The sequence below is a fragment of the Anticarsia gemmatalis genome, chromosome 8 (genome assembly GCF_050436995.1).
Source record: "Anticarsia gemmatalis isolate Benzon Research Colony breed Stoneville strain chromosome 8, ilAntGemm2 primary, whole genome shotgun sequence".
Lineage (NCBI taxonomy): Eukaryota > Metazoa > Arthropoda > Insecta > Lepidoptera > Erebidae > Anticarsia > Anticarsia gemmatalis.
The window spans coordinates 9,249,452-9,481,614 of NC_134752.1; the positions used below are offsets into that span (position 1 = coordinate 9,249,452).

At 35.2% G+C, this 232,163-nt stretch overlaps 6 protein-coding genes and 1 long non-coding RNA gene across 16 annotated transcripts; 4 read left to right on the top strand and 3 right to left on the bottom strand.

Annotated features, from left to right (window-relative positions):
- Positions 1–5,584: 5,584 nt before the first annotated feature.
- Positions 5,585–17,994, bottom strand: LOC142974727 (uncharacterized). The gene is made up of 2 exons (XR_012959582.1): positions 17,958–17,994; positions 5,585–8,401 (listed from the first exon to the last, which is right to left on the bottom strand). It is a non-coding gene; the product is annotated as an uncharacterized LOC142974727 (long non-coding RNA).
- A 54,259-nt stretch (positions 17,995–72,253) lies between these two features.
- On the top strand, positions 72,254–86,140 carry LOC142975006 (protein snakeskin-like). The gene is made up of 5 exons (XM_076117616.1): positions 72,254–72,374; positions 72,496–72,706; positions 82,697–82,817; positions 83,644–83,743; positions 84,638–86,140. Exons 2-5 carry the CDS (start codon positions 72,665–72,667, stop codon positions 84,753–84,755), a joined length of 381 nt encoding a protein of 126 aa, XP_075973731.1. The 5' UTR covers positions 72,254–72,374; positions 72,496–72,664; the 3' UTR covers positions 84,756–86,140.
- Positions 86,141–87,393: 1,253 nt separating this feature from the next.
- Positions 87,394–89,145, top strand: LOC142974901 (uncharacterized). The gene has a single exon (XM_076117472.1). The coding sequence runs from the start codon at positions 87,394–87,396 to the stop codon at positions 89,143–89,145; it is 1,752 nt and encodes a 583-aa protein (XP_075973587.1).
- An 8,633-nt stretch (positions 89,146–97,778) lies between these two features.
- LOC142975010 (extracellular serine/threonine protein CG31145) lies at positions 97,779–207,597 on the bottom strand. The gene is made up of 12 exons (XM_076117623.1): positions 207,321–207,597; positions 165,649–165,681; positions 119,650–120,000; positions 107,450–107,698; positions 105,492–105,616; positions 104,493–104,571; positions 102,361–102,453; positions 101,743–101,986; positions 101,378–101,458; positions 100,011–100,123; positions 99,336–99,476; positions 97,779–99,186 (listed from the first exon to the last, which is right to left on the bottom strand). The coding sequence occupies exons 3-12, from the start codon at positions 119,856–119,858 to the stop codon at positions 98,997–98,999; spliced, it is 1,524 nt and encodes a 507-aa protein (XP_075973738.1). The 5' UTR covers positions 119,859–120,000; positions 165,649–165,681; positions 207,321–207,597; the 3' UTR covers positions 97,779–98,996.
- A 2,576-nt stretch (positions 207,598–210,173) lies between these two features.
- LOC142975011 (uncharacterized) lies at positions 210,174–224,448 on the top strand. Of its 9 annotated transcripts, none has more exons than XM_076117633.1 (22): positions 210,174–210,613; positions 210,681–210,914; positions 212,223–212,376; positions 212,629–212,777; positions 213,561–213,635; positions 214,717–214,869; positions 215,243–215,449; positions 215,703–215,870; positions 216,114–216,244; positions 216,326–216,423; positions 216,504–216,642; positions 216,745–216,896; positions 218,143–218,310; positions 218,601–218,828; positions 219,226–219,406; positions 220,128–220,295; positions 220,686–220,853; positions 220,943–221,110; positions 221,283–221,449; positions 221,764–221,911; positions 222,003–222,096; positions 222,206–224,448. In XM_076117633.1, the coding sequence occupies exons 1-22, from the start codon at positions 210,554–210,556 to the stop codon at positions 222,332–222,334; spliced, it is 3,339 nt and encodes a 1,112-aa protein (XP_075973748.1). In that variant the 5' UTR covers positions 210,174–210,553; the 3' UTR covers positions 222,335–224,448. The 9 variants fall into 9 exon arrangements, with proteins under 9 accessions (XP_075973748.1, XP_075973747.1, XP_075973739.1 ...); XM_076117624.1 differs by having other exon boundaries at positions 210,175–210,613; positions 215,225–215,449; positions 222,203–224,448; XM_076117626.1 differs by having other exon boundaries at positions 210,175–210,613; positions 215,225–215,449.
- A 477-nt stretch (positions 224,449–224,925) lies between these two features.
- Positions 224,926–226,472, bottom strand: Vps20 (vacuolar protein sorting 20). Its single transcript, XM_076117638.1, has 2 exons — positions 225,993–226,472; positions 224,926–225,309 (listed from the first exon to the last, which is right to left on the bottom strand). Exons 1-2 carry the CDS (start codon positions 226,293–226,295, stop codon positions 224,992–224,994), a joined length of 621 nt encoding a protein of 206 aa, XP_075973753.1. The 5' UTR covers positions 226,296–226,472; the 3' UTR covers positions 224,926–224,991.
- Positions 226,473–227,077: 605 nt separating this feature from the next.
- Positions 227,078–231,879, top strand: LOC142975013 (luc7-like protein 3). 2 transcript variants are annotated; one of them, XM_076117636.1, is made up of 9 exons: positions 227,078–227,379; positions 228,153–228,348; positions 228,670–228,767; positions 228,875–229,026; positions 229,306–229,443; positions 229,545–229,823; positions 229,944–230,047; positions 230,125–230,206; positions 230,425–231,879. In XM_076117636.1, exons 1-8 carry the CDS (start codon positions 227,275–227,277, stop codon positions 230,169–230,171), a joined length of 1,119 nt encoding a protein of 372 aa, XP_075973751.1. In that variant the 5' UTR covers positions 227,078–227,274; the 3' UTR covers positions 230,172–230,206; positions 230,425–231,879. The 2 variants fall into 2 exon arrangements, with proteins under 2 accessions (XP_075973751.1, XP_075973750.1); XM_076117635.1 differs by having other exon boundaries at positions 231,404–231,879.
- Positions 231,880–232,163: the final 284 nt, after the last annotated feature.

Below are 232,163 nucleotides of genomic sequence, written 5' to 3' on the forward strand. Positions count from 1 at the left end.
CCACGAAAAGTATCCTGTTTTTCCTTTTGAAATATTAGGATATACTAGGGAGAGAGTAGATCGCGCGCGTACTTGTGTGGAGATAGAGACAGTGCGGGCGCACTTCACATCGCTCTCGTCCCGTCGCATCGAGCCTTGCAGGCGCCTATATATAATAGAGTAACCAACTTGATACATTCGTATTACGTTTTTGGGATAAAATATAACATAGGCTTAAAAGCGACTTAATCGACTATATTAGTGTCCTACTACTGGGTAAGAGTCTCCTCACTAATAAAATGTTGAATACTTAAATATGTAAAAATCACTAGTTAAATACGCCCGCCGTCTAGTTCAAGAAAGCTCAATTTGAAGGCTATTAACTAATATCTCCGAAAGGAATAGGGATTTAGAAATATTAATAATTCTAATTCTAATTTCTTTCATTCTAGCCTAGTTTAACAGACAGGGCTCGAAAAAGTGTATAATAAGTAACTGTACATTGTTACCTATGGCAACAATATTGTAATGCACTGCATTGTACTTTCTTTTTTGGTGATAAATAAATTTATTATTATATTATTATTATTAATTTGTAGGGAATTTCTTAGATTTAGGACAATTGTGAACTAACTAGGTAATAATAATATAATAATCCGGTCGCCACCTAATTTTTATATTTTTAAATATGTTTTTTTATATTTTTCTTTTAATATTGAGAATATATTAAAAAATGTAATAGTTAAGAATAATCATAAAGAAAGATAATAATAAAATATTTATTTGCAAAAGTTTTTCACACCACATTACACATAAAATCACAACATTTGCTTACAGTGAGGGATACAAAAATTAATCTTAGCATCTATGAATTACAGCAAAAAACCGGGTACATACATAGGTAATGTGGATTTTTCAAAACTCCCGACACTAGGCAATATGCCTTTCCCGTAGGGAGTTTGTCAGTCGTAATATGTTATGTCGTTTTTTAATTACATATTAGGTATTAATAGCGGTATTTGAATTGTATTGCACATTTGTATAACTCTATTAGGAACTCGAAAATAAATTAATATAAATCTAACTTAAAAGTAATGGAGTAATAATATAAGTATAATAATATAATAAAATCTTAAAAGTCACAGATTATTACAATAATATGTTATTTGCTTTTACATTTTTATACAAGATGCCTAAATAGATCTTCTATTTTATCGTAAGTCCAGGTAAGTAGTTCCTTAGTAATTTTAAGCTTCGCCTCTTTATGTGATAAAGTGTGTAGCTCGCATATTTTATTTAATTTATTATATATAAACGGCTTAAGATAGCAACAGAACCTTTTCGCAAAAACTGTATTTACTCTGGGAATAGGTAGACTAAATATGCGTTTCCTGATCATGTCCTCGTAGCTCGTGCTACTTAGTGTTTCTTTATGTGTTACTAAGACAATTTTCCTTATATACATATATTCTCTACCACCAAACTTTGGTGGTAGAGTAGCGAAACGGTACCTTCAACATAGTTTTTAAAACGGCGCGCTGTGCTCTTTCCAGAGTTATTAGATGGGATGTTACGCTGCCACCCCAAGCCAGAATACAATATTCTATTAGGGACTGGCCGAGTGTGAGATAAACCGTCTTAAGCGAACGTGCTGGGGCCACATCACGTAATTGTTTCATTATATAAATAAGTTTTCTAGTCCTTGCCGATGTGGCCTCAACATGCTCCCTGAAGGCAAGTTTTTCATCTATGTTTACTCCCAGATACTTAATGCTTTTAGACCGTTCAATGGCGCCACATGAGCAGGTTGCAGAAGTTAGTGAACCAGATCCAGCTGTACAGGTATGTATAATTAGTTTTAAGCCAGGTGGCTTAAAACTAATTATACATACAGGCAGATTTTTTAGTATTTAAAGTTAATAAATTATTATCGAGCCAACTCCACACACGGCACAGTCCGTCGCTTGCTGTTGATAAAACCTTATTTCATGTTTTTTCAGAAAAAAATATGACAGTATCGACGGCATAATAATCAACTCTGCATTTTGTGGACAATTTGAAGACAGGTCGTTAATATACACCAAGAAAAGTGTAAGGCCTAAGATGCTGTCCTGCGGCACAACAAATGCGACTTTATGTTCACAGCTTTTAATTAAGTTTGTACACTGGGATCTACCGGTAAGGTAACTACGGAACCATTCAAGTGCGATGCCTTTGGTCCCAACAGCCTCAAGTTTTCTGAGTAGGATGGGAATTGAGACCGTATCGAAGGCTTTCGCCAAGTCTAGAAAAACTCCTACGCAAGCTGACCCTTCATCGAGATATTTAGACAATATATTGGTAAGCAAAGACACAGCATACTACTACTGTAGTTATAGCTGGTAAATGAAATCATGACTACTAGTTCTGATGCATATTAATTAGCTCACAGGGCACTTCCATATGACTCTCTATTACATAGTTATTGGTTACTTTTGTAATATATTTTTGTTAACTTTTTTAACTATACGAAATAATTGTTGAAAAATTATTTCTGAAAAATAAAACGGAATAGAATACAGGATCCATAATCGGTCCTTTCTTAACGGGTGACACGCGCCCGACTCTAACCCGCTTTCTGGGTGAAGAATAGAAAACAGGACCGACTATGGAATCCTATATTCTATTGTTTGTGTGACACCACAGGGCAGTCGCAAAGGCTCCCATAGGTATAACTCGAGCCTCGATCGAATAGTTGACATTAAATATTATTGTCATATTTAATGTCAACTATTTCCAAATCCTAAGTCCCCGCGACACACAAGAGCAATTCTTAGTGCGGGAGTCGACATAATACAAAAACGCGTACACTTTAAAGTTATCACGCTCCGCTTAAAAACGCAGCATGACGTTATAGCAATGAAATATGCCTGAGGCGGGAATCGTGTATAATACAAAACGATGGCGATAAAGAGTGGGTTGCTTCACGCCACAACGGAAACATGATCTTAAGTCGGGTCCAGACGAGTATAACGTATAATTTTGCATCAACAGTGGGGACGGCACACGAACTCAAAGCGATTGTGTACTTACTTATTTCAAGAGCTACATATTTCCTCGCAGTTACTACAAACATGCCGAACAGGAAAGTCGTGATAGCTGGTGCGGTTTATTTTTTTGTATTAACTGACTGCAGATAAACAATAACATATTTGTGTTCTCGCAAAAATTTACACTCGAAGCATCGCCGGCCCGTTGAATTCACTTTACATTACACGGTGGATTACATTACATTTTGCACTCGTCTGGACCTGGCTTTAAGCATGTCTGCTCTGTCTGCAAGAACGAGAGGCCAAGTCAAATCAATCCTACTTTAAGATCTCACATTTTTAATAGCAGCAATCGTTGTAGGTATCCAATATAACAAAGAAATAGAGTTTCCTACTTGTTTATAAAGTTGTAGCGACACTGCTGAAGCTACATTGTGTAGTCAGGCGCACGCCTGCGATAGTCCGACGCGGCAGTCGTCTCCGCGCAATCATTTAGTTAGGACATATATTTAGTTAAATATTAATACCTATGTAGTAGTTTATTGTAAAAGTCTGGTACCAGAAAATATATATATGATAATGTATAATGAAGTACGTTATTTATCGCCGCCACCCCGAAGCACAAACTTCCACAAAGTTATTTTGTTTCCATAAACATATATTTGGATTCTATATAGAACTTGTCACTCATTTAGATCTCCATTCTTTTTGCGGTGAAGCCCACAGCCAAATATAGTTTTTGTTCTGAACTTGGCTCTCTTTTTTACATTTATGTTTCTGGTAGGATATTATATGATTACTTTTTTAAAGAAAACTAGGCAAATATAGGCCGCGTACGTCGCCTGTCAGGTACTTAGCACGTACCTATTACAAGTTTTTTGTATGAGGACACCACTTACTTTTAGACTTATCTTTACTTTCATATCTGTCATTTAGCAAAGATAATAGTAGGTATACATATACATACTTGGATAGTTTCAAATATCTACTTGTAACAGTTTCAACGGTACAAACTACGCATACACGCAATTACCGATCTTGATTCCAAATTTCATATTTCTAGGTTATCTGAAAGTAGATTACCTTTTAGTACTATATTATGTCAATGAGTCAGTCAATCAGTAATAATATTGATGACTTTTGGTCCTTTATATCTTTATAAGTTTCATTCGTTTAAGCTAGCTTCATGAAATTTAGGCTTCTAGTTGTCCTTATAAACATACTTAAACACACACACACACTTAGTTTCATGTGTCAACGTTAAATAGGTTTAGAGTTATGGAGAGATCAAAACTGTCACCAAGTGGTTTGTGTAATATTGCATTCGGCGCTGGCTAGACTTTTTCTTTGCTAAAATTTGGCTTGACACGCAGACGCGTGTTTCAATTTGGTTAAGGAGTTGGTCGATTCATTTACGCGGCGGCACTTGTTTCCGTATCGGCAAGCCGAGCCACATTGCCCGGCAGTGCTCAGAGGCACCGTATTGCGTCATTTGCGCCGCGGCCGGTAACCAGCGATGCACATGGTGGGTAGCAAAGCTTGCGCCCACCAAGCACCGTGTGGATTCAGAAGCTGCGATCTACATTCAATCTGATACTTACCTTTTGCACAAGGCAACCTTATGTGGTCGGCTTGGCAACATTGCACGTGAAATGTTTTTGGTGGGATGATATATTTCAAATTTGCCTTTCAACTGTGCTCACTAGTTACATTATTATTGCAGAAAAAGTAATTAATAAAAACTTTTAACATTGTTAGTCACTATACTACAATAATTTATGCCATCAAAAACATTCTGTAAAAAACCTCAAGTCTCGCTGCTCATTCTCTCTGCCGTAAAAAGTTGTGAGATCTATGTAATACCAAGTCGATTGACCCATTTAGTCTCTACTTAAAGGACTTTCTGTCTTAAGTTACTACATAAGTTATTATCATACCATACCAATAATATTGGCATGATAATAACTTCTGTACCTCCCTATACCCCCTTCCGTTATGCCTCATATAGAAATTACATATCTACACCTATTATTTTCTATTATACTACAGTAATAATGATCAGTAACTGCAAATGTAACCTTGTAATCCTATACATTTATATGGGATTACAAAGTTATTGTTGCCATTGGTGTATTTAGAAAACTGGACCGAAATTAGAAAATGTTGAGGTTTTACCTTAATTAAAACACTAATTTCTATTTGTATTCTAAATTTGAAGCTTCTATGTCAGCTAGAAGCGCCTTAGACTTTTGATGATCGGTGAGTCAGTGAGTGACAAAATTCAGAAACTTTAACAAGTTGTCATTCTTAAACTACTTGTTAAAATTGGCAGAAATTTTAATTATACAGTGTTTTTACAATGACTAATTAGTTGCTAAAAATTCAGGCTTCTTGTTTAGTCCACAACAAAATAAATAGGGGGGTCGAAAATAGCCTGAATTGCTTCGAGAAAAGGATGGTATGGTAGGTATATGGTGGCACTTTTTTTTGCTCGACTTGCGGGGCCACTGCCGTGCCCTCAGATTAAGAATTCTCCATTAAAACATTGTAGGGAGGGTAAATAAAACTAAGGTATGTACCTACTGATATTATAAATTTATTTAAATAGTAACTTACAACATCTCCTCAATCACCTTAGGTAAAAATTTGAAAAAAGTTACAGTTTATTAGCAGGAACTCGTTGTTGTACAGTTTAAGAGAATTTCACAATAGAACCGAACAACGCATTGTTGGTTGTACTTAAATATAGTTAGGTATTATTAAACAGATATTACATTGCTATACTTCCAATATGGTAACCAGACATCAATAAATATATTTATATAGATCAATTTATATCTAGGCTCAGAACAAATAGATAGACGTGCATGATCATCACACAAACGTTTGTCCCCGGTGGAATTCGAACCCGCTACACGCAGCGCTACAGTTATTGCGGTTAGGCGACCACGCCAACCGCTGCGTCAGTTCAAATAACTAATAATATAGTCCAGTCATTATAGTAAGTTCACCTCGGAATTCGAGATACCCAGCTGTAAATCTGTAAATACTTGTATATTGACACCCTAAAAGTTGTCTCAAAACCTACATATGGTAGGGTGTCCGCAACTATAAAATTTCAAGGTCAAAGCTCACAAAAACCGGTTCTTTGCGCTTTTTTTGTAAATATCTCGTTTTCTATGGAATGTTTGCTATTTGTATTCATTATTAATATTGTAAAGTATAAAATTATCTACAAATTTTGATTGAAAACATTTTTTTTACGGTGGACCGTTTTTGAAATAGAGGGCGGAATAATATTTATAATCATTGAATTATCGCTAGTTCATCAACGTTATATATGGCGCATTTTCAACCAGAGGCACCGGTTGACCTGAAATGATCCTGTGCCCGCGCGCTCTCCGCCCTCTATTTCGAAAACGGTTCACCGTAAAAAAAATGTTTTCAAACATAATTTGTACATAATTTTATACTGTACAATATTGATAATGAATATAAATAGCAAAAATTCCATAGGAAATGAGATATTTACAAAAAAAGCACAAATAACCGGTTTTTGTGAGCTTTGACCTTGAAATTTTATAGTTGCGTACACCCTACCATATGTAGGTTTTGAGACAACATTTAGGGTGTCAATATACAAGTATTTACAGATTTACAGCTGGGTATCTCGAATTCCGAGATTCTTACCTAATTTAAGCTTAAATGACTGGACTAAATATTACAACAGGCGTCGCGGCTCAGTCTCTAAGGTTAAGGCACGCTTGCCAAAGTGGTTCTGTGGATGGTTGACCAAATTATGCATACCGAGTTCCTTTATGTTTCGGTAGGCACGGTAAATACGGTTTGAAGTCAGTAAAGCGTTTCTTCTAGTTTTGAGCCACATTTGAAATCATGAAATTTTAACGCCCAGAAATGTTCTCAAGGCAGTTTCATTTCTCGGTGAGACACGGTAATTTATTTTTGCTAATAATAAAATTCAGATAAAAATAAGAATTTGGAACTTATGTATTTATACTCGTAAATAATGTATTTTTTAAACAAATTATAACTAAAAATATTTTTTTAATGATCATCCCCTAAGGGGTTAAAACAACAAATTAACTTCCATACAAACTTCATTCTTTTTAATCCATTAGGGGTTATAAAAAAAAATCGGACACACAAAAAGTAAGATTCCAGCTAAACTCGTGAAAAAAAAGTATATCTGTAAAAGATAATAAAATAACCAAAAACTCGGCTTAAAATTATCTAAAAAAAAATCAAATACAAAGTTGTAGATTAGTTACTATTACATACATTACTGCCATTTAACATTTTTCATAGTTTGTCCATAAAATGCGATATTTTGCCATTTTTAACCCTTAAAGGCTCACCCTACCCCTTTCCGGACCTCAAATCGCCTGTAAATTGATTTTCCTATAATTTTTGCGATATTTTCTTCTTTGGAAGTATTTGTAATTATTGCTTTTTGAAGTTTGTATTAGTGTAATTTTTTGATTCTTATTTATAAAGTATAGACTGAAATTCGTTTTTTAAGCTTAACAATACTGATATTTTACTAATATATAGAGCGGGTGTTAGGATCGAATAAAGTAGTATAAAGTTTCTCATAGTTTCTCACGTCAGTAAACAATAATATGGTTTCATTTTCTTTCGATAAAGAGAAGCTTCCTAAGCCTAAATATGCATTATTATGCAATAAAATAGCGCCAGATGATATTCCAACAAAGTTGTCAATGTTCAATAAACATATGAAATATCCCCAAGATCTAGGAATCCATTCATCACAGTCCGTCCAAACAGTGTCTACTACGTAATCAACAGCTTCTAGTTGAACGTTTTGTTTAACATGTAACCGGTCAATGAAACCGAAGCCGGCTATAGTGAATATTCCGTCAGGCTTTATAAAATAATCATCTATCACGTAATCTGTTTCATACGGATGACGATATTTGGTAGCAGATTCAGTAACGGGAATTTTATGAGAAGCTGTTAAAAATACGAAATCGTGCAAAGGGCTTATTAAATTCGAACTTTCATGAAATGGTGTGTGGCTGTCCTTATAATGTTCAGTTTGAAATGATATGAACTTTACTTTTGATGTTATACTCTTGAACCAGTCACCGTGTATAGCGTGAATTTTTATATTTTTACTCATTACTTCAAGTATGGTTGTTCCCGTACTACCAAGCAGATGCCGAAACGGGTTAGCTGGAGCCCATACTTTGTCTAAAACCATCCAATATCCTGAACAAAGAGGTACGTCATTGTAAGATATACCCACAATCATATCATAATTATCATTATGTTCCAACCATGTGTAGTTGATATTTTTGCTCAGGATTCGGTCCATGGTATATTCCAATGTAACCAGCAACATGAACAGGAACCTGAAATAATGATTTGATTGAAATAAAATCGAAATGAGCGGGACCGAGACCTATTATTGTATATTTATATTTATTGTATGTTATTAACATTTATGTAGATATGTACTCGTATGTATATGTTGGATAATACTATATGCTATATCCATACTTCCATACTTATATACTTATACTTATACTTATATACTTATACTTATACTTATATATACTTATAATAATAATATTAATATTATAAAGCTGAAGAGTTTGTTTGTTTGTTTGTTTGTTTGTTTGTTTGAACGCGCTAATCTCAGGAACTACTGGTCCGATTTGAAAATTTCAGTGTTAGATAGCCCATTTATCGAGGAAGGTTATAGGCTATATAACATCACGCTACGATCATTAGGAGCGGAGAAGCAACGAAAAATGTTACAAAAACGGGGAAAATTTTGACGCATTCTCTGTTATGTTGCAAGCGAAGTTGCGCGGGTCAGCTAGTTACGTTATAATTGTGTAAAGAAATGCGATAAAAGTTATAGATTATTGTATTAATACATTGCACTGATTCAGAACACGCAATATTAAGATTAATAACCAATAGGGGATTCGCACTGTAACTCCTAAACACAGGCTACCTAGTAACCTCTCTAGGAAAACAGTATTCCACCCAACTTTATTGTAGACTACATTATATTGTCGATTTTTAATCTATTGTTATTGTATCATACAAATAATATCGTTGTAACTATACCATGTAAGCTGCAATCTCATATCATAAATAAAGTTTTTATGTATTATTATTATTACTATAATATTATAATACTATAATAATATAATATTATAATACTATTATATTATTATTATACTTCTTTTGGCAACGCTGCCACTGTTTACAACTCGCTCTCAATACATTTTGAATAATTCAATTTCACAAGAAGAAGTCTTCAGTTTGGTGAGAAATCATACACAAAGTGAAAACAAGGCCACAAGGAAGCCCCATTGTTATTAGTGACAGAGAGACCATCTGCAGACAAGAAAAACTAGTACAGTTAAGTGATATATTTCTACCGTCTTATTATCATTACAAATAACGACCCTAGTTAGTCTTCAAAGTACCCTCGAAGACTGCACTATAGTGGTGTCAAAATTAACTGACGTTGTCAAATTCCATTTTGACAACTAGACCTGTCATTGTCAAATTCAAGTGACAACGTCACGTTTGACATGGATTTTTTTTTGCTATTCCGTTTTACGGCTTTTGACATCGATTGCATGCTAGTGTTGCCACCACTCAGGCTTTCCCCCTATCTTTGGTAAGCTGCAATTGTATTTTAAGCCATTATAAATAAAAGCCTGCCACGCTCTAGCAATGTACTATCGAAGAAGAATGGTAGTGGGAATACTCAAGCGGACTCGGAACCTAATATTTCTGCTGTTGTTGGATTATCTGATCTACAGCCCAGCACGAGTGTCACACAAAGACGTTCCCGCACGGGTTGCTCACCGGTTACTGAAACGCAATGCTCCAAGAACGAATTGATGGACTGTATTCGTCAAGAGATACGAAAAGTCCTATCGTCTGAAATAGCAGCGAACATTAAATCAAGCTTTACAAATGAACTGGGCGCAATTAAAGAAATGTTTCGAGACCTAAAAGAGTCTGTGGATTTCATGAGTGCAGAGTTTGATCGCATGAGGGCTGTATTAGATTCGTGTAAGCAGAGAAACATGAATCTTCTAAGAGAGAACGATTTACTTAATAACACCGTATCGGAGCTGTCCTCGCGTGTGAATCTGATGGAGCAACATGCACGGCAACAGAATATTGAAATTAACGGGATTCCTGAGAATAAAGCAGAAAACTTGTTAAAAACTGTCATACATCTAGGGAACACGGTATCTTGCACACTCGAGGAGGACGATATCCTGTCAACGACGCGCGTCCGAAAATTGGACCCCGAAAATAAAAATTCTAGAGCAGTTATTGTGGAGCTACGTAGTACTCTACTTCGAGATACAATCTTAACATCGGTGATGAAATATAATAAAACGCACCATGATCAATATTTATCTCCGAACACCTATCTCCTTTACATAAAAGAATCCACGCCGCTGCCAGAAAAGTCGCACGCGAAAAGGGATACAAATACATATGTATGGGTGCGAGATGGTAAAGTCATGATTCGGAAAGACGACGGCCATCGAGCTAAACATGTTAAAAGTTTGGAAACCATAGATTTACTGTAAAAAAAAAAGCACTCAAAACCGTGTAACTCACTACAAAATTCAAAATTTACTATCAGAACTTCAGGGGATTAAAAACTAAATTAGACCTACTTAGATTAGCATCACAATTAAGCAACTACGATCGATGTTATAATTGGTACAGAAACGTGGTTCGATGATACCATAAGGGACGGCGAAATTCTTGATAGCAGGTACAACATTTACCGTAGAAACCGAGCCTCGACCAGCCTGTGCGCCAAGAAAGGTGGTGGTGTAATGATAGCAGTTTCAAGGAAAATAGACTCTATTAGCGCAACAAAATTTGAAACGGATGCTGAAAATCTTTGGGTAAAACTTAAAACCAGCAAAAGGAAAAGTTTTCATATTTGTGCAGTTTATCTACCACCACCTGTACAGCAAGCTGCACTTGATTCACTATTGGATAATACAGCTAGAGTGATTGATTCTGCAGGAGAGGATATACTATTGGTTGGAGACTTCAATCTTGGACGTATCAGTTGGGATGTTGATAGCACACTGTCACGCACGAATGCCAAATAATTACGCGAGTAGGCAGGGTTACTCTCTGGTATATTTCATGTCTTTTAATAGTGTCATGCAAATAAATACAGTAAGAAATCGTTACAATAAAATCCTAAACTTAGTTTTGTGTAACTTTTGCCGTGGAATTGTCTGTGAATGCAAGAGCCCAATGTCTAAAGTGGATGTCTGTCATCCTCCGCTAGAAATAATTATTAATAATATTTCCCCAGTTTCACTTAAGATCAACCGTTCTGAAAAGTACAATTTTCGGAAAGCAAACTTTGGGGTAATAAATGAAAAATTAAAGTATATTAGGTGGATGGACTTATTTTACGATCTTACAGACGTTGGCGTGATGGTTGATGTTTTATACGCAAAAATACACAACATAATAGACGAATGTGTTCCTCGTCAGGTAAATAATGGCAAATTTCCTGTTTGGTTTTCAAAGGCGCTCATTAGACTTTTAAATGAAAAACAGAAATCCCGAACACGTTTCAAAAAATTAAATAATCCCAGAGAAAGGTTTGAGTATAAATTATTAGAAGATCGCGCTTAAAAAATGTCGAAAGAATGCTATAAAAATATATTACTAATATTGAAAATAGTATAAAACATAACCCTAACTTATTTTGGTCATTTATCAAGGCTAAAAAAGCAAATCAAATGATATACCCTCTGAAATGCGTTGTAATCAAACCATAACGGCTTCCGGTCAAGAGGTGAGTAACCTTTTCGCATCACGCTTCTCATCGACTTTCGTGGAGTCAGCGAGCTCTAACAACGTGCGTGCTAGCTCACCTTGTTACACACAATTTTCATTAAGTAGATGCAAATTTACAGAGCGCGAGGTCTTTAAAAAATTAAATAAACTGAATATTTGTAAAGGACCGGGGCCGGACGGGTTACCACCCCTCTTTGTCAAAAGATGTGCTGAGTCCTTATCATTACCACTTAAACTAATATTTAATCACTCGCTAAAAACTTCTAAATTTCCTTCGAAAATCGCTAATGTCGTACCGATATTCAAAAAAGGAGACTCTGACAACGTCAAAAATTATCGCCCTATTTCGCTGCTTTCTGTCTTTTCCAAGGTTTTTGAATCGTTGGTGTGCCCCGTGCTAACTTCTCATGTAAATCCTCAATTAGCCACCCAACAACATGGTTTCCGTCCATATAAATCTACCACAACCAACTTAGTGCATTATGTTACCGATATCAGCCGTTCAGTAGACTCTCGTATACAGGTAGATTCAATATATACAGACTTCAGTAGCGCATTCGACAAGGTTAACTATAATATTTTACTCCAAAAGCTAGAAAATTTTGGTATATACGGACAGCTTCTCCAGTGGTTTGAATCATATCTATCACTACGCCAACAAAGAGTAGTGGTGAAGGGATATCAATCCGCACTATATTTCTCTACTTCTGGCGTACCACAAGGATCGCACCTCGGCCCAATTCTGTTTCTAATATTCATCAATGATATTACATACTCTGTAAAGTATTCTAAATACTCTATGTTTGCTGACGAGCTAAAGATATACAGAGAAATAGAAACAAGTGCAGAGGTTGGTCTGCTCCAACGCGACTTAGAGGCTGTCCATGACTGGTGTATTAAAAACATGATGGCTCTCAATCCTAATAAATGCTATCATATTACCTTTACACGGAACAAGATTTTAAAACATTCTTCATACTCGTTAAATGGCGTAGTTATACAATCAGTCCCTACAATACGAGACTTGGGAGTTCAACTCGATAGTAGACTGACTTTTACAAACCATCTTGACACCATCATAAGTAGAGCCTATAAGATGGCTGGTTTCGTGAAAAGGACTTGTAAGGACTTTAAATCAGTCAATAATCTAATTGTAATTTACAATACTCTTGTGGGAGTATACTAGAATATGCTTCTCCCGTTTGGAACCCTACGTATCGTGTGAACATCGACAGAATTGAGCGTGTCCAAAGAAGTTTCACTAGACACCTGCGTTTCAGAACACAAGCATGTCCACGTCAAGCAGACTACACCGACAGACTAACTCATTTTAAAATGATCTCTAGTTTTTCAGACCAGATCTTTTTATATAAATTAATACACAGTATGGCCGACGTGCCAGAATTATCATCGGAAATAAACATAGCTGTACCTCGACAATGTATTTTAAGATCTAACCGTAAAATGGCTTAAAAACCATGGCTTCTTTTCTCCCATGTGCAGATTTTTGTGTAGGTAATTATAATAAAATAAGTTTGCGAACGAATAATATTGATATATTTGCCAATACACTAAAAAAAATTAAGCACCATATACAAGCTTCCAACCTATAGGTAACATAGTATTATTTATTCTCATCGCCATTGGATACTATTGCATTGACTCATAAAGACTCTCACGCCTGTAAGTGACAAATTCACAGTGACCAAGAAATTGTGAACTGTATATTTGTATATATAAATTGTGTGTGTGGATTAGCCGCTGGTGTGACTACTTATAAATAAATAAATAATACTATATAATACGACTAACAACGTAGTAGAGAATAGATATTACGGAATAAGCATAGAAAAATTAAAAGATGCATTGAGGAAGACACACAATTGGAAAACTCCAGGTGTTGATAAAATACAAAATTATTACTTAAAATATTTACAAAGCAAAAATGCCCCAAAGCTATTAAAGGGTTTCTAGAGATAGTCATGCCGACGTGGAACGTTGTCATGACAGTCCGTGGTACCAGTGACACAGTAATTACAGATCCAATCTACGTGGTATATTCCAGGGAGGTTCATTGTCACCGCTTTTATTCTGCCTAGCAATTAACCCACTTTCACAAATTTTAAATAAATATATAACAAAAGGGTATAATACGCTAGTGAACCACCAATTGTATATGGACGACTTGAAACTCTATGGAAATAACGAAATTAGACTAGAAATTTTTATAGATAGCAATAATATTTTTACTCGTGATATTGGTCTTGATAAATGTAATGTGTTACACATTAAGGCTGGTAGAAGAATTGAGCATCACGGAGAAGGACATGTTTTACTAAGTGGAAAAGAATTCCAACACTGGAGAGGAGACCAAAGCTATAAATATTTAGGAATACACAAATCAGGAAAAATTGAGCATAGTTCAGTTAGACAACAGTTACAGAAATAATATTTACATAGGAGCAAAAGTATTACTAACTCATATTTAAATTCTAGAAACCTTATTAAGGCTGTTAATAGTTGTGCAGTTCCCATTTTATTGTATTCCTTTGGTGTAGTTAATTACAAAAAATCTGATTTAAAATACATAGATACTAAAACTAGGAAAACATTAAACATGAACAAAGCGCACCATCAAAAAGGGTCTATCCCACTAGTCCCGTTGAGTTGTCCCGTGACGGGACAACTGGCACTATTTTGTCCTAGTTGTCCCGTGGCGGGACTAGTGACACTGTTTTGGTCGCAGTTGTCCCGTGGTGGGACAAGTGACACTGTTTTGGTGCCAATTGTCCCGTTGCAGAGAATCATGGGACTACTGGGACAGACGGAAGCGTCAATCCCACTAGTTCCATTGAGTTGTTGTGTGACAACAGGCTCTTGGTACTTTGGTAAGATAGCAGATGTTATACAAACTAGTACATTTTAATAGAATATATTAACTTATTAGTAGTTTAATTGAAAAATAAAAAAAATTGTAAATTTCAACTAATTTCTAGGAGATAACTTGAAATTACCTTACAAGTTGAATTGACTTGAGTATTTGAGCTGCCCTGTTTTTGGTTTCCTTATATGTTTATAAAGATTCACAAGAAGATTTTTCTACTATTTAGGCCTTTCACCGTGATAGTAGAAATATAATTATTCATGAGAATTGAAAAAACTTTACAGAGGGTAGCGTACAAATCATCGTTTGAGATATCTATCTTTGTTAAAATGTACTAGTTTGTATAACATCTGCTATCTTACCAAAGTACCAAGAGCCGGTTGTCACACAACAACTCAATGGAACTAGTGGGATTGACGCTTCCGTCTGTCCCAGTAGTCCCATGATTCTCTGCAACGGGACAACTGGCACCAAAACAGTGTCACTTGTCCCACCACGGGACAACTGCGACCAAAACAGTGTCACTAGTCCCGCCACGGGACAACTGGGAAAAAATAGTGCCAGTTGTCCCGTCACGGGACAACTCAACGGGACTAGTGGGATAGACCCATCAAAAAGCGGATATAGATTATATTTACCAGTAGATACAGGTGGAAGAGGATTAATTAATATAGAAATGCTACATAAGACACAAATAATTAAATATAAGCAATACCTAGACCAAGGAAGAGACTACATATTAAAAGCAATACAAGTACATGATAAAACCAGGGAAAAATATTCAATAGATAAAGAAGCAAGAGAAAATAGAATAGAATTAAAACTACAGCATAATATATATTGCACAGATACAGAAATTAAATTAGCAGAAGTCAAATACAGAACAGAGAAGTGGAAAGCCAAGCCTCTCCATGGGCATTTTTTTAGATCGGTAATAGATAAAGAAAATGTAAATACTGAGTATTCTTTTAGATGGCTAAAAAAACACTCAATATCTCCTTCATTAGAAGCGTCAATATTTTCGCTGCAAGACCAGGCTTTAGTCACCAGGCAACACGAACAAGACATCTTAAAAAAGCCGGCGGACGGTAAGTGTCGTCTATGTGCTGTCAAGGATGAAACCGCGCAACACATCGTAGCAGGATGTGAAAAACTTGCTGGCACTTGCAATGTCAAAAGACACAACAATATGGTGCAATATGTCTACTGAAGAAACACAAAATGGAAACAACCAGCTTGTGGTGGAAAAAAAATCTAACACAACCGCAAGCGAAAGAAAATGAAACAGCGAAGATAATGTGGGAGATGCCCGTTCAGACAGATGTCGCAGTTACACTTAATAGGCCAGTTATAATATATACAAATAAAATAGATAATAAAACATATTTAATACACGTTACGATTCCATCACATTATAATATAGGTGCCAAAGAATTAGATAAGTTCAGTAAGTATCATCTGCTGCAAAAAGAAATAACCCGGTTGTAGAAGACTACAACCCATGTGATACCAATAGTGATAGGAACATCCCTAGTAGTAGCTAAAACCATCCTAGATACTGCAAACAGTTAAATTCAAATATCAACATACACATCATACAAAAACAAGCCTCCATTCACACAACTACCATCATATCTAAGGTACTGGAGAATACCATTTATTTAGAAAGGTAATCCGATCCTCCTCTTCCTTAAGGGACTCAAGGCAGAGGAGGATTGGGTACTAAACGACATTTGAAAGTTGAGACGTAAGAAATTACAAAAACACAATCCATACTAATATTATAAATGCGAAAGTAACTCTGTCTGTCTGTCTGTCTGTCTGTTACTCAATCACGCCTAAACTACTGAACCAATTTGCATGAAATTGGGTATGGAGATATTTTGATACCCGAGAAAGGACATAGGCTACTTTTTATTTCGGGAAAATGACGCATTTCCATAAGAAAATTCAGGTGGCGGACGAAGTCACGGGTAGAAGCTAGTTGGTATACTTCATATAATTATTAATTTACACTCATATTGTCTGCATCTATTATTATTTATTTGCACAACCTTTCTCATCTCACTCTCCTTCTGCTTTTACACATCGTCACAACAATCTCTGCATCACCCTTAGGTGGACTGGCAGAAACTGCTCCTGGCATTAAGTCCGCCTTTATACAGCTCTGTATAAACCAGTTACACGAATAATAATATATAAATATAATAATAAAAATTCGCCCGCATGGCACCTTGGGGCGAGGTGACAGTTAGTAGCGACCCCGCGGCACCTGAGTGCTTCAGGGGGAAGTCACCCTTCCTCATTTCTGGCTTGCCTTACTACTTTGGTAAGATAGCAGACGTTATACAAACTAGTACATTTTAACAAGGGTAGATATCTCAAATAGAATATGCACTATACTTGTGTAGATAAATTGTAAAACCAAAGGTATTTAAACCTATATCTTAGTAATAATACTCAAAGTGTACACAGGGATAGTTACCGGATTGTGTCCCATTACATCTTTGTTATACTTAAACTGTCTAAAAGGGTCTCTGCGAGTTTGATGCGTGCGTGGGGACGCATGCCTTCCAAAAGTCCGGAACTCCATAGTCCCGAGATGGAAAGGACAAACAAATAATATGATATGATACAGCGTACAATTCATCATCTGCTATCTTACCAAAGTACCAAGTACCTGTTGTCGCACAACAACTCAATGAAACCAGTTGTTTTGACCCTTCCGTCTGTCCCATTAGTCCCGTGATTTTTCTGCAACGGGACAACTGGCACCAAAACAGTGTCACTTGTCCCGCCACGGGACAACTCAACGGGACTAGTGGGATAGACCCGCGAACACGATAAAGTAGTTTTCACTCACATATTTACCGTTTTTCATAGTTAGGCTCAAAATATAAGTAGTGGCCCACGGAAGTATAGATTTCTGTGATTCTTCCCATTGGGACGAATCGGTCGTGGGACGAAACACTGAACTAGTCTCAGGTACGCGGGGCGCTACTCCCCGTCACCCCGCCTCAAGGTGCCCTGCGGGCTTATTATTATTATTAGCTGTCAAGAGTAAGCCAGCTGGTGTTATCTAAGTACGGTGCTTTATCAAGTCTTAGAAATAAGGGGATTAAATTTTAAATACAATATTGTTAATATACCAAAATCATATTTTAACGCGGATCAATGAATTGCCACTTAATTTATGTACTTACATTTTGATCTGAACCCGTTGTTGAGAGTCGAAGGAAGCAATGATAATGACATGGTTTAAACGTCTGGTATGTAGTAGTAAACAGTAATTGATTCATTGATGTATGCAATAAACAATTAGAAACACTCTGAACAAATGAAGCAATTATGTTCTAATATAAACATTATTTATTCACTCTTATGATTGATTCAAACGTTTGTTTGAATCTTTGAAAGCAGCTAATTTACATTTACGCTTTCCACTAGCATTGCAATTCGCGTTGTGATTTGTGATGCACTATAATTGTGTTCTATTTTCATTCTTGGTTACTTCATTCATAGACTTGTTGACCCTGCGCGGATTCGCACGCATGTCATTTGGGTAAAAACAAAATTTTTGAATAGTGTAATTCAATAGGTTTTTAACCTTAGGTCTTCAACTAACACCGTGAACATACATGAAGTTTAAATATAGCAGTCGTTTTTACAGACAGGATTTTATGGATTTCAGCCGCTCAGGGCTTGGTTTTGTGGTACCAACCACAAAACCAAGCCCTGAGCGGCTAGTTTGTATGAAACTTCTTTACTGTGACTAGGATGTATGCGATCTTAAACCGAATTTTGCAAAATTCAACTTCTTAAAGTTTGTGTTTAGGGGTGATATCATTTATCGCGAAAAAAGGGTTAAGGGGCTTCAAGAAGGATAAATAAAGAAATAGAATTGCATTCAAAGATTTTAGATAATAACCGTAATCACCCTTCCTCATCTCCGGCTTTCCTTAGTTTGCTGGTTGGCCTTCGTTGTTCAAAGTGAATTCGCAAAAGCAGAACTCCCACTCTGTTGGCCGTTGGGAGGACAAATGTAAAGCGTGTGATGACAGTGCCGGATTAGCCATGTAGCAGGAGGCAGCAAATGCTACGGGCCCCGCGCCTGTGCCCAAAAATCCTCAAATATGTAAAATATGTAATGGAAAAGCGCGCGCGAGTTGGCTACACTTATGTACCCGACCATGTTGAATAATTTAAAAATGATTACCAATAAGAAAAATAGTTAAATGCATACTTAATTTGATAAACCTACTTTAAAGTCAGTGGACTCAGTCATTCGTTCCTAACACAGTAACAGAAGTCTATTTTCTTTTGATTTAAGAATGAAATTTGTTGTTAATTTTATTACCTAAATAGTCCAACTAATTTAGATATGTACGTCCTGATATCGTTTCTTAGTTATACGTGCTTTTCTGTTTTGCCGACCCCGGTGGACTAATACAAAATTGGTATATCCCTCCTGTTTTATAACAGTAAAATTCTACATAATATCACAACAGCGAAAACGACGAAGACGAGTAGCTCTAAAATGTTTGGCAAGTAGCAAACTATTTTGTTTATATACCAAACTATTGTACATTGTACAAAGATCAGAAACCGAGATATCTATGTTTTAGAGTCGATCAGAAATGCTGCATTGATAAAAATAAGTTCACCTCAACTGAACTTCCTTTCATTTATTTGTAGAAAGAATAGGAATCAGTATTTTTTTTAATATTATATGTACTATTATGGATTTTGATAATTTTTCCAAGATACTGTCAGTTGTTGAAACACGATGGAATAAATTTTCTTGATTGAATTATTTCCCGGAATTGCTTCAGTTTTTAACATTTTTAGCATACCAAAACAGCTGGGATTTTAGAAGTACTTTTTTCAGTAACTACCTACTAAAAATGTGTGCTCCTGTGTATATTTTTTACTAGCTGACCCGCGCAACTTCGCTTGCGTCACATAAGAGAGAATGGTGAAATTTTCCCCCGTTTTTGTTACATTTTTTACTCGTACTCTGCTCCTATTGGTCGTAGCGTGATGATATATAGCCTATAACCTTCCTCGATAAACGGGCTATCTAACACTGAAAGAATTTTTCAAATCGGATCAGTAGTTCCTGAGATTAGCGCGTTCAAACAAACAAACACACAATCAAACAAACAAACAAACTCTTCAGCTTCATAATATTAGTATAGATTTTGTCCTTCTAAGCATCTCTATACTACTATTTATACAAACTTTTGTGCGCGTAAACACATTTTTGAAAAACTTTTCCTAATGTTTCTTAGAGCCTTCTCCACAGCCGCTAGCGTATTTTCGGGCGATGGAAATGACGTTCTTTTGAAATGTTTTTTTATTTTGGAAGTGAAAACACGTCGCTCGGTGCCGTATCAATGGTGTCGGAAGCATAGCCACAGATTTTGGCTAGTGTGTAGTTCAGGGAGTCACTTGTTTTAAACGCCGTACATACTTGATTGGTTGCTGCTGATAGAAATGATAAGTTCTAGTTAGTGTTTGGTACTGTACACAAGTAACTTGAACACTGTTCTTACTTTTCTGAACGTGAAAAGACCAGGTACCCTCTTATCGTTGATGAACTAGCGACTAAACCCTTTCCTGTAGTTCTCGATCGCTTAAACTTGTGTCATTTGGCTCAATTTGAAACAGTATTACCTACTATATTTTAGTCACTCAACTATCCTATTGCTTATAAACGTAAACCGCCAAAATATGCCTGATTTAAACCAAGCTATTAAAAACAAATCACAATTCCCCGCGAGATTCCATCTATGTTAGTCAGATATCGCGGCATCTAGCGAGAAAAAATAACATTACCTATATCTTCAATTCCTTATACCTATACCTAATCTGTCTATTTAATTATGTTGTATTTGTTACTGATGACACGTTTCTTTCCACAATAGCCGGCAAAAGACAATGTTTTCTTCAGCGTCTAAAATATGCCAACTTCGCTTAATTTACAAAGAAACTACTTTTCGCACTTTTTTCAAAACGTCCGTAATCTATAAACTCAGTGTAAACGTTCATTCTGGTTTTTAGACTCGATTCGTCGATCTCTGAGGTTAAGGTGAGCTAGCCGAGGTTGTTCTGTGGATGGGTATCCATCTTATACATATCGAGTTCCTCCGTGTTTTGGAAGGCACATTAAATTGTGAGTTCCGGCTGTCTTTAACAGTCGTCAACAGTAAGAAGCTTGAAAGTCTGACAACCAGTCTAACTGAAGGATATCGTGTTATATACCCAGCTAACTGGAATGTACAGATCCGATAGGCAGTCGCTCCATGTAAACTACTGGTATCCAGCTGCATCCGGTGAGACTGGAAGCCGCCTCCAACGTAATTGGAAAAAAGTCTGGGCTGATGACTAGCAAATAATGTAATTTTTAGAATAAATTACAAGCTGACACTGTCCCATTAAGCCGTTTAAAAGTTGTAGAGGGTGAAAGTGGGGAGATTAACCGAATGTCTGCAAATATATTCGCATGGGGTCTCAAATACCTTCGTATGATGAGGAGGTTTGTGGTGGGAAAATTTAAATGGCCTAACCTATCCTAACCTACCTATAAAGAATATGAAATTATAAATTGAATTCAAAATTAAGAAAAAACCGACACAAGAACTTAAATGGGGATTGTTCACTTTTTTTTTATATGCCGTAATTCGAAAACCATTTCGAGGAATAGCGCTCCTAAACATTATAAATTATTTTTTAATTAAAAATATTATTACTACATTGATATTTTAGCAAAAATATGCTTGACCTTGCTTGCCCTTCAAATGACGTCAGCATAGGACTTTTAGGTTTGTGACGATCTCCCCCGACGGGTCTCCACCTTGCTGTGGTGGGGGGGCTTAGTAGCCGCTAGCCTTGAGGTGAGGGCGCACTTCGGCCGCGGTGAAGCGAAGAGAGACCCATTGGAGAGGCCGCTTCCCTGTCTGGGCGGTACCGCACTAACCCGGGGGACCAAAGCGGCCGGCCGGCTGGGCCGAGGCGACGTAGGTCCGGCTGGTTTTGGAGGGGCTAGTCGCGGAGGAAGAGGTGTTCTAGTGTGTCGTTGCTGGGCACCCTGTCCTCCGCGACTGGGCGGGGCCGCACCGCGTGATGCGGCAACGGTGGGGCTGCCGTGGGGAGCCGGGGGTCGGGCGGTCGGACCCGGCTCTTAACCCATGGCGGCTGGTGGTGGGACCGCAGAGCCTGGGAGTGGGCAGACTACCACTCTCGGGCTCGTTGGTCGGTGAGGAGGTGGCGGCGGCCTACACACCTTTCCGCCGCCGGCGGCCGGGACATGCTGCGCATCTGCGCGTGGCCTGTCCCGGCTTCCGAAGGCCCCCTGGCTGGCGAACTCGGGGGAGTTTTCCGGCCATTGCACAAGGGGGCATGTGGGGGGACGGCACCCGTGTGTTGGGGTGTCGTCCCACACTGTGGACGGCCGCGTCGGGGCCGCGGATGTGTGCCCTAAGGCGTTCCCGTTGCCTCGGCACTAAGCGGCGAGGAGGCAACACCTTGGTGGTTTAGTGGGTAGGCCTTGCCCTTCTGGTCAGGAGAGCCCCACATACCCCAGCGCTCCCCCGGGCGTTGGGGATGCAATTTCATGCATTAACCAAGTAAAAAAAAAAAAAAAAAGGTTTGTGCCGATGCCTAAAAATTCGGAAAAAACTTTCTGCCAAATATTAATTGTCAAGTTTATGTCAAAATCGTAAACAAAAATATAACCTATAGGTACATTTGATAATCTGATATCGTTTCAGTTTGAATGTTGTATTGTATTGCATACAGTTTATAGTTTTTATTTTGTTTACTCATCAACTTTTGTATTTAGACTAGCTGACCCGCGCAGCTCCGCTCACGCTTTCTTCTATATACATAAAAGAAAGTCGTGTTAGTTACACCTATGTTAGTTATAACTCAAGAACGGCAGAACAGATTTGGCTGAAAATTGGGTCATTTTTAGAGCTAATTCGATTAAAATTAATATTTGGCTATATAGTTAGAAATTAAGAATGACGCAATAAATATTTTTGGAAATTCTGCCTTAACGGGGGTGAAAAAGTTTCTATGAAAATACGTCGGTTTTGAAGCTAAATCTATAAAAATTAAAGTTGTTTAGCAAGCAAGTGGTCATGATCTCCTGGTAACTAACTGTGAAAAGGTTTATAGAGAGAGTTTAAAAAAAAAATTGAGTTTATTGAGCCATTTTTTTGTTTTTAGGCCTAATTCTGATCGGAAAATAGATCCACAGCTACCAGGAGATCATAACTAATTGGTGTTGTCAAAAATGCTGTTTTGAGGATTTTACCGGCAATTATTCGAGGTTTTCTCACCTTTTAAACCTTCCCTGGACTTCCACGAATAATTCAAGACCAAAATTAGCCAAATCGGTCCAGCCGTTCTCGAGTTTTAGCGAGACTAACGAACAGCAACTTATTTTTATATACAGGGTGTCCCAAAACTCAACGATAATCCGAGACAGGATGAAAGGCCAAGTCATACCAGTTCTAGGAAAAATAAAAAAAAAATTCCATGTCACTTAGTTCAGCAATAATAGACATTTTTCAAAAAAGTTGAAATTCCACACCCTTGCTCGCATTTTCAAGTCCTGTAATCACCAATGTCACAATTTCGATGTGTTTTTTTGAATTTCAAGATCCTCATTAAATATGCTATTAATCGTAAAACAAATTAATGAACAAAACATTGTTAATTTAATAAAAAAAGTTAAGTTTTAGTGAGACATAGTTTACAAAAATATCTCTAGTTAACTTGGACGCTCGTTATTGAAAAAAAATGTACTACACTACCCTTGGCAAGTTATTTCAAAAGTTGGCCCATTTAATCAAAATTTCAAAATGGTGCAACACTTGCCACTTTCCTTGCCATTAAAAAAGTTATTTTTATTTGAACGAAGAGTATCCCCGCAGATAGATCGGACGCAGTGGTACAATTTTATGGCCTCCTCGTTCCCCCTATCTAAATCCAGTAGGTATTTTTTACTGGGAATGCATAAAAGAAAAAGTCTATTCAAAATCAAAACAAAATCTATCTGAACTTCGCCAGAAAATTGACACAACGTTAGAAGAAATAAATGCAAGGAATTTTGCTTGACTGGTGAAAAGATCTTTTGTACGCCGTTGCAGAGCCTGTATTCGTGCCAGAGGAAAGCAATTATTTTTAGTAAAGAGGTAATTAAGTCATTCCATAACCAATATTTTATGTAATAAACATAATAAGTAATAATAATTAAAAAAAAACAATGACCGAACCATCCTTCTTATTTAATTACTCTCCTTAAACTAAAGTAATTCCGAATTGCTTTCCTCTGGCACGAATACAAGCTCTGCAACGCCTAACAAATGACCTTTGCACCAGTCAAGCAAAATTCCTTGCATTTATTTCCTCTGACGTTGACTCAATTTTCTGGCGAAGTTCTGATAGACTTTGTATTGATTTCGAATAGTCTTTTTCTTTTATGTATTCCCAGTAAAAAATATCTACTGGATTTAGATGGGGGAAACGAGGAGGCCATAAAATTGTACCACTGCGTCCGATCTATCTGCAGGGATACTCTTCGTTCAAATAAAAATAACATTTTTAATGGCAAGGAAAGTGGCAAGTGTTGCATCATTTTGAAATCTTGATTAAATGCGCCAACTTTTGAAATAACTTGCCAAGGGTAGTGTAGTACATTTTTTTTTCAATATGAAGCGTCAAAGTTAACTAAAGATATTTTTGCGAACTATGACTCACTAAAACTTAACTTTTTTTGTTAAATTAACAATGTTTTGTGCATTAATTTGTTTTACGATTAAAAGCATATTTAATGAGGATTACGAAATTCAAAAAAACACAGCGAAATTGTGACATTGGTGATTACAGGACTTGAAAATGCGAGCAAGGGTGTGGAATTTCAACTTTTTTGAAAAATGTCTATTATTGTTGAACTAAGTGACATGGATTTTTTTTTTATTTTTCCTAGAACTGGTATGACTTGGCCTTTCATCCTGTCTCGGATTATCGTTGAGTTTTGGGACACCCTGTATATAGATAAGTGGAATATGGAATGCCAGAAGTGTTTTGTCCCAACTTGCCGTAACGAAAGTCTTAATAGTCCACAAAAAAATTGTACATATAAGAGAAGATATTAGGGAGTATTGGTGTCGTGAAGCAGGTGTTGTTTTAGCTGATAGAGGCTTTAAAGGTTTCATTTCATTCAATATTAAGCTCACATGGCATGAGACTTTTGAGACCCCCAATGCAGCAATGGTTAAATTCAAGTAGTAAACAAACACATTGTGAAGTTATACAAACTAAGGTTACCTATAGCATGCTTGAGTGTATTGCACGTGGATTAATCAATTTACAAGGAGAAAAAATAAAAAGCTTTTGATAATGTAAGTGGTTTTATTCCTATTTGTTACTTTCAATAAATTACATTTGGATTTTTGCTTCGTTTATATCAGCTACACTACGGTGACTTCTAGTCGAGATATATTCCAATATCATAACAGAATCTTCGTTAGGCAGGTTTCGAGAGTCTGCCTGAACAAACTTACCACTCATTTTGTTGAAACGTTAATAAAACATCAATTATAATTACGATTACAATAAGCTGTAGATCAGTATAAAAACATAAACAGAAATATGACAGATTTCATGATGACAGTCGACACTTGGCACATAGAATTTTTTTCGAAGTTCTGCTAATAAGGCGATGTCACAAGGCATTCTGCCACTGATGACGTCACATAAATAAATATGAAATATTTTTTGAATATTTTTTAAAAAAGTAACTTTTGTGCCTATAGTTAAAATATTCAAATTAGTTTCTTAAAATACTCTATATTTTCTAAAAATAAAATAAAAACCTATGTCAAAAAAAGTGAACAATCCCCGGATATCTATCCCGGTTATTATTATGAATCCCCGGTCCCCCAACGCGACATTTTTTATTATTAAGAATTATTAATAAATTTTTAGGTACTTTAGGATTCAGTTTATTTTATTATTTTTTACTGTTTAAAGGTAAATTAAGTTCTTGTGTCGGTAGGTTTTTACAATTTGAATTTATTTTTTAATTACATTATCTTTTTAAACTATCGGTATTACCGACTTGCCCGTTAAATCAGTGCCACGCATTTCAAAAACGTTCGGTCCATAACGCATCTACTCTGTCTGCCCACACCATATAAATTACTTACCATACCACATTGTGAGGGAAAATAAACACAAATATCCAAATTATTATCAAATCATTTATTCATTTAGGTCAAATTTCGAGTTATGGCAGTCGTTACAATTTCCTCCTTAATTTACCACTAGCATAGAACGGGGGTAAAACCTTATGAGAAGGGGAAGCAAGAAACTTACGGCTACTCTTTGAATCGCCTGATGATTTTCAATGTGTTTGATGCAACCATTTATCATGCGATTGTACATTTAACAGCATGGCAGTCTCTCGAAATGGGTCTTTTTGGCTCAAAAGATTATTTTTTAATTATTGTATGTATTACTAGTTGGTTGTTGCTCTAAATATGCCATAGTCGCCATGCTTGGCAGACGTGTAGGCGATCGCAGTGGTGGAAAATTTTTCACAAAGTTTTATAGGCATTTTTCGGTAGACTGTTTGCACTATTGGTGTATGTTTTGTTCGATGGTTTTAGGAGCATTGGCCACTACAATCTCTAAGGAGTTTCGTTCATATTTGAGCTACAAACACACGTTGAGCACAGTCGCAGGCCACAGCTTTTTCCGTCAACTTCGTACACAAGAAAACTGGTTTAATAGCATCATACTAGGGCACTCAGAAAGTTTTGCGAATAACAGTTTTATTTTGTATGGGACACTATTAGGTTACAATTTATTTTTAAAATTACATTGTTTACGATAAATACTTACATAAGTTCCAATTATTTTGATTCGAATTTTGTTATTAGCAAACAGAAATTAAACTAAAGTATGTACCAGTTTGTTCGGTAACCTTTTGCCATCTTGTAGGTAGCGACATGATCCCATTGCTATAACAATTTAGGGGCTTCTCATCGAAATACCGCGACAAGTGAATTTGGTAGTCCTCTCGTGACGTTAACCTAACACTGCCTAAAGAATTCTGAAAGGACCAAAACAGGCGGAAATCTGAAGGCGCAAGGTCAGGACTACACGGCGGATGCGTTAACACCTCCCAGCCAAACTCTCTTAATTTTTGCTGAGTGGCTATAGATGTCTGAGATCTAACGTTATCATAATGAAACACCACACCCCTTCTGTTGATCAATCCCAGCCGCTTTCTCTCAACTTCTTGCTGTAATCTCATCAGTTGTTCGCAGTAGAGTTCAGAATCGATAGTCCTGCCTGGTGGTAATAGCTCATAATGAATAATGCCCTTCTAATCCCACCACACACACAACATCATATATTGCGAGTTAACTTGGATTTCGCCACAGTCTGTGAAGCCTGACCGGCCTTTGACCACGACCTTTTTCGCACGTTCTTGTCGTACGTGAACCACTTTTCATCACCAGTTATCAGCTTCTTCAAAAATGATTCGGTTTCATTACGTCGTAATAAAGAATCACAAATGAGTACACGGTTCATTAGGTTTCTTTCAGTGAGATCGTGAGGTACCCAAATATCGAGCTTTTTTGTGTACCCAGCTTATTTCAAATGCGTCAATTTTATCAGTAATAGGGCGACCAGAGCGAGGTGCATCATTGACATCAAAATTTCCATCAAATTCAAAATTTGTGCTACTCTCACAAACACTGCACTAGGTCCATAAGCATCGCAATTTTTTTTTCGCGGCTTGCGTTGTGTTTTTACCTTTTGAAGTAAAATTTTAAAATGTATCGAATTTCTTCATTCACTCATCTTGACATGACAGTACGAAAAACAAGAGAAAATCACACAATTTCTTAATTTGAATTTGGAATTATGTTTTTAAAATTTTAACTTTCAATTATACCAAACCTTTTCCCCCAACCTAATGTATAATGTATACAACATAATTTTTTCTTTATACTAAAGCCGAAATACCCCACAATAGATTATAACTTAAAAAGTCCTAAATATAAAAAAAATGTATAATGAAAACTCAAGTGGTGACAGGCCACGAAAAGTATCCTGTTTTTCCTTTTGAAATATTAGGATATACTAGGGAGAGAGTAGATCGCGCGCGTACTTGTATGGAGATAGAGACAGTGCGGGCGCACTTCACATCGCTCTCGTCCCGTCGCATCGAGCCTTGCAGGCGCCTATATATAATAGAGTAACCAACTTGATACATTCGTATTACGTTTTTGGGATAAAATATAACATAGGCTTAAAAGCGACTTAATCGACTATATTAGTGTCCTACTGCTGGGTAAGAGTCTCCTCACTAATAAAATGTTGAATACTTAAATATGTAAAAATCACTAGTTAAATACGCCCGCCGTCTAGTTCAAGAAAGCTCAATTTGAAGGCTATTAACTATCAGGTATCATATCTCCGAAAGGAAAAGGGATTTAGAAATATTAATAATTCTAATTCTAATTTGTAGGGAATTTCTTAGATTTAGGACAATTGTGAACTAACTAGGTAATAATAATATAATAATCCGCTCGCCACCTAATTTTTATATTTTTAAATATGTTTTTTTCTTTTAATATTGAGAATATATTAAAAAATGTAATAGTTAAGAATAATCATAAAGAAAGATAATAATAAAATATTTATTTGCAAAAGTTTTTCACACCACATTACACATAAAATCACAACATTTGCTTACAGTGAGGGATACAAAAATTAATCTTAGCATCTATGAATTACAGCAAAAAACCGGGTACATACACAGGTAATGTGGATTTTTCAAAACTCCCGACACTAGGCAATATGCCTTTCCCGTAGGGAGTTTGTCAGTCGTAATATGTTATGTCGTTTTTTAATTACATATTAGGTATTAATAGCGGTATTTGAATTGTATTGCACATTTGTATAACTCTATTAGGAACTCGAAAATAAATTAATATAAATCTAACTTAAAAGTAATGGAGTAATAATATAAGTATAATAATATAATAAAATCTTAAAAGTCACAGATTATTACAATAATATGTTATTTGCTTTTACATTTTTATACAAGATGCCTAAATAGATCTTCTATTTTATCGTAAGTCCAGGTAAGTAGTTCCTTAGTAATTTTAAGCTTCGCCTCTTTATGTGATAAAGTGTGTAGCTCGCATATTTTATTTAATTTATTATATATAAACGGCTTAAGATAGCAACAGAACCTTTTCGCAAAAACTGTATTTACTCTGGGAATAGGTAGACTAAATATGCGTTTCCTGATCATGTCCTCGTAGCTCGTGCTACTTAGTGTTTCTTTATGTGTTACTAAGACAATTTTCCTTATATACATATATTCTCTACCACCAAACTTTGGTGGTAGAGTAGCGAAACGGTACCTTCAACATAGTTTTTAAAACGGCGCGCTGTGCTCTTTCCAGTGTTATTAGATGGGATGTTACGCTGCCACCCCAAGCCAGAATACAATATTCTATTAGGGACTGGCCGAGTGTGAGATAAACCGTCTTAAGCGAACGTGCTGGGGCCACATCACGTAATTGTTTCATTATATAAATAAGTTTTCTAGTCCTTGCCGATGTGGCCTCAACATGCTCCCTGAAGGCAAGGTTTTCATCTATGTTTACTCCCAGATACTTAATGCTTTTAGACCGTTCAATGGCGCCACATGAGCAGGTTGCAGAAGTTAGTGAACCAGATCCAGCTGTACAGGTATGTATAATTAGTTTTAAGCCAGGTGGCTTAAAACTAATTATACATACAGGCAGATTTTTTAGTATTTAAAGTTAATAAATTATTATCGAGCCAACTCCACACACGGCACAGTCCGTCGCTTGCTGTTGATAAAACCTTATTTCATGTTTTTTCAGAAAAAAATATGACAGTATCGACGGCATAATAATCAACTCTGCATTTTGTGGACAATTTGAAGACAGGTCGTTAATATACACCAAGAAAAGTGTAAGGCCTAAGATGCTGCCCTGCGGCACAACAAATGCGACTTTATGTTCACAGCTTTTAATTAAGTTGACTTTTGTACACTGGGATCTACCGGTAAGGTAACTACGGAACCATTCAAGTGCGATGCCTTTGGTCCCAACAGCCTCAAGTTTTCTGAGTAGGATGGGAATTGAGACCGTATCGAAGGCTTTCGCCAAGTCTAGAAAAACTCCTACGCAAGCTGACCCTTCATCGAGATATTTAGACAATATATTGGTAAGCAAAGACACAGCATACTACTACTGTAGTTATAGCTGGTAAATGGAATCATGACTACTAGTTCTGATGCATATTAATTAGCTCACAGGGCACTTCCATATGACTCTCTATTACATAGTTATTGGTTACTTTTGTAATATATTTTTGTTAACTTTTTTAACTATACGAAATAATTGTTGAAAAATTATTTCTGAAAAATAAAACGGAATAGAATACAGGATCCATAATCGGTCCTTTCTTAACGGGTGACACGCGCCCGACTCTAACCCGCTTTCTGGGTGAAGAATAGAAAACAGGACCGACTATGGAATCCTATATTCTATTGTTTGTGTGACACCACAGGGCAGTCGCAAAGGCTCCCATAGGTATAACTCGAGCCTCGATCGAATAGTTGACATTAAATATTATTGTCATATTTAATGTCAACTATTTCCAAATCCTAAGTCCCCGCGACACACAAGAGCAATTCTTAGTGCGGGAGTCGACATAATACAAAAACGCGTACACTTTAAAGTTATCACGCTCCGCTTAAAAACGCAGCATGACGTTATAGCAATGAAATATGCCTGAGGCGGGAATCGTGTATAATACAAAACGATGGCGATAAAGAGTGGGTTGCTTCACGCCACAACGGAAACATGATCTTAAGTCGGGTCCAGACGAGTATAACGTATAATTTTGCATCAACAGTGGGGACGGCACACGAACTCAAAGCGATTGTGTACTTACTTATTTCAAGAGCTACATATTTCCTCGCAGTTACTACAAACATGCCGAACAGGAAAGTCGTGATAGCTGGTGCGGTTTATTTTTTTGTATTAACTGACTGCAGATAAACAATAACATATTTGTGGTCTCGCAAAAATTTACACTCGAAGCATCGCCGGCCCGTTGAATTCACTTTACATTACACGGTGGATTACATTACATTTTGCACTCGTCTGGACCTGGCTTTAAGCATGTCTGCTCTGTCTGCAAGAACGAGAGGCCAAGTCAAATCAATCCTACTTTAAGATCTCACATTTTTAATAGCAGCAATCGTTGCAGGTATCCAATATAACAAAGAAATAGAGTTTCCTACTTGTTTATAAAGTTGTAGCGACACTGCTGAAGCTACATTGTGTAGTCAGGCGCACGCCTGCGATAGTCCGACGCGGCAGTCGTCTCCGCGCAATCATTTAGTTAGGACATATATTTAGTTAAATATTAATACCTATGTAGTAGTTTATTGTAAAAGTCTGGTACCAGAAAATATATATATGATAATGTATAATGAAGTACGTTATTTATCGCCGCCACCCCGAAGCACAAACTTCCACAAAGTTATTTTCTTTCTATAAACATATATTTGGATTCTATATAGAACTTGTCACTCATTTAGATCTCCATTCTTTTTGCGGTGAAGCCCACAGCCAAATATAGTTTTTGTTCTGAACTTGGCTCTCCTTTTTACATTTATGTTTCTGGTAGGATATTATATGATTACTTTTTTAAAGAAAACTAGGCAAATATAGGCCGCGTACGTCGCCTGTCAGGTACTTAGCACGTACCTATTACAAGTTTTTTGTATGAGGACACCACTTACTTTTAGACTTATCTTTACTTTCATATCTGTCATGTAGCAAAGATAATAGTAGGTATACATATACATACTTGGATAGTTTCAAATATCTACTTGTAACAGTTTCAACGGTACAAACTACGCATACACGCAATTACCGATCTTGATTCCAAATTTCATATTTCTAGGTTATCTGAAAGTAGATTACCTTTTAGTACTATATTATGTCAATGAGTCAGTCAATCAGTAATAATATTGATGACTTTTGGTCCTTTATATCTTTATAAGTTTCATTCGTTTAAGCTAGCTTCATGAAATTTAGGCTTCTAGTTGTCCTTATAAACATACTTAAACACACACACACACTTAGTTTCATGTGTCAACGTTAAATAGGTTTAGAGTTATGGAGAGATCAAAACTGTCACCAAGTGGTTTGTGTAATATTGCATTCGGCGCTGGCTAGACTTTTTCTTTGCTAAAATTTGGCTTGACACGCAGACGCGTGTTTCAATTTGGTTAAGGAGTTGGTCGATTCATTTACGCGGCGGCACTTGTTTCCGTATCGGCAAGCCGAGCCACATTGCCCGGCAGTGCTCAGAGGCACCGTATTGCGTCATTTGCGCCGCGGCCGGTAACCAGCGATGCACATGGTGGGTAGCAAAGCTTGCGCCCACCAAGCACCGTGTGGATTCAGAAGCTGCGATCTACATTCAATCTGATACTTACCTTTTGCACAAGGCAACCTTATGTGGTCGGCTTGGCAACATTGCACGTGAAATGTTTTTGGTGGGATGATATATTTCAAATTTGCCTTTCAACTGTGCTCACTAGTTACATTATTATTGCAGAAAAAGTAATTAATAAAAACTTTTAACTTAACATTGTTAGTCACTATACTACAATAATTTATGCCATCAAAAACATTCTGTAAAAAACCTCAAGTCTCGCTGCTCATTCTCTCTGCCGTAAAAAGTTGTGAGATCTATGTAATACCAAGTCGATTGACCCATTTAGTCTCTACTTAAAGGACTTTCTGTCTTAAGTTACTACATAAGTTATTATCATACCATACCAATAATATTGGCATGATAATAACTTCTGTACCTCCCTATACCCCCTTCCGTTATGCCTCATATAGAAATTACATATCTACACCTATTATTTTCTATTATACTACAGTAATAATGATCAGTAACTGCAAATGTAACCTTGTAATCCTATACATTTATATGGGATTACAAAGTTATTGTTGCCATTGGTGTATTTAGAAAACTGGACCGAAATTAGAAAATATTGAGGTTTTACCTTAATTAAAACACTAATTTCTATTTGTATTCTAAATTTGAAGCTTCTATGTCAGCTAGAAGCGCCTTAGACTTTTGATGATCGGTGAGTCAGTGAGTGACAAAATTCAGAAACTTTAACAAGTTGTCATTCTTAAACTACTTGTTAAAATTGGCAGAAATTTTAATTATACAGTGTTTTTACAATGACTAATTAGTTGCTAAAAATTCAGGCTTCTTGTTTAGTCCACAACAAAATAAATAGGGGGGTCGAAAATAGCCTGAATTGCTTCGAGAAAAGGATGGTATGGTAGGTATATGGTGGCACTTTTTTTTGCTCGACTTGCGGGGCCACTGCCGTGCCCTCAGATTAAGAATTCTCCATTAAAACATTGTAGGGAGGGTAAATAAAACTAAGGTATGTACCTACTGATATTATAAATTTATTTAAATAGTAACTTACAACATCTCCTCAATCACCTTAGGTAAAAATTTGAAAAAAGTTACAGTTTACTAGCAGGAACTCGTTGTTGTACAGTTTAAGAGAATTTCACAATAGAACCGAACAACGCATTGTTGGTTGTACTTAAATATAGTTAGGTATTATTAAACAGATATTACATTGCTATACTTCCAATATGGTAACCAGACATCAATAAATATATTTATATAGATCAATTTATATCTAGGCTCAGAACATATAGATAGACGTGCATGATCATCACACAAACGTTTGTCCCCGGTGGAATTCGAACCCGCTACACGCAGCGCTACAGTTATTGCGGTTAGGCGACCACGCCAACCGCTGCGTCAGTTCAAATAACTAATAATATAGTCCAGTCATTATAGTAAGTTCACCTCGGAATTCGAGATACCCAGCTGTAAATCTGTAAATACTTGTATATTGACACCCTAAAAGTTGTCTCAAAACCTACATATGGTAGGGTGTCCGCAACTATAAAATTTCAAGGTCAAAGCTCACAAAAACCGGTTCTTTGCGCTTTTTTTGTAAATATCTCGTTTTCTATGGAATGTTTGCTATTTGTATTCATTATTAATATTGTAAAGTATAAAATTATCTACAAATTTTGATTGAAAACATTTTTTTTACGGTGGACCGTTTTTGAAATAGAGGGCGGAATAATATTTATAATCATTGAATTATCGCTAGTTCATCAACGTTATATATGGCGCATTTTCAACCAGAGGCACCGGTTGACCTGAAATGATCCTGTGACCGCGCGCTCTCCGCCCTCTATTTCGAAAACGGTTCACCGTAAAAAAAATGTTTTCAAACATAATTTGTACATAATTTTATACTGTACAATATTGATAATGAATATAAATAGCAAAAATTCCATAGGAAATGAGATATTTACAAAAAAAGCACAAATAACCGGTTTTTGTGAGCTTTGACCTTGAAATTTTATAGTTGCGTACACCCTACCAATTGTAGGTTTTGAGACAACATTTAGGGTGTCAATATACAAGTATTTACAGATTTACAGCTGGGTATCTCGAATTCCGAGATTCTTACCTAATTTAAGCTTAAATGACTGGACTAAATATTACAACAGGCGTCGCGGCTCAGTCTCTAAGGTTAAGGCACGCTTGCCAAAGTGGTTCTGTGGATGGTTGACCAAATTATGCATACCGAGTTCCTTTATGTTTCGGTAGGCACGGTAAATACGGTTTGAAGTCAGTAAAGCGTTTCTTCTAGTTTTGAGCCACATTTGAAATCATGAAATTTTAACGCCCAGAAATGTTCTCAAGGCAGTTTCATTTCTCGGTGAGACACGGTAATTTATTTTTGCTAATAATAAAATTCAGATAAAAATAAGAATTTGGAACTTATGTATTTATACTCGTAAATAATGTATTTTTTAAACAAATTATAACTAAAAATATTTTTTTAATGATCATCCCCTAAGGGGTTAAAACAACAAATTAACTTCCATACAAACTTCATTCTTTTTAATCCATTAGGGGTTATAAAAAAAATCGGACACACAAACAGTAAGATTCCAGCTAAACTCGTGAAAAAAAAGTATATCTGTAAAAGATAATAAAATAACCAAAAACTCGGCTTAAAATTATTTGAAAAAAAATCAAATACAAAGTTGTAGATTAGTTACTATTACATACATTACTGCCATTTAATTTTTTTCATAGTTTGTCCATAAAATGCGATATTTTGCCATTTTTTACCCTTAAAGGCTCACCCTACCCCTTTCCGGACCTCAAATCGCCTGTAAATTGATTTTCCTATAATTTTTGCGATATTTTCTTCTTTTGACCGTTTTTAAAGAGTTTGGCACTGGAGTATTTGTAATTATTGCTTTTTGAAGTTTGTATTAGTGTAATTTTTGATTCTCATTTATAAAGTATAGACTGAAATTCGTTTTTTAAGCTTAACGATACTTACTGATATTTTACTTATATATAGGGGGGGGGGAAAAATCGTGTTGTTCAATAGTATGAAACCATTTATAGTTTCTCAAGTCAGTAAACAATAATATGGTTTCATTTTCTTTCGATAAAGAGAAGCTTCCTAACCCTAAAAATCCATTATTATGCAATAAAACAGCGCCAGATGATATTCCAACAAAGTTGTCAATGTTCAATAAACATATGAAATATCCCCAAGATCTAGGAATCCATTCATCACAGTCCGTCCAAACAGTGTCTACTACGTAATCAACAGCTTCTAGTTGAACGTTTTGTTTTACATGTAACCGGTCAATGAAACCGAAGCCGGCTATAGTGAATATTCCGTCAGGCCTTATAAACCACCCATATCCCTGATTTTTAGTCTGCGGATGACGATATTTGGTAGCAGATTCAGTAACGGGAATTTTATGAGAAGCTGTTAAAGTTACGAAATCGTGTAATGGGGTTATTAAATTCATACTTTCATGAAATGGTATGTGGCTGTCGTTACTAAAATATTCAGTTTGAAATGCTATGAACTTTACTTTTGATGTTATACTCTTGAACCAGTCACCGTGTATAGCGTGAATTTTTATATTTTTACTCATTACTTCAAGTGATTTTGTTTCCGTACTACCAAGCAGATGCCGAAACGGGTTAGCTGGAGCTATTATTTTCTCTTTTTCTAACCAATATCCTGAACAAAGAGGTACGTCATTGTAAGATATACCCACAATCATATCATAATTATCATTATGTTCCAACCATGTGTAGTTGATATTTTTGCTCAGGATTTCGTCCATGGTATATTCCAATGTAACCAGCAACATGAACAGGAACCTGAAATAATGATTTGAAAGAAATAAAATCGAAATGAGCGAGACCGAGACCTATTATTGTATATTTATATTTATTGTATTATTGTATGTTATTAACATTTATGTAGATATGTATGTATATGTATTATCCATACTATATGCTATATCCATACTTCCATACTTATTACTTATTTACTTATAATATTATAAAGCTGAAGAGTTTGTTTGTTTGTTTGTTTGAACGCGCTAATCTCAGGAACTACTGGTCCGATTTGAAAAATTATTTCAGTGTTAGATAGCCCATTTATCGAGGAAGTTTATAGGCTATATAACATCACGCTACGATCATTAGGAGCGGAGAAGCAACGAAAAATGTTACAAAAACGGGGAAAATTTTGACGCATTCTCTGTTATGTTGCAAGCGAAGTTGCGCGGGTCAGCTAGTTACGTTATAATTGTGTAAAGAAATGCGATAAAAGTTATAGATTATTGTATTAATACATTGCACTGATTCAGAACACGCAATATTAAGATTAATAACCAATAGGGGATTCGCACTGTAACTCCTAAACACAGGCTACCTAGTAACCTCTCTAGGAAAACAGTATTCCACCCCACTTTATTGTAGACTACATTATATTGTCGATTTTTAATCTATTGTTATTGTATCATACAAATAATATCGTTGTAACTATACCATGTAAGCTGCAATCTCATATCATAAATAAAGTTTTTATGTATTATTATTATTACTATAATATTATAATACTATAATACTATCCATACTAATATTATAAATGCGAAAGTAACTCTGTCTGTCTGTCTGTCTGTCTGTCTGTCTGTCTGCTACTCAATCACGCCTAAACTACTGAACCAATTTGCATGAAATTTGGTATGGAGATAGTTTGATATCCGAGAAAGGACATATGCTACTTTTTACCCCGGGAAAATGACGCATTTCCCGGGAAAATTCGAAGTCGCGAATAATCAATATTATAATGACATTGAATTAACAAAATTCCGTTGTCATGGCAACTGTTTTAATGGCGGATATGCCTAAGCGCGACTTCGTTATATTAAGAGATATAAATAATTTTGAGAATATTTTTCGGGAAAAAAAGCATATTTTATATCATCACGCTACGACCAATAGGAGTAACAGAGTAACACTAAAAAGTGTTATAAAAGCGTGGAAAATTCTGACCCATTCTCTCTTATGTGACGCAAGCGAAGTTGCGCGGGTCAGCTAGTAATATTATAATACTATTATATTATTATTATACTTCTTTTGGCAACGCTGCCACTGTTTACAACTCGCTCTCAATACATTTTGAATAATTCAATTTCACAAGAAGAAGTCTTCAGTTTGGTGAGAAATCATACACAAAGTGAAAACAAGGCCACAAGGAAGCCCCATTGTTATTAGTGACAGAGAGACCATCTGCAGACAAGAAAAACTAGTACAGTTAAGTGATATATTTCTACCGTCTTATTATCATTACAAATAACGACCCTAGTTAGTCTTCAAAGTACCCTCGAAGACTGCACTATAGTGGTGTCAAAATTAACTGACATTGTCAAATTCCATTTTGACAACTGGACCTGTCATTGTCAAATTCAAGTGACAACGTCACGTTTGACATGGATTTTTTTTTGCTATTCCGTTTTACGGCTTTTGACATCGATTGCATGCTAGTGTTGCCACCACTCAGGCTTTCCCCCTATCTTTGGTAAGCTGCAATTGTATTTTAAGCCATTATAAATAAAAGCCTGCCACGCTCTAGCAATGTACTATCGAAGAAGAATGGTAGTGGGAATACTCAAGCAGACTCGGAACCTAATATTTCTGCTGTTGTTGGATTATCTGAACTACAGCCCAGCACGAGTGTCACACAAAGACGTTCCCGCACGGGTTGCTCACCGGTTACTGAAACGCAATGCTCCAAGAACGAATTGATGGACTGTATTCGTCAAGAGATACGAAAAGTCCTATCGTCTGAAATAGCAGCGAACATTAAATCAAGCTTTACAAATGAACTGGGCGCAATTAAAGAAATGTTTCGAGACCTAAAAGAGTCTGTGGATTTCATGAGTGCAGAGTTTGATCGCACGAGGGCTGAATTAGATTCGTGTAAGCAGAGAAACATGAATCTTCTAAGAGAGAACGATTTACTTAATAACACCGTATCGGAGCTGTCCTCGCGTGTGAATCTGATGGAGCAACATGCACGGCAACAGAATATTGAAATTAACGGGATTCCTGAGAATAAAGCAGAAAACTTGTTAAAAACTGTCATACATCTAGGGAACACGGTATATTGCACACTCGAGGAGGACGATATCCTGTCAACGACGCGCGTCCGAAAATTGGACCCCGAAAATAAAAATCCTAGAGCAGTTATTGTGGAGCTACGTAGTACTCTACTTCGAGATACAATCTTAACATCGGTGATGAAATATAATAAAACGCACCATGATCAATATTTATCTCCGAACACCTATCTCCTTTACATAAAAGAATCCACGCCGCTGCCAGAAAAGTCGCACGCGAAAAGGGATACAAATACATATTTATGGGTGCGAGATGGTAAAGTCATGATTCGGAAAGACGACGGCCATCGAGCTAAACATGTTCAAAGTATGGAAACCATAGATTTACTGTAAAAAAAAAGCACTCAAAACCGTGTAACTCACTACAAAATTCAAAATTTATTATCAGAACTTCAGGGGATTAAAAACTAAATTAGACCTACTTAGATTAGCATCACAGTTAAACGACTACGATCAATGTTATAATTGGTACAGAAACGTGGTTCGATGATACCATAAGGGACGGCGAAATTCTTGATAGCAGGTACAACATTTACCGTAGAAACCGAGCCTCGACCAGCCTGTGCGCCAAGAAAGGTGGTGGTGTAATGATAGCAGTTTCAAGAAAAATAGACTCTATTCGCGCAACAAAATTTGAAACGGATGCTGAAAATCTTTGGGTAAAACTTAAAACCAGCAAAAGGAAAAGTTTTCATATTTGTGCAGTTTATCTACCACCACCTGTACAGCAAGCTGCACTTGATTCACTATTGGATAATACAGCTAGAGTGATTGATTCTGCAGGAGAGGATATACTATTGGTTGGAGATTTAAATCTTGGACGTATCAGTTGGGATGTTGATAGCACACTGTCACGCACGAATGCCAAATAATTACGCGAGTAGGCAGGGTTACTCTCTGGTAGATTTCATGTCTCTTAATAGTGTCATGCAAATAAATACAGTAAGAAATCGTTACAATAAAACCCTAAACTTAGTTTTGTGTAACTTTTGCGGTGGAATTGTCAGTGAATGCAAGAGCCCAATGTCTAAAGTGGATGTCTGTCATCCTCCGCTAGAAATAATTATTAATAATATTTCCCCAGTTTCACTTAAGATCAACCGTTCTGAAAAGTACAATTTTCGGAAAGCAAACTTTGGGGTAATAAATGAAAAATTAAAGTATATTAGGTGGATGGACTTATTTTACGATCTTACAGACGTTGGCGTGATGGTTGATGTTTTATACGCAAAATTACACAACATAATAAACGAATGTGTTCCTCGTCAGGTAAATAATGGTAAATTTCCTGTTTGGTTTTCAAAGGCGCTCATTAGACTTTTAAATGAAAAACAGAAATCCCGAACACGTTTCAAAAAATTAAATAATCCCAGAGAAAGGTTTGAGTATAAATTATTAGAAGATCGCGCTTAAAAAATGTCGAAAGAAAAATAAAAAATATATAACTAATATTGAAAATAGTATAAAACATAACCCTAACTTATTTTGGTCATAGGTTGTCCTAAAACAAGCTTAGATGGGGTTATATTTAAACACTTAGGCCAAACTGACACTATGTACAATGTATGTAACAAATTTTCGGAAACATTCACTGAAGAAATTGTTAAAATTAAGCACAATTGTGATAGTAATCTTTTAGATAGAAGTTCCTATATTAAACCTAGTGATAAGTCATTTTATTTTAAGAAAGAAGAAGCTAGTACCATTGAAAAATATATAAATAGTTTAAGTTGTAATAAGGCACCGGGTATAGACGGCATAAGGGTGCAAGATATAAAAGAAGTTAAGAAACAGATTAGTCCAGTATTGGCAAAGTTTATCAATATGTGTGTTAGTGAAGGTGTTTACCCGGAACTGTTAAAAAAATCTATAATAAGACCAATATATAAACAAGGAAATCATTTGGATTATAGTAACTATAGGCCAGTGGCAATATTAACAGTAATAAACAAAATAGTAGAAAAAGTAATAGTTAATCAGGTGAGTAGTTATTTAGAGAAATATAATATCATATCCGAGTCACAGCACGGGTTCAGGCGCGGGCGCAGCACTGCCACCGCGCTCGCCGAGTTCACCGACTACGTTAACAACAGTCTGAACCAGGGTAAGTTTGTTGCAGCATTATTTATTGACTACAAAAAAGCGTTTGATACTTTAGAGCATGACTGTGCTGCTGCGCGCTATGGACGAGTGTGGTATAAGAGGACCCATCAACCGCTGGTTCAAAAGTTATCTGGAGAACAGAACCCTTGGCACGTCCACAGACGGCACCGTGGGAGACGAGGTAAGCGTGGACCTGGGCGTGCCGACCGGCTCCGTGTTCGGCCCGGTGGGGTACATAATGCACGCGAACAGCGTCATCAACGTGATCAAACACTGCACCACGTACATGTATGCAGACGACATGTGCCTGCTATACTCGTCCACGAGCGCGGCAGACGCGCAACACCACATGCAGCTAGATTTTGAAAACATAATAATGTGGGCTCATGACAATGGAATAATACTAAATTTCACTAAAACGAAGTTAATGCTAATATATTCCCCATATAATAACTATAAAAACAAAATACAAATACACATAACAGGTCATACATACGAATGCTTACACAGTAATAAATATAGATGTCAATGTACAAATATAGATAGAGTAGATAAATATAAATATTTAGGTTTAACGGTAGATAGTAATTTGAACTGGAAGACACATGTCAATGATGTGTGTGCTAAACTTCAATCAGTCTTGGGTAAATTCTTTCACCTCAGTAGATTTGTAAATAAAAAAGTATTATCAGTATTATATTTCGCACTTGCTGACTCACTAATTAGTTATGGCTTAAGTAGCTATGGACTTACATTTAAAACACAATTAGATTTAATTAAACAATTACAGATTAAACTGAGTAAGTATCTTGTTAGCAAAAAGGTTAAATTAAAATACAAACAGAATTATGACGAATTATTAAAGTTCTGTAATATTATACCAGTGCACGAAAAAGTTGAATATTTGATAGCTATAGAACAATACAAAATAGATAAATACAAAGAAACCGCAAATCATAAATATACAACTAGGAATGTCGTTCAACGAAAGCTTGTTATACCTTATGTAAGGAACTATTATGGTAAAAGAACTAGGCAATATTTATCACCAACAATATTTAATGAAATAGATTTTATAAGGAACTCCGACATAAATAATATAAGTACTCTGAAAAAAAGACTGAAAAACTACTACTTAAAGATATAAGAATGCCATGTACCTAAGAAATAGATATAAAGATAGATATAAGATAAATATGATTAAAATAATATGTATGTGATAATATGATATATATAATAAGATTTAGTTTTATATAAAGAAAAATAACGTATATATTATAGTCGATAAGTAATAATATTTATATAATAATAATAATTGTAAATTAAAGAGCGCCATTATCGCCAACAAACTGGTAGACAGTTTGGCGATTTTTGTATGTATTTTATAATGTGATGTATTATATGAATAAACGTTATGAAAAAAAAAAAGATCAAGGCTAAAAAAGCAAATCAAATGATATACCCTCTGAAATGCATTGTAATCAAACCATAACGGCTTCCGGTCAAGAGGTGAGTAACCTTTTCGCATCACGCTTCTCATCGACTTTCGTGGAGTCAGCGAGCTCTAACAACGTGCGTGCTAGCTCACCTTGTTACACACAATTTTCATTAAGTAGATGCAAATTTACAGAGCGCGAGGTCTCTTTAAAAAATTAAATAAACTGAATATTTCGCTCCTTGAATACAAAAGGGCCACAAATCGAAATCTATAAATTTTACAGGAGAGCCAAAACAAATTTACGAAACTGTTTTTTTATAACATTTCATATATTTATTTATGAAATATAAGATGTTAATATATCATTAGATGCGTATTTTTTAGCTCTATCTATCTACAAAATAAACTTTGTAATAGCTGTTACCTATTAAGAGAAAAAAGCATATAAGTCCCTTTTGCATTCAAAATTTGAACCAATATTATGAAAAATATGTCAAAAATTAAACACAGTTTTACAAATAAAAATGGTTAATTGTACTTTTTTGGTAAAAAAACCGTATCAAAAAGTTTAATAATAATTACTAAGTAAAACCATAACTGAATGGACCAGGAAAACATTGTATTAAACAATCTAAATTAAAAAATCTTAACTTTTTATTAAGTAAGTAAAATTATTGAAATCAACTCTGTGCGTAACTTTCATTATTTAGTAAAATAAAACATCAATCATCATCATCAATCAATGGGTAACGTGACGAGTAGACTGAGTGCAGCAGGAGTATTAAAGAAATAAGATAATAGAAAAGGTTTTTGAGTTTTATAAGCCTTTATATTTAGGTTTCGACAGCATTACTCATTCCGCCAAAGAATCATCACTCCATCCAAGTCCTACTCAAAGATACTATGTAGAATCGAACCTTCAAACATCAAACTCATCAAAGCAATAGACAACAATATCATTCCAAATCCAAAGAAGCGTGAAACAGGGAGACCCGCTATCTCCCAAATTATTTACCAGCACCCTCGGAGAAATTTTCAGGAGCCTGGCGGTGTTATGGCAATCAAAAGCATAGTTGTAAGTGGTAAACAGTTAACAAACCTTTGTTTTGTAGACGACATAGTCCTCTTCTCTTTTTCGGCATCGGAACTCGAATCAATGCTCAAAGATCTGAGCAAGGCAAGCCTTCAGATTGGACTAAGTAAGAACCGTACAAAAACCCAGGTTATGACCAACAAAACAAAACGTAGGGTCGAGGTAGACGGGCACGTCAAAGACTATGACGACGAGTACACTTGGTAGGGCCAGATAACCTCTTTTCACAACCGACGGGGCAAAGAGTTGGACAAACGTCACAAGTGCCTGAAAGAGATCCTGGTCCAGGAAAGAGCTAATGAAGGGTAACCTTCCATTGCGAAAGCTCGTCGACATGTTTATACCTACTACCCGTCCTTACCTACGCTGCCCAAACATGGTCCCTTACGGAAAACCAGAAAGAGCCAGAGAGCGATGGAGCGTAGTATATTATGCGTCAAAACAACAGATCACGTCCGAAATTCTATACTGCGCTCCCAAACTCGCATAGCCGATGTAGGAGAGAAGACCACCTGGCTGAAATGGAACTGAGCCGGCCACATTATCCACATGCATTCGGAAAGGTGGGCCCGCATATCTACCAATTGGATACCAGAGGATGGTCATAGCACACGCGGGAGACTTAAATGGAGATGGCGGGATGACCTAGACGCATTTGAAAAGGACTGGTCGGATCTTGCCCAGAAAGAGGAATTTGAAAGGAAAGGGTGCCTCTTGCCTTTGCCTGCATCAAAATGTATTATTTTATTTTTTAAATTGAAACGAAATCTAAAATTATTATCATGCCAAACGAAGCTTCAACGTCAAAGTGAGCTAATGCAAAAAGGGCAGTAAGTCAGTGCAGCCATAACATAAGCAAAAATGATGGGGGTTTTTTTTTTTACTATAAAATATAGGCGGTTCAGGTGTCATTTTTGCAATAAAACGATTTTCATTTTTTTTTGAGTTGTGGCCCTTTTGCATTGAAGGAGCGATTTGTAAAGGACCGGGGCCGGACGGGTTACCACCCCTCTTTGTCAAAAGATGTGCTGAGTCCTTATCATTACCACTTAAACTAATATTTAATCACTCGCTAAAAACTTCTAAATTTCCTTCGAAAATCGCTAATGTCGTACCGATATTCAAAAAAGGAGACTCTGACAACGTCAAAAATTATCGCCCTATTTCGCTGCTTTCTGTCTTTTCCAAGGTTTTTGAATCGTTGGTGTGCCCCGTGCTAACTTCTCATGTAAATCCTCAACTAGCCACCCAACAACATGGTTTCCGTCCAAATAAATCTACCACAACCAACTTAGTGCATTATGTTACCGATATCAGCCGTTCAGTAGACTCTCGTATACAGGTAGTACAGGTAGTCAATATATACAGACTTCAGTAGCGCATTCGACAAGGTTAACCATAATATTTTACAGCTTTTCCAGTGGTTTGAATCATATCTATCACTACGCCAACAAAGAGTAGTGGTGAAGGGATATCAATCCGCACTATATTTCTCTACTTCTGGCGTACCACAAGGATCGCACCTCGGCCCAATTCTGTTTCTAATATTCATCAATGATATTACATACTCTGTAAAGTATTCTAAATACTCTATGTTTGCTGACGAGCTAAAGATATACAGAGAAATAGAAACAAGTGCAGAGGTTGGTCTGCTCCAACGCGACTTAGAGGCTGTCCATGACTGGTGTATTAAAAACATGATGGCTCTCAATCCTAATAAATGCTATCATATTACCTTTACACGGAACAAGATTTTAAAACATTCTTCATACTCGTTAAATGGCGTAGTTATACAATCAGTCCCTACAATACGAGACTTGGGAGTTCAACTCGATAGTAGACTGACTTTTACAAACCATCTTGACACCATCATAAGTAGAGCCTATAAGATGGCTGGTTTCGTTAAAAGGACTTGTAAGGACTTTAAATCAGTCAATAATCTAATTGTAATTTACAATACTCTTGTGGGAGTATACTAGAATATGCTTCTCCCGTTTGGAACCCTACGTATCGTGTGAACATCGACAGAATTGAGCGTGTCCAAAGAAGTTTCACTAGACACCTGCGTTTCAGAACACAAGCATGTCCACGTCAAGCTGACTACACCGACAGACTAACTCATTTTAAAATGATCTCTAGTTTTTCAGACCAGATCTTTTTATATAAATTAATACACAGTATGGCCGACGTGCCAGAATTATCATCGGAAATAAACATAGCTGTACCTCGACAATGTATTTTAAGATCTAACCGTAAAATGGCTTAAAAACCTTGGCTTCTTTTCTCCCATGTGCAGATTTTTGTGTAGGTAATTATAATAAAATAAGTTTGCGAACGAATAATATTGATATATTTGCCAATACACTAAAAGAATTTAAGCACCATATACAAGCTTCCAACCTATAGGTAACATAGTATTATCGATTCTCATCGCCATTGGATACTGTTGCATTGACTCATAAAGACTCTCACGCCTGTAAGTGACAAATTCACAGTGACCAAGAAATTGTGAACTGTATATTTGTATATATAAATTGTGTGTGTGGATTAGCCGTTTGTGTGACTACTTATAAATAAATAAATAATACTATATAATACGACTAACAATGTAGTAGAGAATAGATATTACGGAATAAGCATAGAAAAATTAAAAGATGCATTGAGGAAGACACACAATTGGAAAACTCCAGGTGTTGATAAAATACAAAATTATTACTTAAAATATTTACAAAGCAAAAATGCCCCAAAGCTATTAAAGGGTTTCTAGAGATAGTCATGCCGACGTGGAACGTTGTCATGACAGTCCGTGGTACCAGTGACACAGTAATTACAGATCCAATCTACGTGGTATATTCCAGGGAGGTTCATTGTCACCGCTTTTATTCTGCCTAGCAATTAACCCACTTTCACAAATTTTAAATAAATACATAACAAAAGGGTATAATACGCTAGTGAACCACCAATTGTATATGGACGACTTGAAACTCTATGGAAATAACGAAATTAGACTAGAAATTTTTATAGATAGCAATAATATTTTTACTCGTGATATTGGTCTTGATAAATGTAATGTGTTACACATTAAGGCTGGTAGAAGAATTGAGCATCACGGAGAAGGACATGTTTTACTAAGTGGAAAAGAATTCCAACACTTGAGAGGAGACCAAAGCTATAAATATTTAGGAATACACAAATCAGGAAAAATTGAGCATAGTTCAGTTAGACAACAGTTACAGAAATAATATTTACATAGGAGCAAAAGTATTACTAACTCATATTTAAATTCTAGAAACCTTATTAAGGCTGTTAATAGTTGTGCAGTTCCCATTTTATTGTATTCCTTTGGTGTAGTTAATTACAAAAAATCTGATTTAAAATACATAGATACTAAAACTAGGAAAACATTAAACATGAACAAAGCGCACCATCAAAAAGGGTCTATCCCACTAGTCCCGTTGAGTTGTCCCGTGACGGGACAACTGGCACTATTTTGTCCTAGTTGTCCCGTGGCGGGACTAGTGACACTGTTTTGGTCGCAGTTGTCCCGTGGTGGGACAAGTGACACTGTTTTGGTGCCAATTGTCCCGTTGCAGAGAATCATGGGACTACTGGGACAGACGGAAGCGTCAATCCCACTAGTTCCATTGAGTTGTTGTGTGACAACAGGCTCTTGGTACTTTGGTAAGATAGCAGATGTTATACAAACTAGTACATTTTAATAGAATATATTAACTTATTAGTAGTTTAATTGAAAAATAAAAAAAATTGTAAATTTCAACTAATTTCTAGGAGATAACTTGAAATTACCTTACAAGTTGAATTGACTTGAGTATTTGAGCTGCCCTGTTTTTGGTTTCCTTATATGTTTATAAAGATTCACAAGAAGATTTTTCTACTATTTAGGCCTTTCACCGTGATAGTAGAAATATAATTATTCATGAGAATTGAAAAAACTTTACAGAGGGTAGCGTACAAATCATCGTTTGAGATATCTATCTTTGTTAAAATGTACTAGTTTGTATAACATCTGCTATCTTACCAAAGTACCAAGAGCCGGTTGTCACACAACAACTCAATGGAACTAGTGGGATTGACGCTTCCGTCTGTCCCAGTAGTCCCATGATTCTCTGCAACGGGACAACTGGCACCAAAACAGTGTCACTTGTCCCACCACGGGACAACTGCGACCAAAACAGTGTCACTAGTCCCGCCACGGGACAACTGGGAAAAAATAGTGCCAGTTGTCCCGTCACGGGACAACTCAACGGGACTAGTGGGATAGACCCATCAAAAAGCGGATATAGATTATATTTACCAGTAGATACAGGTGGAAGAGGATTAATTAATATAGAAATGCTACATAAGACACAAATAATTAAATATAAGCAATACCTAGACCAAGGAAGAGACTACATATTAAAAGCAATACAAGTACATGATAAAACCAGGGAAAAATATTCAATAGATAAAGAAGCAAGAGAAAATAGAATAGAATTAAAACTACAGCATAATATATATTGCACAGATACAGAAATTAAATTAGCAGAAGTCAAATACAGAACAGAGAAGTGGAAAGCCAAGCCTCTCCATGGGCATTTTTTTAGATCGGTAATAGATAAAGAAAATGTAAATACTGAGTATTCTTTTAGATGGCTAAAAAAACACTCAATATCTCCTTCATTAGAAGCGTCAATATTTTCGCTGCAAGACCAGGCTTTAGTCACCAGGCAACACGAACAAGACATCTTAAAAAAGCCGGCGGACGGTAAGTGTCGTCTATGTGCTGTCAAGGATGAAACCGCGCAACACATCGTAGCAGGATGTGAAAAACTTGCTGGCACTTGCAATGTCAAAAGACACAACAATATGGTGCAATATGTCTACTGAAGAAACACAAAATGGAAACAACCAGCTTGTGGTGGAAAAAAAATCTAACACAACCGCAAGCGAAAGAAAATGAAACAGCGAAGATAATGTGGGAGATGCCCGTTCAGACAGATGTCACAGTTACACTTAATAGGCCAGTTATAATATATACAAATAAAATAGATAATAAAACATATTTAATACACGTTACGATTCCATCACATTATAATATAGGTGCCAAAGAATTAGATAAGTTCAGTAAGTATCATCTGCTGCAAAAAGAAATAACCCGGTTGTAGAAGACTACAACCCATGTGATACCAATAGTGATAGGAACATCCCTAGTAGTAGCTAAAACCATCCTAGATACTGCAAACAGTTAAATTCAAATATCAACATACACATCATACAAAAACAAGCCTCCATTCACACAACTACCATCATATCTAAGGTACTGGAGAATACCATTTATTTAGAAAGGTAATCCGATCCTCCTCTTCCTTAAGGGACTCAAGGCAGAGGAGGATTGGGTACTAAACGACATTTGAAAGTTGAGACGTAAGAAATTACAAAAACACAATCCATACTAATATTATAAATGCGAAAGTAACTCTGTCTGTCTGTCTGTCTGTCTGTTACTCAATCACGCCTAAACTACTGAACCAATTTGCATGAAATTGGGTATGGAGATATTTTGATACCCGAGAAAGGACATAGGCTACTTTTTATTTCGGGAAAATGACGCATTTCCATAGGAAAATTCAGGTGGCGGACGAAGTCACGGGTAGAAGCTAGTTGGTATACTTCATATAATTATTAATTTACACTCATATTGTCTGCATCTATTATTATTTATTTGCACATCCTTTCTCATCTCACTCTCCTTCTGCTTTTACACATCGTCACAACAATCTCTGCATCACCCTTAGGTGGACTGGCAGAAACTGCTCCTGGCATTAAGTCCGCCTTTATACAGCTCTGTATAAACCAGTTACACGAATAATAATATATAAATATAATAATAAAAATTCGCCCGCATGGCACCTTGGGGCGAGGTGACAGTTAGTAGCGACCCCGCGGCACCTGAGTGCTTCAGGGGGAAGTCACCCTTCCTCATTTCTGGCTTGCCTTACTACTTTGGTAAGATAGCAGACGTTATACAAACTAGTACATTTTAACAAGGGTAGATATCTCAAATGGAATATGCACTATACTTGTGTAGATAAATTGTAAAACCAAAGGTATTTAAACCTATATCTTAGTAATAATACTCAAAGTGTACACAGGGATAGTTACCGGATTGTGTCCCATTACATCTTTGTTATACTTAAACTGTCTAAAAGGGTCTCTGCGAGTTTGCTGCGTGCGTGGGGACGCATGCCTTCCAAAAGTCCGGAACTCCATAGTCCCGAGATGGAAAGGACAAACAAATAATATGATATGATACAGCGTACAATTCATCATCTGCTATCTTACCAAAGTACCAAGTACCTGTTGTCGCACAACAACTCAATGAAACCAGTTGTTTTGACCCTTCCGTCTGTCCCATTAGTCCCGTGATTTTTCTGCAACGGGACAACTGGCACCAAAACAGTGTCACTTGTCCCGCCACGGGACAACTCAACGGGACTAGTGGGATAGACCCGCGAACACGATAAAGTAGTTTTCACTCACATATTTACCGTTTTTCATAGTTAGGCTCAAAATATAAGTAGTGGCCCACGGAAGTATAGATTTCTGTGATTCTTCCCATTGGGACGAATCGGTCGTGGGACGAAACACTGAACTAGTCTCAGGTACGCGGGGCGCTACTCCCCGTCACCCCGCCTCAAGGTGCCCTGCGGGCTTATTATTATTATTAGCTGTCAAGAGTAAGCCAGCTGGTGTTATCTAAGTACGGTGCTTTATCAAGTCTTAGAAATAAGGGGATTAAATTTTAAATACAATATTGTTAATATACCAAAATCATATTTTAACGCGGATCAATGAATTGTTTATAAATTTATGTACAGTCAGCACCAAAAGTCGATGAACAGAATCAACTTAACAAAACACCTGTTCACAATAAAATGCCATAAGTTATAGTCGCAACTAGGAAACAAAATAGCCTGTACACCAGAAATTTACAAAATTCGTTAAACATGAGTATTTCAAAAGTATCTGTACACTAGTATTCCTAAAGTTGCTGTACACCAACAATCCAAATGTCGCTGAACATCATTGTATCAAAAGTCACTAAGCAGCAGTAAAGACAAAATTATTAGTATATTTTGAACATTGCCGTGTGTTAATCTACTTTTGTCGCTTATGTTGTTCAGCTACTTTTGGGACAGTGCTTGCTTAACCTTAATAATGTATGTTAACACGTTAGTATCTATTTCAATACTTATTCACAAAACAATTATATTTTATTGTCAGTAATCATATTAATCTATAATATGAAACATAACATAAACATAACTCTAATGAAATAAGGTTAACAAAGTATATTTTTAACGTTGCCGTGTGTTAATCTAGAACAAAGTATTTGCTACTGAAGAAAAGTATGATTTAAATCGTAATCATTTATTTATTAAAAGCACAATCAAAAATTAAAATGAAAATATTTTAGATATTATAATATAAATCTTAATGCAAAATCAAAAATTTTATTGAAAAATAAGAATTAATAGCGGGTATGGCCTCCATTCGCGTCTATTACTGCCTGGAGCCGTTCGCGCATATACCTATCATATTTTGACAAATATTTTGGCCCCTAAATCTCTCCCAAGTTTCTGTTGCATGAGCTATTATATTTTGTCGGGTGCGTGGTGTATCCGGTATCGTTAAATTTCGTTCACGATAACTGTTCAATTCATAAAGCACGTATATGCCGAGTATGGTTATGGTATCGGAATCCCATGCTTGCACCATAAGAGCCCACAAATTTTCTATGGGATTGAGGTCCGGGCTCTTCGGCGGGAATGGAATCTCCAAAATTTGCTCTGTGTTTTCATTAAACCATACTCGGCATATACGTGCTTTATGAATTGGACAGTTATTGTGAACGAAATTTAACGATACCGGATACACCACGCACCCGACAAAATATAATAGCTCATGCAACAGAAACTTGGGAGAGATTTAGGGGCCAAAATATTTGTCAAAATATGATAGGTATATGCGCGAACGGCTCCAGGCAGTAATAGACGCGAATGGAGGCCATACCCGCTATTAATTCTTATTTTTCAATAAAATTTTTGATTTTGCATTAAGATTTATATTATAATATCTAAAATATTTTCATTTTAATTTTTGATTGTGCTTTTAATAAATAAATGATTACGATTTAAATCATACTTTTCTTCAGTAGCAAATACTTTGTTCTAGATTAACACACGGCAACGTTAAAAATATACTTTGTTAACCTTATTTCATTAGAGTTATGTTTATGTTATGTTTCATATTATAGATTAATATGATTACTGACAATAAAATATAATTGTTTTGTGAATAAGTATTGAAATAGATACTAACGTGTTAACATACATTATTAAGGTTAAGCAAGCACTGTCCCAAAAGTAGCTGAACAACATAAGCGACAAAAGTAGATTAACACACGGCAATGTTCAAAATATACTAATAATTTTGTCTTTACTGCTGCTTAGTGACTTTTGATACAATGATGTTCAGCGACATTTGGATTGTTGGTGTACAGCAACTTTAGGAATACTAGTGTACAGATACTTTTGAAATACTCGTGTTTAACGAATTTTGTAAATTTCTGGTGTACAGGCTATTTTGTTTCCTAGTTGCGACTATAACTTATGGCATTTTATTGTGAACAGGTGTTTTGTTAAGTTGATTCTGTCCATCGACTTTTGGTGCTGACTGTACTTACATTTTGATCTGAACCCGTTGTTGAGAGTCGAAGGAAGCAATGATAATGACATGGTTTAAACGTCTGGTATGTAGTAGTAAACAGTAATTGATTCATTGATGTATGCAATAAACAATTAGAAACACTCTGAACAAATGAAGCAATTGTGTTCTAATATAAACATTATTTATTCACTCTTATGATTGATTCAAACGTTTGTTTGAATCTTTGAAAGCAGCTAATTTACATTTACGCTTTCCACTAGCATTGCAATTCGCGTTGTGATTTGTGATGCACTATAATTGTGTTCTATTTTCATTCTTGGTTACTTCATTCATAGACTTGTTGACCCTGCGCGGATTCGCACGCATGTCATTTGGGTAAAAACAAAATTTTTGAATAGTGTAATTCAATAGGTTTTTAACCTTAGGTCTTCAACTAACACCGTGAACATACATGAAGTTTAAATATAGCAGTCGTTTTTACAGACAGGATTTTATGGATTTCAGCCGCTCAGGGCTTGGTTTTGTGGTACCAACCACAAAACCAAGCCCTGAGCGGCTAGTTTGTATGAAACTTCTTTACTGTGACTAGGATGTATGCGATCTTAAACCGAATTTTGCAAAATTCAACTTCTTAAAGTTTGTGTTTAGGGGTGATATCATTTATCGCGAAAAAAGGGTTAAGGGGCTTCAAGAAGGATAAATAAAGAAATAGAATTGCATTCAAAGATTTTAGATAATAACCGTAATCACCCTTCCTCATCTCCGGCTTTCCTTAGTTTGCTGGTTGGCCTTCGTTGTTCAAAGTGAATTCGCAAAAGCAGAACTCCCACTCTGTTGGCCGTTGGGAGGACAAATGTAAAGCGTGTGATGACAGTGCCGGATTAGCCATGTAGCAGGAGGCAGCAAATGCTACGGGCCCCGGCCCAAAAATCCTCAAATATGTAAAATATGTAATGGAAAAGCGCGCGCGAGTTGGCTACACTTATGTACCCGACCATGTTGAATAATTTAAAAATGATTACCAATAAGAAAAATAGTTAAATGCATACTTAATTTGATAAACCTACTTTAAAGTCAGTGGACTCAGTCATTCGTTCCTAACACAGTAACAGAAGTCTATTTTCTTTTGATTTAAGAATGAAATTTGTTGTTAATTTTATTACCTAAATAGTCCAACTAATTTAGATATGTACGTCCTGATATCGTTTCTTAGTTATACGTGCTTTTCTGTTTTTCGTTTCTGTTTTGCCGACCCCGGTGGACTAATACAAAATTGGTATATCCCTCCTGTTTTATAACAGTAAAATTCTACATAATATCACAACAGCGAAAACGACGAAAACGAGTAGCTCTAAAATGTTTGGCAAGTAGCAAACTATTTTGTTTATATACCAAACTATTGCACATTGTACAAAGATTCAGTTTTTAACATTTTTAGCATACCAAAACAGCTGGGATTTTAGAAGTACTTTTTTCAGTAACTACCTACTAAAAATGTGTGCTCCTGTGTATATTTTTTACTAGCTGACCCGCGCAACTTCGCTTGCGTCACATAAGAGAGAATGGTGAAATTTTCCCCCGTTTTTGTTACATTTTTTACTCGTACTCTGCTCCTATTGGTCGTAGCGTGATGATATATAGCCTTCCTCGATAAACGGGCTATCTAACACTGAAAGAATTTTTCAAATCGGATCAGTAGTTCCTGAGATTAGCGCGTTCAAACAAACAAACACACAATCAAACAAACAAACAAACTCTTCAGCTTTATAATATTAGTATAGATTTTGTCCTTCTAAGCATCTCTATACTAGAGTTGCCACGAATAGTGAATTGGCCGAATACCGAATACCGAATATTCGGCAATGCGGTCGGCCGAAGCGCCGAATATTAGGCCGACGAATATTCGGCACGAAATTCATGCTTGACGGAGGCGCGTTAGCTAGATTAAGACAAGTCGCAACCTGCTTTCCTCGTTGCGTAGGCGCGGCAAGCGACGAGGGGTGGAGCGGGGTGCAAATAAACACAACACATCGTAGGCGAGTATTGTTTCAATTGCGAGTAAATCACGTCACGGAACGCTTTGTCAGTGTAAAAATAATACATAAAATAAAACTTAATTACTATTTTGCTAAGAGGCTAGCTTGCTAGGAGCTAAGAAGGCCGACCCATACAAGTGGTGGTTCGCAAACGAAAAACAATACCCAAACCTTTCGAAATTTGCTAAAGTGTATCTTTCTTCTCCTGGAAGTAGCGTGTATAGTGAAAGGTTATTTTCTGAGGCTGGTATCATTTACGATGAAAAGCGTAATCGTTTTCTACCAAGAAATGCTGAAAAGCTTGTTTTTATTCATCATAACTCACCATTGGTTAATTTTAATTACTAAAGTGTTGTAATTTTGGAAATAAATACATTAACAAACACAATTTTGAGTAATATGCCTGTCTTTTTTACATGGTTTGGTATTCGGTATTCGGCCGAATAGTACCTATTATTCGGCCGAATACCGAACAGCAAAAAAAGTGGCCGAATAGGCCGAATAACGAATAGTTACCGAATATTCGTGACATCTCTACTCTATACTACTATTTATACAAACTTTTGTGCGCGTAAACACATTTTTGAAAAACTTTTCCTAATGTTTCTTAGAGCCTTCTCCACAGCCGCTAGCGTATTTTCGGGCGATGGAAATGACGTTCTTTTGAAATGTTTTTTTATTTTGGAAGTGAAAACACGTCGCTCGGTGCCGTATCAATGGTGTCGGAAGCATAGCCACAGATTTTGGCTAGTGTGTAGTTCAGGGAGTCACTTGTTTTAAACGCCGTACATACTTGATTGGTTGCTGCTGATAGAAATGATAAGTTCTAGTTAGTGTTTGGTACTGTACACAAGTAACTTGAACACTGTTCTTACTTTTCTGAACGTACAAAGACCAGGTACCCTCTTATCGTTGATGAACTAGCGACTAAACCCTTTCCTGTAGTTCTCGATCGGTTAAACTTGTGTCATTTGGCTCAATTTGAAACAGTATTACCTACTATATTTTAGTCACTCAACTATCCTATTGCTTATAAACGTAAACCGCCAAAATATGCCTGACTAGCTGACCCGCGCAACTTCGCTTGCGTTACATAATTTTCCCCGCTTTTGTAACATTTTTCGTTGCTACTCCGCTCCTAATGGCTGTAGCGTGATGTTATATAGCCTATAACCTTCCTCGATAAATGGGCTATCTAACAGTGAAAGAATTTTTCAAATCGGACCAGTAGATCCTGAGATTAGCGCGTTCAAACAAACAAACAAACAAACAAACAATCAAACAAACAAACTCTTCAGCTTTATAATATTAGTATAGATTTAAACCAAGCTATTAAAAACAAATCACAATTCCCCGCGAGATTCCATCTATGTTAGTCAGATATCGCGGCATCTAGCGAGAAAAAAAATACAGTGCTACTGGTGCAAATTCTCAAAAAAAACTTCCTGAATAAAAAATAACATTACCTATATCTTCAATTCCTTATACCTATACCTAATCCGTCTATTTAATTATGTTGTATTTGTTACTGATGACACGTTTCTTTCCACAATAGCCGGCAAAAGACAATGTTTTCTTCAGCGTCTAAAATATGCCAACTTCGCTTAATTTACAAAGAAACTACTTTTCGCACTTTTTTCAAAACGTCCGTAATCTATAAACTCAGTGTAAACGTTCATTCTGGTTTTTGCTGAGCTAGCCGAGGTGGTTCTGTGGATGGGTATCCATCTTATACATATCGAGTTCCTCCGTGTTTTGGAAGGCACATTAAATTGTGAGTTCCGGCTGTCTTTAACAGTAGTCAGAAGCTTGAAAGTCTGACAACCAGTCTAACTGAAGGATATCGTGTTATATACCCAGCTAACTGGAATGTACAGATCCGATAGGCAGTCGCTCCATGTAAACTACTGGTATCCAGCTGCATCCGGTGAGACTGGAAGCCGCCTCCAACGTAATTGGAAAAAAGTCTGGGCTGATGACTAGCAAATAATGTAATTTTTAGAATAAATTACAAGCTGACACTGTCCCATTAAGCCGTTTAAAAGTTGTAGAGGGTGAAAGTGGGGAGATTAACCGAATGTCTGCAAATATATTCGCATGGGGTCTCAAATACCTTCGTATGATGAGGAGGTTTGTGGTGGGAAAATTTAAATGGCCTAACCTATCCTAACCTACCTATAAAGAATATGAAATTATAAATTGAATTCAAAATTAAGAAAAAACCGACACAAGAACTTAAATGGGGATTGTTCACTTTTTTTTTATATGCCGTAATTCGAAAACCATTTCGAGGAATAGTGCTCCTAAACATTATAAATTATTTTTTAATTAAAAATATTATTACTACATTGATATTTTAGCAAAAATATGCTTGACCTTGCTTGCCCTTCAAATGACGTCAGCATAGGACTTTTAGGTTTGTGCCGATGCCTAAAAATTCGGAAAAAACTTTCTGCCAAATATTAATTGTCAAGTTTATGTCAAAATCGTAAACAAAAATATAACCTATAGGTACATTTGATAACTGATATCGTTTCAGTTTGAATGTTGTATTGCATACAGTTTATAGTTTTTATTTCGTTTACTCATCAACTTTTGTATTTAGACTAGCTGACCCGCGCAGCTCCGCTCACGCTTTCTTCTATATATATATAAAAGAAAGTCGTGTTAGTTACACCTATGTTAGTTATAACTCAAGAACGGCAGAACAGATTTGGCTGAATATTGGGTCATTTTTGGAGCTAATTCGATTAAAATTAATATTTGGCTATATAGTTAGAAATTAAGAATGACGCAATAAATATTTTTGGAAATTCTGCCTTAACGGGGGTGAAAAAGTTTCTATGAAAATACGTCGGTTTTGAAGCTAAATCTATAAAAATTAAAGTTGTTTAGCAAGCAAGTGGTCATGATCTCCTGATAACTAACTGTGAAAAGGTTTATAGAGAGAGTTTTTAAAAAAAAATTGAGTTTATAGAGCCATTTTTTTGTTTTTAGGCCTAATTCTGATCGGAAAATAGATCCACAGCTACCAGGAGATCATGACTAATTGGTGTTGTCAAAAATGCTGTTTTGAGGATTTTACCGGCAATTATTCGAGTTCTTCTCACCTTTTAAACCTTCCCTGGACTTCCACGAATAATTCAAGACCAAAATTAGCCAAATCGGTCCAGCCGTTCTCGAGTTTTAGCGAGACTAACGAACAGCAACTTATTTTTATATACAGGGTGTCCCAAAACTCAACGATAATCCGAGACAGGATGAAAGGCCAAGTCATACCAGTTCTAGGAAAAATAAAAAAAAAAATCCATGTCACTTAGTTCAGCAATAATAGACATTTTTCAAAAAAGTTGAAATTCCACACCCTTGCTCGCATTTTCAAGTCCTGTAATCACCAATGTCACAATTTCGATGTGTTTTTTTGAATTTCAAGATCCTCATTAAATATGCTATTAATCGTAAAACAAATTAATGAACAAAACATTGTTAATTTAATAAAAAAAGTTAAGTTTTAGTGAGTCATAGTTTACAAAAATATCTCTAGTTAACTTTGACGCTTCATATTGAAAAAAAATGTACTACACTACCCTTGGCAAGTTATTTCAAAAGTTGGCCCATTTAATCATAATTTCAAAATGGTGCAACACTTGCCACTTTCCTTGCCATTAAAAAAATTATTTTTATTTGAACGAAGAGTATCCCCGCAGATAGATCGGACGCAGTGGTACAATTTTATGGCCTCCTCGTTCCCCCTATCTAAATCCAGTAGGTATTTTTTACTGGGAATGCATAAAAGAAAAAGTCTATTCAAAATCAAAACAAAATCTATCAGAACTTCGCCAGAAAATTGACACAACGTTAGAAGAAATAAATGCAAGGAATTTTGCTTGACTGGTGAAAAGATCTTTTGTACGCCGTTGCAGAGCCTGTATTCGTGCCAGAGGAAAGCAAATTTTAAATGATTACACGTCGATATTACTTCTCTGCGGTGTTATAATTGTTTAAATGTTTAAATTGATATTTATACCCAAAAAATTGCTTCAAAGTCTACCGTCCTTGAATGCCTTAATATCGACCCACAAAACTTTGGATTTAAAGTGGGATTTCTTTTCTAATGAGTTGTTTGAAGTGTTTATCTCTTTAGGTGTATATCTATACTAATATTATAAAGCTGAAGAGTTTGTTTGTTTGATTGTTTGTTTGTTTGTTTGTTTGATTGTTTGTTTGTTTGAACGCGCTAATCTCAGGAACTACTGGTCCGATTTGAAAAATTCTTGAAGTGTTAGATAGTCCATTTATTGAGGAAGGTTATAGGCTATATATCATCACGCTTCTACCAATAGGAGCGCAGTACCAGTGAAACATGTTATAAAAACGGGGAAAATTTTGACCCATTCTCTTATGTGACGCAAGCGAAGTTGCGCGGGTCAGCTAGTTAATTTATAAAGATACAATATTGTTAATTGAAAAAACGTTTTTAAATCTAAAAAATATGTTTAAATCATGGAAATAGTAATTTTTTTGTATAAACGGGGTGAATAGAATCGTTTGAAGGGTGAATAGAACTACAGTATGGGGTGAATGGAAACATAGCAGGGTTCAATAGAAACGCGTAAGGGGTGAATAGAAACGAGTGAGGGGTCAATAGAGATTAATAAATAGGGTTGTCAAAAAGTGTAAACAAAATTAACATAAACAATGAAAAATTAATAGTCATTAATCTTCTGAACTTCACAATTATCATTGTATCAAAGTTATAACGGCAAACTACTGCATATAGTATGAAAGTTAGTTAGGTTATCTTGCTTTATTTTTTGAATTAAAGTAATTATCAACGGTTATTTAAATTTTTAAACACACAACCTCCCTTTTCAGTATGTTGGATAAGTCGTCTTTGGCAACCCTAACAGTTTTTCCATTCACCCCTTTGGTCGTTTCGATTTACCCCTATCGCTGGGTGAATAGAAAATGACCATTTTTTTAAGGAAATATCGTAAAATTATGCATATTTTTGGACAAATATGGTTTTAGCTCTTTCTTCATGGCGCCGGACATGATATAAAAGAACCCGACAATAAAAATAACAAGTTATTCGCAACAAATTTTTAGGACAAAGTTGAAAATCGTTTCTATTCACCCCGTTTTACGGTACATTTTTTTTTCAATATGAAGCGTCAAAGTTAACTAAAGATATTTTTGCGAACTATGACTCACTAAAACTTAACTTTTTTTTATTAAATTAACAATGTTTTGTGCATTAATTTGTTTTACGATTAATAGCATATTTAATGAGGATTACGAAATTCAAAAAAACACAGCGAAATTGTGACAGTGGTGATTACAGGACTTGAAAATGCGAGCAAGGGTGTGGAATTTCAACTTTTTTGAAAAATGTCTATTATTGCTGAACTAAGTGACATGGATTTTTTTTTTTTTTCCTAGAACTGGTGTGACTTGGCCTTTCATCCTGTCTCGGATTATCGTTGAGTTTTGGGACACCCTGTATATAGATAAGTGGAATATGGAATGCCAGAAGTGTTTTGTCCCAACTTGCCGTAACGAAAGTCTTAATAGTCTACAAAAAAATTGTACATATAAGAGAAGATATTAGGGAGTATTGGTGTCGTGAAGCAGGTGTTGTTTTAGCTGATAGAGGCTTTAAAGGTTTCATTTCATTCAATATTAAGCTCACATGGCATGAGACTTTTGAGGCCCCCAATGCAGCAATGGTTAAATTCAAGTAGTAAACAAACACATTGTGAAGTTATACAAACTAAGGTTACCTATAGCATGCTTGAGTGTATTGCACGTGGATTAATCAATTTACAAGGAGAAAAAATAAAAAGCTTTTGATAATGTAAGTGGTTTTATTCCTATTTGTTACTTTCAATAAATTACATTTGGATTTTTGCTTCGTTTATATCAGCTACACTACGGTGACTTCTAGTCGAGATATATTCCAATATCATAACAGAATCTTCGTTAGGCAGGTTTCGAGAGTCTGCCTGAACAAACTTACCACTCATTTTGTTGAAACGTTAATAAAACATCAATTATAATTACGATTACAATAAGCTGTAGATCAGTATAAAAACATAAACAGAAATATGACAGATTTCATGATGACAGTCGACACTTGGCACATAGAACTTTTTTCGAAGTTCTGCTAATAAGGCGATGGCACAAGGCATTCTGCCACTGATGACGTCACATAAATAAAAATGAAATATTTTTTGAATATTTTTAAAAAAAGTAACTATTGTTCCTATAGTTAAAATATTCAAATTAGTTTCTTAAAATACTCTATATATTCTAAAAATAAAATAAAAACCTATGTCAAAAAAAGTGAACAATCCCCGGTTATCCATCCCGGTTATTATTATGAATCCCCGGTCCCCCAACGCGACATTTTTTATTATTAAGAATTATTCATAAATTTTTAGGTACTTTAGGATTCAGTTTATTTTATTATTTTTTACTGTTTAAAGGGAAATTAAGTTCTTGTGTCGGTAGTTTTTTACAATTTGAATTTATTTTTTAATTACATTATCTTTTTAAACTATCGGTATTACCGACTTGCCCGTTAAATCAGTGCCACGCATTTCAAAAACGTTCGGTCCATAACGCATCTACTCTGTCTGCCCACACCATATAAATTACTTACCATACCACATTGAGAGGGAAAATAAACACAAATATCCAAATTATTATCAAATCATTTATTCATTTAGGTCAAATTTCGAGTTATGGCAGTCGTTACAATTTCCTCCTTAATTTACCACTAGCATAGAACGGGGGTAAAACCTTATGAGAAGGGGAAGCAAGAAACTTACGGCTACTCTTTGAATCGCCTGATGATTTTCAATGTGTTTGATGCAACCATTTATCATGCGATTGTACATTTAACTACTACTAACTTATTAGCTCATCTAGGCTTAAAAAATTGTAGTGATTTATGTTTATAGCTGTAGCTGATTGTTGTGGTTTAGATAGGGCGTCATTATCGCAAAGCGACAAAGCCCATAATAAAAAGAGGAAAAAAAAAGACATCACGGGCGGCAAGCTATAATATTATAAAGGCGTAAGTCTGCTGGCTACGTTTTCACCAGAAACAGCTGAAAAATATCTTTGATTAAATTTATCAACAACAGACACGCGTTGTTATACGATTTAAAAAGAACTATAGGTACAATAAATCGTATGATTCATTATGGTTTGTACTTTTAAACGGACAATATTCTGCTATTGGTTTAGCTAATGGTATTGTCCTTTGGTCGTTTCCAAGAGAAATCTTTAAAAATAGTTTTCTGTAAGTAAACAATTGATAACAATAAAGTAGCTGTGTAGTTAATAGCAGGTTGAAATCTACTTGCTTTATCGTACTTAGTAGGCAGTTTCTATGAAATACTTAGGGTTTACCACATTTATTGGCGCGGAATCGGCTAACGCCGGTCAACAAAGCCTTTATGTCTGAGACATAAGGGTGTGTTATTGATACCATTTGCACCGGTACGGCCCGGACAACGCGATGCGACGACAGCCGACGCCAAAACGAGTCGTTTGCCGATTAGCTGATCGTATCAGTTCGGCGCTGAATGTAGCGGAACGTTGTCAACTGCTGCTGAACAGCGCGTTGGACGGCAGTTGAAATTCGTTCACATGCCTCTATCTCCGACGGAAGCTGAACGGAGCCGAAAACGGCCGAGTACTGATGGTGGTGGCACAGGCGCACGCGATGGATCAATCGTACGTACGCTGTACGTCGTACTTATTTCTTAGACTGAAGTTCAAAAACTTAAAATGAAAGACCGACACGTCCTTACAGCTCAGAACGCGCGTTAAATCTGCGATAAAAGTATTTGGCATTGGTGGATATTTTCGAAGTCTCGCGAAGTCGCGACACGCGATTGGAGGAGTCGAACGACGAACGTAAGTGAACAGCGGTCGTGACGGCCGTTCGGAGTAATCTACTGCCGATGGAATGTCGACAGCCGTCAGGTGATACGCACTCGGCTTAAGCCGATTCCGCGTCGATAAATGTGGTTAGACCCTAAATCCGACCGTGAACGTACCTAAACTATGTAATTTGTGAATTTAACCAAAGCTTTACGCGTTAAATCCTAAAATGATGGTGTCAATTGGGCACTGGGGGTATCCCGTAAAATTGCGGATACCGGCAGTTAAGCCGAGGAGATTTGCGGTTTCAGCGTAAAACTGCTGAATCTTTTTTTATTCTTTTTTATAAAGTTAGACTAATATGAATTTTTACGCTGAACGATACTGATATTTTACTTAAATATTGGACGGGGTGTAAAGCGATCGTCATAAGTACTATACGCAAGTGTCTGATAGGCTCTTATGTCAGTAAACAATAATATTGTTTCATTTTCCTTTAATAAAGAGAAGCTTCCTAAGCCTATAAATACACCATTATGCAATAATGCTGCGCCAGATGATATTCCAACAAAGTTTTCAATATTTAATATACATATGAAATATCCCCAAGATCTAGGAATCCATTCATCACAGTCCGTCCAAACAGTGTCTACTACGTAATCAACAGCTTCTAGTTGAACGTTCTGTTTAACATGTAACCGGTCAATGAAACCGAAGCCGGCTATAGTGAATATTCCGTCAGGCTTTATTCTAACTCGTCGACAATTGTACATGTCTACATGAAAAGGGTGTCGGAATTTGTGAGCTCGTTCAGTTACTGGAACTCGACGAGTAGCAATCAACGTTACAATATCGTGCAGTGGGCTTACTGTTGGCTCCTTCTCAGTGAATGGTCTATAGCTTGTATGAGTGTGTCTGTATTGATACCTTACACCAGTCACTCTTGCTGTATAATTCTCAAACCAGTCACGATATACAACATGAACTTTTACATAACTAGTTATTATGAATTCACCTTCTCCAGCACCACTGATGATTGCCCGAAACGGATTAGCTGGAGCTACTATAGTGTAAGCTGAAACCCAAACTCCTGAACACATGGGGACATCGTCGAGAGATATTCCCACAACAAAATCATAATTGTCATTATGTTCAACCCATGTATAATTTAGTACTTCATATGGCTCCGTAGTCGTCGTAGTGCCATTTAGAGTTTCGTTCCAAAACTCGGTTGTAGTAGTATATTGACTATTTGCCAATGATAACGGCAAAATGAAAAACAGGAACCTGCAAAAACATTTAATGATTCATCTCCATCGCTACTAGAACTAGGATTGCTGGGATCTATCCCAAAGGTCAAATTAAGTTGTCCCGTATGTAATAAGATAAATAAATAATTTTGTCGCGTGGCGGGACTATGATGATACGTTTAATACCCGTGGTTCACTTGCTTTGTTCAGTTGGGTGGGTCATGGTAAATTATTTTTTACTTGGTTCGACGGAATCTCCATATGTTTATACGTGGTGATCGATGGGAAATAATAATTTGTCGTGGTTCGCAAGGTGGACTATGAGCAAAAAATGGAATGAACCAAGCAGGTGGACCTCGCTCATCAAACGACTGTTTTGGTGCCGGTCTCGACCTGTTTGTTGTCCGTCACGGGATTAGTGGAACATGCGAAATCACTTCATCATTTTTAACATGTCATGTCTTTTATCTTTAATGGTATTCCGCCGATCGTGGCGGGTCAAAGTCAGTAAGTACCCAACTAGCACACAAGTGCTATAAGAAGCTGCACAATGACCGGATAAAGGAATTTATAACGGCTTTGGGCTCCTTAGTAAGAATTATAGTAGTTCTATAAGCGGCTACAGATCTCTTGTAGCGTCAAATAGGCCCATACTGTCCAGCTTATAGCTCTTAATTGGATCTACAGTGGTCGAAAATAGTAATTTTAATAGTACGTAGTATAGTAGTTACACAGGAGCGCTAAAATAAGATTAAGGTGGTATAATCGCGCTACAAGAGCTTTTTCGAAGTCTCGTGGCGTTAACCGGCTCTTGTACAGAGGTGGTTAGCGCCACGAGACTTCGAAAAAGCTCTTGTAGCGCGATTATACCACCTTCGTCTTATTTTACCGCTACTGTGTAACTGTAATAAATGCTAACGCTATAAATTAGTAATATGGTCGGTTTATTATGGTGTTAACTAAATATATTTTTTTAAAATGAATCATCAGTGACAAATGAGGAGACATTTATTTTTACGGATTGGATTATTAAAATAACAAGTCTTAGTAGTCTATCGCTTTTATTTCTTTGTGTACGTGATATGAAACTGCGAGTTCCAGTTTGCTGTCAATATATATGTATATTATCGTCAATATTTTCATGCGCCCTCAAAATAATCAGTTTTAAATGCAAAAATTATATAGATATGTGGATTTGGAAATTGTATTTCGAACATAAATAAGAATTTGAGGGTTACAGATAATTGAATTAGGGTCATAGGTAATTAAAAATGATTTTAATTATGTTAACGTTACCAGGCTATAGATTTATATGATCTTCAAAAGATCGAAATAACCTCAAAAAATATGTTTACCAAATGCTGTAATGGCGTCTCGACCAAGCAGCTCTCAGAGTTGGTGTAATGGCGTCTCGACCAAGCAGCTCTCAGAGTTGGTTACATCTGCTCTAGCGGCTTAAGCTGTACAAAGGCTCTAGTGTTTGCTCTTGTAGACTTCAAGGTTTTGCAGTTGTGGCATAGGAGTGCTTCAATATAACTGTTTTGGTCGCACACCAGCGTTTTACTCGTACTTTAAGGGGTTAATATTAAAATGGTTTGATAGTCAATTTATAGTATGATTCTTTGAAAACAGTTGTCAGACTGAACCACCACTACACCTATGTAAATATTATTATGATAATAATTTTAGGCTTTAGTATAAATGTATATTACTCGGGTATAGATGTATATTTATAAGAGCGTTAGTTCATGCTATTAAAGCGCTTTAGGTGCTTTAACATAATTCTGTAATCCCCATGGCTGTAAAAATGTTTCGAATGATACCTTATACATTTATTTGCCGTACAGAAGTCATATAAATATCTGATATAACGCTCAAGGCGCTACTAAATACCTACGCAACTCTTTTATAGATGAGTAATACACTAGCCCTAAAAAAATCTGTTATAGAACCTAAGGCATTACAAAAAGCTTATTTACGCTCTTGAGCGCTATAAACGCAACGCATAACTCCGTTTAAACTCCTTTATCTCCTAAAGTCCCCTTATACAGTTAACGGTGTTATAGAAGATTCCATTAACTCAATTATACTTCCCTAGGCTGTCTAGTGATGCAATTACATGCTCATATATCACTATAAGTCATTGGTTTTTTAAATAGCTCGTATACAACTTATAGAAAATTGTACAGCATTTGAACGACTCTTATGCAACTATCAGGCTGTATAACGACTGTATAAGCAGCTTGTGTGCTAGTTGGGTATAGTCTATCAAACACCGTTTAGGATTCAATGAATAACGTGTGTGTGATATTTTTTACAATTAAAACAAACGCTTAATCGTCCGTCCAGTAATACCCGCAATTATAATATGAAGTTAAAACTTGACCGTCGTTCATTGCTTATGCGCCTACTATCGCTATTAGATTTAATTATCAAGTTTTAAAATCAACTGTTATTTATAAGGTAAATGTAGAATACACGAAGGGTTACATATTTTCGGTTATTTAACACTTTTCTCGTATAAAGTAATTTATAAATAACTTATTGAATAGACATACTTTTTATTGAAAACCATTAAATATAGCTCTTGCAATGCGACTATTAAGATAACCGCCATTACTTTGCTGTCATTTGTTATAGGTATTTTTACATTATGTCGAGGGTAATCGTATGAACCGAATTCCGGAGGTTTAAAAGTTTTTAGTTGAAACATAATTAACATTTTGTTTAGTTTTAAACATACAAAAAAGCTGGTCGAAATTACAAAGTGAAATGTTGAATAAGATTATAATATATAAAAGGCTATACTTTTGAGTTAGCATTTTGGCGCAAAAATAATTTATTGGGAAATTAACTTTAAACACGAAACAAACTTCAAACACATGAAAAAAAAATTGTGCGATAATATCAAACATTTTTTTTTTCATTATTCTATCAAATTAAACCAACATTCAATGCGGTTCAAAGATAATAAGAAAATTTAAAGGCAAATAACCACAGGTTATTTAATTTTGATCCGCCAGATCGGCGCAATACAGACAAAGAGAGGCGACACAAAGTATGATCTTCTTTTTCCATGACCTTATCCCATATACTTACCACAAAATAAGAGTAGTGTATATAACTGCTCAAAAAAGTAAAGGTAATATTGTGTTTTTCTGCCAAAAACTAATGAATACATATCTTTTCATAAGAATATGGAAAAATATTCTGGTGAGGATTCTATTTCTCAGTTTTTAGGGTTTCGAACCCAAAGGGTAAAACGGGATCCTATTACCTACTAAACCTCCGCTGTCAGTCTGTCTGTCTGTCTCTAAGCTGTATCTCATAAACCGTGATAGCTAGAAAGCTGAAATTTTCACAAATGATGTATTTCCGTTGTCGCTATAACAACAAATATAATAATAAAAAATAAAATATTTAAGGGGTCTCCACACAATAAACGTGTTTTTTTCGTACTTTTTTATTTCAAGTCGGTGAGTTCGGTGGCGAACGTTTGTCACCGACTTTAAAAACGAAGTAAATACCTATCCAGAATAATTATAACTATTAGGTATATTATATTAATTAGTTTTTGCAATAACTTACATGGTGTTGTGCAGCCGTTGTTGAGACTCAAAGGAAATAATGACAATGAGATGTTTATGTAATTAATACTGTTATATATATTGTAACGATAGTCTGTCAACAACGTAATAAGTAAGAGAGCGCCCATTAGTTACGTGAGACAGCCAGTGAAGGGTTAAGTAGACGCTAGAAGACGCTATAAATATTTAAATATTAAATAAATATTTTTATTATTCCTTTTTCCTACTGCTCGCAAGCAGCGGCCAGTAGCTCGATTCTCTACTACTATCGACTACCGACAACCGACCTGTCATCGATAAATTTTGTATGAAAATCTGATCAGCGCCTCTGACGGGTGTCGTAGGAAAAATTTTGGCAGCACGTCCGTGGAGGGTATTCTAATATAATTATGGATACTTTAGTCTCCACGGACGTTTGAGTGGTTATGGCCGTTCCATATTAGTGCCATGAAGCTTCGTGAACAGGCGTGCACGCAAAGTGTGGACGGTTTTTGCGTTGTTCACGTACATTTGGGACTGTTCTCCGACCAGAGTCGATATTTAGTCTCGCGACGAATGGTCCGCGCTCTGTTCGCGCATACACATCCACGTTCGCGGCCCCGTGTCAGTACCTTTCGGGCTACAAAGGCGAACGGACGCTTTTAAAATGCTTACAAAATCTTTCTAATAACTTTCTTGTTTTCTAGGTGTAAATTGTGAAATGTTTCCGCAGGAAACATAGTTATCGCGGCAGCAGTTTCTACGTCCGGAAAATAATCAATATTTAATGTCGAAATCAGAATGACGCTCGAACAGTACCCACGACATTTTTTTTGAGCAAGTTTAAATATGTATAATGTTGGATAAAAATATTTTTGAGAATGTCTATATGCCTCTGTGGCGCGGTCGGTAGTATATGCGCCTGCGGTGCGAGAGGTCTCGGGTTCGAATCCTGGGTCGGGCCAAAAAGTCTTTTCTAAGATGTTCTGTCAAGAATTTCTTAGAGATTGCCCGGAGTTAGGAAGTTGGGGTCGAAGACCTCCAGTAAGCAATAACCACATAATTCAAATCCAAAATTTCAAGTCTGTAGGTCATTTAGTTCCGAAGTTAAGCGAAAACAAAGTTTCGCATTTATGACACTCCCTCAAACATTCATTTTAACTATTTCGGAGCGTGACGCTCGAAAACTGATGACAATTTCGATAAAGTGTGTATAGCAAAAGTTGTAGACAATTTTATCATCTTTCATTATGTAGAAAACACTTTTTCTCTATGACGAAACGTTTTAAAGATATTAGTGAAAAACTAAAAAATGGGAACTTTAACCCCTCCCCCCCACTCCGGCGAAGAGGTGGGTTTTTTAGTTTGTTTATCCTCTAAGCATCCTGAACCAATTTCTGAAGAAATTGCTTAGGATCCTAGTATTCTTTGAGCGGACTATGTGGGAGATTGAATCGTTATGTCACGTCACTAGGAAAGGAAGAGTCGGAAAATAGTCAAAAGCACCTGACGTAATTAATAGACGTCCCTCAAACAAACGAAGTCCTATAAGTATTTGTAAATTGGATATACTATCTACAAATAAAGCAATTGTGTACAAACAATACGTAAATATTTTTATTTATTTTACACGCCCTTTGCAATAGGGCGAAACATTACACCAAGTAGTACCGAGTTGAACATTTTATTCGAAGGGCATCATAACATCCAAGGGGCGAATCTTGCCGAGACCAAACCGTATATTTTAATTATTTACCCCATATCCGATGCTTAGAAAATGCAGCTAGAATTTAAATAAATATAAACAGTGAATTGGCCGTTGGATGTCAAAAAAATATCATCAGCTTAGCCTTTCTTCCAAGATATGTTGGAGTCGGCTTCCAGTCTCACCGAATGCAGCTGAATACCAGTGTTTTACATGAAGCGACTGCCTATCTGACCTCCACAACCCAGTTACCTGGGATCTAACACGATACTCTTCGGTAAGACTGGTTGTAGACTGTCAAAGATCTTCGAAACTGACAGCCGGGACCCACAATTTAACGTGCCTTTCGAAACACGGAGGAACTTGATATGTGTTAGATGGTCATCCATCCACACGACAACCTCGGCAAGCATGCCTTAACCTCAGAGATTAATCCGCGCGGCTGTTGTTAACAGCTAAAACGAGCTCCTCAAAAAAACTATCTATACATATAAAATTATTTGTTTTGATAGCCAAGTGGTATAAATAAGTTAATACCTCCCACGCAAGTGGTCGCAGGTTCGAACGTGAGGCAACACACCAATGACTTTTTAAAGTTATGTGTTTATTAAAAATAATTATTATCATTCGTTCCAATGGTGAGGAAACCTTGCATTCCTAAAAATTTGTTTAATACATTGATGGAATGTATTAAACAAATTTGTAGATTTTTAATTATCAATGGAATGAATATTGAGGGCAAGCAAAGTCCCCAAACAGAAGCCAAACTTGACTCAAGGCCTAATCTCTCCCTCATTACAGGATCCCTTGCCCAGCAGTGGGGCATTAATGGGTTAAATTTAATTTCTACGCGAGCGAAGCCGCGCGGGTCCTCTGGTGAGTAATAAAAGGTAATAAAAATTCTGCGGCGGCGCGGCGGTGCGCCGTTCGGGCAAAGTGATAATGGTTTTTTCCAAGATACTTAAAATAAAAAATAAATTTAACCCATTAATGTCCCTCTGCTGGGCAAGGGTGTCCTCCCGTAATGAGGGAGGGGTTAGGCCTTGAGTCCAAGATGCTTACATCAGATTATTTTCAATAGTAGGCTCTCCCCCGTTTTACATAGGTTTAACACAGTAAGTGCCGAAACGGGGGTGTATTTCATACACCTCTGTCTAATTCTTCTGGTACAACAGGCGTGATGTTATGAATGTCTGTATGACGTATGCTCAGAAATTGTGTTATGACAAAATCGCCACTGACAGCCAACCAAAGGCATTCTCCATAGATCATACGCGGTGCTTAAGGGTCAGCGCAGACCAAGAGGAGCGCAGCGGAGAGGATTTTTTTAACGCACTTGAAAATCAACTTTAAAATTATTAATATAAAGTGCATAATTGCTTGAACCTGACAAAAAATGCTCGCACATCCTCGAGGATGCGCGGGTATCCCCGCGCGGCATCGCGTCGCCGCCGGCATCGTACGAGAACTTTCAATGTTTTTACTGAGTTTAAACAGGGAAAACGTCATTTTTATTCTTCTCCAGCCAAAAGAGCAATTATAATCATGGCCCAGTCCACCATCGTTGACGAATTTCGCGGCAAACTGGCATGTTTAATGTAGAGTGGTTACCGAGAACTCTTTGCTCGCGCAGTCGCGAGCATGCTCGAGCATCCGCGAGCCGTAAAGAATATGCTCGAGACCGCGCGAGGATTATTCCGGTCTGTCTGCGCTGGGCCTTAGAGTGCTGACATTTAATTTTAGGTGACATTTAAAATTAGGCGAGAAAAGACCTCATTTTTCTTTGCCTCTTTAATTTATCTGTGTATGCAAATTTTCGGGTGCAACAGGTAAATGTTATATTTTACGGTTGTTGTAATGTTAGCGTTTAAGAAAATTATACTTCGTTCTGAAAACCGTTACTTCTGGCTATTTCATATAATATAAGCTTAATGCGAAAAGGAGACATCTGTTAGTTATTTTCTACACTAATATGAATGATTTCATGTCGAATATGCAAAGACTTACGTGCCCGCATAAAACTTAGATGCTACTAAACATTACAACGGTACCCTAGTAGTTACCCTATTCGCTGATAGATGGCAGTACTAATAGATACCTAAATTGAATCGGTTATTTACCAAAGGGAATAAGTCAAGCACACCTAATTTTACAGGAAGTAAAAAAGTATGTGTTGAAAAAAAAATTTTTGGTAGGTATATTATATTTTTATTTATAAAGTCTTTGTAATCTATAGAGGAATAGCCATGCAATTTTTTTTCCACCTTGGATTAGAGTTATAGTGAATGAATTAATATGATCAATAAGGGATATTGTTTTTTCAACTATTAATTGCACAAATTTCATATCTTTGCATTAAAACGTACATTTTAATAAACATTTCAATTTATTTAAAAAAATGTATTTCAACTTTGACCTATTACGGTTTCTTGAATGTTATTCATTTTATAGTATATTCTATAGTAATGTATAATTATTTTTACACCAGTAGAAATAAGAGGTTTCACGGAATTGAAATCTCACTGAGTCATTAAAAAATGCTGAAATGTTGGCGTGAGATTTTTCGATTGAAAATTAAGCCACTTTTCCACAAATTTCGTGTAAATAAGTGGAAAAAATAATTTTCTTATACAAAAAATACAGCGGCTTTGGGGCACACGAAAGCTGAAAGGTATCAATCACATCTCTTATATTTATATAGTTTGGCAAAAATAGCTAAGGGGCTTTTCAATTAGATTGAAAATACTGTAAGTTCATTCATAAAACAATTACGTATTTTTTATGAATTCTATCTGGTTAATTGTATTTACTAGTACGAATACCACTCAAACCTATCCCAAAATTAGTAACCTAATCTATTCCCAACGAATACCAAAACAAAACTCTTTGTACAATCACAGAAAACATTAGCTTTGCTTTTCATACTTTAATATATTGATCGTAATTCAATTAAAATTTTTATATACAAATTTTTACTTATGGGAGAATCACATGCCTATTTTTTTACCTGCAACAAAGGTTAGCCGGTTCCTGTTGTTTTAAAATCGAAAACAAATCACAGTCAAATTTTGGGTAAACGAAGCGCCTTAAATATTATGGTACTTACTTTGTTTAATGATTAATTAACGTTAAGACCATAAAATAAGGTCTGTTTTTCTACGATTCGTTATCCTTGCACAAATAATTATTATTTATCTACTAGCTGACCCGCGTAGCTTCGCTCACGCTTTTTTAACTCTCTATAAACCTTTTCACAGTTACCAGGAGATCATGACTACTTGCTTGCTAAGCAACTTTAATTTTTATAGATTTAGCTTCAAAACCGTCGGAGTTTCATAGAAACTTACCCTCCCTTTTTCACCCCCGTTAAGGCAGAATTTCCAAAAATCTTTATTGCGTCATTCTTAATTTCTAACTATATAGCCAAATATTAATTTTAATCGAATTAGCTCCAAAACTGACGGAGTTTCATACAAACTTACCCCCTCTTTCTACCCCCTAAAGAGCTAATTTCCAATGAAAATAGCCATTTAGGCTATTTTCATTGGAAATTAGCTCTTTAGGGGGCTTCTTTCGTTAGCAAAGACTAATAGCTATATAACAAAAAATCCATTCATCTAAATCCGTCCAGTTGCTTTTGCGTGAAAAGCAAACAGCAAACAGACAGACAAAAAAAAATGAAATCATATTTTTGGCTTCTATTGGTTGTATGAAGATCCCCAATTTTAGTTTTTCTTTAGTATTTAAATAATGTGCAGACATGATGTTGTTATAATTTTATTATATTGTTTCCAGGGAATGATAATTATAAACTGCTTTATTGATTACATAGGTATCGATAAAATCGTATCGCCACCGCGGCGTATTATACAAAAACTAAATAGGTACCTAATTAATTTCAGTTACCTACAACAATTTCGTGAGAGTTTTAATTCTTTGGTTTTTGAACTTTTAAAAGGAGCCTTATAGATTATTATATGTACTATTGAAATCGTCATGACGTTTAAAGGCTTATTTTAATACTTACTAATAAACATCATTCAAGATTGAAAACTGTTTACTAAGTACAAACTGAATTACTAAGTAAGTAAATGTTACGGTTCGCGGTTTAATCACTTAAGTACATGTTCAAATCGTGTGTTTAGTAAGCATAGTAGATATTAGTTTTATGAATATCCTACGTTGATAAACGCGATGGCCACAGGACTAAGGTGTCAGTGAATGATCTCATCACATCGCGTGTGAGGAGCGTCGGACGGACTCGCACCGCGAAGCGTACGGACTGCTGCGTGCGTTGCGCGCAGTCTCGGTGGCGACATTACTCCGCGCGCTCGTGCTCCCTTGTAAACAAACGAATTTGTAAGTGACGCAAAATGGCCATCAGCAGATTGTCTATAGTCAAATTTGTGGAGCTGGTAAGTATTTTTATACTTCAATTTATTTTTAATTTAACCGTAAACCTGTAAACGAGCTATGTTTACTTTACCGGTACCAACCCATTTATTATGTTTTTGTTTCCAAACTAGTCGTAGTAGACCTTGGTCTGCTTTTACGACCATGGCCAAAAATGTTGTAGCAGTGAATGTGTAAACTTCTAAATAAATGCTATTTATACTTATATAAATAATATTTATTTTGAAGTTTAACGCAAAAATCGGAATCTATTACTACCTATATTTAATTGAAAATAGCTTGAGTAGAGCGACATGGTATCAAGATCAAAAGTGCGTTGACCCCATTCACTTTTATTACCAGCACCAATAGATCGAGAAAGTACCTACTGCATTCATTACCTTTTCGAGATTGTCGGTAGGAACCTGTGGAAAGCTAGGTAGGTATATTTAGTTGTTTTTGATTAAAATGAGTTAAATTCTTAACACGATTAATCAAGAGTTTGATAAAGTGCTCTAAACGCTTTGGTTATTAACGCAAAAAAGTTAAGCTAAGAAAAGTAATTGTTATTACCTGCGTAGGTATGTATATTATTTATTAATTTTTATTGGTTCCCTTTAATCAAAGTTTTTCGCCCAGATAACTCTGATATTTATATATTTTTTCAGTTTAATGTACAAATAGGTAAGTGTACAAGTGTAAGTACAAAGCAACCAATCGTTAGTACCTACCTAGGTATGTAGTTTTAAATTGCTTACTTGGTGGTTAATTGGTTGCTTTGTACTTACGTTTGGTCACCGACAATAACACGCTTGTGTAAAATAAAGTAGGTAGGTAAATACTATGCTGTCATCTACGATGTTGATGTTGACGCTATTTTTAGCGTTCTGACCTAATCGTGTTCTTATCGTACCTATTGTTGACAGGCCCACTAGATTAATGAAAAAAATAGTTCACCAATATTTTTTTAATTGTGTGAGTAGCTACTCCGTAATGTCTTGTTTTTTTAATAAGCGCTGCCCTTTTGATTTGTTTTTATTCTGCGGTAACAACAAGGATTTTTATGGATCTTTACAAAAGTTTCTATACTTGAAAAACGATAGATTTGTTTTGTAGTTAGTCCGACTATTTGATATATTGCAAAGGCGGCAACAGAAAGTGCTTTACAAAGAGAGCCAACCATGACTCTCCAATTACATATTGAAACAAACGAGTATACCAACACCCACGTGCTCACGGAAATAGGCCACGGTCCCTTAACAGATTAAACCGTTCTTTAGGGCGCGGCCCCACCGGCAAAGTTTTATCTACACGAAGTCGTGTAAGTTTTACACAATACATTATACCGAAAACCGGTCTTGCTAAGTTTACAAACGATTCGTACATACTTATTTTGCTTCACACACGTATTTTGCCATACATGACCGCCGATTCAGTACGTCATCTTGTTGAAAAACGTCTCCGTAATTTGAGTATTTTATTCATCAGCATTCACCAGCAATAGGCAAGTTTTAATTTTAGTAGTCATCATCAAATTTGATTTATTAAATTTTTAAAATATCTACTTCCTAGCCGCTGACTCACAACTCTAGATTTAACCACGCACTTACATCGACTTAGTTATGACATTTTCGTGATAAAGATATTGTTTGCATTATTTTTCTGAGTCATTTTTTATCGCGTATGTGTATGTTAGGTTATCTGAGGTCTGATGGCCACGACCTGTTTGATTTACTAGAAGTTTAAACGTATTGTAGAATATTTTTGTTTATTTAGGTTGGGTTGTTTCATCCGTGTAGGCCAGATTAGATTGCTTTTACGATATGCGTAGAATATTATTTCTTTTTAGTTACTAGTTCAAAATTTTTTTGAGAATCAAACTATGCAATCGTCTACTAAGTAAGCAAATGTAAGAAAATATAAACTAGCTGTTTCAAAATAAGGCGAAACAAACACAAGAAAAAAATACTTGGGCTATTGGTGTGGGGTGATCATGGACTGGGGATCTATTTCGCCTGCCGAGCTCTGTGTGGTTAATACCTTATAAACAACACAAACTGAATTCGTTTTAAATTGATGGCATGCGTTATATTTAGTCACATAAAATGGAAGTAGAAATTTTCACAATTCAAAAAAAAGTGCAATGCAAAGTAAATTTTATTTTATTAAAATATTATTTTTCTAAATGCCAACCTTCAAGACGTAAGTAATCTACGCAAAAAGTCTTCTAATCTTTGACGATTTCTATTAGAACTTCATCTGCATATCACTCAAAATAGTTGCAATTCAATCTTAAATATTTTCTTTAGCTGTGCAACAGTAACTGTGCAGTGGTATAAGGTTGGTTTGAGCTGAATCGTGCTCCGACACCTATTATATGCTTCCAACAAAATTCACGAGGATTCATGTCAGGCGATCTTGATGACCAGATATCACAGAAGGAAGTGGCACCATCTGTCTCTGTTGGTCTAAGAAATAACTGGTTTGAAGAGTTTGCCTAATAACTGTACATATATCATATTAGAAGTTCTTTTAGAATTTTTGACTTTCCTCTTATACGCACAGGCCTTCAATAAATTTTCTGCTGCTATCAAAATTTTTCAGCACTGAGGCTTCTAATGCTATTACGAAAATGAGAAATGCCCCACCGAACACCTTGTATATTCTTTAAACCCCTACTGTCCCGCTGCTGGGTGGTGACTTCCTGAGAGGGTGGAATTTTCCTCGTTCCTTGGGAGAAGTCCTGAACGAGGAAAATTACTAATAACAAATGAGTAATAGCAAATTCAATCATCACCTCATAATAATTGCTTCAATAAATGTTTTGATTGCTCGGTGAGCCATTTACATAATTTGTGTTAAAAATAGTTTAGTCACGAATTATGCATCATACTGTTGCGACTTGATAATCGCCACCCTATTAATATAATGACTAAACTCCAGCTGTAGTAGGTTTCATTAGGGACAGTAAATACAATAATTATTACTAAAACAAATTGAGTAAGACTATCTTTAGTTTTTACTAAGAAAGAACCTAGAATTGTTTCATTATCATATGGCAGTGAATTAAGCAAATATTAGTTCTCTCTGACATCACACTGAGAACATTATTCAAGAAGGCTTTTATTAAAGTACCACGACCATTTTATTTTATTCATTTGTAAGTAGATACCTATATTATGTAAGGATACGATTCTAAATGTGAGAACTTCGTGCCTTCTACTTACTCGTACCTACATTAAACGATTTGAAAGTATTGTACAACGCGTTTAGTATTAACGAACAATCTATACTTAATATTATAAAGCTGAAGAGACTGTTTGTTTGATTGTTTGTTTGAACGCGCTAATCTCAGGAACTACTGGTCCGATTTGAATAATTCTTTCAGTGATAGATAGCCCATTTATCGAGGAAGGTTAAAGGCTATATATCATCACGCTACAAACAATAGGAGCAAAGTACCAGTGAAAAATGTTGCAAAAACGGGGAAAATTTTGACCCATTCTCTCTTATGTGACGCAAGCGAAGTTGCGCGGGTCAGCTAGTCAGAACATAAGAAACTATCTGCTTCAATAGCACAAGGTAATATGCGTGGGCATTGCACGTTCTTTTACTTTTTAATTATTTTTTGGTACGATAACTCTAGGTTCAGGCTTCTAGTTCAGTATCAGTAGTTTCTCAGTGTTCTTATTTTTTTAATACTATTGTTATGCCAACTTCCGCACGAAGTTTATATCAAATATTCGCCTCCCATCCAAGTGGTTGACGGTTCGAACCCAAAGCGACACAACAATGACATTCCGAAGTTATATGTATAATCATCACTTATTCTAGCTGTGAGAAGAAGGAGCACAGCTTAAAGGTAACACAGCTCCACCCTCATTCGGGGAGTAGTCCTCTACCCAGTGGTGGGACACAGGAATGACTAATATTTATCAATTAATTAAACGTCAAACGCTTACTAGTACTGACTATAAACTTTCTGCTACTGAACGTTTAGTATAAAATAATATATTTGAAACAAGCATTATCACCTCAGGACATGGGTTATTAATAAACATACAGAGTAAGACTAAATATGAGACGTACAAGTTGAAATCATCTGGCTTTGAATCATTCGCCTAAATGAATGTTAAACAGTTTTAATAGTATGTACACAATGAATTTATGCCCGATGTTAGCGAACAAACGTAATGGATTGAATCATCACTTGTGTTGGAGCATGAAGCATTGCGATAAGAAAAAACATTTGTGAATCATTAATAATGTAAGCTAGAGCTCGTACTGTAGAATGCAAGAAGCAATCCAAGTTCAATCATAAGAAAGAGTTAGCGTGTGTGTATACCACTTTCTCTTTCTTATAACTTAGATCGCTTTAACTAACTATATTATAATAATACGACATAAATGGAATTCTTTTGGCAGTTATCTATACTAATCTATACTTAATATTATAAAGCTGAAGAGTTTGTTTGTTTGATTGTTTGTTTGAACGCGCTAATCTCAGGAACTACTGGTCCGATTTGAAAAATTCTTTCAGTGCTAGATAGCCTATTTATCGAGAAGGCTATAGGCTATATATCATCACGCTACAACCAATAGGAGCAGAGCACCAGTAAGGAATGTTACAAAAACGGGGATAAATTTCACCCGTTGTCTCTTATGTGACGCAAGCGAAGTTGCGCGGGTCAGCTATTGTGGAAATATAGTTGATCTTATTGTTAAAGATAGCCCCCATAAAAATGACTAAGGGTAAAATGCAATACCTACAGTCGACAGTATTAAAATTGGTGAATAACCTACTGCATAGTTGGTTGGATTCGCAGCAGCCGAATATCTTCTAGGAGGACATTAAAAGAATTTAACCGTCAGAAAGAGTATAGAGTAGTGTTGTATCTGCGTTGTTTGTTGGAATAGACATCAACAAGTTATTCATGATACGCAGCCGTTTTGTCTTTGTCGCGTATGTTTTGCCGACACGTTAACATAAGTGAAGTTTAAATTAAAATTTCCTTCTTTCACTGCTATTAAAGCGTCATATTTATATAATTTAAAATATCAGCTAAATTATAAAAAAAATCTTTGTCGGTGTCAAAATATCATCATCAACAGTAGCCCGATTCTGTACCACTACCGACTTTTGGCAACCGGCAAGATATAAAAAAATATTAAATGAAAATGTGATCAGCGCCACTAACGGGCGCAATTGGAACTATTTTTAAGGAGGATTTTAAATTTTAAACTCTCGATTCTCGATTGCACCGACTGTAGAGAATCTTGCTTCAGTTTAACCTGTGTATAGAAATAATTTCATAGTAATATATTCGATTCTTTGTATATCTAATTCAACATATACCTTTAAAAATATATAAATAACTCAATCTATAGCAGAAGTGAGTCTTTTATTTAGTTCAACAGGGGCGCTTACCTTTACGCTTAATAGTCGTTACCATTAACCTTGTTCTGCAGGAGTTAACGATCATTTAATCAGGGAGCCGTGTGCCGTATGAACATATACATTTTTTTCTTTAATTACTTACCTAGTAGGTTCTCAAGTCATTTTATTAACCCTGATTACGGTTAACCCTAAAAATAATACACAGATAGATTGGGTGGTTCTCAATCTCAATCTCAAAACGTCTTTGCAGCTTTTATTAATATCGGGGCACAAAGTTACTCCGCCAGTCATGCCTGCTCATTACCAAATCCTAAAACAAGTTCGAATATTTTTTAATTGTTTTCCGTGTATGGTGTTATGATTAAAAATATTTAGAGCTCTGTAATAAAATACTAAGAATAGAACACTACGTAATGTTATCGAAAATTCTGAATGAGTCAAGGCTGCATTTGTAATGTTGACCTTGAATTAATGTGTTTCGCACGAAACACAAAATAAAACTTCTAATGTTTTTATTGAAGGTAAATTGGTCGATTAAATATAGTAACTGGACTTTAATAGAACATTACGTAAGATGTGAAACATTTTGACACTGGTTATAACACAATTAATATACAATTTAAGTTTGCTCGCGAATGAGTAGACTGTGAGAATACAAACTGCTAAGAACCAAGCATAAAAATAGCTGTGACGCTACAAATATTATTTTATGTTTAACGATTTTTAAACTCTTGTGACTTGTACACATAACAATATAGTGTAACGGGTCTTAAACGCGATTGATAATTAAAACTCTGGGTTCCTTATTATTAAAGCATGGTAGTTATTATCAACAGATGACAGCCGAGATTAAAATTTTAGTAACAACTGAATAATACGTAAATCTTTTAGACTTCTTCTCCGAAGACAGAAAAAATCCATTTCGCTCTTTGACAACCGATGGTGCAGTAACGGGTTAAATCCGTACTCTAATTTATAAGTGTCCTTTTTGTGCCAGAACAACCAACCCGATAAGGTCTTATAGAAGAAGAATATTATACACGTATTGTATCGTAGCAGAACTTTTAAGTTATCAAGACGTTTCGCAACAATACTCGCTCATTGTGTTGCCATTCACACCTCAATGATCCTATTGCGATGCCAGTGGCGTTTTTCCTGTGACCTGAAAAGGAGGTATCAATTTAGTTGTGAGCAATGAAAATAATTTATATGACTAGAGAAGACTAGTTATGACTACGACTTCAAACAGCTTAGTTATTGTGTTTTATGTCCTTCTCCCAATCGAGAGAGAGGTTAGGCCTCGAGTCCACCACGCTGACCAAGTGTGGGATGGGGACTTTGTATGCCCTCAATGAATGTATTAAACAAATTTTAGGCATGCAAGGTTTCATCGTGAGACCCTTGTCCAGCAATGGGATAGTCATGGGTTATAAAAAGAAGATGCCCTTCTACTGATTTTATCTATTTCCTCCCAACCCAGTCTTTTTTTCTGAACAACTATATTCGCACATTTGCATAGCCTGCATTTTATTGCATGCTTGCATAATAATGCAATAAGTTTACTATCATATACGTTATATCACATACATATACATTACTACCAAAAAACAAAGACTAGCGGAGAGTAAATTTAGTGCCACTTAGGGAGCAATATCAAGTCTGTAAGTATAAATAAAATCACCCAAAAGCGAAACCTTTCGACTATCCTTGTAATATTATCTATAATACTTTATAATGTTTACACAAGATAACGCGATTTCGTAGGAAAACCATTATAAATACTACGATACATATTACGATTACCACCTTATTTTATTTCATTATCGTTTGATTATATTTACCTATCTAGTTGACGAAAATTGCCGGAATTAAATTTTTAATAAAATTCTATTAAGTATACTCATATTTATAAAAAAAGGTGTGATGTAATCGTTGTGAATGTATTTTATCTATTAATTCATAAATGTAAAATAATTAAAACTATTTATTTCAATGCAGTTCAAATGCTATGCAAATTATATACCTATTGTAAGACGTAAGTCTTCCAAATATTTCTAATATGTTACTAGGTTTGCGAAGGTCAAACAAGACATGTTTGCTAAATCAATATTCATAATATTATAAAGATGATTATTTTTGGTAAATAATGAAACACAATGACTGGCTTCCTTCGAATTCCTTTCATCACTATGAAGATCAAGATTTTGATTTGAATTGGTTAGATAACTGTGTACATAGGATGTTACAATTTAGTATTTGTTGTATTTTGGCTTCTGCCATTGAAATATGGTCAAAACTCTTTACAAACCAGAATTGCAATTCTCTACAGGCGGTGCTGTCGAGTATCGAGAGTTTGACATTTAAAAACTACTGCCAAAATAGTTCTTACGGAGCCCGGTAGAGGCGCTTAACTGATTTTTGTTGCAAATTACTCAATAGCTAGCCTGTTGTCGGTAGTCGACATTAGTCGAGAATTTATTGAGCTATAGATGTGTATGAATCGGTAAAAAAAAATAAAAAATGTTAAGAAACGAAATTTTAAAAAATCGTAGTTATTATTTCACATATTTATTAATTTAACAGATACAAGTTTTATATTATTAAACCCAAGAGATGCAACTACGTCAATTCTCAATCGTGCATAAATTACTTTAAATTATCTTCAACGCAATAATATGTCAAGCGACAAAAAATCAAACAATTAAATCTCCGTAGGATTGCACAATGCTTAGGACAATGCTGCCCGCAAAACATAGGTAGGTACAAGTAAATTAATGAGATCAATAGAAATTTGTCACACGATTCTTTTAATTGTTCAGATAGTGCGCAGCTCATACAATACGCATTAAGTGAAGCATGACACACTTCCCTATATTTATTCTATTACTTCATTATAAAGGAATTTCTCATAAGTAAGTAAGTAGCGTCCGACCGCGACTATGGTTTATATTAATTGATCGATCTTAATACCGTCTTAGGACCACGATCTGAGATCAGCGGGCTTATCACGTATCTCAGTTGACAGCTAGTGTACGTCAAATTTATGGTCACTATACAGTACATTGATGCTTTGACGTAAAGTGTTAATCACTATATTCTAATGGAGAAGACAATGTACAGCAAGTCTCAAATATTTGTCAACACAGATACGTCTGGTATTTTAAATGTCACAATGGATGAAAGAAGCTAAATATATAACGTTTAGTATCTGCTTCGCCGTACCATATTATTTATTTATATAGTGCTTAAATCGGTTTCAAACTCTAATTGTCATATTTAATTTTTAACAATTATATAAACCATGTTTAAAAACATATAACTTTTGAGAAATATTATAATATACACACACACAATTAATATTTTTTTAAAGAATAAAAATCTCTGTGTATAGGTTCTTAAGAACGCGATATCAAACTGAAACCGGTCTATTAATACGAAGCTTAGTTCGCGTGGAATTGAGTTTTTCTGTTTTCACAACATTTTTTATTGTTGCACCACCATTATTAGGCATGCCGTGATGTTAAATATACTACCTAATATGAACCGAGTTCGATTGAATCCGTTTCGAGCTTATGTCAAATCGTATTTTTATATTCCAATCTAATAGTAAAAATATTTGGATCACTATAGTTTATCTCGTAAACGAAGATTTTAACATTCATTCAGCATTAACAATCTTTTTTTAAACTCTGTGCGCTACAGTCGGTAGTATGACGCGGAGTACCTCTGATTTAATCTAAAAAAATAACAATGTAACAAACTACTATGATAAACTGTTTATTTTTCTGCAACCTACACATGACACATTCATAACTGCCAATTGTGACCCAGTAAATAGAGAGAAAATGTTTTGAAGTCGTTTCTGCATTTGATACAATTTATATTGATGATCGCACACTAGAGTGCAAGTGACATTGTTTACGTTCATCCTCAGAAGCGAGGTCTTTAGCGGTTGGCCTCGGTATGTTTTTGAGAGCGGTGATATCTTGCATGACATCATCCCGGCAGAACCAGTTGCTATATTATATGTATTACGTCACCGTAATACTGGGGAATGACGTCATTAGCACGCCTTTTTGAGGTCACGATGACACCCACCATGGTATTGGGTTGACGCATAGAATATTTTATGTTCCAATGGTTAACATTGAAGGATTTGTTGAAGGTAATGATTATGTACCGAATAGTAAACTTTTCTTGATAACTTTTATAAGAGATTAACCTTTCAGACGTTATAGTCCAAATACAGTAGAGAATCTTGTATGCAGGGTTCGCGGCTAATCGTGGTAAACAATTTCAATTCAGAATTATGAACATCATTGCCAAGCAGGTTTATGCAACAAACTGTGGCCTTTTGACACAGCTACACGTCTATTTTGGAAATACATAGAACTGTTAATTATTGTGCATTACAAGGCTCCCTTATAAGTGGTCGGCTATAGTTAGTCCATATACCATGTACAAAAGTCAAAAAAAAGAAGTAGCTCAATAAAAAAATCGAATTCATTAAGTAGTTATACATTTTGCATCTTTTGGCCATACGTTGCGTATTTATTAAAATTAGACTGAAGAGTTAAAGCAATTGTGTATTAATGAGTAATGTGTGATGTTTCAGGCGCTGACTTGCTCATGCGTGGCTCTGCATTACTACAGTTTCAACCCATCTTCTGATATTGGCATGCTGGTGACTGGCACCTTCGTCGGATACCTTATCATCTTTGCCGGAGCAGCTGCCGGTATGTACCTTTGATATTATAAAAGATCCTTACCTGCATGCGAAGGATATGTGTCTTATACCGAAATAGAAAATGTATTTTGCCTTGAGCGCGAGTTGAGAATTTGAATACGCAATTACTCAAATTCCTTTTTTAGATGTATGCTTGAGATACACATTCGACTGTAACTCTAAAAGTTTAGTTGGTTTGCTCCTGTAAATGTGATTTTGACAAATTACCAAACAGGCGTTGGTCGAAAGAATTAAGGACATGAAGTGCACAAGCACAAAATACAGTGCAATGAACCACTTGAGGGTATACTTCAAAAGAAAATGGAAAATAAAATGAATATTATTGACGTTCTCTTTAGTGTAGGATATCTTATTCGAGTAGACATTTAGAGATTTTTTTAATCAAACAGCTGTAATAAATTTAAACATATTAATCGCCGAATATACTACTTTTAACATTAAATCCTCTTCATGTCCTTTCGGATGTAAAGGTACTTACCAGTACCGCGATTCTCTACCACTATCGACTACTGGTAACCGGCTAGCTATTGAAATATTTTATACTAGCTGACCCCTGCGGCTCCGCTCGCGTGAAATTTGTACTGTTGTGCTTATTGTGTGCTATACACCTACACATAAATATGCTAACAACTATATTGTCATCTAATGGTTGCTTCACCTCCAGCGGATGCCATAGGAACAATTTTTGTAGTACAATTAAAATGTCAAACTCTCAGGCCTCGATCATACTGACTGTACAGAATCGTGCTACTGTTTTGAGTTAATTAAGGACGTGAATAAACTAATACATCATAATTATATTTAATATGTTTCAGGCTATATAATGCAGACTCCATCACACAAACGCATAGACATTTTCTACTCTCTCGTCGGAGTGGCGCTGTTCGTTGCCAGTGGCGCCGTGATCATTGACAAGTAAGATTCTAATTCACTACTTTATCAACTGACTACCAACTGTAATGCAAATTACGAATATAACGTGACCTTTTTATATAAAAATAAAGCTAGTTAAACTGATCATGAAAGCTGTCTATATATGACTGCAAATAACAAAGTTTTTGTTTCGCTGCTCGGCTTTTCCAATTTCTGGTAACATAAAAATCAGTAGGGTTCTTAGACTCATTTCTTAATAGATAGGACTATTCCTATCAACTGCCTCTGTGGTGCGAACGGTAGTGAACCCGACTGATGATCATGAGGTCTCCGGTTCGATCCGGGTCCGGAAAGTTTTATTGGTCTTTTTTAATATATGTATATTTGAAATATTTTACAATAGGAAGAAACTAAAGAAAGAAAATGTTACTTATTTGATTGAAGTATTAAACGGCTTAATTTAGTAACGTGCCTGGTAAGTGGTGATAGACTGGCTACCTATTACATAAGACACGAGACTTGCATTGTTAAACCACTGAACCGAATTGGATGAAATTTTGCAAATAGGATAGTTCTAATACCAAAAATTCCACGGGAACGGGCACTATCTTTTTTTTAAACATCTCTTGCACTAAGAATTGCTCTTGTGTCGCGGGGACTTTAACAAACATCCAAACAACAGACACAAAGTACAACCAGACCTGAAACAATTATTTGTGGATCGCACAAATATTTGTTCCGCGAGGGAATTGAGCCCACGACCTCCCGACGCCCTGGTAGTGGCGTGGCAACCACCTTAACTTAGGGGAATTAATAACTGCGCCACAGAGGCCGTCATTCGCGGGTAATAACTCGTATAACTATTGTCCGTGCTGCCGGAGACGCTGGCAAGAGACGATTACATAAAAAGTTATAAAAAAATATTCTCTGTTTCAGTTACCAGCACGCTGGCAAGGGTGATTTAAGAGACAAAAACTTAGCGAAGGCTTCCTTAGCCATCATCAACGGAGCTGTTCTGCTCTTGGACGCCGTACTCACTCAGCGCGGAGGTTAAACATAATATAGAGATAAGCTCGCAACTGTGACCCCAGGAATAATAAAGTGCCTAAACAATACAACCTCATATTAATATATGTATTTTTTTTTAATGCATGATACTGGGCTTAATTCGGACGTTGGTTATATACGACAATTTGTAGTAATTCGTATGCGCCGCGATTTTATTGATGGCGGAACATTCACGTAGGCTTCTGGGAAAACCTATTATTAGAGATAGCTAACCCGCGCAACTGTGCTTGCGTCACATAAGAGAGAATGGGTCGTGGGTTGCGTCACATGAGAGGAGAAGTATTTTCCCCCGTTTTTGAAACATATTTTACGGGTACTCTGCTCCTGTTGGTCGTAGCGAGATGTAATATAGCCTATAGCCTTTCTCAATAAATAGGTTATACAACAGTAAAATAATTTTTCAATTCGCACCAGTGGTTCCAAAGTAGTATTCTTGGTTCAAATTGTTATCTCAAATAGCTGTCTGATCTTAAAATTAGTCTTTTTTAGTTATGTTACCGTAATACCTATGTGATCTTAAAATAAAGTTTTTGTTTTTTTTTTTTTGTTGATAGCTATTTGTTTTTTGCTAATACGATAAAACAAAAAATACTTTTCTATTATTTTTGTTCGTATCTTGACGACGGGAAGCTATCAATAACCTTGAAATCCTTTTCTACGTCTGATATATCCCTAGTACCGTGTATGTACGACAATTAGTTGTAGCAAAAACGTTATAATTACTATGTGGTCCAAGTCTTCTTACTTTAGTTTATTTATATTGTTATTAAGAGCTCGTATTTTTTTGTATAAAGTCAATGAAACTACAGAAATAATTTGATTTGTTTCAGATAAGTTGCAAAACTCTAGTGAATAATCAATCATATCAATAACAATTTTGCTATTTGAAATTATCTCGTGGATGAACAAAAAATACTTTTTAGAGATTATTTTCATTTTACGCATATATTTTCAGTAAAGTGGGATGTGAGTTTGTACGCATACGAATAATAATATATGGAAGCTTAAAATTTTATATAAAAGCATGTATTACTGTGTGTCTTTGATTGATGTTCGAGCGTAATATCCATTGCTTTCGAGAGCCTTCAGATTCAGACTATAAAAATTATACTGCAAATGTTGTAGGGTTTTCGAAGATTTGTCTAAAAGATAATATCTAGAGAGATACTTCCTCTTCAACTCATTGTAACATATTGTACTGCCTAAGATAATTTATTACCTAACTTATTTCTAAATGTTGTGTGTAAAGTTTGTAAAAGTGTTTAAGAAACAAATAAATTAATGAAGCAGATATTTTCGTACACACGAACTTTTGCATTTTATGTACACCTTGTATAATTGTTTTTAATAATAAATAACTTAAAATTAAAAGGACCCTTTTATTATTAAAAGACGTTGACATTTTAAATTGGCATGTCCTTGTAGCGGATCGCTACATATAGCGACATCTACTGGGACCAGCGCACAACCAACTACCACGCGCAGTTGGGCAGCCTAGGCCCACCAGGCATGATCACCTCGCCTGGTCGGAAGATCCTCCCTTTGTGTTGGGGAACATGATCATCTCGTTCCTCCACATCCTTTTAGTCCTTATACAATTTTACTATTTTTGACACCAAGCTGGAAGCTTGAGCAATAAATACTCAATGTACTATCGACTATCGACAACCGGCCACCCATCGGCCAAACAAATTTTGTATGAAAATCTGATCAGCGCCTCAAATGGGCGCCGCAGAAACGATTCTTGAAGTTTTTTTTTGTATCAATCACTTGATACTCTATAGTACCGACTGTAGAGATTCGCGCTACTGATGCTACAAATAGACAAATGGTTACGATGCATAAATACTTTTGTTTGGAAAACTTTTGAACAAACATTACAAATTACTTTTGTTAAATAATTGTAATATATAAAGGCAATGCTCACTACAATGTCTACAATTAAATATAAGTCTAGAAATGTATGTTGTGTACAATAAAAGTGTAAACTCAAGTATGTAACTCTACATAATTATATACTCTATCAATAATAGGACGCTAATGAAATTATACGTTACATTGATAGTATAAAGATTAATGATACTACGATACTTAAGTAACCTGATCGAGTGCTTCGTAAATAGAGCACCCTACAGGATGGAAAAAAAACATGATGAATATACAAAAATGATGATATGATTAAAAAAAACTGCATCCATATTTTTTTCCATAAAACACAACTCCTGCGCTAATAATAGCTCTTGCGTCGCGGGGACTTTTACGAACATACAAACAACGGACACAAAGTACAACCAGACCCGAAACAATTAATTAAGTATTTGTGGATGGCACAAACAATTGTTTCGTGTGGGAATCGAACCCTCGAAATCGAACCATCGAAAATCGACTTCCCGACGCAATGGTAGTGGCGTGGCGACATAAACCACTGTGTCACAAAAGCAGTCGATTTAGTCGGTAATGTTTCGGAATTTAGAAAATAGAAGTACCTACATTTCCCTTCCAGTGAATTATTGATGTATCTTCAATCATTCAAGCAGCACCTTTTTACCCAACCTGTATATAAGAACTACTACAACGGTACATTTCCAACATTCGTCGTTTTACCTCTTCAGAAGAACATCACTATGTTCTTTATAATATTTTCGGTTATTATAAAAATCGTTTCTGCAACTAACGACACAGATTCTAAGTTGATAGATGAAGCTGTACGTGTTACAAACAAATATTACGAACGTCAATTCGTTACGTCCGTCGTTTGGGACGGCCATGATCCGGATGGAGTAAATGAGTTCTTAGCAAAGTATCGCGGTTGTGTGTTGATAACTCCGATGTTCGTGAATGTCAATGATATAATTCACACTAAACAAGTTGCTGGATACGAACGGACGATTTTCTTCGCTTCAAAATCAAATAAATTTGAAAAGTTCATGAACCTTATAAATCAGAAATTAAGGAGTCCCATTCGCTTAATTCTTGTTTATAAACACTTTATAAGTGATATTGCAGAACTCTCGGCGTTTACTGAAATAGCTTGGAAGAATAATTTGGCTGACATAGTAATAATCAGTAAAAAAATCAACAACGAAATTTCATTCTCCACTTATTTTCCATACAACAATGGAGTTTGTGGGAATTTTATTCCTGTAAAACTGAAGCGAAAGGAAAATATGTTCCCGAAAAAATTTAATAACTTTAACAAATGTCCTATAAGAGCAAGCGGATTACTCATTCATCCATTTGTAGATGTAGTAATTGAAAATGGTACAGTGACAAAACTAGATGGATACGATGGTATAGCGCTTACTTTAATCAGAGATACCATCAACGCTACCTTAGAATTTAAAGAAGTTTCAGAAGCTTCTAAAAGTGGATTCTCTACAAATGGAACAGCTTCGAGCATCTTCTACGATTTAATGTATAATAAGTCCGATATACTGATACCAGCGGGGATCCTGACTCTTGGAAGATACTCAGTCACGCAGACTTCTCACATTTACCACGACGTCGAAATTCGATGGATCGGTCCGAAACGACGCGAAATTTATCATTGGATTAAGATATTAATGCCGTTCTTAGATACTACGACACCTTTTCTCTGCTTGGCATTCACACTTTTTGTTATTACAGCAGTATTAATAAGTAGACAAAAACAGCCAGAAGAACACAAGAAACGAAGCATGTGCTTTTTGACCTATACTTTATTACTAGGTCAAACTACTAAACGTTTAACAAAGGTACCGCTGTTCAACGTCTTCTTTTTGCTGTGGATTTGGTTCTGTTTTATAGTTCGTATCGAATATCAAGGAGATCTCGTTGAATCCCTCCAAAACCAAATTTTAGAGGCTCCGTTTGAATCACTCGCTGAAGCGATAAAAGAAGTTGATGGTTTTGGTGGAACAGAGGTTGTGTTAGATTTTTACCGAGATACTCACTTAGAAGATGGGTACAAAATATTGGCTTTGACTGAAATTAACGCTTATGTGCATCGTATTGCAGATGGGGAAAGATTTTTACTAGCTACCGACACATTTTTTGTTAAACGAATTCTTAATTCTATTCAGATTTTAGGAGCGCAAATAAGTACAACCTGGACATGTTTCTATATGCGACGTGGCTGGCCAGCTGCTAGTTATATTGATTCCATTATTCTCCGTTTAGAAGAAACAGGACTTTTGGAGAAAATTCATAGTATGGATGACGACGAATTTGTGGAAGATTCAGAAGAAGAGCAAGATACAAGAGCTCATGCTTTGGATATGACGATCCTTAGCGCATGCTTATATGGACTAGGTTTCATGTGGATGTTATGTTCTATTATACTTGTGTTAGAGATGATTTATCATAAATTAAGTAGAAAGCGATATCATCAGGTGTAAAGCTAGCTTTTTGTAATCGCAACTAATGATGCTGAAGTATGATTGTTATTAAATCAGCACGTTGCTTCTGCTTAAAGTTTTGTTTTTTTTTTTGCTACCGCGATATTTGTTGTAAAGAGAATATCATTGAATATTCCATGTTCTGATTAAATTCACTTAAAGTGTGTAGGTCACATTTTTGGATAAGTAGTTAGTTAAAAAAATTACAGATTTAAGTCAAAAACGTTAAAATACGAAAGATCGATAAGGCATTAATGAGAGGACATTAAACTGCTTGCTGTAGCTGTAGCTCGATTCTCTACTACTACCGACTAGCTTTCGAGAAATTTTGCACTTAAATCTGTTTAGCGCCTCTACCGGGCTCCGTAAGAACTATTTCGACAATACATTTTAAATGTCAAACTCTCGATACTCGATGGTATCGACTGTACAGAATTGCGCTACTGGTGTTTTTTCTTTTTCCAAAAAGTTGATTGTATGTCACTTGATCTTGCTCGGCATTTGCATAATTATATAAACCCATAAAAGCTTTTTTATTTAATAAAACAAGCTAAGCTTTGATGCCTATTATTGATTATACGCGAGGAACCTTACAAATCAGAAAAGTACTTAAATAATAATATGTCTTATGGTTTGTATTATCTGCGCAGGCTATTATTATTACGAGTACGTTATAAATGATTTATCCAATCATATTTTAATGTACTGTAAATAACATTAAAGTAAACATTGTTACTTCAATAATATATATGTAATTATAGGTGATGTGTCAGAAATCCAAATGATAGGCAAAAATTTAAGGTAAAAAATAGTTAAAACAAAAGACGTTAGGTAGCCCTAACGTTGCTGTTGCACAAGAGGTCTCGAGTTCGAATCCTGGGTCGAGCCAAAAAGTCTTCTCTGTTTCTTAAAAATTGCGCGGAGTTAGGAAGTCGTAGACCTCCGTGCCTCGGAGAGCACACACAAGGGAATAGAGAGTGTAGGTACACTCTCTCTCTCTCTCACTGTCCAAGTGTTCACAATACACAGGTGTGTATTGTGAACACTTGGACATTGTAAACCAAGTCTTGCACCGTTGGCCAGTTTCAATGACACTGACTGATATAGCCGGATACCGGCTATATCAGGACAATATTATTATATCTTAGACCCATAAACATTTCCAACTAAACATTTAGTAAAAACTTGAAACCTATATGTTATTGATTAATATTTTTTTATTTTAGTTCATTCAAACAATAAATTATTCAATATCCTTTTGTAGTGTTCGGAAATCCCATGCGGCTTTTAGCAAGTAGGTACAGTGAAAATGGAACCCAGAAGACGACGAGACTACTAGAAAAATATAGTCTAACTTAACTGATAATAAAGTTATCTTTGCAAAGAGTTTTCATGAAGCTCCTGATAATATTATGTTAATGGTTCTCGAAATAGTATTGTATTGGGTTTGGTGCCCGTTTGAGGGACGCTAGCAATTAGTGTGATGTGAGCGCCACTGCGTTCTGAATGCACCCCGTTAATTATTCCACGTTACAGAAAATAGAGCCTGAATTATCACATAACATTGTTGGAATTTGTATATATGTTTTACCTTGAAAACACATTCTAAACTTCTCTAATTCTCGAATAAAGAAGAAAATTTTGATGCTTTCGCAGGTAAAGAATATTTACCTATTTGGGCATTCGGTAAACCAACCGGTTATACTAACTAATAAATTGGGAAACCATCCAAAAGATTACATATCAGTTGTAATGATTATCAAGTAAATTCTTAATGATAAGAATCGTTAAGATAGGAATACAAATTAAAAGCAAATCATACATTTTAGGTTAATGATAATAATACATTATATTATAGTTGTAATAGTTGTCAGGACAATGTTAGAGCCTGTATGTAAATGTAAAATGTAATAAATAAATCTAGAAAAAATCCAGGTCCGTTTTATTTATGTTAAACCATCAAAAGCTCATAATTTATGATCATTTATAAAAATAAATATTATTATGTGGCCTTCCTCTTTTCATCCGTTTCTTCAAAACAAACACAATAAAGGGTATTTCAGAAGGCATTGTGTTTGTATGGCACTGTTTTCAACCATTCTCAAATATTCAGTGCGCGCCACAGGCGGCAAGCGAGCCTCCAAATGAACCTAATTCTATTTCGGATATATTCTGACATCCAGAATACGGATAAATAATGCATAATAATTTATCTCATCATGTGATTTTTCGTTGTGCAATTAAAATTCATTCAATTGGCCAATATTAGTTTCTTGGTGATTTTGAATCAAGCAAAAACCAAATGATAGACAAAAACTGAGAAACTTTTCTAATCATTGTTACTATTACCTACAAAGCAACTAACAATAAGTGTATTTAAACAAAATAACTAGTGTTTGTGTTATGTCAACACATTTCCAAGATATTATTGTTTTTAAATATTTACACCTGGTTAAACTACAATGTACAAAGTATTTTATTAGAACAAGTAGTTTTTTTTCTTTTTTCATAAATGTATTTCGTATTTTGTAAAAAAAAAGAAAAAAGTATTTGGCATAATATGTATATTGGGTCCAGCGCGATACTTTTTTAGAAGATCGCATCTTTAAAAAAAATATGTCTTACTCATGACGTGTAGATTACTTAAGAAGCCTTAAAATAACGAACAAAAGTAACGATCATGATAACAAAATAATCTGCAATTTTAATAAACTTTGATACATTTTTAAAATTGAATATTTTTTTTGTTAATTAATTTTTCATTGCATAGCTACTAATCAAACATAATTGATCTAACGTTCTCACAAATTAATTAATTCATTAATGTTACTCTCATGCTCCCTTTAATGGATTACACTCCTCAATTTATAGATACTACTGACCGCTCATTCGTATCTCAGCAATATAATTATTGAAATTATAACAGAAACTGAGGTGGAAATTGGCAAACAGAACGTCGGGCAAGTAGAAGCAACTCCATTTGCCAATGAAATGCAAACACAGGTAGGCCACATTTGATCGAACCAATCTGAACTTGCCCTCAGTACCGTGCATAATTTAATTGCATCATGAATATCTTCGATGGAGAACTACTGGCACTTGTGAATTTGGATTCAAGTGTATACCAACTGTGGTAAACGATATGGAAATGTCTGACCTATTGTATAACAATGTTTACGGAAAAATAAATGATCCAAAGATCGTACGCGTACAAAATGGGCCGTGCCATTACTCAAACAGCTTTCTTCTTTAAAAATATTTGTACCAGAAGAATGCCTTGGTTTGCTGAATCAAAAAAAAAACAATAACTTCTTTTCTACTTTCTCAAATGCAATAGGTTAACATTTCTGATAATTTTATTGACCAGTGTAGGTACGCGAAATATTTGAATCGTAAACTATATTGTTATGTTCATACGCTTCTATTTATCGAAACGCAGGATGGCTCAGCACAGATTTTTATTTTGCGGTTTTTATTCGTATTACCATTTTTATTTTAGTGTGACTGCAAAGCAGAAAATATCAAGTTTACATTTTGACCAAGAAAATCTATGTAAATGTATCTCCATATTGTTACCGATTTATATGCGACGGCATATATTATCTCCATCTCGTGAATTCTGATACTAGCTATGTATTTATTTGGTTATAGATACGATACCCCAGTATACATGATTTGTCCATATCTTTGATATTTTATTCAATCACGTGATGTTTGAAGCCGTAAAATGCCTTAAAATTAGTCTATCTTTTAGAGAACAACTTTGATTATCATAAGACACGCGTCGCCGCGGTCATGATCTAATCTCTTATAAATTCATTTTTTATTTGAACTAACGAGAAAATATAAATCACTATTTGCAACTTAACGGCTGCATCGTATGATTTCTAGCCCTTAACATAACCCTTTCTTATTTGAATCTGTTACAGAAATTCGACAAATACGTGTTCTAATTTGAAATATGTTCAAAGAGTAATGCATGTGCCCGTTAGGTCGGACACTCATCCGTTTGGCGGCTATCTGCAGCGGTCCGATAACCATAAATTGCCGGGCGGCGCGACCGCTCCGGGAAACTTTTGTCTCCAGCCGATTTTTACCCAATGATACATCATTATCTTTATAGGTCATAATTTTTTATGAATAATGTTATCGAATAAACCGAATTTTATGGCAACATTTAGGTAGACCTTTGGATTTCAATAAAGAGTAAGAAATATCATATTATTGATTATTATTATAATGTTACGTATGAATGTGTCGTGTACCATATTTTTGCCTGGCTTATATAAAATATTTAAGATTTTGTATAGATTGACTGTTTCATATACAAATACCTCTTCATTAAAATGTCAATACTTAATATCGGAGTAGATACCACTTTATACATGTCCAACATCAATAATATTCTCGCAAGTATATATACGCTGGCTATAATATCAATGGGTCCGCATTTCCATGTAAATGAATTTTGAATCGGTGCGTGCTATCAGTGGTACATCTTTAATAACCATAAATCTACAAATCGAAACTCCAATTATTATTTATGGCATAGAAAAAACCATTCCAATTTTCCGATTCGGAACCAATCTAGGTATTCCTAAACCTGTCAGTTTAATTTTTGCGGGGAATATGTTATCGGGAAAAACGTCATTGCGACAAATGTTCATGCCGCAGAAAAGTCTAGGCAAACACACATGGTTTCAAAAGTTTAGGTTTTCATGAACTTATCAAAAAGTAAACCAGAGTATCGAATATTTGTGTTCATATTTATAATACATATTTTAATTAATATTTACAGCTGTTGTATCTTTAACTTTCCCGGAATCTGCTTGACAATCGCTAGGTACGTGAATCTAATTTCCATGTAAAAATAAAGCACAAAGTTCTTACTTTGTAAATTGTTCAAGTAAATGAATAACACTACCTACTTCCTTATTAGCATTTGATTGTTTACTTCTTACACATAATCCTATTAACATAAGCATCGAATGATGTAACACAACTACATACGCGTTAGCATTGCCAGAGGCCTTGTGTCTATTAACGTATCAGATTCGCAATTAATATTCCGTCCAGGTTCTATTAAAAATAACAAATCCTGCTTAGGCGTTGTCGATGACAAAGTGTTGTAGGCGTCATTTTCAGCTCATAGCTCATTTGTAATATCGGGCGGCAGCAGGCTGCGCTAACAATAGCGTGCGCGCGAGTGCCGACTGACGTCAATGGACACGTTGTTGTTGTCCAAGTGAATTGTTGTGCCGCCGACTCCTGTGCCGGCATAAGCTATAAATCGTGTAGAAACAATAGCGCAGTAGGCGCCTACCGTCGAACCATCGGACACGCATAAATCAGTCGCTTTACTAACGTGGACCGTGTTGTATGGACAAGCGAAGCTGTAATAAAAGTGATGTCGCAGCGTGCTCCGATAATCCCTATCTATACTATTATAAATCTGCCTCTACAATCCCCTTCTAGTTTGTTTACGGTTACAGATAATGTTGTAGGTGATATAATATCGATGTAACTTAAACCAATTTCAAGGTGTTATAAGGACTTCGTTTACAAAAAAATATTTCAATGCAGTCATTAACTTAGTTAACTTTTTCTAATTTTGTGCCTGTTTGTTCTTATCTGAATATTTACGTTGCAAATGACTCCATAAAACATTCAAATCAAAACAAAAAAGTTTAATGTTTTTCTTTAATTTTTCACTACATGTGTAAAAGTTGAGCACACTAGGCGCTCGTTACGATGTAGCACGTTTATTTAGTTGAGAGCTCTCGTTCAGTACCAGCAGTTGAGCAGTTCGACAAGTTGCAAGAGCAGCGCGCTGCGTGTAACAGATAGCTCCCAACATATCCTAAAACACAAAGTTTTGCTTTAGCTTACTGCAGATTAATAGAGCTTGTAGTCACTCTAATACTCCTAACAAATTTGAACAATTCTAACATTTCGTTGTTTCATTATCTTGAAAATTTTTGAATCTCAACATCTGACATAATTTCGAAAAAAAGTGATAATGTTGGTTATAACAGATAAGTTACACGCACAGATACATCTTCAAGTAAACTTTCTTTAAACCTAGATACTTGCTGAACAACGACAAAATATATTGCAAAATAGTAAGTTATTTGCAGCTGTTTGTTTTAATTAACAAAAATAAAGTCCAACTTTTTGCCATCAACTTCTTAATAGCCATGTCGAGATTGTAAGCAACAAAACAATTAATTATATGAAATGTTCAACAATGCTCCCAACACAATTTTATTTAAATGCTCTGGAGTAATTTCGAAGCTCATTATGTAAATGAATATTTATTAAAAATAATACCACGGCTCGAGCTAAACTGGTCGTAATGCTCTTAATATTTCGTTTTCTCTGTTCAAAGTCAAGGGATTATAGGCAACTGTCGACAACTGTCGTCGAATTCTACGATTACCCCCGTCCGAGTGTTGATGGGACCTTTCAATTATTAAAATATTCCTTTAATATTCCTGTTTCGCTTAAAGAATTTCTCGAGACGATAATGTTTGTTCTTAATTAGAAAATCAGATTTCACAGAAGGAGTTTATTGGAGGACCGTGACAAAGAAAATTCGTAATTAAAATGGAGTTCATAACTAAACACTCTACATTTGATTCGTTTAGAGTTGACTCTATCATAAAACCGATAATTTGGTAACATTATTACCAATTCACGATTATGCGTCTTAGAATAAATGATAAGATTACAAAATTCTTATAATTCGATATTGCAAAGTCCTGAGCTTAAGACATTTGTTATTCAAAGAATGAAGTGTTCATTGGTCGTGTGGGAGCGCTAACTTGAGGTGAATATACAATTTCGTAGATTGTGTCGAGGCGCCTGATAGCACCGACTGCACTTTAAATAGAACTTAAATCTGCGCATTTAATGTCTCCTAACATATTTGAAAAACAAAAAAAACACTTGGGTTGCCTTTACGAGGGCTCGCAACGTTATTCCCTAATATTAGTAATTGTCACACATAAAAATTATTGAATTTCGACATTAACCACCTGATAAAATCGTTTTATACTATTTTACAGTAAGATATCAAACCATTTTGGAAGATCACAAAGGATCGCGCCTAATAAATTGAGTAGAACGGCTTGTAATTGTCATTGTCGAAATTAGGCCTTCCGAAAGGCCACTATACTGGTAATAAACGATTAGAACAAGATAATGTCATAATCAGAACGGTTGGCACGCGGTCTGCTAATTGCTTTGTACAGGCACTTCACAAAATTTATAATATCATTTTATTACGTTACTGTTTCTTTGGTTTGCAGATTGTGAATGCTCTAGGTGTGAGTGGTCTTGAGTTCTATGGTTCGATTCCCGAGTCAGTCAGAGTTATTGGGTTCCCTTTTTCTGTTCTGATACCAAAGATTCGCTATTTGGTAGGTGTTTCGTAGCGTAAGTTATACAGATTTGTCGATGCAACCTAGACAGTTAAGTCTGTTTAGTAACCAAAGACTTATTATCGAGGCACCAATTGCTTCCCGTATCCTCCGTACAACATTTTCACAAGCGAAGACCAGTTAATCTGTAATTCACCTTTCGGACAAATCTCTTAATATATTTTCCGGTTGTGAACAAAAATTGCCGAAACATCATTTATTTATAACATAATCTACTTAAATATTGATTCAGGTTGGCCTATTCCTGTAACATGAAGCAGGAAAATTATAACAGAATATTATAATACTCTGCTGTTCTCAGGATGTAATCACAAAATATTTCGTCGTTCGTTCTAAAAATAACCATATCCACGGAATAGCAGGCATTGTAGACGTTATTAAAAATGAGTAAAATTTTAATACATCCGTAATACGACCAAGCTCGGTACAGGATTACGCCCAGCGCGACATACAGCTAATCATGATTGCAACGTCCTCTAAATATTATTATAAATTGGTAGCACATTAGTAAATAATAATTTAAATTACCCTAGTTTATGTGTAAAAATGTTCGGCTAAAACCCATATTTTATAGGATTTCATTTCGTATAATAATCTGACGACCGCTTCAATCTGACAACCGCTACACCATTAAAATTGTTCTATATATTTAATAAACAACAAACAACCGTAAACTCATAAAATGTTGTATCAAATATCCGTACTATTCATATTCCAGTTTTTATGGGGCGGGACATATCTCTGTGTTTCAACGGTTTTATGTGATCTTACGACGGGCACACTGACCCGACATATTCTTTCATATATTTTACATGTTTATAATTTGGTTTTGTTTTGCCGGTTCGAGGTTAGGATGTTAGGTTTGAGTTTTTATGTGAGGGAAAACATATTATTATATCTATCTCGAGTTTTGGTTCCGTGTCTCTATTTATAATAATTTTGTTACTGAATTGCCGGAAATAGAATAGATAATACAACATTCCATATTTGATTGTTTTTTATTAGCTTTAAGGTAAGATGTACCCTATCATTATAGCTAAAGACCTTTTTCTTTTTAGCATCATACGCGTAAACAATTATCTATTATTTCTTCATTTCCAATGAATAAATAATAGCTCATTCCACGTTTTTTCTATATAATATTGTCACAGTTATAATGTTTATAGAATATCTATAAATAAAACGAGTGAATTGAATCATTTAACTTTTAATTTATAAACAGTCAACAGAAACATACATTCAAGCATCACAATTGCTATACAACACAGTTTTACATCAATTTTAGGTACGTCTTTGGCAAGTCGACTCCTTGAACCACCGGAATTATTGATAATCACACATCCCATATTACTTACCAGCTAATTACACTAAAACCACGATTAAATAAATATAGGTCATCTTAGCTGCCAATATTATCTTAACTATCAGATTCAAATTAACTAATAGTCTACTTAATCAAGTTAAAAGCAACACAGTAAGTAAAAAGCTACGTAGAATTTCATATTTTCGCAACTGAAAATAGTTTTATACGTAGTCATATTTAACAGCTAAGTAGATGAAATGAATTACGGATCAGTGACATTATGAAACATGAGATCAGCTACGAAACGTGTTAGTAGGAAACGTATTAGTCAGAAGTAAAGATAAAAGCATGTACGATTGCATTGATGTTGTTAGCCTCAAAATAATATAAACTTAACGATATAAAGTCAGACAACGTCTGTGCTTATCACACGGAGCTTATTTATGATATGTTTCTTCTTGAGCTTTCAGCTACGGTAACAGATATTTCACAACAAAAAGTAATAAAATAGCAGATGATCTTAACGTTAAACTTAAACATAAGCTGCATTTTATTAATATTATGTACAGTAACATTGCACAGTCTGCACACCCTGTGCCCTCTGTAAGTCTCATCTCAATCAAAAATACTCAACATTAAATTATCCAAAATATACAGAAAGAACAACTAAAGTATATTATCTACGTACTAACTCATCAATACTGTTAAATTTTAATCAATAAAACCGTTTACCGCCGATCAGGTAAGCATGGATTAACAATTCCTCTATATATTTGGCATACAATGGCTTATTAAAATCCAGTGGAATGGTTCTAAAAATATTCTGTATATTTCAAAATTCATTTGGACAATCTTTGGCACTAAAATCTTATGTCTAATACAAGTCTTGCAGACAGAACCAAAGAGTAGGATGATGCGGTACACTTGTATTCTTACATGCTAGGTTTGTCTTAAGTCACGGATTATGAGAGAGTTCGACTAGCAAGTCATTTTCACTGATTGCACTATCCCTGGGAAATGTTTGTACAATCGTATATCACATAAGCACTTCATCTCGCGAGCCTTTTTCTGTAAGTTCCGTAGCATTTTATTGGAAGAGTGATCGGTCATACGAAGTCGTTGATTTCGTTCTGTAGGGGTGTTTCGGCTTTGTCGACGCATTTCCTGATTGCGTCGAGTATGATCACAATACGGCGGTCGAGGGCGGCGAGGTGCGGCTCCCACAGTATGGGGTTCACCGGATCTGATTTCATTGAATCGCGAAGGACTTTCGATAGGGGAGTGCCGTTATGAAATCTGTGGATAATAAAGAAAAATGAATAAGGCAGGTAATAGATGATAGGGTATCTATTAGAAGGAGTTTTGGGTGCGGTTTATTTCTGACTTTAAATAATGATAGAAAATATATTAAAATATAAATATTTCTTATTTCTCAGGAGACTTACTTCAAAAGTTGTGCGAGTGTTGTGTGCCGTACTAGGCAACACTGTAGTAAAGGAGCGAGGATGCTTAGTTCATCATGGTGCGCCTTGCCGAATGCACGCCCTTGATCCAAATGCAAAGTAAATGTCTCGTTGCCGAACATTCTGCAACAACAAACCTTATTAATATCAACCTTTAATTCGACCGTGTCCTAATAAAGCATGAAATACAATTTGCAAATTATAATATGGAATATATTAACTGGAAATAGTAGCTCTATTTATATGCAGACGGATATATAAAAAGAATCGACCTTTTTATTAAAAACTTGGTATTAACAATAATGCCAAATATGCATTTCAAAATTGTACACCAAGATAGCTTGCCGCTTAAGTTACGTGAAGCGTCAAGGAGGCAACAAAAATACTTGTGAAATAACTTCGTTAAATAACTAAAACCACTGTTATCGGCTAAACTATGTTTTAAAATATTTTACGTACATTATCAAGAGTTGGCCTTGATTTTATTTTATGTTTAAGAATTTCAGAAATAATTAACTGCTTGTAAAAACTAACTCAGCCAGCATAAAAAATAAATTATTAGTATCTAAACAGTTTATAATAAAAGCATAAAATAGTTGTTAAATACGGCCCGAGTGAATAACTATGAAAAACGTTTTTAACTTTAATATAACTTACTTGAAAGTTTCATAATGATGTCTATCCATGTTTCCGGACAAAAAGTCAAAGATTGCCATATCCATGAGGTCGAGGAGTCGCCGCCCTGAATCATACGGGGGAGTCGTCCGCACCTACAAAAATAAATAAACTTTAATTATAATCTTGACATCGAATAGCAGTGATAGCCGAGTGGTATAAAGTGACGCCTCCCACGCAAGTAGTCGCAGGTTCGAACCAATGACTTTTCGAAGTTATGTGTGTATTATAAATAATTATCACGGCTCTACCGGTGAAGGAAAACATCGTGAGGAAACCTTGCATGCCTAAAAATTTGTTTAACACATTTATTGAGGGCACGCAAAGTCCCCAATCCGCACTTGGCGAACGTGGTGGACTCAAGGCCTAGCCCCTCCCTCATTACGGGAGGAGACCCTTGCCCAGCAGAGGGACAATAATGGGTTAAATTAATTTATAATCTTAATTTAAGAACTCTTGAAAATGAAACTTAGATTGCTTAGATTAAATTAGGTTCTGAAGTTAGCTAATTATTCCTTGTTTTCTGTACAGTAGTATGATTAAAGGAACACGGCTGCTTGTCTTCGAATCTCATTAGCCTCCTCAGAAAATATGCATTGGATTAATTGTCTCTTAAGTGGCTCTCTTGGGATTTCACCTACACGTGGATCATAGTAAACACCAACGAACATACAGTACATAGTAATATGATCTCTTGTGTGGCGCATTATGAAAGTTGTATCTGATATTACTGATATTGGCATATGGGGGTACCCACGTACCACGTACAGTGATTAGAACTTGGACTAAAATCCCAAAAAAGCACTTTGTTTTGATTCATAAACCAGTTCGTAAGACGGAAGAAAAAAAAAACTTTCTGAAAAAAATTTGGTTAGAAGAATCCAAATTGTGTGGCGGCTACCTTTTCTTATGTTAGAAATGGAATGATACATATGTGTTTGTACTATATTAGTATTCAAGATGTAATGAGGTCAAACGAAACAATCGTAGTACAAAGTGGTGTAAATGAACAGGAATAATGTACATCTGCTATAAATAGTCGCAGTACTGTCTAACTGATAGGGATGTTAATAAACATGCAACAACGAATACACTTGGAGTTGCATACTCATAACTTTTGATATTTTACGTGACTTGGATACTATCTATTACAAAAATTAACAAAATAGTGTGTGTAAAGGCGACCAATCGCGTTTCAGTATAACTAAACTAATCCCCCAAAATTGTATTATAAAAAATGTATATGTAAAACTCTGTAAAAGACACAATATTTATGTATCTGCGTCTACATAAATTCTTCATAATAAGTAAGTTATTCTCGCCAGAGTACATATATTGTCATGACGTACCGTATCGCAGTAATCAGATTGAAGTTCCCACTGAGCTTTTCTCCGTTTGTGGTAGCTTCTTCTCCAGGGATGCCGCCAAACCTGACGAGTATCACAAATATTAGATTTTTTATTGGTTTCCATAGCCTCCAATTACATTTTATTTCATCTTTTTCTATTGATATCAGGGTAAATACATTTACATATACAAATGTACCCTTTTTTAAATGTAAAGCACAGACGGATTCCTCCAAACTAATGAACTATATTCGATTAAATTATCGTCATCAATGAAAAGTACATTTGCTTCAAGATGGCATTTAGATATCTGGAAATCTTAAAAATAATACATGAGAACCCAAACACACAATCATTAAGGCACTAACCTTTCGTTCAGCAATGTCCGAGGAAGGCAAAAACGCGGCAAAGCTCCCTTCAAGCATGTCAGGGTTGCCGCAAATCGCATGACCAGTGTCGCAATAGTACGAACACTTGCCGTGAAAGCAGAAGTTATTCGCCGGCGACACAAAGAACGTCTTGAGGATGTCACCTTCAGTCACGTCGTAGATCTCTGTCGTCATATTGAGGACTCGGCCCACGACCGGCATCGCGCGACGGAAACCGAGTATCCTGGATAACAGATGATTTAGATTAGCCGTCACCTCTATTCGTGTAACATCGTAATGGAGATCGCGAATAGGGACGTGTGATTCCCTATGTGTTCCATTTATTCATTTGAGGTTAGCCGATATAAAGCTAGGGATCTATATTTGAATATGATAGTATATGATGTAGTTGAAATTTTCAAGTGACTTATACTATGTGTTTACAAATAAATCTATGCAAAATCAATTACCCGAATCATTTCGTAATTTAAATGGCAGACCCCACGCATGTGTTAAATTCCGCATGAATGAGTCGCACTAATGAGTCAATACAAGAATTCCACATGATGTAAGTGCCAGCGTCAATAATATTAACTATCCGTGACAACGACAACTTACCTGTCTAGGTGAAACGCCGCAATTTCAGCGTTGTGACGCTCATAGTCCGAAAAGTAAAAATGATTGGGTAACGTCTGAACATCTCGAGCAAATCTGTCGACAAATAAATAATTATTAAGTCAGAATGCTACAGTATTAGAGACATTAATTCACAATATACAAATTATCTCCTCCGTCCATAATGTTATGCACATAACGAAAATCTGTGGTTTAAGATCAGAAAGATAAAGCACGGCGCTGGCTCGTCTTCCTACTTTACCGGCAATTGACGCCTATCTACTTGATCAACTTGCAAGTTAAGCAGGCGGCGCGAATAATCGAGCCACTACCGCACTAGAAGGTCTTATGACTATATCATTAAAAATAATCAAGGCAATGAAAGTCATTAAAATTAGGGCAAACATTCCAAAAATTCGACATGGTCAAGGTGAATTACAAAAACACAAACTGACCGACATTACTTCCTAAAAAAATATTCCATTTAACCCTATAAGGTAATACAGGAACCGATACTGATAATTTAAAAATATCTGAAGGAATTTCAACATTATTCCACCCCAACTTGTGGCAGGTACTTATTCATGATGTAAATTGAAACCGAGTAATATAAATCCATTAAAGAGAAATATCAAATATCGACTCTCGAAGATAAGGGACCCCTGTCCTTTGAAATAAATTTATAACCTCGAAAAATGTTAAATTACGTACTAAAATAGAAAAATTACTCATTCTCAGTAACAAATGGTGGTATAATTTCTTTTGGTGTCTAATGAGTCGAATGTGGGTGCTTAATCAATTTCTCGGAAACAAAACGATTAAAGTGGCTCTTAAATCGTGAATCTGGTTAGATAGGAGCAATCCCGGTAATATACTGCACCGAGTGTCTTCCGATTTATTGTCCTCACTGCGACTCCTAACTGAGATAGTACAATTTAAAAAGTCTACTAACAAATGTTTTAGTTCCACTTGCTCTTTACCGTTTATACGTTTTCATTTGTTAGTTAATTCTTGCATGTGAATCAGGATCGTGTAACAAACTCATACCTCCTCGTACAATAAATAAGAGTTGTACAGCGAGGAGTGGCTGTCAAGGTGATAAAACTAATAGATACTCGTGCAGGGAAGGGTTACCACCGACTGTCGCGTAATTTATAGCCCCTTGTGAATCGTGAAAGATCCACGAGGGCCTCTTGATATGTCGCCGGGGTAACCCCTCGAGTCCATAATTTTCTTAGAAAAGTTATCCAGTCCGCTAGAAAAGTTAGTTGGTTGCCTATGTTTAAGTATTTTCACTCGGGAATAATTTATACTGTTTAGTTTTTTCCATACGAACGAATTCTAATGCAAGTATCGAGAACAGTCAGTCAGTACGTTGATATGTAAAGTTATGTGCATACATAACTTAGTTGCAAACATACGCAGTATTTTGTCGCCTTCGACATTATCATCCACTCTTTTATATGAAATCTATATTGTTAAAATAAAGGCGAAGTGCTAAGACGTCTGACACTCGATATACAAGTCTGCCGGGAGTCTCGTGGAATTCCCGCGAGCACATTTTTGGGAATGCTCTTTGTATTCTTTGTCACGTCAAAATTGTATCAGATAGCATTACAGAATATCGAACACGCTGCGTAATATACGTATAGTATTATTATTTTTCCAAGTCGCAGTTTTAAATTCTTTTCATCGACAAATTCATAAGTTTGTCGCAACAGCTGTGGAACTAAAAGCTTCAAGTTTCATAAATAAATGTAGATGTGTTCGCGGTATTGAATTGAGAATACAATCAACTTTAACAATGGTAGGAAAGTAACAGAACTTGGCAAACTCACTGCTTCAATAGCACTTGTAGTTGAGAACAGTGTGGGCAAGCCGCTGCTAAGCCGATCGTAAGAAAGAACGTTCTCAAAGTTTTGTGAATAGGAGTAAGCACAACACACCCCACAAGGTGACAGGAAAGTTAAAGCAACTCCTTCAGGAGCATGCATGGACACTCGAAACTAAGGCCCTCGAGCCCAACTTGTTTACCCAACAAAATAAAACTTAGGTATCTGTGAAAGACATGACACATGATGGACGTACTTAGGGCAAAACTATAAATTATGGACAATGATATCGACCAAACTTACCTCATCGGTTTGAACAGAGCTTGAACGCCATTTGGATAGTCAATAATAAGTTTCAGCTGGGTCCCTCCTTCCTTTTGCTCTGTTAAATAGAATCGAGTGGTTAGTTAAGGTTTAAAAATATATTCACACAATTTGAATAGTCTTCATATAAGTAATTTAGATGATATAAGAATATCATATGGCCTACTAAGCGAGAAGAGACTAAAAATAAATATTGTATTATACGATAAAGTCGGATCAACAATGAAATCCATTTAAGTGGTGTAAATATTTAAGTCCAATTCGAAGTAAAGGGCGAGATTGTTGTGGCACTATTGTCCGTTGGACCGCTAACCCAGGCAACTGATTGCAGACCCAGCTTCATTTAATATACATACCTACCTGATTTAGCTTTTATATGTATACAAATATTGTATCTCATATTATTTTGGTGGCGCGCTATATTTATTACTGATGCATTGATTCAAATCAATTGCAATCTTGAGTAGTTACGAATTTTGCAATTAAATTTGTAGTCTCTTTCCATAAAAAAATTAGTTCAGATAATATATTTTCTTAAAATAGTTGGTGTCTTTCTTAATTCAAATTATTCGAACCACTATTTGTAGGTAATCCATTAAATTTGTAGGCCACGACTGTCCAGTCATAGAACGGGGGTGGTATAAAGGTTGTCTGTCTAAACGTAATTGCTTTTCTAAGTCCGATCAACGGTGCACTGAATATTTGATAGCGATACATACTTAAATTGAGATCAGGGCCTACTCAATAGTTTAATCGAGTTTGATTTGTTTTAGTAGAACAAAGCGAACAATTATGGTTGCAAAACATTCACTAATTTAAAATGCGTATATCACGAAAATTCATGACATTCACATTTATTGATAATATAATAAGAGTATACATTCTGAAGCGTTTCATATGTTAATTGATTAATTACATATACTATCTACAATGAGTAATCATAGTATTGTTACGGAGACAAGTGATATTGAAACTTACCTACATGTAGGATGGGAGAGAAGACCATGTCTTTGAGAATCGCATCGACCAGCGGCTCGCCGTCCTCATACAACTCGTGCTGTGCTATCTTCAATTGAAACTTCTCTAAGTTTGATGCGTTTATACTGCAATATAAATCAACTGGTAAGTTAAGATACGATATATCACAATTGAGTCATGCACAAAATAATCATTGCATTCGATAATAATTATATTATAAAGTATCTGTTATGGTTTTAGAATCGGATGTGAGACAAAAGCAAGCGTTCTACATCATATTCAAAGTTACTTTAAATTTTTCGCACACGCCCGTAAACCTGGTCGTTAACGTCAAGATTTACATGGAAGATTTTCCGATGGAGGCGTGTTGGTTTTGGCTGCGTGGAACACATAGGTGGACGTGATTTGCCTACTAGCGGTAGGTGCGAGACTCCGGGCGACACGACGCAGCACGGAACTGAATACTAAGGAGCGTACGTGTAACGTTTTCGATTTGTGGCATGCTCCGATAACCTGCATTTAGAAATCAAGCCGGCAGCTACTCTAAAATTTATTGACTCTCTTTTGGTGTGAATTGTACTGGCGTCACCGTCGAGTTGAAAAAAAGAACGCGATTGTTTCGTCGTTCAGAAAGTGGACGTTCACGATTCTAAAACACCACCGACCCGACGCCTACTCACTCGAACAGAAGGAGTTAGAGCTTATTATGTCGGCGACTGCTGTAAAATATCGTTCTTAACAAAAGAAAATGGTCTCGTGTTAAACAATGAACATTCATCTCCTCTCTTATTATCTTTGATGACACCAATTTTGAAAAAAATGTGCCCGGGTTTTCCATGTATCAACGCAACCCTTTCTACATGATACATGAATTCAGTCATAACAGGTCCCGTCATATCACGAGCAGCGTTTTAAGGAAGCCATCACGCATTCATTCCATTTAGTTTTATTGTCAAAGACCCGCGCCTATCTCGGCGGGACCCCGTAACTGGATTTTAAATAAGATTCCTTGTAGGTCTTGTGAAATTTGCCTCACAAGATAAAGAAAGGTCGCTTGTCTGTTTCATATTATAGAATCATTCCGCGCCGAAAGTATGATATGATCCTTTTTTATAGTCTTGTATCAAACGAAACCCTGTTGATAGTGTACCTAAACGCGAATGGAATGTGATATTCTTTTCATTGCTTTCACGTTGCCCTATGAGATTTGGCCTAATATTTGCGTTGGTGAAATTACTTGAACCACTGGAGGCCGGTCGCGACCTACCTGTTTGATTTTGATGCATACTTCAGTGCTCTGCAGGGGCATTCGTTGTAGATGAAAAGCTATAGCCTTTAGAAGGCGCAGCGCTGACGTGTTTCATAGAACATTACCCTCGGTCGCAGCGGCACATTTGGAGCCGGGACGCGGAAATATGTAAACAGTTGTCGCGCACCAATGTTCGCGTTATCAAAGTTTAATTGCGGTAATAACGAACGAACTAACAATTTAATTTGGAGCCTCGCGGCGTGCTACATAAATCGTACTTGTGGATGTCAGCTGTCGACAACTTTACAGAATTTTCCTTGTAATGTCCTTTTCGCGTCGTTTTTCGCGGAACGTTTTAATTAATATTTCTTAACTCACTGAGTGTTCTCTTTTGTATTTGTATTGTTAAACGCAATTTCGCTGCTATAAAAATAATATGTTGAGTGATTTTTCTAAGAACGATTAAAATAATTTACAGCAAACTTGTTTAGAATAACAACGTTAATGTATTTGGCAGAACTTTGAATTTAAGTAACTTCTCGATGCGAGTTCACGGGCGTTTGCTTGTACAAAAATACTTTATCACTGAGCATGTTTCTATTACTAACTTTTGATGTGCGCAAGTAACTGACGTTATTGTTTTATGTTTTAAACTAGTTACTTATTCTTTGATGTTTAAAGCAACTTTTTGAATTAAAATATATATTACCTAGGTTCTAAATCCTCCATTTCACCTATAGTGGGGTTCTCGGCCCTCAGTACATTGAGGTCTCTGTGCGGCGGGATGACGACGGTATGATCGTCAGCCTTGCCTTGTATCTGTGCGAACAATATCCTCTGTAGGTCCTCGTATCTGTCTGTAGGTGGCGCTGGGGTGCGGGGCTCAGTCTCTGTGCCGCCGCCGCTGGTTTCACTCGGCGCCGACTGCTCATATTCCCGGGATCCATTGCTACCATTACTGTTAAAATAAACGATGACAATTTTAATTTCACAGGTATATCATACATTATTAAGATAGCTAGAATCCTAGTCTGTTTGTCTGCAGCCTGTGACAATAATTTTTATTGCGACGCATTATTCAAATTGACTTCAACGCGGACATTAAAAAGTTATGAAGCTGTTTATTTGTTCAGCAACAGTAATAAGTACTGCATCAGAATAATAGGTAGAACACATCGTGTCGTTAGTTGCAAGTAGTACAATGATCACAGTCAATTTGGACATACACCTGTGCTTTGAAAAAGCAAGGGACGCTACGCATACTGACTGTCTCTATGGCGGTATTGTAACCAACTGCTGATTATATCACGTTCTTGCGTTATTTACAGTACAGTTTGCTACTCTCAGTATGATACTATATGTCTTGTTAAAATCTTAGTTAGTTCATTAAAGTATTAGTTAGCAAAAGAACTTTTTTAAAATGTTACTTTAAACCTGAGTTTCTTTCAGAATTCACAGGTTTCCTCCGAATCCCACTTTCATACAAAAATACTACGTTTGTTATAATTTGTTAATTTTTATCCGAAATCAAAGCTTCATTAAGAAGTACTTAGACAATACTCCGTTAAGTAAAGGCTTTTAATTAAATACAATTAAATTGTAAGTCCTACAGGAGTTCTTCGTAATTCTAACAATAATTTATATTTGTATCATTGTTACTTTATCAATTATGTTTACAAAGGTAAATAATTGAAGGGTTTTAAGCCTGATTATACAACTTATGTACAATCCGTTTGTTTAGTTATTTTCGATTTCAATTAAATTTAATAAACAGGTATTGTTCTTTGATTGTTTGGAAGCTTATTGGTAACGGTAGGTTGGAATACAGAGTCGTATTTGACAAAAGGGAGAAGTAAAATTTAGGTAGTTTCTCTTGAGTAAAATCCGGTTTGTCGTTTTAAAATAAAACTCACGTAGATTGTGGTGAATTGTGTTGATGTGCTGTCGGCACACATATTTGAGACATTGAGTACCCTTAGACTTCACTTCCGTGTAATATGATTCACACCGACTGCTTTTTTATACAAACATTGACAAAAAATTAATAAAAGTTGAATGCTTTTAATACTTTAAGAGAGTTTTAAAAAAATGTAGCCCACATACCCAAGCGTGTAACAAATATCTTTGGATCCCACAAATGCTGTTTCAGTTCGAAACTACGATACTAAAATGCATCGGGCGCTTTTATGATTCTGTCCATCGGAACGTTTTAATGTTTGAATAGGTACATATATGTATATGTACTGTATCGAGAAACTTAATGTAGGAAAGTACAGTAGCGCAATTCTCTGCAGTCGGTTCTGTCGAGGATGCAAAATTTGACATTTAAAATGTACTGCCAAAATAGTTCCTACGACGGCCGTTAGAGGCGCTGATCAGATTTTCATACAAATTTTTCGATAGCTCGCCGGTTGTCGTTAGTCGACAGTAGTGAAAAAATCGAGCTTCTTTTATTCTTACTAAATAACTCTAAAAAGTTAAAAACAACAATATAATTTGGTAAATAAAATTGCGCACTGTGTTTTGTCTTGGACTTAAGACAATATAATCGTGATATATCCCATTGTTGATGTTTTTATGAACTATACACTGCCACATTGTGCGCTGTGCGAATGTAATCGCTTGCTAGATGAATAGCATTTGTTAAGTCACATTGGAATGTATTTCCATCACCCTAAAAAAAGAATAACTGAATTACTGCTAGCTAACTTACTTTTATTGCAGTTACATATTTGCCATACAATACATGCCTGCGAAAAGGTATTTGGCATGGACTGTCTCTGATTTCAACGGTAGTGTATAATCATAGCTCCCGGTGAGGCCCTGGGTTCAGTGCTATTGGATTTTTTCTCAGTAGTAGCCCGGTCTCTAGTTGTTTGTCTTATTTGGCAATATGCTCGTCACGTGGTGAAGCGGGAGTATTTAATAAAGACAAGATAACTATATGCTTACTATACAATGAAAAAGCTGGACTCACGCGAGGTCGAGGAAAGGTTAAGATAAAATATCTAATGTTTCGCCTGGTTGTCTATTATAAATATTGCAAAATATTCTGCAACAATACGTATTTTATGTTGCAAGTGACTGACCACTGACCAGTTACGTTACTTACTGCCCACGTGCGAAAACGAGAAATAAGTCAATAATAATATAATTGTGTGGACAAGTGGAACCCACGTAGAATCTGTAAGTTTGTACAAGTACACAGTATACAGTATCATATTGCAGCAAGTAAACGGATTTTTTTAGGCTATAACTGTCCCACTGCTGGGCAAGAGTCTCCTCCCGAACGAGAGAGAGGTTAGGCCACCACGCTGGCCAAGTGCAGTTTGGGGACTTTGCATGCCGTCAAGAAATGCCTCAAACAATTTTTTGAGGTTTCATCACGATGTTTTCCTTCACCATTGGAGTGATAATTATTTATTTTTTCTTACAACACGGCTTGTTCTTTAACCAAACGTGTAGGTAGAGATGTATGGTATGCCGCGATTCGCGATTTACACTGTTAGTTCTGTTCCCATTTAATAGATGGCGCTGGCTTGCATGAGCGTGAACGTTAGAGATAATATCATCGGAAACGTCCACTCACAAATACACTCAGCGGCAGAAAAAGTGGCCCAAGCGCTTATCGTGAATTTGTAAACAAATTAAGTAATATATGAAAGATATATTGTTGTAAGTAGTTGCGAAGTGATCTGTTTAATGTTATGAAGTGTTGAATTTCAGATTAATTTAAGTGACGGATGACTTTTTCTAACAATGTGTGTTAGAACTGAATTCAGTGTTGATTCGAGAGGTCAGTTGAATTCTGTATTTTGAAATATTGCTGCACGGAAACGATTTTCTTTATGATTTTTATTGATTATTGGTCTATTTAGATTTTAGAAAAGATTTGAAGATGCCACTTACTGCTGAACAAGTGGCTTAGGTGGTCTTGTTGTCCGATCAGGGCCATTACCATTGAGAGGTGGCTGCATTTTTCAATGTATCGCGTACCACTTTAAGGTCTGCGATTAGGAGGTATCGTGAGACTGGTCTCTACACGCGGCAACTAGGAATTGGACGAACACGATGTACATCCGCAAGAGATGACCGATTTGTTAACCTCGAGGTGCTGAGAAACCGCTTTCTGACAGCGTTTGAGATTCACTAGAGGCTTCAAGCGGCACGCGGAGTCATTCTTAGTGAACGGAACATGAGGCGAAGGATAAAAGAACGTAATTTACAGGCAGGAAGACCAACCCGAGTACCAGAACTCGAGAGACACCATCGAGTTGCGCAATTACGATTTGCTCGTAAACATGTGAATTGGCTATCGACCAATGGAGCAAGTTCTTGTTAACCGATGAGTGCTGAGTAGCATTAAGAGCACCAAATGGTCGTGAGAGAGTGTAAAGACGCCATTAAGGACGGTTTTTTCCCAACACAACACGTCAGACGGTCAGTTACAAAGGTAGGTCTGTTATGGTATGGAGAGGTGTATGTTTGGAGGCACGTACGGAGCTTGTCATCGTAGATCAGCGCCTAACAGCAGCCGGGTACATTGAAGAAATCTTCCAAGACCATGTTGTACCACTTATGGATTTCATTGGTCGGGAGGATTAACTCTAATGCAGTTTAATGCGCGCGCTCATAGCGCCCGCGTTGTGGAATCGCACCTTGCTGATATCGGGATTCAAAAACTGACTTAGCCTGCTCACAGTCCAGACATCAACCCTATAGAACATGTCTGGCACATGCTAAAAAACAGTGTACACTGCCCAACCCACCAGAATCACTTGGTGAGCGAAGAACCGCTCTAGTCAGAGTGTGGGATAAAGTTCTTCAAGAAGTAATTAAAACATCCTCCAAAGCATGCCAGAATGCATGCAGGTCACCATAAATGCTAGAGGAGGTAACACGCGGTATAAACTAGATTTTTTCTTTGGTGCAGAATTAGGTTTTTGCAAAAACTTTCAGTAAGCGATTTCGACAAAAGCTGTATTTTTTAATTTTTCCCATTTTTGATTAAAAATTACGACTATTTAGTGTAAATTGTAACTAAACTTGTGTATAAACTGTTTAACTAATAGTTATAGCCAAAATAGTAACCATATATTGATATTCTAAAAAGTTTTATCGTAGTTTTGCTTTGGGCCACTTTTTCTGCCGCTGAGTGTATAAAGTGAGTCAAAGCCGCAAAATACATACATTCATGAGGTAAATGTTTTATGCCTAACAAAACAAAGGTCTGTCAACTTTTAACATAATGTTGACCACTTTATTATAAAATTTCTAGCAGTCCGCCTGGCTTCGCTCGTGTTACATACACCATGTTAACTTAAGCAAATTATACGCTAAACCTTCCTGGGGAATCACTCTATTTATTGATGAAAAGCTCATGAAAATCCGTTTATTACATTTTGAGTTTTCCGCCAACGGACAGACAGACGCGGCAAACGGACTTTACTTTTTGAGTTATACGAAAATTGATAGCACACTAGGAGAATAACAGGCAAAAAAGATAGCCTCTTCATATAAAAGATTAAGAAAGTATGAACAGATGTGAACATATTTTAGCAAAGTAACCAAGTAATGGCTGTTAGCCCGTATAAAATAACGTTTCTCGTTTATTTATACAACTTTCCTGTTTAAAGTGGATAAATAAATGTCAATAATAATTCTGTGGTCATTTATGTAAAATAAACTATAATCCCTAGTGATTTCTATAAACAATACAAGTAAAAAGGTTGACCCTTTTTAGTTTAGACGTGGGCACCTTCCCTTGACAGCGATACGAAATACTACCTACCGTTCTAGTCGTAAAACTTCAACAATTTATGTGCCCCATCATATATCTATTGATATAACGATTAACAAAATATTTTGTTTGTAACGAAATTCTGTAGCGCGATTCTGTACAGCAGGTACTGTCGAGTATCGAAATTTTGACATTTAGAATGTACCTACTGCCAAAAATTTGCTAGAGTCACTAACAAAATTTTCGTACAAAATATCTCGTTAGCTAGCTGGTTGTCGATAGTCGATAGTGGTACTATGGTGCGATTCTCAACAGTCGTATCGAGTATTGAAAGTGTGACATTTAAAGTGTACTACCAAAATAATTCCTACGCCGCACGTCAGAGGCGCTGATCAGATTTTCATACAAAATTTCTCGATGACAAGCCGGTTGTTGGTAGTCGATAGTAGTAGAGAATCGAGATTCTGAGCACGACTTTAACCGGTATAACTATCACCATGTGGTTAGCTGTAAGTGTAAACCTTTATCGCAATTTTAAACATCATCGACTGTCGGCAACCGGCTACCTGTCAATGATATTCGTAAGATAACGTTATCAGCGCCCCTAGCGGGTACCGTAGTAACTAATAGTTCAGTACATTTTAAATGTTAAATTCTCGGAACGTACTGGTTAGTATTGACTGTAGAAAATTGCACTGCTGTACTGAACCCACAAGCAAGGAGTATGAGTTTTTCTAGGAGTAGTGACCTGAGTCGCAAAATATATTCTAATACAATGATTTTTGTTGTTTGGTCACAAACCGAGTTAATGACCTTTGTGACTGTTTAACAATTTTTTGTTGAAAGTACCGAAGTGTAGATACAAACAATAGATCCAAACGGGTTTAACTAGTTATGTACGCAAAGAATTTGTCAAACCATTATGCAAATATAACACCTCATATACACACCTCAATTAGCCTAGCCTTTTTTCCAACTATGTTGGAGTCGGCTTCCAGTCTCACCGAATGCAGCTGAATACCAGTATTGTACATGGAGCGACTGCTTGATCGGACCTCCACAACCCACTTACCTGGGCTATAACACAATAATCCTAAGACCTTCAAGATTTTCAAGCTACTGACTGCTGGTAATGACAGTCAAAGACCTTTGAAAATGACTATGATCCACTGACCAAGCTTGTCGAGCGTAGCATAACCTGAGAGCGGCTGCTGTCACTTGGCCGCGAGCTCTTCACCTTTCCAAATACATATTTAAGCCGAAAATACACTATCGACCAATTTTGACAAGTGTCTCGTAACACACGGGTTCACTCGCCAAAGCTGAGCGAGTATAGTTTCGTTAGCAATAGTTTAGTTCAACAAAATCCTCTGAAGTTTACGTTTTATTTATTTATGGATTACATAAGGAAGTGCGGTTTCGGTATAGGTACATAATTATAAATTATCTTCCTATAAAATTGCCAACTGTTGAGGTTACTCTTTTATGACCTGCAAATCTATCGTGAATTTTGAGACAGATTTAAAATATGAAAAACTAAAAATGTTAGATGTTCCGTTCCTTTCAATCTGTTATTTGCTCAGCCGAGTGAAATGACAAATTAATTAAGCCATTGTTGTTAAAACAAAAGCTGTATATTTAAATAATAGTAAGGGCCAGTGTACTAATGCATTTGAACTCTCCACAAATGTAAAGAATTGTTATAAATATTATTCACCAGTACTTTACGTACTTGTGAATATGTTGTATATCAAGTATTGCGTGAATGAATTATAACAAATATATAGTAATGAAGTTTTATATAAGCGCTACAAAGCTGGCAAGAAGAGCTGAAAGTATTCTATAAGTAACCATGATGTTATTTATTAAGTTTAAACACCAACTTATAACTTGAGGATTTATTAATAATGGTTTCATAAGTTTGTGGTGAATACTGTATGAAATTATTAAATTTTATCGGAAAAGTAATGCACCGATAGAAATATATAATATCAACAAATCATGGATTATGGGTATAAACTCATAATCCGTGGTTAACTTAACGACTTAGGTACATTTTGATAAGTTGTTTGTTTGTTTGTTTGAACGCGCTAATCTCAGGAACTACTGGTCCGATTTGAAAAATTCTTTCAGTGTTAGATAGGCCATTTATCGAGGAAAGTTTAAGGCTATATAACATCATGCTACGGCCATTAGGAGTGGAGTAGCAACGAAAAATGTTACAAAAACGGGTTTTTTTTTTTCATTCTTTCTTATGTGACGCAAGCGAAGTTGCGCGGGTCAGTTAGTGGTTGGAATATATCCTTAATTCTTTCACACGGACCTTCGGCGGCTGAAATATTTTTATGAATTACTAATTTTCATTCTACGGCAGAAACAAAAATATTCATATCTAATAACTATGTAGCTAAAAACACTATTTTCGATAACTATATCGATTAGTAAGATAAGTTGTGATATAGTCGAAATTATAAGTGTTATCTTTTCATCTGGTGATAACGAATAAATTATATGTCCATCACTAGTGCTTGTTCTAAGATAGTGTTATCGGACTAATAGCTATGTTATTGAACTCGGACGCTAATATTTGACTATAATAATACTCTTAGATTAGTAAGTACAGGTGATCTGAAAATACACAAGACTTAACGTACAGTAGCGCGAATCTCTACTACTGTCGACTACTGACAACCGACCTGTCATCGAGAAATTTAGTATGAAAATCTGATCAGCGCCTCAAACGGGCATCGTAGGAACTATTTTGGCAGTACAATTTAAATGTCATACTTTCGATACTCGATACGACTGGTGAGAATCGCACCATAGTACCACTAGCGACAACCAGCTAGCTAATGAGATATTTTGTACGAAAATTTGGTTAGTGCCTGTAGCGTGTGCCATAGAAACTAATTTTCTTTCACATTTTATATGTCAAACTCTCGGTACTTGATAGTACCGACTGTACGAAAACTCGCTACAGTGATACACAGTTCTTGAAGAAAGGCAAATTTTCCTACCCGCATTTGGATAGCGTGGTTGACTCAAGGCCTGAACCTTCTCTCATTCCGAAGGGAAACAATTGCACGATAGTGGGACAGTAATCTAAGTCATTTGACTAGTGCCTCGATTCTCTACTGCTATCAACTACCGACAACCGAACTGTCATCGAGAAATTTTGTATGAAAATCTGATCAGCGCCTCTAGCGGGTGTCGTAGGAAACTTTTTGGCAGTATATTCTAAATGTCAAATGTCGATAGCTAGCCGGTTGTCGGTAGTCGGTAGTGATAGAGAATCGAGGCACTGTATCGCGTGAGTATGAATGAAACTCGAAATTTTTCTAATAAGTACAAAAGTCAGAATTATTTTTTACTCTAAAACGCTCTACCGTGTACAAATGTAAAGAAATCGTAAATGGATCGCTAAACTCGTAGCACATAATGTTTAGACTGTTTAGTTTGTATTACTGCGAACATGTGCCGTGCAAAAACTTCCGTAACACACCGATAACGACTTACGATACGATGAGATTCAAACTACTTTATTTAGGACCATTTTTTTCATTAATTGCATTAAATTTGCATAATAACAGACCCCGTTGTTATTCATTGAAGAAAGGTAGCTGACAGTCGAAAATTTGGCCGTAAATTAAGCAATGTAGACCTTAGAGTATTCAGAGAAACTGTGAATGTAAATGTAATATGGTCACCCATCCACAGAACAACTTCAAACTTAACCAACGAGATCGATCCAAGTGGCTGTTATTACTAAGCCCTAAGCTCTCCAGTCTGACGAGCGTTTCATTTCAGTCGTTATGAAAATAACAAATGAAAGATTATTTTAATGCAATTGAGCATCTGTTTATTTACAGTTTTGGCACTTTTGTAAACTGCATATCACAGAGACCTTGAATCATAAAACCTTTTGCATTTTAGAATTTAAAAACCCACTTTTTTATTCCACGAATATTATAACGAAGTCTATACATATGTAAGTGAGCGAACAGGAAAAAAAGTTTCTCATTTTTTCCTTCCTAAAATTGGCCTCCCGTTAACTTAAATTGAGAAAGATTTGCCAATTCCAACGATATGATTGGTTGTCACAATTTATTTAATGGCTCATATTATTTTTTAACGCTAGACTTTGAAATGTAGATGCACATCGTGGTTTACGACTTAGGAAATAATTAAAGAAGCTTTTTTCTTGCTAAGTTTATTAACTGAACATTTATTTCGAGGTAAATAAATATTAGATAATATAAATGCTTATTATCTAATATTATTTCATTATTTCATTATGCCTGAAAATGTAGGCAGTAGTAAATAAAATACACCCGCTTTTCGTCATTAACAAAGTGCGAGCGTTTGCCATATCTCGGGTGTGTTACAAAATTCTGTAATACCATTGGGAATAATCTAATATTAATTAAGAAAAGACCAATAGCACTTTGTCCATCCTGGGAATCGAACGCGGACTTCGTAGTCAACAGCCGTATACTTAACCGACTGCGCAACAGAGGCTCTCAACTTAATAATACTTGTAAAATAATAATACATTAATTTATTTTATTATATACTAGCTGACCCGCGCAACTTCGCTTGCGTCACATAAGAGAGAATGTGTCAAAATTTTCCCCGTTTTTGTAACATTTTTTACTGGTACTCTGCTCCTATTGGTCGTAGCGTGATGATATATAGCCTATAGCCTTCCTCGATAAATGGGCTATCTAACACTGAAAGAATTTTTCAAATCGGACCAGTAGTTCCTGAGATTAGCGCGTTCAAACAAACAAACAAACAAACAAACAAACAAACTCTTCAGCTTTATAATATTAGTATAGATTATGTCTACTTTAACGCGTTCATGCGGAACGTCCGAAAATATTAGCCCATTTATCAATGAAACAACAAAGAGTGTATAAATAAAATTGGGTGATAAGACGTGAAATCCGATCGATAATAAAATATACGTAATCAACGTTAAGGATTAAATAATCGCTGCTTAACTGATAAGAGATAAGAATACATTAATGACTACCGAAGACTGATATGATATGGGTAAATGGGTACAAAATAATTTAAAATAATAATATATAATTTTCTTACCTCCGGTTTTTAAGGCACATTGAATAGTAGCTTACCTATTTAATAGCGTATAATGTCATATCGCAATTAAATAGATAAACTACCACTAAATGTACTCAGAAACCGGGGGCTAGTGATTGTACCTACTCTAATGTTATTTTAGATACAAAGGCATTTTAGTTCCGAGATTGAATTAAATGATGAAATACATACGTGGAAGATTTGCATCCTCATAAAAACTGCTAAACCCAAGAATCCGTAACTCTCATCTAATTCATTTTCATAATTGCCATGAACCTGCATTACTTTTGCAACCGATATTCTTAGTCTTCAATAGATGCAAAAGAATTTATATTTTTGTTACTGCGAAAAAAAATTCAACTTTGAATCTTCACATAATTATGTCTACGAAAATTAAATGTAAGTACTTAGATTTTAAGAATTGTATGTACTTAATCACTAATTAAGTACATTAATGTTACTCATAATATATGCAGCGCTAATGTGCGCAAACAAAATTATTTTAAATAAACAATAATGATGTCAAAGTCATTTGTACGCTTAGAGCTTGAAATTATTGAAAAATTTGTTTCTTCCACAGTTCACACACGACAATAATAACAAACTTGATAAATTTATATTCATATATAAGGTAAATATTATTTATTATATAACATATTCAGTCTTCAAATTATATAAATCAAATAACAGTACCAGAGAGGATACATTGCACAAATAACGTTTTTTTAATTTGTTATAGTTTTGTATCCGAAAACGAAACGTAAGAAATTCAAATATCGAATAATAGACTCCGATTGTTTTTAAATTGTTTTCACCTCAATTAAGATGGATAGTCTTTGTGATAATAAAATTTAAGCTTTATAGGTTAAGCGTTAAACGTATTATTATTTTAAATGCAGACTGGCTTAAAAGTAGTGCAAAACAAGAGTTTAGTCGGCCTTTGGGTGATAAATACTGTCTGATTAGATAAATAGAGTTTAGGTATATAAATGGTTTGTCACGGCCTAAACTAAGACACATATATAAGACCATAAGAAATTTTGTTTGAAACATGTAATGTATTTTTGCATTTCAAAATTGTGTATAAAATAGACTACCTATTTTAAATTTTCCAAATGTTGACTGTACGTTCAATAATACTATTTTAATGATGTGACTCGACATACAATTCGAGAATAAGTAAGGAATATTAATATAGAGTAAGTAATTAACGTGCGGAAAAGTTTGAGCAGTAGCAAATATATTTACAAACAAAAACATGTCCCGTAGTCTGATTCATAACCTTTCTGAGATATATTTTATAATACTCAGAGATAACAGTTTCTTACGAGTGTACAATACTTCATAACAACAACAGTAATAAAAAATGCTCTAGTTTTTATTATGGATTTTTTAAATATATCTTGTACCTATATTGTCCTTTCTGAAGTATAGCAAACTGTGTTATCTACAGAGACGCTGTCAAACCAGTAAACACGACGATAACACGAGATAACAATACACATAAATTACTAATAGAATGCTTCTTAATACAACATCATTCGTAACATAGTTTAATTATATTCCTACGCAATAAATATTTTAAACTATCAAACTAAATTGATGCTTCAGTGGCCGCATAACATTAAAAACTCATTACTTAGACAAAACACGTACCCGTTAGGTTATTTTCCGAAATAATACAATGAACAAACTAATTTACTTGTCATTAAAAACTTGTTTATTTATAAAATATTCTATGATACACTTTCAAAAAAATTCTTCGACGCAATCAAAGGGTCATTCTTGTGTTCGATAAGATAAATTTTGATTGAAAAGTTTCTGTAGAACTACTTTACTACATGTAAAATTATGTTTAATTTGTATATTTTAATGTGCAAAATATGTTAAACGAATTTATTTCATTCATAAAATTCACTTTTATTACAGTTTAGACAATAGTTGTACTTACCTGCTCGCAGAGTTCCCAAGAGAAAAAAAAAACTACGTAAAATTTCATCACACAAATCACAATACGCTGAACATTTTGAAATGTAGGAGCACTAAACTGTAAACACAACACCAACCTTTTCTGGAGGAACCGCTTCCGAAACTCTATGTAAGCCGACCGGCCTTTATCTTCCGTGTCTCCCATACGGACTCTTCCGTGAAGGGGTACCCTGTGGCCGGAGATGCCATAGTCCATCTGGAGGTCTACGACGAGCATGAGGGTGAAGAGTACGAGGAAGGCGCTGAGGGCGAGCGCGAGGCGCTCTTTGAGCTTCATGTTGAGCATGGTGCGCGCGGTCGTGCGGCGCGGCGCGTGTGTACTGCGCGCATGATCCTCGGGCGTCGGCGACCGCTTACAATCGCGCGCGCAGCCCGCGCCGCCGCCGCGCCACCGTCGCCGCCAGCGTGCGCGCGCCCACCCGCTGTACCTGCGACAACACATAACGCATCGATCACTCACTGAAGCTGCAACTTTACCTAAAGCTTATCCGTTTAATTTTATATTTTCGTAAAAAAATACTGAAAACTAATTTTAATCAGGCAGAAAGAGTACGATAAATGTAGAGGAAGAATGGAAGATCTATTTATTTTTATTTGTAACTTATTATATTTTCCACTGAATAGAGTAATCTCATTGAATATCGTACACAATGCTAGTAGGAATTGAACTTGTTTTAGAGATTTCTCACCTCTAACCTGAGTAATTAGAACGACAAAACGATAGGTAACCCAATAAAACGATAAACATAACCTAACTGTGTGACCTAGATCGGTAACCATCTCTGTATCGAGATCACAATAAAGTGTCAACATCGTGACTATAAAACATTTTATTATTCTGTGCCTTTAAACTTGGACTACCTCATATTACACGATATCAGTAATACAGATTACACGAGTCAATGTCCCATATTGTATCATGTCTTTTACTGGCGCCTTGTCAAGAACATGACGCTCGGCTGTGAGAACTTCAGGCGATGGCTCACGTATTAAATAACGCGACGTAACATTCCTCGGCTCATATCACAGGGATACTAAGAAAAAAGTCCTTACTAGCACCTACGTACTTGTTAGTATTATAAAGCTAAATAATAAGGTATTGCTCAACACGATCGCCTATGATTGCGAAATCAGTTTGGCGGTGTCATGTAAACACGCAAATACGTAAAGTGGAACATTATAGAAATACGATGCCGCGGATATTGAGAATAGCTATTTCATATATTTTTCTAATTGTTTGCAAAAATGCCTATTTGTGATATACAGCGCTGTTTTAGCACTTTAAACATACATAGATTTCTGCATACATATAAAATACCTGCTTTGTCTGTCAATTGACATAAGAAAACTTTTAGTCTAAATATCTTGATATGTACCTGTTAACCTTAGAATAGCGTTATCACAATAGATTTTGGCGGTCATAGGAGTAAGGAGTCGATTCTTAGTAAACAGGCTGCTACCCTAATGAACAAAATATGTATCTAGAAAATATTTAGTACCATGTACCTGAAAGTTGTAATGGAAAGCGAATTCAGATCGGAGGAAAGTGCATTGAGTTTTATATAAAACTTCTACAAATAAACTTCAACACTCCATGGAATGCCGACATGTTCCGATTATCCAAAATTAAATCTTTATGTTTTTCTCTGTTTATATTAAACTAACTAACATACAAAATAACGTTACGCATTTTTATGAAAAGTGGAACTCTGAGAAATTATGTCTAAACTAATTTTAATACATCCTCAGTTGTGTCAATTGACGTCAAACGCATTTCTACCTTTGTCATCAAAAATTATGCAAACGAAAACTAAGCAACATACTATTTTGTAAACTTTGATCTCTTAGTGCAAAAGCATGAGCAAATAATATCGGCAAAAACGTTTCTAAAATCATTCCTACTTTTCCTTCCTCTCCCCTTACTTGGTTTTCCTTGCAAAAGCCCCCTATCCTGGTAGACTACCTGGTGGCATACCTACTTTTATTGTTTGATGTTATAGCACCTTTGATAATTTTGCTGAAAAGTACAGATAATTGCGCATTCAACTGTATATTTCTATGTAATCAATATACATTACGCATAATATTAAGGCCATAGAAGTAGAAATTACTTCTAATTATTGATACGTTTCTGCACTGACTTCTTAATTGAGCGAGAGGATGCAAATCACCCGGACATCGGCCGTTCAATTACACATTGAAACCCTTAATACAAAGTGTACGACGTACGTACAATACGAGAAAGTTGGTCGGTATTCTAGGAAAGTGCCGCTCACGTCTGACTAACATATTCAATCTGTAAGTTAAAGATCACGCCGAGGTTATCTATCATGTGCATGTGTTGAATACTCTAGCGCTGGACATCGCTGGCCAGATGGAAAAACGACTCCGACTTTCGATATGAAAGTTCTAGAAATCTGCACAATTTGAATTGTTTGGCTAAACGCGATGTTCGCAAAAATGTTTCAAGATTTTTCTCCTTCGAGATATATTTTCCGGGTAATCTAGAATGGCGACCATACTGCAACAAATTGAACGTCCTTTGTTAAGATATTGATATAGATGCGGAAAAATGGTAATGTATAAAACAATGGTTTACATTTTGAATATAAGTTTTGTCAAATTAGTATAATGTTTTAAAAATTAAATCACATTTTTTTTTAATTTTGAAATATTTTAAGATAAACCTTTATTTTACAAATATGATGGAAAATGTCTAGTTGCCGTCGTATGTTTTAATGCAGTTTTGATTCAATCTCGTGTTCGTTTTATCACATTGATGATCTAAAGTCTTTAGCCAATGACGCATTTCATTCCACGTGTATTTGAAAGTTCAATGCTTCACTTCTTTATCAAAGCATTACATTGTGGTTAGCATACAAAGTAATGTATCATAATCATTTGTTTTGAACGGTGACCTGTAATGAACTTGTCATACGGCTCTCCTCTGATGGGGTAATTAGTTATAACTGTCCAATTAGTCTATGGTAATTATATATTAATGGTGTACTTGTTTTACCTATAGTTTGTGGTTAATTGCTGTTAAATTTAGAATGTTGTCTGCCATCTAAATTCCAAGTTATTTTAATGATAATAAATTTATTTTAAATTATTGACGTAAATTAATTATAGGTAATTGTATGTTTCGAAATGAGTTCATCACATTGTTGGTCATTTTTATTCGTAACAAGCAAGCAGACTACCAACAGAACTAAAAAAATATATACCAACGCGTATATGGAAATGTAAAGCACATTGGTGCATTTCAGGTGTATCGAAGCCAGGAATCTCTGCATAAATATGTTTTAATATAAATTAGAATTTTACCATAATTTTATACCAAAAAATATAAGCGTACAACCTAATACAATATAATAAGTGCAATGTTCATAGCACCAATTCCATCTCGAGCGACATTTTTCAATATTATTTAACGTTTCAAAGAATACAATTTGAAAGTTTCGCTCAATCGGCACCAGATGCAAACAAAATAAATGTATTTTGGAAATTCACAAACACACTAGTATTTTTAAAGAAATAACATAAATATACACTGATAGAGCATTTCGTACACTTGGCACGATGATCAAGTGTAGAACTGAGTATTTCAACAAAAAGTACTTAAATAAATGCTTTGCAATTCATGTTTCCTATGGCGCCCGCTAGAGGTGCTGATCAGATTTTCATACGATATTTAGCTGTCAAAAGACGGCAGTGTTAGATAATCGTGCTTCCGAACTGTATTTTTACTTCATTGGACAACCTACAAATTTAATATTTTTGCGTTAATTGCATTTTACCACTGAAAATAAGCTTAATTTACAAAAAACGTACTTTTTTCACTAATGAAAGGAATAAAAAATAATTAACAAAATACTTAACACTAGTCAACAATAGTAAATGCAAATCGTTAGTCGAACAAGTAATTAACACTTTTTATTATAGTACTTAAGCTTAATTACCTAATTATGAGCGATCAGAAAATTCTAGTGAATTACTAACAAAGACCGTGAATGTACCTTGTCTAATCGATTTTATGTTAAAAGAGATCACGCGGTATTCACTTCTCATCGTTGTTCAGCTGTTTTTACCTACTTACACTGACCCTAAAGGTGTTTTGAAGAGATTCTGTCAAAACATATTTTTTAAACCTCTTTTCTAGGTTTTTTCCTATGAAGGTACTTTTCCTAGCGAATACAATGCGCTTAAGAATACATATTGTAAGAGGACGATGTTATGGTAAAAATAGCTCATAATTGAATATTATTGGGTTTTATAGATAGAGCACAGTGATAGCCGAGTGGTTTAAGTTGGCATCGCCCATGTGGGTGTTGGTTCGAACCCGATGCAACACACCAATGACTTTTCAAAGACATACATAATATGTGTATCAGAAATAATGATCACTTGCTCACACGGTGAACAAAAATATATTAATGAATACTTGAATGCCTAAAAGTTGTTTAACATTTCTTGAGAGCATGCAAAGACCCTTACCGCATTTTACCTGGGTGGTGAAATTTACTAACTGAAACTTAAAAACGTCCAATTTTGTCTTGAAAACAATACCAATAGTATATAATAACATCTAAATTAATTCTAAATTCATGAGTGCATGAGTAATCGCTTGAATCAACAAGCATGCTTTTTCAATTTAGTTTAACGGCTGATAGCTACTTTAAGATAAGATAGTTGACATGCCACTGGATTAAAACATATATAGACATAATCTAAAATATAAATTTAGACATGCTTGCTTACTTTTGACGTGTAAATTATTTTGAATACGTAAAATAAAAAGAAGAAGTGTACTCAACAAAATTGTGTTCGTTGTTTGTATGTTTGTAAACTATCACTATCACTTCCGCATTAAGCATCGCTCTTGTGTCGCGAAGATCTTTTTAAACAACGGACACAAAGAACAACCAGACCCGAAACAATAATTTGTGTACCGGTCGAATCTACGGCATGAAATAGTTCTTTGTATATTTAGTAAAAAAAAACACATCCACCAGGAACCTTCGATTTAAATTAATATCATATGTTGAGAATTCTAGACAAACATGTTCATTATGTGACGACAAAGTAGTCTTGTTATCAAATAAACTTAAACTAGGCCAATACCAGATTACAAATACCAATATCGGATATTTCCACTATTATAAATCCGGATTTCGCTGTCTTTATTTAAATTCGCATTTACTATATCGCATATACTATCTATTTGATAGTGCACGATAAAAAATCAAATGATAACTTTACTCAGGTGCAACTTACTGTACTGTACAAATAAACGTCGTATAAAGTCTTCTAAATCAAAATAACCTTTATTTCATAAACTTCGTACATTTGAAATAATCATATATTTTTAAAATTTTTGATCGCATCTGAAAAGCTGGTTGCTCGTGAAAAGAAACGGCAAAAAAACTCAATGTAGGTATCTATCTAATGTCAGTATTATATATAATTTGCTACTAATATTCGTCTTATCATTTATACAGTGTTTTGTTAACTTAAATACATTTTTCAACTGTGTATCAATGACTATTTATTATATGACTGAAAAAGACAAAACTGAATTACACAAACACTGTATTACTCAACAGAGCTTACGTGACGTTTATTATAAAGACATTAATGGGATGAATATTTATTTTTTTAAATATGGTGGATGAGGAAAATAAAGGTTGTGATAGTTCGAAGACTAAAATGACTGGCTAAAGCTTGACACTGGCTAGGAATGATTATGAAGTTTGAGGAGGATTCTTTTAAAACACTGTTCAAAAGCCAAGCAAAGTAGACTCCATATTTCGGCATTAAGAGCAAATTGTCACGACAATACCACAATAAAAGTCCAAAAAACAATTACGTGACAAAACAATAACATCTCATTAGTCAAAACGATCTGTATAGAGTAGATAATACCACCAACAATTTATCACTCTATTCTTTTCCAACGAATATAATAGCAAGCTGAAACTGAAAGTAGTGCGTAGCTAATTAAAAAGCAAGTTGGATTGTACGCGAAGGGGGTAAGTACTGCACTCGAGACTTCGCCGAACAAAAAGGCTCCAATTACACACGTTACGTAGTCGCGTCATTTACATAAGTTCACGTTCGTTAATTAACGTTATTGACAATGTACGAATTATTTATTGTTTCGTTGTGAATTATTGTCGTAGGTTATGTGGAATGCTTTGTGATACGAATAGTTTGATTTTTATTTTAGTTTAGTTGTTTAATAAATGAACTACATTTATTGTTTATGGAACAGCAATTCTTCTTATTTCTAGAAGAGATATAATTATAATGGAGGAAACCCTACGACCCGACGCAGTCCTATCTAAATAAATTGTAAATTTTTATTTATAATTTAATATTTTTTTATCACCGACTTCTTCATTAAATTATATAATATAGGTAATTTTAGACTACGCTATGATAATCATGGCAAGAGATAAATAGTAAGTCGAAAAATATTTTTTGGATGTGACCAAATACAAACCACATACAAACATAATAAATGCAACTGTTACACAAACTATTAACCTATAAATTAACTTCACACTAGTTACACAAAAAGAGGCATCCATAATGTTCCTTCATTATACTCGTGAGAAACAATAAAGTATAATTTTACACCTCGTTAAAGCGATTCTTATTAGAATCGTCTTCGCTTCACTTGGAATAGACGTCGTAATTCGGTCCACTGGGTAAGGTTGCGCATGCACTTTCGACTTTTCAAAAGCGTGTCGTTTTTATTTCACTTGTGCATATGGCCGATGCGATAGATTTCTAATTGTATGCAACGGTATGAATAACCCCCGGGTTTCTGAGTACATTTAACGGTAGTTTATCTATTTAATAGCGTTTTTTTATATGAGTTTAAACGCTATGGAATAGATAAACTACCGCTAAATTTACCTCAGAAACCGGGGGGGTAAAACGCCTATCCTCGTATATCGATAGTGGGAGAGTCTCGCTACAGTACTCCTTGTTAGTAAGTGTTAGTTTAAATTCTTCAAAAGACATCATAACACAAATCCTTCACCCTAATTTCGAAAATTGATAAGCGAAGCAGCGAGAGATTGTAAAAGGAAGTAGTTTTTACATATTTACCTAAATCCTAAAGTTTACGCGAGAGCCAACGCGGTATAATCAGAAATTCACAATTGCCACATGATCCTTTGTTATAAGTAAGTAACAGTAATTAGTAGTAGCGCGATTCTTCACAGTCCGTTCTAACGAGTATCGAGATTTTGACATTTCAAATGTAATGCAAAAGTAGTTCCTACGACACCCGCTAGAGGCGCTGTGAAAAGTCGATAGTGGTAAAAAATCACTATCACCTTTCAACAACCGGCTAGATATCGAGAAACTATTATTGCAGAACATTCTTAATGTCAGACTCACACTCACAGAGAATCGTGCTGCTGGGAAGACGCAAGTGCGCGTGTTATCTTCCACAGGCCATGGGAAGCGATTTGCACAACGGTGGTAACTACATGAGCTATTATAATGAGTAACAAGTACTGTGTCACTACACTCACTATTACGCGGATGGGTGAGCTTGCACCTGTGCATTATGACCGAGTATTGTCCTCGATGACGGAACTCGGTTACAACAGGCACGCAAATTAATGTTTTAAACCTAGTAGCAATTTGCAGATTGAATTTCCTAGATCTATTTTCACAATTACGTTATGACGCAACTAAACTTATCTAAACATTATAAAAGGTCTTTTTAGCGACTGTATATTTTCTGATATCAGTCTAACGTAAACATTACTTGTAAAATCTTTGTCCATACAATCACTTTATGATCTGTGGATATAAAAGATCTTCTAAGGGACTGGTTTTCATCGAATAGTCGGTACCCCTAAATCTTTTCATAGATATTTGTAACGTAATAAGAAATGATAGCAATAGGAGTCAAACGTGAACGTAGGTATTAATCTTGTATCGTGCGGGCAGATTGATAAGATATAAGCTTTCAAATTTTAATCAACTCTATGACGCTACCGTGATAGCATAAAAAAATATTTACACACCAATCTAATAAAACAAATCTACAAGAATCATCTTTTCTAAGTATCATACAACAAACATTACGAAGAGGAAGTGTAATTATTACGTGTGAAGAGCAAACAATTTTATCAATGAAAAATTTTGTGGCGATTATTCATCTCGCAAATATACTTACGGAATTACGCTTGCCAAATATCTTAGTAAATGTGATGTGAGGAACAAAAGGTTCGCGGGAACTAACGAACAATATGAAAGAAGTAGCGGGGATTTGAACATAAGCATTTGGAACACGCAATGATCATCTTAGGCATTCAGTAGATAAACAATAGCAAACTAGCCGACTGATAGCATCGTGATCGCGGGCATTAGTCAACATTACGTTTAGAGATCCGTCGTGTAACATTGTATTTTTTTTTTAGTTTTGTGTGCATTGGGACGCGGAGTATCCGATTGGAGGAACCGCGTCCTGGCCACGTTATGGTGACTGTGGAAGGAACACCGTCAGGTTTTTAGTCGGTTTGCCCAAGCTATAGCCGGAAGCCTTGCCGGCGGGAGAGCCCGACAGACCCCCGCTTTCCTCCCTGGGGCTGGATATACAGTAATGCATTTTCCTGATGCAAAAAAAGAGGTTTGTATGCATTACAGTCCACCAACTTAGTAAAGAGCCTTGAATGCAAGGTTAGCTACCAGCTAACGGAGGTGTACGAAATTCAGAATTTAGAACATCAGTAACCCGCAGGCCTCCCGAGCTGATTTCTTTGATACAGCTACTTCATTATAGAAATACACAGAATTGATTATTCTAAATCAGACAAATGGGCGGGCATAAGGCTTTGTAATAAGTTGTCGGACTAAAGTTGTACTAATTATATATAACTTAATTTTTTTATCACAAAGAAATACAAGTAGGTAGAGTACTAACTAAATTTAAGCAGATTTCAATGTAGCACAAATATTTTGTACACGTACAGAACCGAGTCAGCTTAAACAAGCAAGTTTTAGTTTACCTAATGTACTGACACTTGATCATAATATGACGGGACTTGGACATCGCGTGCAACATACATCATTCTACCAATCGTGGAACTTATTACAATTATAATTCATATGTATTGTATTGTTCATACATAAAATTACACTCTACATTTTATTATATTTGATTTAAACCAATAACTGCGATGCAACGAGTAGCGGAAATGTTTTTATGCCCAAATTTAAATGACTGCGGATATACTAGAGTGTGTGTATTTGCCGGAATACTTACTTATTTCCGACAAATTATTGACACGCCGAATAGGATATTAGCAGGAAGATTAGGTAACTATATCAGTGTTAATATAGTACGCTTTATTATGTGGTCTTTATTGAAATCGAATGTAAAAAGGCTAATTGTATTTTTTATTCATTTTTCATTACATGCAGCGCATATTTTTTGTAGGCATTAAGTAGATTGCCCAGCGAATGAATGGCGAGCTTCAGAGTATGTGACATTGATTATTCCATTCCAAGTCAATTTTATTTCAAACCAAAATGACTCGACAATGAACATTTTTTGCAATGCATAGTTGTTTCTCAAATATTGACTTAATTTTAAGAGTGAAATACTAACGCATGCATAAATCTATCGTATTTGCGTCTACTCCTTGCCATTTCATCAACGAATAACGGCCCAAAAGCGGTAGTTAATAGGAAGTTTAACTAGAAAAAAAACGGTACTTTACTTCTATAGTAATTGACATTTACGAGGACAAATTGCTAATGTAATGAATATGGTCTGTGTCATTCAATACAAATTGATGGTCAACTAATCATATGACAATTATTCAATTGCGGCACCCGTTTACGGCAGTCATTGTAAATGTCAAGTTGTTAAATAAATCATGTTGGAAGCATTACAAATAACTTCTTTGCTATTATTGTTGTGAAAATATATGTATATGTTTATTGATTAGTTTTTGTTTTTTATATTTAGTCTTTCGGTCTCTGCCGTTTGACGTACATATGTATTGTATAACAATATAGTAGATTTACAGTTTATTAAGTAAAAAGACACTACAAAGTGAATCTTAAGTAATACCATAGTCAAAAAGATATAATTATTCCTAACTACTCTTAACTTGCCTATTAAAATATGACGTATTTTAAGACCTTGTCTAACCTACACAGAGAAAAGTAAGTAATATTTATGTTTCTTGGAAAATCCAGCGATCGAATAATTACATACAAATTATCATTACGTTACTTAATTTAGACTGCTATCAGTAATTATCGGAGAGATTATGGGATTTCCAATAACAACAAATACGAAACGAAATACAACAATAAATCATTGATGAAAATATTCAGCAAAAATTTACAAAGAAAAATAATTTAATAAATGCGATAACGGGATTCAAGAGCCATGTAAACGATTATACATAAACGCTTCAAAGTGACCACTTATGTACAATACAGTGCACATTTTCTATTTACATTAAGGTAACAATGACATAAAGTAGAATGCACACCACACTATTCACTGCATACGTATAGTAATCAGTAAACAATAACTCGGAAAGTCTGAGTGAGAAATGGAACAGTTTTTCATCGCGTGTGTCACAATTACACGACGGATATGACGGTGGAAACTATACGGATTATGTATCAACTTAATAACCTTTTATTACGAACAAATCTTAGGGAAATACGACGTAATCGACTGAGTTTTTGTACCTAGGATAATTACGGTTTAGGTAACTTTTTATGGAAAATCCTTCCTTAAAAACTTATTTAACTTGTTTTGCATTATCTGGCAATGAAATACTGCATTTTTTCCCTTCCTGACTTCTGTAAATTATATGTAACCATTTGTGACTTATATGGTATTATGGTATGATGTTATATTAAATAATTCGATCTTTGCCTACCTCTATGGTAAAAAGGCGTGATTTTATGTATATACATATTCCAAATAACTTCAATCCGTCGCATTGTAAGAGTCAAGTTTATATTTACAATATTTACCATCACAATTTATCGTACAATTCAAAGATATTTAAAAAATCTAAAGTTTGATATCAATTGTACCAAGGCCTTAATGCATAATAGGATTACTATCATCCCGATAAACAACAAATTCTTGGAAACTAATAAAAACACTTCTTTTGATCCCTGATATTATAAATTTTGTGCTTACAACAACTTAGTACAACATCCGATACTTATTTGTTAACCTTTTGTAAAGAAGAGCCTCCCATTCAAAAAGCTCACTTTACAAAAGTATTTTACATAGAGTAACGTGTAGTATTATTGACCCCATACAATCATTGGCCCTTTGAACTTTCTGCAAAAAAGACAACAATCACAAAAATATAAATTATAATTTAGCTATTTGGAGGAGTTTTTGGGGCAGACCGTCACCCGACTATGGGACTGGCACTTTAAGTTAATAATAAAATTATAAGTGGTTGTATGATTTTTCCAAAGAGATAAGGGAGCCAATGATTTTAGGGGGGTAAGGTGGCAATAATACTACACATTACACTATTTCACTAACTCTTAATAAAGTCATCGTAAGATAACATTACTACAGTACTAAAGCGTTTGAATTTAAAGTAAAGGTGAACAATCAACAATCAACAAAGGTGAACAATGAGTAAAGGTGAGGGAAAATCCGTGTACGACATAGAACAATAATGTGTTAAAGATTTACCCATTTAGTTCATCTGTCTTCAATACAGACTAATTGACAGCCGTTAAGTTTTAGTTTTTCTACATATTCCCACACACTGTAAGAGAAAAAAACGTCGCGTTCTACCGAAGCATCTGTCTTATTTATCATCGGTTCTATTACACACGATCTTGCTTGAGATGAGACTTTCAGAGCGTTATATAACACCAGCATTTATCAATTTATATCTTAATTGAATCATTGTAATTTCAATAGCAATGGAAAAAATCTTGGGAAGATCCTTTTCTTGACACAATAAGTATAGGAATGAGTCAAACGGTGAAGAAACCTCTTGTTAGGTGTTTACTTTTCCTAGACCTTTCTCTTATAACAATTGTAAATTGTTACACGTTGGTGCGGTTAGACGATCTTCATTTTCCGTACTAATATCATTTTCCCAACGTTTGCTTGAGTAAGTTTATAGGTCATCGTGTTACCATGATTATTATCAAAATAAAAGAATATTAAAAGGTATAATCATATTCTACACTGCTAGTTAGTGCATGCACATCCATCGAAGCCATAGTTTGAACGCAATAGAGTTGTACCGATAGGTGATTGACCTGTTATTGTTGTTATAGTCGCTGCAAGTAACAATGTGCACCGTGTTCTATCACCATAACATTCACAAATCGATTACCACCGCTGGCCCTAATAAAGCAATTTGCTGTAAACCTGTTTTAAGGCCATCTGTCGTACATTCCTACAGTGGCAACGTTAACTAAATGACAAGTTGTTTCCTGCGCCGGCGCAACAACGGCGTGCGGTTTTTAGCTCACCACTCACCGTTGACAACTGTACAACATTATTGTTAGGGCTATTTGTCGAATGACCTGTAATTGTAATGCGCCACTCAACGATGCAGTTACTGCGACTCGTGGAAATGCTGTTAATAAGCGGAAGAGATATTAAACACAACTGCACTCATGATTGTCCTCGTTTATGATATAAAAGTTCAAATTGTTCGCGATACTTGGAACTTGCAGATGTAATGATAAGCTAACTAATTTTAAGGGCGATGCCTTTTTAAATACGAATTGAATTCGGCTTAACGGACCAAAAATTCGGAATATTTTTCACCAATTAGAGTTTATATTTACGACACCGAAATTGTTTGTAAATACTGGACGGTCGTCGAGAGTTTGGCTTTAGTGGAATCTGGTCTTAACGTGAGAGGAAAGTGATGGCAGTTCAGATTGTCTCCAATCTTCGCGGTTTGTCTCCAATTTAGGCATCCCACCTGTTGTTATCTTGATCTGTTTAATGCCTTTCTATATCCGAATAACTTCTAAGTATACGTTTCATAGTTATCCATTACCCTAATTGAGACCGGTTGTTAGAATATAAAATTATTTATCGATCAATAAATACAGAAGGGTGAATTGCAGTCGCGTTAGATTTGTAAATGAGCGCAGGTGTTCTGCAATAAGTTCGTAGCTTGTATGGCTTTATGCCATTCACTCAACTGACCAATTCATTTGTTAAAATTTGATTCATAGTTCGTTTATCTCATAAACCCACATTCTGGCTACTTGATTGAAACTGGTCGAATAATTATTATTCAATGAATAAATAATTTATACAATTTATTACCCACAACGATTAATTTTGAATTTATGAATAACGAAATTGAAAACGAATAATTAAATGTAGGGAATTATAGAAATTTTTCAAAGACATGCAGCTACAAATCATCTTCATTAATTAACTAGATACAAAAATGCATTCATCAATATGAGTAGTTATCATTTAATTTGAGTTACACCATTATATTGAATATCGATTAATAGCGGAATATTTTAACGATTCTTCTCATTATCATAACAGATCGGCGTTTTTAACATTCGTTAAACATTTAAGTGCTTTTGAAATAGTGGTATAGTAGAACATCATAATAAGTAGTGTTTTAAAATATAAAAAAAATTGTTGCCAAACACCGGATAGTGTTTTTCTTTTGGACGTATACAAATTTAGTTACTCTAGCGTACACTAGAGGCGCTGTAGGTCCGTCGTACGAAAGTCGTTCGATAATTTTTCAATGATAATAATAATTTATAATTGTTATGGAATTATGACTGATTGATCTATTATTAAATATAACCTTTAACTTTAAAGAGCTGGGTTGGAAATTATCAAGATCTAGTATTTCTTTTATAATAATCTTGATAATCATTTTGTAATTCTTCTTCAATTATCAGATAATTTTCTTTGCATTTTAAAATCTTGATAATTTAATTTTTCTTACCTTGAAATGGATTCCGTCATTTTCATAATTATGTAATAGAAAAACATTTACGAGGATTTTAAAAACTATGTTAGGTATCATGGTACTATATTTTCTTAGTAATAATTTATCGGTCCTTGGCGCGATTCCGTACAGTTGTTACTATTGAGTATCGAGAGATTGACGTCATTGACGATTAAAATGTGCTGCAAAAGTGGTTCCTACGGCATCCGCTAGAGGCGCTGATCAGATATTCATATAAAATTTCTCGACGGCTAGCCGATAGACGATGGTTATAGAGAATACCTCTACACTATTGTTAACCGAAAGTTTATGTCTTCAACCGGATCTTACGACATTCCCAATCAAATTATAATACTGTCACCCATAGGAAAAAACGTAACACTTAACTAGAACAGTAATTATATAATCAAAATAATTGTTCACTGCAATAGACCGATAATTGAGAAAAAAACATAATAATTGAATCGCCGTTATTATAACAATGACTTCTATTAAACGTGTTAATTAATTATTATAGAAATTACGGTGTCCGTGGCCCCATTGAACGTAACTGTCTTATTATTTAAAAAAAAAACTATTTAACCGCAAAAGCCCTAATTACCTGATGCAATTTTATTGCCTATTTCATAATTTCATCTATACTAATATTATAAAGCTGAAGAGTTTGTTTGTTTGAACGCGCTAATCTCGGGAACTACTGGTCCGATTTGAAAAATTCTTTCAGTGTTAGATAGCCCATTTATCGAGGAAGGCTATAGGCTATATATCATTACGCTACGACCAATAGGAGCAGAGTAACAGTGAAAAATGTTACAAAAACGGGGAAAATTATGATTATCTTAAGTGACGCAAGCGAAGTTGCGCGGGTCAGCTAGTAAAATAATATAGAAGCAGTAAACAACTCTATTACCTAAACAACATATGGTATACTAAGCAAGATTTTCTTTTCAAACGGTTGCTGGTCCAATATTCCACAAGAATATTTTGTTAAAATATTTTAAAGTCGAAATACATATTTTTAATTCCAGGTTGTACGTCATGTCACGTCGTGATTAGTAAATCAGTACGTGCGTTTGCGTCGAGACCAGAACTCATTTTGTAAGTTTTCGTATTTTTTTATGAAATAAGACAATATTTTATTAATGATCAATGTCATACTGGAATATGCTGTCATTCTAGAATAATCACGCGATCAAATGGCACAAGTATCTGTCTGTTCTATAAACCCGCTAGTATAAAGTAACTATACTACAAAACATCAACCTTTACGAAAGTTTGTTTCGGATATTTCAGCCACACTGCAAGGATCAATTTAATTTTATCTATGTCAACAAAGGCCTTACAGTGACTTGTAAAGTAGTATTGTAAAGTTACACTAGTTGTTTTGAACTTGTTTCTTTCACCGTGACACTGTAATAATTATAAGTAGTAAGTAGGTACAAACCAATCCTTTGACAACTCAATTATATTTCAAATTAGACCATTTATGTCCCACTAACTACATCATAATAACTAAATTGATGTCGCTCCGTCAGTTAGTTCTACGATAGTTTTTAATTGTTCCGTCTTTATTTAAATTCACACGCACTATTAGAGAAAATTATGAATACGGATTAATTTCCATAATAATTATGAGATATTACTGTTATAATATGGCTTGTTTATTTTAGTTTTATTAAACAATCTATATGTAAGTTACTGCCTTTAAATATTACTACATAATAATATAAACATAATACTTCAGGCTACTACAGAACAGATTTTTGTACAGTGTGTGTGTTATTAGAGAGAGTGGAGTTAAGTTGAATTCCATTAATGTTTTATGTTCATTAGCCGAAGTAAGATGATTGTTGCACCGAAAAACTCTTATCCCCGGTTTTTGAGTACATTTAGCGGTAGTTAAATGTACCTCAGAAACCGGGGGCTAGATATGCGTACAAAATAGGCCTAAAACTTGAATTTTACGTTAACAAGAAATTAAGCAGAAATTATTTTCTATTGAATGAATGCTCGATAGCTTTATATCCTTTAGTCGTAAAACGCAATATATTTATTCATTGAGACATTATTTTTCATACATTAGATACGGAGACACGTAAGTGAATGTGACAATTTTAAACCTTGATATTTGACCAACATTATGCTTTTTTTGTGCATCCAAGGTAATCTAGATTCCCTACATTTTTACACATACAATTAATGCAGAATCGTAAAAAAAACACAACTAATATAATAAACTAGCTGACCCGCGCAACTTCGCTTGCGTCACGTAAGAGAGAATGGGTCAAAATTTTCCCCGTTTTTGTAACATTTTTTACTGGTACTCTGCTCCTTTTGGTCGTAGCGTGGTGATATATAGTCTATAACCTTCCTTGATAAATGGGCTATCTAACACTGAAAAAAATTTTCAAATCGGATCAGTAGTTCCTGAGATTAGCGCGTTCAAACAAACAAACAAACAAACAATCAAGAAAACAAACTCTTCAGCTTTATTATATTAGTATAGATAACTTAAGTTTTAAAATCATCCTCGATATATTTTGTTCCACAACGATATTATATTACAAACATATTTCAGTATTACAACTAATTTATAGCGTTACAACATAGATTACATATATTTCAGTCATAAGTGCAATATATAAACACAGTCAACAGTTTTTTTCCCAAATGGCAATTATGCAAATCAACGACATTTAGAGTTTAGTTCTTATGTAGTAAACTGTAATTTATGAGGTAATACATCCAAATTGGATATGCTTGACAATCAACGACTTATTATTATTGATTTGTAACGAATTTAACTAAATTAAAATGCAAATTTAAACTTAACGTCAGTCAATAACGGCTAATAAATTATATTTCAAAAGCATATACTAGCTGTCGGATTTATACATTGATGCATTTATTTAATGCAACTGTGGGACATCTGCTAAATTCAGGTTCTAAACTTCAGAAACAGTTTCAATGCAAAACTGAACGGGTTAAGATAAAGCTACAAAAGTTGACTAACGTAAAAGAATATAAAGATATTCTGTGCTTAAGGCAATGAAAGTCGAAGCAGGTTAGCATCTGAATGGCCAATGGCAGAGAGCGTTTCCTTGTCTCCTCGCATGAGATAGCGACGTGCGAAATTAAAACCTCTCGCTCACCGTTTAGTGTACCCAAGAAAAGTATTTAAATGAAATGTATTGAGAAACTCGCTGGCGGAAATGAGGTTCTTTCAGAGCCACCTCATTCCCACTTTTTGAGTGACTGTTTTAGAAGTCCAAGCGAACTTTTTTTAAGTTTCTTTACGTGTTTTTCTTTTATACACTTTGCTACTTGACTTTTAATTTGAAGCAGCCAATATTATGCAGTTTATAAATTTCAATCTTAGCTATAGAAGTGAAGAATCTAATTTACATTGCGCTTATTGAAATCAAATAACAGTTAATAATGAGGCCGTATGATTCGTAATCCACTTTTAATATGTTTCTAGTCACGTGCGTGCTGCCTCATGAAAAAAACATTGTTGTGTATGTTTATTCCAGGTCACTTTGTCTGCTTACTAAAAACGTGGGTACCGTAATCACTTCATAACAGGTACATCCTTTCGGCGACTATTTGTGTCAGATTGTGCGTAACTAAACTGGACCAAGATCAAAGGGGCAAAATGAATAGGTGACATTGGTTGGACGAATTTCACAATATGTATACACTACACATGTGTACGGGAGCCGTGCATAACGGCGGTGTGACAAAAGTGATTGTGTGGAATCAAAGCCGAATTTGTTAGCGACAACACGTTCAAATTATTTTGACATAACTCCTCAGACAAATGTTTTGTTTGACGTACATAGTAATAAGCATTCAGAGTCTTTATTTAGATCTTTATTCTCGATTAGGTTTGGTTTTTAGCTCGATTTAGTGTTTCAAATAAACAAAGCAATTAGTCATTGTTTTGAAAGAATGTATTTACTTATTTTACAAGAAATGTTGGAAAATCCTTGCTTAATATTGTTATTTAAACGACTGAATATTTAATAACGTAAACAGCGTTTATTACTTAACTAGTTCTTGGAGTTTATAATATAACAATGCCGGTTAATGATTCGATACGGAGTGGAAATGTTCCCGCAATTATACGTTAATGGCTAACTTAAATATCAGCCGAAATTCTGTCGGCCCAATGTCCAACGGTTCGATCGACCAAAAATAGAAGTTAGGAGATTAACAATTAATGCACGTACGATAAAATAACAATAGAAATTTGTAATTTAGATTCTGATTCATCCTAATTATAAAAGGTCCTAGAATTGAACATTGAAATCACATTTAGCTTAGCATCAAGCGTTGCTGCGTCGCAGCAGGATTATTTACATCACAAGGTCTGCCTCAAATCCGTAAGTACCCCAAAAGTAGCAAATGAACAACGTTTAAAGACAGCGAATAGATAAAATAATAAGTCTGAGAAGAGAGATTAATGAACATTTACTGGAAAAAAAAAATAGGGAAATCACTCACACAGCTTTAAAAAACTTGTCTATACTCTTTAAAATATAGCTTGATTAAAATGACAGTTCTAAGCAAAACAGAGCACACAACTTTGTAGTGACGTCTAACGAGTATTACAAATTGAAACACGAAAAATCTGTCTTGTCTAGCATTATATCTATTTTTTAAATACAGATCCTCAATTAGAAATCAGAATAATTCAATACAATCAGCCTTTAAACTAAAAATCAGTACTATTTTCTTTAGTCTTAAAAATAAACCTAATAATTTTCAACCTCTCTACAAGGCTACGTCATGTTGCAAAAATTTTAGTGAGGAGACACAATAGATAAGAGTAAATCATCTGATTAATCGTTAATCGCGAAGTACACTTTGATACTATTCGTGACCAAGAATTAATAATTAATCTCCAAGATTGTTCCAGCGATTCTGATGATAGCGATGAGGATGATACTGATTTAGGATGCGCACTATTAACTGCGCATCCTATATTACTATCATCTTCATCCCTATCATCAGAATTGCACCATTAACTGGATAAATTAATTTTATTTAACTTTAATTTCATTGTTTTATTTAATTGATCCTAATTAATACTAAACTAGGAGAGGTCTCCGTGCGGTGTTAAAAGTAGGGCTGGTCGTCCTATACGAATTTGCTTAAACAATAAGATTCACAACAACAATTCGTAAAAAGCTAATTCAAAAATAATTGAATCGAATATAATTATTTTAGATTCGATTTTTTCGCTATCGATTTTGATCAATACTTCTACAACCCTAGTCAGAACAGTTTGACATCTGTCATTCTAATCAAGCTATATTTTAAAGACTATAATTAGGCGTAACCGAATACACATGTTTAAGTTCATAAATCCTACTTGCGATGATACGCATAACAAAACGGAACTATATACCAAATCGGACGCTTTTTAATTGAACGTATTAAATCATGTTATAAAAATAATTTATGGCATTAACTGTTGGCATGTTATATGAAAATGTTTGAGTTAGTTACGAGTACAAAAGGACTTATGTAACTTGTTACATGAACCGGCACTGTAGCGTAGTAATTTTTAACTGATTATCAATATAGGTATTATTCCTGGTATAATGCAGTTCTGATGTTTTGCTAGAGTATTATCAAAATAAGCATATCTGAATATTTTTTTAGTATATTCTTTCAACTGTCAAAATCGGTAGCGAATTTCCACATCTATTGACTATCGAAAACTGGTTAACGGTCTAAAAAAATATACTTAAACCTAATAAGCACCCCTAGCGGGTACCGAAGGAACTGATTTCCTAATACATTACAGATGACAAACTCCAAAACGTACAACCCTCGAAATCCACCGTAGAAAAGCGAGCTACGGTTTGGGAATTTTTGAAGAGATCAGACCATACAAACATACATCACACAAATGTATTTACAACCTTATTCAGTTATTTTAATCTCAGTGGTCATAACTTATATTTAAAAATAACAAGTGATATGGAATCGGTACTTCCCTTTTATATTTTGTGAAGAAATTATCAGGGACTGTACCTATTAGTTTACAAGATGATATGGTCGAATAGGGTTACCAGTTGACTCTTTGAGCACTAGATAACTTCAGATCATTACACTTATATCTAGTCTAGCTTGTCATGACACATGCTAATGAAGTAGTTTAGAACAGTAACTTTTAAGACATGTAGTAAATTTCAACTATAATATAAAAAAAGTATATCGATGTTGTAAACACAAACAATGTTTCAAACAAACAGAAGATTAGTTGATATCAACTTTTATAATAGCCGCTTTGTAATGTAATTCCTTCTTCCTATGTTACGATAAATGAACGTAACACCGTGTCTAGCATCGCAATTAGTAGATACAAGTATGTCAGGTAATAAGGGTACTACACAGCCGCGCGACGCATTCAAATGTACAAAACTGTTTCACGGATGTGCACATGTGAAACGATCTTTATCAATGTCACGCCGAAGAAAATTCGCTTAAAATGATATGGAATACAGAATACTGATGGCTTTATTGTCATAGATTAGTCATGCGTCTTTAGACTGTGGCTTTTCCAGTTTTGTTGCTATGTTGTAGTAATGATTCATGTCTTTGAAAACCATTCTAGAAAAATGTAAGTTGTCTCTTGTTTTGAACTGTAGAGTAAACTTTAATTACCATTTCATTTAACATAATGCCTATGCGTACATAATATATTACGGTATAGGCATAAGTGTATGAAATAGATCCACATTTCACCATTAACAATCTTAGTCCCATATAATGCGAGCCTATTGCTATACATCGCGCACATTGCCAAACCAGGCTATTCAAATATTTTCCTGAAATAGCAAAAAACTACTAGTACTTTGCCGGACCTGGAAATTGTACCCGAGACTTCATGTTAAGCAGTCAGATACGAGTACACTATCGACCGTGCCACAAAAGCAGTCAGTCAATTATAATGTCATATCGTAAATAAGATAAGAACTTATATTCATTTGCAAACGGTCTTCTCATTGCATTATTTCAACATCACTTGAACTTATATTTCAATTGATTGCTGGTACTAAGTTAGGGTTTGTTATAACGTCAATTTGTACACAGAGGACTAATATTTATTATATTGTCAGCTCAAAAGTAAGGTCTGTGTTTAATACGGATATATTAGTTAGTGCGCGTAGTAATAACTTCCGTTGTTCAATTAGGGACAATGTAAAGGAAGTTAACTTTTAAGACACAAGGCGCAATAATTTATCTTTAAATGGTGTGTCTACAGAATGACAAAAGGATTACGATTAATTATTATTTAATAGGACTTAACTTAATTTAGGCTTTTAGAGGGAGACCCAAGACCACGTGGACAGAAGTGTTGCGGCGAGACATAAAGGCATGTGGGGTTGAGGAAGACGACGTCAAGGATAGGGCGAAGTGGAGGAAGAGTGTAAGGAATGCCCCACCACCATATGGGATGAATAGCCAGGAAGAGAGAGAGAGTAGTGTAGGACTTAACCCCGGTTTCTGAGGTACATTTAGCGGTAGTTTATCTATTCAATAGCGGTTTTTTATATGAGTTTTAACGCTATCGACGCCGTTTTCTGAGTACATTTAGCGCTAGTTTATTTATTCAATAGCGTTTTTTTATATGAGCTTTAACGCTTTCGAATAGATAAACTACCGCTAAATGTACTCAGAAACCGGGGGTTAGTTGCTTAATTTTGGCAGTCTAAATGTGCGGTGGTGTTTCACTGAACCAAGCATTTTTTAGTATAAGTAATGGTGTAAATGGGTTAATTGCGAATCGGGGACAAATAAATCATTTTAGTCAGTAGGCAAAGACGAAGAGAACGCCACTTGGTCCGATCCTTACAATCTTCCCTTGCATCATTTACATCCAAACATCACAGGACCGATATTGTCATGATATCATCGAAAAATCTCCATTGAAGTTGCCGGTACAAACTATAGAATCTACTATTTGATAGCTAGTTAGAAAATGATTAGAAAGTATAAAATGTAGAAAACATAGACTTCCAATAGTTTACGTGTTCGCTAGTTCCGTTATTGAACATTTTTCACGTAAAAGTTACAAGCTTCTAACATTCCTAACTAAGAATACCCATTAGCTGCGGGTTAATTAGTCGAACAACTTCTCTAAGGTTAGGGTTAAGGTCCGACCGACGTTATTTTATCTGTGCTGCTGGAATTACATAGGTAATTATGTTTTACAAAATATTGTAAGATTTAGAAAATACAAAATCTATACTAATATTATAAAGCTGAAGAGTTTGTTTGTTTGTTTGTTTGTTTGAACGCGCTAATCTCGGGAACTACTGGTCCGATTTGAAAAATTATTTCAGCGTTAGATAGCCCATTTATCGAGGAAGGTTATAGGCTATATATCATCACGCTACGACCAATAGGAGCAGAGTAACAATGAAAAATGTTACAAAAACGGGGAAAATTATGATAACGCAAGCGAAGTTGCGCGGGTCAGCTATACGTTATAAAATTAAAATAACACACATTTGTGTAAACATTTTATTTACACCTAAACATTTTTTAACAGGACGTTTGGCGCAGTGGTTAATGTGGTCACTTCACCACAATAACCGTAGCACCGAGGTGGATTCTAATCCCACCCGGGACGAATATCTGTGTGATGAGCATAAGTATCGGTTTTGAGCATAGTTGTTAATGTATTTATATATAAGTATGTTTTTAGATGTTTATAATAATAATAATATTTTTATTTATTAAGTAACATGACTCATTATAAATATGCTATATGGTGCAAGCTCTGTTTAGTTTTGAGTGACTTGTCAAATCATATTTATTTATTATCTAACATTCCCAACAAAAAATCTAACACCTAGAGAGGCGTCTCTTACGATTATCGAGTATTGAAGACCTACCAAAATATTTGACAGGCAAGTTTTAAAATCTTTTGTCTATTCTAATAGTTATATTATAACAACAACACTCCTGAAGGATTATAACACTATTTTTCATGATACTGAATACTAACTAAAAATATTGCATCCCATGCTCAGATTCAGCGCTAACGATAATACGCGTGGGAATTTACAAACACACAAATCACGGACACAAAGTACACCTAAACCCAAAACAGCTATTTGTAGATCACGCCAATATTTATACCGTTCAGGAATCGAACCCGTGTCCGTTGGCTATGCGTGTTGTAGACTGCTTTATTGGGATATGTAATGCTTACGTCGTATTTCTGTAAATGCCTTAAAGTTAATACAATCTGATGCAACTGAACGTAATGTAGGTTCAATAGTAATAATGTATTTTGCCCAAACGTATTAATGTATTTTTTTTCTTTAAACCACTGCTGCCTCCTCCTGGGCAAGGGTCTTCTTCCGAATGAGGGAAGCTAGGTCTTGTGTCCACCACGATGGCCAAGTGCGGGGCTATGAACTTTGCATGCCCTAAAGAACTGTGTTAAAGAACTTTTAAGCGTGCAACGTTTCATCACAATGTTTTCTTGATTCGAAAAGTCATCGGTGTGTTGCCTTGAGTTCATACCGTCGACCACTTACGTGGAAGGTGCTAGGTTAGACCACTAGGCTATCATTAAATAGTGTATTAGATTTATTAAAATCTTTCATTTCTTCTACTTAAGATAAATTGCTTTTGAAGGCAGGCCCCATATTTACCGTAGTTAATCTTAAACAGGGAGAAGACATAAAACAATACCTACTAATGACACACATGAAACTCGAAGAAGTCAAAATAGACCATGAATAAAGTAAAAGAAAAACGTTCTTGAGTCTTTCATTGTATTACTTGTAAAATTGCCTCCACTCGGTCAGTTTGCGCGAAGCCTTAGGCTTGCTACACACATATTTGGTTCGGCATTAATCGGCATAGCCGGGCGGCAAAACCGCGTCTGATTGTTTAAACCGAATTATGAATATCGGGACCGAATCTACTACTCGATCGGCACAAGCCGAACAAGTGCAGTAATTACTTCGAGTTGAATTTATTTTGTAACTAGCTGACCCGCGCAACTTCAATTACATCACCTAAGAGATAACGGGTCATAATTATTATCCCCGTTTTTGAAACATTTTTCGTTGCTACTCCGCTCGTAATGGCCGTAGCGTGATGTTATATAGCCTAAAGCCTTCCTCGATAAATGGTTTACTCAACACAAAAAGATTTTTTCAATTCGAACCAGTAGTACCTGAGATTAGTGCGTTCAAACAAACAAAGTCTTCAGCTTTATAATCTTTATATAAAAATATAAAATATAATCTTTATAAATTATAAATAAATATAATTCTTCTGTAAGTGTGTAATGTGTGTATGTCACTGAACTTCTCTTAAACGACTGGACCGATTTTGATGAAATTTTTTGTGTGTTTTCAAGGGGATCTGAGAGTGGTTTAGATTCACAATTTTGTCCGCTGGACAATGGATTTTTAATTAATTTTTACAAATTAAAGACGTGTAGACAGGACAACGTCGGTCGGGTCCGCTAGTATTAGTATAGACTAGTATAGATGAACACTGCCGAACCGAACATGCCGAGCAGAATATTTGTGTAGCAAGTCTTACAAATTCGTGCTCTAACAATCTATTATAACGTTAGCCACGGTCCTATTAACGTTTGCATTATTTACACTGTGTTTTTTCTCAATAGGCTTATTCTCTTATCCTATTCAAGCTATTCAACTGTTGCTGTTTTATAAAAAAGATCGGCCAAGTGCGAGTTGAACTAGCGGACAGTGGGTTTCGTACCATTATTAAAATTTATTATTTCTATAAAAGCAAAAAACAACACGTTTGTTTCTTTTTGTGTATTTTAGTATTAATGTTATTGTTATAGAGGTAAGAGAAATACATCATCTCTGAAAATTCCCTCTATGTTCTCGTTTCTTGAGATATAGCTTAGTGACAAACAGGCAGAGAGCTGAGTCTCAGTATGATTAATATCTATTTGACCCAGAGTCAAAGTTTTTCAAGCGACCCATAAAGCCATAGACATATCTTAACGTCTATTATCATTGTAGACAACAGCCCGCACCGACTTTTACGTGCTCTCGAAAGCACGGATACGCTCAGTTCAAATAGCGCTATGTGGTCTCCCATCTATATAATGACCGCGACAAGCTACTCGACCCACTGATCGATTACCAACCGGTGTGCGCTACAGGCTATGGAAGTCTCAATAATATTGTCCCGTTTTTACCCTATGGGTATGGAACCCTAAAAAAACACTACCCGTTACTAATCTTTTGAATTCTTAACAATTCAACGTCAAAAGCAATTTATCTACTCCTACGTGATAAACGGTTGATCGATAAGTCAATACCTATTTCAAGTGTAAATGTTTAATGCAAATACGATAAACAGATTTTAAAACTATTTTGGTGTATCCTTCTTATAGATAAAGAAAATCGGTGGTATGTGGGTATTTTTGCATTATAAATAATGATATATTCTTGACAGCAACGTCCGGTTTTTGTTATATCTTAATATATTTATATCCGCGATTTCTCCAAACGAATTATATGGAATATCGCAATATTATATTAAACCTTATCCTATCCGTTCCTTAGATTAGATTTATAAGAGCACTAAATACAAAAATAAAACTTGTAAATTTACAGTTAACTTTATTTTTGAATTGTATGGTCAGTTATTTAATACGCTCAAAGATCTTTGACATGGTGTGATCCTGTCATACAAAACACGGAAGCTGTCAGCTCGAATACGCCCATGCGGCCACCCATCTATAGTAAGTCTGCGCTAGGATTGCCTAACCCACTGATAGTTTACTGACCGGTGATGGCAACGAGCTGTGTGCGCCTCACCGACAAGTTAATTTATTCAATGCAAACTTCGTAATAATGCTTATGCTTAACGTAAAAAGGACTTTAAAGAAATTTAGACCTTACTCTCGGGGGCTATCGATTAACAAGTTTCATAATATGGCAGATTTTGTTTACAACTCGTTAGTCCACCCACTACTTAACGCAAGTGTATAGCTCGTCTTTAAGCACTATTACTAGCAAGTAAGTATGTCGTATTTACAAACAAATCATTCAATAATTATTGCACTTTATTAAATATTCTGCAATATGTTGTTTATCTTAATACTTGTATAAATTTAACGCATCTTGTACAATTAAGTACGAACCTGCGTGGATTTAATGCATTTCGTAACCATAGGAACCCTGATTGAATCAACACTTGCATATTTTATTTCATTTAACACTTTAGCTATAACATATGTTTTTTGTATCATTAAGCGTTTCTAGTTGTTTCAATGCACGCTCATATCCAAACGTTTATATACTATAAACTATTTTCTTAGACAGGGAAAGGAATTGAAACTTCATGACAAGTTTATCCCTCAATTTTACTCGTTCTTATTTATATATCAAACAATATATGTATAGTCGCGCCATAGCTGCACACACATGTCAGCTTTGCGAAAAGTAAACGTAAGTAATAGTCATAACTTAGCATAATCTTCAAGTCACAGTATTTTATACTGTAGTGAAAATTAAACATTTAATTGACTTTTGACCTCGCCATTTCATAATTTTGCTTGAAGATTACACTATACAGTATCCAATAATGTAGGTATGTTCTTTGATCTCTGCTACCCCCTATGGGAAAACGGCGTATTATATACTTACATAATAATAAGTGCATAAACTCCAAGATGCGCATTCAGCAAAAATCTTCGAATGCAGTTGTTTATTTGAAAAAAAAGAATGTTTCGCTTCAATAAATTAAGGTCTGGGGCGCAGTGGTTATATAAGGCGGTCGCCAAGCCACTACCATTGCCTCGGGAGGTCGTGGGTTCGATTCTCACTCGGAGCAATTATTTATGCCATCGTCAATTTTGTTTTGGGTCCGGTAGTACTTTGTATCCGTAAACAAAAGCATTGTTTAGAGTTGTATTTTAAAAGAGATAAAAAAATCTTTACCATTTACCGTAGTTTTCCTCCATGGCCCATAATTTTTGTACCGTATACTTACATACAAATAAAACTAAGAATAAAACTCTAAAGAGCAGATTTAGTAATCGGTATCTCCACATAACAAGTAGGAGCAATACATGTGACAAAACATAATAAATGAGACCTTTCTAGTCCGTTGCGCTCACCGATCAGTAAACGATCAGCTTGAGCAATCATTGTTGCACTCAGTCTACGAGATAATTGCGTATATTTGAGCTTAATGCATCCGGACTTGAAGCACTCAAAATTAAATCATGTATATGCTAATTTTGCCTTAAATATCTAGAAGCAATACAGTGTGCAAATGTGTTTTTAATACATAATATCAAGCCTGTTATACCTGAAAATGCAGGTATGAAATTTACCCACGTTTGACGATTTACATTATTAGTCCCATGTAATAGGGCCTATACCGGGCTATTGCCATATATCGGGCATGGTACCAGCGTCCGGGCTACCTAATAGTAGGTATTTATTCTAATTTAAATCAGTAAAGATCAATAATGCCCGATCTGAGAAGCGAACCCGAGACTTCGCGATCAACAGTCGTATACACTACCTACCGTCCGTCTTAATTTTAATTATAAATGAATATAGCAACATTTTTAGAGTGTTTCTTACAGAGGCAGAAACAAATTAATCCTAAGTGATTTTAGCTTCAAAGGCCGAATCTATACACTGCCACGTCCAAGGACTTATTATGCACTACTTCTAGAAAAAACTAGATGCTAGTGCAGATAGTATTTATGTTTTGCCGTACAATTTACATAATGATCTAATGCAATTAGATACAAAGGTTACTTGCACTACCAAAGTAAGCTGTGTAATATAGATATTGACCTATAATGTTAATAAAAATGCGGTAATATTTACATGTCCTTTTATCACTAGAATTATGGATTAGGCAGTTCAGTAATGAAATTTAAACTATCTTAAGACGTTATACAAAATCAAATTCCAAATCGATCTACGCATTTTTGAGCAATCGGGGAATATACATAAAAATGGTTTGAAATGAGAACCTCCTTCTTTTTTGAAGTCGGTTAATAACCTCTAGGACTTCCAAAGGGGTTAGGTAGACATATTAAACTGCCGTTTTTAATCTATATACTACATAAGTCATACTACAAAAGCGAGACCTTGCAACAAAAATACTAAGACTCATAAGCACCTACATCCCTGTCAATGTGCTTTGAGCCGTAATTCAGGTATTTAATTTAATAACAAATGACACCTTGTTAACGTGAGGTTACTTGTGTCTTCGTAATTACTATCGCCATTTCCTAAAATTAAATATATCAGGTACAAAAACTGAGGTCTCTTTTAATTAATTCACTTTATTAACTCAGCTGTGTAGGTCAATCTAGTCTAATAAAGTTCTAGATCATAAGACAGACTAGTGACATTATCTGTAACTACAGACTCAATTATCCAAAGGCTAGATCAAGTCAATTTCATCATTCATCTATTTCAATATCCGCGATATAATTAATTAAACCTTCAACGTTTTTATACCGACGTAAACAGCTGCAAATTACTTATGAATAATTAACTTTAAGCTGAAGCTACACATGCTTAATACGAAAGCATACCACTATTGAGCAATTGCTTAATAGCTCGTGTGTCAAAACATTGCGAAAAATGAGCATGCTAATTTCTAGTTTGCTCAAAAATCGACAGCTGTGCGAATTTTAAACATGCTATCTGAAAGGCGGGGCGAAGGGAGCCTAGTTTAAGCTCGCTTATTTAGAATATGCTTAAAAAAAGCATGCTTCACAAAAGGAAATATCTCAGTTTGACTTGCATGCTCGTTTTGAGCATGACATTTTATGAGCATGTGTAACTATAGCTTTATAATAATTGAAGTGGACTGCACTTATGAAATTACAATAAACTCACACATGGACAGTGGACTGTCTAGATAAAAACTAGTTTCCCACAAACTCTTTGTAACGATAATATTATGAAACTATGTCTGGTCAGGATTCTACAGCGGGATTCTCTACAGTCGCTACTATCGAGTATCGAGGGTTTGACATCTAAAAGGTGCTGAAGAAGTAGTTACTACGGGGCCCGCCAGAGGCGCTGATCAGATTTTCACACAATTTCTCAATAGCTAGTCGTCAGCCAGTTAACGCTATTCGATGTTGGTAGAAAATCGCGCTACTAGTCATATGTCAATGTAACTACATTAGCATAATACAAAAATAGACATGTTATATTTGTGAGGTGCCATCAAAAAACGTACGGTTGCTGCTCCTTGCGTAAGTAAACCTTCACGGTAGTCAAGGCCTTAAAGTCGAACCAGTTGCTTTTCTATGCCACACACCTGTAGAACTTTGCAATAATACGCGATATATTTATTAATAGATAACTTACAGCTGTGAAATTATTTACGCAGTACAAAAGACACCATTTCACCAAAAATTCCATGCTGGTGATGTGATGAGAACAGCATGTAATTTTAAGTTCTCAACTCAAATTACGATCTTGAAGTATCTTGAGTAGATCTTTAATCCCCGATTTCTAAAGTAGATTTAGCGGTAGTTTATCTATTCAATAGCGTTTTTTTTAAATGAGTTTTAACGCTCAAATGTACTCAGAAACCGAGCTTAAAAAAATAATATCGCATTACCACGTTTGACAGTCAAACCAAAACAAAATTACTGATATATAAGACTCAACTAGGAAATCAAATGACCCTTACGAATGACCCATCTCATATACCTTTAGCTAATCTAACGAAATAATATGAACATTATCTTACTTAGTTGACAAGCTGCTATACGAATATTTTACGAGCCACTCGCTGCCCTTAGTCAGACCACATTGAATGGCGCAAGAACAACCACGACCGCTACTGTGCGACATCTGACCTCTTCCTATTTTAATAATTGTCTAATAAAATTAACACCTTACTGTTCAATAGTAGTACTACGATCTGTTGCGCAATTCTCTACAGTCGTTACTATCAAGTATCGAGAGTTTGGCATTTAAAATGTACTGCAAAAATAGTTCCTACGATGTCCGCTAGAGGCGCTGATCACATTTTCAAACAAAATTTTTCGATAGGTAGTCGGTTGTCTATCGTTAAATGTGGTAGAGAACGCGCTACAGAAGTCACGAGGCAGATTTGATTGGTAAACATTGCCTAGTTGCTACACTTCTTAAAACCTTTTTTGTGCCTAAGCGTGATGACGAAAATCACTTAAGATTGACTTGATTTTGCAGAATTAGGACACTATAGTTATAAATACAAAAAGCAACGAATAAATAAGCTAACTTAGCTAACTAAACTTTATGCTAAACGTTTTTTCGCTTTTGATATTACATTGCATTTAGCAACTCTATCAAAACGTAATTTTTATTGCAGTTTATTACTTTAACTTAGTAGAAAAGCAATCTATACTAATATTATAAAGCTGAAGAGTTTGTTTGTTTGTTTGTTTGTTTGTTTGTTTGTTTGTTTGTTTGTTTGTTTGTTTGTTTGTTTGTTTGTTTGTTTGTTTGTTTGTTTGTTTGAACGCGCTAATCTCAGGAACTACTGGTCCGATTTGAAAAATTATTTCAGTGTTAGATAGACCATTTATCGAGGAAGGTTATAGGCTATATATCATCACGGTACGATCAAGAGGAGCAGAGCAGCAATAAGAAATGTTACAAAAACGGGGAAAAATTTTACGCATTCTCTTATGTGACGCAAGCGAAGTTGCGCGGGTCAGCTAGTTTGTTTATATGGACATACTTATGTTCGGTGTCTAGGTACTTTTATAGCCTACAAAGCAATTTATCTTAATGTATATTAAACGCTAAACTATCAAAAAGCAATTATTCAGATTATCTCAAACTTAATGTAAGTACAGTAGACACGTAAAGTTGAAGCCAATAATGATATGCAGCTTTGTTGCTTGACGGTATATCTACTCCTCCTTACATAATCTTGTATCTTAGTATGGCCCTCAGGACGTTAGACACGCCTTTAGTTTACGACTAACCTAGAACTGCAATAATGTTATGCATAAGATGTACGCGTGCTCCGTACTAACACGCCCAGCACCTAGTCAACAAGACGTTCAGATCTGTTGTTACAAAATAACTTTGAATGACGCCTGTTAATAAGGTACAAGATATCCTACATCTCTCTCATACGCATTCTAAAGTAACGTGAAGAAAAGAGAAAGATATACAGATGTATCCGACGCGGTATGGCGAGAAGCCAAATCGCTTTATCGTAGAGCTCTTGACCTAGAGTTACATTTATAAACAGTGAAAATATTCGCGTGTTGACGGAATAGTTGAAACTATAATAACAAACGCTTGTGGTAATGACAAAACAATCTCGTGGAATCTCGAGTAACGAAGAGTTGACTGACGGATGCTAAACATGAAGCATCAGATAAAACAGGCTGTTTACAAGAATATATTTATAAAATGATTTGGGAATCATAAAGCTCAGGAAGGAAAAAATATGCTAAAATCTCTAGTAACATTGGGTGAGAAGAATGTAAATTACTGATACTAAAATTAGACATGTGGACTACCTTGTTTCCGACTAAGCTCAAGGTTTTATTATTGCATCGTCACATGATTCACAAATTAGATGCGAGTTATGCAAAACATATTGCATTCTAACGTCACCGTACATTTGACTGACTTATCGGATTTGTAGAAACAACATTTTACTTCGAAATAAAGAATTAAAATACATAAATTAAACATAAGTAAGTGTTATCTTTACTAGAATAATGAGCATAGTTGAAGGGAACGACAAGAAACGCGAAGACACGTAAGTTGTAACGACTATCGGAAACAGTTGCGTAAACTAATTCCATGAATATCTAGTTTGATAACAGAAAATTTATACACGCGCATGTATATTACCAAATTGTACTACTTTACGTGAAAATTGCTAACAATTACGAAATACAAGTGATACTTAACGCCGATTTAAATACTAGAAATATGCAAAAATTGTTTTTAACAACTATTTATTTGACCGTGTTCGTTGACAATGCTCCCAATTCCGTAGCTAAGTAGTCAGTTTATGAAATGAAGAGTCGCCTTCTACAGTATAAAAACTTTTCAACGTGTTCAATATGTTTACGCTTCATGCTCAACTTGAAAATACTTGTTTCAAATCCTTTGTAATTGTATCAATACTTAACATTTCTGAGCTGAGAGTTTATGCTATGATTTCGTGTTTTCTTTTGTCTTAAATTGAGTGTAAATACCTCACTAATACAAAAATAAAAGATTGAAATACGTGTGTCAAATTGGTTTTCATTGCATACAACTTGTCAGTCAAATGAGGCCAGTTATTGCTTTATGCTTGGCTTTATTTTCTTTCATTAAGATTCACACTTCCATTCAGTAAGTTTGCCTTTGAGTCGTCATCTACACAAAGTAAAGGTGAGTGCAGAACTAAGTCTCGACTATTGAGAGACAATAAACTCAGGTTGAAATGCCATGAATGTATGTTATGACATATTATGCAAATAGTATTTGCATAGGTAATTATGCAGGCACCTTATGTGGCAGTAGCAACGTCTCTGTCAATCGCATGAAATAAAGAAAATGCGTCTTTTATGAGACGCACTATTCTCTCTCTTCTCTTTGTAGAAAAATCTTATTTAAAAGAGGAAGGGAATTTAAGCTTAGGTAATAAAAACAATAAGCTATAAATCAATGAATTTATATATTGAGTTTAAGTTTCGTTTTGATGGGAAGACCCAAATGGATGTATGAAAAAAGGTATTGCTCAATAAAGCTAAAATCAATTTATAAATATAACAACTAGCAATTCGGCATTTTATGGCTGCAACTGCCCCGTTAATTGATGCATCTTACTGTAGAGGTGCCGTCCAGAGTTAAGCATAATTGTAAGTTCTATTTCAACAACGAAGAGCCCACTGAAATATCAATGGCATTCAAAGGTTGACACAATCATGAATTGTAAAACTTTATCGGACATATCTCAAACGACAAAATATAACAAATCAAATAAAGTATAGAAAATATTGTATACTATTCATACATTTATCGACTGTCACGCCAAATTAGTTCACCAACCGAAATTCATAATAGACTACGATATAACATGTACGTATATGATTGTAAGTGACACGGAGCATTCGTATGATACTGATCGCGAGTTACACACAATAATGGGACCCGATGGATAGCGCTACAGGTGTCGCTTGTCGTGATAATAAGCGAACATTACTATAGATAATTATGTTATTTACTAGGACCACAGAAATACGAATATAGTTAATGTTTGCTCATTTGAACCGGTTTCAATAATATATCTTTAGATAGGGATTGAGTTAGGATTGTTTTGTTACAGACTTTGTCACCTGTTAATTGTATCTTCGAGATAATAATATGATACTAGGAACAGCCAGTCAATTACTTATTACAGATATTTTCTTTTTCGGTAGCAAAAGTATATAAGACTCGCGTTCTCGATGCATAACTAATATTTTAAATGCACGTAGCAAAAGGAACTGCTGAAAACACGTGACTTTATTGTTAACTGCGTTCACATTTGATTCACGGAATTCAGATAACATAGTATCTGATTAAGGCACAATTTTATCTGATTACTTTTGCTAATTGATCGATTCAATCAATAAAACTCCTAAACATTCACTCATAATAAACTATCTTGGATCGAATCGTGTCAAAATATAACAACGCAACGACAAAACAATTCTCATTTGTCTTCTTTTCATAATAATTTATGAGAAAGAGATGAAATTAAAACTGGCGCAATGGACAACAGAATCGGTACTATTGTTTCTTTGCTCCAGATTCCTGAAGGCATTGTGAGCGCGGCAAGTCCGCCTCTATGACTTAGTGAAGCAAAGGACTTTACAAATACTACGGAAAATATAGTACAGTTATAAGGCTTGCTACACACATATTCGGTTCAGCATTGATTGTACTAGCCGGGCGGCAAAACCGATTATGTATAGATGAATGTTCGGAAAAAATCTCGGTGGACAACGCCGCGCCTGAGTGTTTAAAAAAAAATGACGTTCGTACCCGAAAAAACTACCCGATCGACACGCTTCGGGTCGGTTTAGTTATTCGATCAATTTTGCAGAACCGAACGTGCCGAACCGATTATGTGTGTAGCAATCCTAACACAATGAAACTGACGAACAAACTAAAGGTACAGCTCACTAATGCATTCATTAAAATCCATAAAAAGTACACCTCAACAACTAATATCAAAATATTCACTTTTACTCCGTCCATTTTATAGAGTCTCAAGCTAAAAGGAAAAAGTAATTTTAATAACATTTTAAAATATTATTTACTAGCTGACCCGCGCAACTTCGCTTGCGCCACATAAGAATGAAAAAAAAAATCCCCGTTTTTGTAACATTTTTCTTCGCTACTCCGCTCCTAATGGCCGTAGCGTGATGTTATATAGCCTAAAGCCTTCCTCGATAAATGGTCTATCTAACACTGAAATAATTTTTCAAATCGGACCAGTAGTTCCTGAGATTAGCGCGTTCAAACAAACAAACAAACAAACAAACTCTTCGGCTTTATAATATTAGTATAGATTTCTTAGTAAAAAGCAACATCTGAGATCAACGCTTGTTCTTAGAATTTTATGTATCAACATAGCAATACTGAAAGCAAAATACCATATTACGTTTCAGCCAATGACCTTATTACTAGTGTTTTATGTAACACAACTTTATAAACCAAGTATAAGTTCTAATAGACCTTCCATCGATTAATAAATCAACAGACTGCTTAGTTCTGCATCGACACTTCTAAAAATATAACATCTACTTTCCAATCGCTTATTTTTTTGAATTCTACTGCTTCGAGCTTGGTGAGTTCCGACTTGTCTCAGGCACAAGAAAAACTGCTCTGAGAATAACATCATATTGATTTAATTGCGTGATTGGTATATCGGGAAAGTGGTCGTCGCTTTAATCACGATGTGTAATCGACACCGCTCTTTAATTAACAAGATAATTTTTGAAAATCTGTTATGTATGAAGTCTATGAAACTAATTTTATAGACTCCTAATACTAAAAGGGGCCACTTAAGGAACTCGTGAAGGAACATACATATGCATAAGATCGCAGGAAATCTAACAATGCGGGCAAAGTCTCCGGACGAAAGCTAATGTTAAACATTAGTTTATAGATGTCGCGATCAATTTTAAACGGTTGCGATTTGGCAGTGTACTACAATGACCTGTTGCTACTGACGTCAACCGCTAATGCCAGTATAATAGCAGATCAATAACATGTAAATATCATTCGAAGTATTACCAAGAATTTTCTGTTCATTCGTTGAATAATATGCATCATAATTTTCCAAACTACGTCGGACTCGTTTTACAAATTAGTCTGTTGTTTAGAGCGCTTGGCCGTCGGCCGAAGTTCACAACTCAACTTAGCGATACCGGTGATTTAAAGTTGGGCCTGATATCAATTCTTTTAGACTTGAAGTTTGCTGGAAATTTCTCAACAGTGATCGATGGCTCATTGGACTTTTAGTGATCGACAGGGGTTGCAGATAACGGTCTTACTTTGTACAGGAACCGCGATCTGCTACGCTTAGTTATAACAATTTTCATGTGCGCACTACATCCTCATGACTCATGTTTCATACATTATTTATTATTATAGCGCATGCGTGAATTAGTACATTTGATATAAAATGTCACAAGAAGTCCATTGATAATGTATTTATTTACGGTTCTTGCTAACAGATTATTTGTTGTACGTTACATTTTCAAGGCAAATCCGATAAAAGAGTTTTCTATTTTCCTGTCGTAACTTACGAATTCGCGAAATTTTAATAGAAAACCGATATTTTATGCAGTGCCGTGATATCAGTTATACGGTCGACGGAGAGAAATAATACGGTAATATAATTTTGATTAGTTTCGATAAAATACTAGTCTGCTATAGTCGGGTTTACGAGATAAGTCAGTACAAGAAAATTACTTTTTTTACCTTACATGATGTAGAATAGAGTCACTTTGAAATGGATGTTACGACCGTAATAAAAGTTTTATTTAGGAACCTCTATTATTGTGAGGATGTATCAGATTAAAATCATAAGATTTCAATGTTAGTTCAAGGATGTTTGGAGGAAAATCAAAGTATAATATATGATAATTGGAATATGATTGAAAAAGTAAATAACGACGAGGTACATAGCAGTTTGCAAGCTGGGTTACTATCCGAATACAAATAAAATCTGAACATGCATTTAAGTATATAGTCAAGGACCACAGTCTATTCTACTATATTAAAATTCGATGAAAATGCAGGCTTGCTTGTTGACTTGCCAATAAGTAACAGCAAAACAAGCACCAAATCTACGAAATATTATGGAATTGGAACAACTACATTTACGCATTTGAAATAGTTGTTTAAAACTTGATCGAGTTATTAGAACAATAATTGATATTGTAGGTATTTAATACTTTATTCGTACTGATTAATAACGTAAATGTCGTCCTAGCCTAGAAATTGTTTGTTTATAGTGTCCAAATTTCTGCACAATACACAGCTACACTTTCTATTCCTTTTACTCTCATAGCCTGGTGCAACGGCTAAACCGACATGACCAGTGAGAGGTAAGACGCAGGACGGACGGCTTTACGTGCTTCCTAAAGCACGGAGGTCTACGATCTCAACTTCCTTACTCCGGCCAATTTCTAGGAATTCTTAATAGAAAACTCAGAAATACTTTTTGACTCGACCCGGGATTGGAACCCGAGACTTCTTGCAAGGCAGTCGCACACACTAAAGACTGCGCCACACGGCATCTAACTTACTCCCGGTTTCTGAGGTACATTTAGCGGCAGTTTATCTATTTAATAGCGTTAAAACTCATACAAAAAAAACGCCATTGAATAGATAAACTACCGCTAAATGTCCTCAGAAACCGGTGGTTATTAACGTACATGATCAATGAAGCGCCAAGTGATGTGTATCAAACGCCTTCCGGAATGATGCTTATATGTACACACATAACTCCAGTTACACATTCGTTACAGAACATTACTTACTTACAACTGTACACGCATTTACTTAGCCGACCTTATCTAAAGCACGTGAGTAATATATTTAGTTTCACTACAAATTGTAACATAATAAATTTTAAAAGTGATTATAGTAAGAAAAACACATGATAGTGTTTACCTTTTTTTCATTTACACATTTTATTTTATTAGGCACTCATTTGATACCAACGAAAATATGATACTGTGACGTCACTATGTCGTATTTCTATCCTAAAATGTGGATTTGATTCGAAGTGTAGCTGATTCGACTGGTAGTCTAGAGCTACCCTATTATGGGAAATATTTTCCCACGTGTGCTCATACGCATCTGAAGGAAATGGTACACTTCGTTGCACGTTACATCCTCGCTTGTACATACTACTTGCATATTACATAAACTTAAGGTGCAGCGCAGACGGCACACTTTTTGTGTGCGATCGAGTCTGCAGAATATCATGATAGACATTTAAAAAGAAAAATGTGGGATGAAGTGTGCTGTATTGTTTATTCCGCTCCTGTTTGGACATGTATGAGTCTAAAGAAAAAACAAAATACGGTAAGTTTAAGTTTTTAATAGACTTTACCACATTAGTACACAGACTCGATCGCACAAAAAGTGTGCCGTCTGCGCTGCACCTAAACGTTACTAGGTAATTAATCGAGTTAGTATTGCTTTTCACAATTAAAAACATATAACATTTAGCTTCTGAACACAATAATGCGATTATGTTGTAGACCTGCCACGTGCTGTTCGCAGCAAATAAATAACTACGAAAAATAAACATGCAATTTATGGGGACTCCCTTTATATTTTTTTTTATATAGTGCGTCCCCATCACTTGCAATTATGGTGGTGAACAGACGGACGGATAGACAGTGGATGTAGTACTAGGGTAATGTAGTGTACTTAGTAATAGGGTTCCGTTCTTACCCTTTGGGTACGGAACCCTAGAACCAGAGTTATTCTGGAAAATTCACATGCATATAGCACAAATTAATTTATTTACCACGTAAATTATTATCTCCATTCTACAATTTCATTACTAGAATATATTGAAATAATTTGCTATATTCGGTTGTAGTAGAGACCGAAAAGCAAAAATAATTCTAATTTGCATTTGGTCAACGTGGACTTGCATAGAACACGTACATAAAATATTTTATTATAATAGAAAAACTGCAACGGAACATTGTTTTCTGACATTGCGACACGCGATAACAGTGCAGCTGACGTTAAAAAACTTTCGCAAATATTTTATTACAGCAACGACTTCAAAAATGTCAGCAGTTTTTGGTCGATTGACCTATTGACTATATTATATATACTATGTTAAAAGCCTACACATGCATAAACCCCTTAGTACATCAATTAAATGCACAGTAATTAACTAAAACTTATAACAGAGAACTAAGTAGGCATTTCCTTGCTGCCTGCAACGATTGTGCTGCAAGATTAATTCCGGATAAAGGCGAATTTGGGACAGATTATTAAGTATTGAGATTAGAATTTTTACTTCTTTCGTCTATCGACAACCTTTGTATAAAAAATTCTGTAGCTCGATTCTCTGCTACTATCGACAACCGACAACCGGCTTGCCATAGAAAAAAATTGTATGAAAATCTGATCAGCGCCACTGACGGGCGTCGTAGGAACTATTTTGGCAGTTCATTCTAAATGTCAAACTTTCGATACTCGACTCGAATATTTTTGTGTTACTGAAAAAATGCAATGTATGAAATATACTCTCGTTTCGCAATCATCAATGCTAAGTCCCATGTAATAGAAAGCGAGCCTATTGCTATTGAACTGGGCTAGTTAAATACAAATGTATTGTGCCCAATACTGATGAGATCATCAATATTATTTCATATCATAAATATCTGAATTAATATTATTATGCAGTGTTTTGTAACTATAATATGACGCCTTTTTTTGTAACTCATCTTCATAAATATGTTATTTCCATTTCATAAAGGCTTACGGACTATAATACCCATTTGTATACTTTTACACTTAATTTAATTCTCTTATTTCTTAAGTGCATTTGTTAATATAAATAAACAATGTTTTATTCATAGATATTTACAAAAATCTGTGATAAATGCGTTAATGTAATTTCAATGTCAAATTGATTAAGTTAACTAATCAGACTACATATTTAATTTATTGGTAATAAATATTAATATGAATAGTTTTAATACTTTGCAGAACATGGATCAGGTACGTATAGTTTAAAAGATGATGGCAGGTTTTTGTGAGTTCTACAAAAACATTAAAGATTAATCATAATATATTATTATAACGTGCATTTTTTCCTACCTACTACATAGCATTGATAATAAATAATAATAACCTAAAATGTCCCTCCTTCCTGTAACACCAGTGATTCTTTTTTAGTATTAAACGTGTCAATGTCTTTTCAAAAATACTTTACTTATATATAATAATTAATATTTAGTAGAAATAAAAACTACAATTCAAAAAGGTGATGCTAATATTTTGGAAATTACCTGGGTTATCGCCCTTAGCGTTATTTCCTAAAGTCGATTTATCAACTAGCTAGTGTTAATATTTCAAATTACCTGAGGCCAATAGTTCTTGCGAAATCCGCTAGAGGCGCTGATCAGGTTTCATACAAATATTGTATATATCTAACCGGCTGTCGATAGTCGATAGCAGTAAAAAAACGGCCTGAGATTTATTATCATCATAAAACATGCTCTAAGATAATATTTATTAAGGGATGCTTATACGGAAACAATATAAGATTATGTCGTGATGTTAGTGTTTACTTGTCATCATGTTGACTGTACTATGATAGTGCTTGATGGAGTGAAACCTCTATTGTGATTTGAACAAGCAAAGTGTCACAACTACACAAATACGAGTGACACCTTACGCATCTATTTGCTATTAAATTCTTGGAAATTTCTGACGACAATCCCTTTCATTGTGTATATTTATGTCAAATTGAATACCATTGAAATGATTCACCTTCATTCGAGTGAAGTATTTTCTTAAACGCTACTACTTATTCAAAAGTATAATGTGAGGTTAAATATGACAGCAAACGTATATGCAAAATCTAGCACAAGTCTCCCTGTAAAGTTGATCGATACTTTTCAAGAAGCAGAAAGCGCTTTTGTCTACTCAAACTATTTTCAACATAATAATCCTAAAAATGTAAAGGTTATTAATGAATACAAACATAACGTCATGTCTTTTTCCCATAGGGGTAACATACGCATAGACCAATGGTTGAATGCTATAATACTACATTATTGAGCATTTACAAGCTAAACTTATCAGAACAAACAATAACGATTGATAGAAAATGTGCACTGTTTCAGTTAGTAACAAACAATTACTACTGCCTCGATTCTCTATCACTACCGACTACCGACAACCGGCTAGCTATCGAAATTTTAACATTTAGAATGTACTGCCAAAATGTTTCCTAAGACACCCGTCAGAGGCGCTGATCAGATTTTCATACAAAATTTCTCGATGACAGTTCGGTTGTCGGTAGTCGATAGTAGTAGAGAATCGAGGCACTGCTCGGAAAGCATAACAGCACTTTCAAACAAAGATGACTTGTGTCATTGTGACAACCATTCATTTGAATACACCATGGAAAGTGCAGTTTCATAGCGCACTCATACGTGTAATTGTTGGCTTTCCACACGTGGGCAATTTGTTACCGCCGATTTTATATCACCGGGGTCATTGCCCCGGGAAGATCAATCACAATGCATTTCACAATGTTATTATTAAATTGTTACATTTCAGCGATTCTTTTATGTTCATTGTCATTTTAAACTACCTAATGCATGTTTGGCGCTGTAGTTAACGTGGTCACCTCGCCGCGATGACAGTAACGCCGCGTTTGGTGTGTTTGAATCCCACAAAGGACAACAAAATTTGCAATGAGCACAAGTATAAGTCCTAAGCTTGGCTATTACTTCATCAATTTAAGTATGTATTTAGAAGCAGATACCTAAGTATATATGTTTAACAGTTATTTGTTTTATAGCTTTGCTTAGTTTAAAATCAAACGACCGTGAGTGATTTGTCCAATGATATTTATTTATATTTGATGATAATATATTTGTTATTGTAAATCTGTTTGGCTAAACCAGTATGAACTATAATAGTACCAATTAGTTATGCCATACGATGTAGCCGATGTACTTAGTATTTTTGAACAGGTGTTCTTATTCATAGCTGAGAATAAAGAACATTCTTTATATATCGGTACCCGTGTTATTGATAACATAACTGTGTCTAATCTTTGTTTACTATGCAAGGTGTTCAAATGTCAAACCGTAGAAAGAGTAATTAACTTGTACATATTTATTTTTATGGACAATAAAAAGCAATAATATTTTATTTACAAATAATATGAATAAGAAAAAATATAATGAAACCTTTATTCTGGATATCAAAATAGATAGTAAGTCAATATTTCCATTACTATAGTCCAACAACTTTGTACAAAGCCTTATAAACAAGGTTTGCGGCTTGTATCTCCCCTTGATACACCCTTCAGAATTTACACCATCCCACTTATACAGCTGACGGTAGTCAGTTTGGTACAACGATTTAATTTTGGAAATACACAATATATATATTAGCTTAACCTTTGTTCCAATCTATGTCGGAGTCGGCTTCCAGTCTCACCGGATGCAGCTGTATACCAGTGTTTTACATGGAGCGACTGCCTATCTGACCTCCACAACCCAGTTACTTGGGTATTAACACGATACCCTTCGGTAAGACTGGTTGTCAGACTTTCAAGCTTCTGACTACTGTTAACGACTGTCAAAGATCTTCGAAAATGACAGCCGGGACCCACAATTTAACGTGCCTTCCGAAACACGGAGGAACTCGATATGTATAAGATGGTCACCCATCCACGGAACAACCTCGGCAAGCGTAGCTTAACCTCAGAGATCGATCCGTGCGGCTGTTGTCAACTAAGCCACGAGCTCCTCAACAAATGTCTTAATTATAATCTAGATAAATCGTGGAAACAAATGTTCTCTATTGTGGTCTATGTATAATAGTTCATTTATTAAAATCTTCTGTTAAGTTATCAAATAGAAATAGCTAATAATACTACTTATTTCAAATCTAAACCAGTTGTTTTTTCCATAGCGAGTTAGTCGCGTTCACTTTTACTTTTCAATATTTCATCAAACTAGGTTTGGGGAGTATTCGAGAATATCAAATTTTCCCTTCGTTATCCAGAGTTATTTTGTTTGCGGTTTTTCACTATTTTAGTTTGAAATCGAAACTAAAAAATATTTTACTTTCAATAGAAAAAGTTGAACATTTTAAAGATTTTCCATCGCTTTGATTAAGGACTTTACGAGATACCAAAGCTTCACATATCGACGATTGAATTCTTATCAGATTTAGAAAACTGTGTTACACAAAAACCTCTATAATAATTCTATGTAGTAATAAGAGCCAACACTTATTTAAAACCGGGAAATTCTTAATAAATATATTATATTGCAATGGGTCTCAAACGCGATAAAAATTAAAGGTTAGGATTTTATTTGTTTACCCGACGTTTCGATCGATAAGGTTTCGGTTAAATAAAGTATCCTTACCCTAAGTTGCATTATAATATTATGTGTACAACTCGCGAGAGTCTGAAACCGGGAAATTCTGCTTTTTTCTAATATTATTATGTGTCTACGAGCATTGAACTTAGATCTTAAGTTCTAAACTTAGTACGCCTGCATAGGAACCCGTGGGTAGAACACCCACGACCGTTCCTGTTAACTGTGGGGCAGAGATCATATCCCATGTTCCCGTAGGTCTCATTGACATTTACAGTCATAAATAAAACCAGACGCGACCATATCATGCTCATGTCAAATAAAATACATAAATCTCAACTTTCCGAACGTAATCTCCGTCCTCTCTTATACACCTACTTCATTTAATTTCTACGTCACCCCAAAGTAGAGTAGATATATAGAGTAGATAGTAAAGTAGATAGAGATAATAATAAATAATGTTAATAAGCTTTTGGAATTAGGTCCGCCATTTTACAATCTGTATGAGGGCTTTAAATAAATATATAAACTGTAAATAAGGTAAAAAAATTAAAAAAGGTGTGATTGACGTCATGACATCATTCCGCAACTATTGTTTAGTTGATAGTAAGGATTCTTAGTCAGAAAAGAATATTACTTATATATTGGCTTACCCGACACTTGTGACCGTAAAAGCGTATTTACTTCTGTTAGCGTACAAGTAGCATGTTTCAATTATATTCAAGTAATTATAAATTCCATGTTCAGTAGCTCGATTCTGTACAACTATCGACTACCGACAACCGGCTAGCTATCGAGATTTGACATTTAGAATGTACTGCCAAAATGTTTCCTACGACACCCGCCAGAGGCACTGATCAGATTTTCATACAAAATTTCTCGATGAGTTCGGTTGTCGGTAGTCGATACTAATAGAGAATAGCGCTACTGTCCTCAAGAGGTAGATTAGTAAAGAACTCTAACTCTCAACTTTATTTGCTCTCATATTTTTTTTCGTTTAAATACAAATCGCAAGTATTTTTCTATTTTATCACTATCGACACTACTTACCCCCGGCTTCTGAGGTATATTTAGCGGTAGTTTATCTATTCATTAGCGTTTTACCTCATATAAAAAACGCTATTGAATAGATAGACTACCGCTAAATGTATTTGGAAACCGGGGGTTAAACAAAGACGCCATAGTACACATTTTTTTTTTTAATAACCCATATCTGTCCCACTGCAGGGCAAGGGTCTCCTCCCAAACGAGGGGGAGGGGTTAGGCCTTAAGTCCACCACGCTGGCCAAGTGCGGGTTGGGGACTTTGCATGCCCTCAATAAATGTATTAAACAAATTTTTAGGTATGCAAGGTTTCCTCACGATGTTTTCCTTCACCGTTGGAGCACGTGATAATTATTTCTAATACACACATAACTTCGAAAAGTCATTGGTGTGTTGCCTCGGATTCGAACCTGCCACTTGCGTGGGAGGTGCCAACTTAAACCACTCGGCTATCACTGCTCTTAGTACACATTTACAATGCTTAAACCATGTAATTGCGAAAACATTCACCAAAATCTAAACACGTTTTGATAATAAAATTGCGATGAAAGGTTGGAGCAATAATTGAACTTCAAAGCAAGTATCTATTATATTAATATAGTCTACGCACCGATACAAAACTCCGAGCATTAGCGAGTGAATTGATAACTAGAATGCATATTTAGGGAGCATGCCAAATATCTGTCGGGCATTACGATCACGCCTACAATTACGTTTTATAAACAACTCGTAGTCAATACAATAGTGAAACTAATTTCTACACTGTATATTAGCTACATATTCTATTAAACTACACAATCACATGAGAATGTATTATAAAAGACATAAGTACTAGTGGCATAACGTCTTTTAAGCCCTTCTTCTTCTAAATCACTAATGAACTTAAATGCATCGAGTACAATATTTGCTCTGAAGGTACGATAGTTGAACTGTTCTTTGCAAATTTATTGAATTCATTTCGCGAAATGTCATTTCATTGAAGAGGAATTAATGCTTAATAGAGGCAGTACTTGTAATAGATAGTTCATGTTCTTATTGACGAGCTCTCAGACATCAATTAGTTACGTGAAACATCTTACTGGTTGCTGAGAACATGCTGTCTAAAATATTACAAATTTATACAAGGAATTCTCATATCATTCAGAATATGCAGTCAATTTAACAGTTTAAGCATTGAAACGCGTCAATCGCCTTTGAAATGTGCGTTCCAAGAAGCACATGAATCGTTCGCTTTGTAAGCATATGTGACAAAATGCGTAAATGTATAACATGTCCAGTCAAAACGTGCGTCAACGCCGCACGATCAATCGCAAGGATTTCAAAGAGCTTTACGTGTAAGTATGCTAAATATGTAGCTATATTTTAGCCGTTTTGTCCAAAATTAAACATACAAAATATACATTAAACATCAATTAATTCTGACTGCTTAATTGCCATATTATAAAAAAAATAACTCAACTTATACTTACTATTTCACTCGCTTTTCTAATTACAGTCATACATATACAATTACAAGATATTAAACTTAGTTTGAATAGTATTATGACCAGTTTCCAGCGTTCATCAAATCTCAAAAACCAATTACATATCGTGCATTAAATGAGATATCAAATATTCAACAAATACATTCACACGCTAAGTTATAATAGCCTCCTTAAAACCATCTTTACAGTAACTAAATCTTATCTCTACATACTGTACGTACATGTGCATGTACAATACATGTGACAGTTGTAAAACAGGCCGATACATCTCCCTCGTGGAACAATCGGCGATCTCACGGCACGCGGCGTGACCCTAACTGTATCACTTACGATCAATTTATTGCTATCGAACTAAGTTCGCGTGATTGAGACGCTCATTGACACACTAGAACAGATTAACACATACAGTATACTACTGTACATTTACTGAGCGGTACTGTGCGCTTTATACTGTCAATAAAACAAGATAGGTACTTCTTTTGTATTATATTTTAGAGGCTAAAATATAGTTTGAAAATGTGTGATCATAAATATAAAAATGATAATTTAATTATTAACTGATTCTGAATATGAGGTGTTTCTTTTAATTGTTTACAGGCATAGATTATTGTTTTACTCGCTCAGAAAGTCTAGCATTTTATAGAATAATAATTTTTCGAGAAAAAATTAATCAATAATGTAGATACAAAAAAAGGAAAGGTACATTTTTTGCTGAGAAAGGTTACTGTATAAATCACTATACAACAAATATTACATCAATATAATACATTCTCAATGTTAAAAGACAAGTGTTAAGTAATTGATTGCACGAGAGAAGTAGAGTTTCGTTTCGTATGCGAATATTTTGGTCGAGACGATGTTCACCTGTGTGACACGTTTGTTTGTTTCGTCCGTGACCTGACGAAAGCGAATATTTATTACTACACTCTTACTCACCCGCAACAGAAATGAAGCGCAGAGCTCAAGTTCCTGAAAAAAAGACAATAATATTAACAACAACGTCCTTGTAATTATAACAAGTGCTTCAGATAACAGACGTAGTCCTTCAGGGAGACTTGTAAAACAAGGTAACATACAATATTATTGGTTCAAATAGGCAGATTATAAGACTCCTACTAAGAGCCTAAGAATTCGGGGGTTTCCTAGAAAGAACTGAATCCGCGATCATGATCTGCAGACGTATGTAGACTATTTTATTGTAGTTCTGTTATAGTTCAGTAGCGCGATTCTGTACAGTCGGTACTGTAGAGTATCGAAAGTTTGACATTTAGAATTTACTGCCAAATAGTTCCGACGACGCCCGTCAGAGGCGCTGATCACATTTTCATACAATTCTCGATAACAGGCCGGTTGTCGGTAGCCGATAATAGTAGAGAATCGAGCTCGTAGAGACAGAATTACACGTGTTAGGTATATTTCCAACAATTGAGATATTATGTCAAGAAATTTTGGGTTATTACTTCTCGTAATTTATTGAGCGTATAACCTACTTACTAAAATAGTATCTTCGTTTTAGCGTAGATATCTCTATATTGATGTGTCTCAAATCCGCCAATCAAAATAACACCTGCTTGATACTATTAACAATTGCGATAAATATTCTTAAGTGAACTAAAAACGTGCGCCAATGTTTATTTTTACTTTTATCTTTTTAATTACTACAGGTAATGTCACATTTACAATACGTCTAACTCACGCCCTGATGGTACACAAATAACCGCATATTTTCGTTCAATCGTTCCAACATTATCGGCGACCATTACGTGATACAAACATTCGCAGTTCTGAACTTCCGATTTCCAGTCAGCTCATACATTCGCTGTTTTGAAGTCACCTACTTATTATAGCACAACTGTGTTAATATTCATCGGAGACCGGCGCATATTGAAAGGGAAGCGTCTAATAGCGTCAGTAAATATTAAGAACCAATACTAAAACTGACTGTACATTTTAGTAAAATGTCAATAAGTCGAGCCATCAACCGCCATTAAGGAGGGAGAGGCTCGGTAACAGAATCGGTCATTAGAGGGAAAAACATTTCAAAATCAAACACGAAGTTGCTCCAACCTCCTGGAAACTTGGTCCTAATTGCCACAGCACTCCTTTGAGCTACTTAAGTATTTCGCGGAAATAAAATATCGCTGCGTTGAAATAGTTGCTGACTTGACTGTAAACAGCATGAAAAATAAACAGTCATATTAAATAGAAAGTTTATTAGTTCAGACAATTTGTTCAACACAGAGGGAATCGTGGCTACATTATGCTTGCATCATGCACATAGCAACACCTAATCTTTTTGCAATCATTTATAGCGACAACGATAAATATAAATATATTTCTACGAATAATTTATTTCTGAGAAATCCGTTTCGGTGAAGGCTCTAGTTTGTTATTTCACGAAGAAGCACTTTTGTAATATCAACGGGATGGTTTATTCCATTGATATTTTTTCCGCGTTCTCTTACCGTTCTTCCAGAAATCTGGCCTACACATAACATCAGCGTTTTTCCGCCGGATCAGTCCTTATCTAGTTTTTAAATCAGACCTCGGTCGGAATACCGAATTAAATAGAAAGAATGGAAGGCAAATGGAATCACAACATTTATAACGCAACACTGAATTCTTAAAATGTAAGGTCAACGCACCTTGTCTTATCAAGGGTACGAGTATAAAGGACCTTGCTTATTTAATAAAAAAAACAGAAAATAATAATATAAAAGAGGACAATAAAGATTTCTACAGACGTAAATACACATATGTTTTAATACAATGAATGCAGTTTGTGTTTCGTCACAGTTACGCTACTACATTAGTTTAAATGAACTGTAACAAAAAATACTTGAAAGACTGAGAATGGAACACTTTCATTGACAAATGTCTGGCGGCCGAGGCAAGTGAACTAGTTAATGAGTACTAACTAAGTACCTAATGATAATAAATAAATAAATAAATACTAATGGACAACTCACACACGGTCATTTGATTCCAAACTAAGCAGAGCTTGTACTATGGTAACCAAATAACTGATAAACATACTTATATACTTCTAAATACATACTTATATAGATACATTAACATCCAGGCTCAGAACAAATACTCGTGCTCATCACACAAAGATTTGTCCCGGGTGGGATTCGAACCCACCACACGCGGCGCCACGGTTGTTGTTGTTGTTGTTGTTGTTTAATAAATATTACACATTTGATGACTTACATAATAGCAAGCTTTGCAATACAAGAGAAGGTGCAGCGACATTTCGAAAGGTCAGCTGGTGGATTTTGTTTCGCAGAATGTGTGCATTAAAATTATTAGCAATATTATGATTTATTGTTGAACATAAATACAAATGCGGATAAGGACGCTGCCCTTGCTTGTTCATCCTACTTAAACCTCCGAAAAAGAGACAAGAAAATATAAGAATCGAATTTCCAGAATCTAATGGATTATTAGAAATAAGGGTTTTCTCTGTAGATACTCGTTCGAAGTTTAGATTTACCAAACAGATGATGAGAACAGATTTGATGTGAATACGTTTTTTCGTAGAATCACTTCACTAGTGAATAAAAAACCTTACTTACTTCATAGTAAGACACCTTACGGTATTTCATAATATAATCTGTTAATAATTGCGTTAATACTATCAGGTTAAAAAGTACCTTAATCTACTATAGCGGACCCGACAGACGTTGTCCGGTCTAATAAATTAAAAATTAATTAAAAAAACATTGTCCAGCGGACAAAATTGTGAATCTAAACCATTCTGAGATCCCCTTGAACAGACACAAAAAATTTCATCAAAATCTGTCCAGTCGTTTAAGAGAAGTTCAGTGACATACACACTTACAGAAGAATTATATATTTAAAGATTACCAGTTTTCCTCAATTGCTAAAAAACTCAGGCTCATAGTAACTCTATATTGTACGATCTTATAGTTCTTATAAACTTATGCTCTATGAACGAAAATATGGTCTAGTTTTGAAGTAATCGTGGTAGTACCGGTTATGTGCCGGCTGTCCCAAGGTCGGAGACGGGTTTCTACGTCACCATACTTCGTAACGTTATAGAAATAGTGCATAAATTATATCCGGCACTTGTGTCACGTGAGTAACGGGACTAAAACTGTACTACTAGATCTATATGATATTGGAGAATAAGTGTAGAATGAACTTGATTGACTAATTTAAAAAAAACTTTTCGAGATGTTAATATTCAATAATGTTTATTTATTTACTTCTATATAAATAAAGCAAACAGTTGTGTTTTAATATTAAGTATTTAAACTTTTTCCAAATTAATAGACAAGTTTAGTTACTAACAAAAATATTTTTGTTGGACTTTTACATAGGCTAACTGTATTATTTACATCCATTTTGACACTAACAAAGCTGATTAACTAATAACAATATACTCAAAAAAACTAAAAACAAGGAGGCTTAATTCCGTTACCAAGGTATTTCTAGAATAATTCAACAATTACTAATTTCCTTTATTTTATTTTAATCTGTATATATAAAAATGAATTGCTGTTCGTTAGTCTCGCTAAAACTCGTGAACGGCTGGACCGATTAGACTAATTTTGTTCTTGAATTATTTGTGGAAGTCCAGAGAAGGTGTAAAAGGTGAATAAATTTTAAAATGCGCGGTATTAAATAAGAACAAGAGAGCGTGAGCGGAGCTGCGCGGGTCAGCAAGTACAATATAAAACAAACAAGCATGGAAAAAACTAAACATTCCAATGTTATGTAATAATTTTTCAAAGTAAAGTAAATATATTAGTTAGGCATAACGGTACGATAACATTGTTACTAAGTTAACGTAGCGTTACTGTATTGAGTGTGACATGCGTATTAGTTTGTATGTTGATGTACTACCTCAGAAACAATGCAACAAATAGTGAAGTTAAAAAGTTTGATTCAGTGACAACTAAATATACTAGTAGAATATTCGGCTGAAGGGTTCTAGTTGGAAATGTTGATTGGCTTGCTGTACTTATACCTAGATATATTTGTTATTATTTATATATATATAAATGCAGTATTATGCATAGTATTATTTTTACTAGTTCTCGCTCTTAAGGCCTACGTCTTATGAAATCACATTAAATTCCGGGATAAACGTGAGAAAGTGTCTAGTTAGTCTACTGCAGGTATTAATTATCGTAATGTACACAACCCGTTTATATCTTTGATATATAATTCACACGAAATGCAATAGAATTGTTAGCCGAAACATACGATCGAAAACCGGCCGGTACCGTTAACAAAAATCACCGAATATTAGTCTCACGCCTGACTAACGAAACGCATAAAACTTGGCAATTTTCTCACCGTGACGAAATTGTTAATACAGATAAGCAGAACCATGACTATCTCAAATACTTTACCTAAACAACAACACTAAACAAAACTGGAAATACTTCATCACTACACTGAAAATTTCACAATCACAAATCACTGTATATGTAGAAACACTGAAGGATTTTTCATATGTTTAGATGCGGATGTATAAGAAACAAGTGTTAATACAATGATCTAGATAAAATAGTTTTAAAAAGGAAGAAGGGAGGTGAAAAACGATCCGCGAGCGCGCGTGAGTCGAGTGTTTTGAGCAAATCGCGTGAGTAGAGAAAGATCGTGCGCCCACGCATCGCGCGCTATAACGAGATGCCGATTGTCGCCGGCCCTGGGGCAAGGTTGCCTGGAATACTGACATGTCACTGAAATACAACTGAACTGACACTTTCGATTGATATGTAACTGACCTGGATATCTACAAACTTATTATAGTTTGTTTAGTTTGAAGTTCGGGAAATGTAGAGAATTCAGAACGCGCGAGTAATGATTAATTGATATTCGAAGGGATTTTGTTTAACAAACTATGGTATATACAGACATACGGAACAAAAAACATATATACAAAATCTCGTTCGTTAATATTTCTTTCAAGCATTACAATTGAGACACGTAATGTTTTGAGTGCGATCTAATTAAAGCTTTCCACAAAAATAGAACAAATTTCGAATCAAAATAACATCATCGACATCATATTGTGGCAATCTCCTTACTTTAGCTTAGTAATCGCTCTAATTGCGTTTCGATGTACAAAACACCGATATATTCAATTTGAGAGGCTTACGTTGAAACACTAATACCTACGATTGCTTTGTTACTCAATATAAGGATCTATATTATGACGTAACACTCAAATCTCTATAATTGATCGTTGCATTACCATTTAGAAATTGTAACAGACTATTGCATTGAACTAAGAGGTTGATTAATTGAGACTGAAATACGAGTACTTATGCATTAAATTAGAAAGTTATATGTGATAACACTAAGCTCAATGCACACTCAAAATATAAATCTAATTGTATTTTATATGCATTGTAAAAAAGTATTTGATTATTTACAGATTCAACGGAAGGTATTACTGTGTCGTCACTACAGCAGCTGTAATGTTAACAAAACTATGGAACTCTACCATGTATACGTAGATTCATAAATCATCAAGCCGTTAATAGGCCATTCATTTAAAAATAACATCGAGTTCAGACTAACAGCAGCGTAATTTAATTTCAAAATTGTTTACAAATGTAAATTTTTCAAATCATGTGCTGTCAGTTCATATTTCAAATACAACAAGCTTCAAAAGCGCTGAGTTCACACATAAAATTATAAAATTTTATCGTCGAACAGCAATAGAAATTTTGCAAGTGAACCTCATAAAGTTGAGTCGTAAACAAACTATTTCTGATTAGGTTGTAAACGCTCTCTTGCTTGACGCAATGTAAAGAAAAATAAATGCATCCGTTCAAGGTTTGTTCGAAGGCCGATAGAATCATTCCGCATTTTCGAAACAAAAATAGATTAATTAAAAATCTGATGGTTTTTATCCGTATTTCTAATCAAGACAATGTCGATTCAAGGAAACTTATTAATTGAAATATCAAAGGATTTCGCAATAAATTCCCACGTTCATAACTGCAGCTCCGGTTTCTTGTGAAGGTGTATTTATATCCACATCTATTCGTATGTGTATACAGATAACTATTAATACAAATTTAAGTTTAAGAAAAGTAAGAAATGTTAGCAGACAATTTAGACCTTACTTCCAGTAAAAATGTTCATATATTATCATATTTCTCTATAGTTAAAAACATTGAGAAAAAAAAATCAAAGGCAAAGAAATTCATTTTTAACATAGGACACACACAACTATACTAACAACACATACATTTCTAGAATTTTTTTGATATACTCGTACTTCGGACGCAGATGAACAAATAATGGCAATGTAATATTTGTCAATACAGGTTAATAAAATGTACCTAACCATTATTCAATTTGTAATGTACTTGCCTATTGTTTTTACCCAACGCATACTTTATAACGTTGTTTTAAAACGATTGTAAAGTCGATATGCGTGATGGTTTCCACGTGCTAGTTTATTACAGTATTTTTATGTGGATATACTTAAAATAAATCTAAAAAAATCAAAGATTAATATTTCGGAATGTATGCAAAGAAATCCATGACCAATCGTAGATAATCGTCTTTAAACGAGCGATGATAATCAAAATTAAAACCTCTACAATCAAATGATATACCTCTTTTATGTGATACACGTTACGCATACATTCACGGTGTGTTTCACAGAAGTCAGCAACATTATATTTGTATTTAACAGCAGTAAAAAGTTGTTTATTTTACTCCTGTGACACAAGTTCTCAATTCCACTTGAACGCTCGACTCAAAACTTTATCTTATTAGTCTTTCTCTGCAACGTTATTTACAGTGAATACAGGATGTATTTTTACGAGAGTCTGCTTTTTCTTTACTTTCTATTCAGTAAAACTGCAATGTGTTTGCGAATTACACATATTCCTTTTTGCGTACAAATAATAAGCAAGCTGTTTGTGACGTAAGAGTTCACGAATCTGCCGGCTTTAATGGGACGAGTCGCGAAAGTTGCCCGCCCGGTCCGCGGCGACAACTTCTGCCTATGGTTGTCACTTTAACAAGTTAAAAGTAAGACTTATATTCACTTAGTTGAGTTGCAACAGCAGAAATCAAATAGCAGTTATGAATAAGTTGGCTTATTTTTATATTGTGCTTCGTTTATTTTTGTTTTCTTCCATTTTTCCATCAAGGCTATACGACAAAAGTTATAATAGCGGAATCATCGTAAAGAAAAATTATGCTTGATTATTTGGTAACACACTAAATTGTAGTTTTTCATGTCAATAACCTTACTTTTTCTCATAAATACACAACAAGTGGTATCCAGCAATAATAGAGACAAACGTCAGTGCAGAAGCTAAACGAAACATAAGTAAACAATACGACATACTTTCGCTTTCATTTGCAGACGGAGTAATTATTGTGTCTGCGATTGTTTTACAATGTTATTGGCAGCCCTACGCAGTGACGCACCTGAGACGATCGAGTTGATTGGCCACTGTGTCATCGGAGCAAGGCGAACCGACCGCGCATAATCACTAATTGCCATTACGTTTACGATCAAATTCAGTTTTCATAGGATACTCATCGCTGAATTTCGATTAATTATTAAATTTCTAATGGATTTAGGTATTGTTTGAAACTGTTGAAAATCTAGTTAATTTATAAGTAGCTACTATCTTATCTGCATTCTAAAATATTTAAATGTTGGCCTTAAGGAAAAATATTATTAGCATCCAAATGAATACATAAATTAAATCATCGACAACTTCGGTATTCATATCGAAGCCATCCGTGTTTTAACAATAAAATACCAAACTTATACGACGACAATTGACAACGAAACGTGTTCTTAGACAACTTTACAATTTGTTTGAACATGGTTTGAACTGTCAAGAATCTCGTTGTTTACCGATACACACTATGAACATAAGACTGCCCATAAAAAGACAAAGAAGCAAGTACCTAACTGGTCGCTAGAAATATTTGTGAGGCCCACAAACTATGTTTATGACGGCTTATGCATGTAATTTGTGCGTAGTTGGAACTTCAAACATTACGACGTTTAGACCTTACAAAACTTTCTTACCACATGCCAGGAATTCAAAGTGCATAGCTTCCTTCATATTATGTTGAACTTATGGCACGTGTGTATATAAAACATACAGCCGTTGTAACAAGATTGTTTCAAATATTTTGGTCTTGAGCTGTGCTTGTTCGATCAACAGATCGTGTCAAGTGGCTGGAATTGCATAATAACTTCATTTTCTTGTGTTTGTTTTGTTGCTTATTCTACGTTGGTGGTATGATGATTTCATAGCATTTCATTTAAAAGTAAGTAAACAAACGCTTTTATGCATTTCTTGAGGCCATACAAAGTTTCCAAACCGCACTTGGCCCGCGTGGTGGACTCAAAACCTAACCACTCCCCATTCACTAGGAGACCATTGCCCAGCAGTAGGACAGATATAGGTTAAAAAAACATTTAAAACCTCAATCAAGGACACGTTACACATTTTATGTTCACAGATCTGCCTATCTGCTAGGTAAAGACACGGTTAACGTATGAAAACAACTGTTAAGTTTCTAAGCTTCTACTTATCCAGAATTGTAAAACCGGACCTAACATTCTCAACATTTTGTAGTTTGCAACCATAATATTATCAGAGCAGTCTCAGATGTTTTGACTATAAAACTATAACTTTAAAGTACGAAGGTAAATGTAGAAATATATTTGTATAGAATAGTCCTAAACATATAAACGACGAGTCTAAATGTTCAATTGTTCACTTGAATGCGTAATTTAGATATAATTTACTGTTATTACAGTTCACGTTCAGCTTAGAGCAACACGTGTTATGTTTTCGTTGATAGTTTGTAAATAAAGTTATATTGCCTGTTCTAGGTTAATGTTTTTAACCTCCCAACCTAGTTCTAGCCCTAATTTATGAAGACATGTTCAAAAATGTTCCAAGACAATGTCGGTGGAAAACGATATTTAGACCAAGGCAACATTTAAAGAATGTTTTGAGTTTGCTTAAGAGTGAATCGGTTCCTTTTTTAGTCTCTCACATGATATCAGACACCATATAATATCTAAATAAAAAGATGTTGTTCGCTTTCGATTAACCAAGTAAGGATCCTATATTTTTGAATAGTTCAATGTCCGTCTGATTCGCGAAAACATTTGAATTTTAAAAGCCAAGTTTAGCAGGAAATACCGATCCCATGTGTCGTGCGGGTTTCTGTGGTTGAGGCATACCACAGTTACAACAGACCTTACTTACAAAATATAATATACTTTATATATCCTGCGCAATTTATATTCCGTCTAGATATTCAAGGCCAGACTATCAAAACGTAATATGTTGTTCCTAAAACTTATGTGAACATAGTTATGTGATACGAAGTTATTTAAGAAACCAGTTGACCACTAATGTATTGCATAATGAACACGTATGGAACAGAAAGAGTTTGATCGCCCATAGATGACTCATCATTCCGCTTGTTATGTATTTTGAACTCTCTTTTGCCACGAATTTATTTACCTGTCTTTCTAACCATCACTGTTCTACATCATCATCATGGGTGTCCTTCCTAAATGAAGGAGGGGTTATGCCTTGAGTCCACCACACTGGTCAATTGCGGGTTGGGTTGGGTACTTCAGATGCTTTATCTATGTTGAAAGACTTTGTGTCAAAAAATTTGGAACAAACAATCAGGAAATATGCAGCTATTCGTTTTCAGTGTTGGTAGTTTTAAGATAATCCCCTATCCCTACAAACTTACCCCCTTATTCATAAACACACTATAAACCTATTTTAGTTACAAAACTACTAAAATATGTTTTCTCTAGACTGAAAGAAACAAAACTCTTTATAAGCCTTTCATAACTTCGTATATATTTATGAATAAGAGAGATAGTTTATTAGCCCACACTAAAGATGAACTGCACCTTGCCTATTTTGCCAGTTACATTATTATTGACCTAATAGTTATGAAGCGTTTAGAAAGATTTTTTCACAGTCATTGATAAAGTTACACAATCGGAACGCAAGCGCAGTGATTCGATCTGCAGCTTGTTATAAACCAGTTTAGAATAGAGGAAGAGTTTAATTTACTTGATTACACACAAATTACTTTATAATGGTAGGAAACAAAGATTTTGATGTCGTGATATAAAATAATTTTGTATCATACTGTTTTAAAATTTCAGATATTGTTTTAAATATATTCCTACGCCGCTCTTGGTTTAGAATCAAAGCCTTACCGCTCCCTCATTCTGGCAGACAAGCCCTGCAGTGGGACAGCAACGGGTTATATTTCTTTGTATAAAAAAAAAAACATAAAAGTAAGTTCAAATTAAATTCGAAAGAATTATTGAGACTCATAATATAGTTTAAAAATTACAGTAGAACTTGTAATTACATTACAAACGAAGCACGAAGGATCTTCTTTTCATGTACAAAAAAAGTAATTTAACCATCTTTTTATCATAAATCCACGGCTAATTGCAAAATACTTAAAAACATTGAAAAAACTTAGGGTCATGCCAATAACAAATCTCAGTAATAAACTCAGTTTTACCTGTAAAGTCATTACGTGCAATGACTAATCAGTAATCAGTCCAGTTTGAGAACGAGTGGCGAATGATTTAGTTACAGCTTACAGCACGCTACCTTTTGCCTATCGCTACCTGTAGCGGCGATGTTAAGAGCAGTGCACACTGTATACTTTAAATCCTATAAAGTTTAAACCTACATAATATGTAGGTATATGCATAATCTATACTAATCTATACTAATAATATAATAAAGCTGTATTATAATATAATAATATATATATATATATTATATATAATATTATAAAGCTGAAGAGTTTGTTTGTTTGATTGTTTGTTTGTTTGTTTGAACGCGCTAATCTCAGGAACTACTGGTCCGATTTGAAAAATTCTTTCAGTGTTAGATAGATCATTTATCGAGGAAGGCTATAGGCTATATATCATCACGTTACAACTAACAGGAGCAGAGTCACAGTAAAAAAAGTAACGAAAACGGGGAAAATTATGACGCATTCTCTCTTATGTGACGCAAGCGAAGTTGCGCGGGTCAGCTAGTGCATAATATCACGCGTGCCTGTTGTACCAGAAGATATAGGCAGTGCTGTACGAAATGCACTCGCGTTGCGCCATTAACTATGCTAGTCACATGTAATAATAGAAGGTGACAGTTAAAACAAACTCCTTATTTTCTTTTTATTTTAATCAGAAGTTTAACGACATCAATCTTTGATATACCTACTATTACCTACCTAATGATGATCGTCGCGGCGCCGATGCTTCAATTTATAATGTCATAGGCACAAAATATGTGATCCACAAGTGGTTGTTTCGGGTATGATAGTGGTATCTTTGTACCTATGGGGATATTACAAAAACATATTAAACTAACCAGTCAATACAAGACGTATAAGTCTTGTAATGACTGGGTCTCTGTTAAAATACGATTAAAAATGTTCAAAAACTATTTAACATGAATTGTATTTAAGTGCTGTGTGCGAGTGCTCTAACATGTACATGTTGCATCTCGGCTAATGTCGTGAGGTGAAATCTCATGAACTTCTGGGGCTCAGGTAAAAGATTATACGAGATAGTTTACCTTTTGATAACTAGGTTGAACTCGCTATTTAACGTGTTGAAAGGTCACTCATAACTATTACTAGAATATACGTATGAAATAACATTGTATAGGTGAATGTTGTTTATTAAATAACTGTTAATCATATAATCTTTAGAACTATGAAGCTGATGGATTTGTCCAATTAGCGGAAGCAGCCCAGAAAATATATTGTCTTCTCTAATTCATAAATCTATAGAAAAATGTTATCAATGGCTACGAATGAATGAAAATACTGAAACCACAATGTGAAGATTTCAAACAATAACATGTCATCTGTGACACGACTGGCCTTCAATTTACTCTTTTTTACATAACTAAATACAACAAAAAAAACGTTTTACGCGTGTGTAAAAATAAGCAACAAACAAAACTTGACATTTAGTACTAATTACTCACTCAAAAATGTATTTTTAGTGAAGTATCTAAACGCAAAAGTTTGTCTTACAACTTGCACCGACAACTGTTCCGTGACATTTTTAAACAGATATACATACAAAGCAAAATGCATCTAATTGCTTAAGTAATAAGGTTTAAATACCTCCTGTACATAGTTAAAGTTCGGAGGTCGCAGACGTAGTGAAGAAACGCTTATATAAGAGATAAATAAAATACTTGTGTTGAGAAATTTACGAGTACATGACATGTGTAGTTTTAGATGCGAGTTTGTTGTACCTTTATTAGATGCTAAGTGCCGCTTTTAAGTACCGGCTACTGGCATTAGATTACAAGAATAGAAATTTAAAGTAAGGAACTCTACAAATAAGTAGTTTTAACTACATTACGATTGAAATTTCAAAAAATATTGCTCTCAGCTGCTTGTCTTGTAACTAGTGTAATTGCAAATTACAAGGTCAGGCATTGTTTTCTGTCCCGTGTTTTATTTACATAATAAAATCATCATTTCATCAGTGCTATGTTAAACTTCGCACAATAAAGAGATCTACTTAAAACCTCTGTGACGAATGTAAGGCCAGTGGAAAAATCCAGTAGCCTGATAGTATGTTACACTAATTACTTGGTTGACTAATTAACTTTAGTACTATGAGTAGTCACATTTTCCTAGGAAGTGAGTGAAGTGACCTAGGTTCGGTTAGGTCTTAATTATTAGGTCTACGCTCTGATAAATTATTTATTTACATTGGCATAGTACATCCATTTCCCGCAGTGGCGTCATGCGGTTGAAAAAATCAGTTACTGCGCTAAGGATCGTTTGTACGGTCCGTTTATTGATGGGTGACCGCCGCTAAATTTCATTTGAATATTTTTACAGCATTTAAGGCCCATTGCAAAGAGAACCAGACGTTGTCTATCAAGAGTCTACAAAGTTATATACAAATGCTTCGAACGAAAATGCGGGCGAATCGAATTTTGTCATTAGGTAAACATTAACCATGCGAAAGAAGAAACTACAGTTCGACCGCACAATGTTTACACAATTCATTCATACTTTACACAACTGAATTCAATGTCTGCATTATTGAAGAATTTAAAACGCCACTACTAATGCTATTAAAGTGAATTAATGTTGTACAATCTGCAAATTTTCTACTTCCATTGCCAATATAGGTGCTACCGTGATATTCAAAAATAATATCAATTCAATTCGGTAAAACCAAGACCACACACAATCTAAATGTCACGCCTTTTTCCCTTAGGCTAAGGCAGAAACCAAAGAACGCCACTTGCTACATTCCCTACACTTACCTTGCTTCATTCACATCCATAAATCTTGTCATACAAATTTAACCAATAGTGGTTTTAAATGTCAAACACTCTTCGTTTGTTGAGAGTAGAGTCGGTAGCATCGTATCTATAGAAAATCGCGCTACAGCAGCGCTATTCTCTATACTCAGTATTGTCGAGTATCAAAGGTTTGACATTTATAATTTACTGCCAAAAATAGTAACTACGACGTCCGTTAGAGGCGCTGGTCAGTTTCCTCAATGACTAGCTGGTTGTCAGTGGTCGATACTAGTAGAGAATCGTGCTAGTGTAATCATATTTTACTGTCTCATAAAAATGTATGAATGTGATGTATTTTTTCCTGTCGTATAGTCAATTGGTAACCTTGATCGTGTTTTTATGCCGCTACATCTTGACGTTACGACGACTGTCTGACAAGAGAGATCAAAGATCAAAGTACTAACTTATTCATACGATTGCTAGATAGGCTTTACAGATAGCCTTCCCTCTTTTTGTCAGCTGGTTATACCATAATATATTATTTTGATATATTACTTATTTACACATTAATGTGAAAAAGTAGAAATTATAAACCTCGCAGAAAGACGATTTCCTACTACTATCGACTATCGACTACCGGTTAGCTAGTATAAAATTTTTGACGTCAAGGGAACCATTTTTTTAGCACATTACGTAAAACTCTCGATACTCGATAGTGTTGTAGAGCTAAAGAACATTGCACTATGTTTTATACGAGTTCATTTTAGGCATAAGAATGTATAGGTCTCAATCATCCAAGTCAAGTGGGTCTAACCCTTTCAAGAACTGTTTATAACTTTTAGGTAGGCAAGTTTACCATTGTTATGCTTCTAGGCTCTCATTATCGCAGTTTGGTTTGGCATTTCAATGATTCAGGCACTCGGCCAAATGCTTCAACTTTATTAGTTACATTGTGCATTATGTGACAATAGATTATGTTGCCTATTGTTGCATGTTGTTGTATAACGTTGCCTACGTGATTAACAACTAACACTTTTTTCTATTTACTTACTTTGACCTTGTTCGCACTAAATATTACATCACGTTTCTTATTTACAAGTTTTTGTGTCAGTTAATATACGTTATAGAGAATTCGTTTGTAGATTATTACTTCAAAAAGTCTTCTGGACATTTTCCTCTTAGAACAAAAGTAGTAGCCATAGTTCAGCATCTTGATTAGGTCGAAACTCACCAAATTATATATTATTATATTACGATAAAACACTTCTATTACTGGGTGACTGACTGGTTGATGGACATTGCACAGCCGAAACTACTGAGCAAAGAAAATTGTCATTTGGTATGAAAATTCCTTAGGAAGTGTAGAGCAGAACTGAAAGTATTTTTTTTTTAAATTCCACTGAGAAGGAAGAACTTGGATGAAGCCGCGGGCGAGAAGCCAGTGTAAGTATATATCGACTCACTAAATGCCAGTGTACTACTGAGTAAATTGCTGTAGTCTAAGAGATGCGGAATTGTCATGTATGACCGGATAACCTTAAACTTAAAACTGACACGTTAACGTTATAATTGAAAAAGTGTAAAATTGCTAATTGTTGACTACCATAGCATCGTGGGCATGAGACAGAGAAAACTAATGGGAATAGTGTCACCTGAGTACTTTGATACTTGATAATGTTTTAAAATGAACTACGCTACTAAATTTTATCATGAGCTAGCTGACCCGCGCAACTTCGCTTGCGTCACATAAGAGAGAATTTTCCCCGTTTTTGTAACATTTTTCGTTGCTACTCTGCTCCCAATGGCCGTAGCGTGAAATTATATTGCTTAAAGCCTTCCTCAATAAATGGACTATCTAACACTGAATTTTTCAAATCGGACCCGTAGTTCCTGAGATTAGCGTGTTCAAACAAACAAACAAACAATCAAACAAACAAACTCTTCAGCTTTATAATATTAGTATAGATAGTATAGATGGATATTTGGACTGGTCGACAACGAAGAAGCGCTAAGTATATTTTATATTATAGGTGCAGTTTTATAGTATCAAATCTTAAAGAGTTCTGCAATAAGTATGTTTAGAAATATTCTTTTCAAGTTTGTTTCTTTATTCCAGTAGTTTTCTTCATTTCATTCCATGTTTATAACTAAGGAAGAAGGTGTTCGTAGTACTCGCTGAACAATATGCGCGTATTGATTTTCTTATGCACAAACGCGTGGAAAGAATTTAACTTAGCAACACAAACTTTAAGTTAAGAAAATGAAATATACGAACTAGTTACACATCATAAGATAATTTGATAAATAGATTTTGTTTGTAGACATTGTAGAGCTAATTACTAATATAGGTAAAACTATAGAAGAATAGGAAAAAAAATCCAAGATTTTTTTTAAATACTTATGTCTTCTTTATATTAAAATAAAATTCCAAACAGAAATTTAGGTTTTCCGGTACATACCTATAGTAGTTGTCAGTCCGATTAAATGTTCAACCAATTGATTACAACGGTAGTTATGTAGCCCTCCAATTTGCGAGGGGACCTACTAGATTTGTCTATCAACTAGGCCGAAGTAGTCAGTCACGGTTTTGACGCTTACTCATGTAGTGAGTAATCACTAATCGCATGCTTGAATTGACCACAAACATACGTCATACGGATAATAAATATGTCTGGTGTATTATTTGTTTGCTTATTTATAACTTGTTAAAAGTCCTTTATTTTTGTAATTTAATGTTTATAAAATTACTTTATAAAATAAAATGTGTATAAATCGGCACTCTGCGGTTTTATACACTTTTTCGTTATATTGATTTCTGTTTAGTTATGTTTATTTACATTAAAAACCCGCCTTGCATACACTTTTAAAGTATAAGTGAAAATATGGTAAAGTCATAATTATAATCCACTTTTTATTTTCTAATATTGGGCGTAGAAAATTACCGTTACATCCAATTAAAACCATTAAATTACATTTCGACAAATGCATAATCGTATTAAAAAAATAGTCTGAATGCGTCGGAACATAAGTACGCACAATTATTTATTTCATATTTAAATAATATCGGATTCCAGCCAGTCATTAACAAAACGATCATCAATCATGGACATCGAGAGCGACCCAATAAACATCGCTAAGTTGCACTCGAGTTAAAATCTCATTACCACATTATAACGTACGGTTTCGTTTGAGGTCGCTGTTCCGTGTGACCCTGAACCAAGGAATTAAATTGTTTACTTTTCTTTTCTTGCAGATAATATTATGCTCCATGGTCAGTAATGACTTGTGACAAGCTGTTTAAATAGTACAATGTTGAATGACTTTTGAAATTGTGTCTATTTACCGTTGACATATTCTGCAGAATTTTTACCAACTACTAAATTTAAATACATTTGCATAACTTGTTAAGTACAATTCTGACTTACAATGTCCAAAAACGGAAAACGTAGCAGTTCCTAAAAATATCGCTGAACAAAGGTCAGTAATATAACATTATTCACTTCCAATGTGCCGTTTCAGCAGATAGTGGCAAGGTTTAAGGTTAGTTTTATAGCTTGGGAATAGGTGTCAGATAACCTGCTATATAAAGCTATATAAACTAATCTGCTAGATAAAGGATTCCATCTGATAAGCTATCTACTACTTATCCAGTACTAGTAGTTCCTGAGATTAGCGCGTTCAAACAAACAATCAAACAAACTCTTCAGCTTTATAATATTAGTATAGATTTGTTAAACTGGGTCTTTATTTAACTCCTTACACCATGAAAGTTGACGGCTGACAAGCGTCTTAAATGAGTTCCTACGATTTGAATTAAACACATCACTTGCTTAGGAGATATTAAGACGTAGAGAGATGTACTAGAATCTAGGCCGAATTGAATTTCTCATGATCATGTGTCTTACCAATTTCGGTAACATGAACATTGAAGATACAAATTATTTATTTATATGCATTGGTTTACCTTAAACCTAAGAATGTATTATTGAAGACTTTGAATATGAACATGTGGGTTGAAAGAAAGATTTCTCGAGGTATTCTATGGTTAACCAGGTACCATAGAATACCACTAATATTATAAAGCTGAAGAGTTTGTTTGTTTGATTGTTTGTTTGTTTGTTTGTTTGAACGCGCTAATCTCAGGAGCTTATGGTCCTAATTGTAAAATTATTTCAGTGTTAGGTAGCACATATAACGAGGAAGGCTATAGGCTATAGGCTATATAACATCACGCTACGGTCATTAGAAGCAGAGTAGCAACGAAAAATGTTACAAAAACGGGGAAAACTCTGACTCATTCTCTTAGGTGACGCAAGCGAAGTTGCGCGGATCAGCTATAAACTATCTACGTTCAAATATCCAAACATAAGTGTGAGTAAAGATAAATAAAAGCTGGTATAACATTGTATTTGTTAAAAACAATAGTTATGCACCGCTCTCATGGAGACTCCTGTCCAAAAGTGAAACAGTGATATATAAATAAAAATATACAAAATAAATTAATTTAATTATAACAAATTCTTATAATTTATCATCTAAACATAACAATAAATTAAATGGCCAGAAAGAGGGAAAAGATTTATGAACGTGTAAAGGACTTAAACTGATCAAATTACAAAATAAATTCCCACATTTGATAATATCTACTTTTTGTGTAGTATTCTTTTTCTTGCAGTTAAACGTGCGACGACTGCATAATTTACTTTTTTTAGCACTTGCATTAAAGTCTTCGTCAGCCTGCTGAGCAAACAGGATGCATGGTGTAGTTTTATTATTTGTGTAAGTGTAAGGACGTTTTTTATATATTTTGGAGGTTTATGTTAGAGTTTTTAACTATCGCGGTTTGTATGCATGATACTTAATTGCTAAACGGGTCTTTAACACGTTGAGAATTTTAAAGATTGCGATACCTTATTTACTGCTCGACGTTTCGATCGAAATGCATCGACTAAAGTCGCTTTAACTCTTTATAAGACATCTTTATAAATCTTTATAAAACTTAGTAAATTTTGTATATAACCAAAAAAATTACGATATTTAGAAACAAATGGATACATGCACTTGTTTTTGCTGTGACTGGTAGTAACGTCGCTATTTTGTCTATATTTATACCGTTTTTAGTTTTAATAAAGTAGTTTTATGCAAAGAATTATGTAGAGCACAAGTAATTAATAACAGCTATTATGTGTGTCATCAAGAAAACAATATACGAGAGCAATCATAAACAAACAATGTGAGCGACATCACGTTTATGTAATCAGTCTAGTGACCCGATGAGTTAATGGAGCCTCACGAAGCGTTGGCGTCCATGACGACCGCCTACATATAATTTCCACCGCAATGCTTTCAAAACAAACAGTTTTAAATAGAAAATAATATCTCAATTATGACCTATGAAACGAAGATCCAGTTTTAAATGGAAGAAAATATGTCAATTATGATCTATAAAACGAAGATCTTATCGCAAGAAAATCGTAAGTTTTCTAAAGAAAAATAAACAATAACGGTGTCAGGTGTAGGTTGCAGTAAAAGAGGTTTCTTGGAATTTCAAAGTATTTAATTCTTATTAGATATTGTTCAGTTGTGTAGCTCAAATAACATAAAATATCCTTTCTAGTTTGAAAAAGAAAGAGCTGAGGTTTTGAAGTGCACCTATACATAGTTCTGTATCTATCTAATTTATTGATAAAAAAATTGTAAATTTTCTTTGATTTGAGCATTTACCCCCGGTTTCTGAAGTACCTACATTTAGCGGCAGTTTATCTATTCTATAGAGTTTAAGCTCATAAAAACATGACAGTTTGTATAGAAAAACTACCGCTAAATGTGCCTCAAAAACCGGGCATTAGTAGTTTAGTGCAGGACTCTAGGTTAGCTATAAAGATGAAGTAAACCGTTTCGTAACTTAATACTTTTAAACGTTAATCTTTTTAAGGTTATTCCTAAAAATTATGCTGCAAGAAAGTACAATGTAGCGTGAATACCATCATGGCTGTATCACCGCATTTACTCATTCGTAACAAACATTGTACGCAGTTACCTTCGCAACGAATGTTTATTTTGACTAGCGAGCGTAGGCCTGTAGGTCTGTGCGTAAAATTTCATTAAAGGTTACTCACGACCCGTTCATGTGATCTCGTAAACCTTGTTCATGGTATTTTTAGTTTTCAATTGATGTTCCGACGCCACAGATGACGTAGTACACAATTGTAGTAAAGTGTATTTCAAGATCATTTTATAGTTTTATTTTGGTAGTATTTTTGCGAAGGATTATCTATCCATTTATCTATTCCCTAGGTTTAAAAAATCCCTACTCGCATCCCTAAGTTTAAATTTTAAGGATTAATTTAATCGCTGTTTTAATGAGATAACCTATATTTGAGATACCTTAGAACTTAGAGCACTCAATTCTCTGTGACCTAAATATCACAAAACTGATATTTTGATTCAAACAAATTACATTAAGTTATTAAAACCTCTTTCAATAACGTAATGAATGAGGTAATTGTATTTATAAAGATTACTCGTTTACGAAAGCAGCAAAAACGTATCTGCTATAACGCGTGATGTTGCGGATACACATAGAACAAAAACTACAATCACTCGTTAATTGCTGATAATAATTCCCCTTTTTCGCTTATTACGGAATGATTCGACGAAAGCGATAAATATTTTATTTTGAACAAAGCTCCGATATTATGACATTAATCTGCGTGTGCAAATTATTTCAGAGGATTTAATAGCTTTTACAGAATAATACACATCGAACATGGTGTTTATATTTCTTTTTTTCAATAAAGTAAATATTGAAACTTTTTTATAACACTATTAGAACTTTGAATATGGCTGGAAAGGTTAAAAAAAAAAGATCAACGTCATATACTAAAAAAAATAAAAAAATAAAACTTAATGGCGTTATGCGATTATCTTATCAATAAATGGCCAGTATTAATGACAGTTTAAGTAAGAAGGTTTTACGGAACTGTCTCCTCAGCACAGAAAGCAGGAGAAAGTTGTGTCATAATCTATTCCCAGATAACGAAGATATAATAACAACGTGGAAAATAATTGATTGCAATATAATTTGTTTATAATCAATGTAGTGTCCGGTCAGTGATGGACTTGTAAAAGAATATAGAGAAAAAAATCTATAAATCATTGTGTATTTGTGGAGTTTGTGTAACTTGGAAAATATAGCCTGAAAAATAATTTTGAGTAATACGCTATAATTGTATTTTTCAGAAGTTCCTATAAATATTTATTAGGTACCTATTTAGGTCTTCATATAACATTAATAACCAAGTAAAATTCGTTTAAATAGACATGCCTGTAACCGGTTTTGTGCCATAAAAACTACAATAGAATAAAAGTACATGTGGGGTGAATATCGGGGACTGATTATGCAGAGAGGCGCGTGCGCTGCTCAAATGCAAATCAAACTAACGCACACAGGGCCAATCTATTCACTTGCAAATTACTTCATACAAACACCCATTCAATTTCCTTTCCAACTAATAAAATTTAGTTCCTTCACAAAACGATTATCTCGGACTTGAACGAACTGAAGTCGTAAAAATATTCTGACAAGTATTTTTTGCTTGTATAACATTTTCAGTCATAATGACTTGGTAGAACAAGTCGTTAAAAGGAAACTAAAAGTTATTTTTCAGTTTATTAGGTACAAGTACAACATACTCGGGTAATAACTACATTCTTTAGCTATTCCTAATATTTTCATAAAGCTACCGGTATTTGAATTATACTTAAACATCTGTTATAGCAGTTTGTATTTTTTCTCCGAAACAATTATCTACAGATTGAATAACACGGAATTAAACTTATGTTTGATAATAATAAACAAAGGACACTATCAAGTAAAGATACGAATATGTTACTGTCATGATATAATAACTTGTATTTAAAATTCTGCCAAAATAGAAAACAAAAATTCACGTCTCCGATTTGAAAATACGAAAACAATGGTAAAATAAAACGGATAATATATTCCCACTTACCTAAACCGGATATAGAAGATAGCCGAATAATCTTCACATAAATCTTGCAAACGACACGAATGATAGGTGGCCTATCAGAAGGACATTCGCAGAGACTCAATGAATCAATTGTTCTGAGTGACCCCGCCACGGGACTAACAAATAGCTGTGTTGAACTCATCGAAGGGGGACGCAACAGAAACCTGACAGTATTACAGTTTTGAAAGCAATGCGTCGATTACGACATGACAGACATTGCGCAGCAAGATTGTCAAAGCCTGCTAAGATATCAATGGCTGGATTATAATGTTGCGTTCGAATATAAACTGACAGAGCATTGGCGAAATCTGATTCAGATTCGCGGGACATCAATGTCCAAATTTAGAATATTGGTGTAGGAAATTTACTAAATTGTATTTTTAAACTTAACTTACTGCTGGCATTTGCATATTATAACCACAACCCAATAAAAATATTTTTATTAAAGGTACAAAGTCGTAACCTTGAACTACTGCATTTCGTGTATCGTGTGACCCTTTTGCTTTACAACTTCTAAGAATCACTTACAGATTCCGGTACCAGTTATTCAAGTATGTCTAAAATTCAAGATGTCTCATGAATGTTTATCATATAAATGTAAAAAATATGAGGAACATCAAGCCATTTTGAATACTGGTCAGAGTGTAGTTTCGTCATAGCATGTCACAAACATAAGTGCAGTAAATTTTTCCTTTACTATCATTACGCCACACCCACGACAAAAATCTTTTTACATTGTTCTCGAGCCGAGACTAAATAAGACAAAAAACGTGGCCGATAAAAAGTTTCGCATCTTATTTCGCGATCGCTATCATATTTCGACATGGTCGTGAGAAATTAAGTTACCTACGCACTCATGCAGCTTATTTTATTGTTGGTGTTGCAAACAAGTTGGTAAACAGGAGAAGTAAGTCTTATCCAGACGATTGTTCTTTTATTTAATCATCCGTCTGTGAGAGCAATAAAATACCTAATCAGAATTGGCCTCTTGTTGGCAAACTTTAGCTTGGCCCCTTCTATTTACGCTATAGTAATAAATGCTCAAGAAAGGTTAGTCGAATCGTCAAAGAAGCAGGCATATTGTCAATTAATACAAAGCTATGTAAGCTTAAATATTTTACAGGCCATATATTGGATGTTATAATAGTTCGGTAGCGTGACTATAAGACAATATTTATATAGATAAATTGACAAAAGATAAACTACAAGCCCGCAACACAATCAATATACGATTCCACGTACGACTCAAAGTACTTGTAAGGATTAACCAAAAAAGAAAATTGGCTCATCAATTTCAGTCATTAACCCTTTCACATTCACATTAAACTTTCCGAGGTTGATCTTGTGAAATTCCTCTATAATTAACCTCAAATCGATTATTTGTGGGGATCACCGAAAATGTCAATGACTTCAAGATGACAAGTAACAACCTACAGTGATGAGCAGCGCGATTCTCTGCAGCCGATATATTGAGTGTCGAGAAATTGATATGTAAAAAGTACTGCAACCACCGTCTTATAGTGACCCCTAAAGGCGGTGATAAGATGTTTTCAATTTTTTTTCGGTAGTTAACCGGTTGTTGATAGTCGATAGAAAATACACAATTACCCGAATCCGTATATCAAAATAGGAAGACAAAATGGATGGACAAATATTCTTTTTTGTTCCTTTAAAAAGTACTGTAGCCTCGGAAACACTGCAAGACTGAAAGGTCGTAAGTGCATCAGGGCTTGATCGTTTTTTCTATATTTTGCTTGGCTACTAAGAACTTACTTCTGTATAAAGGTCCATTTCAAACACTCCATAGTCCTGCTTACGCCTCGAGACTACTCGTTTATTGTATCTAGTGTTCATCTTTAAGCTGAATGTTCGTATTGTATTATGAATTCTTAAAGCCTGTTTAGGTACACATTCTGTTGCACGTTGTACCCAAACAACACGTGGTTGACAAACAATTTGTTTTACAACAAAATCTTTCACCATCTGTTGCTTCTCTTTGCTTTGCTCTTCTTAGTCTCTGGATATGTGACCTAATTCATATTAAATTCTGTGTTTATTTCGAATGTCCATATAAGATTCATAAAACACCCTTCTAAGATATTCTAATGTTGTAAAAGCCCCTTCTGTAGGTAATAAAGATTAAAATGGGATTAAGTGACAATACTTGATCATAATTTTTTTTTTGGGTACGTACAAAAGTTTGTTTTTCTACATTCGTTTAAGCAGATTGCCAACTCAAGTAAAAAACATAGTAAACATAATACATCTGGTAAATAACTACCAACATATAATACGTGTGGTTCCACTTTAAAAACAAAAAATAGCTCTATACCGTTGTTGTGACAAAAATAGTCACATTATCCCAAAATAGATTTTGACGCAACATCCAGTAATAACCCATGTAATTTGATCAATGTAATAACATAATTCAAGTTCCATACATAACTACTGGTGTTATTTGTGAGAAAATTTGTCACGAGACTGCACATGAAATGTGGGTCTCTGCGATTGTGACGAATTGATGTCACTGGTTACAATGTCATTGTCATTGGTTGACCATTGTAATGAGACGCTTTGATTCGTTCTGATGAATTTGTGTGGCCTAATGTGAAGGTCGTGCACTCGGTTACTGCTGAGAACACATTACTTTAAGTAAATATGCTTATGACGGTGCGTGAGCTTACGACAAAATTTGTCGCTCCAGGAAATAATATAGTTTTAAAATAATATCGCGGTTTATGATAAATAGTTTTGATAGTTGAAAAACAACTATAAGGAAATGTGAAACCGTAGTGGCACCATAATAGTAAGGAAAAATCCTTGAATGCTGACCCCAGAAACCATGAAATCTAAACGTATAAGAAAAAAAACTAACGTCTAGCCAAACCGCAAGCGAGAGCGCTATCAAAATCACTGTCAATCCACCTAAGTACAAAACCTACTAACTAATTTATTTTTCTATTTCGCAAAGCTGGCCACTCGCTCTAAAATGCAGATTACTTAGAGGGCAGAGCTGTGTCAATTTTACCTTCACCACTGTCTACGTAACTTCGAACAGTTTTTTTTTCCTACTTCTAATCTACTCTGTTCCCACATGTTATTAGTTGGCATTGCGAACGCCAGACAATCCATTCGGAACGCTAGTAAAGAAAAAAAAGTATTTTAAAAAGAGATTGCGACTGATTCATTAACTCTTTGCTTATTAGATTAGCAACGGACGTAATGAGATCGTTGTTTTGAAAAACTTTATGGCGGGAACGGTGAAAATAACGAGCATACCATTCGTTAAGCTGAAAATACCGTAACTTACGGTTTTTACTCATTGCTCTATGAATAGGTTACAATAATCTTCAGATATATTTATTTATAAATTGATCCATATCAATGATATTTCGTAAAACCTTCAGTTAAAGAAGCCTTAGAGGCCTTAAAACAGCCACAATAGGCATACATCATTCAAAAAATATTTTAAACTCAATCATAATATCGCAGACAAACGTGTTCTATTCCATATAAAACAGGTACCGTACATAATTATAATATCAGCAATTAAATGAATCGAGGTCATGTTTATGGAGGTTGTATGCAGCTTTTTGCTAAGACTTCCACCTCGTGACGACTTCTTTATGTTGAAGAATGTTTTAAAAACCGTATCTACTCTATCAAAACTCAAAAAGGCGGGAGATTTTTTGATTTAATACTATCGATTATGTTGACAACCGGTTAGCTATTGATAAGTTTTGTATCAAACATTGATCATCGCATCTAGCGGGCGTCGTAGGAACTATTTTTGCAGTACATTTTAAATGTCAAACTCCTGATACTCAATAATACTGACTAAATTCGCGCTACAGTATACAACAGCAAAGTTTTTTCAAAGACAATAACAATGTAACCACGTCAAAGTCATGTCCAATATGCGGATACAGATTATCTAACAATGGTTCAATGAAATTAAATTTCATTTTGTTTACAAAAACGTTGTACAAAAAACCAAGCGAATGTAACGTAATTTAAAACTCAAATACTGAGTATAGGTATGAAATGGAATGGACGTTTTAGAACCCGTTAGATTTAGTTTTACATTTAAATTTTAAACAAAACATCATTTTGATTTTGTAGTTTTTCAAGAGATTGTTATTTACAATTTACCTGAAAATAAGATCTTCGTAATATCTACGGTAAGTTTTCCGTAACTTAGATATTTAATCGATCAAGAACTTTACGAAAACAGCGAACTTCTATGTAGAGTGAAAAACACAACACCACTTCTCTACAATTTTTTTGCTCACATCCATACATCTTGTCACGCCTATGCAATATTAAAGACGTTAAACGGAAAGACTTTCATAAAATATCAATCTAATAACCATTTACTTGAAGATATAGTCCTAAAATCATCAAATATCGTGTTATAGCCGCGGAAGAGCACGTAATACGATACACAAAGTGTTTATAACGTAACCCGCGCACGCGATGTTACATGTTACTAAAACAAGTAAAAACTACACTTCATTGACATACAGACGATGGTTAAACATTATTGTAATTGTAGGCTAATTGCCGCTTCTTACCTATCTTGTTATTGAAAAAATGTGTCATTGTGAATGAACTTAGTAGTGGAATCAAACATCCTACTAAGTAACATTATAAATACTAAAGTCTACAAATGCTTGTTGAGTCTTTAGCCAAATATCCACTCGCTACTTTCCCGCAAACGACTGATTAAAATTTGGCCCATATCTGGATAAAGATATTAAAAGATACGACACACCGGAAAATCTTTCTACATGCAAGAAGTCACGGGCAGAAAACTAAATCCTTAATTTAAATGATAAATCTATAATTGCATACGCACTTAGCCAGCGTGGTGGACTCAAAGCCCAGTCGTCCCTCATTCCGGGAGGAGACCTTTTCCATGCAGTGGAAAAGTAATGAGTATGATAAAATTATATTACTTGTCAGCATCTACACTTACTTAAACCATTCCAGTAAACCAATTACAACAAAATTGTACCTGATTATATTTTCCGTAGGTCTATTAAAGTTTCCCTTGACCTATGCCGTTACTATTCTGTTCCGAACATTTACCAGTCTGATAGAAACACTGTACGTGTTTACCGAATCGACCTTTATCAACCAACGCTATTATAAAATCTCTCTTTCAATGACAAATGGCCCTACAACAATATGTCATCAGTTAAATTAAATATGACTCTTCCGGACGGCACGCAAAAACGAATTTCATTATTATAAAATATGTTAACTACGTTTTTAAATATTTTTTTCAAACAAAAATCGGAGACTTTAAACCAAAGTTATTGTGCCTCGATATTTCAGTGACTAGTATTCTATTATTTCTTACTAAAATCGTACATGATTTGAACAATTTTCTCTTAATATTATTTACCTGCAACCTTATCCAAACCAAATAAACAAAATCTTATGCTGGCATAGGTAAACAGACTACCAAAATTTCATCAAAACCGATCCAGCTGTTTTCCCACCCGTGTTGCATTGACAAAATTTATTCCTGACTACAGAAAAGATGATTCCAGTGCTTAAATAAATTGTATATTTCTAAAGCCTTAATGCTGTCCACAGGTTGCCGGTCCCTTTCCTTCAGTAATGGCACCCAGTGGACCGTGACAGCAACTATTATAAAGGGCTTATAGCAATCGTGAGAGAAAAGAATGAGCCAATAGACTGATATCCGTATAATTAACAAGTAAATTAAATAAATGATGTAACGCAGTATATATTAATATTAAAAGAGTTTCGACACTTTTCTATCTTTTCGTATATTCTGTAGTGCCTCGTTGTATGACTTAAAGTTCCGGGTTGATCAAAGCATATCTTTCTTCTTTATTAATAACTAAATTAAATAATTTGGTTTTAAGTATCATTAAGAATGTTAAGTGTTTGTATGACACGGATTTTTTTACAAACATACAAACAACAGAATCAAAGTACACCTAGACTGAAAACAACGATTTATGGATCACAGAAATGTTCATTAATTGTGGAGATCAGACTCCCAACCACGGCCCACAAGGGTAACCACCTTAACCAATGCAATAATAAACGTCATCGAATGATACTGTTTACATTTTTAGGTCAAATGTAAGTTGGTAGGTCAAATATTTTTTTTATTCGCCACAAAGAGGCTGATCGTCGTCACTCAGCTGACCGTGACCACAAAATTCGTCCCGAGTCTGACCCAACATAAACTTTCTTTTTGTCACTTTACGCTACTATTGTGTAATAGAGAAATACCGTGGTTATTGCCAATATTTTGTTAAATAATACTTAATCTATTGTGAATTTGTTTGATTTAGGCTCTTTTTAACGCTTGAGTGAATTCAGTTATTTACTTAGACGTTTATTTTACAACTAGGTTACACTTGCAGTTTCACCCACTTATAAGACAAAAAGAAGTAAATTAAGACTAATAGGCACATTCCAATTTTTAGGCAATAACGACTAAAGATTTAAACGCGTTTTATCGTTTATTTAATCATGTGCCCGTGGTAACGTTCCCCGTACTGCTTTTGCATTCTGCATACTCCTTTGTAGAGTTGAAAATTACGCAACCTTGATGACTGACTCTGTGCATATTAATTCGAAGAAATTGCTATATTCCTAGAATAACCTTAGTACAGATTACGTGTAAGTTTTTCATTATTAAGATGCCTATGTTCTGTAACTTAAATGTATCAACAAATAGATCATATTGTTCATCTTTTGATATATATGACTGTGTAGGGTAACGCGAAGAATAGTTGACCCTAGAATAAATTATTAAACTACTAGTTATAATTTTTATTATTTTACTAAGTTTTCGATATTTGTGATTGTAGATTTTAATATTTTGCAAAACGCTTAAAGGGCCAATGAATGTAGAAAAAGGGTAATTAATACTCTGCATTACCCTAGATTCCGTGTAACGAATTTAACTGTAAAACGATTCACCTACTAAATGTGTGCGTGACTTTTCTTTTCACCAGTTACGTAACGTTTTTTGTTGATACACATGACTTCAGCGCCTAATAAGGAACTCATGAATCTTGCATTATGTTCGTAAAATTTAATATAACAGTAAATATTAGTTCAAAAGCGATATCCACTTAGACAGTAATCTATTTATTATATAGCAGGGATGACAATCACGGATTATTTGGATACTATCACAGTTTAGAGGTATCCCGAAGAGCGTATAAGTAGAGTTTTAGCACTCCAGGTTAGAACATAATATTTTACTAAAAATGCATTACGTTGAGGAATGGAACGCATAATATGCAGCGAGAGAGTTGTTGCCTACATCCCGTCTTGACCACTTACTTGATTGAGCTACTTTACAAAAATATGCTCGTTTTTGGCTCCAAAGTCAATCATCAACACTAAGGTTTCATAATACATCTACGATACAGTGGTGCTTGTCATCGTATTCCATTACGCTTAATTCCTTGTATTTAGAGTTCATTATATCCGGCCTTTTCAGGAATCGTGAGTTCCATGAATGTATCTAATTCAGATCGGAACAGTTATTATCGTCCCCGTAGAACGAAAAGTCATTAAGTAACAAAATGTTCAAAATCGACTTATAAATACCTATAAAATCAGTAATTTTTTCTCCATATTTCTGTCTTACTCTCGTATTCATAACGTAATTATTTAGAAAAATGTAAATCGCGAGACTTAATTAAGTACATTATTTGATTTGTGACAGTTGAGTTACAAGTAACTAAGTCACCTGATTACTTTTTCTCTTCTTTGTTGAAAAAGATACCTACGCATTAAAGTTCCTTATCTACTTTTTCCGCATTACTCCCTATAGGCATGTCTTAAAAAATAGTAATGCGAAAACTCATCAAAGTGACTTAGTAATTTTATTGTATGTGATATTTTGTGCGAAAAGTAACTAACTACCATTAATTATTTTTCGAGCTATATTATTTAAGACCAGACGTTTAAAAGAAAAAACGACAACTAACTATAGTGTTCTGGTTAATATTTTCCCTGACTGTAGATGACATAACACATTAGAGTATTATAATTAAAATGTTTTGGCTACTTTTCACTCAGCAAAAACACTACTAGATGAAAGGTTGGTAACTATGTCCCGTGATACGATGCTACTTAGTGAGATTACGCCCTTTGACCTTAGGACCCTGCCGCGCCCGCGCATTATTGCAGTCATTCGCAGAGGCGTATTTTAAGATGGCGCGCCCTGGGCTCCGCTAGCTTTCCGCCCCATCAAGGAATGAAAAAACTAAACTTCATTTTCATTTTTAACAAATTAGTTTTTTACATTGTCCTGATCATTTATTTATTAAATCGGCTTTAATCGACCTTCACCACCTCTGGGCAGGCTGAGTCGTCCAGATCTGTAATGCTCAGTTCCGCGGTCTTTGTGGGCCTGGACACTCGGAAGGTGTCCTCCCCGATAATTTCCCTCAATTTAGAGGCCAGGGCATCCGCTTTTCCGGTCCCTGACCCCTGGGAGCTCAACATTCGAGCTCCCGTAGCCGCAACCCTGAAGCGGACTATTTCATTGTCGGCTTGGTTTATTTTGTCCTTTGCGTCCCTAATAACGTCTCTATATGTCGCACCGCTTTTTGCCGCCTTCAGCTGCAGCTGGAGCCCGAAGATTGGGCGCCTTCTTCTTCCTTCTTCTTTTATTACAGAATTGATGAGTATCTAAACGACAATAGCTCTTGGGATTAGCCGCTCGCTTGATTAGGATTCTTTGAAATTAGGGAACTTTGCCGTAAATTGTATAAACTCAGTAGCAGTAGGTCTAAATATTGTAAAATATGGGCAAATAATGATGCAAATAGGTGATGTCATACAATTTGATGTTAATCATAAAACTGTCACTTTTTTTCTTTTATATTGTTCACAACCAATGTGCTCACTTGCTGCCCATATTCTTATTATCACATGCTAGTAGGTGCTCCCAACATACGGTATGATCAGAGACTAATAAATAACCTAACTATATTCATTTTCCTTAATTGACTTTTAGTCTATATCGCTGATTGTTGGCAGCTCCTCGCATGATCAATTATTGTATCAACCACATCGTAAAACTTCTGGCGATTGAAAAGAGTGGCCGTGAGTTTCTTGCTAGCTCTTCTCATAAGGCTCCACCCCCTTTCCGAGCTAGTGGTAGATTCAGTAATTGTAACGACTATCATAAGTGTCAATATTTGACCTAAATTAATAAATGATTTGATTTTGATTTTGATTTTGATTTTCTTGCCCTTTTTGTCGGCTTCCGTAGCCTTGGGCGCCTTGCTATTTTTCCCGACGAACTGCTACTCTTTGGCAGCCGTCGGTTTAGTGAACGGCGGTTTGGAAGCCACTGCACTGTAAGACGCGGCTGTTTACCCTGCTTCTCCTTGGTCCGGAGACCTGTGAGCTGCGGTGCGGTGGCGGTGGCGTGGCGAATGCGTTAGCAGGTACAGCTGCGGACGCTGCCCCTGGTTTTTCTGGCGCGGGGGTTGATGCCGTTGCCTGTGACATGTGATCGACCTCCTCTTGCAAGCGATAATTCTGGGCCTGACGCGCCAAATTTTCCTTCGTGGCATACTGCCTGCTCGACTCCGACACTGCCAGTTTGATGTTCCTGGCAGCGTCTTTGAGGGACTTTATAAAGGTCACCCTTGAGGTGACCGGATTTGTCGGCCACCTCCACCACTGCCTGGTGGTGAGTGAGGATGGTGTCCGCCAGCTGGATGGTGAATTTGTCCTTAGGGTCATTGTCTGACACTTGCTTCCCCGGCGCTTCCTTTTTCTTCCCCGACCCTTCCGACTCCTCGGACTCGGGGCGCAGTCGTCTCTACCGCCAAAGGCGGCCACTCTCGGATAGATGAGTTGCATTCGAAACTACGCTCATGTCGGAGCCAGTGTTGGATTCGACACCAGATTCCCGAGCGACCTTCGACCTCGTCCTCACCGACGAGGGTCGCGCAAAACTGGGCGTGCTCCGACCCTCCGCAACTATGCTATGCAGTCAATACGGCTGGGCTTCTTGCCCCCGATCTCCTCGGGTTTGAGCTTCTCGCCTCTCCCACTTACATCATTTGGGTTCGTTATCAAATTTATATTATCCAAACAGTTCCCGCGAGTGTGGTGGCAAGTATCGTTCCACCGAGGTAGAGGCCCCATAATCCGGTGACCCTTATACTACTGGAGGGCGGGAGGTGCCCCAGTGGCCGCTTGCGTCTGGTTTTTCTGGCGCGAATGAACTCTGACCACGCAAGGCCCCTAAAGGGGGCGCCACTGCTGGAGTTACTCGGGATTTTCACAGAGGTGGTCTCCTCGCGACTCAGCCGGTTAAGGCAAGGCCCTCGGTCAAGGATGGACGGACGGAGATTTACGATAACCGACGGTTGATGAGGGCGGCAGCGGCCTGGCTCTTCGTCAGCTCGGGGCAGTGTGAGTGCCTACTGAGCCCGTCCTCCCACTGACGGCTCACCTGTCCCGCACCTGTGTCTTCTGCAAACAGAGGGACACGCACAGTAATTTTTTGTTACTCGCGATCACTGTTTCCCCAACCTTTCAATTCTACTAAGCACCACGACAAGATGCAGACCCAAGAGAGGAAACCGGCCCGGGCTATAGCCCTTCTAGCCCTAGGGTAAATACACCCCTGCAAGGAAAGATTTGTTAAATCTTTGTGTCAAAGGTGTCACACCAAGCAAACTTTATCCTTGGTATGAATCTTTACCTGTTAGTAACGATGTGGTGGATAGGCTATGTGAGCCTGACGTCACTTAGCTTGAGGAAGAACAGGAAAATGATGTGGCTACATCATTAATGCTGTTCTATTGATGATTTTGTAACGTGTTCTTGTTCATTATGTTTTAATTAGGTTTTGTATACTTAAAGACAGTTTTTTTTTCAATAAATGTTGCCTTTGAATGTTGTTTTACTTTTAAACTTTTCAACTGATAGGACACTAGTTTTAAATTAGGCAATAAATTAATAAATAAGCAAAGTCTATTTAGTTGGGTATTTTATTAAGACATAGTTATGTAAAATATGTTTTACTCCTAAAATAACTAACTGATTTTAGTTACTAGTATAATATTTAAATGCTGATGCGAAAACTAACTAACTACATGTGAAAAGTAACTAAGTGACAGATAAATAGGTAAAACTTGGGGTAAAACAAATTATCCTTTACAGTTAATAATTTATATACTATTTTCGTGGTTTAATACATATAACATATGCTTAATTAATATATCTTCAAAAATAAACCTTTCATACATCGATAACTAATCTTCGAAAAAAGTTATATTTTTTTTTTGTCATTTAAGACATAAAACACCTCGTATCTCAAAATCACTTAGGTGTTAGTTAGTGATTTTTCGCTCTACGGGGACGTTATGTACGTTTTTGTTGTTACGCCTTCATATATGTACTTGCTTGGAAACTTTTAATATAATGAATGACAAATCAGTTTCATTACGGTACCCGTATTTAATAAGATTATTTATGCGAGTTAAGAACTAATGTTATTTGTTGTTTATATGGAATTTTTTAAAACGTTGTAGTTGTATAGGATTAACATTGAAAGTCACATGACTAAGCAGCTCCACTTGCGAACTATACCTACATACATCCAGACTTTCACAGGTGAAGACAGGTTCTACTGTTTAAAAAAAAAGTTTATCTTTACAGTACAATAATTAAGATCAGAAGTTTCGTAATGTACAGTTCTTGAACTACCAGTCATCCTTAATACAGGTTGCCGGCTATCAAACTAACATAATACCTTACCAAAAGCTGGCGATAGCGATTCATGCAGAAGACATCACATCAGTAGCGCGATACTCAACAATCGTTACTATCGAGAATCGAGAATTTGAAATGTAAAAATAGTTTCTGCGGCGGCCGCTAGAGGCGCTGATTAGATTTTCATACAAACTCTAACGTCGATAGTCAATAGTGTTAGAGAATCGCGATTCTAAACATATCTAACTAGCCAGTGTTAGCCGCTTAGCTCTACCAGTTTTGATGATGTGCAATTTCCGATGTCACGAGGTTTTTAGGTAAATAACCACTTATTCACACTTAGTTTGAAATAGCGTTACGATGTGACAAGTGTCAAAACCCTTGTTTTCTCTCGCATTCGTGTGTATTGTAAGAACAAATAAAAACTAATTGAGTAACTCACTGTTACCTGTGACTGAACGAACCAGTCGGATTTAGGTAGTCTAGTTTGAAAGTAGATTTTTGCAAGATCTGATTAGAATTAGTATGACAGTATGAGTTTATGTAACATTTCAATACATTTTGCGTATTACTGTAACTCTATCTTCGCTCTCTTTTGTCTTGGTTTTATTTTATCCGAAATGAAGCTTTAATGATGGTCGCTGTTTTCCTTCCGTAATAAAAGACTTGTAGGACCTCGCGTTAACCACGCTAGTCATAGGTACAGGTCACAGACTTTGTTTTAGAGAGTTGTTCGAAACTTTTAGATGTTTATTTACTACAAAGAATTAAACGACTACAAATATTTCTAAATACAGTTAACTTGTAATATTAACGCACTTTACGATTCAACCCATTAATGTCCCACTGCTGGACAAGATTTCCTTCCTGAATGAGGTCTTGAATCCACCACGCTGGCCAATTGCGAGTTGGGGAATACAAGTTGTATAATTACAGCTAGATAAAACCTTATAAAGTTGCAATAGATAGTTGTACAACTAACACTGGCGGCTTAGTGACTGTTTCTTCGACCTTGATTCAGCCGAGTTTAAAACGAAGAAAACTATCAAGTTACACAACCACCGTAAACACGTTGCCGTAATGGCTATCTTAAGGCACTTAGTTTGTACTAATCTAGCAATTTAAGTAATACCTGCTTATTATTCATTTAATTTATGATGTATACATAAGAGGAAATGTTGCTTAATAAATATGCGACCCCTGATATACTCGTAAAATATCAGATACATTTGCAAAGTTCCTTCAACTTTTTGTAGAATAAAAAAATATATTTATATTAGCGCCATTCTCTCCAGTTGAGTGTCGACAACATGGCATATAAAATGAACTGCAATAATAATTTCTACGGCAGCCACTAGAGGCGCTGATCAGATTTTGATACAAACTTTTTAGATAACCAGCCTATAAGTAAATAGTATTGTAGTATATTATAATTTACAGTTAGTAAATAAATAAGTGTCAATGTTGCTGCAAAAGCCCGAACTAAAAACTTCAAAATGTCAATGTCCCTAAGGTATGACCATAAAGATACTAAGTAAACAAAACATTTCGGATTTCTACTTAAGTAATATTGATAAAATTTAGCTTTCCCGGTAAATCATTGGTTTTTCGTCGTTCAGGTTTTTACTGCAAAAACACCAGGTACTTATACAACCGCAATTTGATTATCAGCTTAAAAAACGTAACGTTTGCCTATAATATAAGCATCGCCAAAACGAACGAATCATTAAATAATAGCCGATCACGCATTAACAAAAACGTGAATATTAAACGAACAAATATCTATTTTTAATATCCACACATTAACATTGTCCAGTAAAAACGGCTTACGTAGCGACGAATTATTATGAAATCGTACAAATGCGAATCGTTCGCGTCCATATGTGTTCATACTAGTCACCCGCGCGGCTCGTCTCGCGTACGAAAGTCCGCATCACTCAGTAGTTGATCAAATTTCGCAAAAAAAAAAACTATTTTTATTTCCGGTCTTCAACTACGTCCTTGCAAAATTTTATCAATATCGATTCAAGGGTTTTATCTTGAAAGCGTCACAAACCGACATTCAGATTGGCTGTCGCATTTATACCTAGCTTCTGCCTGCAATTTCGTCCGCGTGAAAAAAAATCCCGGGGTAAAGAGTATCCTACGTTATCAGCTGTCAGTGTACCAAATTTTATTCAAATCCGACCAATCGTTTTTTCTTGAAAGAATAGATAACATGCATACTTAATAACAAACATCCTCAATTTCTCACAGACTTTCGCAATTATAATATTAGTAGGATATTCGTATGGCTAATGGATGTATTGCACTTAGCCGTTCACAAGTTAACACCGCTGGCCTTATATCTAAAGAGCTGGAGTTGTTCTAGAGCAGGGGTTCCCAACCTTTCTTAGTCCGGGACCACTTATATTATTCTTGTCACCAGGGACCACTTTTATATTATTCTTGTTAGCAAGGACCACTATGTTAGTATACTTATTAAAGGTAAAGTGTATTAATCATCCTGAAAATTTTAAATTTTACCACCACATTTTGACTTTCGCGGACCACTAGTGGTCCACGGACCACCAGTTGGGAACCACTGTTCTAGAGCAACATTAAGCATTGATGACTGTAATGTCGTTTCGATAAATGAGTAATATGACCTCGTTACTCGAATACGATCTTTCAAAGTAGCGAATTTTATGGAGACACTACGAACATTGGTACATATTTCTGCTTCCTAATGATTCGAACGTTTACTTTCAATGTTTTATTAAGATTTTAAAACTATTTAATGCAGGTTACTTTGTAAAGATCGACAAAATAAACTGCAACGATACTTTATGGTAACACAATATTTTCTAGTTCAATTTGATTCTTACTTTACCCAAATGGTTGTAAACCTTCTTACAACAATGCTAAAATAAACACAATAAATATTTTAGCCTATTCATAGAGCCATTCTAAGATAAATAATTGTTGTCCGTAACCTCCATAAACCTCATAAACCACAGTTTAAAATATTTATCTCAGTAAAAATCCGTTTAACATTGAACGAAATTAAACGTTACGTCAAATAGTCCCACATCCGGTAGCCAGAGCGCTGGTGTGTAAGTGTAATTAAGCCCTAACCCGGCCTCTAGCGTAGGATTGTGTCAGCCTTACTTGCTTGTAATAATAATAAACATAGTCTGATAAACTTGCGAAACCTTTAATTCTTGTTCTAACAAGTGTTCTATTTAGGGTCTGAAATACGAGTAATGTGGTAATAACAAGTAGTTCTCGATTGCCTATTAACCAGTACTATAGGTCTTTTGTTGAAAGTGTTTGACTAGAATGCACCTGTTGTTATCACCAGCTGATACAATATTAGTGAGGTGAATACATCAAGTAAACAATTTAAGTGATGGTTGAAAGTTAATTAAGTCACCCCTAAGATATGTGAAACGAAACAACAACGTATCCAAAGAAGTTGCAGCTAATTTAGAGAACTTCATTCATATAAAGCTGAATTAGAATATAAGTAGGTACATTGACTTTTGAAAGAAAATACATCACGTATCATAGGCAGTGTAGACAAACGTTCCCATTTACGGTTAACTGTAAAAATTGTCGTAATGTTCGAGCGACCGGGATAATTAGCCCTCATTTCTCCACCTCGATGTAGCATGTCATCCGATACTAAGTGGACAGCAACCAAGGAGGTCTAATTGCACCATAGACACCACAATTTTCTCGTCGGAAGTGGAACATGAAAAAAATGGACGCTTTGATATGCAACCTCACTATTATACGTGCTTTGTCATTAAACAGAACAAAGTTAATGACACGGTGACTGAGATTTAATTTTGTTTTGTTTTGAGCTACTGTAATTTTCAAGATGTCTGTAATGACTTACAACTGTACTTAGTATTACATTTAAGTCAACTGAGTAACATAAAACAAATTACAATTGTAGGCGGGACGGGGCTCATGGTATTAATTTAAAGCTTCGTTTTAATTTCTGCACGAAGTTGACTTTATCGTCGAGAAAAAATATTAATTACTATAGAAACCAAACAGAGTGACCAGAATGTATTAAGTATAGTGAGAGTGTTATATTGCTAAATAAATCAAAAGATCGTGGATTGGACCACCATTGATTTCTTCTATAGACAACCGATTGACCGATAAGTATAGTTAATACTATCAACCAACGGCGAATTAATACCAATGCTAAAAATGCTAAACGTGTTCAATATGATATAGCTGCAACATAGTGACAAAATTTCCAAAACTAAATATCGCTGCCTGAAAAATTGCAAATGACGACGAAAATTCTGCATAATTACAACAATCAAAAGGTGTGGAACAGTCAAGAAATTGCTAGTAATGCAACAATTTGTAAACAGCCAACCGTCGTGTTTATAACTGCACAGGGTGCCATTGTAACAAGCTATATGCTTTTGATTACGCAATGGCATGCGCTGAAACAAACCTAGCTAGCTTATAAACTAAAATCAATTATTCTTACGGTACACGTCGATGGCTACGAAATTGAAACGCATTAATGCATTTTTAATTTGTTTCCGACGTTATAATCAATTTGTACGACTGCTTATTTTTACATTTCATTCTTGTAAATGATGCGTATCTGTATGCAACTCGACACGCGTGTATTTCAATATGTACCTAGGTAGATTTATATTCAAAATTTAAGTAAAAACCATATCAAAATATTGAATGTAGAATTCCTTCATACAAAACATTGTACCGAATACAATGTAATATTGAATTTGAAATACATAGCCTACCAGTGTCACTATTTGTAACAAGTGATACGTAACAATTATAGCTCAAACAAACAAAAGCTATTCACGTTTCAAAAATATTGGACAATATTCGAATATTAATAAAAATATTGGACAATATTTACAATAGTTTCGATATTATAACAAAAGTACTTTGGCTAATAGTATCGATGTTTCTCATGCCCGCATGCCAACACAAACGGTAAGTTTTAAAAATATGTCAATTTATTGCTTTATACAGCTGTAAAAAATTACGACTACTCGGTGTTCAACCATCATATAGAATTTAATAGAACAGTAATAATACAAGCAGTACGTTACGCCAAATCAATTTTATTTCTAGATGTAGGTCAACCGTAAAAAGCGGGAAATCTTTTTCTCCAATACTTTTTAATAAAAATAAATTTCGTTATTTGTGATCATATAAATCATAGTTTTAGTTTCGAGTGTCGAAACAATGCAGGGAACAGGATTATTTGCTTTACCGATTCTAATACAATAAATTAAAAAATGTGTCCGTTAAATTTTCACGACTAAACCTCTGAATCGCTGCACCGCTTTTGATGAAATTAACCACAGAGATAGTTGAAGACCTGAGATCAAGCATAAAATATTCTTTTCTAGAATCAACCTCTCAGATGTCCTTTTACTATTTACCTAATTATAAGGCCGTTCTGCTATTCGCACATTAAAGCATAGCCATTATTAGTTAAAAGGTATTCTTTACCGTTATATTATGATATCAGTAATGCATGAGAATAATGGCCAGTTATTAACAATGCCATTTTGTTTGTTAAGTAACCGATAAGTGGTAAGCGCGAGTAATAACGTGGAAAATCAATATGATTTTATTTTTAATACTCTACCTTCAACCTTGGTACTTTTTAACTCCCTTCTATAAATATTTTTATGCACAAGTTTTCCACGGTCTAGGTATCTAAACTGCCTTTCATAATGTACATAATAACAGGTTATTTACGTACTAGTTTGTATGTAAAGTGAATATAATATACTGCGGTCTGCACGCGACTTCGACCGCGTGAATACATTTCCTGGAGTAAAAAGCATCCTATGTGTTAACATACGGTAAATGTAGATTAACATCTAGGTTATAAACTATAGGTATGTGTTCTCAATTTCATGAAAATCCATTCAGTAGTTCTTGCGTCAAGTCGTAACAAATATACTTACATACAAATCTTTCCTCTTTATAATATTATAGTATATAGTATAGATATATATCCGAGGTACGAATAGTACCTGTCCTGTCAAGTAGACATTGCATTTAGATATAAAACCAGTGTCTACATGGGTATTAAGTTCAGACAGGTTATTTGTGTTACATTATTTTGCAATCTGAATCACTGTCTGCTATTAGTTTGTCTACACGCTATGGTTCCACGTATCTGTTTATAATGGACTTTTTATACTATGTTTTAAATCTATAGTGCAAGAACTGCGATAGTAAAAATAATATTATGACTGTTATTAACTTTGAGATGCAAAACTACAAAAATAAAACATTTAAGTCTGGTTTTTTCGATATCAATCTCATATTAAGTAACCTTTTTATGTAAAAACATAAATCGTGTGTTCGTATGCAAATCAAACAGGATTAAAAAGAGCACAGCTCCTCTGCGACGATTGTGCAATGAAATTCATTGCATTCTAGTAAATCTTTACGATGCAACATGGACATTTTTAGACGAAATACGTTTAATGATACAAGCAAGGAATTCAAACCACTGCGCCTTGCTGCTAACTCGAGTTTCTAAACGACATATCCGGATGTTTACAAGATACCCCATAGTTCTGTTAACGTTCGGTGAAACTCTATTAAGAATAATCCTGTTGAATTTATATTCCCAGGTCAAGGGATCGATACGTATTTTCGTAGAATACATACATTATTTACTATTTAAACCTTTTATTTTTTACATACGCATTTAAAATCAAGCCTTTTACGCATGGGATTAGGCATAAACTAGAAAACGCCGCTTGGTCGATCCTTACAAAGTTCCTTTGCTTCCTTCACATCCGAAAACTTTGATAATTTTTATCTCTTAGCAAATAGTACTAAAAACACCTTTAACGTATATTATACGCATCTGATGACCAGGATTCTTTCATTGCGACCTTAAAAGTGGTAACGTAACACCGCTTGTCCCTTCAGGGATCATATTAATATAATTCTAGAGACTCATAATTACCGTCACAGCAGTTGAATTTAAAGTGACTCTATTATATTTTACGACAGCTGATAAAACACTGGTGGATATATTTATTGTCAATAGTAAACATTTATTGTACAATTAAAGTGTGAAACACATATGCATTTATGTAGAATCTTGATAGTAATCTAGCGTTACGTGCTTGGTTAATAGAACTTATTGTTATACCTATGTTATTATTGTTAATTGCTAGCTTGCTATTGTGCTTCGAAGTATAAAGCTATACAACTACTAGCTGCAACTACTTCTACCTGCAACGTCCGTTCAGTTTGACAGATTTCATGAGGTAAAAGTACCATATTGTGTCAGCGTTTTATCCAGTATGAAATCCAACTTTTCAACTAAATAATATTATGTTGTCAGGTTACCTAGATTTTTAAGCCTGCTTCAACGTCCTATATTAGTTATTAAGTTTTCTGTATACTCTTCTATAAGCTTAGTGTTCTTTATATATGATTCAACATACAAGTTTGAAAAACTTCTATCAATGATGTGGCATTACGATAAAAAAGTTTGCATACAAAACATAGTATCGCGTTCAAATCTAATCTAGAAATGTTAAGTCATCACTCTCATAGATTTAATTAAGTATGTTTACATTATACAAATATGCAATCTATAACACGGTCGTAATCAATTTTTGTTATATTTTTCCTGCTACAGGCTAAGGTAAAAAAAGCGTAGGCCTATTCCACGAATAAATCACCATTCATTTTTTAATTAAGTACATATTTAGTGTAAATGTGTGAATGCCATTCGGCCATTGACCTAGACCAAGCTCGGCCTATTAGCAATGTCATTCACAACAAAATTACTTATTATTGTTTCGTTGTACTTCACGTACCTATTGTGTTTAAATAATAACTACTTTGAAAGAAGTACAGGTGTTTTTTAATTGGTAACTATGAAGAATGCACGCAAGAGGTGCTAATTTATAATTGTTTGTCTGTTGCTATTATTCTCACCGTAAAACAAGTGCAGAAAGTAATAAATATCCATAGATGCTTCTTCAGTTTCGATTAAACAAGGCTTTCAATATTTATTGATACATAAACAAAGTTTGTATGACATGGTTTAATTTACTTCGCCAAAAAGTTCGTGTTTTTTTATTACTATTGAAATAGAATATAATTATGTAGAAACTTAATTATATGAACCAATGATTTATTTTGGTGCGCTCCGTAAATAATCAAGAAAACGAATTAAGTTATCTAATCATCGATGCAAACAACTTGCAACTTATAAGAAAAAAAGTATACATAAGCCTATTTCCACTTGATTGTGATATAATAAGAAAACATAAACAAATTGAAATTCTTTTTAATTTTGTTCTGCGGCTTAAAACCACAATAGTTTCCTAGACTTTACGCCTGAGTTGAATGCGCACCTAATTCGAAAGAAAATTTGCTGTTCAACTACTATGATTTTCCGCAAAACGCGTGTCTCATTATCACTACTTTTTTTATTAAACTGCACATATTTTAACACTGAACATACCTGCAGTGGATGACCAGCCGGCGACGTACACTGCGACGTTTCCTAATCAAAACAATGACAGCTGAGTGAATAAATGGATTTAACTGTGAGATAATAGTTCAATAAACGTAGAGTTCCTTGTTAAGTCTTAATTCAACACTTGCACGATATAAACTAAAATAACAAGCTGTATAGGATATTTAAAAAGTTTTTCTAAGTTAACGTAAACGTTTACGCGGCACGCGAGAGGAAAGGCGCGCGGTCCGTGTAGCTTCGCAGTTATTACTGAGTAAAAACGTATTTTGCCTCGTTCCGTCGTGTATACCACTACGTTGGCCGTAGACGTATACACACAGACCTAACGTGGGGCTGCCCTATTATCCTTGCTCCAGGAATTCCTACGTAATGCTCTGAAATATAAGGTCTATTACATGTAAGCTAATGTTAGCGCCTACGGAAGTTCTAAATCCACTTCTATTGGAAACAAAATTGTTAATAAAAGGTTAAGTGTCTGTGTGTTAGACGGGTTGACAGTGAAAAACAAGAATCGTTTATATATTTATACAATTACAGATTTAGTCAATAAAAGTATGATCACGATTTTTTTTTATTGAAAACATCCGGGATTCCTTCTTAAGATATTATGCTGAGCATATTTCTGCAACTTTGTAACTTACTTGATTGTAAAATATTTTAACGCAAATAAAAACAAATATAAATGAATGAGATTATTTTTATGTTATTTTTAACGGCAAGAAATGTTTACAAGTGTACTTTTCAAACGTACAATGTCTACTAAACTGTGCAATCTGTCTGCTGGCTTATTATGTAATGTAGAGGCCTCGGACGATTGTTTAACATTCTACTGAATATGTAATAATGTCTATACCTTGAGTTATATTTAAGTTTTTTTTATATTTAGGGGCTCATAGCATTGGTCAATGATTAGTGGAAGCAACCTTGACGAGGCCGGTCTGTTGATGGACGTCCGCTAAGGATTATTAATTTCTATGCTTCAGGTCGTTCACGGTATATTAATTGCATTTACCAATATTTATTTTGCGGTATTAGTGATCGAAATTAGCAATAGATACTAATTTACGTAAATACGTGATCATACAGACGAAATAATATTAAGGTTTCAGTAGATTTATATATCTATTTAAATTAGAAGTTAGAAACTCCATCGGTAAATACGATAACAATCCTTAACAGGTCGTCAGACCTATATTATCATGAATATATAAAATTTGGAAAATAATGTGATAGATTATTTACCTAAGTTACCTACATTACTCTATTTTAATGCCATTACTATTTCTACATGTTATTAAAAAAGCGCCTCCTGTATTTTCACTGCTCCTTTAATTTTCTTCTCAAAAACTGGTCGGAGCCCGCCCAATGTTGTTCAGTTTTTTCATTGGACTGTAACGGAGGAGGGCGGGCGGCCGGCGCCGAAAGCGAATAGGAACCGCGTTAAGAAATGAACATGTTACTTTGTAACTAGGGAATGAAAAACTTTACTTTTCATTCATAAAAAATACAGTTATTAACTGATTCGAATTGAAGCTAACTTTTTTACATAGTGTTTTTTACTTATGATAATTATTAGTAAACACGAAGGTTCTTCGAAAAAATTGAAAATCATTGCAATTAGGTACCTACTTACCTACTGCGTTATGACTCTGTACTTTCGCGTATCCTTTTTTTACGCGTCTACGTGTCATATTATTACCTATACCTACTGCACACGCTGAAGTTGCTGAAAATCGCCCGGTATTGTTGTCTAACCACTTGTAGGTAGATACAGAGCAAATAATGGTGGTCCTCACTACGACAAAGAGCGTGGGTTCGATTCCCTCCTCGAATAAAAAATATATGGAACATACGTTTTAGTAATTTTCTAGTAATTAGCGTTAAGTACTCAAATGTTTTTAGTTTCTTGAAAATAATGTTGTAGGTACGCGTTGTTTCTGTTTTTTCTCATACGCATTGCTAACTGCGTGTGCTCCTGTCTAAACTACCTTCCTCATACACATGTAATATTCTTAAATAAAGTTAAGTAGAATATATTTATATTAAGTGTATTATTCGGCAAACCGTACCTACCCAAGTACTTGAATATATTGCGGTTTAACAAGGGATTACGATATTCTTAAATTTATGATGTCACCATTCAGGTAACACAGTAAGGACCAACCCCGTGGTAAAAACCTCAAAATGAGATCATCTGCCGAGCGCCTTTGCGCCTGACTAGTCCAAAAAACTAGGTAGGTACACAATGACGTAAGCAGTGCACACGCATATGACGAATTCCTGTATTTTATTTTATTTAGGTTTAATATCTCTGTTTTGTAAGTTTTTAACTACTCTTGCAAAAGTATCCTTTATGTTAAGCTTAATTATATTTTGGGAATTCCCGTCTCTGGTCTTTGACTTCTTCATCCATATAAAGTTTGATGTCAGGAAAAACCTAGATTGTATGGAAGTTCTATGGTTCTAAATCACCCCAACAGCTTACGATTAGAGTAGGTCATATTTTTACATTTTATTAAAAGTCATATTAAGCATTTAAGAATTTTCTATAATTCTGAACGTATAAGTTTAACGGAACGCACTTTTTAGTTCTGCAGGTTGTTACTATTGTTATATGGACGTCCTTGTCTTTTAATACTACTATCAACGCCATCTATTGAAAAATATTTGCCTAAAATAACTTAACAAGCTGGTTCCAGCTCTATAGAATAGCATTTAACTGCTATGAAATAGAAGGTTATTGATATCATAGAAATTTCTTCTAAAACCTGAAAATATCACCTGTTTATTATTTCGTAATATAATTTGCGTAGTCGCTAATTACTTCATTCGAATGTTGGCACTACTGCGCACTGTGACCGTGACAAAACTTTCGTTCGTTCGTTGATGTGTGAGATGGGAAATGTGTGTTTTATCAAAAACTTTGTAATTTAGACTGCTAAAAGTTGATTTTCTTCACTTTAGCTGTTCGTCGTTACTTGTTAAGAGGACTATTGAATGTAACTAAATGTTGGAAATAAAGATATCATTGTACGGTGCTTCGTAAAGAAAATGTTTTTGTGTGCTAAGTTTCGTAATGGCGGCCCGTCGCGTCCCCCGCGCCTCCATTTCGATGACAGTCAAATTATGACAATGCCGATACGTAAAGTTTAGAAAATGTTGTGTATTTGTAAATAATTAGTGAAAGTTTATATTTGACGGCCATAAAAGGACTAAATATGAATCCAGAGCATCACAATATGAATACGGGTGGTGGCCAACCTCCGGGAAGTTCAGAGGTGCAAACGATTTGTTAACTTTTTACTTTTTTTGTCTAGTTGGGATACTAATCTAACTTGATTGCAGTCCCAGAATCAAAGGGTTCAATCAACACAGCAGCAGCAGCAGAATAACTTGCCTGCCACGACATCTGCTACTGATCTGCGAGTGAACTCAGTGAACTCGGCGGCTGTGAACGTTGCTTTGTCCAGTGTCGCGAAATATTGGGTGTTTACGAATTTGTTCCCCGGACCTATACCACAAGTGTCTGTGTACGGATTACCCGCCGGTGCTAGACTTGAAAATGGAAAACCTGTACAGGTAACCTTGATGTTGTTTACTTTTTTTGATGAATTATTTATTTATGTATATACCTAATACATATGTTACTTGTCATTTATTTAGCTTATATTCATTTTTATATACTATTAGAGAAATAGAATTCAAAACAAATTAAAATTTCATCATATTGAGCTTAGATATTCTTTATACATTTATCTCATTGTTAGTCTGAGACCTATTCTATCAGCCTAACCAAATTTATGCAAATTGTCTTATTGACTTAGTTGATTCACAATTACAGTAACACTATTCTGTTCCTTCTATAAGTTGACATATAACTAAGCAAGCTACAAATATACAAGTACCTAGGTAATAATTTATGGTATAAGCCTTGTGAGTCATACAAAAACAAATATTGATTTCAAACTCAAGTTAGTTTCTCTTGCCCAGTTAAAAACTTATGAATTTATGAGTTCTCTATTTGTAAGATACTATTGTAATGTTGAATCATCATTCATAGACTTCATGGAACTGATAACTGGGTATCTGTAGCAAGTTTAAATGTATAATCAGTTCTGCTTTTGAGACAAGACAAGCCTATTACTTTATCAGTACCACAAGATTGCCAATTTGAGATATAGTTCCTGTTTCAATTTGATTTAGTATTAAGATGTAATGACATAATAAATGGATACAATGTTTTTGTAAGACTGATGTAGTTTTATAGATAAGAATATTTTATTTCATATTTTATGTTGGATAGGTCAACAAAAGCTTATCTTTATGTGTCTGAGACTTTTAAAGTAGATATCTTTAATTGACTTTTAGGAGTTGTATACTTACTGTGGAATATTAAAAAGACAATTGTATATTTGTAAACACAAATGAATTAGGTAGGTATTTAGTTTATCTTTCACTATAAAGATAGATTATATCTTATTGATAACACTGATTGGTGTGGCATTGTGGTGAATCAATCAATATCTTTTTAAATCATTCTTCCTTTATAATCTACTCAGGAAATGATTTTTTATCTCTTCTAGATACAAGACCATGATGACTTGTTAAATATGTAATTAATTACTGCGATAATCTTAAAAGCAATTATGACTAATTTTGAAACACACCCAAATCACTTGTTGATGAAATCTGACAAAGATAGTTATATTATTTTATAAAGCTTAGCCCTTTTCGATCATATTATCCTATTAATTATACTTTATATCAGTAATAAACGGGACACTTGCTACATGGATTGTAATATAGTATTTACTCTCAAACAATGATGCGATGCTAATATTAAAACAGTCCATATTAGGTAGACATTAATACTTCTTTGTTTTTCAGGATCTTGGCCAGGCTCATGCCAGTATACTGAATGGGGATCCTAATATAATACTTGGGCATCATGCTGGACAATCCCAAGTCACTGTGTCTGCTGCTGGCGGCCAGCAGATACCAGTATCACAGATCATTGCCACTCAGTCTGGACAAACACATGGTATGATGCCCCTACTATTTACTGTAGATTAATACTTAAAAGTGTAATTTTTAATGATAATTGTAGTAGATTTCTTATTATTTATGTAATGTTGATAGAATTAACTAATAGTTAATTAATTATCACAGTTAATCATTCATCAAGTTGGTGATGAATAATAATGTTATTTAATTTGATGCCTAACATTAGTCATGTCCCAGTTTCTATATACATATCTTGAATGTTTATGAGAGTTGATTGCTTTGTTTCCAGAAGCTCTTGTGGCCCACAGTCAGCAAGCCGAGCTGGCGGCACAGGGCACTAGCAACAATGCGCAGGTGTCAGTTAGCACAGGCCAGCCTACCCATCAGCAGGTACCCAATAATCGGGTCGAGTTTGTACAACAGCATAACATTGATATGGTAAATCACGTGGTAACACACTCCGTTTACTAGCGGGAATGCTAACCGTACATTGCTGTTGTGTAGTACATAGATTAATTCATTATGTTGGTAGCTTATGTATGAGGTTAGTACAAACATATGCATGACAGAGTACAAAGGTTGAAATACAAATACCTGACTCAAGGAAGCCCCTATAAAGCTTCTAGTATTGTTGAAGGTCTCTTTGATATTTTGTAGTACTTATTTTCATTTTTACTACTCATTTCACTAGATATGTATTAGGATCTTATATTACTGATACATTTAGTTAATCAAATAATCTGCATGTACTTCTTTCAAATTCTCAGTAGATTTCATTGTGATGCGCATGGAGAGAAACAAAGTTAGTTGTTTAGATTTTCCTTTAGACAAATGTCATAGAGGGATCAGTATTATGTATGTAATGTAATGAAAATTGCCCGCGACTAACAAAGATCGTGATATACCAAACAACTTGCAATTTAGTAATTACTATTGATGTGTTAGCTAAACTTTTTTCTTACTTTTCGTATACATGTACGTAATTTTCGCATTTAAAACGGACTTCAATTTAATTGCGCTGATGTTACGAAGTTTTTGCAGCAACACGTGAGTTTTTATTGATCACATTATCGATCAACGATCTTAGCTATTATGGCACCGATTCATTATGCGAACATTACGTATCTATAATTTTTTTTCACAATTCTTTGACTGTTTCATAAGTTAAAATAATCAAGTAGCTACTCAAGAACTGTGAACTAACTTATAATAATTCTCTAGGGACATCATTCACAACAGCATATTATGCAGCAACAACTCATGGCGACCGCGCGGCCGGAACATAGCAACCAGCAGGTTCGTCACCTATGTTTACTGATAAGGGAATGTTCACGTTTATTGTAAAATTAACCTGCCAGCGTCATAACACACCTTACCGGTATCTATTTGTTCGTAATCTTATTCGGATCTACGTTGCGAAGCGTAAAAAGCGAGCGTGTGGCGTGCCTTGCGTGACTTAGTGATAGTACCACACTACATAACCCCAGAAACTACAATGGTCTAATTGTGCGCCGAATCTACCTGTAATGCTAAGTAAACGTAGCATGTACTCACAGTAGATAGTATTACAGACATGTTTAAGTTTTGCTTTCTAATTAACTGTAGTTATCTGGAACCTAATTAGGTTAATACAGAAGTTTAATTTGGGCATACTGTATTGGTTGCTTGAACTCAAGTAATTTATACATCACTTTCATTTTATTTTGTACACTCCCTTGTAAGTTGCACCTACACATACACCTAAATTGAAAAGACACGAAGATAGATATGGCGTGCTTACTTTACAGTAGATTTGAACAAACCCTGAAAGTTGGCTTCATAATACGCAATGATGCGTTATCTGCTTTTCTGTATATTGCGCACATGTATACTAAATATTCCTGTACTTCACGCTGCTTTATATTATCATCATTCAACAGGTCAGCGAGGTAAGACTAAGTTATTGTTCACATGTACGCACTTTGTGTTAGCTTAATGCTAATGCTTCATCCGCATAATACACGTAATTGTTTGTCACGTATTTTTTATTTTATTTGGTACATTTTGTTATTAAACCAAAAGATTTATAGATTATATCTAAAATGAAACAACAAAGTCCATGTTTCGAACTTGAGTTATCTCTCGCATGCGTGATTATTTTATAGGTCATAAGTTCAATGTTTTTTTCTGGTAGCAAATCTCTTAAGTGCAAATGTTTTTTACATAACGAATAAACAAAACATCTGATACTAAAACAATAATTGTTTTTAGATTTGATAAACACTCCATTATAACCGCATCCTTTTAGTCAACATTAAATTTTAATCATAAATAGTATTTTTCATAACATTTTTTTTTAATATGAAGCATTGTTTTGAAACTACGTTATGGCCAACAGATACAACTGACGGTGAGCGAGGATGGTATCGTGACGGTGGTGGAGCCCGCGGGCGGCAAGATGGTCGACAAGGAGGAGTTACACGAGGCCATCAAGATGCCCACCGACCACGCACTTACGGTTCATCAGTTGCAACAAATAGTTGGGCAACAGGTAATTTTTTGTTTGTTTTCTGTATCTTTCTTTTGCTCTTTTTTGTTTGGATGTCTGCTTTATGCTTCGCGTAAACCCGAGCTACTTTAATTGTATACAATTCAGAAGTCAGTCTTGACATCAGTTTTATTATTATGTTGCATTTTTAGTTTTTGTTTTTACTTTTCTGTAAAACAGAGCATTTTTTACTGATAAATGTTTGCATGTAGGTATAATATAATTTTCACATGTTTCGTAAATTACAGCAGTACATCCGCAAGCTTCTGATGTCCAAACACCATTTCGTAACAATTCTACCACCTCAATCAAAATTTTAAATGCACTTTCATTAATTTAAGTTCGTGACTAAACCTAGTCACATATTTCCGACCAGGTGATAGACAGCGTAGTTCGCATTGAGCAAGCGACGGGGGAGCCGGCCAACATTCTCGTTACCCACAACCCTGATGGAACCACGTCGATAGAAGCGAGTGCTGCCGACCCCCTCATAGTCAAGGATGAGAAGAACTCGTCGAAGATTGAAACTGCGCAGTTCGCGATACCGGCCGAAATTAAAGACATCAAAGGCATAGACTTAAAGGTATAGTAGTACTAGTCCCACTTTTTAATAAATAGTCAAGTAATTTAGTACTTTACTAAGAAAAACAGCAGCTGTTGAGGTCAAAGCTAATTAACTTGACGATTGACGGCCTGCAGCTGACTCATAGCATAAGATCACCATTTCATTTTCGCTGATAAAATTGTTATAAAGTTACCTTAATGTGACATAAAAAAATATTTTGTGATGTACCATATTTTTAGTAAGCATTGTCTAATATAGAGTTGTTTAACAGAGTGTAGGGGCCATGGGTATGGAAGGCGCTGTGGTGAAAATCTCGGCCGGTGCTTCAGAACATGATCTCCATGCGATGTATAAAGTCAATGTTGAAGATCTCTCGCAGCTATTAGCATATCATGAAGTTTTTGGAAAGCTCAACTCAGAAGGACAACAACAAGCTAAGGTAAATTAAACTAGAACTTATCGTAAATATTTTCCTCCACCCACAGACATTAAATACTTTTTTTTATTGAACCTGTCAAATATATCCACAGATCTGCCAATGGTATAAAATTGCAACTCATCCATATAAAATACACTGACCTTCAAAGATTTACATTTATAGTATTGCTTTAAAATGCATACCACATACTCTGATTATTCAATTGTAGATAATTTATATTGATTACTTATGCTTTACTTGTAGGTAATAAGTGAGGTAGAAGTTGAAGCAGGCACTAGTGCTGGGATGTCTGAAGCCGAATCCTCGCCTGGCCACCACTCCTGTGATATTTGCGGAAAAATATTCCAGTTCCGTTACCAACTTATAGTTCATAGGTATATAACCTTTTCATTGATAATGTAAATTATCTTCAATTTGCAGCAATAAAAATAATAATGAATCCGTTTTTTTTTTAGACGATATCACGGCGAAAGTAAACCATTTACGTGTCAAGTTTGTGGTTCAGCCTTCGCAAATCCAGTTGAATTATCGAGGCACGGCAAATGTCATCTTGGTAAGTATTCTGAAAATAAGCAGTACATTGGTAACTGTTACGAACAGTAGTACTTATGTGTAATATTTATTTTCTTACAGCTGGTGATCCTAACGAGCGACACGCTAAAAGACTGGCACAGGACAAACCCTACGCTTGCACAACTTGCCACAAGACATTCTCGCGAAAGGAACACTTAGATAATCACGTCCGAAGTCACACTGGAGAGACGCCATACAGGTAATACATATTTTTTATTCATTAGAAGACACTCAGATAGATCCTTCTCTGTTATATTAGGTGTATTTTAACTTGTATTAAAGTTGAATGTCTATTTGACAGATGCGAATTTTGCGCGAAAACATTCACCCGTAAAGAACACATGGTGAACCACGTGAGAAAGCACACGGGCGAAACTCCTCACCGTTGTGATATTTGCAAGAAAAGCTTCACGAGAAAGGAACACTTCATGAACCATGTTATGTGGCACACAGGTATGTTATATCATGCTTAATCATTGATGTATTTTTCCTTTGCGTTTTGTTTTGTTTAGACTGTTACTATAAACGTGAATAATGACTAGGATTGTTGATGAATATCTAGAGTACCAAATAATATAAAATCAACGGTAAATTATCTTAAGTATTTAATTCACCCTGGAACTCATGATGTCTAATCTATATAGCTGTTTATTTAGTCTATTTTATTTTTTTAACTAAGGACTGCAATGCACTCTAATGTAGGTAAAAGTTTATAGTTAGATAGAAAATATCGTTATTTATCGCACTGTTAAGGTGTTGGTCGGTTAGCCGCCGTAGTTCTCTTGTGATTTACAACTGATAACATTGTTCTGTGTTGTTGTGCAATTTGCCTCAGATGAAAATTAACATCTCTCCCGACATGGCACGTCAATTACCTTTGCCTCGCTAACTATAGCTTATGAACACTGGCAAAATAAAATTATTACGAGACCCTGCAAATGAATATCATTTTTATTATTATTTAACAATATTGTGAACAGAAAAATAATGGACTATTTATTCATCCTCCTTCTTGCATCGAGTTTCACTTTACTGAGGCAGGGTCCCGTCGTCACACTAAATTATATTCTTATAAATACGTATCAGCAGGGTGCGACCTATAATTGAGGTCACACACACACCTTGTAATTACAGTTCCATTATGTAAAACAGCGGGGCGACGGAGCTTTCTGTATTTCCGTTCTTCATGTTGTATGGAACAGATGTGCGTTTTTACCGATTGTTTATGCATTGCAACCGTCTAAACCTATTTTCCACTAATACGAAGTAATGTTTAGTTAAGATCTAAAACGTTGGCCTTAGATCTTGACTATAAACTAAAATGTGCATTGTTCCTGAGTGATTCATGATGTTCTGTGATTATTTTCGGAATTTTTAGTTTGTAATATAGTTTCTTTCTAAGTTATACGGAATTCCCAAGCCTGCACCAGTACCATGGGCAGTTTCCAGTGGTGCAGAAAGTAAAAAATGATTGAATGATTCAACTATCAATAAAATACTTTTCACTTATAACAAAGTAACTGAGTATTGACTAATACAATCTCCCTATAATTCCACCAGTTTACTAAGCTTGTTACTAACATTTTAATAAACATGGGGAGATTATCACATATTTCATAACAGAGACAAACTAAATGTTTCGAACAATATAGTTGCATCATTGAATGTTAACGTTTTATTTTCTGCTCCACCCAAATAGGTGAAACGCCGCACCATTGTCAAATATGCGGCAAGAAGTATACTAGGAAGGAGCATTTAGTGAACCATATGAGATCTCACACAAACGATACTCCGTTCCGATGCGAACTGTGCGGCAAGTCGTTCACGAGAAAAGAACACTTCACCAATCACATATTGTGGCATACTGGTTAGTATAGCTTACCGTTGAAATACCGCATTGTTGTGATTACAATAACCATCTACTTATCTTTACGACCTCTGACGCCCTCATGGTATACGTCAGGCTTGGAATTTTTCATTGTTTATTGTCTTCAACTAACACTTATTTATTTTATTTTATTGATTTTGATTATGTGTGATTGGTAATAAAAAAAAATTATAGCACAAGACATTTACTTTGAAAATAATACAGATAATTTATTGACCTTCTACTTCTAAGCGGTATAAAAAAACTAAAAAATATTTGTTTCAAAACAGGTGAAACTCCCCATCGTTGCGACTTCTGTTCGAAGACATTCACACGGAAGGAACATTTATTGAACCACGTACGCCAGCACACGGGCGAGTCACCTCACAGGTGTAACTTCTGCAGCAAGTCGTTCACTAGACGGGAACATCTCGTCAACCATGTCCGACAACATACGGGAGAAACACCTTTCCAATGTGGATACTGTCCTAAAGCGTTCACGAGGAAGGATCATCTAGGTAACCAACTGTTTTAATTAACAAATTGATTGTTAAATAATTCTTCTAAATTCTTACCATTTATTCTGTTCAAACAATAAATATCTTAAAATTTTGTCGAATTAATATTAGGTCGGGGAAAAGTCTTTTCGCATTATAGTATGTATGAACATGTAATAAAATCTTTTCTCTACACAAAAATGCTCGATTTTTGGGTACCTCACTAAAAAAAACCTAATGAAGCGTGTACTCATGTGTGATTCTTGAAGCCAAAGAGATTGTATTACAAGTTTATTCATACTATAATGCGAAAAGACTTTCCCCGACCTAATACATAAACAGTCTTTACATTATCAACACTGATTTGTAGCCTAGAGTAGTATTTGTATTACTAAAGATATTTTTTCACTACTTACAGTTAACCACGTACGCCAACATACTGGTGAATCTCCGCACAAGTGCTCGTACTGTACAAAGTCGTTCACTCGCAAAGAGCACCTCACGAACCACGTGCGGCAACACACGGGCGAGTCGCCGCATCGATGCACCTTCTGTGCCAAGTCCTTCACTAGGAAAGAACATCTTACCAACCATATCAGGTGAGCATGTCTAAATCACTTATTACAAGAAATGTTCATACCAAAGTTATGCAGTGTAAAAATCGACGGCATCCTGACTAGCTTATATAAAAACGATAATATTTTCTATCAGTGGCAGTCTCATTGCCGGCTGTGAACATTTCTTGTGCATGGAGATTGTCATATCCATTTAAATATACTTTTGAGCTTTATTTTATCAGTTTAGGGTGTATAAACAACACACACTCAAAACTGATGTCATAAAGACTACATAACTGATATCGCAATCTCTATGTGACCTAGATTTAAAGTTTGATTTTAGTTTAGTTGTGTATTAATGTTTAGTCATGTAGCAGTAAATACAGTGCTGTGCTGCAATCCCCAATCAATGTTGTCACAGTGTAACAGTACTTTAGACAGTCTGTCGTAGAATAATACCCAATCGGCTCTAGAAGCATGTCTATTTAGACCGCATGAATATAGCATGTCTTTATTACACATCGCGCCCTTGGAAGGTAAGATCCTTATTCCGATGGTCAGTCACACATATCGCAAACTTTGGTCTATGTCGGTACCATAGTCTCAGGCGGCATTTGTGTGAGTTTCCCTTTCACTCAGCACAGCATTGTGCATTCCGATTGGGTTTTGCAGAGTCGATAGTTTGTGTTCCATCCCCTACCTCGTAGCAGATATTAGAAGTGAGTGGCATGTTGATGGAATCGGAATGTACTTTGTTGAGCAGACAGCACACGGGAGAAACGCCACACAAGTGCACGTACTGCCCGCGCGCGTTCGCCAGGAAGGAGCACCTCAACAACCACATCCGCCAGCACACCGGCGTCACGCCGCACTCCTGCTCCTACTGCAGCAAGAGCTTCACCAGGAAGGAGCATCTCGTTAATCACATACGGTGGGTATCGATTGCCTCGTAGCCAAACTGAATAAACGTTTATACATAAATGCTCTCATATCTACATACCGCCTCTTTTCTGCTTGATTATAAAACATCATACGAATCGGACGCTGCTAAGTATATTATTATAGTCTTCTATGTAGTAGACTTGTGAATGCAATGCTCCAAAGTATAATTCTGTTTTTGCTTTTGTGACTAGCAAATGTGACTGACCGTATAGACGAAATGGGTTAATCACATTGTTTTTACGCGGTGTAAATTATTAGTTCTGAAACTCAGCTTGTATTTACTGTTATAACAACTATGCGATAATGACAAACTTGTAAATAACGTGTTCATAGCGAGCTACAATATTAATGGCATATCTGATTATTATTTTCATTGCAGACATCACACGGGCGAGACTCCTTTCAAGTGCACGTACTGCTCGAAGTCGTTCTCCCGCAAGGAACATCTCACTAATCACATTAACTTACACACAGGAGAGACACCACACAAATGCCCCTTCTGTACCAAAACATTCTCTAGAAAAGAACATTTGACCAATCATGTCAGGTACGTATTTCCATACAATTCTTAATTCTTCTTTACCGCTAGTCCTCTGCTCTCTAATTTAACGTAAATTTTGTTTACATCCATTCTAGAATTCATACGGGAGAGTCACCACATCGATGTGAATTCTGCCAGAAGACGTTTACACGAAAGGAACACTTAACGAATCACTTGAAACAGCATACCGGTGACACCGCGCACGCGTGTAAAGTTTGTTCCAAACATTTCACCAGGAAGGAACACCTTGTTACTCACATGAGGTCAGTACTTCAATAATTATATTTGACATAGTTAGCTTTAGATACAGTTATTAAACTGTTAAACAGTAATATTTAAGTTTAAGTTCATTTAAAAATAAGTTTAAGTAGTTCAAACTGTTGACTTCCATCAGTGGTATTGTATTTTCAAATGTATATTTTACTTGGTTATTAGATCACACAGTTGCGGCGATCGACCTCACGTCTGCGGCGAGTGTGGCAAGTCGTTCCCGTTGAAAGGCAACCTGTTATTCCACGAACGATCACACAATAAAGCCAACGCGAACAATGCCAACAGACCGTACAAATGTGATGTTTGCTCAAAGGAGTTCATGTGTAAAGGTAAGATACTTAAAAAAAAATCATATGATATGTGTCTCTTCTATGTAATCTTCACTGTTGCTTTATAATAAAAGATGTACAGTAAAGTGAAATAATAGTGACATGTATGCAAATAATATTACATATCGTCGGGGATAGTGCAAATCCGCTTATCTAGCATTGGATAATATCTGCCTTTCGATCAAATTACACGTGGATTTGCACTATCCGCGACGATACACTACTTCAGTAATTACTATTTTAATATAGCCTACCACTACTATTATACATTCTATTTTATTTACACACAATGTTATAATAATTTTAAATTGTAGGTCACTTAGTATCTCATCGGCGTACACATGCGGAGACGGGTGAGGCTGCGCCCACTACTGAAACGCCTGCCGAAGGAGAAGACTGCACTGATTGCAATAAGTGTATTAAAGTGGAGCCTGAAAGAATCGAGCGGAAACATGAAGTCAGGTCGGTAGTCACGTATACCACGTTCAGTAAGATAGACCCTAACAAATCGGTCGGAATATTGGGATATTCAATTTTTGTTTATATCTTTCAGAACGTCCATAGACGCTAGACCGCCCGAAACTAACGTCAACGTCGCACAAACTCACCAAAATACTACTCCTACTGTGATGCAAATAACTAATCAGGTAAGATAAGACAATAACGTAGACCACGAATAGGCTTCAGTTCAGCATAAGCAGAACTAACAGAGAAGAATACAATATATGTGAGGCTATAATGTGTGTCCATCAGCAGGTGCGCGCGGCGCAGGTGGGCACGTCGAGCGCGGCGGGCGTGACGCCCGGCACGTTCACGCACACCGTGAGCGCGCAGCACCACGCCGGCGCCGCCATCGCGCACCACCCCGTCACCGTCAACTACTAGCACGCGGCCCTGTCGCTGCCCGAACTCGACGACCCGCCCGCCTGTCTATGACAGCCCGCCCCTCACTTCGTCCCGCTTGTACACACTCCGCAACACCCATCACAGATTCAGTGATCTAGTTATGTCGTGGTGATTACGAGTGAGTGACGTCGGGCGTTACATGCTCATTGTAGTTATAATGAAGTATAAAGAAGTAACTGTATTTTTTCTGTTAGTCTAAATACATTTTTCCGGACACCATTTAGGGTGTCTACTCTTGTTCTTCTTTCATTCGAATCCCGCGTTTTGTAGCGCCGCCTACCTCCCTTGTCGGTTGAGGGAGGAATTCGTTTATATCGCGGTGAATAAGAATATTGAAGAAATGGCTTCTTTATACTTCATTATTATTAGGTGAGTGAGTGGAACATCACCACAAGTCGTCGTCAGCGTTCGTTATATTAATGTATACGAACGTGAGTTCCGCAGCGACAGAGCATTATCTCTGTAAGTCAGTGCTATACCTATTCTAAGTTCTTTTTACACTTATTATGTATATAAGGAACATAATTTTACGCGATGTAAGGCCGAGTGACTTTTATTATGGGCCATTGGCCTTTAACAATTGTTGACCTTTTACACACAGTGAAAGCTACACTCTGAAATCCGTCAACAGTTTGTTTTTTCTATTTACATATTTTCTAGTTCTGAAACTCATAATCATAATCCATGTACCATGTTATAGTGATACCATAGAAGTTCTAATTCAGATGGAATATAGTGTCGAGTATATATCAGATCATAGCAAATATATATATAAAAATAACTTTTTTTATATTGTAAAAGATATATTTTTTGTAAATAGTTTTAGAGCTATGTAAAAAGTAAAATATATTGTTACTTTGTGATATTTCACAGCAACTAATTATCTTTTATTTAAATAGGTTTCGTAATGTACTAAATACTACTTATAAAATATTCTCATCTACATACTTATATCACATTTCTCTTTTACACAATAGTCTATTTTTGATTATTGATATTTCGACTGAGGCACATCAGTTTATTTTAATCCTGGTTAGGTTAAAGTGGTTACCAAATTGATTTAAATTACGCATATTCACAACTGATTTTAAGAGTTATTGTACATAATAAAATTAATATAATTTAATAAGGATTTCTCTCGTGAAAACTGATTTTTATAATAGTAACATTCCTTTTTTATTGATATTCAAAAATAAATCAAGTTCAGTGCATATATATTATTCATGTTCGAATTGCACTAGTCTATATTATTTTATAAATTACGCCTTTTGTAATACCCGATTGCCATAACGGGACTTGTATAATTACTCATTTTACTCAATGACTTATTATAAATTATGTAAAGTGAGTTATTCAAATTAGGAAACAGGGACCAGAACAACGCGAGAGTATAAATATTATAATGTTAACCCCTCTTGCCGTTTCCCCAAATAATATATCATACACTCCCAAATGTTGGTTGTTTTGCCAATAACATATTATACTTTAATTTATAATTATGGGGCTTAACTTAACCCCATACCATTTCTCGATTGTGTCCAGCTTAGATGATAATTATTCTTTGCCATGTATGTACAGTACAAGTGTGATAAAACTGTTAAACTTTTTGTTATAAGAAAATGTATAGAAGTAATACGGTGAATGTATCGCTTAGCTTAGAATTGCCTGGGAAGTGGTGTTATAATCACTTCCGTGGTTATAATTTGTAAACACGCCGCTTGTTATAAATATTATATAGCTTGTATTTACTTGTAAATATTTAGATATAATTACATAGATTACCTATGTATTCTGTAGCAAAGTTAAGACTAATAAAAATATCATTTTATGTTAATATTGGCTGGTTTGACAAATGTTATATAATGAAGAGCTAGGAATATAACGATTTTGAATCGTGCGGTGTAGTAAGATTTTTTAGGTGCGAAAAATCATTGAGATAATTTATATTACGGCCAAACAGTAACTTATCTTCAATGGTGCCACGCTAATTTATATTTTATAGGAAATCTAATTCCTTAGACACAATAGCATGTACTAAAATCTAAATTATGTTCAGTAATTTGATATGAATGAGATTAAAAAGTGAAACTAACTATACTGGTTTTATTTTATTTGATCTAAAGTTATCTTATCTTGCATCTGCTGCCAGTGATTATATAAGTTGTCATTGGTGCATGTAGTTACAAAATGTACTAGCATTGAACTTAGTTAACTACCGTTTTTATCACGCCGAAAACGCAATGTCGCCTTGGTATTTGCGAAGACAGTGCCGTTGACGTGGAGAGCACGTAAAGTCTCAGTCCTAAGCCTGACTTCTCAGTTCTCACCCATTGTGACCCATAAGTGATGAAAGATATGGAATAGGGATTGTATCTGGTTACTGTGACAACACTTGGATATAATATAATCTTTTGCAGATGGCTGGATTCAATAAGAGTGGCTACTGCAACGCCGAAGCGGAATGTCGCCTAGGTGGACAAAACCTTTTTGGGAGTATGCAATAGCACTTGGGTTACTTGTCAATATATATTCTTATAGGCAAAGGTGAGACATAAAATAAAAAAAGATAATAAAATTGGACGATTCAAAAATATAATATACTTTTAAGCTTATATAACAATTATGTACATATTAAATCAAGCTTCAACAGCAACCTTGCTTGGACTTTGTTTGACTTTCTTTTTCTCTGGCACTCTTTCTTCTTCTGGGACCTCAGGCAGATCTTCTGATGGCACTTCAGGCAGTTGATCTTTGACATCAAGTATGGCCTCCAGTTCAGCTTCAACAGCCTCTTCATCCTCCTCTGTTAGTTGTCCAGAGATCAATTCATCTATTTCTCTCTGTTTTTCTATACCTTCTCTGGTCTCATCCAGAATCTTTTCTATTTCATCTATATTTAGGACATCATGTACCTTTTTCAAAGCTGTGTTTCCTACCTTCAATCCATCCAGAACCTGTAATGAATAAATACATGAAATGTGTGATAAACAGATATAACCTAATGGCATAATCAATAAGCTTAAACAATCCACTATTTTATTTTAATCACAGAATGCACTCTGTGTGTATTTTATTTAGATTTCTTTAAACACTACAGATAAGGTACCAAGTGAAAACCCAATAGGTTTTAACCCAGGTCCAAATATTTGTCCAATTTTTTATTTATCATTTTTAAGGTCTGTCAGCCCAGTACTTCAACACTAGTGGCAAAACATCAAAATTAATCTTAAAATTAAATTAGGTACTTATTTCTTGGACAGAAAAATGTATTCCAAAAGAATGTAGGTAGGCTTATAAACAACTTACAAATTTATTGATCAATAACACAATACTGACTAAGGAAGCACCTTCTTTGCAAAGTTATAATGCATAAATAAACATTTTCCTAATTTGATATCCACATTATTATTTATTACTTCCACAAAAATGATGAATAATTTATAAAGAATTAAAAAACTTGTGTTGATGCCAATTAAAACAATGTTTCAGAAAATTACGCTTTTAACAACTTCTAATGACAATGACAATTTACTACTAACCGAAATTTAACTATCTTTCAACAATAAAATTACTGTAACATATTTACTTCTAATTATAGTCCAAATTTTACAAGCGTTAAATAATAATTAAAACTCACCTGGACTTCAATTTGCGCAAATTCAAGATCATGAGTCAGCTGTTCTAATTTTTCTAGTTGATTGTCTGTACTTTGAAGAAGATTTTCTTGGTACTTTTTCTTCTTCAGAAGTAGTTTTGCTCTGTCTCTTTTACCTTCAGCTAAAAGTTTTTTTGCTAACTGCCTATCCTTCTCAAGATTTAGTTCTATTTTCTTTTGATATTGCTTTAACTTATCTCTTTGTTGCTTTAGTTGAAGAACAGCCTTATCTTGTTCAGTTACCCTACTCACAGGTTTTTTATGTTTACCAAATAAGGAACCCATTTTTAAAGCACTAGACACCAGTCATAAGTTAAGTATGATTTACCTATCTAAATTAGATGGCCAAATATCCAACATAAATTATTTAGTATTTTTTTACGATTTACACGCCCTATCAAAACAAATTGATAATGAATGACAATAAATCTATGACAAATGACACCTGACGTCTCAATAAGAAGTTGACATGTGACAAGGCGCACGCAGCTAGAGTAGTGCAACTTACTCTCAAACTATAGTCTGTATGTCCATAGATTGATAGGACTTTTATTCCAACATGGTTGGATTTAAGAGTCTAATAATTTTTTTCTTTCATAACATGTAAGGGAATTGAAATAATGTTTTTTCTATGACTTTGTATTTATAGAATTTGGTAAATAGACAGGAGCGCCACAAAACTGCCACATAACCCCTTAAAACTTATTTTAGCCTTTTAGTACCAGAAATAAATAAAAAACTCATCTTGTCCCTATATTTTGAGTTTTTGAGGTAATACTTAATCCGAAATCCCGGTACATATAATTATATTCTTCCAAAAACAATAGCTGTATTACTAGGACAACAACAAACTTTAAAAGTTGTATCGCTACATTTTATACCTTATAATGTTAACTCTTTCTTTCATAATCTTGAGCTTAAAATTATTACAGATAGAAGCAAGATACTATTGTTTCATTTGATCAACATTTATAATGTTGGTCGAATGACATGTGCAGAGGGAGCCTAAGCTCTTTCTTTATTGACCGATAAAATCAGAAGAACGAACGAAAGTTGCTGCAACATGGTGGATGTGTAGATATTCTGTCTTGTCTATGGTACATGGGTCAACTTACGGGTGAAGGGTAAAATTGTTTGTCTTAACGATTTTATTGTAATGTTTAGTTATAATTTATGAGAATTGTAATTCAATTACGTTAGATTATGTTAATTCAGTAAGTTGCATTCAATTTTGTGGTGAAATTAGTCATAATAAGTTGCCACAATGGCGGTTCTTGCGGCAGCTCAGCTGCTTGACGAATTGATGGGCAGGCATCGCAACACAAATCCTAATGAAAAAATCAAGAAGCCTAACTGGGAAGATCCTGAGGTAAGAAGTTAGACTCTTCAGTAATATGAATGCCTATTTTCATATCTAACTGTAATTAATTGATAAGGCGTGATAACAGATATCGCGATGGATACAGAATAGTTGATTGAACTTGCTTTGCTTGGCATTTTTACACTTATTTAGAGGTTAAGTACTTACACGGGCATATAAACAATAGGATTTTCGTTTAATTGCTCGAATTAGTACAAAACACTCATATTGGTATTAAATATTAGTCGCTTCTTCAAAAAATGCTCTGAAAACATTGAATTCGTTGTTAGTTATTGATTTTTAAATTAATTATTGAATGCAGAGGTTTATTCCAAATTTACACTGATATCTTTGCCTACTAGACTTCTTGTTACATGTCATTGTTGCTTCCCAATTATTCAAACTTGTTATCAGTGAGTTCCTAAAAATAGGCGAGATACACTTGTTTACATTATTTCATTTAGGTGTTGTAAAAAATACACACTATTATTATTGTGGCCAGGGGACCATGTAAACCACTGCTCCTAACTTGATATAAATTGTTATATTTAGGTATTTATAGATAAATAATCATTAGATTTAGTATGTTTCTTTTTAGTAAGCTGCATTGTGCACAGCTTTGCACAATTTCCACGAAAAATTAAGATTACCTTAGCTCTATGATTGTATAAATATAATATTATTATTTGTCTAAACAAAAAATCAATTTTAACCCACTATATCATTGTCTATGTGGCTGCCTTCAAAACTTCCATTATTGATAAAAAATCGTTTCTTTTCAGTACTGCAAATATTACATGGTAAAGTTTTGTCCCCACGATCTCTTTGTGAACACCCGAGCTGATCTTGGTGCTTGTCCCAAAGTGCATGATGACGAAGTCAAGGAGCTGTTTGAAAAGTGTGACACATCATACAAGAAAGCACAGTATGTGGAGGAGTTCCTACGCTTTTGTCGGCACATGATCAATGATGTTGAAAGTAAGCATTCAATTCACTCCTTTCTCAATAATATGGGGGTTTACTATAATTTTCAAAAACGAAAATTCATTGAAACTTCATTTGTCAAAGTGGCAGGATTATCCAATATTATCTACTCCATGTGAAAAGAGGATAGGATAAGGTCTTTAACAACACCACCTACACCTTCAATATTGGATGAAATTTCATTTTTACGAATCATAGTAGGTCCTCAGTTTGGATTTAATATTGGAATTGGTCGTTTTCGAGACTATATTACTTTATTTTACTCATGGATTTGGTTGTACTTATTAGAGAAAATAAAACAATAATTATTTCCAGGAAAAATACAGAAGGGCAAACAGAGATTGGAGTTGATGAATTCAAAGCCTGATGGACCTCCAATGACTCAAGCTCAAACTGAGAAGAATCAAGAACAGGTAACTTTCTTCTCTTCTCTCTTTTTATTACCTATTAGATTAATAGAATAAGACAATATTACCCATTATTCATCATTTAATAACTCTTATCAATTGTTTCTTCCTAGGTACAATTGTTGTCAGAGAAGATCACAGCATTGGTTCAAGAGGCAGAAGAGGCGGGGACCCGTGGTGATGTAGAACAAGCTCAAGGTCTGATGAAGCTCTGCGATAGATTAAAGGAAGAAAAGGAGCAACTGCTTAAACAACAAGAAAACAGGTATGTTAAACATTTTCATTAATGCTGCATTTTTATAGACTCATGTTTTATTCAAGATTTCATTGTCTTGCATTCATTAGTAATTGAAATGTGTGTTCATTTTCTGATAGACTGCATATTTTCACTTGCATTATTGCAAATTTTCCTGCTTGATTTTTTTAAAATGTCAATACTAGGTTTCATTTGTATCTTATTAGGGCTGAATTTGCACATTTCTTTATCTATTAAGAGTTTGTTATATAAATATACATTAGTAAGTAAATATGTGGATATTTTTAGCCACTGGTCCATGACGGCGGAGTTGGCGGCTGCGCAAGAGAAACAAATGGAAGTATGTCCAGTTTGTGGCGCGTTCTTGATCGTGGGCGATGCGCAGCAACGTATTGACGACCATCTGTCTGGGAAACAACATGTCGGGTTAGTTGTAAAGTCGTGTGTTCATTTCAATCAATATCAATCAGTCTATAATTTTAATAAATTAAAACAATAGCTAAATATTATTATTGATTAAATTATAGGTACTTCAAGCTTCGCCAAGCTTACGAAGAGATGATAGAATCTCGTGAAAAAGAACAACAAGAAAAGGAGAGAAGGCGTAGAGAGGAGCGAGATAGAGAGCGCAGTGCTCGTAGTGGAGGTCTCGGCTCTGACCGACGTGACCGAGAGCGTATGGAAAGAGACCGCGAACGTGATAGAGACCGAAGTGAACGCGGGGATAGAGATCGCGAGAGGGAACGTGACAAGGAGAGGGAAAATAACCGGGATAGGGAACGTGAACGGGAAAGAGAACGTCACAGGTAAGCACTAGGTCTAAATAATGTAATAAGTGTCCCAATAGTTATAATCATTCTGGCATTCTTAGGGTGAAAACTGCTTGTGTTACATGAAATAAATAGTTTCTAATTGCAATACTTCAGGGCTAGCCGGGAGAAGACGAACCGCCACGACGAGCGTGAACGGGAACGCGATCGCGACAAGGAAAGGGACAGGGAACGCGACCGCAAACATCGCAAAGAAAAAAGTATGTAAATAACTATGTACCTCATTAAAATTCCTTCTAGCTATCTAGGGAGAGATCTAATTATGATTTAATTTTAGGGTCTTCCCATGAGCGCTCCCGACGACGATCACGCGACCGCCATTAGCTATGACTGAGGTATCACAAATGCGCCTGAAATCGGTAAGTATATCTAGCACGCACTTTTCCCTACAAAAAGAGCGAAGCGTCCACACACTGACGTATCCTACATAAATCACACAACATCCTTTTCCCGCATTCACTAACTCGTATGGCAACTATTATTCAACACATTTTGTTTATCATCCTATACCTACACTCATTCCTCTCCTTTGAAGTTGAAACATTTACAAGTAATAAAGTGAACACTTGTTTTACAGCTTATATGTAGCATACCAAAATAAAACTTCGGTATATGGCAAACATATGGGGAGTAATGACACCCATTGCACTCTCGATTCGGTAGTTGTCGTCACACCGACGGACTTGGCAGGTATTTGATTGGTATTTTGAATAGTTGCCGAGGGCCGACGATGGGAGAAGACTTATTTGTCGATCGCCATCGGCTCGTCCCTCACATCTGATGCGTTGATTGGGTGTTAGAGTACATGGCGATCTTCTAATAAGATCTCTTCTGATGAGCAGTTCAACTCGACGTCGTTTTGAGGTATTTCAACATGCTATGTTTTGTCGTCATTTTGTCGCCAGTCGACTTGTGCCGATCGCTATTGTGATGCCAGGTATTTGTTAGGTTATTGCGCTATATCGACTAAAGTTTTATAGTGGGAGAAAACGTCAGGATTGAACGTGTTAAATCAATTAAAATCGATACAGTAGGCGATAATATAAAATGGGACCAATAGAACATTTCCAGAACTGAATATTATTTTTTTGTTGTCGTTACATTATCATCATGTTAATTGCCATGTCACGAAGACTAAGGGAGCGCAAATATTGGTGCTCTTTGTATCACAATAAATGGATGCTGTTATCACATCATCTACTGTGTATTTCCAGGTACCCAAATAATTCTCAGCATGGTACCAAGTTTCTTTATTGGGTACGGCATAAATACTTTTTTTTTACATAAGTTTTTATTATTTTATTACTTCGAAAATTGGTGCCGTGCAATCAGATAATTAACCTGAACCCCAATAAGATATCCGAAGGGAAAGGAATTGTCAGCAGTAAACCAGTAAATTATAAAACATTTGTTACATATTTTAATTATTCTTAAATTGTTAGTATAAATGTTGTCACAGGTGAAAATTATTTTTAAATTTGAAATTGCTGACAAATCTGTTCCTTTCTATCCCGCTGCTAAGTACCCGTTACTAGCTTGCTCCATGGACTTTTCAGTTGGAAAGCCATAGACGAAGAACTCCAGTTGTCGCAGCTCCATCCATCAATGAGGTACTTTTGAACTTAAGCACCCGTACAGAAGAGGCGAAGGCGTTGACCACGTTCCAGAAAATTCCACATTCTTCCATCGGTTTCGAGGTGACATAGAATAGTCACACGTACTCTTAAGAAATTCAATGTTAGCGCCAAAAGTTAATAAAATGCATGTAGTGAATAGTTCGGCGTTTCATGGACTTATTAATACGTTACAATTAGATAAATGTTTGTAACAGTGTAGCAACCACTGATACTTGATCCATAGGAAGGTCACTGTTTTTTTTCTGTAAACCAGTTTCCTCTGAGGAGCCATTCAGGTATTTATCAAATTATTTTTTATCTTCATCATAATGATGTTAATGTGATTTTATTGTGTATGATTGGGAATGAGCTGATAGAGTATGTTTTCAAGGAATATAAAACATGAATTTAAATAAGAGTTTTATTTATTTTATCCAAACACTCTGAAAAACAGTACTCCTGGGTAACAACGTTAAAGGAAAATGTTACATAAATTATGTAGATACTTAGGCCCATAGCACATGGCGTATTTTAAACGCGCAGGCGACGCGCGTATTTGGAACGCACGTCTTCGGCGCCGTAGACGCCGATTCTTGCGTTTGCATTGATGATACAAGCGCGCGTATACGCGCAGTAGAAGCGCGTACAAATGAGCGGGGTAGAGATAGAGGGTAGATGCGCGCTCACGCCACCACTGCGC

Excerpts from the sequence above, each read along its gene's own strand:
- LOC142975006 (XM_076117616.1), top strand. The coding sequence starts at position 72,665 with ATGGCCATCAGCAGATTGTCTATAGTCAAATTTGTGGAGCTG. Across the intron at positions 72,707-82,696 it reads TAGTCAAATTTGTGGAGCTG|GCGCTGACTTGCTCATGCGT; the intron begins GTAAGTATTTTT and ends GTGATGTTTCAG. Across the intron at positions 83,744-84,637 it reads GGCGCCGTGATCATTGACAA|TTACCAGCACGCTGGCAAGG; the intron begins GTAAGATTCTAA and ends TCTCTGTTTCAG.
- LOC142974901 (XM_076117472.1), top strand. The coding sequence starts at position 87,394 with ATGTTCTTTATAATATTTTCGGTTATTATAAAAATCGTTTCTGCAACT.
- LOC142975010 (XM_076117623.1), bottom strand. The coding sequence starts at position 119,858 with ATGCTCAACATGAAGCTCAAAGAGCGCCTCGCGCTCGCCCTCAGCGCC. Across the intron at positions 100,124-101,377 it reads AATCTGATTACTGCGATACG|GTGCGGACGACTCCCCCGTA; the intron begins GTACGTCATGAC and ends TTATTTTTGTAG. Across the intron at positions 99,187-99,335 it reads ACACTCGCACAACTTTTGAA|ATTTCATAACGGCACTCCCC; the intron begins GTAAGTCTCCTG and ends TATTATCCACAG.
- LOC142975011 (XM_076117624.1), top strand. The coding sequence starts at position 210,554 with ATGAATCCAGAGCATCACAATATGAATACGGGTGGTGGCCAACCTCCG. Across the intron at positions 214,870-215,224 it reads AACAAATAGTTGGGCAACAG|TCACATATTTCCGACCAGGT; the intron begins GTAATTTTTTGT and ends GACTAAACCTAG. Across the intron at positions 216,424-216,503 it reads GCACGGCAAATGTCATCTTG|CTGGTGATCCTAACGAGCGA; the intron begins GTAAGTATTCTG and ends ATTTTCTTACAG.
- Vps20 (XM_076117638.1), bottom strand. The coding sequence starts at position 226,295 with ATGGGTTCCTTATTTGGTAAACATAAAAAACCTGTGAGTAGGGTAACT. Across the intron at positions 225,310-225,992 it reads TTGCGCAAATTGAAGTCCAG|GTTCTGGATGGATTGAAGGT; the intron begins GTGAGTTTTAAT and ends TATTCATTACAG.
- LOC142975013 (XM_076117636.1), top strand. The coding sequence starts at position 227,275 with ATGGCGGTTCTTGCGGCAGCTCAGCTGCTTGACGAATTGATGGGCAGG. Across the intron at positions 228,349-228,669 it reads CATGATCAATGATGTTGAAA|GAAAAATACAGAAGGGCAAA; the intron begins GTAAGCATTCAA and ends AATTATTTCCAG. Across the intron at positions 229,444-229,544 it reads TCTGGGAAACAACATGTCGG|GTACTTCAAGCTTCGCCAAG; the intron begins GTTAGTTGTAAA and ends ATTAAATTATAG.